General features: G+C 36.0%; 9 protein-coding genes across 13 annotated transcripts; 5 read left to right on the forward strand and 4 right to left on the reverse strand.

Moving 5' to 3' along the window:
• Window positions 1-7,481: 7,481 nt before the first annotated feature.
• LOC129235869 (uncharacterized) lies at window positions 7,482-46,233 on the reverse strand. The gene is made up of 7 exons (XM_054869926.1): window positions 46,154-46,233; window positions 45,177-45,694; window positions 9,819-9,914; window positions 8,272-9,733; window positions 8,085-8,195; window positions 7,710-8,022; window positions 7,482-7,652 (listed from the first exon to the last, which is right to left on the reverse strand). Exons 2-7 carry the CDS (start codon window positions 45,211-45,213, stop codon window positions 7,494-7,496), a joined length of 2,178 nt encoding a protein of 725 aa, XP_054725901.1. The 5' UTR covers window positions 45,214-45,694; window positions 46,154-46,233; the 3' UTR covers window positions 7,482-7,493.
• Window positions 46,234-83,230: 36,997 nt separating this feature from the next.
• LOC129249249 (cyclin G) lies at window positions 83,231-131,010 on the reverse strand. 3 transcript variants are annotated; one of them, XM_054888946.1, is made up of 6 exons: window positions 130,886-131,010; window positions 92,252-93,375; window positions 91,124-91,378; window positions 90,371-90,745; window positions 90,040-90,257; window positions 83,231-85,004 (listed from the first exon to the last, which is right to left on the reverse strand). In XM_054888946.1, exons 2-6 carry the CDS (start codon window positions 93,353-93,355, stop codon window positions 84,929-84,931), a joined length of 2,028 nt encoding a protein of 675 aa, XP_054744921.1. In that variant the 5' UTR covers window positions 93,356-93,375; window positions 130,886-131,010; the 3' UTR covers window positions 83,231-84,928. The 3 variants fall into 3 exon arrangements, with proteins under 3 accessions (XP_054744921.1, XP_054744937.1, XP_054744930.1); XM_054888962.1 differs by having other exon boundaries at window positions 91,139-91,378; window positions 130,886-131,009; XM_054888955.1 differs by lacking the exon at window positions 130,886-131,010 and adding an exon at window positions 117,916-118,632.
• LOC129246621 (uncharacterized) lies at window positions 114,503-114,952 on the forward strand. Its single transcript, XM_054885395.1, has one exon. It carries the CDS (start codon window positions 114,503-114,505, stop codon window positions 114,950-114,952), a length of 450 nt encoding a protein of 149 aa, XP_054741370.1.
• Window positions 131,011-132,187: 1,177 nt separating the features above from the next.
• On the reverse strand, window positions 132,188-156,859 carry LOC129244906 (cyclin-dependent kinases regulatory subunit). Its single transcript, XM_054882814.1, has 3 exons — window positions 156,639-156,859; window positions 133,010-133,269; window positions 132,188-132,911 (listed from the first exon to the last, which is right to left on the reverse strand). Exons 2-3 carry the CDS (start codon window positions 133,066-133,068, stop codon window positions 132,626-132,628), a joined length of 345 nt encoding a protein of 114 aa, XP_054738789.1. The 5' UTR covers window positions 133,069-133,269; window positions 156,639-156,859; the 3' UTR covers window positions 132,188-132,625.
• Window positions 138,488-174,476, forward strand: LOC129244887 (uncharacterized). 3 transcript variants are annotated; one of them, XM_054882786.1, is made up of 4 exons: window positions 138,488-138,618; window positions 140,309-142,022; window positions 155,728-156,699; window positions 174,387-174,476. In XM_054882786.1, the coding sequence occupies exons 2-3, from the start codon at window positions 141,800-141,802 to the stop codon at window positions 155,919-155,921; spliced, it is 417 nt and encodes a 138-aa protein (XP_054738761.1). In that variant the 5' UTR covers window positions 138,488-138,618; window positions 140,309-141,799; the 3' UTR covers window positions 155,922-156,699; window positions 174,387-174,476. The 3 variants fall into 3 exon arrangements, with proteins under 3 accessions (XP_054738761.1, XP_054738770.1, XP_054738778.1); XM_054882795.1 differs by lacking the exon at window positions 138,488-138,618 and adding an exon at window positions 138,676-138,747 and having other exon boundaries at window positions 141,517-142,022; XM_054882803.1 differs by lacking the exon at window positions 138,488-138,618 and having other exon boundaries at window positions 140,272-142,022; window positions 155,728-156,225; window positions 156,291-156,699.
• LOC129244877 (transmembrane protein 216) lies at window positions 164,854-178,532 on the forward strand. The gene is made up of 2 exons (XM_054882775.1): window positions 164,854-165,422; window positions 174,387-178,532. Exons 1-2 carry the CDS (start codon window positions 165,164-165,166, stop codon window positions 174,578-174,580), a joined length of 453 nt encoding a protein of 150 aa, XP_054738750.1. The 5' UTR covers window positions 164,854-165,163; the 3' UTR covers window positions 174,581-178,532.
• Window positions 178,533-184,428: 5,896 nt separating this feature from the next.
• LOC129235990 (uncharacterized) lies at window positions 184,429-186,005 on the forward strand. Its single transcript, XM_054870110.1, has 2 exons — window positions 184,429-184,600; window positions 184,674-186,005. Exons 1-2 carry the CDS (start codon window positions 184,573-184,575, stop codon window positions 185,777-185,779), a joined length of 1,134 nt encoding a protein of 377 aa, XP_054726085.1. The 5' UTR covers window positions 184,429-184,572; the 3' UTR covers window positions 185,780-186,005.
• Window positions 186,006-192,597: 6,592 nt separating this feature from the next.
• LOC129250274 (DNA polymerase alpha catalytic subunit) lies at window positions 192,598-202,881 on the forward strand. Its single transcript, XM_054889911.1, has 9 exons — window positions 192,598-192,748; window positions 192,807-193,001; window positions 193,072-194,162; window positions 194,227-194,412; window positions 194,478-195,327; window positions 195,413-196,381; window positions 196,444-197,002; window positions 197,072-197,544; window positions 202,510-202,881. The coding sequence occupies exons 1-9, from the start codon at window positions 192,733-192,735 to the stop codon at window positions 202,719-202,721; spliced, it is 4,551 nt and encodes a 1,516-aa protein (XP_054745886.1). The 5' UTR covers window positions 192,598-192,732; the 3' UTR covers window positions 202,722-202,881.
• Window positions 202,882-203,000: 119 nt separating this feature from the next.
• Window positions 203,001-204,024, reverse strand: LOC129235412 (uncharacterized). Its single transcript, XM_054869238.1, has 2 exons — window positions 203,668-204,024; window positions 203,001-203,585 (listed from the first exon to the last, which is right to left on the reverse strand). Exons 1-2 carry the CDS (start codon window positions 204,014-204,016, stop codon window positions 203,011-203,013), a joined length of 924 nt encoding a protein of 307 aa, XP_054725213.1. The 5' UTR covers window positions 204,017-204,024; the 3' UTR covers window positions 203,001-203,010.
• Between the last annotated feature and the right edge of the window lie 1,700 nt (window positions 204,025-205,724).

The following is a 205,724-nucleotide window of genomic DNA, read 5'->3' on the forward strand; positions in this document are numbered from 1 at the left end:
TTTTTTAACACTTCACTAAAATTCACCAAATATACACTCACGTGTGTTTTTACTGATTTTTATGCTAATATTCTAATTATTTCTATTAAAATTAAATGCAAATGCATTTGTCCATAAAAATACTGTGGATTGCGTAGCAGGAGTCGGACTGATGAGGGTTATTTTTTTTTGAAAGGAAACGAGTTGTTTAATAAAGACAACTACGACCACCCTATTTGTTTTGCAGATAGTCGAATTTTTGTGGAGAAGATCTGTTTATAAAAAGCATTAAGGCCCATTTGTAAAACTGATCGAAGCAATAAAATACACTTACAAACCGTAATTTTTGGCTTTTAATTACTTTATTATTTTGTGTGATACGCTTAATATCATTGTTTTTAAGTTTAAATGAGTTGTATGTTTTTATTTTCCAAAAATACAATATTTCTCAATTTTAAATTACAGCAAAAAAATTTGATTTATAATGAAGCAGCTTAACATTTCCCTACAGTTTTGGTATTCCTCTTTTAGATGAAACCTCCAAAACGTGGAATTTAGAGTCACCTAAAGAAGTTTTCTTAAGGGGACAGATACCTGTAAAATATCGAAAAAAAATTTTTTTATTTTCATAAGATGTTAATATAATCCTTTAAAAATATGTCAAAAAAATTTTAAAACGTAAATTAAGTATTTCTTATATTATAGATCGTGAACCGTGACGACTCTATTCTTTGCGTTTGAGCGCTCGGAGAGGTATAGTTACGTTGTATTCAAACTTTAGACGTGTTTTTCTCAAAACTATATTTTTCGAATTGGCGTACACGATAACTCGAAAAATTATAGACCGATCTCCCTGAAATTTTGCACAAATCTTTTTTATGATATTACTTTCTATGTGAATTTACAAGTTTGCGAAAATTTTTCGAAAATATAATTTTTTCGAAGCGAAAATAGGAGGAAAATTCGCCCCAAAATTCATTTTTTTTTTAGCATTTCATTTCGCGAATTTTTTTCCATTTGTTTTTAATTCATATAGAAATTATGACATAAATTAACAAAAAAATGTTTGGTTTTTTGTATTCAGGTCACTGACGCCGATGCTACAATGCCCACCGATTGAGATGCCCCGCTGCGACCTTCCTGAAAGAATTGAGTGTAAATCCGCCATTTTAAATGATTAAAATAAAAAAAAATTTATATTACTTTAATGTATAAATAAACTGTATGCCAATTTTGAAAAAAATATATTGACTTCTTCAGTTTAAACAATTTTAATGAAAATCAGAGAAAATATGGCCGTTGACAAGTCCCATTAAGGTTCATTTTTCAAGATCGTTTTATCGAAAATGTACTTCTTCTTCTAAACTCTTCTCTCAATTCATAATAATGCACAGGTTTGCTTTTTTATTTTTATTATTATGATTTGATTGTCATTTATCGGCTTATTATGGAGTTCGAAAACACGTCAAAAGGGGCCATAGTCCATCTATTAGTTATGTTTATATAATTTACTTACATTTTTGGCTAAGACCCCTTTCATGTGTCTGAATTACATATGTATAATGTTGAAATCACAATCGCCATCTAATGGTTCATTTTTATTCATATTCATATTTTATGGTAAAAACTATATTCAAAAAATTTAGTATTGTAATTACATACATATATGTGAAATAACTGATAAGCGCATTTTTTTTAATGACTTTCACCGTTTTCATAAATAATTTTCGGCATATATGTGAATAAATATGTATGTATTAGTGCACAAAATAGGTCAAAGATAAATAAAGAGTGCTTTTTTTTTTTGAACTTTTTATTTTGAATTTATTTTCAATGTCAAAACTCATTCTTGACATACTCTATGTATTTTTATTTTAATTTAAGTCCTTTGAACTGGAAAGTTTTATTTTATTTAGATTGGTTTCTATGGCATTTTTTGATTTGATAAAATTCTCACTTTAAAATCTTTCCCCTTAAAACGTTTTATAGGATGGGTTTTTATTTTAATTTTAATTTGAAATAAATACATATATTTTCTTTGTTGATTTTATACGTAGGAAATGTATAAAGTTATATTTATAATTATACCAGTTTCTTGCCTCCGAACTGAGTTTTTTGGAATCTTAAACTAAAAAGGTACCGCACCGTTCCCCTGGACAGAACATAGAGCCGGAAGAAAACTTCGCTAATCAATCAATTCCTTAGTCATGACTAAGTGCTTAAGCATTCTTCTGCGCCAGCTTACGACGTGCGTTTTGTTGCTTTCCTACAAATCGATGTTTCGACTATTCGACTATTTTATACCGCCTTTTAACGGCTAGAATTGTAATTTTAAATAAGCATACCGTAGAAGATTTGTCATTTTCAGAAGAAGAAAACCCACTATTAGTGCAAAATATGAAAAATCATTTCGATGTGGGGATTGAACTCAGATTCCACGTATAGCTTGCTAATTACTTCACTAAATACAGCAACTGCAATTGCATATCCGGAAGTATGAAGTATGGGTGGAACTATAACAGAGCCTTAAAACAGAATTTTCAAGCGCAGAAAAGATAGGAAATGTGGTAAAAATACCCAAATGTGGTAAAAAATACAAATGGAGCGCCGATTATTACTAGGTATCCAATTAAAAAGCATAAGCGCTTATCTAAACTCAAACATAGACACTTAATGACTCTGAAGCAGTGCCTGAATTTCATATAAGTATCGAAGAAAAGAAACCACTAACTGTATGTAGTTGGATAATATATATAGACGAGTATATAGATGACATATGATTGACGGCGTTACGTAGAAAAAAACGTTCAATTTGGCACCCAAAAGAATATCAAAATATCCCCTTTGGTCGGAAATGAAAACCCAACTGCCGAAGAGGCTGTCTCACTGAAATGAATACTTGACACACTTTCGCTAAGTATTGAGATTCTAGCAAATCTTTATTGTCTATGTTAATATAAAATTACTTTAATTAAAGTCACGCACAAGCCCATTCGGCTATTGCGGCCGCTTAACTTGAATAAATTTTACATTTTTTGATACCAAATCAAAATTGCATTTTAATGCTGATTTTATGTAACTTCGTTGGCAACTCTGCTACGAACCAGTTGCAAAAACCGGCAAGTTTATTTGTTTTTGTTGTTTTACATTTTTTGCATTTTTGTTCGTTTTATTTAAAACATCAGTTTGCCTGCGTTTCATTACTTTTTTATACATTTTTTCTGTTAGCATTTTCAACAGCTAATTGCTAGTGTTGATTGATATTGACAATTCGAAGGGACTTTTCCCTCCATGACATGGGAGAATTCGGTATTTTTCCACAATTAGCTTAATTTAGCTACAAGCGAAACTCCAAAAATCGTGCCATTGAACTTTGTTCTATTGAATTTCTGAATTAAAAATAAAAGCAAATGAGGTTTAAGCAATGCGAGGTTGAGCAAATACTTAGAAATGCCACACATTTTTTTATATACATACACGTATACATTTTTATTGGGAATTTCGAAAAATATTTTAGAAGAAATAAATATAAATCAACTAATCGCCAAACCCGTTTTTTACATATTTGCAGTATACTCGTACAGTGAAATGGAGTCACTGCAACAACAAACCAAGCAATGGAGAAATTAAGTATTAAGAAACGAAAATACCATAAAATATTTGCTTTGAACTCTAATTGAGGCTTGAACGTTCGAATAATTGAGAATTTTTAACTTTAACCCATTAGCTACCTCTCAATATACCCCTCTAGTGTAGACATTTCTAAAGGCTCTACAGGATCAAAATGCTCTAGAAAATTATTCCTCACCTAATTTCGCTGGGGGCTTTCTCAGGAAAAATCTACAGAGAGTAAAATATTACAAATAGTTCCCCATGGTAAAAAGAATTGAGAAGGTGCGCCCAATAATGAACCGTTATCTGGTTCTCAGCGAATTTGTGAGAATCAACTGATAGGCTGACAAACTGGGGTCACGAAACGGTTTGTTTACAAAAAAACTAGGATTGTGTTGGTGATATACGAAAAAAATCAACCAATGACACTCCGCTGCCGTCTGAACAACGACTGATTGGACGAGTGTGTGAATACAGGTGAAATGATTGTACAGAATTCGGCTGCCGAATCCCACGTTACATGGCAACCCATGGTGAACGTCATTCTTTTTGTGTTTCAAAAAATTTAGCATTAGCTTATTTATCTCCAAAATTTAGCCTTAGCTTGGTGAAACACAAAACGAATGATGTAGAATCCAAAGTTCCCCTCAAAAAAATATTTTTTTACCATACCTAACGAACAAATCTCATAATTTTCTTTTTCACCATAATTTTTTTCTTCACCATGTAAATCTATCATCATTTCCCCTTAAGATATGCAGCACCTTTTTTTATTATTTCTCTCATAAATAAGTTGCAAATGCACAAAGCTGCTGCCTATGTCAGCAATTGCATTGTTTAGTACCCTAGAAAAGGGTTTCTTCTTGTGCAATACTTGCTCAGAATTTTCTTGGAGTCCAATTTTGCATAAGTGCCTGGCTAAAAGCAAAAATATAAAGGGTTTTCCAATAACAGATGTTATCTATCGCTATCGAGAGATGATTAACGATTTTTTATGGTCGAAATTGGATGGTATTGATCTGGACAACGTTTATTATCAACAAGGCGGCGCTACGTGCCACACAAGCAACGAAACCATTGATCTTTTACGGGAAAAGTGTCCGGACCGTGTTATCTCTCCAAGAGGTGATCATAATTGGGCACCGAGATCTTGTGATTTAACACCTCGTGACTTTCCTGTAAGCGTTGTCGTGGTGGTAATTTGCCTGATGTTACTTTCCACTATTAACGGCATACCTTCCTCTTTATAATGAAATAAGCATCCGATCATTTATATTAAAAAATAGCATTTTTCTTTGAATATCAAAATAACTCCTCTTATTGTAAAAATTAGGAGCTGTTAATGAAATGGCGTATTGTAGTTTTAAAAAGTTGTATTTTAAATTTTTGTATTATTTTACTTAAATAAATACTTTTGCGTTTATAAATATAAGTCTGCATATATCTTTTCGACGATCCGGGGTTAGAGTTGTCACTATCGCAATCATCGCTGTCATCAGAATCTGAATCGCACCGAGTATCCAAGCGTGGTTCTGCTGTTCTTTCTAAATGTTCTTCGTTATCAGAATTAGATTCGTCTTAGAAACTGGTTTACTGCAGCACAAGTTTCTACAAAAAGTGCAATTGCTCCACAAGAGAAGTAAGCAACTGCATTCGCTCCGATCTAGCTCATCGGCATCACGTTACCTTCCATACTTTGGAGCCCACGAAAGTCACAAACCTTTAAATCTATGAGATAACTATGAGACAAACTCTCAACACTAGTCTGAGTTGCACACAGCTTACACCATGTGAGATTTCCGAGTAAACCTCTACAACTCCACAGTTCATTTTAAAGTCACCCATTAGGATTGATACAACGGAGAGTTTGGAAAAAGTAAGTCTTTCATTTCTTTCTTTTCAAACACATGAGCCTAAGCTTTAATAAAAACTAAAAAAAGAAAATTGATTCCGTTCCACAGAATGCGCTGATCTGTAGATGGAATGTTACAGATCATTTTGAAGATTTCCGTTTAATATGACCTCCAGCGATCGCAACGCATACCTACCATAGTGCTCTGCCCCTAAAACACGAACCATAAGAATAATCGGAACGAGCCCCACCTTATATCTATAATTATGCCATAAGATCGGGGCGCGAAGGTCAACTCCTTCTTGCAAGATTAAATAAAATCGTAGTATTCTTTATCCCCTATTGACGACTTACGTGTCCAGTTCAACTCCATCGTCACAATGAAACCCGCTTGTAAAATATTTGGCAAGGAGATTTTTGAAATGAGAGAGAAAGCGACTGACCATCTAATGAAAGAGATTCCGAAATTTTCTTTATTGCTAAGCAAAGGTAGTACGAACTCTCTGGAAATCCTGGCTTTAAAACTATTACGTTTCCCTGATTTGGGTACCATGAGGGACACGAAGGAAACGAGAAGGGAGAATTGTATGCAAAAAAATGGTTGGAAGGGCTGTTTATGAGACCAGTCCCATTTTTCGGCTCAAAGGAGGCAATCTCTCAAAGAACATGGTAGCATTTATAGACAGTTAACACCGCATTTCTCTGAACTTCGGACAGATCTCTCCATCCAAATAGGCAGGATTGGATAGAGGGGAAAATCTGCACGGAAGCTGGCACCACTGTCTTCACTGATGGCTCCAAGATGGAATCGGGAGTTGGCACAGGGGTTTTCTCTAAATCAGTCAAAATATTTATTTCCTTAAAACTGCCGAACACTGCTAGTGTTTTTCAAGCAGAAGTCTTTGCGATCCTGCAGGCATGCAAAATACTTAAGGAATGCGGGGACGAGGCAGATATTAAGTGAAGTCACGATTAAGGCTTTGATAACGTCATGGGTTAGATCGGAATTCGCCAACTCCTGTAAGGAGGAGATTAAATCTCTTGGGTGTGAATGTAGTATGTCTCTGGTGTAGTATTTCCAGGACAAAGGAACATGGGAGGAAATGAAATTTCTGGTGGGCTTGTCAGAAAGTGGTGGACTGAATTGATCTCATAGATGTGCTGCCCGTTCATTGGCATCCCCCTAACTGTTGTTAAAGGGGAATTGCACAATTTATTTCTCAGAAAAGCGCAGTACAGATGAAGCTGCACTTCTTTGTGCGCTATTTCAAAAACCCTGGTAACTTAGCATATAGACTCAGAACTCAGAAAGTCCTGGGGACTCCACGTTACTCAATTTCCAAACTCGTTGTTGTGTTTATCGGTTATTGGACGTTCGGCACACACTTAGGAAAGCAATGATTATCATTTAATCCACATTGCAGAAGCTGTGGGGAGCTTTCAGAGAAGAAGACTGTTGAGCACTTTCTCTGCAAATCAGCGGCTTTGGCAACTAGACGATTAAGATCTCTAGATGCTCCTTTCTACGACAGCCTGGAGTAGTGCGCCTCTCCATTACATCAACAGCTCTGGCTGGCTGTAGATATCTGCCCGTTGGAGGTCTCAAAATGGTATCAAAACGCGCTGTAGTGCGACTTGGGGGGTGCCAGTCTGGTACTTCAAACATTTCCTGTACCTACCTACCTAATATTGCCTTCCACACTAAGGCTTTAAAGTCTCTACTACTGAGCTTTCTTTCAATATTCGGGCAGAGGAACAATTTTAGGCTTAAGGTAATTAAAATCTAAATAAAAAAGTGAGCATCGCAATCTTACATTATCAAATACGTGTATTACCTGGTAAATATTATAATTTATGCATTATATACAAACTAATATGGTTTTTTTTTGTCAGGGTAATAAATATCGAAACTATGTAAATAGGCGACGCACATAAAAAAATTATGTAGACTAGTGATTCGTAACAATGTTTAAATTAGATTAAAAACAAAAAACGTTTAGAACTAAATCAACATCTAGAATAAAAATATATTCCTCCACTTAGTGCCACACTAGTCACGCGTGTGATCACGAATCCAATCCAAATATTGCGAAACTCTCGTATAGACGCCAGGATAGCCAGGCTCACCGCATTTGTTGCCGAACGACACCACGCCGAGTTGCACCCACCGCGAGTCAAAGCGCATCATAAGTGGCCCGCCGGAGTCGCCCTGAGAAAGCAGTTTACTTTAGTATAAAAATAAGCAAAAAATATAGAAAAATGTTACCTGGCACGCATCCACGCCACCATCCGAGTAGCCGGCGCACACAAAGTTCTCATTGATGGGTTGGAAGTAGGAACGATCGCAGTCCTCATTCCGCCAAATCGGCAATTCAGCTTGACGCTGCGTTGTCGACTCTTTGCCACCATAGTAGGTGGTGCCCCAACCCACTACAGTCGCACGACGCCCAGGCAGACGTTCCTTAGGCGGCGCACGTCCCGCACGCGGCAAACAAACTGGGATAACATATTTGGACTTACGCACAGGCTTGTCCAGCACCAAAATGGCGATGTCATTATAGAAGCCAATACGTGAGAAACTGTGCAATGAAAGGAGTGTTTGAGTTACAGAACCAATCCTCTATCTAAAAGATCTACATACCGCTCATGTGCGCGCACTTCTTTCACGGTAAAGGTGACCGGCGCGGAGGGTTCAGCATCGGTGGATAAGTCGATGTCGCCCAGACGCACAGTGAATTGGCGCGCCGCAAAGCTGTAAGAAAAGATACCAGAGAAGATAGATGTGGTCACAATTTAGTTAAATCAATAATTTCGACTTCTTTACTTACGGTTTCTGGCGTGAGTCCCTCGTGCAATGCGCTGCAGTTAGAATATACTTCGTGCCAATAAGCGACCCGCCACACCAGAACTCGGTACGTTTGGGGCCATGCAAGAAGATCGCCGCCATCCATGGCCATTGGCCATTTGGTGCTTCAACACCGCCCACAATTCGCCCTGCCGAATACTCCTGCTGTCCGCACTCTTCCGGATCAACTATGTTATTGTTGCCTATGAGTTCCAATTCATTGCCCAACGGGTTCGATGTGGTCGTGGTTGTTGTTGTTGTTGAAGGTTTAAGCTGTGGTATCAACACCAAGCTCGGTGAGGAGGCTGGACGTTGTGTAGTTGGTCGCTTCGTTGTGAGCGCCACAGTCGGCGCTTTCGTGGTCAGCTTGAGCGGTCGCTGTGTTGTAAGCACTGTTGAAGACTCTGCTAATGGACAACAGACACCTGGCACGAATAAGCTCTTAAAGCAGAGCGACTCGCGCAGACTACTCAAATTCAGCAGCAAAGCTGGACAGCTGCTCAAATCTTCGCAACGACCCAGACGTCCGCTAGGTGTTTTGCAATAGTTCTCCACATCTTTGCCAGAAATATCTTCAGTAGTGGTTGTAATCTGATCAATGCGATCATTTGCAATGTGGCTGGTTGTTGGCAGCGTCGTGGTGGTGGGTCTTAAGGTGGTTGGTGGTTTGTTTAACTGTTGCGATTGACCGGTTGCACTACCATTGGCTGGGTTTGTGGCCGCGGGTTTCTTCACCTTATTGCGGTTCTTCTTCTTCTTTTTCTTCTTTTTTGTCTCCTTAGTTTCGACAAACATCGGCTTAGCAGGCGTTCCGTTTTCGCCCACACGCTTGTCGGCCATCAACAAACCCGTCACTTTCTGGTCTGTGATCAGATTACTTTGATTAGGCAGTGGCGCGAGAATTTTCGCTGTTGGGCTTATGTCATTGAACTTTCTAGATGGCGTTGCGGTCGTTGTTGCAATCGTCGTAGCGCTTGTAGTACTTAGAATACCAACAGTAGTCGATTCAACACCACTAGCACTAACTTCATTTGCCGCTGGTGCCTCATATGAATCCTGTTTCGACTCGTGACCACCGCGCGTTATGTCCACCAACAGATGGCCCATTGTGTTGAGAGCACCCAAGGTTTCCGAAATGCGATTGAAAGCCGATTGTGACAACAAACGTGGCACCGACTCATCACTACTGCTATCTGTGCTGCTCTCCTCACCGCTGTCATCATAGTACTCGTCGCCATCATCATCATCCTCATATTCAGAATTTGTATCGCGACTTTCAGATTCTGAATCGGAATCAGAATCGGAATATGTTGACTCATTGCTAATCTTCAGGCGATTTGTCTGATTCCATTTGTTAGTCTCCACTCGTCCAACTCGTCGAACATTCTCACCCTTTGCGGTGGCTCGTGAGAATGGTGAGTCCGATTGCGACTGAAAAAAAGACGCTGCCTTAAAAGTAGATATGAATCCAAACTTTATGCTTAACTAAATAAACCGATGCTCTGTTCAGTTTGAAACATCGTAACTTACATTGGTCGTTGGTCAAGTGTCTCGGCTCGTAGTCGTCATCTGAATCCGAGCTGGTTGCTTGTACCAGCCCTTGCGACAGGAAAATTACAGAGAGCGCTGAAAATGGAGCAAGAGAAATGTGTTATAAATATGGTGGTAGAAAGAGGCTACACTTAATTTACTAATGGAGAAAATACTGCAACAAATATGCTGGGATGCTGAAAATGATATTATTCGCACCCTAAGAATTTTTCCGATTTTATTGAAGCTAACCGAAAAAACTAAGGATTTCCCTATTTGATGATGTGCTAATTTTGGAAAGCTTTGCCAATTTCTTAATCAATACTAAAGGTTTTTATATCCTCTTAGACCCATCGAACCACCCAACAAAGAACAAGGCCTAGACAAAATATCGGCTTGTGTTCTAAAAAAATAAACTCATGCCGCTTTCAAACAGGTTTTTTTTTACAGAATTGTATTCAGATTGTGCCGAAACACAGGAGTTGCCCACTTTTGTATAACAAAGTTATTTATTTAATCCAAGAATTTTCAATCTTACAGACTACGAATAGCAAAGGCAAACTTAAAACTAAAAATGTAATAAATTCAAAAGCTTGAAAAAAGCTACTCTTCAAACAGAAAAGTCAAGGAAGACGGCATAACTAATAGCACTAAATTCACAATTCACGATAAATAGGTCGAGCGATTGGAGCATTAGAAAAATAGTTAATTCTCACGTAATCCTCATCCATGTATACACAGATGGTTCAAAGCTCTAGGGCAGGGTGGGAGAAGGTGTATATTCCGAGCATCTGGGGATCTCCTTCAGTTTTCGGCTCCCCGACTACTGTAGTGTCTTTCAGGCTGAACTTATGGCAATAATAAAAACCGCGACACTGGTACAGTGTGATGCGATATCTGGAAATGACGTCTACATTTTCACTGACAGCCAGGCGGCGATAAAATCCCTCACAAAACAGTCGACAACCTCTAAGGTTGTCCACATCTCTTAACGAGGTGGCTGAGTCATTTCGCCTAAGGATAATATGGGTTCCTGGCCATCGCGACGCTGAGGGTAACTGTAGGGCCGATGAACTAGCGAGACTCGGCACCAAGCTGACCGATGAGTACATAGACAATGACATAGACATATCCTTACCAACATGTAAGCTACTTATCTTTGAAGAAATCGTAAGAAAAGCAAACGAAAGATGGCGTAATGAAGTCACCTGTAAAATCGCCCGTGGACTGTGGTCGACTCTGAATCCTAAACGCGCAGAATCTTTACTAAGCCACAATAAACACAGCCTTCGCAGACCGATTTCAGTCATAACAGGACATTTTCTAATAAGTAGGTACGCCCAAGTCGTCTTGATGAGAAAGAGATAGAGACAATCTTGCACCTTCTGTGGCATTGTCAAACTCTAACCAGACGGAGATTTGCTATTCTAGGCAGACAATTTTTCAACGAATTGGAAGATCTCAGTTCTGCAGAAATAGGAGGTATTCTAAAATTTTTGAAAAGCACACACTGGTTTTTGTAGAATTAGGAAAAGCTCCCCACGCGGTATCACAATGGGCTATGAGCCTGACAGGACAACCGCTTCAACCTAACCTAACCGAACCTAATCCCTATAGAACGGAAGTAAGCTACGAAGAGGACATTGGAAAACATTAGGGTAGCCAGGTTGCTTGTCTAAGACAAGACACCCGGTGACCCTTAGTCCCATTGTGATACCTGCATTTGATTTCCATCCCCTAACTAAGTTGCTTAAACCACTTAGATATTTTTAAAAAGGTCCTTCCTTCTTCCTCTAAAAGTCCTTCCTTTCAAATTTCTCATGTCGTCAAAGAAATAATCGCTAAGATATTTGGCACGACTTCTTTGAAGTACAGGACATTCACAGAGGAGGTGTTGTACCGACTCAATTTTTTCTTCATCTCCACAACTCTTGCAGAAGTTATTGTTGATCTGTTCAAGCAGACATTTTGTCCTTCTACGATTCACTTTTGGCCAGAGCGCTTTGGAGACCCTGCATTTTGTAGTCAGACACCACCTTCTATTGGGTTTCCGCGATAACGCTCAAGCCAATCGCAGCGTACAGTTAATTTAGAGGAATGCTAACGTCCTCTACCACTCACTGAAGATCAAGTTCAGAGTCTTTCCTGGCACACTCATCCGCTCTTTCATTTTGATCTACTACAGAGTGGTTGGGGACCCAACAAAGTGTGACGATGTTGTTGGATAAGCCAAAGCGACCTCCCGCATTTTTTAACACATCTTGAGTTGATGTGCGTAGAAACCAGTGCCTGGATTGCTGCTTGACTATCAATTTAAAAAAAAATGTTAAGTTTTTCTGGAGGTAAGTCCATTAGTCTTATTGTTTTTACTGCTTTGTCTATAGCGTAGATCACTGCTTGGCATACGCTACATCAGTCAGGGAGTCTAAAGGAGCAATTTAAGGGCAATTATCCCGAGTACAATCCCGATCCAGTGCCATTATCCATCTTTGAGTGGTCAGTATAAATACTCGTATGGTCACCATACTATCATCTGATATGACTGTAGTATGCCAATCTTTTTTATCGGGTATTCTTAGAGTATAAATCTTTGTTGAAATCTATCTTGGGATTCAGATAGTCTGTTTTCGATGCATCTTACGAATGTTAATCCTGGAAGCAGATTTGGCCGCTATAGGCTGCTATATAAGAGTGTGTCTGCTCCGCCTTCCTCATACGAAAGCTCCATAAATCATAATAGGTCTGATGATCCTATTGTACGCCTAGTCGTTTTTATATGGTTTAAGATCCCAGTTTTTCCCCAATTGTCCTCTTACAGATAAAGAGGGCATTAAAAGCTTGCTTCAACCTTTCCTTTTCCAAGAAAGCTTTGAGTCCAGAATTATGCCAAGGTACTTGGCTTCCTTCGATAGGGTTAGTATTACTCCATCTATAGGCGACAACTGAAAACTTGGTATCTTATATCTTCTAGTGCACAGAACGAGTTCGGTCTTGACTGGGTTAACCATTAGACCGTTTGAGGTCGCCCACTTACAGAGTTCCTTTAACGCTGATTGCATGAGCCCGCTGATAGTCGAGCTGAACTTCTCTGTCATCAGGATGACTATATCGTCTACAGCGAGATTACTTCTCCCACGAGAATATTATACCATACAAATTATGTGCTCAACTCACCTGGAGTCTTGACGATAATGCTATACTAAATTTCGAAGAATTTCATATTTCTCACAATGATGACCTGGAAGGCGATTTTGAGAAAGTTCAGATGGAATTCAAGCTGTGATGTAAATTAATTTACAAAATTTTTTAAATAGAAAGAAGTATGTATGAGAAAGAAAGTTAATTTTCATTACTTCGCCGGCTCAAAACATATTTAAAAAAGAGCGGCTGTCAGAAGAGCGGTTGAGGAAGCACCACTTTACTTCCGCGGTGGAATGAATTTTAGAAAAATTTGTTAAAAATAAGAGAAGATGATTTTTTTATTTTCTTTTATATGCAGATGTATACCTATATTTCATTATTTATATTTTATTATTTATTTATTTTATATTTTATTATTTATTTATATTAAATATTTTTATATTTACACTTATTATTTATTTTATACAAAAATAGAAATTAAAAGCAAAACTGGATAGATATCAAGATGCGGCAACTCATATGCACAGTAGACTGGCGCATATTTAGTAAACTTAAAAGTTATGGAAACAAATCGAAGCTAATTTAGTAATGTCAAATTTCAATAGATCGAAAAATCAAAATTTTTGGAAAGAATAATGAATTAAATGGACAAAGTATAGAATTAACTACTTATAGGATATTTCGTAATGAAACCAAATCGACAAAAGCTGATAAATCCTGCGTTTGATTTAGTTCAAAAATCACTAAACGTCTAAACTCCATTCTGCTTTATAATATCCATACTTCAAATATACGCCATCTGAAATTTCACTACCAATAGTCATTTGGTACGAAAGCCAAGTACTTCAAAATATTCTCCGCCATCGGCTGCTCCAAGAGTTTAATTGAAAAATGTTGTTATGCAACAAAAGTTTAAGTAAAAGTTATTTCATTTATTATTACCCATAAATGAGAAAGTAAAAGCGAATTCCACGAAATGAGAAACCAAAATAAAGAACACTTTACTGTATGTTTCGTTTTAAAGTAACTTTATATGTGTATGTATGTATATATACCTGTGCTCACATAATTGAGTCACTTCGAAATTTCAAATATTTCCAAATATATATCCAACTTAACTATTCGATTGCAAAATTCTTCTTTAGTCATTATTCTTAGTACCGTTATTCTCTTCTTCTTAATTGGCGCTATAACCGCTTACGCGATTTTGGCCGAGCTTAACAAAGCGCGCCAGTCGTTTCTTTCTCGTGCTAACCGGCACCAATTGGACACACCAAGTGAAGCCAAGTCCTTCTCCACCTGATCTTTCCAACGCAGAGGACGCCTTCCTCTTCCTCTGCTACCACCAGCTGGTACCGCATCGAATACTTTCAAAGCCGGAGCGTTTGTATCCATTCGGACGACATGACCCAGCCAACGAAGCCGCTGGATCTTTATTCGCTGCGTCTATGTCTCTGTCGTCGTAAAGCTCATACAGCTCAGCTAGTACCGTTATTACAAAAGAATAATTAAATTATTGATGGCTTAATCTGTAGAATGCCACGTGGAAGACATTTATCCGTTGAAGAGCGTGGTCTGATTAAAGGGCTAAGCGAAAATGGCAAAAGTATTTATGAAACTGCTGCTAGAGTAAATCGGCATAGGAATACCATCAGCAACTTTCTTAAAAATCCAGAAACATATGGTCAACTCAACCGAAGAGGCAGATCAACTAACATCGACAGCAGATGCAAACGATAAATTCGTCGTCTGGCTGCTCAAAAAGAAATGTCTTGCAAGAAAATCAAATACCATTTAAGTCTTAAGGTCACCAATAGACGAATACATCAAATTTTGGTCGAGGACGGAACACTTAAATATTGTTTGCGGGAGCCGGTACCAAGACTATTGTCACGCCACATTAAGACTCGCTTAGCAATGGCCGGAAAATATAAATTTTGTACTAACCAATTCCGCAACGTTGTATTTTCGGACGAAAAAAAGTTCAACTTAAATGGTCCAGATGGTTGCCAGAAATATTGGCCGGACCCTAGGCAACCACGGCGAACGCGTCATAAGCGGAACCACGGTGACGGCTCTCTGATGATTTGGGCCGCTTTCGGACATGGTGAAAAGTCTCCAATTTGTTTTATTCCGACAAGAACCAACGCAGAATTCTATGTTGAAATATTAGAGGATGTTCTCATTGAGTTTGCGGGAAACATATAGGGAGACGACTGGGCTTTCCAGCAAGACAACGCCCCAATCCATACGGCTCGTTTAAACTAAGGCCTTTCTACGGTCAAGAAAAATTTCAGTTCAGGATTGGCCAGCACTAAGTCCCGATTTTAAACCAATTGAGGACCAATTGAGGGGAATATTGTCGGCCCGTATTTATAAAAATTTTTGGCATTTTGAGACAATCAAAGACCTGAAAGGTAATATACTTTAGTGGAAGAGTGGGATAAGATAGGTGATTCCACTCTTCAAAACTTGGCAGACTCTATGCCTAAACGTATAAATTATGTGCTTTCTCAAAATGGAAAACATATTAATTATTAGAAAATTGAAAGCTATAGAAACGTTGAAAAAAGTGTAATGAAAGGCCAATGCACATATACTTATTTCATATGAAGTTATTTTAATTTCTTTTCTTAATTAATAAGTTTACTCAAGTTGACTTTTTGTTATATAATTTTTTGTTCCTATTTTTCCTAAATATATATTCAAATATTGGTTGAACCTTTCTCCTGCTTCTTTATAGTTTTTTTGATTTGAAAATACCCTTGCACATATACTTATTTCTGTGAGGTTTGTAACAAAAACCTTATAAATTACAGTTCTAAACTTTGTAGGAAATTTATGAAAATTTCAAAAATTTCAAAAAATTATCATCAAAATTCTTATCTTTCTAATCGGCATCTTTAGAAAGCTTCTGAGTATGTAACTTTATAGTACATCAAATTTTAGTACAATAAAGTGAAAGTTTAGAGTCGCTCAAATGGCGCGCCTATTTTTGCCACCTTTTTTGTTTTGTTTGTAAACAATGTTGACAATTTTCCTCCATACGAAAAACTTCCAAAAGTATGCTATGAGACAAGGCGAATCTATTAAAGGTTGTGTTGGTAAATCAGCTGATATGTTTTTTTCTGTCGCAGTGTCCATGTGGCTATCAGCAGAGAATAAAACAAGGCGAATTAAATTTTTATTTTCTACTTTTCCATTACTTTGCTGTGACAATCAAACATACAAAACATTGTTGTTGGTCTTCTTTTTCAGAGAAGAAGATACCAAAGCGCATGCGCTAAATATGTCGATCGGCAGTCCGAGCTTTTGTTTACAAACGATTTTTAGCAGCCATTTTTTGCTCATTGCTTTTGCATAATTTTTTGCTCACTTTGTAATTTAAACACTTTAAAACTGCAGCTTAAAGTAATAAAAATATTTAAATAAAAATATTTATGTAGGTTAGTTATAAAAAAAATGGATTTTTAACCACGCGAAATGTTGGTCAAACTTTAATGGTTCATTGATTACTCACAGCAGTGGCATCATAAAGTAGTGATACGGAAAGAAAAATAATAAAAAAAGATAGGATTGGTGTTAAGTACGGGTGAATTCCACTGGAGTGATGTAAATTTGTTTGTTTTTCCTTAATTATTTATTATTTTTTTGTTTATTTATTGCGACTTTTAGTGAAAGTGAACAACATTTTTGAAGTAAGAAGTGTAAGGAGCAGTGGGAAGGCATATAAATAATTGCAGTAAGCGCTGAAAAGCTTCTGCTACAATCTTTATTCACACAACTATGTCATTGCTGTAAATTTTGTTATCCCAAAAATATACAAATTGTGCTCATCTTCACCACTATATTATTATTATTATTAGAAGGCCATTACGCACTGCGACCAGAGTTGATCTATTGTGCAAGACCTATTTTTGTAACCCTAGAGTTTAAGGCTTTTTATAAATTTTAGCACTATTGTGGGTTTGTTGTTCCAAAGATTACATGGAGATACTACGATACCACCAAGGTGGTGAAGTCTTTGTCTGCCCAGCGCAGGACATTCACAAAGCACATGTTCTGAGCTTTCTATATCCATTTCGCAAAAGCGGCAGACATTGGTCTCTGATAGACCAATGTTATTTAAATGATACCTCAGGCTGCAGTGACCTGTGAGGTATCCTGTTAAAAGACGCAGATCTACTCTGTTTAGTGAGAGTAGCTTGTCTGATATTCCTTTGTTGGGACTAAGAAATTGTTTGGCTTGACGCTGACCGGCACAATTTAGCCAGTGTGCAGCAAATTTCCTTTCTTCCCATTTCCTGAGGAATTCATTAATGTGGCTTTTCGTGAGTCCACAGAAAGGCTCAGGACCAGTAAGTTGCATATTTGCTCCTTGTTTTGCGAGGTCATCAGCCATTTCATTCCCCTCATGCCCTTCATGTCCCGGAATCCAGACTAGAGTTACTGTGTTGAGGTTTCCTAACATGTTGAGAAGGTTTAGGCAATCATTTACCAATTTAGAGGTGATAGTTGTTGATAGAAGGGCTTTTAGAGCCGCTTGACTATCTGAGAGTATGTAGATGTGAGTACCTCTCATTTTCCTGCGAAGGCATTCTCTCACACATATTTCAATGGCATGTATTTCTGCCTGGAATATTGTTGGGTAGAGTCACATCGGAATCGATTTTTTAAATTTAGGCCCATTGATTCCTGCCCCTGCTCTACCATCTTCCAGCTTAGACCCATCAGTGAACCATAATTGAGATCCAGGCTTGAAATTGATAGAATTAGTTCTCCAAGTTGTTCGTTCATTAATAATAATTCGGAAGTTTCTGTAGAGAATGGGTTTGGGAGATATTGTATCCACCCTGTGTAGTATAGGAGTGTGTCGAAAGTCTTCTAAGATCTTTAGATGTCCTCTCATATCTCCACTTTTAAGATCGGCGTTGCCTTTTAGTCTTAAGGCACTCAATCTTGCTTCTTTTTCAATTAAGATGGGAAGCGGTGGTATACCTAGGAGCACGCCCAAAGCGTCAGTTTGGCATGTTTTCATTGCTCCTGTTATACCGATGCAGATGAGGCGGTACAATTTGTTAAGATCGCTTGCCGCCTTTCGTTGCTTAACTTTGGGCCACAATGCTATGGAAGCATAAGTGACTATAGGCTTAACAACTGTAGTGAATGTCCAGTAGGTCATTCTGGGGCTAAGCCCCCATGTTTTACCAAAAAGCCTTGTGCAGGCATAGAATGCCCTTGTGGCTTTTACAGTAACTTTCTCAAGATGCGAGTTCCAGGTAAGCGCTTTGTCAAGGTTGATACCAAGGTAGTTCGCCTCTGTGGAGAGTTGTAGAGTCGATTCATTCAGGACAGGACATTTGATGTTGATATTCCTTTTCCTGGTGAACGGCACTAGCGCAGTTTTAGATGGGTTGATAGAGAGCCCTTTGTCAGTGCACCATTTGTTTATTATGTTGAGGGCTTGTTGCATGCGGTTAGAGATGGTCTCTTCATGCCAGCCCACTATATATACTACCAGGTCATCAGCATAGCCCTGGGTGTGGAATCCTAGGTTGTTCAGTTTGTGGAGAAGTTCATCTATTACTAGTGTCCACAGAAGAGGAGAGAGTACTCCCCCTTGCGGGCAACCTCTTGTGGCCTTGATAGACTTTATTCTTCCTCCTAATTCTGTACTGATCGTTCTGGATTTCAGCATCGATATAGTCCATCGTCTGATGGGTTTAGGTACGTCCTTTTGAGATAGGGCATTGTTGATTGCCTCATAGGACGTATTATCGAAAGCTCCTGTTATGTCAATAAAAGCGCAAAGTGCGATTTGTTTTGACTCAATAGCTTTTTCAATAATGGTTACCAGACTGTGTATTGCAGTCTCAGTAGATTTACCTTGTTGGTAGGCAAATTGAAGTTGGTGCAGTGGGAAATTAACCAAGTTATTCTCCCGTATGTGCTGATCCAATATTTTTTCCATTGTTTTTAGGAAAAATGAGCTAAGGCTAATCGGTCTGTATGACTTAGGCAATTGTTCGGGTTTTTTCCCTACCTTTGGAATGAATACGACCTTTACCTCAGCCCATTTCGTAGGAATATAACCTAGCAATAGGCTTGCTTTATATAGTCTGGACAAAGTAGGGACAATGTATTGGCTTCCCTTTTGCAGAAGGCAAGGGAATATCCCATCAGGTCCAGGAGATTTGTATGGGCTAAATGTAGATATAGCCCATTGTACCCGATTTTCATGGAATAGCTTATTTGCCAGCTTTAGGTCCTCCCTGTCAGCATAAGTGGTAGGTTCTACCAACATTGTGGACTCATGTAAAGCATGGCATCCCGGGAAATGGGTGTCCAGTAGAACTATAACCACTATAAGTAAATGCGATCGAGCTCACAAAAGACATACTTTTTGAGATGTACATAGTGTTGCCATAAATTCTGTGACAAATTTTGCAATGTATACGGCGAGAACAAATTCACAGTAAAAAGTTCCATTACTTTTGATTTTGCATTGTATACTCATAAATTATTATGAGTTTCGTGGCAAATTTCGCTTGTTAATATTGGAGTGGGGAGTTAAGGAAAATCGCAGTGCAGTGATTGCATTACTGAAGTGTGGTAAAATTGCAAGTCAGACTTACAAATTGCTGAAAATAAGCTTAATATTTCGAGAATGTTTGTTTAACGCACGATCAGTCGTTTTTCCCAAACGTCTGAAATCACAGATAGAAAAAGAAGAGGTCGTCGTCATTCGAGCCAGTGCAGCCATAAAAGCTGTTCGAGAAAGAATTGGCAGAAATCCCCTTAGAATGCAGAAAATGATGTCCAGGGAAATGAATGTATCGATCGAATCCATGTCAAGACTAATTAGGGATGATTTCTACATGAAAGCCTTCAGTCGCTCAAGTGGTCATCTTTTGACAACGCGCTTGAAAAAAATTAGACTCCACAGATGTAAGCAGCTTCTTCGGTGTCACGCGGTCAACGGCCATTAAAATATTTTTTTCACAGATGAGAAAATGTTCACTGTTGTTGAAGTTTTGAATAAGCAAAACGACAAAATCTATGTTTAAACTTCTGAAGACTCAAAAAACATTGTACCAAAGGTTCAGCGCGGCCACCATGCAGCCTCCAGGTGTTACATCCCTTCATTTCTGAAGAAAAGGGTTTAAGCCCGCGGCAAAAGTGTTTTGGGAGGATGTCTTCGAAGGTGTGGTGAAGCAGTTGAGCAGTACTCTCTTCAATGGAGAGCGTTGGATCTTCTGTTAAGATTCCGCTCCAGCTCATAAGGCGAAAACCACCCAGCAGTGGCTAAAAGACCATATTCCTGATCTGAATCCATTGGCCAACGGTTTTTTATCAGAATTGGAAAACATAGACTGTCAAATACCTCACAGAAATTTGGAGAGTCTCAAACAATCTTTGGTTCGAGGAGCGATGTCAATATCCATGGAAACCGTGCGTGCTGCTATAGTTGAGTGGCCTAATCGTTTGAAGGCTTTTGTAAAAGCAAATGGTGATCATTTCGAATGAAAATTTAAATTTTTGTTCTTTAACATTTAGATGATTATACAAAACTAAGTTCATTAAAAAAAGTATTATAATTTCATAACTATAACGAACTTAACTTGTAACAGAACTAGTGGCAGAATTAAGTATTATCCATTCCATCGTTCCATTAGGCAGCAAAGGGAGATTCTCCTAAAGGTGACCGATTTCAAACATTTCTGATAAATATTTTTCTTAATAAATTGAAACTAAGCAGGTGTACAAAATTTCATTACTCTAGGAGCACGCCGTCTATTTTTTGTCAACAAATGTGTGAAACCATACCACTGTACCTCGTATTGTCAAAAAGATCGTCACTAGCAGCCGCTTAGCCATCATTAAAAAGTAATACTCTAAAAGCACTCTCACTCATAAATTGTTTTACACCCAGGCATACCCTACAAAAACACAAACACTTTCTACTGAAAAAGAATTCCCACTGCTGCATGACGTAGCAAATGATAATAAAGGCTGATTACATACATACACAAATACAGCTAGGGGCAACCTTGAACTATAAATATTATTTGAGTTTTGATAATTCACTTTTTAAGCTGCTTATCAAGAATTCACAATATATAAGATTGTTATGAAAAAATATTTTAATTAGGTACTTAGTACATTACAATGAATACGCGTTTTTTTCAATTACGAGTACTTAATCTTTTGATATCTGAAAAAGCGGACTAAGAATGAAGTTGACTTGACAAGGCAAGGCAATTACATGCGTTGCCTCTTATTAATCTAAAGATGGTTTTATAAGTTTATTCGTACTTGTATCAATTCTCCTTTATGGGCCACCTTGTGCAAAATTAATCACCCTAGCGGAATATTTATAATTTTTGCGGCTGTCGTATACAAACAGCGCATAAAAGTCAAAAAAATATTTTCATCACTCAAGCGAAGATGATTCAGATTTTCAGATTTCGACAAATCCTATTAATCGGAAGGGATCAACAAACTAGAATAGTGTTAGACGAAGTGTATAAGCCTAGAAGGAGACTATTTCGAAAAATAGAAAAGGATTACCCCAAAAAACTATTTTTCTTTTTTTCCACGGACTTTTCAAACCACCCTCGCACATCGATATTATTCCAGACATATCAATGTCTCTAGGCATTGAAGATATGTGTGCATGTGTGAGCGGAAATTAGATGAAGCGAGAAATGAGTATCTTGCTGTCAAATAGTAGCAGAGGAAAGTAGTCAAGGGGTTGCATGAGTTTCGTGGGTTCAAAAAATCGATTTTTGGTTTTTTGGCTTATTTCTACAACTTCTCAGGAATATTATCCTAAATTTTCAAGACGGTCCGAATAATAGTTTCGGAGATACAGCCTTTGGAAGGTGTGCGCTCCAAACCACTTGTATTGTTACTCAAAACTTTAAACGCGTTTTTCTCGGAACCGTGTTTTCAAAGTCGGTTGTCAAATGTTCTCGAAAACTACTCAACCGATCTTGATGAAATTTTACACAGGTGTTCGAAATACAATTTACTCGTGCTTGGACGAAGGATTTTTTTCAATTACAACTATTTTAAAAATAACAAAATGTCAAGCAAATTTGACCGAAATTTTCCTTTTTTTTGAGAAAAAAATGTCTGGCAAAATACCAATTTTTACTTTTTTTCTTTCCTTCGTTCAAGCACGAGTTTATGGTCTTAACTAAAACACTTATTTTTGCTTTTTTCATTTTCGATGAACCTGTCAGGAGTTATTGTGACAACGCGGCCGCACCTTTTTTTCGAGGGGTCACCGAATATGACGTCACAATGGACGATTTTTGTTTTTTCGAAAATTTCAGAAATTATTCTTTATATATGTATCTATAATACAGAAAAAAGTTTGAATTAAATAAATAATTTTTTACATATAAAAAAATTTAAATTAGCCTTTTTTTACCCGACGAAACCCATGTAACCCCTTAATCTGACACAGAGTATATTTTTTAAAACTTTCATATATTTTAAGACTTCCGCCAAAATATTTTGGAAAAATATTATAATTCATTAAAACTATGAAGATATATGCTTATTAAAGATTTTAACCCCGAGATCTAAGGGTTGTCATGTTGATACTAAATCAAAAAAATATAAGTATTTCACTCAAAACAATAGGAGCGCAACGAATTAACGAGTTATTACTTCAATTCAACTTAAATAAAATAAAATTGAAAAAATATATAAATATTGAAACAATATATTAAAATAAAGCAGATACACATTTTTTGTCAGAAATTATTATTTTTTTAATACTTTTTATTTATTTTTAATTTTTTTCTTTATTTAAATTGTTTTTTATTTTTTTTTTTAACTAAAAAAATAGTACAGCGATATCTAATATATTAAAAATCATAGAACGAGATGCTAAAATAGTACTTCTAGTTTCCATAAAAAAACATTATGGGTATTGAATATCGCTTGTTAAACCCATTTTTGGTAAAACAATTTTCGATGGCATAGATCATCACAATTAACAAAAAAATACTTTTCTTTACAGCAATTCTTAAATTTTTCCATATTTTCAATTGAACAGGCGAGACTAACTTGCACTGATGTTTTTATGTCTTGTACCGAGACACTCCATTTAAATTTCTCGAATAACTTCTTAATTTTTTTCACTGACGAACGAAAATATCCACAATTTTAAAAATTTAGAATTTTCGCGGATCTACCATTTTCGTAGTAGATTTAATTATTTTTATACATTCCTTGCGAAATCTAAGTAATATTTATTTCACAACTGTCAAATGAAAAGCCATCGAACTGGGGCAGCTGCCAAAAAATAAAAGCACTGAAAAAAACTTGAACTTGAAAAGGAGGAAAGGAAATGGAAATGGGTTAAAATATTTATTTTAATTTTTTGCAAACCAGCTGGGATAAAATACCTGGTATGGCCTATATTTATTGAAATATTTAACTTTTATTAAAAAATATTGGCAGCCAATACTAAAAAGTTTCCTTCTAACGTTTACAAATGTTGTGGCCATTTGAATAAAAAAGATGGCAATATCAAAAAAATACTTTTCTTTACAGCAATTCTTAAATTTTTCCATATTTTCAATTGAACAGGCGAGACTAACTTGCACTGATGTTTTTATGTCTTGTACCGAGACACTCCATTTAAATTTCTCGAATAACTTCTTAATTTTTTTCACTGACGAACGAAAATATCCACAATTTTAAAAATTTAGAATTTTCGCGGATCTACCATTTTCGTAGTAGATTTAATTATTTTTATACATTCCTTGCGAAATCTAAGTAATATTTATTTCACAACTGTCAAATGAAAAGCCATCGAACTGGGGCAGCTGCCAAAAAATAAAAGCACTGAAAAAAACTTGAACTTGAAAAGGAGGAAAGGAAATGGAAATGGGTTAAAATATTTATTTTAATTTTTTGCAAACCAGCTGGGATAAAATACCTGGTATGGCCTATATTTATTGAAATATTTAACTTTTATTAAAAAATATTGGCAGCCAATACTAAAAAGTTTCCTTCTAACGTTTACAAATGTTGTGGCCATTTGAATAAAAAAGATGGCAATATCAAAATTCAATAATTAAGTACGACTTACAGTTATGTCATATGCAAGTACTTAACCTCATCTGCTATGTAAGACACAAGGCGCGCACACACAAAACAAAAATAGCCCAAACGGTCACAATGACGCAGCAACAAACTAAATAAATAAATAGCCGTAAAGTAAGCAGACGGAGGTGACCTAGCCAACAGTCAACGTATTGGCACATGCACAGGTGGGCGAGTAAATGCCAAGCAGGAAAAACGCGACTTCAATCGTTAATACAAATTTGAGTAAATGCGGCGAATTAGACTAAGTAAGACGAGATTGGAGTGAAACATACACAGTCAAGGACTCATTCTTCTACAAAGAGTATATTTACCCAAGTTTCACACAAGCAGCGAATTAAAAAAAATCCAATTCAATTATATTCAAAAAAATTTAAATTCAATAAAATTGAATAAAATTCAAAAAATTCAAACTTCATCTAAATTTCAAACTATTTAATTACAACGTTTAGAAAAAATGCAATTATGCAGTTTTATAGCCAATTAAATTTTGGTATAACCAAATTTTACATTAGAATATTTGGACAAATTTTCCGAGTGCAGTTTTATAGCCCATTGAAATTTGGCATAACAAACTTTTAAATTATAATATTTAGAAAAATTCTGAGAGTGCAGTTTTATAGCCTATTCAATTTTGGTATAATAAAAAGCAAGTTTGAAGTAGTTCTAAAACCCATTGGTTATTGACATTTTTTTTTTGCTGCCAATGTTGCACATTTTCTCCATATACATACATAACGATTACAACTTTTTTATATGAAAAAAAACACCCAATACCGTCTATAAAAAAATTAGCTATAAAACGGCATGTTTTAAATATTTCTAAAAAATTCTGATTAAAATGTTTGAGATTTTTAAGAAAAAATTGAGGAATTTTTTTAACTCAAGACACTTTATTCCAATCGATGACTCATGGGAAGTACTTTAGAAAAATACCAAAAATTAGTTCGATCCGTAAATCGCCTCAAAATACGAGGAATTTTATAGACGCGGTATTAATGAGCTACCCAAAAGGTGGAAAAAATAAAAAATTTTAACTAAAAAAAGGCAGAATTTTTCTATTTGTACACCAAACCAAGTGTCACAAGTCGTAAAATTCATATCACCATACTTGCATCGCTATGTTTACGTAAAATAAATATGCTTCATACCACCAATCTATTTGTCGATTCAATTTTTCTACCGGGTACATGCACATATTTTCTATGTTTGTAGGCCCATGCGCGCACTTGAGCGATATGCGTCATGCATGCCAATGTCTATACGAGTACTCGCATGAGTGAAAACAGATAAGCGGGTGCGTTACGGCATACTTTTCCTAATAAGAGCGTAAAAACCACACCCAAAAAGTGCAAAATATTTAAAAACTTTTAATCTTCGTTGGGCTGTCTGAAAATTTACAAAATATGACGAAATAGGAAAATATGAACAGACTTTTTTCGAGGTTTGCACGTACAGTCAAAAAACCCAAATACTAAGAATTTTCAATTGACCACCAAAATCTATACCATTTTTTCTAATGCTTCACTTAATTTCTATTTAGCCGAATTTATTGTTTACAATTACAGATTTACAGATTACAGATTTTCTTACAGAGGTATCTAAATTGTCACTATACACCCTCCATTCCAAAAAAAACGAACTTTTTTACAAATAAAAAAAATGTATGGCGCTGTGATTTGGATATCTTTTGAAATCGATTTACTAGTCCGGCAGTGCCAAAATTATGTATGTATAACCTCTCCTAATGGACACTTCTATTAGCCGGACATCTCCCTTGAGCGGTCATATCTTTCTATGCCCAATCCTATGTATCGGAAGAAGTTGTCCACTTTGACTTGGATACCTCCCTTTGACGGACAATAGCTGTCCGCCCAAAAGAGGTTCCAGTGGATATAATTGGCGCTTAAATACTTTACTTTTATAAGGAAATTTTTCATGGCAGAAATACACTCGGAGGTTTGCAATTGCCTGCCGTGGAGCGGCCGCTTTTAGAAAAAACTTTTTCTATCAATTGGTATTTCATGCCCAGATATTTGATTCCCTGCACTTCCGAGTGGAAGTCACGCATCAGCCTATTCGGCTACATTGGCCGCTCTAAAAATCTCTGAAATTTAAATGGATTTGGAGACTTCTCAGACTCTGCCGGTACTGTGTATCGCATTTTGAACAAGTTTTAAGTCTCTGTAGGCCTGGACCATGAAAAACTTGCAGCTGGTCACGATGAGACATTATCTAAAGGGTCAAGAGTTGTGAGTGAATAGCTGACAAAAATCGCAATAATTTCATTTCATCATTCGCTGTATTCATTTAGTGAGTACTAAGCCACTAACCATTAGCCTTCCCGAGAGCTCATTTAAACGATTCAAGCAGAACATATCGCTAGTGCAGTCGAGATGACGTGCTGAGTAACAACCTTTAGGTTATGTTAGATTAAATGGCTGCCCATGTAAACGCCCACTTCGACAAAGAATTAAATTCGCAAATTGTACTACTATCCACAGGAAAACAGAGGGTGGTGAACAGAACAGAGAGAGAAAAAAAGGGGCTTTGGATTAGAAGAGGATGATGATTGTGGCTAATTACAATTGCGTTAACCGGTTCAAGCTACTGCTGAAATACACCAGGTAGGTTATTCTTAAACCCTCTATATTAGCAGGTGCAGAAGAAAAGTGGGAGCCAAGATGATTAGAACTTACCGCGGCGAGAGCAGGACAACTGAGGAGCAGGTGCTGAGATGACTCCACCTCATTGTCCAAGCAGCTTCAGAAAGTACTTGAAGCAAAATTAAGACTCATCGCATCATCACCTAACGAACAATGACCGGTAAGAATACCCACAAAATTCGAGAGTTGCGGCGTTGTTAGCCTCAGAAGTTCTCTCAAAAACCTTCGATTTCCTCACGGCCTAAAGGATTTTGCGACTTTGCACGTTTGCACACTAACTAAGCGCTCGATGAACTGACGCGAAGCCTTTCTTTTCAGGAGCAGACCACAAGTTTTCAGAATCAGAATCATGTTTTATTTTAAGTACATATATGAATATACAGAAAATAGCAGGAAATAAGAACAGCACTAGCTCAAGGCCATCAGCTGCTTTTACAATAAACTAGGATTAATTACAATATTTGGTAGTCTTATATTTAAAATAAGGAATATATGTGTAATACAAGTAAATAAAAACAACAGCCCAGAATCGCGTACAATGGAAGAGAATTATCAAGACTCTATGCTCCCGAGCGGAGTGAGCAGGGGGAAAAAATCCGCTTGGAAAGCTCTACAGTGGACCGGTAGCCTTAATTAGAGCTTGATGGAGAGTTTCACGCAGTGTACTCCTCCATCAGCCCTTCCATACAAATTCGAGACATCCGTGATCATGTTTGTCATGCCCTTTCTCCAAATAGGTCTGTCTAATCGGATTGAGAGAATTCAGAAAGTTTTTCTTCGTTTTGCACTCCGATCTTTAAATTTTTCTGAACCTGTACCATCGTACCGCTCTCGATGTTTATTGATTGACTTAAAACCTCTTGATAGCAGACGATCTATTCTATCGTGCTCATTTATTATTTGGATCATTTCTGGATCTATTGATTGTCTTTCCCTTTTAAGTAAAATTCAATTTAATATACCCAATATGAGGCTCCGACAGTACGAAACCTTTAAAATTGGCTTCTCGAGAACCAACTACAGGGTAAATGCTCCGATTCCTAGGGCATGTGCAGATTTAAATATGTTTTTCAATTCTTCTGGTGCTGATTTTACATGGCCGTATGGCATCTTAGTGAATCATCTTAAATCGTTCTTTTCTTAGTAACTACTAAACTATTGTACATTAGCTTAATATAGTCTGTAAGAATGTATCCATTCGAAGACAATAAATAAATAAATAAAATAAATAAATACTGCACACCACCCACTCCTTCCTTGAAGGAGTATGATTGGAAAAAGTGCCAACGTCTAAGTCTCTTTGAAAACTAAATTAAGTTTGGGATAACAGAATTCTTGGATTGCTGAAAAACTTATTTTCTGAGGAAACTGAGTCAGATCATTAAATGATCGGCACTCACGCAGTAAAACTGGGCCTACCATTTAATCCCTCACACCAGACGCTGTGGGACCTTTCAGACAGAAAGACTATTGAGCACTTTCTCTGTAAAGGTCCGAGTTTGGCAGCTAGACGATTAAGGTCACTGGGTGCTACTTCCTTCGACAGCCTGGAGTACTGCTCCAACTTAAATCCCATTAACCTTCTCCATTACATCAACAGCTCTGGTTGGCTACAGATATAGGGTATGCTCGTTGAAGGTCTCAAAATTGTATCAAAACAGCACTTTAGTGCTACTTGGGAAATGCCAGCCTGGTACTTTAAGCATTTCACCTACCTACTTACTGATATTTAAATACACGCTGGTGCAAAATAAAATTTTGTTTTTGAATAACTTTTTTACTAAATAAAAAAAAATATTTACATATAGAGGCAAGTGAATGCTTAAATCTTCTAAAAATGTATTTTCGGATTATAAGTAAAGATTTTGAGCAGTAATTTATTAATCTGGGGTTGCAGTTATTTCTGCTTGGCCAAGCCTGCAACTTTACTTGTGTCTTACGAAAAGTACATTTTCACTTTCGCTTAGTGTTATTTAATAAGGCAAAAATGGGTCATGCATCGCTCACCTTTGCGTAACTAAAAAAGCAATAATAATTTCAAAATTGGAAAGATAACAATAATATTGACATAACCGTACAAATTTTTAATTAAGACTGGCCTCTTTAAAAAAGAGTTCGTTTATGGTATAACGAAATATTAACGAGTGCAATTTACTAGGCACAGAAAATACAAAAGTTTACTAAAGATTTCATTATATAATATTTATATTTATATATATACGAGTATATTTTTTGTTTTTTTGGTTGTTGCTTTCCCTTTTCTGGTTGCTCACTGCTATGTTACTTAGCGAAAATACTGAACTCATTGTTATTGCCACAAAGAATTACTTCTACTACTACTGAACTTATCGGATACGTTTTCATTTTTTGGCAATATTAATTTTAATTTCAGCCAGAGAAATTTTGTGGCTTACTCACGAAACCTTGTGAGCATTGGAATGCGATACAATAAGTAATATTTTTAACTACAGTTATTTTTTTGCTCTATAATTAAAATCCATTGCATGACTTTTATATAACTAATGCTCCCTTTTTCAATCTAGCAGAGGTTCAAGGCACATTGCTAACCCGCTTATTAAAGAATAAGAACAAGATTTAAGGTCTGGTCAAATACTCAATTTTTATAGATATTTTTAAGGAATTTTTTTTAAAGAAAATAAAATGCGATTTTTTTATTTTATGGTATGTTCTCAACAGAGAATCTATAAGAAAAATTATAGGTGTATTAACTGGTCATTGTTTAATAGGCAGCCACGCTAGACGGTTAGGACTCCCGTACTTCGATTTCTGTAAAAGCTGTCTTAATACAGAAGAAGAGGAAACAGTCAGACACCTTTTATGTGAGTGTGAAAGCCTAGCTAACCGATGTAGTGGATATAGCCCATCTAAAACTAACAAAGCTCTGATCGTTTATTAAAGCAACCGGATGGTTTGAAAAGGAACACGAAGAGTAAGGATAAGCTCCAGTGGTATCACAATGGACCTGCGGAAGGTCTAAGTGTGTCTTATGACAACCACCCTGCCTACCTACCTACCATATCGTCCCCTTAGTATAACAATAGCCTATGTGCTCATAGGCTATTATTTTTTTATTTAATTTTTGGATTCTCCATCGTCGATTTTATATGTGGTCAAAATTTTGTCAAATTCTAGTTCTACAAAGTGGGTCAAAACGTCAGTCAAAAATAATAAATATTTACAGACATAACGAGATTTGAGTGAGAGCTACTTTCGACAAAAAGTTTGAAATTCATTTTCTCAAAACATCAAAAAATTTATAGGCTATTTTAATACTAAGGGGACGATATTATTATTGGCATCAAAAAGTATACAAAAATAATTTTTTTTTACATATTATTTTTAGTAGCGTGGCACCAAAGTAAGCGTCTTAAAAAAAAGATAGGTGGCTTGTCAACTTGATTATTACGCTGTAGGATTATCATTCTTGAGCTTTACGACGACATAGACATAGCGCAGCGAATACAGATCCAGCGGCTAGCCCGGCTGGGTCATGTTGCCCGAATGGATACAAACGATCAGGCTTTGAAAGTATTCGATGCGGTACCAGCTGGTGGTAGCAGAGGAAAAGGAAGGCGTTGGAAAGATCAGGTGGAGAAGGACTTGGCTTCACTTGGTGTGTCCAATTGGTGCCGGTTAGCACGAGAAAGAAACGACTGGCGCGCTCTGTTAAGCTCGGCCAAAATCGCGTTAGCGGTTATAGCGCCAATTAAGCAGAAGAAGGCTTGTCATTATGGCAGGTGCTACTTTCGTTTCTTTTCAGCCATAACTTTCCATACTACAATCTGATTTCCACCCGAAAAACCTACCTTTTTTTCCGGCATTTTGTAATTTCCAAAAAAATTTTCCCAAAAAAAATATATCACAAAAAATTGTTTTTGTATACTATTTAATGTCAATAATAACATACTATAAAATCAAAACGATCGCATCTTACTTTCTTAAAAAAAATTCCTAAAAAATATCTATAAAAAATGAGTAATATTTCACCAGACAGACCTTAAGACAAGCACATCCTGCCTTGGTATACAAATAGTACTTTAGCTGCTTAAATCAATCAATCAGCTATCCGCTGATCAAAAATTGAGGGGTTATAAAGCCTTAATCTGCCCCATGCTTACCTACGGTTGTGAGCTTTGGGCGCTGATTTTGCTGAAAATTGCTAACATTAAGCAGCCGTCACACGATTCATTAAGCCCCAGAGGATTAGAAGGTTCCAAAAGCGCTTGAATTATGTCCAGTTGGAGATCGAAGAAGAGAACACTCAAAAACAGATGGCTCGAAGATATAGAAGCAGACCTTAAAAGGCTAAAAGTGAGGCGTTGGAAGCAAGTGGCTTTCAAAAGGGAGAGATGCCGCGTGGCTGTGAATGAAGCAATGGTGTATCAAGAACTGTGATGCTAAGAAGAAGAAGACGAAGAATGCACCATTTTGGTTGCTTTTTTTGAAGTACAGTATGCTCTCTTCTAAGCGGACACCTAAAAGTACGTTCACATATGGAGTTATTAGCAATAAATCCAGAAAATTTAATCTACCCGTTCACGTATAGCAGATTGGCTGCAAAATTGATAATCAGCGGTCGAGGCTGTTTTGAAAGGTGTTTCTTCATAGAAATTGGTTTGGTAGAATATTTTAGTGATTTCAGTTTGTTTAATTATTAAATGAAGTTGAAAATTAAATGATATTAAGATTATTCTATACTAACAGATTTCGGGTGAGAATTTTTCTATGGATAATCTCGCTTTTTAATTATGAATTGTCACAACATCCCCCAACCTAATATTTACTATGAGGCAGATCCCAGCTTTGGAGAGGCTGCTTGCGGGCAGCACTTGGGACAAAGACAAAGAACTGTTGCTATCGACTTTTAAGGCAATTGGTCGGCCGCTTCTGAACTATGCTGCGCCTGTCTGGTCGCCTGGAACTAGTGACACGCAGTGGATAAAGTTACAGACATGCCAAAATACTGCCATTCGGACCGGTTGCCTCCTGATGTCCCCTATTCAACACCTTCACAACGAGGCACAAATTCACAATAAACTGCTAGCAAGCAGTTCCTGCTGGGATGCTACCGCAGGTTACACCCTTACAGACCCCTGCTTGAGCTAGAGCCGCCTCCTAGGTGCGTCAGGAGACACCTTTTAAACTATACCGACGAGATCCAGGACAAAACTGACAGAAATCTACTGGACCAGACAGTGTTTAGACAGTCAGTAAACGACATTCAGCGGGAGACCGTCACCACCTTCTTAAGCTCCCGCCCTGTGAATGCCGTAATCGGATATCAACCACCACCTATTGCAGATGAAGAGCTCCAGCTTCTCCGTGAGACACGTGTAGCACTGGTACAACAACGTTCTGGATACTGCAGCAGGTTAAACTCCTACTTATCCAAAATTGACCACAACATACCAAACATATGTCCGGCATGTGAAGATACTCCGCAAGACACCAACCACCTCTTCACATGCCCCCTTAAACCTACTCATCTAATACCCCTCTCCCTCTGGACCCAACCCGTCGAAACAGCCTGTTTCCTGGGCCTACCCTTAGATGAGCCAGACGAAGACGGCCGGTGATATACCCTACACTGACGGGGCTTCTATTACTGTTTAAACAACAACAACAACAACATAAGAGAATCATAACTTCCCTTCATCTCTGTTTTCCCTATACGATTTATGCTTCAACACCTCAAACACAACGCCGAGATGATTGGAAAATCAGCCTCCTCGAATCCAGTAAGAAACTCCAAAATACTCATGCAAGTAAAAAGTTATTTGTTAAATCAGTAAAAGTCTCATATTGGGATGGTTTGCTCTTAAAACTCTCTTTTGTGTTGTTGTACAATAAAATATATCAAATAAAAAAATAATTGCACTTATGAGCGAACATTAAAACCAACTACAACTCGGTATTATTTCATAAACTCATTAGTCATTATAAACACAGACTGTTGCAGGAAGTCATAACATCAAAGAGATAAGTGTAAAAACACAAACTACTCACGTAACAAGGTGTGCTGGCTCCAACGCCAACACTAAGGATCGTGACCCCAATCTCTGAACTTTATTGTTGTTTTTCATTACTACAATACGACGTAATGGCTTTTTTGTTGTATGTATTTGGAAATAACAACTCTGCACCTCAGTATTGAATTTTGATTTTTTTATACGGTTTTTGCCATAAAATTTTCCTCCGAACGAAAGTGAAAATAAAAACTGGTGACGAAATTGCAACAACGCGCTGGTGATATGTACCTATGCAAGTGTGTGTGTTTGTGCAAGAGTGCATATGTACATATGTGACTGTGTGTTCGTGCACATGTCCGCATTTGCAGTTGTCAAATCGCATTTATTTCAGAAATTAAACACGTCATGCTGCTGGGATGCTGCATTATTGCTTTCGTAGTTGTTTTTGTTGTTCTTGTTACTGTTTTCCATGCATATCTACCACTCGTATTTCACACTTGCAACATGCACACAACCACATTCATGGGCAGCCCGTTATGGTTGGAAAAACTTGTTCGCCTGCCGCTTGGTTTTTTACGATCTCGTCAGCCTCTGTCTGTGCATTTCGTTGTTGCAGATGTTTGAGTGATACGCCCGTTTTTTACTTCAGTTGCGTAACTTGAGGATTAACCTAGCACTACAGCAATAATCCAGGCAATTAAACCCGCTGAAATAACAAAACAGTGCATAAGTGCAGAGGCACCGCCCCTAGAGGAAAGCAGCAAGCGGCTGGTATTAAATAACCAAACAGCCGTAAAAAAATTATCTGTAAAAGTAAATACGTGTATCTGTGGATTGCGAAGAGGAAAATGCGGCATGGCGGAACAAGCGGCTACGCCTCTATGCGCTTGCGTAGCTCCTACATCTCAAGCCAAGAGATAAATGTGCGCGATAAAAAAATTGCTCATGCGCTCCGGCTGCCATGAAATGTGAATGGAAAAGGTATGCGGAGCACGAAAAAAATAAAATAAATAAAAAAGGAATGTAGCATTAAAAAAATTTAAAAGTAGTTTGAAATGATGAAGTAATAAAATGCGTAACTCGGCAGCTTGACATCAGCGCAGCAGCCTCAGCCTAAAACGCACCGTTCCCTGCCTGCTATGCCTGCTTGCCGGCCGGTTCGTTATGGTGGTTGTCAGCTCTTTTTGTTGTTGTGTCTGCAATGTTTTTGTGACTTGGTTTAAGTGACGTCATGGGCAGCTTGAGGAAGCAATAAGACACGCTCATGTAATACCATATGAACTCACAAATACGGGCTCACTTTTCCCTCTTTTGTTTCTTTTAGTGTTTATCTGCATTACTTTCAAAAATTCCACTTCGATGAACTAATTGGAGTTTTGGTTTATTTTGTAGCTACTGTTTGTCTTATTATGCAGAAATTTTCAGGCAATTACGTTGTTCACCGAAATTGAATGCCAGTTTTATAATAACAGGTGCACATCCATATTTTTATATGGAGAAAATGCACATCGCCTTCAAGGAAACAAATTATGAAAAGTGAACGGAATTTTTTAGCCACTTAGGTTAGGTTTAAATGGTTGCCCAGAGAGAGGGCACATTTGGACGAAGAAATCAAATTCGTCCTCTGTGCTACGACAAGGAAGAGGAAGCTAATATGACAGAAGAAAAGGGGTAAGGGGGAATTATGGATGACAACCGAACAGTGACTGAGTTACAGTTGTGTTAACCGCTTCATGCTGGTGGTGCAGTTCATCAGATGATTGATATCAACGCCTGCTTTATCAGCTGGGGTAGCAAAGAAATGAGAGCCATGATCAAAAGAGCCGAACTCGAGGCGCCGCGAGAGCAGGGAAGCTAAGGAGATGGGGCTGAGATGATTTCATCTCATCCTTTATACGGCTGACAGAAGTAATGCCGAGTCTTACAGCATGCATACCTCGCGGTCAATGTCCTAGCAAAACACACACGAAATTCGAAAGCTGAGATTTTGTTAACCTTAGAAGATTGCTTCCCATCCACACGCCACCATACAAGTTTGTGTACTTGCCCAGCGCTCGCTGAGTTGAGGCTAAGCTTCCAGGAGCAGACCGCAAGTAGTCAAGGAGATCCACATCCTCCTTTTTCGCGGGGAGGCTTCCTCACAGGTCTTTCATCTATGACAAAGTGCCTCGATGAGTCTTATATCAAAAAATTAGGATGTGAACGAAAACGTAGTCAGGCATTCGCCGACCATTATCGAGCCCAGGTCCTTGACCGGCGCTTGGCTGTCGTAATAGATATTTACTTCCATGCCAAGTATTACACAAGTGAGCAGCCACTCAGCTGGTTCTTTGATTGCGATTACCTTTGCTTGGAACCCACTGTAGTGGTTTGATAAGCTGAACTTGAGTCTGATAGAGAGCTCCTCGCAGAATACTCCTTTGCCAACTCTTCCATTCAACTTCGAGCCATCCGTGAACAGGTTCAGCAGGTCCTGTCACCAAATGGTGCACTAGAGTGAATGTGAGTGGAGGATGTCTAATATCTGGCCAATTTATGTGAGTGGACTAAGTGAGGGAGTACATTAATCAGTCACCAAGGGGATAAACCGATTCTGACCGATTTTGATGATACTTGAGTAACCGTAAGGCAGGCCGATCCCACTTATAAGCTTGAGATTCTTACTATTACGTACATAGGTTACACATTTAGTATTGCGTTAAGTGCTAGAATAGAAGTAGTTCGAGGTGCCCCACTGATTCCAATGAGAGCAGACCTATAACTGGCGACAAAATACAACTCTAGGTGAGAGGCCATATCTTTTTCTAATAGCACCCTTGCATCCACATAAGTCAACTGTTACCGTTCTTATCCTCCCCTCACTGTTAGCATTCTAGACCTAGGTACCACTAATTAATGGACAAACCCTTTAAATTTCACCCAACGCGTGCTAGACTATTACTGCAACAAACTCAGTTCACCTAGGACAGGACTGATTACATCGTCCCAACGGTGGCGTTCAATACTAATTCTGCCACTCTCTTTCCATCTCGCGATGAATAGGGTAGGGGACTCGCACTAAACAACTTCAACACTTCAGTTTACGTAGATAAGTCAAAAATGGATTGTGGTGTTGAAGCAGGTATTATTCTCATAGACTTGGAATTGAAAATCTGCGAGTCTTCCTAATACTTCCAGTTACTTCCAGGCGAAACTATTGGCAATTGGGAAAGTTTGTAGGCTACTAACCGCAGATTTCTCTTTAAGGCAATATTGCTATTCTTTTGGATAGCCAAACTGCAATCCAGACACTGACCTCGGCCACAACAACCTCTAAACTGGTAGAACAAAGCAGGAATATCCGTACCCCCTTGAGTGAAAACTATAACATTACCATAATCTGGCTCCCGGTAGAACAGAATATTGAAGGAAAGGAAAAAGTAAACGAAATGACAACATCTGCCAAGGGTAACACTCTTGCTCAATCGGTATTCCCACTCCTCAAAATATCTTCGCATCACGGATTGTAAATGGAGAGATTAGACGGCATACAGACGGTTAGCAAAACGTTATGGCCCACCTACAACCGCAAACAAACGCCAACATTAAACAAATATGAAACAAAGGGATGCCTGCAGACTTACGGCAGTGCTAACTGATTTCTGGCCCACAGCAAAGCAAGCAGCCAAAACGGGTGTCCCTTACAATATAAATTGTCGAATTGGAGGAAAAAAGTGGCAGCATCTGTACATTACTATAAATTCTGTCAAAAAAGTACCTGGAATTGTTCAATAAAACGCAAAATCAATCAAAATGTATTTTGTATCCTTCAAAATAGGTTTCATTCGAAGCAATACAGCTATGCCAACGATTTGGCCAGTCATCAAAGCACCTTTTAAACGCGTTTGAAGAGAACTTCTTCAACTCCTTCAGCGAATTCGCCTTAATGGCTTCTATCTACACAAAGCATCCGGCATCCCCGGAGTGGCAATTTAAGTTTTAGGAAAAGGAAAAAGTCACAGGGGGCTATCCGTTGAATACGGTGGTTGTTCGATAATATTTAACGAGTTTTTGGTCAAAAAAGTGTTCACAATATGGGCCTTGTGGGACGGTGCGTTATCATGATGCAATATCCATGAGTTTTCTTTCCACAAATTGGCCCGTTTCTACACACATTCTCTTTCAAACGTCGCATAACTTCCAAGTAATATTCTTTATTTATTCTAGAACCATTTGGAATGAATTCCGAGTGCACAACACCTTGATAGTCAAAGAGAACGAGTAGCGTGACTTTCACTTTTGACCGACTTTGACGTGGTTTTTTGGATTTCGGCTCATGTGGGTAGCGCCATTGAGCCACCTGTTGACTGGTTTGCATGTCCAACTCGTATACCTACGTCTTGTCACCCGGTATGATGCGCTGGATAAACGTTGGGTCCGAATTCAGTTGCTCAATCACGTCTTCAGTCACCTTCTTCCGATGAATTTTTTGAAAGAACTTCAACTCTCTTAGAACGAGTCGAGCAGCCACGCGTCCCATGCCCAATTGGTGTTGTGAAATGTTGCGAATTGATTCGTGAGGCCCGCTAAGATCACGAGCTAACTCCCTCAAACTGAAGCGATGTTTTTTCAGCAACATTTCCTTGACTTTGTCGACGTTTTCACCCGTTGAAGACATTGATAGGCGACCAAATCGGGGCAAATTTTCCACAACTTCTCGGCTCTCGGCAAAACCTTATACCACTCGTAGATCCATGTTTTTGATAAATCACATTCACCATAGGACTTCTACAACCTCTTCAATGATTCGGCACATGAAATCCGAATCAAATCAAATCAAAAACACAAAATTTAAGACAAATTCTCTGTTCGATATTTTTATCCATAGTGAAAATCGCAGAGCACCACTGCGGTTGACTGATATAATTAAATGCCAAAAACAAGCTAATTGACAGATCACACTCAAACTCTGCGAGACCATAGAGGACAGTTGTGCCAACATTCCACCAGAAATAAATGTAGACATATCGCACCCTAAATACAAAAGGGTCATAACGCAAAATGTCCCTTCTGCTCAAATATGAACGAGACGTTATCAATAAAACGGTCCGCGGATGACATATGGCAAAAATAAATTTTTTGTTTTTTGGTAGGACTGTTCTAAGCTTACATGGCAAATTTCAGCGTGATATGTCACATAGTTTATTTTCTGTGCCACTGTAAACAAGTCAAGCTCGAGTGTGGAAAATTTTGAGTTGTGACCCTTTTGTATTTAGGGTTCGATATGTGTTACACGTGCTTTTTAAATGAACAATTCCCGATATTTTTTTGGTAGAATGAATATCCCTACATTTGATACCAGATTTATCAGTCGGTAATGCTTTTATATGCACTAAGGAACAAATATCATAAAAAGGGAAATAGTCTAATTTAAATTGTATTGCAATGGCATTTTAATGCTTTTTTAACAACCGAGCAAATAAATATACATAAATAACTAAATAAAGTCGCAAAGAGTTACAACAAAAACAGCAGCCATCAACCATACCAGCTTTAGCATTAATAAAAGCAATAAAATATAACGACAGTAATAAAAGCAACAACTGTAATAAGAGCAACAACCACATGACCACTTCATTCCGCTTGGGCTTTACACTCATAGTTTTGACTTTCTTTTCCTCAGTCACGGAACCAGTTTCGGTGATTTCTTCCACCTACCAGCAGCGTTACCAGTGTTTCCTCATTTTCGCCTGTTTTCGCTTTTATTTGCATATGCCCAGTTACAAATTTGTATACTTATATTCATATATATGTATGTCTGTATTTTGGTATGAATGCGCGAACGTTGGCTGTTTTTTCTTATTTATAAGTCATAATGTGATTTTTATTATGGAGACTTTTTGATGGCTGTCAATGGGCAGCAGAATAAAAAGCGACTTGTAAATTTTACCAATACCTGTGCTATGAGTGTACATAAAGAGTATATTAAGTATTCCAGAATGTTAGCGGCCGTATGAAGTACTGGCAACTGTACGAAAAATGAGGCTAAAGTAGTTGCAAAGCTGTAATCTATGGCCATATTCCATGAACAGTGAAGAAGTTCATTATATTAAAGCAAACTAGCTTTTCCGTATTCGAAAATATACTGCTTAGATTTTTTAAAAGAAACTATGTAGACAAAGGCGGCCGCCGTAGCCGAATGGGTTGGTCCGTGACTACCATTCGGAATTCACAGAGAGAACGTCGGTTCGAATCTCGGTGAAACACCAAATTAAGAAAAACATTTTTCAAATAGCGGTCGCCCCTCGGCAGGCAATGGCAAACCTCCGAGTGTATTTCTGCCATGAAAAAGCTCCTCATAAAAATATCTGCCGTTCGGAGTCGGCTTGAAACTGTAGGTCCCTCCATTTGTGGAACAACATCAAGACGCACACCACAAATAGGAGGAGGAGCTCGGACAAATACCCAAAAAAAGGTGTAGCGCCAATTATATATATATATGTAGACAAAATTATGTGCGAAGGCAAAATGAGCCGCTGGATTTTCAAAAAGTATTCAAAGCAAGAATTAATATGACTACACTTAGGATTGAAAATATGTCAGAATTAAAAAATCTTGTAAACCATTATCGATCGTCTGAAGGATACTTACTCATACATATGTACATAAGGGGTTAGGGGTAGTCAGAATTTTCAAAAACTTTGACTTTTTGTTTTTAAATTTTCTTAAAATATAACATCTTAAAAATATTGTGTGAAAATTTGAAGTGAATCTGACGAATATTTCTCGAGTTGTTCAACAATTAACAAAGGGGACTCGGGCGCACCGGAGCGTTCGAGAGCAAGTATCTAGCAGCAGCAACATACCTATTAAAAAGGCATTTTCAGGATGTATTGAGATTTTGTAGACCGCCGTAGCCGTATGGACTAGTGCGTGGCTAAATTCGGTAGTGCCCAGAAAAACCCCTAGAATCCCAAGTATGAAACACCAAGTAATAGAAAGATTTTTTTTAAGCAGTCGTCCCTCGGCAGGCAATGGCAAACCTTCCAGTGTATTTCTACTATCAAAAAGATGATCATAAAAAAAAAACATTTGCCATTCGAAACCGGCATAAAATTGTAGGTCCCTCCATTTGAGCAAAAAATCGTACGACGTACACCACAAATAGGCGGAGAAGCTCGGCCAAGCACCCAACAAAGTCTGTAAACGCCAATTATATATGAAGGGACAAAAGACGCGCCTTGATGTTGTTTTAAATTAAAACATATACGTTTAGGTTAGGTTGACCTGGTACCAAATGGAGCTTGACCCTAACGTTTCCTTGTAGTAGGGTTCTTGTATCATAATAAGCTTGCGTCTTTTGCGAATCTAAGTAAGCTCAGAAGCTCTGACCCTCAAGAGACATTCTAACCTCTCATTTTGTAGACCTCCTAAACATTTCATTCGGATTCTAGCTAATGCAGAGCAAGAACACAGAAAGAGTTCAAGAGTTTCTTCTACAGGGTCCGCCATATAACTTTACGGAATTAAAATGCTATAAAAAAGAAACTACTCAATATTTTTCCAAACTGTTTTTTTTTATTTTGAAGTACAATCCTTCCGGTTAATGATGAAATACAACTTCATTCATATGGCTGCCTCGGCTAGCCATGCACCATCCCATACGATCGGTCCAATTTTTCAACACATTTCCGATTGTATGCGGCTGTATTTCAGCTATGACATCGCGTATGTTGGTCTTCAGTGCATCAATTGTTGCTGGTTTGTTGGCATGACACTGGTCTTTGACGGCACCCCAAAGATAATAATCCAACGGCGTCAATTCGCAGCTCCGAGGCGGCCAAACGATATCAGAATTTCGGCTGATAATGCGATCTTCGAGGGCAGTGCGCATAAGATTGATCGTAGCATTCGCTGTGTGGCAAGTAGGGCCATCTTGTTGAAACCAAATGCCACCAATATCCTCCTCTTCAATTTCTCGGAACAAAAATTCGTTCAACATGGCTCTCCATTGACGGTTACGGCCACTCCTCGCTCATTTTCGAAGAAAAATGGACCAATGATGCCTCTCGACCAAAATCCGCACCGAACAGTGACTCGTTGTGAATGCATCGGCTTCTCTTCAAGGACGTTCGGGTTTTATGAGCCCCAAATGCTGCAATTTTGATTGTTAACATACCCGCCGAGATGGAAATAAGCTTCATCCGAAAAGATGATTTTTCGGTAAAAGTCTTCATCTTTTTCAAGTTGACCCCAAGCCCATGAAGCGAAGCGAAAACAATATTTCCCAGCGTTCTTTGAGCGTATACACAACCATTTTCGTTCAGCGGAAGAATAAAACTAATTTTCTGTCAAATCAGATGACAGCTAAGTGTTACCATTCTTCAAGTAATATCTAGTTCAAATCCGTAACGATAGATGGCGGGCCCTGTAGTTCATTGCAAAATCTGCAGCTATTTTCGTATGCCGCTGGCAAGTTGTGGCCTGTCAGTATACCTACGATAGTTCTGATTTCATTTCTAGACAGGGCTAGTACGAATCTGGCTTATTTATTTGCATTCTGTGCACACATGATTTTCGCGGTTTTACAAGTGGCTAGAATATTCCACCTCCTGTCTATCCGTGTTTTCATGTCCACAGCGATGTCATTGTATACCGTATTTCAGGTTTCAATATGTCGTTTTCTTGTTCGAATTGTATGTAAACAGCGGTTTTGGCAATCTCATCTACAATTTCGTTTCCTGCAATGCCCTTATGCCCGAGTACCCAATGATGTGTAACCGTCTGTCTGCGGCTAGTCTCGCTATGGCTTTCCTGGTTCTAAGAAAGTTTTTAGATGGAATTTCATATGAGTTTATTGCCTTTATTGCCGCTGGACTGTCCAACATAAATAGGTGTTGCTCGGTGTCCTTGCTAGCGCTATTTGTGCAGCCTTTCCTACCGCAAAGACTTCAGCTTGAAAAATACTGCAATGGTCAAGGAGCTTAATTGGCCGCCTGATGTCCAACATATACGTTTGTTACATGGAAAAAATTCAAGGCATAGAATTATAAAAAGTCAAGGAGTTTTATGTTTGCAACTTCAAACTGTACTTTGTTGCACTAGAATTTAATAAACTATAAGAAAATCTTTCTAAATTGTAATTAAAACCCGTGGTGGTGGTATGAAAACTTTGAGGTTGTTTTCAATTTATTGTATTTAAAAAAAAAGTGAACATGCAAAAAAAAAGAATAGTCAAAACTTTTCAATATATTAAGGCGCTATCGTTTGTCGCAAGCTGTGCCACAGTTTTTTTTCATATTTAGAACTTAATTCTATCGACTTATCGACAATGTTTTTGGTTTTTAGGAAATTTTTTTGGCTGGCAGTGATCCAACACTACGTTTTCGTTATATAAAGAAAGCGCACGGTACCACCTGAAACAAAATTTCAAAAATCTGCGTAATTTTGAGCCTCTAAAAACCGAAATTAACTGGACTATAAGCCTGTGTAGTTAAAATTATTGTAAAAATTCTGATTAAAATTTACGACATTTTGATGAATTTTTTGGGCTTCGTTATAAATTTGTACTAAGTTTGAAACTTGGATTTATATGATTTTTGTAAGTAAATAAGCTAAAACAAAATATAAAATTAAATAAAAAATAATTCAGTTTTCAAAACTTTAAAAATATAATAGGTCCCTGTGCTGTAGTTATTAAGGGGTTAGAGGTAGCCAAAGGCCCGAAAAATTATGATTTTCAATAATTTTTTTTTGCGAGTCAATTGCTTTATTTTACAAAATTAAAAACATAGCATTAATGCATCAGGCTTCGACTTGACTTTAGCAAAATTAAAAAAAAATTAGTATTTGAAAAAGTTATCGCTGTTTGTGTGGAGCCCATTTCTCCAGAAGTCCCTGCGGTGATCAGCACAAGTCCCTGGCGATTTATCTAAAATCAGATGGACAAGAGAAACTAGTTTTATTAATAGATAATCTTGTGCCTGATCAAATCTTTTTTTCAAAATTAACGGCGGCCTCAGCAAATATTTTTCGGATTTTCGAAAAAAAACCGAAAATGAATTGCTTAAAAAAATCGAAATTTTTGAAAAAAAAAATTCTTAAATCAGGCTTGAGTTTTTATGTTTATCAAAAGCAGTATAAATTGTTATTGAAATCTACCAAGCGGTTTTTAAGTTACAGTGATCACCAGTTCATAAAAATAGTTTTGATAAAAACGCATTTAAAGTTTAGCTACTTGCTCTCGAACGCTACGGAGCGCCCGATAGCCCTTTGTTAATTGTTGAATAACTCGAGTATTTGTCAGATTCACTTAAAATTTTCACACAATATTTTTAAGATATTATATTTAAAAAAAAATGCAAAAAACAAAATCCAATTTTTTGAAAATTCTGACTACCCCTGACCCCTTAAACGTTTATTATTTGTTGCAATTACGTAGAATCACTTAAAATCCATCCCTCGCGTCCTTTGGGAACCTGCTCGGTATGTTAAGGGCTATAATGTCCAGTAAAAACCACATCACTATGAAGCTATACAAACATCTACAAATATGTAAAATCTTATTTTTGTATTTCGAAATTTTTTAACTTTCCCATATTATTTTCTATTTTTAATTAAAAAGTGTATCAATTTGATGAAATCATCAGTAAAATTTGAACTTAGCCCTAAAACTTGCTTGACAAAGTTGTAAATTTACAATTTTTCACTAAGTGTCTCCTGCTTCAGATCATTAAAAGAAAAATTTGTATGGAAACTATTCTGCAAATATTTTAAAAACTAGTATGTCTTCTTAGCTATCCAAAAATAAATAATGAGAATCAAAATCATGCATACACACACACACATTTTTCGATACCGATGCTTCTAATTAAAAATGAAAGTTTATGGCAGTGACAATCAGAAACTTTCTTAGAAACTGCAGCATCTACTTTACAAATTAAAAATAAATCAATCGATACAATTAGTACTTGCTGATGTTCCAAGGTACTTTCACTGTTTGAAAAGTGCCAACAGAAGTGGCTCAGAATAAAAGGCGCATGCGCACAAAGCAGGCACTTCAAATAAGTTCAAATAAGAGCACTTGCAATCAAGTTCGTTGCTTAAGTCTTTTGTGCGCATGAATACATGCATGTGTGTATGCATGCATGCGTGTATGGGTGTAGTTAGTCACCTTTTCAGACGTTTGACATTGAAACTGCGATGTTGAAATGCGTAATTGGTAAAATGTGTGCATTTCATTTACAATTTGGCAAGCGTAGGCTAGGAGAGGGTGTCTCATTAAGGACGGATATTTGGCAATTGGAAAAAATGCGCATTCTTTATTTACACAGTGCTGATGGTATAATTGTTAAAAAGAGTGGATAGACATGCAAGGTGTCGCAAAAATAATCATCCTGTCGGAAGATTTATAATTTTTGCAATTGCCATATTTGATGCTTGTGAATTAGACAGTTGCAGTACACAAACAGACAAACAATGCAGCGCGTGAAGGTCAAAATTCCGATTTGCATCACTTAAAATCATTTTTGTTTTTAGTTTAGTAAAACAGTTATTCAAAAAAAAAGGTTAGATGATTAATTTTGCGCCACCTTGTATTTTCATTGGATTTTATAGAAAATAACAGGCGATAAATGGCAACCTTCAGACAATTTTTAAGCAGTTAAGCACTTTTTAAAGAAATATATACATATGTATATATAATTGGCGCGTACACCCTTTTTGGGTGTTTGGCCGAGCTCCTCCTCCTATTTGTGCTATGCTATGTTGTTCCACAATTTTAAAGAAATACCCCATAGAATTTGGTTATAAAGTTTGCGCAATTTTCTCATTGACACAGCGAATTTCGCCTTTGAGTTCTGCATGCATATAACCCTGCTTTCGCAAGTTCCCAAAGAGAGCCACTTCACTAACTTCAAATCGTATGATTTTGGTGCCCAATTCAATCTGCCTTGGTGCGAGTTGTGAACTTCTTGGCATTTCGTTAGTGAATTTTTACAATTTTATTTTTTATCTGTGGGCTGCAGCACTTGAAATCTGCGTCATAAATGCTCACAGCATCAAGCAACAACACTGAGTGATTGACACAAAAAACTAGCGCTAAATCCGAAGTAGCTACCCAATTGGGCATACCCAATAGCCGTTGAGCTTAATTTTATTTTTATATTTTGGTTTTATATTTTTGTTTTGGCAAACACCTGGAAATCCGTTAATAAATAATTTGTGTAAATGTTTACTTTAGTTGCGCACATTGGTGGTATATTTTGTAGGTTTGTTTAAGCAACATTTTTTTTATTTAATTTTATTTGCCTAAGCATTACAAAATTTTCGTGCCAAGTGCTGCCTTTGTGTCGGCAATTAGCGTCCTTGAGACGCGTTCATCAAGCCGCTGGCGAATGCCAAAAATAAATGTTTTTTTTTTTAATATTTTAATGCTTCAAATTCGCACTACTTACCACCACAAAATAGTAGAGATGTTGCGGCAAAACGCATTTTGTCGAATTGTGTAAGCGCTTAGACGCCGTTTTGCACAATTCGGTGTCGACTGCTGCCCGAAACTGATGTACAATCTTTTTTCGGTTTCGGTTTGTTGTTTTTATTTTATTTGTTTTTTTTTGCAATCTTCGCTATTGCCTAATATTGCAGTTAACGAGGCGGCAAATAAAATGCCGTTTTACTGCCGGAAGTGTTTTGAGAGTTTTGCACTTTTGTGTTGAAAATCCTGGACGCTGTGTTGGCTGGCGATTGTTGCTGGGTACTTCCCAACTGCACACACACACACGCTTTCAAACCGGCCGCCTAATGTGCAGCACTTGAGATTGCAATTTCAGATTAGCAACTTTATATTGTTGGTCGGTCGAGCGCTTAATTGGTTGGATTGTTAGTTGGTCGTGAATGTCCGACTCTTGGCAACTACCACTTCAATGGCCTTCATATGCGCTGATGCGTTGTGCCCACAGCGTTTTGCTACCAACTACCAACTACCAAAGAAAATGAAAGTGATTTGCTGCTAAATTTAACGCGCTGTTGTTATTTTAAGCATTTAAATGTGGCTTTTTCGCTTTTGATTTTATTTTTACCATAAATTTATGAATTTATGTACTTTTTTACTTCGGCATTTTGCAATTTGTCTGCTTGTTCACTTATTAACTTTGTCGCTGTATTTAGTTGCGACTATTTATCGCTTTATATTTTTAGCAGTAATTGTTGTTGTTGTTATTGTTGTTTTTAATGCATACACTCCAATTGAAAAAGTAAATAAACACTTGAGATTATTACAGCATCGCACACGGTTTCGACTTTTTTTTTCTCAATAAAATCACGCATAAAATTGCAGCACTTAAACGAGCAAATATTAGTTTCACTTTCGTTGCGAAGTGGTTAGTAGCAAAAAGAAAACTAATGAACGCTATTCAATATTTTTTTTTTTTACCAATTCTTCGCTATCCACCACTTTCATATATTCAACGTCATATTTCATGGTACGAACGCTTTTGCAATGTCGCAATACGCTGTGTTGTTGTAAATATTGTAAATATGTAAAAAACAAAAAAAAAATGTTTTTTTTCAGTAATTCAAATTAGGTTTTCTAGCCGAAATATCTTCACCGAAGCGTGCAGCAAAATAAAGAAATGTCTTGTCGCTTCTTTCAAACACATTTACATGCAAGCTTGAAATTTATTTAAATATATAATTTTTCTGTTACATTTATTTTACATTAATATCCTCGCTACTGTTTCGACTTGAGCGCGCGCACCTCAAACACCTTCCGTTGCCGCCTGTTGTACATCACCAACTGAATTGTACTGCAAAAATATTTTGAATTTTGTCGTTGCCGTTGTCTGCTAGCTGCTATCTGCTGCTGTATGTTGGTTGTTGTTATTGTTATATATATATATATATATATATATATATATATATATATGTTTATTGTGCTTTATGCGGGCTGCGCGCGTGCACACGTCGGTTGCGCATGCGTTTGTAGCGCTGAAGTGTTGCAGTAGCCGTCGAAGCGCAGACACAGGCGCAGTTGTGAGCTGCTCGCGAATGCTTGCTGGAGTTTAAACGACTGCTAGCACTACTAGTGCCTCCATTGTTGTATCTGTTAAGCAAACGACGCTAATAATGTCGCCGCGCCTATTGTTTATAGTGTTTCCATAAGGTACTGAGGTGCAGTTTGTTTAAATCGTATATAAAAAAATGTAGGCTGTGCTTTCAGCATCATTTTAATAATGTTATCTGATCTCTTAACTGGTAGTGTGTGCGTAATTCAGTATAGAATGACTGATTTGGCCAAATGATTCTTTTTTTTAATTTTATTAAATTTTTCTCTGGAAAAAGTTTTTATTTTGCCATCCTCATGGCTATTATAAAAAAAATTCCTAAGCGCATTTCTCGATTTCCACATAAGTTTTTTCAGCTAAACCTGATTTTTTAAACATAAACTCGTTTATGCAATGCTCACCATTTCAAACTTTATTGGGAAACTTAGACTTGCAAGTACCGGTTACTTTGGGGAAAAAGAAATCCATTGTTTGTGAGTAGAATTTTTGCGCAAATGGTTTAAGGGGGTGGTAGGGTTTAGCGCTAAAAAAAACACTTTTTTTTTAAATTTTTTACAGAAATATGGCTTAAGATATTTTAATAAAATCAGTTGCATGTTATTGTACATCTTTTCATTAATTTTTTAAAAAATATTAATAATAAAATATTGACAAATAAGCCCATGACAGAGTTTTTTTGGAGATATGTTTTTCGAGAGGTGCTCTGCGGTGCCAATCGGCATTCGTCGTAGAATCATCTGAAACTAAAGAAGTCGAATTTTTCAGTTAAAGTATGATGTAATGCTCCCCCTCCCCCCCCCCCCCATTAATAAAATTTTTTTTTTTTCATTTTTGTAGTTTTGGTGGCAAAAAAACGTAAAACGAGCATTTTTGGCGAAAAATTTCGCCATATTTGTAAGTGAAAAACAACCTTAAAAAAAAAATAAAAAAAAACAGTGGGGGGGAGGTATTTTTGATTTAGAAAACGTGTGCCAAATTTGAAAATAATCGGTTGAATAGTTTCGGAGTTGTGATTGGCACCGACTTTTAAGAAGTCGTTTCGGGAAAAACGAGTTTGAAAAAATGACTCTGAAAAATTATCGATGCTCCGCATTCGAGGTAGAGTGCCTACGAAGGCTATAACTTTGAGAGTTCTGCTCCGATCCACTTAAAATTTTGACACAACATTCTTGAAATGATTTACTATAAGATGAGTGAAGAAAAAAAATTTCGATTTTGTGACCCTACCCCCCCCTTAAAACTGTTTTATGATCCACTGATCCTATTGAAAATATTTGATGCTAACGTGAAGTCGATAGTTCTGTATGGATGTGAAACATGGTACTTAACAACTGTAGTATGATTATAAGTAGAACGTGCCAATGTAGTATACTCAGTTGTTTTTAATTTAATTAATGCTAACACAAGCATTTTTCGGCATGTGCCTAAATTGTTTGTCCGCACACTCAGTGGAATCAAATTACATTTCTCTTTGTTGCTAAAATTTGTTAAATAAACGTTAAGTAAACATGTGTTATAGAATATGTAGAAATAAGTAAAATCAGTACAAAAGCTCGACCATATCTTAATGATTAAACAATAAATATTTGACAATACAACCTGCCGGTTATCCGGCATTGGTTATCAAATGGAAAATCGGCTTTTATTTATTACACAACAAGCATATCAGAATCATTGCAATCCCTCCTAAACCGTTGCCTATGAAAGATAATGCGGATATTCTGGCCTGATATTATAAGCAATGATGATCTTTAGGTGGCTACCGGGCAAACACCAGTTCACATAGAAATTATGCGCCTCAAGCGGAAATGTATCGGACACACATTGCGCAAACCACGGAATGACATCGCAAGGACAGCGCTAGACTGGAATCCCCAAGAAAGCCGTAGGTGCGGAAGACCAGCCAACACTGGGAGGCGACAAGTAGCAACAGAGGCGGACAGAGCAGGCCGTTCCTGGAGTCAATCTAAACAAACGAAATTACAACTTGTTTATTGAGGCCCTATGTTTCATCTAGGAATTATGGGAAAATATATGTAAATGATCAACCTTTACCTCCTGGGCGATGCTACAACTACTAACATCTCAGTCAACTTCGATTATTTCTGTGATTTTATCGCCATTTTCTTTAATCTTCTTTAACATCAAAAATGCCTGAATGAAATCGACGAAACCAGAATTCCACGTAATTAGCTATTAAAGTATAGGCACCATAAGCACCATTCACAATTTCAGTGACCTGGCTTGCATTTTCGCGTTTATCAAAGAAAAACCAAAATGTACCGAATTTTCTCTCTGTTGACTTCCATGCAAACAACTAACAACTCCCTCACAACTGAATTGAACAAACAAAAAACAGCAAAGAAATTTTTTTATTGTGAAATGTCACCTTGACAAGGAGCATAAACTTTAAATTGATTTACTTTACTTTTGATACTTTACGAGACATCGACCACAACAGCCAACTACCGAAGAAATAATAGATTTATTTTTTCCCCAAACTAATATATAAATTTTCTTTAATTACATTGCGAGAAAATTATTTAAAAAAAAGGTGCAAATAAATTTTTAGCACTGTAGTTCCCTTGGTGAATATTTACGGTTGCTTGCGCTTAATATATCAAAATGATTTTCAACTGGATGATAGCTGGAACAAATGTCCACGTTCGTATTGTGAAATATTTTAAATGGAAGAAAATATAATAGTAAAAATTGAATGCAAAAAAATTGTCAAAAATCAAGGCAAATTCAGACTTTATTGTGCTAAAATTGAATAGACTATAAAATTGCGTAATTGGCGCGTACGCCCTTTTTTGGGTGTTCGGCCGAGCTCCTCCTCCTATTTGTGGCGTGCGTCTTACGGTTTTTTGCTCAAATGGAGGGACCTACAATTTCATGCCGGTTCCGAATGGCAAATGTTTTTTTATGAGCAACTTTTTCATGCTAAAAAAACACTGGGAGGTTTGCCATTGTCTGCCGAGAGGCGACCGCTATAAAAAAATTCTTAATTTTGGTGTTTCACCGAGATCCGAACCTACGTTCTCTCTGAATTCCGAATGGTAGTCACGCACCAACCCATTCGGCTACGGCGCCCGCTTTATTGTACTTTACTGTACTTTATTGTCCTAAAATTGAATAGACTATAAAATGGCATACCCAGAAGTTGCCTGAAGGTTCTGGCTAAAAATTTTATGACAATTTTGGAAATTATTTCAATCTTATGAATTTTGTACAAAGTTTGCAATTTTGGTTGATAAAGATAAAAAATAAAGTCATTTAATTATAGGAGCACATGTCTGGATCGAGCGAAGAAGGATTGAATTCATATTGTTTTAGGCTATAATAAAAATCTTAGTTAGAAAAAATGTTGTTTGTTTAACTAGATCGTACTGGAGCAGACCATAGGCACATTAGTTTCACGTTTTCTGCTAAAATCCTGAGGGCAAAAGCAAAATTTAGGAATCATAGGAAAACCAATTGAGATCTTCATGAAATTTTGTTAAAGGATTGCATTATTTCATCCCCTCAAATACTCTCCAGCAGAGACATAGAAGCAGCTATAAACTCTCTAGTATCAAAAACCCTTCTTGCAGACCAAAAATCGTGTCCGCTCACACGGCTCAGAGGTAAGTCCAAGCACCCGTGGTGGAACAAGGTTTTTGGTAAACAACGAAGAGAACTTAGAGAATTTCTAAAGCTAACTAAACTTGCAGATTGGGATGAGTGTTGGAGGGAATATAACTCATTGCGAAACTTATACGAAAAGTGCAGTAGAAAGGCAATTTGGACAGACTTTCGAAAGCATCAAGACTTCGGAAAATTCTCGCCAAATCTCTTATTTTTTGAAATGTTTTGAATTATTCCAACACTGATCCACAAAGTTACAGGCGAATGCACCCAGGGCGGTAAGGAAACGATTATGGCTCTCACTGAAACCTACTTTCCTGCACGTACGGGCATTACAGACACCGCATCTTCTGCGGAAGTAGACTAGAACAACGATGATTGTGAGGACCTCATTACGACATCTAAATTGAAATGGGTCCTAAAATCTTTTGACCCCTTTAAGTCACCAAGCCGGATGGCATATTTCTAACGCCTGCAATGCAAGAGGGAAGTGCATCCTTGATACCTTAGCTGAAGGACATTTTTAAATTCCGTTTAAAATTCAACTATGTTCCGAAGAATTGGAGACTCTCAAGGGTTGTATTTACACCAAAAGCAAGGAAAAGCAGCCACTTGTTTGCGAAGGGTTATCGGCCTCTTAGCCGAACTTCGTTCCCCCCTATAACCTTGGAAGAACTACTGTGTTGAAATATCCGCTGAATTTTTTTTTTCAAATTTTTATTAAAAATCAAAAATAATGCGCAAAGTGTTGCTTCCATATCTGCATCAACAAATATCTGTATCTAGTGGAAATGGTAATGATAGATTGATGTTAAATTTGAAAGAGTGGTCTCAAAATTATCCAATTAAATATCGCTCTGTAACTCTTACACTAAGAATTTTAGGGAGGAATTGTAAATAGGAATTTTTATTTGAACCAAGTGATAAGTATTTCTTTCATAAAATTGCTTCATCTTGAAGTGAAATTGAATAGTGTTTCAAGCAGTAAACGACAGAAGTGTATACAACATTTTTTAATGAAAAAAATATATCATTGATAGAAGCTCAAAACAAATTGTGAAATTTTAATAGACAATGTTTTAGTAACATTATATTCAGTCAGTTTCGAAGTGGCCACCTTTACCACGAATACACAAGCTCAAACGTTTCAAAAAATTGTGGGCTATAATCCGTAGTTTGTCTACTGCTATGCGATCCCACTCTCGACGCAATGCTTGCTTCAGGGACTTCAAACTTTTGTGGCGTTTTGCACAGGCCATTGCTTCCAAAATCGATCACATGCCGTAATCTAGCGGATTCAGATCCGGTGAGTAGGGTGGACATTCTTGGAAAGTAAAGAAAGAGGGGAAATCGGCTTTGCACCACTCTTGGGTTGTTTTTGCTCTGTGGGCTGCTGCCGAGTCCTGTTGAAACGTCCACTCATCGTCACCAAAGTGCTGCTGGGACCAGGGAAGAACAACTGCTTCTAATATGTCTTGACGGTAAACTTTTTTATTGATTTTGACTCCTTGGACTATGAAAATCAGAGAAGTCTTGCCACTGGCGCGAATTCCACCCCATACCATGACATTTGGACGATGTTCAACAATGGACGAAAGTCCAAGGACTTTTGCAGACCAATTTCTGTCGTTTTGATGATTGTGAGCTTGTTCAACGGTAAACAGCTTCTCATCCGTAAAGACGATTTTTTCCCAGCCTCTACCTGCGACCCGACGTTGGAGCGAGCGACTTCTTTCGAGTCTTACTTTCTTGCTTTCATCCGCAAGTAGTTGGCATTTTTTAGTTTATAAGGTTTAAGTCCAAGTTCTTTTTTTCTATAAGGCGAACTGATTCACGATTGATGCCTGTCTCAATAGCAATTTTCCTCATCGAGACCATAGAATTTCGTTGAACTCTTTTTTTGATGATTTTTCGGTTGTTGGAAGTGTTAACAGTTTGATTTCTTCCTCTTCCAGGACGGTCACCTTCATTACCAAGCTCCTTAAGTCATTTGATTGCACGAGAAACCATTGAACGTGCAATTAAAAGCTTGATGCAGGGCTATAATAGCTCAGCGACTACTTGACATCGTTACACAAAGTATAGGGTGGGCCATGTAAAATTTGCTTTTTGAATCGGCTATATAAAAAAAAACTAATCAAATTTAAAAAAAAATGTTTTTTATTTTGAAGATTGAACATTGTCATTTATGAATGAAAAATAATATCGTTCAAATGACTGCCACGACTGGCTTTACAGTAGGCCATTCGATCAACCCAAGTTTTAAGCACATTTTCGATTGTTTGGGCTCCAATTTCATTAATGGCAACTTCGATTTCGTGTTTTAAAGCATCAATTGTCTCTGAATGGTTCGCATAGCATTTGTCCTTAACGGTTCCCCACAAAAAATAGTCCAACGGGCTTAAATCACAGCTCCGAGGCGGCCAATTCGGCTGATTTTTCGGTTTTCAAAAACGGTAACCAAAAGTTCGAGTGTAACTTTGGCAGTGTGACAAAGTTGCACCGTCCTGTTGAAACCAAATGACGTCCATGTCATCCTCTTCAATTTTTGGAAACAACTCGTTGAGCATGTCCCGGTAACGCTTGCCATTTACTGTAACCGCGGCTCCTCGCTCATTTTCGAAAAAAAATGGTCCGATGATGCCGCCAGACGTAGCCACCGATGTGAAAATCAGAAAAGAAGAAGACTCACCACTTTGGAAATAGGTTTTCAATATTTCCCAATTTTGTTCAAGCGTATAGCGTCCCATTTCGTAAATGTCAAACCTTTAAGTAAATTATGAACACATTTGGCATGTCATTTGTTGTTACCTGTTACCATTCTCAAAAAAATAGGTGGTTCAAAACGCAAACGCTATATGGCCCACCCTGTATTTAAAAAGAGCTGGAACAGAAACGAATACTTTTTTTTGTACTTCAGAACACACACAACAATCACAAAATAAGAGCATTCCTTAAAAAAAATTTACATTCATCTAATTGCACAGAGAAGTTTGTATACAGTTATTTTTGTCACCCTGTAAGATGTATATGTACTCAAAACATCATACCATAGACTATTAAATGTGCATAGATAAGAAAAAGTTGAGAAAAAAATTTTTAATATGTGTATGTATTTACATGTGTAGAGTACAGATTATCTTAAAGTTGAGATTTTTTTTTAATATTTAATTGATTTCTCCAGTTTTCCAGACAACTTAGTGCACATTCTATTATTCCTTAAAATTTCAGCTTTAATTCAAAAGAAAAGAAAACTATAACAACTGTGGTACTTTTTGAGATATCGTGCAACGTGAGCTAGCGTTGTGCTCAGAATACGTAAAGCTTGTCCAAACGTCTTTATTTTTATCGCCTCACAGAAATGACTTGTTACTAACCCTTTTCACTACACTGTATAGCGCAGCCTAACTGATGACAATATCTGCTTTCCATAATGCTGAGCAACCATACGACAGACTAAACGCACTTGAAGCATTCCGAGTCCATAAATTAAAGTTTGCTTACATGATTTTATTTATTTTTTATTGTAACTATATTTCATTTTTTCAATTTTTGGTATATTTTTTCCTGTGCTCGTTTTCTTTAAATACAACACAAAATGCAAAGTTTCCTGCCATATTCACACCTTTTGCTACTCTGCTCTGCAAGCCATGCATGTACACATACAAACACACACACGCACACTTACTCTTTTTAGCGTTAACTGCATTCAGTTCAGTTAGTTATCTATCCAGCAAATTTTTCAACACCAAAAACAAACTCGACTTACCGAAGGTGAGAGTAATCGGCTCTGCTATATTTCCAAGCAGCCACCAATGTATGGTATTCACTCATATGTGTGTGTGTGTGCTAGTTTATTGTTTTCGTTTGTTGTGCCACTTATAGTTATGTGCCGCATAGTTATTATTGTAATTTTGTCTCATACTTTTGTTAACAACTTTTTTCATTCATTAGCTTTGGCTGTTCACACACAAAGAGTTTGGTGGCACTTTTGTAAGTTGGTAACTTCCAATTAGTCGGGGCGAAACAATGCAGGCGAACAAAGTGGTGCAGATGTATGTATGTACGCATGTGTGTTTATATGTGTATGTTTTTGAAGCGGTAAATAATGACTCTGCACCGTAAAAAACGATGATCTCAAATATTCACATCCACACTTATCAGGGTATACGAGGGTCGGTCTATTAGTATCTAAAAATATGAAGGAATCCAACATTTTGCTTGTTAGAAGCAGGCGCATCAGTCCACAGTCGCAATGGCAAATTTTCTTAAATTATGTTAAGAATTGATTTTTCAAAAGATGGGAAAATGGCTTAGCTATCAGAAATATGGCTCGAATGAAGAGTTCAGTGATGAAACACATCCCTACTTCGAAGGCTTCGAGAAGTCAGAGTAACTTTATTTAAGTTTTTAGGGGCTTACTAAACTACGAAAGTTGCTGTTTATGCAAGGTGGCATAAAATTAATCTTCCTTTTTTTTTTATAACTTATTACTTCATGTCTAGTTCACAAGTTTCCAATATGATTGACGTAAGACGCCATTTGCAAAAATTATGTTTCTTCCGATGGGGTGACTAATTTTGCGCCACCTTGTATCACTGGCCAACAACCAAAAAATTAGCATTTGTGGTTGAAAACGTTTTTTGTTTTTCAAAATATTCTCCATGCGGATCAATATACTTTCGTAATTTTCGAAGCACTTGGACCAGTCGTATTTTCAGGGTGTTGTTTTAAGTTGTGCGTAATCCAACGCAAATACACCCCTCTTTTTCCACAAGGTGATCACGCAAAGTCTTATTGCTAAAGATGCTCGTCATACTAATGCCCAAGGCTATCTCAATGTCACAATACAAATACAAGGTAGCACAAAATTAATCACCCTATCGGAAAATTTTTAATTTTTCCAAATGGCATCGTATACATTATCCAGGCAGACAAACAGTGGAGCGCGTAAAGGTCCAAATAAAGATTCCCATCGCTTAAAATCATTTCTTTTATTCGGTAAAAAAGTTATTTAAAAACAAAATTTTGCGACACCTACTACATATTTTCTGGCCCAATAACTGATTTTGGATGACCTTCACGGAACTTATCGGTGATCGAACAGCGTCTGCGAGAAAATTCATGGTACAAAACTACAGGACTAAAAGATGGTACGAAGACACAAAAAGGAGTTGTCTATATGCCGCGATGTCTGAATTTGGTAAACTAATGGCTATGCAAAATAGTTTTGCTCAATACTAGCAGCGCCGTGAGACTTGGAAAGAACCTCTCCGAGCCGTTTGATACCAAACGAGGTTTCAGACGGGGTGACTCGTTGACGCTGGAAAAGATCGTGCAATCCACAGAACTTTAGCCTTAACGACCGCGCTGTTGGTTCTGCCTTTTCCAAACTGGATAAAGAAGCAAAGCGAATGGAACTGGTGGTGAACGAGGACAAAACAAAGTACCTTCTGTCATCAAACAAACAGTCGGCGCACTCGCGTATCGGCACCCACGTCACTGTTGACAGTTATAGTTTTGAGGTTGTAAAGGACTTCGTTTATTTAGAAACCAGCATTAACACCGATAACAATATCAGCCTGGAAATCCAACGTAGAATCTCTCTTGCCAACAAGTGCTACTTTGAACTAAGTAGGCAAATGTGTAGTGAAGTCCTCTCTCGACGAACAAAACCAACATTTTCTAAATCTCTCACCATGCCCGTCCTATTGTTTAGCACAGAGGATGGCAATACTGGATGAGACATCCTTTGGAGTATTGAGAAAAAGATTCTGCGGAACATTTTTGGACCTTTACACGTGGACGACGGCGAGTATAGCAGTTGATGGAACAATTAACTGCATGAGTTTTCCCACGACAAAGACATAATTCAGTGAATAAAGATCCACTGGCTTCGTTAGCTGTGTCATGTCGTCCGAAGGGATACAAACGTTCCGGCTCTGAAAGTATTTGATGCGGTACTAGCTGGTGATAGCAGATGAAGGGCAAGGAAATATCAGGTGGAGCACGACTTTGTGTCTGGCGCCGATTAGAATGAGAAAGAAACGACTGGCGTGCTTTGTCAAACTCGCCCGAAGTCACTTAAGCGAATATTGCACCACTCAAGAAAAAGAAAGGATGGTTCTTGCTCGCCGTATAATGATTTTAGTTCATCAACTAATTCTTATCTTGATAATCCGCATCGAAAATTGTGGAAAATAATCGCGCGAAAATGCTCATGATTTAATGTCATTTTTTCTCGCAATGAATTTTTAAAGCCACTGTAAACAACACTCATATGGCTCACAGGCCCACATATGGCGTTCTGAGTTCGTTTGTGGTAAAATATGTCAAGTTTTCCGATTGAAACGTCAGTTGGCGCCCGACAACACCAGAAGTGCCCAAGACTAGAAATATATAATAGCAACCCTCGTAAATATATGGGAACGTGAGCACAAGCCATTCCATTTATTTACTTCAGTCCTTAACTTTCTGCAGCATACTTTGTTTTAATTACCCATATTGCTGGAATGGCCTGCCTTCACCCTCTGCGCTCGAGTATTTTCACGGCCATTAGTCGGTGACACCTAGGCACGTATTGTATCGCGCAATTATGTGGAAATTTCAATTGGTTAGCGCGCCGTTCATTTGTTGGTTTTTTATTGTTTATCTCGCGCTTAAACACCCACACACACACGCGCACACTGTTTGTTTAATAAAATTAGTGCTAGTGTTTAAGAAAATTCCAAAAATATTGGGAATCCCAAATTCAATTTCGTAAGAGTTCATGTGTTGGAATAAATGAATTTCGGTCTGTTAGCGTTAGCACACGTCTTCTTAACTTAAGTGTAAACAGTTTGTTCTACAGGTATTATAATTATCTGTTTTACTTTGCTGAACTGCAGTAGCGATAAAGAAAAAGTGTGGCTGAGTGTAGTTCACACACACATCTTCACTTCAGACATCTCTAAATTGCATTTGCACTTAAGTGAAGCTTAGGGGCTGAAACTGAGCAAAGATCTTCTCCTCCTCCTCCTCCTCCTCTTAGGCTGTTAACCGCTGGTGAGAACAGTGACGAGCTAATCACCGTCAGGGCGAAGCAAGGATTTCTCCAAGGGGGTGTTCTTTCTCCGCTGCAGTGGTGCTTGGTCGTAGACTCTCTACTAGCGGAGATGCAGAAACTCGGTTTTCATGTCCAAGCATATGCGGACGATGCCTGGGCGCTAACATCGGATAAATCCCTAAGGAGGCTTTGCACGAAAGTGCAGAGGATTCTGGACAAAATCGATGACTGGTGCATGAGACAAGGTCTTTCCGTTAATCCGAACAAAACCACCACAGTCTTGGTAACGAGAAAACTGAAATTGGATGGACTCAGTCTTCCAACACTGAAAGGTGTTATACTTGGTCTTTCCGATGAAGTTATTATAAATCACTAGGAGTAATCTTGGATAAGAAGCTGACTTGGGAGATACACGTTTCACTGAAGGTGAATCGCGCATTAAGGATTTTTCAGCAATGCCACAGCCACGGAATCTGAACGAATGCAATGAAATATATTGGGTTGGCAACTAAGTAACTGCGGATTTTTTTTTAGAAAATCAAAGACAATTTTTTCATGAAACTAAATAACTTTATTCTGTAATGTATTGCACATTTTGATCAATGACCTTTTGCCATCTTTCAGGCAGCATCATAATCCCACGTTCATAAAACTTCTAGTCTTTATTAGCAAAAAACTGAACCAGGTACGATTTTACATCATCACCATTATTAAAATTTTTACCATTCAAGGAGTTTTGTAAAGATCGAAACAAAAAGTAAACAGATGGTCCAAGGTCGGGACTATATGGTGGATGTGGCAAAACATCCCAACCAAGCTCCAATAATTTTTGCCGAGGGGCGAAAGATGTGTGTGGCCTTGCGTTGTCATGACGGAATTCAATACTTTTTCGATTTGTCAATTCGGGCCACTTTTCTTCGGTTGCGTGGTAAGAGTTCAGAGTAGACAATTCCTTTGTAATCCCACCAAACTGATAGCAAAGCCTTCTTTTGATGAATATCTGCTTTTGATGTTGCTTGAGTTGGTTCACCTGGCCTGCTACACGATCTTTTCTGCTTGATATTGTTGTAAGCAACCCATTTTTCATCGCCAGTTATCAGTTGTTTTAAAAATGGATCATTTTCATTACGTTTCTCTAGAAAATTGCAGTTGCTAATACGTTTCTTTCAGTTCGTGAGGAACCCATGTATCGCGTTTTCGAACATAGCCAAGTTGGTTTAAGTGATTTTCAATGCATGGAGCTTCTCTGCAATATCACGTGTTGTACTGTGGCGATTCGAAACGATTATTGCTTTGATTAGGGCGTCATCAACTTCAACTGGACGACCAGAGCGTTTTTCATCTCTGAGTGAAAAATCACCAGAACGAAATTTGGCAAACCGATTTTGACAATGCCGTTCTTTTAAGGCTTTGCCACCATAAACAGCACATAACTTTTTATGAACTTGCGATGCGATTTTCCCTAGGAGTAAAAAAGCAAAATATGACGAAAATGTTCCTTTTGATTTTCCATTTTTCAACGAACGCCAAAAAAAAGCAAAAGAAGGTCCATATTGAAGATTGTTCTCGGCCAAAAGATACGGCATATAACTCAGACGCATTTGGTGACAAATGTTTGAAGACGTCGGCTTATGTGGCCAGACACAAGCCAGGTCTCAAAACCACATAAGAGGATTGATTTTACGCTGGTATTAAAGATTTTAAGTTTTGTTTTTAGTGACAGGGTGCGCGATCGCCACAGTCTGTTAAGGGGTTAGAGGTAGTCAGAGGCCCGAAAAAATGATGGTTTTCAATAATTTTTTTTTGCTAGTCAATTGCTTTATTTTACAAAAATAAAAATATAGCATTAATACATCAGGTTTCGACTTGACTTTAGCAAAATTAAAAAAAAAAAAAATTATAATTGTAAAAATGATCGCTGTTTGTGTGGATCCCGTTTCTCCAGAAGTCCCTCGCGGTGACCATCTCAAGTCCTTGGAGATTCATCTAAAATCAATCGGAGAAGAGAAATTAGTTTTATTAATAGATAATCTGGAGCCTGATCGAAGCTTTTTTTTCAAAAATAGCAATATGGCGGCCTCAGTAAATATTTTTCAGATTTTCGAGAAAAAAAGTATCCTCTTTACAAAACTTTTAACTGCGTTCCAACAGTCATGTGATGCACACTGTTATTGATTAAGCTGTCTGAGCTCAGCTGTTCGCCTAAGACTAACTCAAGCGTTCGGCGTTTTTCGTTGAAGCGATTGCAGTAGAAGAACACATGCTCCGCGCTTTCTATTGCATTGTTGCAGCTTGGACAGAACGAAGTGCCCTTAATGTGAAAACGATGGAGGTACTCCAAGAAACATCCGTGACAGCTCAATATTTGGGTTAAATAGTAGTCTACGTCACCGTGCCTTCTGGTCACCCATTAGCTAATTTAGGGGATAAGTCTATAGGTCCAACCTCCGTTAACAGACGAGGCTTTGCCATTTTTCTAACGAACGCACATGTTCTGCAGCTTTCGCTTCAGTTGTCGGCTTTACTCCGTGTCTGTCATAAAGTTGTCCCATCTATTGGGAGCTTTCAGCGATGACTCAAATCGCGTCGTCTGATACGGTCCTGTATGCGCACGCGACTCTTAGTGCATTTCGCCGGTGCACTTGAGCTACTGGTCTAACATTCGATGACTTAGCTCCTGTCCATATAGGAGCAGCATATAAGATGACTGAATCCACCACACTTGCCAGGAGGTGCCTTCTGGCGCCTTGCGGTCCGCCTATGTTTTTTAAGAATTCTTGTAAGAGCACCGTTGACTGCCGCTGCTTTGGAACCCACAGTTGCTAAATGTTGCTTAAAGCAGAGCCCTGCAGCCATCATTACGCCTAAATACTTTATTGCCTGTTGCGACAGTATTTCATGGCCACCTATTCGCAATTTCATGCACTCTTTTTTCTTCGCGCAGTTACGAGGACCGCTTCTGTTTTTTGTACGGCCAACTTCACCCCCGCTGCAGAAAGCCATAGTTGGACCCTAGCTACTGGATCATTACACTTCTCCTGCAGGTGGACTAGCTTCTTGTCCGTGACCACGAGCGCGATGTCATCGGCATAGCCTACCAGTGTTGCTTTATCCGGCAATTTTAACCTAAGTACTCCGTCGTACATAGTGAGGGTCCAAGGACTGATCCCTGAGGGACGCCACCAGTGTCTTTATATGTATTTAGACCGTCATCCGAATCATACTGCAAGATTCTATCTCTAAAATAGCTTTGTATTATGGGTATTAGATATCCAGGGACTTGGAGATTTCTTAGAGACAGCAAAATGTTTGAATTGAACGCATTTTTAACGACTAGCGTGATAATTTAACAGAACTTCATCCGTGTGTGTTCTCCGCTAATGGCGTCGCGCGCTATATTTGTCACCGTTCTAATAGCGTCCACACTCGATCTAGCCCGTCTGAAGCCAAAAGCAGTATAAAATGTATTGAAATCTACCAAGCGGTTTTTAATTTACAGTGATCACCAGTTCAAAAAACATAGTTTTGAGAAAAACGCATTCAAAGTTTAGCTACTTGCTCTCGAACGCTACGGAGCGCCCGAGCGCCCTTTGTTAATTGTCGAATAACTCGAAAAGTATTTATCGGATTCACTTCAAATTTTCACACAATATTTTTAAGATATTATAAATACTTTAAGAAAATGCAAAAAAAAGGAATCCAATTTTTTGAAAATTCTGACCACTCCTAACCCCTTAAGCTTATGAAACGCAGTTCGTGATTTACAAATACGTGCTGCCACATCTACAACTGCGCCACCATCTTTAATGATTTGGCTACTGAGGTAACAGAAACATTGGCCGTCATAAAAATCTGCTCATCCATCAATCAGCAAAATTTGGCGATCGCTCAAAAACACAGGTTGTTGTTGTCATCGTTGTAATAACGTAAATATTCAATATAAATGTTTGGGAAATGCTGCTGGAGTGACAGTCCTCGATCAAATATAAATCGGGGTCGTTCCGGTAACGTAGAACCAACTGTCGTCGCACGCTGAATCAAAGAATCGGGTCGATTGGTGAAAAGAAATATTGACAAAATTTAAACGGCGAATAGTGAATCCATATATATGAACTCGAAACTAAATAAAAGAAAACTTAATATACGAGCCTTTTAATACGGCCGCCGTAGCTGGTGCGGTAGGTGCATGATTAGCATTCGGAAGTGCCCTGGTGCGAAACCTCGGTCATGAAACATATTTTCTACCTTTGAACTATTCCTACACATTAATCATAGTCCAAGTGCATACACATTTTGATGCTATTGGCATATTTAAATCAAAATAAATAAATAAACAATTAATTCGACAGAAACCACACACGAAAAAACCGTAAAAAAACACACACAAAAAATAACCAACTCAAGGATATTTTCTACGAAATCGCCATCTAAAATTCACTCTATATACGTATTTGACAGCATTTTTTGTTATTTTCATATTTTTTAATTATTGTCAGCCCACACAGAGATCTCGATTTTCCCAGTAAGAAGCCAAAAAAAATTGAATTTGACTTTATCTTCAGCCAACTGTCATTCATCTCAACTGACTGATGGAATGGGTTTTTTAGGTTTGGTTTTAGACTGAAAAACAAAAAAATAAAAAACTTAGAAAATTAACACAAATAAGCCAAAGTTAAAGCAACAACAAAAATTAATATAAGTAGATAAAAAGTTTACATTTTAAGTAGGCCACGATGTCGCGCGACATTTCGAAGTTTTCGTCTGCTCGAGGGTTTCGCTAATATTTTTTTGTTTTTTGTTATTTGTGAATGAATCGTAGGAGCACTATTGCTGGTTGACTATGAAGTGCTGCGTTTTTTCAGCGAGCGAGCCCACATACATATATGTAAGTACATTAGGGTGCTTCATTTTTCATAAAAAAAAAAAAAAATGGGTGATATAATATTTTTTCATCGGAAGTATAAAATTTATTGTATTTTAAGACTTTCTAATTCATAAATAAATAAATCTATAAAATATAAAAAAAATATTTATATTATTAAAATTTACGTGAACGAGGTCGAATTAAAAATACCTCCAAAAATATCATTATTTTGATTTAAAAAAATAAATAAAAATAAATTTTGATTACATTGAAAAAATTCGTCAACTTTTTTATGCAGACCTTTAAGACGTAAACTATTTTATCATCTCAAGTGATTTTTTGAAAAAAAAAAAAAATTTATAAACTAATAAACGGCCGCCGTACCCGAATGGGTTGGTGCATGACTACCATTCAAAACCTACGCACGGTTCGAATCTCTGAGCGTGAAACACCAAAATGATAGAAAAGGTTAGGTTAGCCTGGTTGGCAATAAGCCTAGACCCTAGCGATACCAAATGGAGACCGACCTCTATGAATACCGAAAGTAGACATCATGTAGGATGTCAGCGCTTTTGGCGAATCTAAGTAGAGCTGGGAGTTCCGCTTTTGAGACGTCCTCCAGACCCTCAAACAATGGGGCTCCCAGGCATTTTAAACGCGTTTTTAATAATGCCGGACAGACGCTCAGAAAGAGTTTTAAAGTTTTCTCAACATCCTCTCTGCATTTCCTGCATTTGTCCGCGCTAGCAATCCCTATCTTGTACGCATGTGTTCTGCAGTCCTTTCGCGAGAGCGCAAGTACGAATTGAGTCAGTTTTTTGTCCTTAGTTCTACACATGACTTTGCTGTTTTGCTTGTGGTCAGATTAGTCCACCTAGCTTCCACTCGCCTTTTCATGTAGTCGTCCATTTCATTGTATATAGTATTTAGCGGTTTTGGTATGTCGTTCTCTTGTTCAAATGGTAGTCTAACAGCACTTTTTGCTATCTCATCTACTATTTCGTTCCCCATAATGCCTTTGTGACCAGGCACCCAATACTCTTAGATATGCAGCCTACTATTTGCGGCTAGCCTTTCTATGGCCTCCCTGCTTTTATTATTGCTTGACTATCCACGTACTATACGAGGGATGCCTTTTATATGGCGGGATTAGAGAACAAAAACAAATTTTAATCATCGAAAATCACTTTATTGTTTTTCGAAGTATTCTATGAAGATCTATACACTTTTGCATGCGTTTGAACCAATTGTCGAAGTACTTTTGCCACTCTGAATGAGGTACCTCCAAAACATGCATTCTGAATGCCGCAACCGCTTCTTCAGGTGTCGAAAAACGTTGACCTCTCAGTTTGTTGTTTACGTACGGGAATAAAAAGAAGTCATTCGGTGCCAAGTCAGGACTATACGTCCGATGACCCATTAATTCGATGTTTTGGGTGCTCAAAAATGCAGTTGTTTGAGCCGATGTGTGAGAGCTCGCATTGTCCTGGTGAAGAGTGATCCGTTTTTGGCGATTGGTTTACCTAATTTCTTGGAAGACAACTGGCAAACAAATGGTTGTGTACCACTCAGAATTTACTGTTCTGCGATGTTCTAGTGGTACGGTTGCGACATGTCCAGTTTTCCGAAAAAACAGGCGACCATTTGCTTGGAAGTGCTTCGTGCGCGAACAACTTTTGTTGGATTTGGCTCATCTTGAAACACCCATACAGTCGACTGCTGTTTACTTTCGGGCTCATACGCATAAATCCATGATTCATCACCTGTCACGATGTCATAGACGTGTTTCAAAGCCCCGCGATCGTATTTTTTGAGCATTTCCTTCGACCAATCGACACGAGCCTTTTTTTGAGCGATTGAAAAATTGTGTGGGATCCAACGCGAATAAATTTTTTTGACAGTCCAATGTTTATGCAATATTGAATGTATTCTGGTCCCACTAATGCCTAAGATTCTCTCAATCTCACGATAGGTCACATGACGATCTTGCAATATCAGTCCGCGCACAGCATCAATGGTTTTCGGAACAACAACTGATTTTGGACGACCTTCACAAAATTCGTCTTGGAGTGAACTACGACCACGATTGAATTCACCATACCATCGATAAACACTGGTCCTTGATGGAGCTTCATCGCCAAAAACTGAATTAAGTTCATCCACGCAATGTTGCTGAGTTAATCCACGTCGAAAGTTGTAAAAAATAATCGCACGAAAATGTTCACGATTTAATTCCATTTTTGGACCGATATGAATCTTTAAGTTACTGTAAACAACACAAATAGCGCTGGTATTTCAAAGCGTTCTGAGTATGTAAAAGCCAAAAAATGTCAAACTTTGCGATACAGCTGTCAGTTGCCAGCTTCCACGGTTCATGCCTTTATGCCATCCCTCCTCTTCAATTGTAGTGCGAAACCTTCGCTCCCAACTAAAGTACGGAGTCATGTAGTTTGTGCAACCTGAGCTCCACTTTCCTATTGAGCTGTGACCGAAGATTCTGCAGGTGAAAACTCCAGCAGCCACTAGCCTCCTCGTGGATTTCGCTGCCAGGTTTTCCGCCATAAGGTCAATAGGTGGCATGCTGAGTATCATTTCCAGTGCCGCCGTTGGAGTGGTTTTCATCGCCCCTGTTATGCACAGAGCAGCAAGTCGTTGAATCCTCTCCAGTGGCATTAAGTATGCCAGTTTTCTTGTCGCAGTCCACCATACTAAGGCCCCACACAGCAATATCGGTCTAACTACTGCCGTGTAGCACCAATGCATCAGAGAGGGCGATAGACCCCAAGTAACGCCCAGCATTCTTTTACATGCATGCAACGCGTTACTGGCATTTTTCACCCTTTCCTCAACATTGTGCTTCCACAGCAATTTACTATCTAGTATTACTCCGAGGTACCTTGCATGATTTTTGAGAAGTAATTCGTTGTTGCCTAGCTTCGGGAGAGTAGTGATAAAAAAAGTTGTTCCTAATAGCGGCCGCCTCTCGGGAGGCAATGGCAAGCATGCGAGTGTATTTCTGCCATGAAAAAACCTCTTCATAAAAACCATTTGCCGTTCGGAGTCGACTTAAAATTGTGGGTCGCTCCATTTGTGGCGTTGTTCCACAAAGACGCACGCCACAAATAGGAGGAGGAGAAGCTCGGCCAAACACCTAACAAAAGCTTACGCACCATTAATTTTTATTTATAACTTTTATTAAAAAAAAATCTCGGTTTTGGTGGTAAGTTCAAATCAACTCATTTCACATGAAAAATACGACGTGCAAAGTATTTTATTTTTTATTTATTTATTAGTGCGTCTTAAAATACAATAAATTTTAAAATTTTGATGGAAAACCCTGTATCAATTTCTTTTTTAAAAGAGTAATGCACTCTAATGCGCTGAAATGTGGACTCGCTCGATGAAAACCACGGCACACTAGTCAACCCACAATAATGCTCCTGTGATTCATTCAAAAGTTGTAAAATATAATCATCATCATCGTTTCGCGCTTCAACTTCTTGCGGGTTTTAACCTACAAGACGACTTTTCACTATTCTTGCCATTCAGATGCTGTCCTCTCCCAGAGGTTTTTTTTTTTTCAGAAGATCCTCTGCCACTTCACCTTTCCACTTTCCATTGTGTCTTCCTTAGCTTCGTACTCTTGCCATCTTAGCCTTCAGTAATCTCTTCTGCACTCACTTCGCCCTCATGCGTGTCACATGTCCAGTCCATATCTTCACCTGGGACTTAATAAATTTCACTATGTCCGCCTCTTACATTAACTCATTAATGTCGCAATTGCTAAGAAGCAAAATAAGAATTATCCACTTAAAATACCATATAATAAATTTTCTCATTCCGTGGGAAAAACCGCAACTATTTTTGATGAACCACCCTAATGTACATAAATACAATAAAACTACCGAAAAATAAATTTGTATGTATGGGCGAGTATATTTCATATGTATGTGTGTGTGTATGTATGTCAATATATTGCGCGTACGGAATTTGAAGTTGCGTAAACGTCTGAGTGCCCCAAAGCGATGCCTCACTTGTGACATGGACGCTTAGTCAGCCACTCTTCCAATAGCAGTTCAATGCAGTTTAGGCCGAAGGTTAATTTGTAAGCGTTTAAAAAACCATATAAGAGGAAACTAATCAAAAATTATTTTCAGTAACAAAAAATAAAAAAATAAAAACATTTTGTTGAGCTGAGACAGACTGAGCCACCGGTTGGAGAGAAGAGAAGTTAAAATGTAGTTAAGTTAGTCTCAGAGTATAAAATGTACAGTATTTATCTATGCTTGATACTTCGGGTTAGCTTTCGCAGTCAATTTAATGGCTCTCAATGCTTCCGTTACAATTCGCCTCCACGTCACTCTTTTTTGTGACCACTATATCTCTGAACTGGATCCTCTGAAATTAAAAAATCAAACAGATTTTGGTAAAGTAATGTTAAATCTAAAAAATATATTTAAGAAGCTCGTGTTAAAATTTGAGACTAATCGGTTTAGCCGTTTTCGAGTAATCTTGGTCACCGACTTTGAAAACCCCGTCTAAAGTACGGCCTTGTACTTTCAAGCACTCTGAAACGCCTTTTCAAATTTGCGTGTAACTTCGAAAATATTCACCGGAACGATATTAAATTTTCTGTGTGTATTCTTAAAAATATGTACATCAAGAAAAAATTAAAATCGAGTTTTTGAAAATTGCAACTGGACCCTTAAGTGGACGTCATCCTTTTTTTTTGTCTGAAAAAAGAGCAAAAGAAGAATAATGATTTCGGAAAGTTATAGCCACATACACATGCATATATAGTACATATACCTTTTGCACCCTGTAGTGATTTACACCTTGGAATCGAGTGTACGTTTTGATATATAAAAAAACATAATTTAGAACGACAAATGGTTTCGGTGAAAAGTTGTTTTCCAGACATATAAGAGCACACGAAGGTTGGCTATGGTTTTTATTATTTTGAATGAAGGGGTGAAAAGTCGAAGCAAGCGATCAAAAAACGGGCCCTGGGGTAAAATTGCAATGCGGGCCCTTTCTAATTATGTCTAATTCATATAAATACGTATAATCTCGAGTCCGGGCCCCTCTGAAAACTCCAGGCCCGGGGGAAAAAGTACCCGATCCCCCCTCTCGTCGGGCCTGATGGTGGACGTAGGCCATTTATTGAAAATGATAATAAAATCTGGGAAATCCTCATGTCAGACCGACGTTTAAGAACTTTCTACTTCACTAATATTCGATTGTGAATCAACTAATATAAGCCTTTATGATATTTTTCAGATTTAAAATTGTTTACAATTTAAAACCTATACTTGGAAGTTCTGAAATTTTGAAAGTAGTAGTTTTAATGTCTCTAAATATAGCAAATTTAATTACCTTTAATTTGATATATCATTCGTTTTCAGCAACGTTAACGCATTCTCCAGATTTTAGAAATATTTATTAGCTACATTTTTTTTTTAATCCAATAGCACTATTAATTTTTTACGAGCGATTTAGCAATAACGAAACCTCTGATAATGTTAAGTTTATGAATTATTATTAAAATAAAATAAATAAACACAACACTATGGGCGTACACTTCTGTTAGTAGATGCGTATACAATTCGTATATTAGTATTATTCTTAAAAAATATATTAATAATTGTATTCTTTTTCATCAGCCAATGAAATATTTTTCAAATCATAAGTTCAATATTTTTTGCCATTCAGCCATACTATTTTTTGCAGTGCAAGATTCATGCAAGACTCTTGCATACTTATAGGCAATTAATTTAAAACAACAGGGTGTAATTTATATAGATAAACCCGAAAACTTTAAATTCAATTGCTTATAATATTCAAAATTTTATTCAATTTTAACCCTTTGGGGACGAGTGTGGACATATAGCCGCCTAAGCCGCTTTACCGTTGCGGATGCGTGTCGCCATTTATATATATATATATAATTGGCGCGTACACCCTCTTTGGGTGTTTGGCCGAGCTCTTGCTCCTATTTGTGGTGTGCGTCGTGATGTTGTTCCACAAATGGAGGGACCTGCAGTTTCAAGTCGACTCCGAACGGCAGATATTTTTATGAGGAGCTTTTTCATGGCAGAAATACACTCGGAGGTTTGCCATTGTCTGCCGAGGGGCGACCGCTATTAGAAAAATGTTTTTCTTAATTTCGGCGTTTCACCGAGATTCGAACCGACGTTCTCTCTGTGAATTGCGAATGGTAGTCACGCACCAACCCATTCGGCTACGGCGGCCGCCATTTAGGCATTTAGCCGCCCAAATTAGTTCGTAGCTGTAAGGATCGCGACGTCTGTCGTTCTGAGCGATAAGATACGCATAGGTATAGTAAAAGACGTTTTCATTTAAAGACATTAGGGGCCATTAGCGATGAAGTGTTCTATCTATCTATCTCCCTTACGATGTGAGACGACGGTAGATTCAGAATGAATTTCAGTTCTTCGATTCAGTCTCTCAGTGTCACTGCCTGAGGGACCAGCACGTTTTTTATATATTTTATCCTACGCACACAATGCCGGAATATAAAACGTATACATAAATACAACCGAACTTCTTATTGTTGTTTTTTTTCTTTCAATTTGTTTGTTTATAATTATTTTTTGATTTTATGAAAAAATTTTCTTGTTTTAAATAAAGTCATAGTTTTTATAACATTGAACGTATTTATTTTCTTTACTGCGCACTCCAATACCTCTCGTCCTTTGCGACGCTCGCCCGTCGAGCGGCTTCGTCCCCAAAGTGTTAATATTTTTAAACAATTTTTTTTCTTTTTTAATTTTATTCAATTTGAATATTTCATCTCAATAGAGACTATTTTATTTCTTTTTTTTTTTACGCCGCCTCCGAATGGCAAATGATTTTTATGAGGAGTTTTTTCAAGCCAGAAATACACTCGGAGGCTTGCCGTTGCCTGCCGAGGGGCGAACGCTATTAGAAAGAACCTTTCCACCATTTTATTGTTTCGAGTCCACAACATTTTTCGAACTGCCGACTGGGAGCCATACACAAATACATTCGGCAACGATGGCATCCGTTACTAAGAGACCAATAAATATGATAAATATCGAGTCACACAAAAATTTGAATAATATGTATTCCTAGCCATATCGGCATTCCGGGGAATACTTTAGCGGATGCAACCAAACAATTACAGTATGTCAATTAATTGTTTGCAAAATGAAAAAAATTCTATAAGCTCATATTTAGGCTTACGCCTTATCATCTAAAATGTCTTTTCTTAGACAATTTTTTTACAATATTAATAAAGGCAATATTCGTTACCCGTTTTACGTACAATATATACAAAAACCAAAATATAACAGTAAAATAAACAAGCAGCATTACAATTCGGCAAATATTGCGTTGTCAATTAATTCTTTGAAAATTGCAAACACAACTTGAAATTAAACTGAAGCTAGCTAACGGTACTTTTATTTTGAACGCAAATAAACGCGTGTCGTAGTCGTTCATTGTTAGCACACATTTAGTATGACTTATGCTTTTAAAAAGTGAACATTTTAATCAGTTAAGCAATGCCGGGCAAACGAATTAATAAAAATGTTATTCAGTTAGTTTATTTTAACTATTATAAGGGGAAGTTGGCTAAAGAGTTGGCGGAAATGTTTTCAATTAAGCTCAGAACTATTTATAATATTATTGAACGCGCAGAAAAAGAAAACAGGCTTGAATTAAAGCACTCAGGAGGCAGACCACCAAAGCTTTCTAGACGAGATCACTCAAAAATTTTAAAAAAGATCAGCGAATCCCCTCAAACGAGTCTGAGGCAGTTGGCATCTGATATAAAAAATGACTGGGGAAAAACTGTAAGTCATGAGACTGTCCGGAAAGTTTTAAGACTGCACAAATATTCTTCGCAAATAGCCAGAAAAAACCATTACTGTCCGCAGTTAATATAGAAAAGCGGCTTAGTTTTTCTGTTGCCTATATAGACAAGCCATTGGAATATTGGGATGACGTAATTTTTTGTGACGAGACAAAAATTATGCTGTATAGTCATGATGGACCCAGTAAAGTTTGGAGAAAGCCAAGCAGAGCTCTGCAACAAAAAAATATAATACCCACAGTAAAATTTGGCAAACTTTCAGTGATGGTATGGGGTTGCATCTCGTCGAATGGTGTGGGTGAGCTGCGAATTTTTGATGATATAATGACAAAGGAGTATTACCTTGACATTCTCAAAAATGAGTTGACAAGAAGCGCGATGAAGTTTGGATTTGTTGACCCAGAAAATCCTAATAAACTAAAATACAAGTTATACCAGGATAACGACCCTAAACACAAGTCGTTGCTTTGCAGGACCTGGCTACTTTATAATTGCAGTAAAGTCATTGATACTCCAGCCCAGAGTCCCGACTTGAACCCGATAGAGAATTTGTGGGCGTACTTAAAGAAGAAAGTGAGCAAACACGGTCCATCTAATAAAACCGCTCTCATCAACGCAATTCAGGTTGAATGGCAGAAAATACCAGAGACTTACGACCTGAAGAACCTTATACATTCCATGCCCCGTCGTCTGCATTCTGTAATGGAAGCTAAAGGCCGTCACACTAAATATTAAAATCACACACCTTTATTTTTCTTACAAAAGTCACATAATATTTGAAAATGTAAACAATTAATTGACAGCACAGAATGAACTTTTTTACAGATTTTTATGTTTTTTTTTTACTTATTGTCCTGAAGTTTTGAGTTTTGCTGCCATAAATATGTTAAAAATAAAAATTAATTACAAAAATAATGTGTATTTAAAATTTCGAAAATGTTATTTAAGTTGGTAAAATAAAGTTGTTAAAATATATTTAAGAAGCTTTTATCATGTTGCAAACAATTAATTGACATACTGTATTTAAAAACCCCCTATCGCAAAACCAGTTTTTTTGGCACAACTGAAACAACAACTAACAAAGAAATACAAGTCCAGGTCGCCAGACCGCCATTTTCCGGCATGTGAAAGCACCCCACACGACACCAACCACCTTTTCACATGCCCAATCAAACCCACTCATCTAACACCCCTCTCCCTCTGGACCCAACCTGTCGAAACAGCAAGTTTCCTAGGCCTACCGATAGATAAGCTAGACGAAGACGACCGGTGATTACACTACACTGACTAATTTCTGCAAAAATGCCTACGTCTCGGAAGCTGTTAGCAAAATTTTAACAATCTGATGCTCATCACTAGCTAATCAAACGCGATATAAAATTCTTCACAGCGGATGTGAAACGGAAGAGGAAAAGTTAGTTTTCGTTCAATAAATACCACTTTGAAGTTTTTAGCGCAAAATTAAGCTCAAATGGAATGAAGTTATGCTTCATATTTCCGTATTTTCAAATAACACGTTCGACGCAAACTTCTACAATATATGTACAAGAGCTGCATATCAGCAAAAAGCCATCAAAAGAGTAACAGCGTCGCAATATTGTGGTAATTATTGAGTGCGGCGAACACACCCACACACTTACGGCTTACTACAGACATCCGAACATGTAAAGCACATGGAAGAAAATAGTCAACATTGTATGCAAAAAATAAAATTGTCAGAAATCGAGGCAATTATTGAGAAACTCAAAACGTTTACTTTACTTTACTAAAATTAAATGGACAGTAAAACTACCTACCCCGCGGTTTTTGTTATACACTGAACTATACTTTATAATAAAATTTACAAAAAACAATAATGCATGAAAAATTACGAGTATTGTAAAATTTTTTTCCCCTTTTTTCACTCCTCCCGGGAGCATAGAGCCTCTACAAGACTCTCCCATCGTACACGGTTCTGTGCTGTTGTATTTGCACCGTCCCACGACAGTCGGTTCTACGTAACCGGAACGACCCGGATTTATATCCGGCCAACGACTGTCACTTCAGCAAGATTCCTCGTTAATACATGCGAAATTTTTATACAGCTACAACAACAACAACATGTTGGCATCTGCTAGTTCGCGCAACATCGACCTTCTACAAGTGTTTTTTGGTCCACCGCGGCCTCTGCCCCTTGCGGGTTAAATAGATAAGGTGGCTTAATTCTGTAAGCACAAGTGTTCGTCCTACCTCTCTTGCATGGCAGAAAATCCCGCTATTCAACATATCCTACAATCCCAGCACTACAATCAATTCGGCATTTAAAGAAAAAAAAGGAAAATTTGCAGTCCAGTTCTCTTGATTAGAGGCAATAATTTTTATGGGAAAAAATAGCGGTTAAAGCTACCGTATTTGATCTAGTAACCCAAGGTTTTATGATAATTCAAGTGAAAACTACAAGTATTGGTTTATTTGAATAGAGGCTCTAACCAATTAAGAAAAAATAATAACAAATATAGGAAATTTTTTTTTACATTTATTCGCATGATAGGGCTATGCATAGACTGTTTTTCGTAAAAACAAAGAAATTGTAATCAAACAATTCGAATAACTCCGAACGTACATACATTCGAAATTCGTAGAGTAGCATTCACCGAATACACTCGTAACGTCCAATCTTAGAGTTTCGTACAATTTTTCTACGACGTCGTTAGACTAAGGGGCAAAAATTAGAACGAGTAATTAAAAGAAGATTTAAAAGGAAACAAATAAAAAAGCTGTAAAATGGAAGTCCTGTATCATCTAAACTATAAATAAAAAGAAATTTTTGAAGTGTATGTACTTTTATGTGACTTCCACTGGAGTAAAGTTGTAACAACACGGCAGCAGTATGCCCACTTTGTTGCCATGATTGATGCATTGATACTGCAGTAGCCCTTCCGGTGGAGGAAATAATTTTTATGTGCGTCCTATCCACATACAAAATGATGCTAGGAGATCTATATTTTTGATAGAATTCCATCTTCTTGCATTGCCGTTTTTCATTGGCACTCATGTCGAGATTTACCTACTGAGGACACAATCGTGTTTGTAGTGACACCAATACGTCTTTTAGTGCATATATGTACTAGCTATGTGTCTCGACTGCCCATTGACACGTCGAAATCTCCCTCCTCAAGAAACCGTAAAACAGAGGATAGTCGAAGAACTGGAGTTATGGACGACGACCTCGCTGAGCTTGCGCTGCTTTCAATAAAACTCAAAGCGTATGTAAATGCGGCTTTATCTGACCGGTAATTTTTGATAAACTTGTTTTGAACCGTATTTAAGTAAACTTTTTCTTTAAGGGGTTAGGTAGGTTTCAGAGGATGAAAAAAAGAAGATTTTAACTATTTTTTTGTTTTTTAGTATATAAAAGCATATATTTTATTTAAACAATTCACTATATCTAAGATACATATATAAACAGTATTTTGTGAAATTTGTATTTAAAAACTCAACCGTTGGTACCTCATCTTCCTTGACGTCTAAAAAAAATGCTCTTGGCGTGGACAGCATAACTCATTACTGGTTCATCTAAAATCAAAAAACCAAACGGATTTCGTTAGTACATAAGTACATAGTACATAAATCTCGTTGTTGAACGAAGGAAAAAAAATCAAAATTTGAATTTTTGACAGGCTTTGAACCAAAAAACACATTTTTTAGTGAAATTTTCGACATACATTGGCTCAAAAAAAATAGTTGTATTAAAAGAAAAAGATTTGTACAAAATTTGAACTAAATCGCTTCATAACTTTTCGAGATATCGTGTCCACCGACTGAAAAAATGGAGTTTTGAGATAAATACGTATACCTGCGAAGCGCTCAACTGACGTGGCCTAATGGGCGGAACTTCTGAAGGGTCTATCTCTTAGAATTTTACTCGGATCAACTTAAAATTTTAGGAGAGTATTTCATACTGTACTATTTAATGAGACAAAACAAAATTCGATTTTTTGATTTTCAAATCCACCTAACCCCTTAACAAAAAGGCGAGCACTTACATACATTGGTTCGTCCATATCGAGAGAATATTGCATCTCTCAGTATTTTTCGCTCAATTCTGAGACTCCGTTTGCTTCTCTCACTTTCCTTCTCCATTAACACAGCCGCACATGTCAAAGAATACCTTTTAATTTGGAAATTCAGCTAACTTGACAAAAAAACTTAAAGATTAATTGCAAAATTGTCTTGTTTACATTGAAGTGAGCAGTTGTCGAAACATCAAAATTTGACATTTGAGTTTGCCAGCACTTTTTTCGTATTCACATGGAACCCACGATTTCAGTTTTTTCGTATTCGTAGTAGTCATGCGTATTCGAAGGTTTTCTACGACGGGTTCTATGATAGGGCTGATTATTTATTTATCAATTACTTCATAAATATGTATGTTGATGAATGGATTTGTACAAATTTGTGGATTTGCTGATTGCAACATTTGCCAATTGTTTAATTTTTACTGTTGGAAGGGCGGAATTTGATGCAATCCTAGGAATTTCTTTTGGTGTCAAAGCCATCGCTGTGCTGCTTTGTACTTCGTACCGCATGAGGCACCTTGATTGACATAAATGTCCACAACGTTTGGATTTCGGCCAATCTTTTTGTCAATTTGGCGATTTGAAAATCCCTCTGAGGTCAAAATATCGATTTGGCTTCGCTTTCGCGATCTGTTAAACCTTTCTGCTTTCCCATTTTATTAGAATTAACAAGTTTTCGACCAAATGCAATGGAAGCTTAAAGAAACGGACTCTTTTCAAGTGACTGATGAGCGTTTTTTGTAGCTGGATTTTTTTTTTTTTTTTAGCATCAAATCAAACACAAATTTTTCGTTTACATAATACTCAGGTTTATTAAATTTAATTTCAATCAGTTGCATTTTTTTATGCATACGTATTACAATATTTTTTTGTATATATATTTTTTTTTAATTTTTTCTTGATTTACTTTTTTGTCACACATTCTATGCTGTCACTATGGATTTTTTTCGTTTCTACGGTTACTCTTTAATGTGTGCATGCATTTTTGCGTAGTAGAAAGAACTCAACATTTCAAGTCTTAAAAGTTTTTATGTAAAATAAAGAATATACGTACGTACATATGTATGGATGTGTTTAGCAATTTTTTTCTTACATTCTTTTTCACAAACACAGGACAGTAATACTAAAATATTCAAACCTAACCTCATATATTCATACTTAATAAAATAAATTTTTTCTTAAAAATAAACTAAGTCGATTACAATGAATTTCAGAGTTTAAAGGAAAGTACAAAATGCATTTCGTAAGAAAATAAAATTTTTCTTATAAATGAAATGAATTTCCGAGTTTTAAAGGAAATTACAATACAAAATGCAAGTTCGTGAAAATATATGTATGTATGTATGTATATACTTATATAGTACATATGTATGTATGACGTATGAGTATCAGCAAGCATTTCAGGATGCACACTGTGTTGCTGGCAAATTTTTGCTTACGAAGTTCTTTACCATTTTTCTAATTGATGATTTTTTTTTACAATCTCCTTTTTTATTTTTTATTTGCTGTTGCTTTAGTGAATGTTAAAGTACTTTTACATTTGCTTATAAATTTCATGTTATTACTTTTGGTAACTTTATTGGTTTGTTTCTATAAATTTTAAGTTAATTTAAAAAAAATTCATTCTTAACTAAGTCTAGTTTTCTTTGAATAGATATTTTATAAATATATATATAAATTTTTGTCTCAGTAAATAAATTATATAAAATAATTTAAATAATTTTTGTTCTCTTCTTATAGATTTAAGTCAGATTTAAAAAAACATTTTTTTTTTCATTTTTTTTTCTTTTATTGTTTTCGACACACTCCCAACAACATAACGCTAAATAAATTACCACTTTTTTATCGAAAATTAACGCTCCAATTAACGAGATTCACATTCAAAAGGCGCCGCCTCTCTGCAACTTTGTTCTTGCGCTTTGCTTTGTTGCCGTTTTTCACGCGGCGAAGGCCGTCATAGGATTAGTAAATGAATTGATTATTTTAATCTTATTTTAATGTATGATTAAACCGCTTTGCGTGGAAATGGGGATTACATGCGTAATTGTGTTAGGTAGTATTGCATAAGAAAGAAATGAAAAATATGTTTGCCTCTTCCTCACTTAAAAACTTGATAACTGAGCGATAAGCCAGTGTGTAATCTGATTGCGATGAAAATTACAAGGTAAAATAAATGCATCACAGCAGTAGGAATAAATAAAATTTTAAAAGCTGGCATTAGCAACTTATTAAAGCTCAATTGAAAATTAAGAAAGTTTGGCATGAATTTTGCAAAAAACAGCAATTAATTTTTTTCTTAAATCATTTTCACACTTAAAATTAAAAACATTTGAAATGCGCTGTAGCAAGAACACTTTTTCTCAAGCCTTGCCGCCTTACATTATTCTGGCAAATACACTAAATACTATAGGCATTAAAAAATCTTATACTTCACTATATAATTTCACTAATTGCTGGCGTATCAAGGCCAAGCATAAAAAGTCATATTGAATTCAGATATGATTGTGAAAACGATTTTGCTACTATCTCATTTTCACACTTAAAATTAAAAACATTTGAAATGCGCTGTAGCAAGAACACTTTTTCTCAAGCCTTGCCGCCTTACATTATTCTGGCAAATACACTAAATACTATAGGCATTAAAAAATCTTATACTTCACTATATAATTTCACTAATTGCTGGCGTATCAAGGCCAAGCATAAAAAGTCATATTGAATTCAGATATGATTGTGAAAACGATTTTGCTACTATCTCACATACACGCATACATTACTACCATATATATGTAAGTATGTATGCCAATTATAAAAAACTACATTGGATAATTTACATATACCGTTACTGTGAACAAATGCATTTCACACATACATACATACAATTAAACTTATGCATATGAAACTACTTCAATAGATTTTGCTAAAAAATGTAGCGTGAAATGTGATAATTGTTTTTGTAATTCGCTTCGTTTGCCACTTCTTTCTCTAATATCACCATTTTTAACATTAAAATTGTCCTTATTTGTTCTTTTGTTTGCATTAAAAAATGTTTAATATTTTTTATATTCAGGTGAATATAAAAATTAAAGATTTTATAACTTAAATAGTGAGTGCGTGAAATAGCTGAAGCAGTTTTAGATGAATCATGACGAAAATATAGTAGGGTAGAACCCAAGGTGAACCTATTATTAAAGGTGGTATCGGTAAATCAGCTGATTTGTTTATTTTTCTCTCGCCGTGTCCATGTGGCTGTCAGCCCAAAATGAAACAAGGCGTAAGTATTGTTTTCTACTTTGACAATCAAACGTACAAAACATTGTTGTTGGTAAGGTAAGGTCCACTACCACTAGACAAGGCTAGTTTACTAGGGCGATAGCCCTCGGTCGAGAAAACCCCGAGTCATTCCACCACCTTTAATGCATGCGCTTTGATAGAGCAGATGAGAGACACTTTTAGCATTTTTCACGCTTTCAAACCATTTAGTCTCTCTCACCCACTCATTTTAATTTCGCATTTGCTTGTTTTGGTTTTATATTTTCATTCGTATTTCATTCATAAATTAGAAATCGAAAGCATTTTTATAAAAAAAAATGTTTAATTTAAAAAATTAGTTTTTATAAAAAAAATTTAATTTAAGAAATTAATCTTTATAAAAAAAAAACTTAATTTAAGAAATTAATTCTTAAAACAAAAAAAATGTGTCCAAAAAAATTTCAAAATTAATTCTTATACAAAAAAAATTTCGTACAAAAACTAAATTTAAAAAATGTTTCTTACACAAAAAACAAATTTATACAAAAAAAATTAAATTAAAAAATTTTATTTAAAAATTCATTTTTTTTTATAAATATATTTCGAGTTCTAAATTTTTAATTTTTTATTTTATGAAAATATTTCGATTTGTAAATTTTAAATTAAATTTTTTTTTTTTTAATTTTCGATTTCTTATTTATGAATAAAATGTGAAATTAAAAATTTTTTTATAAACATTTAATGCTCCTACACCGCTAAGGTGTGTGAAAAACTATGTTAGTTTTTGGAATTTAGTCCTTAAATTCCAATACCATGTAATTGGGTGTGTATGATTGTGCGAATAACTGAAAGGTTAGCGCAAATATGGGCGAATTCTTCCGCCACATCTTTGCTTCAAAGAATGAATGCTCCAACCTTGAAAGCTACAAGAAGCCTAACCAGTTGCGAATAAGACCAGTAGATTCGTTCTCACGATAGTCTGTTCTACGTTAGCGGAATTACCCTGACTGGTATGCGGCTAAGGACTGTCGTCACTTCAGCTGCGTTCCTCGTACATGTATGCGACTACAACAACAACAATAAAGTCATTACTTTAATAGAGTTCCTTTGCGCTTATATTTAAGTATAGTGTACTCTCTCTTAAGTGGACACCTCAGGGGCTAAAAAATCAAAAATAAATACAAAAATACAAAAAAAAATATACAAAAATAAAAATATACAAAAAAAAATAAAAATATAAATACAAAAAAAATAAAAATATACAAAAAAAATACAAATATATAAAAAAAATATTAAAAAAAATAAAAAATAACAAAAAATTTACAAACAAAAGCCAATAGTGGCCGACGCATTGAGATAACGGTTCTACCTTACTTATATTAGTTTTTGTCATGATTTCAACAGTAGGGAACTACATATGAAATGAATTTACGAATCTGTGAAAAAAAGAATTTAACCTTGACCTAAAATATTCCCAATCGTTAAATATTGCTGTTGATGGAGTCATTTGTCGTTTCCACGACGTAGAACCGTTCCCGAAACGACCCGGATTTATATCCGGCCAAGGACTGTCACTCCAGCAGCATTCCCCGTATGTAAATATGGGGAATGTTTATGCTGCTACAACAACAACAACAACAACAACACATGGAGTCATTTGTGGAAGAAGATGCGATAATCTGAAGCTCAATCTATATATCAAAGCAGATTAAACAATTTTTTTAATAGATAACTACCTCGGACTCGGTTGAATATTCAAATCAGCAAACCATCGGATATTCGAGTCCGAAAGAAATCCAAATTTGCCTACAGCCTCAATTGAGATAAGAAAAACCCATTTCTCGAGAACAAACTCAACAAAAATGAAGTAATTCAAATGTCGTATGTCTCTCATCCTGCTCAAGCTTGAAAAATATGCTTTGAAATACATAAAAAAATTACATGATCTTAATCAGTCATTGTAAGGCATTTAATGGAAACAGTTAAATTAAAAAAACTAAATTATAAATTCACTCAAAAAATGTCTATCGATTGACAACATTTCGCTTGATTAATGCGTGCGTTGTAGGGGGCGGCTGTAGTGAGCTTTGGAAATTTAGTGCCGCTTCGTTGCATTCGTGTGGGTAGAGCGACATGATTTGATTGAAATGAAATGAAATAAAATAATGGGATTTTATAAATTAAATCCAAAATTTAGCCGTCATACGATTTTAGAATGTTTCGTAAAATGATTTTATTTTATTTTGAAATTCTATGACAGACCGATAATGTAAACCTAACAAAACCTGGTTACCTGGAAGGCAGTCGGTTCTACATAACCGGAACGACCCGGATTTATATCCAACCAAGGACTGTCACTTCAGCAGCATTCCTCGTATATGCACAGGGAATGTTTATGCTGCTACAACAACAACTTCGATCATTTTTAAATCAAGTACTTTTCATATGAAGTTTCTTTTTTTTTTGTTGTTGTTAAAAATGTTACATAATTTATTTGGCTATTAACAACAACAAACTGAAAATGTGTGTGTTGCTATATAAGAAAATCGAGGAACAACAAGAAAATTATTATGAGAGGAATTTTCTGAAACAGTTTCAAGGCCGCACAAATTTCCCAATTTTTTGTCTCGTTTCACGGCACTCACCACCCACCCACACTCTTACTTACTGAGAGCAGCAATCTCGCTCACATATTGCGTGTACTCACTTAGGTTGGATGTAGCAGACGGACGAATAGGCGCAGTTACAAACCATACAGGCGGACAAAGTAAGTAATAAAGTAAGCCAGCCAGTCACAGCCGGTTTGTGGAGTCCAAAGCGCACCTCCTTACGTGCATTCATAGATGCTCGCTTTTGTCTGTTTTGTTGCGTTCACGCGGTTGGTTGAAAAAAGCCTGCATATTTTCCTAGCAACTTTTATAGAAACTTTTCATTTTTAGTTCTTTACTTGAAGCAAGAAAATAGAAAATCGCTTGTTTTTTTGTTTTGTAATTTAGTTTTGTGTTGGCATTTGAAATGTGTTTTTGGCGTTATCAAAAATGATACGCAAAAATGCCAGCTACATGTATTTATTTTCATCATTCGTACAGAATTTCACAATTTAAATTAAAAAAATTAAACATTTCATATTCTTGTTGCACTTTTATGCTTACAAAATGCGCTAAATTGCATGTACTTGTATATAGATTTGTATGTATTTACATATTTAAGACTGTTGCACGACGGTGTCTACTCATTTTTCGCACTTTTTACATTCAAAAGCCATACAAAAATAAAAATAAATAAAAAAATAGAATCATTCAATACATTTTAAAAATAAAATAGTTTGGCGAAAATTTCGTAGTTTCTTAAATTTCCATATACTTGCAATTTGTTTGTTTTTCTTTGCTTGTTTACTTAATTTCTGATTCGACAATTTGTCTTTACATAGGTTTCAGGCTTCATATGCACGACACTTCATAATCAAATATGCCTATGGATATGAGATGTGTGTGTGTATGTGTTTGTTGCTTTAATGTATGCATGTATGTATGTATAACAGGTTCTGCGACCGTACAACTAACTAATTATTTAAAGTTGTTTTTTTTGCAAATACTTTCTAGTTTCCACTTTTGTGTATATTTTTTTCCATTTGTATGCATCATAATTTCATTCAAGTAAAATATTATGATTAACATAACCTAGAAATGAGTTAACATAATATAATTATTATAATAAAAATAATTAGAAAGAAAAGCTGCTAACATTTTGTTAATTTCGCATTTACGTTGTTTTTTACAAAAGAATTTCTAAAATAAACCTCTGAAAACATGGTTTTATATTAGGAAAAATTGTAAGGAACCGCAACACTTTTGATTACTTTCGCTAGATTTACTTTTTCTTCTTCTTCTTCAACTTCGTTCCAGTTGTTTTTGTTTAAGTCAATAATAAAACTCAAAACTAAACGATTTTCAAGTCACAATTTGTTGCTTGCTTGCATTAATTACGTTTGTGTATGTGTGTGTGCATGTGTGTATACTTAAAAATTAGCAAATAAAATTATTAACAAAAAAGAAATTCTAAAAAATACTTTGCCTTCAAAAATAGTTTGTAGCAAAAAAATAAAATAAAAAAAGATCACTCAATTGAATTTGATTCGAGAAGAACGTGTGCGAGCGAGCGTCACGTCTCAAAAGCAGGCTTCGTGAGTGTAAAAGTAACGAAGATAATACAAATAGAGGCATTCACGATATACACGAAATGTAATGGTGTGACCAACAGCAAACCGTTAGGGGCTCTCAAAGAATTTGAAGAAATCAGCTGACTTGCCGGCGCACAACAGAGGTCTTCGAAAACTGCGATTGTGTTGGTCATGTACGAAACAAATCAATGCAGCCACTGCCCACTGATTCGCAGAGCGCCGGAATACGCGTAAAATGAGTGCATACAATTGTGCTGCAAAGTCCCCTAAGACGTATTCGTCAAAGTTGCACTCATAATTTCCCTTCGGTTGGCCAAATCTTGTAATCGTTCATTCGTGCAGGGCACTCACAAGCCCATTACGCAAGTGCGTTAAATGTTGAACGCAGAAAAGTGAATGCCGCTAATTTATTTTCATTTTAGCACTAAGCCTGTGAGTAAAATCTCATTGTTTTTTTCATATCTCAACTTTCCTAACTTTTTTCAGTCAAATATATGAATTCAGTTGCAACTTTTTAGCGCCAAACGCGCCGTTTCACATCACATGACCGCTCGCGCTGCTGTCTCGCTCAATTCATTGGCTCCGAGCGCCAGCTGCAGAGCGCGCAACTCAAATCTAATGCACCACAATGCGTCCGCTTGCCTATGGCAACGACCAAAAACAGCCGGCCAAGGCGAAAAGTGCGCAGACTGCGGCACATAAAAATTGCGCAATATTGTATGTCATATTTTCGAAATAGGCATACAAAAAGGTATGGAATATTGCGTGTGAGGCAAAGTGGGGGTGGTGCATCGGTGCCACTCACACACCTCACTTCGACTCGAGTCGAGAAATATTAGAATTTATACCAAACACTTCAAATTTCGAAATGCTTCCTTGCCGCTGACTGTTCGAATTCAAGCTAATGGCTTTTATAATGTAACCAACAGCCAACAAAGGTTTTTGTCTACAAAAAAAAAAAAAGAAACTGAATGGACTTTCAATCCGTGTTTGTGTTTACATAAAATTTACTTTGTGTTACTATTGTTTGTCGATTATATTTTTATGATCTTGCATATTCACTTACAATGAAAGTCTCGAAATTATCAAAATGCTTGCTGCTGTATTTACTGCTAAGTTTTTGCCTCCACTTCGCTTGTCGCTGGCATGAATTGTGTCGGAATGTGGTGTGTAGAATTGATTTGTTACAAAAACAAGGCAGTACATTTTTTTCATATTCTCAAACTTCAACACAATTTATGCCAGAAACGGGTGTGCTCATATTTTAACCCTTTTTCAGTTTGGTTTTTGTTGATTATTTCTTAACTTGGCAGCAGTCATCAATTTGGAAATTCTTAAAACCAGCTCTCGTTATCCTTAAAACTTAGCGCGTCATAATCAATTTAAAATTTTCAGTATTTTTATAGTTTTATCGCAAAATAAAATTGCTGTTCCTTTTTTTTAAGTTAATTTTAAAATATTTTTGTAATTTTTTAATTAAAATTTTTTTTCATATAATTTTCTGGTTACTACAAATTTTGCGTAACTATAAATAGAACTAAGAAAAATTTGGAATAAAACGGTAATTTTTAAGTTTTGGCATATTTTTGCACATTTAATTTGTAGTAATATGTTTGTTGTATACAATGATAACATTACAATATTGACTTGTTATAGTAGTAGTGGTGATATATTTACTTTCTTTTTGATTTGTATACTTTAATTGAATACGTGTTTTTATCTATTTTAATTATTTAATTTTTGATTTTAATTTTTGTATTTTTTTTTCGTTTGTTTATTTTATTTTTACTACCAGAAACAAATACTATAATATAAGCAAAATTAAACAGCAGATGAACATAACAGAACTGATATTGATTGTAGATTGCAATAATTTGCTTTCTTTGTTTTTTTTTCTTGTAATTACTTAATTAAAATTTATAAATTTTTTCTTGTGGGTGTTTTAATACCCTTTAGTTTTCTTTATACATTTTTTGGATATTTTTTTTTTGAATTTGCGTGAGCGAACCAAAAATGCTTTGCGCCGCTCTAAGCGGACACATACCTGCTCAACTCATTAATAGCAATTAACAAACGTGCCACCTGGCCGCGCATGCGTCTGTGCGTTTTGGAGACAATCAAAAACAAGCGCATCATGCTTTGCATATGTTTGAGTGCCTGTCTGTCGTTCGTTCCATGCACTCATTCAATCAAATTTTACCGATTGCACTCAAACACTCAAAGCGTTGACCGGCCTGATTTTTAATCGCCTCCAGAGCGCACATTTCACGCTTGTCAACTGTTAAAGGTGTTCTACCTGTTTGATTGAAAACTCAATTTCCTCGAAGTGTTTGCAGTGAATTAATTGTAATTTATTCTGCCAGGAGTTTCTCGCTACCACTTCAACTAATCAACAAAAAATGTACCAGAACTGCATCAATCCTTGGTATGATGGTCCGCAACATTTATTTTTTTTTTTTTTTTGTTTTTTTTTTTTGTGGATTTTTGTTTTTTAAACTTTTTTATTTTTCTTTCGTGTTTTTCCCTTAAGTTTTGAAAAAGAATTAAACATCTTCCCTACAATATACGAGCTTTTCTAACTGTCTACTGTCACACGACTGCGCCGCTTACTAACCCATATTCATTTTTTTTCTCGCTTACCTTATGTACGTACATACATATTTAAAAACAAAATTTTTAATTTTCCGTAATTATGATGCATAGCAAAATATACACACATCGCAGAGTGGGGAGTTGGATGTTAGTGTTAAAAAATTGAATATTTTGATAGTTTTTCTCGTTAAACCTTTGCTCACTCCTCGCTTACGTTGTTACGTTGACGGGTTGACTCTCTCGCTTCATCCGCATTTTTAAACCATGTGTTTGCTTTTTAAATATTTTTTTCCTTGATTTCAAATAAAAACAAAATGGCTGTTGTGGTAGTTTCTTGCTGGTATGCAGGATATGTTGTTTTTGTTGTTGTTATTATTATTGTTGTTGTCATCTCTCAACTATTTGAGTTGGGCTCACTGCTGCGCTTCAACTCCACTTTGCTGGCTTTCGTTCGCAATTTGCTCAACAACTGTGCGCCTTCATGTGAAGCAAACTATTTTGTTTTTATTTTATTTCATTTTTTTATATTTTTTTTTTATTTTTTTGTTTTTTGGCATACTCCTCTACTCAAACCGCCTAACCGAAACAAATATCCTGCAGTTATTTGTTGAGTTCGTAAGCAAAAATCTGATGTATTGATCGCATCCTGTAATGCGTGTGTACCGTTGTTACTAACACTGTTCAAAAATCGGAATTATGGGCGAGGTTGGCCAGTCCTCCTCCTCCTCAGAGCTGATGCTTTCGGTTCTGCAAGGAAAATACAAAAGGTTATATAAATGAAAACAGAAACTAAATAATAAATTATTTCAATTATTCAAGCAAAAACTCATTAATGGAAAAAAAGTATTTGCGTATTGAAATTACAAAAATTATTGAGTTGGATTAAAAACAAAAACGAGGAAATAAGAAAAAAAAAATAAAAAAAATAAAAAAAATAAAAAAAAAAAATAAAATAAAATAAAAAAAAAAATAAAAAAAAAAATAAAATAAAAAAAAAATAAAAAAATAAAATAAAATAAAAAAAAATTTGAAAGAAAAAAAAATAAATAAAAAAATAAAAACAATTAAAAAAAAATAAAATAAATACAAAAGCGAGGAAATAAAACAAAATAAAAACAAAAATAAAATAAAATGAAAACAAAAATAAAATAAAATAAAAACAAAAGTAAAACAACAAAAAAAATTAAATAAAAAACAGCAAAAGTAAAAATACAAGAAAAACAAAAGCAAACACAAAAAAATATTTGTGTAATTTCTTGTAACACTCCTCAATAATCAAAATCGACCAAGAAATTTGAGTAAAGCTCGCACAAATTTCATTGAATTTTCCTGCTTGAATTATTTAAAATGTATGTCTATACAAGCTTTTTTCTCTTATACAATATTCAAGATAAAAATCCAAAATTTAGTAAAAAAATAAATATTAAAAAAAATATTAAAAAAAAAACAATAAAAAAAAGTAATTAATTAATAAATAAAAACGAATACATAAAAAATAATTGAAAAAAAATGCAATTAAAAAATGCAAAACAACAATGCAAAAAAAAAAATAAAAATAACAAAAAATGTATAAATAAAAAAACAAAAAAAAATAAATAAAAATAACAATAAATGAATAAATAAAAATAACAAAAAATGAATAAATAAAAATAATAAAAAATGAATAAATAAAAATAATAAAAAATGAATAAATAAAAATAAAATAAAAAACCAACACTAAATTTTTTTATTGAAATTTGAAGGTGGGGTCTACTCCCACCCTCTTAATTTCTTAGCAACGCAATTAAGGTTTTTATTCTTGTTTTTATAAACCAAGCCTACTCATCTTTCTGCGATATACATGGTGGCGCAATATTAATCACCCCACCGGAAAATGTATAATTTTTGCAAATACTTAGTCATATTACGTCAATCGTATTTGACACTCGTAAATTAGACAGCTGCAGTATATAAACAGACAAGCCATGAAGCGCGTAAAGATTGAAATGAGGAAAATATTTTTTTTACCTAGTAAAACAAGTTATTCAAAAACAAAATTGGATGATTAATTTTGCGCCAGCTTGCACATAAATCTATTTTGTTTGTGTCGATATATGCAAGAGTATTTCTCATTCAAAATAAAACTTCAATTTTATCTGAGTATTTATTCAACCAAAACTTAGATTAATTAGCGTTTACGTCAAATAATCATCATACAAATTACGAGTGCATAGTAGGCACATACAAAAATTTGCAGGCAAGTTAATTTTCTATCAATTTTTCCAACTACATGGAAAAGCTGCTAATATCCGCTAATAGTCACTCCCTTTTCCTCACTCCCTCAAATATTTATTCATTAAATTCACAATCAATATTCACCCATCAATTGCGTAACAATTTTTGATAAGGAGGCAGTTGTTTGGTAATGAAAACTTTGAAAGGCAGGCGAAAAATGAGTATTTGAAAAATAAGTAGAAAATCGCAAATGGTAAAGTATATCACGTGACTCGTTTAAGTGCAATGAACTTCACTCTACGCTGAGTTAATAATTTTCATGTTATTCAATTTTTAACTAACGCAAGCAACTAATAAGTAAGTTCTACGTAGGTGCCTACGTAAATGACGCTTTGGGTATTTATAGAAGAAATTTAGGTAAACAACTCGAAAAAGAGTGATTAAAAGCATTTAAAAGTTTGGCTGGTTCAGCAGCAGTAAAATTGATTCGAAAGATAGGTCGAGGCGAAAGAAAGCAAACAAATTTATTAAAAAATCTCGCTTTCAATTGTGTTTATGTATGTATGTATTTGCACCTGTTGTTTTTTTTTTGTTTTTGTTTGTTTTTGCACGTCTTCAACTTGTTTACCACACGAAAAAATATTTATCTGTAAAAAAAATTGCTTTTGAACCAACAACAAAGCAAAGATAATATATATGTACAAACACATACACATATGCATATGCATATAAGCAGTTCGGGTACAAGCGGATGTTTTCGCACAGCTGTACATATACATAGAAACACATAAACACACATATTCGTGGGTATGAATGTACGTACAGTACGCAACATACGTCAAGGCGGACATAAATATGTACCCAAATATTATATGTTAGGGGAAAAATATATCCATTATTTTCTCGGTAGTTGGCTGTACTGATCCATATCTCGTAAAGTATCGATCAAACTATTTAAAATTTATGCTCGTTCTCAAGTTGACATTTCAAACTAGACAAATTATTTTGCTGTGTTTTATTTGTTCCATGCTGTTGTGAGTTACAGGGTGTTTGCACGAGAAGTCAACAAAGAAAATTCGGTACATTTTAGTTTTTCTTTGATAACGGCGAAAATGCTAGCCAGGCGGCTGAAATTGTGAATGGTGTTTATGGCGCCGATACTGTAACGGCTAATTACGTGGAATTTTGGTTTCGTCGACAGACATTTTTGATGTTAAAGAAAATGTCGCAAAATTTATCATAACTTAACAACAACTTCTTTACCAAAAAAAATTATATTGAGTGATGGAAGCGTTTATTTTGACCTTTACGTGCTCCATTGCTTGCCTATTTGTATACTACAATGAGTGTCATTTGAAAAAAACTATAAATCTTTCGATAGGGTGATTAATTTTAAAATTATATAAATTTATTTGAAATTTGTCAATGAATTTACTATTAAAATTATCTAAAATAAAAAAAAAATTAAAAAAAAAATTTTTTTTTTTAATTAATATACATTAATAAAAAAAAAAAAATTAAATAAAAACAAAATTAAACTAATAAAAGAAAAAATAACAATAAAATAAAAATAAAATTAAAAAAAATAAAAAAAAATTAAATAAAATTCAAAAAGAAAAAGTTATAGAAATAAAAAAAAATGAAAAAAAAATAAATAAAATAAATAAATAAAAAAAATAAAATAAAAAATAAGTTAAAAGAGCAAACATATTGCATAATAATAAGTTTAATTGAGACTTAGCCCACTATTGGACACATTTTTTAAAACCTTCGGTTGGACACCCGAGTCTGATCTTTTTTTTTCGTGCTGTTCGAGGGTCCTTTTTAAAAAGCCATATCCATAAATCGATAGAAAATTAAATTCTAAGAAGCTACTTGGAAGCTCAAGTCGTAAGCTATAACAGTCTGGCCAGACCCGGGTGCCCACGGAGGGTTAAAACTAAACTCACTAACCGAGAGAGATCAAAGTGCCATAAAACAAAGAGCATAAATTCGACTCGAAGAGTGAGTGCTCTATTAATCGAGTCATTAAAGCCACATACGTACATACATACATAAACAAAGTCTAGTTAGTGGCAAAGTGAAACCAACAAAATGGCGCAAGACTCTACAAGGAACGTACATATGTATGTAATATATATATGAACCTACATACTATTTATATTTATATTTATGTTGAGGCGAATCTACACGCGCCAACGTCGATAAACAACGTTGGAAAGTAAACAGATTTTTTTTCGACAACGTTTTTTTCGAATGTGTACTCACTCCTAAAGGCAGTGTTTATTTATATAATCGCAGCAATATGCGCAAAGCAAAGACTTGAAAAAATACATATGTACGCTCATACACATATGTACGTGCGTAAATTTGTGGCTGAGATTTTAGAGATTGATTTAAGAACTTGTTTATGTGCAAAAACTTCTAGAATTTATGCAGAAATAACACATGAAAAATATTTGCAAATAAGTGAGAGTTTTTTTGTAAACAGTCTTTCAAAAGTAACGCCTAGATGTCAATAGTGAGTAATTCCTAGACGGTTACGGTACCTTTTTTTATGTCATCTTTGACATTTTTTAAGCAGACAGATAGCGATAGCGTAAGGCGCAAAATTATTGAAACTTTCATCTTTAGGAACAACATACAGTAAAATTCGTGATTTTTTTTGGTGTAAACAGTCTCCAAATGAGTCGACAATTCAAAGGTTGGTGAGAAAATGTACAAGAAACTAGTTCAGGTTGAGATCAGGACAAGAGACTGGCAGTCCAGACTAGAATTTTTTGAAAAGTAAAGTCTATGTGAAAAAGCCAACAAACGATTTCAGAGCTAAAACACAACATTCGGATCGAGTTTGCTGAGCTGAGTGCGATAATGTATGAGCGAGTCTTTGAAAATTTTAATTCTCGTGGACATTTAAACGCTGTAATTTTTCACATAAAATAAAAAAATAATTGGCGCCTACACTTTTGTTAGGTGTTTGGCCGAGCTCTTCCTCCTTTTTGACGTGTGCGTCTTGATGCTGTTCCATCACAAATGGAGGGACCTACAGTTTTAAGCCTACTTCGAACGGCAAATGGTTTTATAAGGTTTTTTTTCATGGCAGAAATACACTCGGAGGTTTGCCCTTGCCTGTCGAGGGATGACCGCTATTAAAAATAAAAAAGGTTTTAATTATTTGATGTTCATGCACGGAGACTCAAACCTATGCACTCCCGAATGGTAGCCACGCACCAACCCATTCGGCCACGGCGATATGAAGTCGGAAAGAACCTAAATTTTTACATGCTTTATTTTAAAACATTATCTAGACGCGCATTTTGAAAGACCCTTTACTTTCCTAAAATCTTTTTGTACTTTGTATAATATTTTAAAACCTATAAATTCTCAATAGCTTCACCATAACCGATGTAGTAAAAATTTAAAGCTATTTAATTGAACACAAAATGGCCAACTTTTCAGTGCACAACATCTGTGTTCAAGTTTTCATTTAGAAACTACACACCAACTTCTTCTATGAAGCCATAAAGCACTGGTTACACATAGATTTTAGAAAACTTCTGTAACTCACCTTGAGCGACAACAGCCTTCATCCATGGCAATCGTTTGGCCTTCATCGATGGTGGGTAGGTCGGTTGAGAAACGATTGGTTGGGCGCAGCACTTTCAGTGTACGACTGGATAATTTCCAAACTAGACGTTGTTTGTACGGCTGCTTGTTCTGGCCATTATAGTGCGACAAAATGTCGGACACAATGGTGAAGCCGCATGTGAATACCTGATCGGGAATCTACAGAAAATTGAAAAAAAGGGAAATTAATTAGCATATTTACATACATATACACATACGTATTGAATCCAATTATGCAACTACTTGCAAATAATGCCAGAATCTCTACTTACACCCAAATACTCCTGGAGAGACAGTATAAACTCAAATACGGGCTTTAACTCGGGCCGATGACGTTTGTAAGACGCCTTGATGTGGAAATCCAAATGTAGACACATCAGTATCAATGCCAATGTTGATGGCGTGACGACAGTAGTTTTAACATCACATAGCAAATTCTCCAAACGATTTTCTAAATCTTCCAATTTGATCATACGCAGATAGAATTCATAGAATTCCTCGCATATGCTCTTGGCCAAGTTGCGGAAAAGTGCGTAAAAAACGCGCAGAATGGTGACGGCAGTGACCGGTGTGGTGCCCATTTGGACACCCAGTTTATTAGCAATAACATCGGCCATACGCTCTAAATCACCGGCAGTGCAACCACACTGTAGGGCAAGAGAAATTGACATATATGGATTAGTTTAAATGAATAATCATAAACTTGCAAAAGAGTCATTACACATTACACTACGATTCAAGGTTTGCGTCCGAATGGTTAGTTTTCTTTATTTATCCAAAGTTTGTGCTTCGAAAATTAGAAAAAAACAAACACAATCCTTTCAAGCTACTCGACAGTGCTGTACTGCCCACAACAGCACAGTAGGTCATTGTTAGTTAAATGAACTACAATTATTTTAAAGTCTATACGTTTTTTTTTTTTTTGTTACATTATTTTAGTTATTTTCCAATTCTACCATTCAAAAAAACTAGATTACTTTCGTTTTGAATAAATAATGAGAAACCAAACCTTTCGTGACACTTACTTTGCTGAGATTTACCTGAGAAATAGTTGCTAACTCATCGGCAGGTATTGGTTTCAATCCCTGCTGCTTGATAGCCAAGTAGAACGATGCGACACTCATGCAAGCCATATGCTTCGGCTTCACGGCCATGCGGTCGAGGAAGCGATCCACAAGGCTCATCGCTAAGAATAATACATCGGAGGGCAGCTCATACCACATTTTAAGGCAACGTAAAACATACGCGGAGCCATCACGTCCACCGGCTGTCACTTCACGCTGTAATAGCGATAAAAAAAATTATATTTCAGGTTCTATATCTTGCATTTGAACATTTTAGCATTTAATTATTTTAATCTACTTTTTTATTTAATTTTTTTATTTATTTTTTAATCTACTTTTCTATTTAATTTTATTTATTTATTTTTTAATCTCCTTTTTTATTTGTTTTTTAATGAACTTTTTTATTTATTTTTTAATCTACTTTTTCATTTTTATTTTAATTTATTGTTTTAAATTAAATGTTTTTATTTTATTTAATCATTTAATTTTTTTGTTAATTTTTTTACTTAATTTTTTTTCTTATTTTTGTTAATGATTTTTTTTTTTTTTTAATTTTAGTTTTTGTATTATAGGTATTTTTTTATTTTAGTTTTTGTATTTTAGGTATTTTTTTATTTTAGTTTTTTTTTATTTTAGATTTTTTTTATTTAAGTTTTTTTTTATTTTATTTTATTTTTTTGTTTTTAGTTTTTTTTTATTTTAGTTTTTTTTCTTATTTTAGTTTTTTTTTATTTAAGTTTTTTTTTTATTTTAGTTTTTTTATTTTAGTTTTTTTTTTATTTTAGTTTTTTTTTATTTTAGTTTTTTTTTATTTTAGTTTTTTTTTTATTTGAGCTTTTTTTATTTTATTGTTTTTTATTTTAGCTTCTTTTGTTTTATTGTTTTTTATTTTAGCTCTTTTGTTTTATTGTTTTTTATTTTAGCTTCTTTTATTTTATTGTTTCTTATTTTAGTTTCTTTTATTTTCTTGTTTTTTATCTTGTTTCTTTTTAGTTTTTTTTTTTGTGGTTTAGTTCTTTTATTTTATTTTTTTTTGATTTTTACCTTTTCTGTACTATTACTTACAAAATTATCGAACCGCAAACTCACCTTGGATTCTCTGGGCAGCAACAATATAGTGTGGTATTTATCCTGCAACACATTGTACTCGTTCAACATACGATACAACTCCTCCGACGATAAACCAATCAGTTCGTTCTCCTTCTTTGTCGAATTCGGAGAGTCAGTGGAGTTATTGGCATCGCTGTTGACAGTGTTGTTCTTCTTGTTGTTATTTTTCATATTGTCGTTGGTGTTCTTCTTCATATTCCTATTCTCATTGTCCATTAACGAAGACTCCATTGGTTGGTTCATCATGTTAGCAGGTGATTCTTGTTGTTGTTGTTGTTGTTCTAGCTCATATTTTTGATATTCCAAGCCAGCAGCACCCGGTGTCCCATACCGGCCCTCGTCAGACATCCTCCACTCATCCACATCTACATCCACGGCATGCATTTCTGCACTGCCGCTTCCATTCGCCGCTGCCACCGCCGCCGTCGCTGACGTTGACGCTCCCAACATAGCTGAATTCGTACCTTCCGCCACCGTTACCACTCCACCGCCCAACGATACGCCACTCGACGACGACAATTCCGATTGCTCGCATGTCGACATTTCAGCGCTCATTGCCAAATGATTATCGAAATGTTGTTGTTGTTGTTGATATTGTGATGCATGATGCATATTATGAAGATGATCTTCCTTCTCCTGCAGGACATTGATATTATTTATGTTCAAGTTGTCCATGTTTGAAGCTGAAATCTGATTATTGTTGATGACGATGTTGCGGTGGTGGTTGCTGATGTTGATGTTGCTGTTGGCGGGTAATCCAGTTGTTGGCGAAACCGACGACGCAATCGATGACCGCTGCTGCATCAACTGCTGCTGTACCTCAAAGCCGTTAACGTAGTTGCTGCACTCACCCAAACCTAAACTGTTGTTGTTGTTATTGCTATGGATGATATTAGCGTTGGCGTTCACGTTGACGTTGGCGTTGGCGACAAACTGGCAATACAACTGTTGTTGATGTTGCTGTTGTTGTTGCTGTTGCTGTTGGTATTGGTGGTATTGCTCTTCTTCTTGTAGAGTATTTGACAAACCACTTTCAACGACGGCGTAATTGGCGGCAGCAGAGTAGCGTACAGGGACAGACATTGTGAGGGCTGGCCTAGTACCTATTTTTATGAATTGAGTATTTGTTGTTTGATTTAAGAGATTGAAATTAACGTAATAAATTGGTTCTCTTTTTGCTATTTGTAAAATTGCAATGCCCAAAAATATGCGTTTTCCGGTTGCTTTGGTAATAGGCCAACGAAAAATTTGTTTGATTTTATTTTCAGCCACAAGTGGAGAATTTGATTTGATTTATTCTTAAGCTTACACTACCTTTTCTGTGGTAGGTGAATTTGGCGATATCAGCGAGAAGCACCACAAAAGCGATTGCTCGTCTTTTCTATGAGTGGGTTCTCTCAATCTCTAGCTTAAAAATTTCTTTCTGTCGAATTTCCACACTTTGCAGACGAGAAATAAAATTCGTTTGCAACAATACAAATTCTCCCAAAAAAGAAAAGCCAAGGGAAGAAACTAAATTGCGCCACAAAACCACTTTTCTTAGTAGTAAATCAGACGAAATTTGACTTCCTCGCTCCTTCGCTGTGGGGGTGACCGGATGTTGAGTGTATTTGGGTTGTGGATTAGCTTTGCAAGTGAATGCAAAGCTGCACAATTTAGTTATTCTTACCGACCGAAAATAAAATTTATTACTTGCTACTTGTGTCGTACACACCGGTCACAATGACAGTAGTCGAGCGAGTGCGTGCACTGAGAACAGTTGCTGGGAACAGTCAAAATGCTGCTGCTAAACTACTTTTGCGTTCAAAGGACCTTCGTACAATTCCTTTCCTCGATTTTTTAGATAGAGGAAAATAGACAATTTGCAAGCAACAAACAAACAAAACCCTCAACTGATTTTTGGTTTTGGAATATTTTAAAATAAAATATGTCCCTTTAATAATTTAGCACCAAAGTAAATATAAAATTCACTTTGATTGGAATTAAAGTAAATAAAAGCACTGAATAGGTTTATTATGTGAGCCTCGCAGCTTTTTTACGATAATAAACACTTGCGCTTTTAAAATGTTTTTATATATTTTTTTTCTAATTTACTGTTTGTGTGTGAAACACAGTGTACTTGAATTTTGGCGATTCTTGTACAAATTTTAGAAAATATGCGTCAAATTGATGCTCTCCTTCTCTCACTCGAAAGTTAACGCTCTTTTGTGCGAACAAATGTTTGCGGTACTTGAAAAATCCTTTTTATCTAGAAAACTTACGTTCTGCGTATGAGAAAATGATTTAGAAAATAATTATGTGATTAATTCATGAAATAAATTGGATGGGAAGTGACACAATAAAGTGAAAAAAATTCATAAAGCTGGAAAAAAATTTGTTGATTTTGTTTATATGTAATCAGAAAAGTGCTGGAATAATTAATACTATAAAGTGGGTATTATTTTTCATAGTTTAATAAAAAAGGTTGGAAAATTAGGTTATGAATTTTGTGAAACAACGCTGTTGGTGTATGAAACTAAAAATTTAAATTAAAATTAAAAAAAAATAGGCAATAAAAAAGGATTAAATTATTTAAAAAATGAAGATGGGATTTTTATAAATGAAAAATATATATTTTTGAATGAGTAAGGAATATTAAATTTTCTGTAAATAGTATAAAATTAAATGTGAAGATGAAATGTGCAAAAGTCTTTAAAATGAAATCAAAATATTTATAAGCAAACTTGAATTTTTGAATTGCTGTGAAATGAGTTGAAATAAAATGAATCTTTGAAATGAGTGTAATTTCGACGGCTATTTTAATTAATAAAATTTATAGTATATTTGTAAATCAAATACGAAATGGAAAAGCAATAAAATTTGTATACTAAGTTAAATATGCCACTGGTATCCTAAAGCGCGGATTAAAGACAAACCATTTTGTCTAAAAACTAAAAACAAAAAAAAACCTAGTTAATTAATTATTACTAATAAAGACATGCAGTGGCGTACACCTACTTGGAAACGCGATATTTTCACCAATGTTGACTACTTTTTTTCTACAAAACCAAAATAAATTCCAAACATTACTTTTTGCAAAAGAAAAAAAAAAATAATAAAAACAGGAAACTTAAAAAAAGAGTATGGAAAGTAAAAAAAAACTTGTGCAAATTTAAAATCTATTATGAAAAAATCTATAAAAAAAATTATGAAAAATAAAAACAAACAAAAAATTATGAAAAAATAAAATCTATGAAATGTAAAAAAAAACTATGAAATTAAAAAAAAAAAAAACTATGAAAAAAAATTATTAAAAAAAACTATGAAAAGAGAAAAATATATGAAGCGCAAAAAAAGATTATGTAAAGTAAAAATAACCAAAAAAGTGCTCAAAACTGGTCAAAATATAGCATTTCTAATTAGGTGCACTGACTTAAAGGGCGCATTTTTCTAAAGTAATAATTAAAAACTAGCACAACTAAAATAACTAAACCTAACCTTACTTTCTTAAAACCAGCATAAGCCAATACAAATAAAAAATGTATTACTCCAGTTATATGTATAACTGCATCAGAACAACAAACACCGAAAGATAGAACTCGAACTAACAAATGGAGGACAGCTGAATTACCTAAATATTACTAAAAATATTACAAACTTTATTTTAAAAAATCTTTCTCTTTGTGTTCATTCAAAGAAAAATAAACCATAGCCCAACTTAAAACTAAAAAAAAAAACTAAACAAACCAAGAAAAGAACTTTCGAAAATGTATGAATAACTACCCCTCCCCACTTGTCACAATGACTTTTTTCAATGATTTTTATTTAGTGGCCAAGAAAATATTATTAGCCTCTGTCGTTGTTTGGAAACTAATTCTATTTTTACAACGTTTGGAAAATGAAAATAAACATTTGTTTCAAAATATTTACATGTTGACATTTATTAATTAAAAAAAAAAACTATACACTTTTCAAGGTTATGTATTTTGTTGTAAGTGGATGTAGGTGTAGGCGACGGGGGTGTTTCACGTAAACAATTTTTTGCATAGAGGCAGACAAGTGATTGAACTTCTTCATCAACATTTTTTCATTTTTTTCAATAACAAATTCATTTTAATGAATCATCGGCCTTTTAAGTATTTAAAAATCTTCAGAGCAAAAAAAAGGTAGGTACAATTTGCTTGTTGAGCAACTTCTGAGTGAAAATATTCCATAAGAATTGTCAAAGTTTAGACTGCTATTGAGAGAAGCGCAGCAAACTATTATCGACCGACCGTTTCCACGACAGTCGGTTCTACGTTACCGAAACGGCCCGGATTTATATCCGCCCAAGGACTGTCACTCCAGCAGCATTCCCCGTATGTAAGTATGGGGAATGTTCATGCTTATGCAACAACATTATCGGCCGACCAAAGGCACGTAAAAATGTTATAATTGAACAATTATAATACCAATCATAGATTGAATTTTCAAAAAGACAGCAGAAACAATATGGCTATGTCAAAGTTCAGAGGTGTGAACATCACAAAGCTTGACACTGCTGTCGCTGGTGCACCGACTGAGTTATGACTAGCAAGGCTAGCGAGTGGTTGGCAGACAAGCAGTAAATAAACTTGTGTTCAACGTGATATACTAAGGCAACAGATGCTACAAAGAAGAGCAGCAATCATCACGTTTAATACAAAAAAAAATCATTACAAAAATATTTTAGTTTATAAATATAACATAAATTACACTGCAGATGGAAAAAGCGAATAATTGAAAATAATGCACTGAAATTCAATGCAAATAGCACTCACAGTCGCATTCATTCAACTATAATTTATCTAACGGATGTTGTGGCATAGTGCACAGCCGTAAAGCAGCACAGCATCAGCCACAACAGCAGAGCTCGGCAAGCACCAGCTGGCCACAGCTGATGGTTGTGATGTTGATTGAGCCGTTAAGTGCTATCTGGAGCGCTTGCATATGCACTTACTGCACCGCATTGGACGCGCATAATACTCCATTCTCCATTGTAGCATGTACTGAACATGAAATGTTGCAAAGTAGTGGAAAATAAGCAAGCAAAGAAATGTGTAGTCTGTTCTAGTGCGCGACCTATGACGATGAAGATGAATAGCAGCGGTACTAAACCGCTGGCAGCGGCCATCTTATAAGTGCAAAGGGGAAAGTTATGTCGAAATCTGCACTACAGCATAGTTTACTCACTATTTGTATTTACACCAATCATTTTTTCATTAATTATTTTATTCTTGCGCACTTTTGTCCGCATTTTAAGAAAATATGTTTGAGTGTTTGCATACCGCTTGCTGTGCGAACAATTCAATTACACACAAATAAGAATGATTGGATTGAGCGATTGGTTAGGCTATCTGCGGTCTGCAGACAATTGACTGTACGCATTTATGTGTGCATATACACAAAGTCAATCAATAATACACAAATTAACATCAAGTTAAAGATAAAAGAAAACAAAATTTCGAAACACAGAAAACGAGGTTGAATAAATAACTAGAAGTAAATATAAAAATAAATCATGAAATGCAAATGAAAGCACGTACTCGGCTCTACACTAACGCGTGCACGAGTAAGCTGGCGAGTATAGTACTCGTCGATTTCAAACAGAAAAACATGTAAATAGAAAAAAGAGGGGAAGTTAGTGATTGCCAATGCTGATTGAAGCTAAAGCGAACAACACTTTGAAGTGAGTTTTTTTAAAAAAAAGTCTATAATTTATATGAATAATAAAAAATATAAGCCAACAGGAAGAAAAATATTTACCAAAGAAGTTGCATGGAGGTATAAAGAGGTAACAATTTGAAGATTTTTTTAACCCTGTCTACCAAATGTTTGTTGTTTTGAATACTAACATTTAACTAACATATAAAAAATATCATTGGTCATGATTGGAAGAGTTAAAAATAACGCGTTGCCAAATGTATTTCTTATTAAAATTCTTTCTCTTCGAAGTCTTGAAATTCATGAAAATAAAATCTCACACTATTTAGGTTAACAGTTTAGAACACCAGTTTAATATGTATGTATGTATGTACATATACAAATATAACAAAAACTAACTTGACAACTCCTAGAGGGTTATTGGAAAAAATCTGATTTAACAGTTTGAAGTTTTGTTAACCTTTTGGTGGTCTTTTAAAAGGTCAGGGCATTATTTTGTTCATGTACAATAAATTTACAAAAAATACGTGTTCTAAAATAATAAGTAAACCATTTTAAGCTGCACTGGCTGTGAATATACAGTAAAACCTGTTCTATTATAAACATATTTTTATTTGTTATCGGCATTGAGAATTGAACTTCTAATTAAAAAGTGAGGTAAACCTGGTTTTGTATAAAGCTAATAGAAAAAATATGTAAAAAGAAAAATAATTTTTTAAGATTGTCCTAAAATAAAACTGGTCTAACACAGCTTCATTTAAATAGGCATTCATTAAACGCCTACAAATATAAAAATGCCAATCGACATATGTAAGCTTGCAGATATGCTTAATTTATTCCTTACATATGGACATATGTACATATATCTCTGCGCTTTCGACATAATAATTTAAAATAATAAAATCGAATTACAATTTCCACATGTCAAGCACTAAAAGGTTGGAATCTAATATTTTTATAAATAATTAATAGATCCAAGTTAAGAAATTGTAATTACAATTTTGAATCCATTCTGTGAAAGATCCAGATAACAGCGGAACTGCTTAATTCAGGTAGGTACTGCAGTCACAGGTCTACAAATTTGCACATACATATGTATGTACGTAAGTGGGCAAAGAAATGAATATGAATAAGTAAATATATTTATGTAAGTATGTAAATATGAATTTACCTATCCCATTCAGCATTCTGTTGTGTACTTATAGCCGAGCGCGAACAAGTACAAGTAGCCGACAAACTGCAGCGAATGCATATGTATACAATACATACGTACATATGTCTACTCAAGTACGAAGTTAATTTAAATATATGTATGTATACACTTGCGCTTCGAATATAATTTGCTAAAGACGCAATACGTTTATTTTGCAACAAAAACCAGATTATGTATGTTTTTAACAGCGCATTAAATGCATAATAGTAGAAGTAATTAAAGCTGCCGAAAGCTTAATAGGAAATCAAGCATGTTTGTATGTGGACAAAAACAAAATACAGACAAAAAACAATCTAAAACGTTAAAAAGAAACCATAACAAAGTTCCAATGCTCAACACACTAAAAAATAATTAACATTTATTTGTTGTATAATTTTTAAAATTATCAGCACATCAAAAATAATCAAGGCTGACTTTTATGTTTCAATGCGGGTGCCGAAAGTGCAACAACCAGCACACGGAGTACAGTGACTTTGAAAAACAAAGGTTAAGCAGTGCAAACGGCTGCATTCAAACGTGATTTCGATTTTCGATTACCAACACGATGCTTTTATTTTTGTAATACACTACAAATAAGTAATTTGTTATGCCCATTGCCATGAATAAGCAGGTGGTTTAACAGAAATTCACACGAAAACGCGTCATTTTGTGCGTTTGCATGGAAATAAAATTGAGTGTATATATTTATGTAGTTGAATCATAAGTTATTGAAGTTATGCTTTGCTAAACAAAGAAACTCGATTCCGAAGTACGGCTTCAACATCTGTACTTCTCGATCTTGAACAGCAGGAAGCAAAAACCAAACAAATATGTACTTACATACATATGTATATAACCGAAAGTGACTAAGGGGAATTTCGAATAAATATATTGAACGAAAAATTAAACTAAAAGTATACACAAAAAAAAACAAATTTCAAGGCCAGCCCACTAATAGCCAATTAAATTAAAATTCACAACATATTTTGGAAACAAGTACATATATTTATTTGTATATGTTGTAAATTTACGATGTCGAAGACACACATAGCATTGACAGAAACCAAATTTGTTGGTGGGAATGATCAGCCAAATATTATTATGTGCATAATAAACCTTAGCGAAAAATTCCAAATTCTAGCCATCATACATATGTAGATGGTAAAGCGGTGTACTTTTAGACAACTTAACATGTATGTACTTGCCAATCGCGTTACCAACTATCTGTTGTATTACGGAACAACATTAACAACACACATCTATTATGACAACAATGGTTGGCAAAGAAGCAGAGCAGAAATTAGCAAATTGTGCTTGGACTTTATAATATATAGCCTTTGACTTTGTTCACTCGTACTTGTAATAAAAGATTAGTGATTGAATGTCATGTGAGGGCGGCGGGGGATAAGAAGCACACGCTCCTTACGACCGTAACGAATTAACTTACAATGAACGGAACGACTTTCAATGTCATTACTAATTGAGAATGAGCGACCCGTGTCTGAGTAGTCAGACAAATTTGATGGTTTCTTTCAGTTTATCTACATATGATAGGATTCAGTATTCAGTATGCAATGCGGTTGCATTTGTTAGATATGAAAAAAAGTAGAACTACGCTGCTTTATCCTAAGCCGCACTAGGTGCAGATAAAAAACATAGATTTTTTGTCTGGCGATTAAGAGAGCCGAAGATAAATTTAATCTGTGCATACACAATTGAATATGTAATCAGAATGGGGCAAATAGTTTGAAAAAAAAAAAAATATATATATATAAATAAAAATACAAAAAAATAAATAATAATAGAAGTAAAAAAATAAAGTGTTGATAAACAAATTCAAAATTTTTGAGGTCATTCGAAACATCACCAATCCCCATCACAAATAATTGTCAAAATGCCAAAAAAACACATTATCTCAGACCCCAGGGAAAAAATAGAATTAATGCGCTACTTACTTTGTAATTACGAAAAAATAAATAAAATCAAACACGTCAGTAATTAAAAAGAAACAACTTTCCTCCAGGGAACACTTCACAACACTGGCATGACAAAATTTCAAGCGATAATCTCGAAAATGTTGAAGTGTGAATACAATACTGAAAAAAGATACACACATATGTATGTACATACATTTTAGAGAACCACTTGAGCGTGATAACTCACAAACCAGAAATCGCTAGAACAGCAATAATTTCTATTGTCGAAAAATAAGAATAAAGACAAAAAGAAACAAAAAAAAGCAAATATGTGCCCACTATTTCAGTGTGATAGCTCAGTGGAAAAGTACTGGACAAAAACTAGCGAATTAAAGATGGTAAAAGAAAACGAAAATTTAGCTCGATAACTTGCAAAAGCAATGAATAAATATGTTTGCCATTACTACTGAAATTTCAAGCTCGTAATAAAGCAAAATAAAATATACACCTTTTCCATGCTATACCCTCGCCTTGAAACTTTGAACTTTAAATAACGGTAATTATACTTGGAAGCTAATAAAAACGAAGAGAAGACGAAAGCAGCAAAATTTAAAGAAGCAAAACCAGTCAAAATTAAAGCATAGAAAGTCTTCAAATGTAACGGTGTAAAGCACTTAACAAAACTGAAGTCTAACGAAAAAAAAGGCGAACAAAAACAAAATACTTAGCACGAAAGGAAAAAACACCAACGAATAAAAATGGCAAACTTGCCTAACGAAAATACGTGAATGGCTGATGGAGAAAAAATCACAAGACATGCCCAGCCATGACAGAAAGACAGACCGACAAACAAGTCAAGAAGTGGGCAAATGTTTTGCCGCTTCGTCTAACAACTAACTAACACGCGCATTTTTTTCTTATAATTTTTTCCCTTTTTTTATATTTTTCGATATCTTCACTTTGGCCAGGCACCATAAAATAAGCGCGTAAGTAAATAAATTTATAATATGACGTGACATGCGAATTTCTACACCAGTCAACCGAGTGAGAAAAAAATAAATCGCTTGCCAGTCAGCTAGACTAAAACAAATTGGGCACGGGAAATTTAGACGAACTCACGTACGCGGAGGATGGGATGTAGAGACAGTGGAGACGAGTCAGAAGAGCAACATAATATAATATAATATTGAATAGATTGAGCTTTAAAACTGCATGACTAAGCGGTAGATTTTAAATATTCATGTTTTCAAGAGAGTACACAGAAAAGCATGTTGCGAAGTGTGGCGCAAGCCCCCAAACCTAACGCAACAACACTGAACCGAAATGCAAACGAGAAAGTTGTTCAGCCTTTTCATTGTTTTGTAGTACACACCTAAGTTGTGCAAAAAACAAAAAATAAAAATAAAATTATTTAGCTATACAGTAAACAGATGCAATAACAGAAAAAACGCTTTCAAGCTGAACAAGTAAAATCATAAAAACAAATAAAAAAAACCAAGCAAAGGTGTATAGTAAACAACAATCAGGCGAATAAAGTCTCGCGAGCGTTAAACTCGCACCAATTTGCCATTGAACAAACACAAGCGTGAAAAAAATGTTGCTTTACAAAAATGAAATTTCGTCAACAACAAATTTTATTACATTCAAGATTTTCCATAAATGCAAGCACGCCTTTTTTACCCATTTTTCTCATATTTCTTTGTTTTTATTTTCATTTATTACGCCAAAGTCGACAAATTGTTGCACATTTCTGCGGCACCACGCAAGAGGCGCTAATACCAATTGGATATATTTATGTATGTATGTATGTTAACCATTTTCGGAAATTGAGGTTAGGTATGACGGAAAAAATTATTGACAAATTGCACGCGCCTGTACGAAGGCGATGAGAAGCGAGAAGAAAAAAAACGTAAATAATTTATTGACATTTTCGTAGCGGCAGTTGTTTTACAACAAAAATGAAAGTTAAGCCACCTTTGCACGAGCCAATTTTTGTCGGCTGGAATGTCGACTACTAAAAGCATTTAAAAGGGTCGAAATGACGTGTACACACTTGTTTAAAAATATGGCTTAAGAAAACAACTTCTTTAAATGCATATTTTTGATATAGGCAATACTTAAAAATTTTCAAAAGTTCATTTGTTAGAAAAATTAACAAAAAAAACTGTCAATTGGAAAAACTGGTAAGGCCAAGAATCTGTCAAAATGTAAACAAACGAATAACCAAACATTTTCCAAGGCTGCTTCGGTGCGACATCGACTGCAGTCGTTTGTATTGCCTCACAATGAGTAGAAATTCAAAAACTCCTGTTAAACAACAGAATCTCATAAGCGAAAAGTTCATCAATGCGAAATCAGCACTGTTCGTCAGCTGAATCAGTTTGTTTACGATAAAACTGAGGTTGTGACGAGAAAAAAAATTCAACACAGTTTTCGCCTAACAACAACTGATTGGACGAATGTGTGAATACGTGTGAAATGAGCGGGCAGAATTCAACCGGCGAGTACCCAGGGACGTGGCAGCTGAATTTACACGCTTAACTTCGTTTTCCCCTACAACTGAAGCCCAAACTTGGTAATATGTCATCTTTCAAAAAATCGTATATAGTCCGAGATCGTTTTTAAAAGCTCAAAAATTAATTTTTTTTAATTATAACTTCTGCAAATTCTTCGAAAATTTAACACTCAAGCACTGAAAATTAATCTACTTTGACTTTGTATTTGAAACAACAGCTTTACCCCCAAGCGAAGCTTTAAAGCTCAACAGCGCCGCACTCACTACATTCATGGCGAAAAGAACTGAGAGTCTATCATCCTCAACTATACTTCGCCAAAGCAAAAAATCATTTCTTATAGCAATTGTTGATATTTCGAAATGTCATTAGCAACGTTTCCATAGCAAAATTCGAGGCAAAATAAATTGCACAGAAAAGAGAAAAAAGCTTGACTCTACTCTGCAGTACTCCAGCAGCTCAATTATAAATTAAATATTTTTATTTATTTTTATTTGTTTCTCGTTATAGTCAACACTTCTTATCGCACAAAATAAACCATAAATCATGGCGATGGCGAGGATAACCCAATAAATAAAACAAAAACAAAGTAGAGCAACTCACACAAAAATCGCCACCTTCTTTTTCTGGTGTTCATGACTTTGACATCATGATTCGCTTTTAACGCTTGTTTCTTACAATTTTTTCCTAGTTTTTTACTCGGCATGCCTTTTTGATTTTATATTATTATTGGGTGTTTTTTTTTCGCTGCTTGACTTTTTTTTTTACTTTTGAAGGTCATTCATGACGGTTTGACTAAGAAAAAAGTGCATGATTGGAAAACAACAAAATTCAAGTTTGCCAGCAAAAAATTGATTTTTAACTTTGTATAAGCAAATCAGATAGTAAAAACAAAAAGAAGATTGTTTTCGTGATTGTTTTTTGCACACAAACACGGAAGCATATCGAAAAATGGCGAGACGTTAAGTTAATTTTCGTTTATGAGTAATAATTTTAAAGACAGTAGTTGGCAATTTATTTATGATGATTGTGTTTCCATTGGCAAGTAAATATCGGTTGCTAAATAATAACTATTGTTATTTACAGGCATTAATAATGAATAGAATATACAAAATGGAAAGATAAGTTTAAAAATTCATTATGTCACTCAAGAAACATCACGTAATGGCATCAGATTTTTTTTCTAGCTAGATTAAAATGGGAAGCAGCAAGTGTACTGGTCAGAGTGCGCGCCACAATCTTTCAAATCATATCAGTTTCTTTGCAACTCATACAATTTTTTAAAAATTGCGCAATCTGTGATTAGCTTGACTTGAGGTAGAAAGAGTGTGTAGAAGAAGGAAATATTTTGCAATTTTTTTTTGTTACATATTTTTCTTAATTGACTCATTATTTCAATTCCACGTCGTAACTCTTCGTTATACGCACCAAAAAACAAAAACGCTTCCATTATAAACACAGCGCATTTCATTAGCACACGAGCAACAACATATGGGTCAATAAACGAAAGGTGAGCAAAATTATTAGCAGTCAGGTAAACTGGCAATAAACTCATTAACGAAAAATCACTACTCCCGCTGAGTTTAAACACCTTTGCCTGAGGAGAAACAGAATGCTGAGCTGGATAAAGAAGGCTGTGTACAACTGAAATTTACTTGTTGTATGGGCAGTAATTTTCGCAAAGATGGACTCAAATGGGGTTGCAAAAATTGTGTTCATAAATTTTGGGAGAGTGGGCGACTGGAAAGGTAGAGGATTACCGAGCTACTGCTCGTGCTCGGACAACAGGCTTAGTGTTCTCGTTCCTCTCAATGCTGTTGTTGAGTGTAGACTTAAAACAAATACAAATGCAAACAACGAAGTTGATAGGTGTGAACGCAGTCAAAAGACATATTTTAGGGATGATTGTCGTTATGCATATGCCTTGAGTTGGATTCATTTAATTACCACCCGGTGGCACAGAATGCGACTTTAAACCCACATTACCTGTTTGTGTATACTTTCGTAGAAGGCATCAATGCTTGGAGGAAAGTACTCATACACGCATACACCCATAAACGACACAATGATTACTCATTAAAGGCTTCAACGTGTGTCATATTTAAGGTGACTTTTGACTTTTCCTTGAAAAATAATACTTTTATCTTACAAAAGTAAAATTAAGACCTAAAAAATAATTCAAGTTCCTTTCTGTTATTTGAGAAGTGGAGTAAACCCTCAGTTAAGCCAATTGATCATTTTTCCGTAGCCCTTGCAAAAATATAATGAATTTTGTTTCGTAACTTTTTCGTAAACATTGCCAGCCAGTCTAGCCGAGTCGCTTTGCTAACGTAATTGTCAGTCAGTTGTTAAAACTGAAATGTGTTATTTACACACACACCTTACCATGCACGGCAGTGGTTCGTGCACCTGATAAAACCAATTTTCATGTATTTTCGTGCTATTGAATTTACTTGACTTATTACACTCTAACAAACGCTGGTTAAATAAGCGACGTAATTTCATATGATAAGCCCAAACAAGCTAAATATGTACTTACATATGTATGTATGTATTTGTTGACAGCCGCAGATAAATAATTGAAACTAATAAGTATTGGGTGGTTGGAAATTACCATAAAAACAAGTGTAAGAAAAATCAGCCTACATAAGCAGAGAAAAACGAACGCCTAATGTCGTCACTCATAAACGTGTTGTGTGTAGTTGTTATGAGGAACACAGGGGGACTAAACTAAATAATTGCTTTTATCCCTACGTTTGAAATAAAAACTAGGTTACAGTTATGTAATGCATAAAATAAGATTACATAATTGGCAGAACTCACAGAACAGTGTTAAAAAATTAATTTAAAATAAAATAACAGGCATATATTCAAATTAAAATAAAAATCGATGCTTCAAAATCATATGACACAGATTTATGAGCAATAGTGTCATACAAAAATTTGACAAGTTTGAATCCACTCGAAAAATATGCTTAATTAAATTGTGCATATTAAGATGAGGAAATTCTAAAATAACTTAGAAAACGTCTTCGCTGTGAAGGTGAAGTTTCATTGACAGTTATAGAAAAATATGTAATTTTCGTAAAAAAAATGCAATATACAATTGCAATATACGAGTATGCCAATGAATCATTAATATAACTTATAAGCATTGCGACCAATTTGCTTTCCACCCCTACTCGATATAACATTTAGCCTGACATAACCCACTTTAGCGCCTCTAGCCTGAAATAAAACAAAAAAAATCTGTTTTGCCAAACTAGGGGGTAGAAATGCTGTTTCAGTTTTATAAATTGCTATTCGTACAAAATTAATCACCCTAATGGAAGATTTATAATTTTTGCAAATGGCGGCGTACCTCAATCATATTTGACATTTGTGAAGTAGATAGCTGCATACAGACAGTAAAACAGACATGCAATGGAGCGCGTAGAAGTCAAAATAAAAATGTCCATCACTCAAAATAATTGTATTTTATTTAGAAAGTTATTCGAAAGCAAATATGGATGCTTCATTTTGTGCCACCTGTTATTACAGCCTCTAAGATTTAGATTACGAGAAAATTTCTAAAAATCAAAACAATGTACGTAAATACACATTTTTTACAAAGTAGTTGGGTAAAAAATTACGCCTATTTAAGATCTCGTATTTTAATTAAATATTTATAACTATTGCCAACTGCCGCTATAATTCAATGCAGATACACTTTTCTGAAAATAGTTTCATAAAACATAAAAATGTCCCTTAAATTTCTGAGTTCCGTTGCATAAAATACAAAACCATTAACATTTGCGCCGAACTCTTCATTCATAGAATTGAATTATTTATGCCAAAGACCCAACCCATTGCATAACCAATTCAAAGAAAATACAAAAAAATTAAATATATTTAATTCATTTTCATCGCACACACTTCTGCTATGCCCCAATTTCAGGGCTTGCTACGTTTGTTAGTCAACACGTTGTATACCTATGTATGTGTATGTGTGAATGTGTTGGATAGAACTTGAAACAAACAAATCAATTATTCTAGAATATAAATAAGATTAATTTTAAAATGTTTAACATTTTATTTAGGCTAATTTGAAACGGCTACGAATTGCACTCTAAATAAACAAACAAATACAAAATGGAACGAACAAGTCATCGTACCTGATTCGCTTGCGACTAGAAATAAATTTAAAAACCCCAGAAAACAGACTCACTAGTAGTCGTAATTAAATTCATAGGATTAGCCAATGACCGCTCATTGTGCGCAAACTAACAATAGCTTTTATAGCGACTAACTTTAATCTACACATAAAGGTACATTAAGTCGTTTGGTTCTAAAAATACACACTGGAGTCCAAAATATACATGAACATATGTGCATATGTATGTATGCTTACTCGTGTGGTGTGGAATTGTCAACAAAATGATATTAAATTAAACTAACCCAAGTTCGCATATAACGCTTATTTAAACAGTTGTGGTGAGAGAGCGAGAGAGAGAGAGAGCGAACGAAAAATTTAGACAAACTAGTTTAACATTTAGAAAAAAAAAAACAAAAAAAAAATGCATGCGTACTTTAAAAACAAAGCGTAATTCAGTCAGCCTAACATTTATGCACAGTTACATTCCAACTCTTGGAGTACATTGACTTGCAATTTAAACATTTTTATATATAAATTCGTATGTACATTTAAAATGTATAATCATTGGTTATGAAATAAAGTAAACAATCAATCATTGACTTTTTTAAGAGGTTTCTAACATTCCACTGCAGTTCCACGAACATCTTTATGCCGTTCGATCGGTGCAAAAGCTCATACAAGCTCTATTTAATATTTTAACCCTAAGCAAATTTTTAAAGCAAAAAAAGCTCTCCCCAATCTCACTACACGAAACGTCCTAGCATTAAAGTTGAACTCATAAAGAGTTTATAAAACATATAAAAATAAAACCAAACAAATAGAACCAAGTAAAAATAAATAAAAGCAAAAATATGTGTAAGTTATATAAGGTCAAATAATACACCCCTGCACTTGGTAAGAACTGCTAGGCCGACTTGTTTATCATCATTGCCGACCAACAATTAAACTGCTTATCTACTTACAGAACCTGCTGATAAATAATTAATACGGGTGTATTATCTAAGTGATTGTCGAACATGAATGCTCTTGAATATTTTTTATTAACTGATATCTAATTATTTTCTCTTATTAAAATGAATCTGACACATCGCAAATGGATGATTAACCACAGAAAAGAAAGAGAAAAATAAAATAACAATACTATGAAAGCAATACATAGCAGTTGTTGACTTTTAGAACATCCACATAAGAAGCTTTGTAGAACATGGAAAATTTTGCTACTCCCGTGACGCAGTATTGTTTTTCATTTTTTGTTGTTTTGTTTTTTAATTGTAACAGCTAAAAAAATATTTTTGGGAAGCTAAGCTATATGACGCAAAATTTGAGATAAAGATGTACACATGCATACATACATATGTACAATACAAACAAATGCACCAATTCCGTTTGGTTATATTTTTCGCATCAAAAATATTCTATGTGCTTATACAATTTTGGGTTTGAATAACTTTTTTACTAAATAATAAAAATGATTTTGAGTGAGAGAAACCTTCATTTTTACTTTTACGCGATCGTTTACTTGTCTGTTTGTATACTGCAACTGTATAAATCCACTTGCAGAAATTATAATTTTTCCGATATGATGATTAATTTTGCGCCACCTTACAAATTTAATAAATTTTTTAACTTCCATTGGGCACCGTCTGGCCTTTTTTCGTCTTGTTCGAGAATCCATTTTGGAAGGTCATATCCATAAATCGACAGAAAAATATTTTTAGGTAGCTACCTGGAAGCCGAACTCGTTAGCTAAAATAGAAATACGTTAAATTCACGTCCAAAGTCGAAAAAGTCTGGCCAGGCCCGGGTGCCCACCAACATTTATTTTAAATTTATTTCAATTTCGTTAGACATTGTCAAATAAAAACGGCTGCTTTGCATTCCTCAATTCCATTTTTGCTTTGTTTTTGTTAATCAAATTTCACAAGTCAAGCGGACAACAGAAGCAAATTTAGTCTTTCCCATGTTGTGATTGGTGCCTGCGAGTAATTTAAGACATTATACCTACATACATATCAAACAGCTGGCATCAGCAATAACTGGTGTGACAGGAAGTTCAGTCTATGGAGAATTAAAAACGAAGCGAAAAACGGAAAATTGTTGCTGGTATTCATTACACCTGGTGCCAAAACGATACAGAGATAGTGGCATAACATGAAGAATGAAGACAAATGAGAAAAGCACAAAATTATTTGCTTTTGCAATCAGCTGGTCAGAAACCAAAAACTTTATAGTAGAAAACTGGAAATTTGCGGCGTTTAACAGAAAATAAATGTTTTATTTATCTACTTGCAATATAATTATAAATAATCAGTTTACAAGATCAAGGCAACTACCAGCAGAGGCTCTCGGCTTAGAAAAATGAATAAGAAAGCATCATATAACGGAGTTTGCTGGAAATTAAAAAAATGCATCTTTTCTACAAAATTCCAACTGATGCGTGTATTTTACATATAAACTCTTTGTCACCACAGGAAATGCTACTTTATTTTTCTAGCTTCATAAATTAGGATGTATTTACATATATATTATAATAATAACTCTAAACTCACACTTGAATACCCAACTCCTGCCCTGCTTAGCTAGCGGCCCAACCAAATTAAATCCGCAGCGAGTCAATGGTTTATAATTTAAAAATTACCACCACCAGCAGCAACATTGTCAACCACGATGAGCTGATGGCAGAGTAGGTGAGCCGGTGGAACGAGGGTTGACGTTAGCGCACGAGGCGCTTGTACATGATTACAACAATAGTGGACGGCTGCTTACGTTTCATGGTTGCAAATGTTTCAGTATTAAAAAAGGAAAGGTGCTTTAAATAGGGAAATGTTTTTGAGAAGCGAAATAAAAAAAAAATACAATTTCAATAAAGAGTCACACAGCTTAAATTAGGGGTTGCGAGCATTACGTCTCGAGTGTATTGAAATAGGAATGGGCTAGGGTGTACTACTACACCATAAAAACGAATGCTAAATATGTTCATTTGTATGTATGTGGAGCGACTGAGGTTTACAGTTTCATTGACAAGCCTTAGAAGGGCTTTATTTATAGAAGCTTGTCAATACGTTTTGCCTATACTGGTGCATAGAATATGATATGGTCAGTGAATATGCGCTGCACAAGCAAAAAATAATAATTAAAATCAAAGAAAAGTGCAAATGGTGACGCACAAATTGTCGGGTGCAGTGAGGCGAATTTGTTGAAGAGGTAATCGAGTGCAGAGTTCATGTCAAAAGCTTGGAGCAGCTCAGCCAGACACTTGACAACAGGCGTCGTCGGTGCTGTTAATTTATTTCCAGTCGAGTGGCAGCGACGGTGGTGTCACTGGCGCGCACATCACAATGTGAAGATATGGTATGTACCAACAATAAAAACAAAAAAAAATTAAAAAATAAAACATCACAAAGTAAGCAACTGCAAATGCGCTTTGAGTGGCGCGGCAAGACTTAACAAATGCTGTTAAACGTATGCGTGTGTGTATGTATGCATTCAACTTGGCTTATGCAAAATGACGTCTGCTAAATATGAATTATTTTCATAAACGTGACCAAGCAGCTGATGCAAGCTAGCTGCAAGCTAGATGGCTTGAAGCCAAGTGACTTCAAGCTCAATACAGCAGCAGAAAAACAGGTAATGATGAACCAAGCAATTTGAACAATTTGTAAATTTATTTCCCAGCTTACAATTCACACATTACAAAAGAGGCAAACAAAAGTCTGTGACAAACAAATAAAACAATGGCTGATGAAATACATATAAATTTTGCAGTCAGACGTAATTTTGATTGTATATAAATGTATAAAGTGACACTGCTTTGATTGACTGCGCGCATAAGTGGAAAAATTTCACTTTGACGGGCAAACAAAACAAAAATGAGGCAAATACCATAGCATAAAACGAAATCAATGTATCTCTATGTTTCGGGATAAAAGCGTCTAAAATCAACAACAATGCTGTCTCGCAACGGGTCATCTCATAGTCTGTGCCATAGACGTCCGATGTAGGTACTTTGCCTAATTTTGTGTGAAAATTGTAGTCGAAAATTTCATACGCAAAAAAAAAAAAAACGTTATTTGCAATTAGTGGCGCGACACATGCGACATAAGCAGTAGTCGTAAACATTAACGACTTACAAAACTGGAAAAAATGTTTAATTACCCACAAATGGCCGCAACACAAAGCATAAATAAGTGACGACGGCGTCAAGTAGTGATATGACACAGACGGTTGCTAGAGTGGCCGGCCCAGGTAGACGAGTACTCACTTACACACACACCTAAATGCAGACAATTTGTTTCTTTGCAGTTGCAGAGCCACTAACCAAGCCTGCGGTTGTCTGCCAGCAGGTATTTGCCAAAAGGAAGTCATCAGCCAGCATGGAACACAGGCAGCTCAAATAAACAAAAATCTTATATATCTGTGTAAATGCTTCGAAGGACTAGCACAGCAGGCAGAGTTGCACTTTAGGCAAACCCAAAAAATTTACTTATTTATATGAGTAGTTGAAAAAAAAAACATTTGTTTTGACAATGAAGCGGATTATTTGTAGCTTGTGCACATCATGTTTATAAACAATAAACAATTTTTATTTACATGAAGTGCAATTGAGAAGGAGTCTTACAGGCGTTGACTGGAGTGAAATGGGTTGAGTGTAAACAAAAAGTCAAAATAGCAGAAATCAACATATACAAAATAAATAAAAGTATTTGGTCTGCTTTTAAATTGCTTCAATATTTAAAGGCATCATAGAAATCAATTTTGGTTTCAGTAATGCCAGATTTTTTATCTGTTAAATATTTCATGTACGTCAAAAGAAGGCTCAATGCACTTTAAAATAGATTCACCTTTTTATATATATTTTCAAAGATAGTATATTAAAATCACTGAGTCATTTATGATGCAGGTAAGCAGATAGGTAAAAAATTATAAAACCAAACAGAAGCCGATAACATTAATAAGTGACGAATTACTAGATAGCAAAATAGCATTGAGAAGGAAACAAAATTGAAACAAAATAAATGTCTAAAAAATAAAGAAAAGATTTGCCTAATATGGAAATTTCCTAAAGTTTACAAGTGGAGTTTAATGAACAGAAATTAGCACAATTCGAAAATATCATAAGTATAAATAAATAGCAAAGAAATGATTCTGATGACTCCAATGACATGCCGTGCATGTTAAAATTTATTTCAATATTTCCACTTTTAAGATTAATTTCAATTTTCATATTTCATCTGGAATAATTTGCTCTTAAAAATTCAATATATTTTAATTCATTTTTTTCTACTTTAAAAACTAACAAAGTCATGCCGATGCACTAAAATGCTCGAACGCACAGACACTGCTACTTTTATAACAACAAATAACCTTGATTTCGATTAGAACAAACAAACAACACGAGCGAAGATTTGCAAATAAAGTAGCATTAGTCAGCAATTTGTCTAGGGATATTGTATGAACAAAATTTTAAATTATGTTTAGTTTGAGCGAATGCAGTAAGTGTGGATAATTTGTAGGCATAAACAGGGGTAAAAAAAAAACAATGAAATGCATGGGTAAAAACTAATATAGAAATGTGAAGTTAAAGGAAACGAAGGAAAATTTCCGAAAAACAACATACAGTCAAATAAAGAATATAGAAAAAAAAGAGATGTTGACGAAGAAATACTAAAACTGCGAGAAGTTACTTAACACGTCTCGACGCTATATTTTCGATGACTTTCAGTGATCACTTCCAATGAAATGGCCCATCGAGACAGCAAATTGAATGAAGTGTTGGCAATTCAGGTTATGAAATATTCTCCCACATATGTACTATATGTATTGCCAACATCTGTGAAGCATTGAGCTGCTATTAAAATATGTTAGAGCGAAAATCGAGAAACAAATATTGAAATGGGGTTAAACAATTGATTCAAAGAATTATAGCGTACATAGATACAAACTGGAAATTCAACAAATTTATTTACCATGTTTTGTATTTACTTCATTTTATCAAAAAAGAAAACTGATAGAACTCTTCGAAAAGCACACAAATGATGAATACATAAGAGAATAACCTAATAATTATGTATAGTGCGCGACAAAACGATAGCACTTAAAAGTTTTTACCAGCTTTGAGTATTTGTCGCCCGTTTTTTTTTTTTCTTTTTTTTATATACGGAAAGAAGAACTTAGCAAAGGAAAAAAATTATAAAAAATGCAACGGAATTTCTTAGCAACTTCAAACTTAAAAAAGTGAATCACTCTATGGAAGATTTATAATTTTTGCAAATGCAGTTGCAGCACAAAAACAAACAAGCAAAGGAGCGCGTAAAGAGCTTAATAAAGATTTTTTATCTCCCCTAAGACATGTTCTAAAAATTCTCCTTGAATAGTTGTATATTATTAGCAAAAAATACGAATTGGCTAATAACATTACATAAAATACAAGCAAAATTTAAAGAAAACTGGTCACTATGGCAAAGGAAATCTAAAGGTATTAATACATACACTTGTGGACAAAATAATAGGTGTGTGCCGAGTCTGTACTGATTTTACGCCCAATAGTGTAATAACTGTTATTTATTTTTGATACCGCTACATTTTAATGAAACAAAAGGGAAACTAGAACGCAAGTAAAAAACATTTTTGCGACTCAATTGGTAATTTTACGTGTTATTGGAAAGTAATGATTGTTTGATTGAATTCGCTTGGCCATAAAAATAGGTGTATCAGCATTTTTCCGAAAATACCTTGTTATTTGAAGTGTTATCAAGTATGTTTTGCTGCATTGTTCAATTTGTATTATTTTGACTGGTTCAATAATTATTTAGAATGGGTCGTAATAGCCACTGCACCGAAGTAGAGCGTCAATTGGTGAAGAAACTTCGTGCGGAAGGGAAAACGTATCGCTACATTGCCAATACATTGGGACGGTCGGAAAACTTTGTTGCGAACTCTTTAAAAAAGAAGTGTGAGAAAGAAAATCGTGGACGGCCAAGATTGACGTGCCCGGCAGAGGAACGCCGTGTAGTTCTTATGGCCAAAAAGGATCCTTTTGTGTCTTCGCGACAAATTGCAGCAGAAATGGGATTGAATATAAGCTCGCGGGCAATACGACGACGCTTAGTGGACGCTAATCTACCAGGACGAAAAGCTAGAAGAGTTCCACTTCTACGGAAGGTGCACATACAGAGAAGAAAAGCATTTGCTAATGAGCACAGAGATTGGTGTGGTCCTACTGGAGCAAAAAGTGGCGAAATATTTTATTTAGTGACTAAGTAAAGATGAATTTATACGGTAATGATTCCAAAAGAAGTGTACGCTGCCCGAAAGGCAAAGAATTTGCGTCTCAGTATACCAAAAAGACCATTAAGCATGGAGGCGGAAACATTATGGTGTGAGGATGTTTCTCTTGGCAGGGTGTTGGTCCTTTATTTTGGATAAAATACACAATGACCGCGGTTGAGTATAGGGATATTTTGCAAAATGTTATGCTTCCACATGCAGAAGAAAACATGCCTTTGAGATGGTGTTATCAGCAAGATAATGACCCCAAACATACCTCGAGATTGGTATCGGAGTCGCTAAGAGATGCAAACATAAGTTGTATGCAATGGCCAAGTCAATCCCCTGATCTCAATCCTATTGAGAACTTGTGGAGTGATTTGAAGAGGAGACTGGCAGACTTTGCATTCCAAAACAAGGAGCAATTGTGGCAGAAAACCAAGGAAATATGGGATATGCTACCCCTTTAGAAACCTGCCAAAAATTAATGAAATCCATGCCCAATAGAATAGGCAAACTTATACAGAACCATGGAGGATATACTGGTTATTGAAATACCAGCGGTTGAATTTAAGTTGAACTGTCTTTTTGTTTTGTTTTTTGTCATATAATATTTCACACCTATTATTTTGACCAATGGTATTTTTTTGTTATAATTAAATTTTCATTTGAGTGTAAAAAGTGAAATGAATTTCAACATATTTTTATTTAATGAAATAAAACATTACAAAAACAATAAAAAAAAACTCTTGTCTTTACAAATTTTTGAATGCTATTAAAAAAAACTTTGTTACACCTATTATTTTGTCCACAAGTGTATAAACGCCTAAAACTGAAATTTTCATTCTCTTAAAAAAATTAGGAAAACAAAAATCACGAGATTTAGTTAAAACCTTATGAAGTTGTCCACAAGCAAACGCGTGACCAAATTCGTTAACATAAAGGCTTTGTTTGCTTATTTCAAATTCAGAGGAGGTGACATGGAAGTGTGATATGGGTCAATCGACAGTAGTATTTACTACAAGCATTACAACAACAACAAATATAGTATGTATGTATGTACAATGTAAAGTAACTTATCAGCAACACAAACAATTCTATATAAAATCTCACAAAATGCTCAAAGAATGCGTTCTAACCAAACTTTTTGCGATCAGAAAATTTAAAAAGAGCTTAAAGCTAAAGCTAACAGTGGTTCTATGTGTACAAATATTTAAGGGTGTACAAAGTACATAAATAGATCCTCTAAAAATCAACAAATGAATATATTCATAAGTATTTAAATACATATTTACATCGATATAGTGCTCCAATGTACACTATACTTATGTACATGTACATACATACATATCGGCTGACGCAATTCTGATACGAAACCTTAATAAAAAAAAATATTTTTTCTAAACTTTCGTGTATATGCGTGCTTTATAGCCATTTCAGTGGATGTGTGTGCGTGCGAGTGGTTAACTGGCGCGCGCGAATATACTAAAACAAAATAAATATAAACAAAGGCAGCGAAAAAATCTAATTCAGTATAAAAATATACAATCACAGATATGGTATAGAAGAAAAAATTAACTTTTGTATATGTAAAGACGCTGATCATAAAAGCGATGAGATGGAGACAGTTGAAACAGCTGGCAAGGAATGAAATGAGAACTAAATCAAACAAAGAAATTTTATGGGCAAACAAAGTGGAAAAGGACTATTTTGTGAAGCGCTAATGAAAGGCTAGTATAGCGGAACAGAGTGGAATCGGTGGCATTTGTTATTTGCAGTAGTAGTGGTAGGTTGTTAAGAAACGGGTGAGAGTAGAATTGAATAAGAAAATTTTCAAAGTATCGGGTGATTACTGCTTGTATTTGTGAGTAGAATTGCAAATTTTATTTTATATAAATAAAAGTCATACGCAGAATGTAAATGTTCTGGAAAAGTTACTGCAATAACTACAATAGATTGGTATCTATGTTAACTTGAAGCTACATTTTTTTCTCGCTCTCTAAACGAAAAGTTTTTTTAGGTCAATATTTGTGCATCGATACTGACAAATCTATGAAAATCCATTATTGTGTAATATATATATCAATCTATATATGCAGAAAAACCATCTACTAAATTAATTCAAATATTTCTTTCAAGAAAAAAAACATAACTATAATAATTTCCATTGTGTCAGCCAGAAAAACCACTGCATCAGTTGAAAATTCAAATTGCTATAAAAATTCGTTCAACTTTTGTACGAAAATAAATGCAAAGCTAATAAATCTGCAAAAAAAATTTCTCTTCTCAGCCCTTTTACGATTTGACGACAAATTTTGCATTTTATTTGGTGTTTCTGTTTTTTTTTTTTTTTTTTTTTTTCATATCAACCCAGCTGTGTGTGAACGCACTGGCAGTCGAAACAAATACAATTCATGCGAGTGTCAAAGTACGCGCACAAACGAAACATACCACCACAATCTTACATCACACATCTCACTACTAACCCAGGCATAAATACCAACAATCCAAACTGTATTGTGCAGAAACTTTTCGCTATGGGTATGGCTTTCGCTTTGCTCACAGCTTTTTCAATAAGGCCAAAAGTTAGAGAATCTATTGTGCAAAAAAAAAACTAAAAAAAGCACACACAAAAATTACATATCTACCCGACCTGAGCACATAAACTGTCGCCGTATTTGTGCAGAAGAACACACACATATTCCGTAAAAAATTTACATATTTTTTATGCAAATATTTTTCAAATAGGTTTCTAGCAGCCCGTTTGAATCAGGGAAACATCCAAGAGGTTATGTGGGCTACAGTTTCTACAAAAGTCATACAGCTGTGAGAGCCAGTAGAATGACGACAAACAAAAAAACGTTTTTGAGCATTGCAATTTTAACAATAAGTATATGAAAAATTATAGTATATTTGTATATTTAAATTGAATATAGGTATATATATCTATGTATGCTTACATTTTGACAGCCATTTTGGTTTATGTTGCGCAGGAATGTTTTGTCAGTTAGTTAAGCTTTTATTTGTGTAGAAAAAATTTCGCTATTGCACTAAAAAATTGTTGTTGGTACTTAACGTGGTAACGTTGTTTGTGTTACTTAACATTTAATTTACGTTTGACATTAGTCTAAGAGCTCTCTTTTTTCTACCACTAATTTGTACTTTTACAAAGTTATCACAAAAATTTCAACTTTCGCAAAAAATACGAGTGACGAAATGCAATTGTTTTAAAAAAAAAATTCTTGGTGTTATTTTTTTGATGTGGAATTTATGTTCCTTCACCTATCAGCAGTTCATTCTACTTGATTGGTGAAACAAAAAATTTTAATTTCTTGCTTCACGAAAACATTTTGCTTGCGTTTTTGTGTGTCAATTTGCAACAGTTTATTTTCTTGCAAACACAGTAAAGTTATCGATTTTTCATTCCCACTGGTTCATATTGCAACTGAGTATTTACAATTACAAAGCCATTTGCATTGGGTTGAAAGTGTTTTTCATTTTATATTTGTTAGGCGTTTAAAACATTTAATTTACATTAACGCGCCATTAATATATTTATTTAGTTATTTTATTTTGTTAAATGCTTAGACACTTTAGATTGATTTCACGTTAAACATATACACAAACTACACGCAGATAAAATAGAAAAAGAGTTGGACTTGTTTCATTTATTGCCAAACATAAACTAAATCAACTTGATTCAGAGCCTACACTCGGTCGTGTAGCTGCAGCCAGTCACGAATCGCTTTCGCATTGAACGAACTGAAAACGAAATCGTACGGCCATGGACTATACACAAGCAAAGTCGTTCGGTTGGGCTGCAGCCAGCGCTGTTATCAGTGTTGCCAACTTCGTTCATTGCAATTGAGCAGGTTTGTGTCGATTAAGCCATTATTATAACTATATTACTATCGAAATGACAATATAACAAATAATCCAGACACCCACAGACGACACAGAGCTGATGGCCTCTGCAGCCAATGCTCAAACATAATTTTAGTACTGGTATTCATACCAGTACCTGAATAATAATAATAATAATAGAACTATATTATATTTCGTTATATATTTATTACTTTATATATTATATTTTATTACGGTCGACAAAAGTTCGCACTATTGGAAATTTAACAGCCGCGCAAGTTGATTTTTATTGCTTAGAACTTTAGACCTGTAATTCCCACAAACACATATAACTCTTTTAACAATGTTCTAATCAAACTAACCAATAAATATTGCGAGAAATGTATTATCCAATGAATTTGAAAAGAAAATTATAAGTGATTGAAGAAGCCGAGAGTGATTTGTTGATTTCCCACTTAGTGCTAGAACCATTAGAAGGAATACGAGCTGTGGAGGCCAGACTGTTCAGTCGTTGACCAGCGAGAAATGAATTTATTTCGCCCAAAAACAAGGAAGCACGACTTGAGTTTGCCAAATCCCATCTTAACTGGACACTTCAGAAATGGAAAGCTGTGTTGTTCTCTGATCAATCCAAATACAATATAAAAGATTCAGAAGATATAAGGCGAGAAAGAAGTATGGTAACTACTAAGTATGGCGAGGGAAATATTTTGGTCTAAGGCTGCTTCTCTGGGCAAGGAAACCGTCCTTTTCACCGATTAGAGGGTGTAATGGATCGCTTTACGTATACCGGGATTTTAAAAAATGAAATGTTAAGGTATGCTAAGGAAGAAATGTCATTAAAATAGAGATTCCACCAGGCGAACTATCCTGAACACACCTCTAGGCTCTGTAACACGTGGTTACAACCAAATGCTATAGAGGTCTTAGATGGGGCCGCACAATGTCCCCATCTCAATCCGGTTGACCACTTATGACACATTGTGAATTTTAAATTTAACAAAGAAAATTGTACATCAAAAAGAAACCTCAGTTTGAAGCTGTTAAAGAAGCATAGTACAAAATATCGCCAGAATAAACTTTGTCATTTCTTTTGAAGTGAAACTTCTTTTGTCTCGAAAGATGAAACGCTGTGAGGAGTAAAACCATAGCGTTTCATCGATATGTGACGCTACGCCAGCGCCATCTGTTAAAAGCGTGGCGTGGATGAAACGCTGTGAGGAGTAAAACTACGCTAAACTACGTAAAACTCACGCTATGCCAGCGCCATCTGTTAAAAGACTGGCGTGGCGTGTCGTCGTGAATGTAATGCGGTCGTTTATTATTGCATTCTTATCGAATGTAATTTGTAAATATGACATTTGATTGACGGCCGCCGTAGCCGAGTGGGTTGGTGCGTGATCACCATTCGGAATTCACAGAGAGGTCGTTGGTTCGAATCTCGGTGAAAGCAAAATTAATGAAAACATTTTTCTAATAGCGGTCGCCCCTCGGCAGGCAATGGCAAACCTCCGAGTGTATTTCTGCCATGAAAAAAATCTGCTCATAAACATATCATAAAACAAAATGAAATAAATGTATAAAAAAAAAAAAAAAAAAAAATTTTCTTGTGATTCGAACCAAGGATTTCGGATCGGAAGCCCACATTGCTAGCCGCTGGGCTATCGCGCTGTGCTGTCGCCGCAAAATAATGTATCATAAATCTGTTTACCATACCAAAGACCATACACTTTGCGAACGCATTTCGGTGGAAACAGTTGACAGTTATCCCAAACACAATATTATTAGTAACGCGAGACGCGTCATAGAGTGTGTGTGTAGTTTTGAGCAAATCTTACAAACATATTTTGTTTTGTTGATTGATTTCTGTTAAATATGGCATCAAATCAACAAAAACGGAAACCGAAAACAGGTGCTGAACGGCAACGTGAGTATTTGGAGCGTAAAAAATTAAGAGCTACTGTTGAACACCGTGACAGGGAATCCTCCGGTTGTACGATAAGTGATAATTTGTAGTACCAACAACAAGATGCGGAACTACCATTGATGCAGTATTTCATCGATACCTTGATAGATTAGAATGTAGATCATTTTTTACGTATTTCAGTTACCATAAAGCCCTTGTTTCATTTTTGGAAAACGAATCCAATAATGATAATGACAATGCCGAGAACCAAATGTAATTGAGTACAATAAATTCATTTCTTTTTATATTAAAATAAATAAATAATTCTGTTTAATAAAATTCCATTCCATGCTTTCCATGACTTCTGCATGCATTATATTGAAATAATAGTTAAATTATTGATTTGTTGATAAAAGAAGTTTCACTTCAATCGTGCGGGTTCCGTGAACTACCACACACTTTCTTTTTTTTAATTTTTTTTAAACTGTGGCAACACTGGCTCGTATGCACACAGCCATCTATCCGGGTGTTGGTACGCTGCCGAGGTTGCCCGATACAAAGTGAAATCCATTGTACAAGTATTTTAGGTGGCCAGTGCAAATACACATACGAGCGTTTACAAAGTCACAAACAACAACTGTACACAAAACAGAATTGATTGGTGGTGGGCAGCCGACGCATACAACAGCACCAGCAGATAGCAGCTTTAACTGTTTCAGCCATCCACACACTAACCACATACAACATGAATTCTATCGATGTATTTTCCAACAATATTTTCTATTTCAGACGTTCTCTGCTTGTAGCTATTTATTGTGTACATCTGTTGTGCTGGTATTTGTGATTGTGCTGTGGAACGGTTGTGTAATGAAACAATCATGGCTTCCTATTTCTCTTTACATTTTTTATTGTGCCATATTCCGCAATGTTCCCCAAACAACGGACCGCATTGGCAACGGAACAAACTAAATTGAAATTTTCTACTGTATATGTGCATATGCAATTTTTTGCTGTGGGCTCAGTATTCTGAACAAAGTTTATATATTATATAATAAAATGTGGCCACATAAATATAAGCAGATAATATATAATATCAATTAATATATATCTGATCTCTTTTCTATAAAAAATCATCGAGTTTGATACAGAAGGGTTACCACCCTAAAAAACTGATACTTCAAATTTGGTCGATTTTATTATATCCCTTTTTTTGGTCTATGTTTTTACATTTAATTTTTGTTTTTAATTTTACTAACTATTATTGAATTCCCATGAGAAAAATCTACTTTCCAGTTCGACGTTATTTAATGTGCCCTTTTAATTACCCTTCATAAATCCAAAAAATGATACCTTACTTTATTAAAAAATAAATAAAAACCAATCCTAGAATTCTTGATATCACCCAAAAATGTTTAAAATTAAAAAGCAAAACTTGAATTAAGATCAAAAAAGCACTAAAAATCTCATTTCATTTGTATTTTGATTCCGTTGATAAAATTTTTAAACATTTTTGAAGACATTTTCTAAAACATCTCTAGCATCCGAGGTGATTTTTCGGAAAAATATATTTTTGTTTTATAATTTAATGTAAGGCAATGTATTTATATATGTATATTTTTATAAAAAAAACTATATTATATTACTAATACTCAATCACATGCCATTTTTGGCAGCTCTTTTGCAGTGCTACCAATGTATGTACATACATATGTTTATTTATGCCAGTTGCTTCATCTATTCACCCCTCACAAAGGCATTTCGACCCGAAGACGGCCGTGACCTATGTCATCATGTCGTCATTTACTTTTAATTCTATTAAAATTAGATACATTATTAACTCCAAATTTCATGAGCAGATGACGAAGAAGAAAAGGGACATATTTTTTCTGCTCCACAAATTTCTTCTGTATTTCGTGTACATTATGTATGTATGTATGCACACATGTAGTTTGTTTTTATCCATTCAGCCATTTTAAATTTTTTTTACTTTGCATTTATACGTACAGTATGTACATACATATGTAGAAATAAAAAGGGAAAACTGAAAGTACGAAAGAAGTAAGAAATAGACCTGAACAGGTTGGAAATATTGAAATATGTATGCATGTACGGTGCATGTCAGGTAGATGCACATATGCACATACATACATACCTTCATATATTGACGACTGTATAAGCATGAACTAAAGATAATAGCCGAACATTTTGGCTGGTGTTTACGCGCTAAGAAGCACGTAAATTGCATTAAATTGCCAATAACAGCTGTTTCCGACTGCCATGGTGTGATCTGTTTGTATTGTTCGTTGCAAGAAGTAAAAAAATTAAGACATTTAAGGTATAAAACATTTTGGTAAAATTAAAAAAAAAAAGTAACTCAAAAGATCGGGCTAAGCAATGCGGCAGTAACAACAGCTAGTGATCAAAATCTTTTCATTCCCATGGCAGCCGGTTCTACGTTACCGGAATGACTCGGGTTTTTATTCCCGACCAAGGGCTGCCGCCCCAGTATACTAGCCCTGTCTAGTGTACCGTATTTTACCCTTTTTTTTTTATCAAAATCTTTGTACCTATGTAGGTGCATACAAGCGCACCTAGACAAAAAATTAAAATACAACGCTAAATATAGTACCAAACATGTTTTCTCTAATTAGTGGAAAAAGCAATACGAAATGAAAAAGGGTAGAAATTCATGAAGTTGCTATTATAAACCGTGGATAAAAGCTTCGTTTGGACATTAACAGAATAAAGAGAAAAACAGCCTCAAGCCTTTTTCTCACCGAAGTTCCAGTGATGCTCATGTTACCCATATACCCCACAACCAATATAGTAAAGTAAATTTAAATTTTATATTTTCTTATGGATATACTACATTTACTTATGGGGCTCAATAGCAAAAGACATACATTTAATCCCTGCTTTACTTAATTTATAGCTATTAGCGAATTTTTTATAATTTCTTAATTTCAATTTAATTAAAGTTTTAATTTTAATTACATTTTTCGTTAATTTTATTATTATTATTATTTATTATTATTTATTTAATTTTTTTTCATTTTAATTTAATTTTTATTGAATTTAATTAATTTTTTTATTGAATGTAATTAATTTGTTTTATTTAATTTAATTATTTTTTTTATTTAGTTTAATTATTATTTTTTATTTAATTTAATTAATATTTTTATTTAATTGAATTTTTTTATTTAATTAAATTCATTTTTTTATTTAATTTAATTTATTTTTTTATTTGGGTTTGGTTGGTTGGTTTAACTCTTTCCGTCTCGGTGGTTAGCGTTGCTAACCACCTATTTTTTATTTTTTTTACGACGGTTGGGGACATTTATGTTTTTAATTTTGCACGAATATTGATTATTGCTTCCTTTTAAGTGAAGAGGACGCTAATAGCTAGAAATTCACCCACCACGTGTTGAGAAAATTTAAAGTAAAAATCGGTGGCCGCGCGTTTTTGTGAAAGCTAGAAGTAAAAATTCATAATAAATTTAATAACGCAATTTATGGTTTGATTTTTGTGCAAATTTAGTTCTTGTGGTGTGTTTGATACACAGTGGTTGCTTTCTCGCTTAAATTTCGATTATTTTACGAATATTTCTTATAATCAGTGGTGGTTAGCAACAGTAACCACCGTGACGTAAGTGTACCTAGAATTTGCTTTTTTATACGGTCACTATGAGTGGGACTTTCTTTGGTATTTACAATATTTTAGGCAATTATTTCAATAATGCAACTATCATTGACGCAAAGGGAAATTGAAGAATGTTTGTGTGAAGATTTACCTTCAGGACCTGATTGTGAAGCCAGTTCCGATGAGGATGAAAATTTAGACTCGCCTGAGTGGCCAGTGTCAAAATCGATATTGGATGTGTGTGGGGCAGATGTACAGAATATCCATGAAGAGCTATTCATATCATACCATTATCAAACTTTGTAAGTCAGAATAATAATGTTAGCTCTACGATCTTGCAGCCTCCTAAATGGAAAGGACCTTCTCTATGGATATACCTGGCGAGTTTGTTGAGAGTGTGGGCTTAGCTGATCATATAATGGAAGATGTAACACCATTCCGATTGTTTCGCATGTTTTGAACAGAGGACTTGGTTGAGGTCATAAGCTTTCAAACTAACCTATACGCAACACAAGAAGGTAAACCTTTTTCTCCTACCAGTTCTTCTGAAATACAAACTTTCTTGGCCATAAATATGGTGATAGGTATAAAAAGCTACCGACAAAGATTACTGGTCTTCTGCTCCTGATTTACGTGACTCCTACATTTCCTCTTGTATGCCCCTAAATCGCTTCAGCTGGCTTCTTGGATGCTTGCATCTGAATGACAATAATCTCATGCCTGCTAGAAAGCATCCAGACTATGATAAGTTATATAAAGTCCGTCCTATGCTTGAAACTCTTCGCCGCAACTTCAGAAATAATTATAAACCATCCGCTGTAAAGAAATACAATAGCAATATGAACTTCGTTGATAAATTCGATCAATTAAAAGCGTGTTACTCCATCGACGGAAAATCCCAAAAGTGGTGGCACCGAATTTTTTTTCATTTCTTGGATTGCTGCGTTATCAATAGCTATATAGCTAACAAAGAGCTTCAGATTAACAGACCTCATTTGGATGAGATGACATTGAAGGACTTTCGCCGCTCAATTTATCAGGGGCTGTTAGCAGCTTGCTACGTAAACAAGCGAGCTCGAGGAAATTCCGCGATCAGCAATGGTTCAAGCCCAAGATCTCCTGTACCAGTTGCTATAAAACGGTATAAGCCTAGCGTGCCTGCTGAAATCCGCCATGAGAGTAATCGACACCAACCGCTTAGAGGCACACCTAGAAGATGCGCCTTTTGCAGTACCAAAAGCGTCCCTGTCCGCACAGTATGGCAATACAGAACATGCCACGCCCCACTTTGCCTCCGAAAAGGAAAGACATGTTTTTCAGATTTTCACAAGAAATAATTATTTGTAAATTTATTACCAAATTTTGTATTGTCTTTTTTCTAAAAATAAATAAAAAAGTGAAGTAATTGAGTGCATTAGTTTTAATAAATTTGTGTACCCTTCAGTCATGGTGGTTACTGGTGGTGACCACCTTGTTTCTCAAAAACCTAACGATAAATATTTTTTTTTTGCATTCGTGTGTTACTTGTATGCCATATTCACCAATTAACAACAAAAAATAAATTTTTTATGTCGCAGTAAAGAGCGTGACGGAAAGAGTTAAGGGTGACCCCGCATCGGAGTGCCACATAGACCGCAAGTTGGGTCCGTTGTGTTGCCCTAGAGCTCATTATTTTAAATGATTTCCCCATCTAACCGAGATTTTTATTGTAGATTTTGGTCAAAGATATTAATTCGTTTCGAAAATTTGATGAGAGATTCGATTTTCAGGTCCGAGAGTACTGAAAGATTGTCAATTGTTGGAGAGCCTAGAAGAGCGAGTCGATTTCTGGCTAGACCCGGACAACTGCACAGCAAATGTCTGCTCGATACTTCCTCATCTTCGTCCTCGCAGTATCTGCACAGGTCGTTTTGAGGAACCCCGAGCCGACGTGCGTGAGTGCCCAAAAGGCAGTGGCCGGTGATAAGAGATGTTATATGCCTTAGTTCGTGTTTCGAAAGACTTATAAGGGTTTTTGTCTGTTTCAAATTGTAGGATGGCCAGATTTGTCTGGTCGTAACGCAAGTAGTTTCCACTCGCCACCTCCGATCAGCAATGCTGTGAAATTCTCGATCGATGAGCATTTTGCATGTTGAGAGCGGAATGTGGATTGTGGGTAAGTTACTAACATTTGATTGCGCAGCTCCAGCTCTTGCGAGCTCATCAGCTTTGCAGTTACCTTCGAATCCACTGTGACCCGGTATCCAGATAACTTGGACAGAATTCTGAACACTTATCTCGTTAAGAGATAAGAGACAGGATCGAACCACATCTGAGTGGGTATAAGAGGAGCTGAGTGCTCGAACGGCCGCTTGATTTTTTTATTTAAAGTTATTTTTTTTTTTAATTATTTTATTTAAATTAAATTTTTTTTATTTTATCTTTAATTTAATTTTCTTTTTTTTTTTAATTTCATCTTTAGTTTAATTTTTTTTATTTTATCTTTAATTTAATTTTTTTTTTTAATTTCATTTTTAGTTTATCTTTTTTTATTTTTAATTTTTCTCTTTTTAATTTTAATAAAAATTATCTAACATCAAGTGAATTTTGAGCCACTTCACACTTGCACTTTATTTTACTAAAGGCAATAAGAGCGCATTCCCAAGAATTTCCTAAAAATTCTCAACAGAGAGTGAATTTTTAATGGAAATTCCGTGAAAGTTTAAAAAGTCTGCACAAAGTTTGAAATTTCGATTTATGTATGTGGCTTTTGTTATGGAATGAAATATATTTTTATAAAATTAAAAAAAAATGTATATAATTAAAACTAATCAATATGTGGGATGACCTTATCATTATGCCACTTACTTTACGTACATATGTTAATATATACATATGTATGTATGTATGTACAAGCGTACCATATGCAAATTATGTTTTTTTTGTTTTTGTTTTTACTGTTAATAGCGTGAACTGCAGTTAATTTGATTAATTTAATCTATCAATCGATAGTTGCATGAGTCGCCGGCGGGAGTCACTAAGTATTTTGCATATTCAATACAAACTAGAGAAGCAAGCAAGAAAGACAAAAAACAACACATACGAGTACACGCAGTGAATGAATCCAATAAGGTTTAATTGATAACAAAAAAATGGAGAGGTCAACCCTTGATTTGAAATTCAAATGAAGCAAAAAATAGCAGGAAATAATTTAGTTTAAAAAAAGTTACATCGCTTGGCACTTTTGCTTCGATTCAACCCAAAGATTAGATAGATTTTTGCCTTTATGCGTATGTATGTATGTTCATAGCTGCATTGAATCGATTTATTTTCACACAAGGGAAAATGACACAGAAAAAGAAAATATTGGCAAACAAATTTACATACATACATACATATGTAATATACATATAATACAACTGAAGATTTCGTTGCTTTTTTCATCATAAATTTTTGCATATTTTCGAACGCGTTTTATGTGAAGCTTAGTATGTGCGTTGAGCATAATTTACTACAATTTCTTTCTATTTTTCTTTCAGTCCAGCATAGTCCGGTTTAACCCATAAATAACGGACATGATGGTGAAGGTTTTCAGCCTGGGATCGAACAAATAATTTATTCATCTTTTTCTTCGATCCCTACTACTTCGTCACGTACTAAAATTGATATCTTTCGCTTAAGATCAATACTTCTCTACTCTACATAAGTATGTATGTATGTACGTACATATGTATGTACACATATCTGTCTTAACAACTAATGATATTGTATCCGTAAATAAAGGGTCTTTCAAAAGTTCCACATAGATAATAGATGTCAGTAGCGAATAATGCCTAGACAGTACCTTTTTTGTGTTATCTTTGACATTTGTCAAGTAGACAGTTGTACAATTTTGCACGATAGAAAACAATGCGTTAAAATTATTGAAACTTATTATGAAAATGGTCGAGCTTTAGGAACATATCGCAAAATTTGTGACTTTTTTTGGTGGCAACAAACGTCCGAATTAGTCGACAATTCCAAGGTTGGTGCGAAAATTTTCAAGGAACTGGTTCTGTAGAGATCGGAAAAAGAGACTGGCAGACCAAAAACTGCACGTTCTGTTGAGAATATTGCTGCTGTAGCGCAAAGAGGTGCTGAACGAACTTTCACATCGATATCTCGACGTTCTCAACACTTCATGAATCGACTGTTTGGCGGATGTACATTAGATGTAATTTTTTCACCTATAATTGTTAAGAGCCGTATTTTGAACAAAAATCGTGAAGCCTAACAGCCTTATTTTAAAACATCTAGGCGCCTCTTGTGAAAGACTCTACGTAATCGAATGAACAAATCGAAAATGGTAATGTTACACACAGAACAATATGTACATGTGAACATGTTATTGTTGTTGTAGCAATTTAGTCATATGCCGCCGGCCTCAATCTTGTCCAACAGTAAACCCAGGAAACATGATGTTTCAACGAGGGGAGTGTTATTAGCGTGGGCTTAAGCGAGCATTCAATGTTTGTTCGAAATTTTCAGACTTTTGAATAATTTGCCTAGCTAAGCAAAAATTTTTCAATTTTGTCAGCATTTATTTCAACCGTGCATGAATAATTTGTAAAACTTTTGTAAAAAAAAAATTGCTGACCGAAGCCAAAATAATCAGAACAAGCGGAACTCAAATTACTCGAAATTTTTCGAGTTATGGGCATTGAACAGGTGTGCGAGTACTCAGTTGTTGCCCATGCGCTCGGGTTGTTCGAAAATGTGCGAAAAAATTGAGAGCTCTATTGTGAATGCTTACAGGCAGGCATCCTTACGGGTCACTGAACACCGTGAACTCATCGTTCCTACGAGAATCGGGTTTACTTTACAAGAAGGACTCGGAAGCCAGCCAAGGACTGTATGTAACAGCATTTCTTAACAAACACTTATTTATGGGTGATGTTTATGCTGCTACAACACAACTGCGAAGACCGCTGCACAGTTTCGGTACATCGTCAAACTACTTGTTCCCAGAGACACCAACGAATGTGATGCCATTTCATACAAGGTGACGACAGAGGTACAGAAACAAAATGTAACTGAATATGCTTTATAAATACTGAAACTGCTTTCGATTCACCAACTGCCTTGTAACACTGAATAAATAAATAAAAATTCTCTTGAATCCAACGTTGCTTATTAGTACCATGGAAGTCTTTCAAAGAGAGATTCGGTAAATGGACTAGAAGAGCATGATATTTATTGTTGTGTCGATATTTTCTCCTCGGAACTTGAAAATTTATGGTGGGGTTACGAAAACATCTCAACAAAGTTGCGTTGTATGTAATAAGATTGCTTTTCAAAGCAGCCCGCCTGAAAGTAAACTGCAACAGTTTTTTAATTTCATTATTTCTCAAAGCATTCGTTCTCAATTATGGAAAATATATCTCTAATTATATATGGAAGTCTTGGCCTAAGGATGTCACTTGCGAAATAACACTCACTTGATCATCGACCAGCGGAAATTTCTACAGGACAGAGTTGGTGAATCGAAAGCGGAATATGTTAATAGGTCAAATTTTAGAAAAAAAAAACACTTTATACAACTTTCTAAGTTTTGTAACTTCGTATATTCATAAATATTTTATCTTTCCAAAAATTCACGTCAAAGCTTAAGAAGTTTTTACATCAAAAGAAAGGCATTTTAATTACCTTGCCAATGATGTACTTGGTTTGAATTAAGAACGTTTAAAAAAAAATGCGTAGAGTTGATTGACGAAACGGTGCGTTATCTTTACTTAGTCGCACAGGCATAAGAAATTACGCGTTAGAAACCGATCGTTATAAGCATTGTTTTTGTAAATCTACCCGTGGTGTACTGCATAGATCAGAAAAATTATTGAAATATTTCATAAAGAAATCTAATTAAGCTTAAAGTTATATTCAGCTGATATTCATAGCCTTCTACTCATGACTGTGTAATTTTAAAAAAAAATTGTGAAATTCATATTTCGAACTTTCGAATCATAGGTAAAACACCGTTAAAGGTATCAAGTGTTTTCCTTCGTAAAAAGGAAAGCTATAATCATCAAATCAAAAACTTTTCGTCTAAATTTACATCAGCAACAATACTGAACTACAAATTATTTTTGTCGCTGTTGCTATGTGCTCCATTAGCACTGCTTCGATTCCGCACTTATTCACTACACTCTTCGATCAACCACTACCACTACTTTCCCCTCACTCACAATACAGTAACAACACGGCGTACACATGAGTAATGTAAATTACGCATTTTTATTCAATGTTGCCTGAAGTAAAATCATAAGATAAAATGTTTTCCTGAAACAACTGATTGGAAAACGTACGACATTTTCTTATGCTGCCTCATTTCACGTGCTACAATACTATTATATTTGACAAATATGATGCCTGATGTATGTACGTAAATCACATAGTCCGATCGCCTACCCCATTCATATCATTGAACATCCCACACCCAAACGGCATTTAATCCGCGCTAATAATTGAGAAATTGCTTTAGTAATACAAAAAATGGATTACTTACCCGGATGCTTCTGCAAGTTGAGTCAGTTTTTGTGTTTTTTATTGGTCCCGGTTAGAAGAAAAAATTTTCAACACGAATCGAACAAGAATTGTGACATGGAAGAATTTCGATTTTTCTATTTTGACACTTGCCCCATACCGGTGATGGCGTGAAGTTGGCTGCAATTGCAAATGTCAAATTATTGCTAAAAATGGGACCGCGAATGGCAAATGGTTCGTGCATTTACTAAAACTGCGCGCCATCTCTACATTCAGCAGATTTTTGTTGTTCAATATTTCGAGTAGCACGCGATTAGTAACAAATTTTGTATCGAAAATAGGATATGAAGTGGATCGAAAATGTATTAAGATAAAATTTGGCATTTAGGTAAAGCCTTTATTCAAAAATCTGCTTTTTGTTGGACGTCGATTGTGAATGATTGCCATAAAAAATCACAAGCGTTTCAACATTTTAACAGAAGGGATCGCTGTCATTTATAGGAAGTTAACTCTCCGTCAGCAGATGGCGGTGGTAACTTATGAACAGACTAGAAAGCGATTTCAAAATGCTGTCGTTTTTTAAAGCTAGATTAACGGCAGAGATGAACGGCAACTTATAAATATTCACGATTAATCCACATATATTATATTCTGACCTTGTATGTATGTATGTATATATACATATATATGTATGTACATATAACCTTTTTAGGTATTTGACCGAGCTCCTGCTCCTATTGTGGCGTGCGTCTTGATGTTTACTGCAAATGGAGTACGAGCCCGGGTACTTTGGGGGCACCAGCCCATTCGGCTACGACGGCAGCTATGAACCTTTCGAATATCAAAAATAAGAGCTCTCATTTGCGCTAACCTATTAATTTTAAACCACTGGAGAGACAGAAACAAATATGTGAACTATAAATATAAATTTAGATTAAGCGTCTTCTATTCGCCACTTCTCTGCTCGGCATCTTCACGAAAAATGTGCGTGTGAAAGCAACAGCAAAATGCCTTTTATTTCGTTGTTGCTCTCTATCACTAAGTTCGACTCAGTTGATGAAAAATTTGTCCAAAAAGGCAACAACAAAGTTATCGAGTAAGATTCGCCGCTAACGAGTTATACCTAATAAATCGGGTATAACTCACTATTTTACAAACAAATGTAATTTTATTCAGCGCTGACAAGATACATACATATATTCATTTATACCAGTTGCTGCAGCGAATAACCACCTGTTAACGCACGGTCTCATATAATTTTCATTTTTGTTACTTTGTTTTGTACAGCCAGTATAGTCTTTATAAAACACAATAAGCTAAAAAGTCCAGTCTATATAATAAACATTTATTCTGTATGTTATGTTATAAAAAAAGACAAACATTTAATTATGTATATCAGTAAAAATCCTTAAAATTATGTGCAAACTTTTTTAACTTGCATTCTGTCATATTACACATGCATGTACATACACATATTTCTCTTTTATAGAACAATTAATGCCAGCATTTAGTTTATCTGTGGCTTCATATATGTAAGTTTAAAATTAAATAAAATTCTTTGATTGGTATCGCTGAGTAATTCATGCATTTTTAATGGGCAATTCCATTTTTAGCTGCTTAGGAAAAGTAAGCAGCAAAGAGGTTTTCCTTTACACAAATGTGTAAAAATCAACAAAAGTATTCAAATAAAAATCTTACAGGTATTTATGTGTTTTATGATGGTGCGCGTGCTCGTAGCTCACGTTAGCTAAGGAACACTAATTTATCCATGTACTGATACATCACTGTTGTTGTTGGCATTCACTTGTTTAGTTTTTGTTGGGGCCTTCTCGGAACCATTGACTCCTCCCGACATATTTGCATTCGTACTTGTTTCCGGCAGATCCGTTCGTGGACGACGAAAGAGTATAACATGAGGTTCAGGCGCATGTATCATATAGTGCACCCAACCAGGACTCTGTTGCACTCCCAAATTCCGCCACTCCGTTTCACTCATCAAATGGGACTTGGGCACCAACTTTGTCAGATCCGGAGGTAGTATAACGTGTCTATAAAATATATTTCTTGTTTATTACTTATTGCACCATGTGCAAGGCAAATATGAAAATGCATTCCAACGCAACAAGCGAGGTTGACTCGTACATACCTGTATTCATAAGTGGCATCGAAGTATTTCTCCGAGTATTGTATTTGATCGGCCGGCATTTTATTTTTAATACTGTTTGTTTTTTCTGTTGTAACGGAATGAAATTTTGCAAGTATACTTCAACTATTTGCAAGTAGCGTCCTTTGTTTTCACAAAATATTTAGACAATGCAGTACGAATGTCATTTCTTCTTCTTCTTGGGCCGAAGTCATTCACATCAAAAAAGAACAGAGCTGCTTTTTTGGTAACCATCTGTTGCGCTGTGGATAAACATACAATATTTTATACTTTAGGTAATAGTAAGGCTATGAAAATGATTGAACACAAAATTAGGCTGATTGAATGGACATTTTGAGCGTGATATTGCTGTGATGAAATTTCTGACGAGCGGTGGACAATAATTGAGTGGAAGGTGCCAAATAGCGGTACAATATAAAAAGCTTGATTAGGTTACAAAGCAAAGCCCTACAAATACGTCAACTCAAAATCATGGCAAGCATCAAGTAACTTTCAAGGCGTGGTCGTTGAAATTATACAATTATACAAACGATGACTTCAAAACACTGATTCGTGCATGTTGTTCACAATCGCATCGTCTATATTGTCGACTATATCAACAACAGTTTGGAAAGCTTATGTTTTACATTTTTGCACTGCTAAATATGCAAATATTTTTACATACATATAGGGTTATTCAATAGGTGCGCTTCAACTTTTTTCCGATAGGGAGGGCGAACGACGCAATATTTTTTATTTTTCGCTTGTCATTTGTAAACTTCATTAGTATACATTTCATCATGGAACGCTACACACTTGAGCAGCGATTGCAAATCGTGCAAATTTTTTATGAAAATAATCGTTCTGTTGCTGCTACTTTAAGAGCATTACGGCCATTTTACGGTCCATTTAACAAGCCGTCCCGTTTTGGGGTTATGTGAAGTCATTGGTCTACAGTAACAAGCCGGCGACGATTTGTGAGCTCAGAGCCAATATTGAACGCGAAATTGCTGGAATTTCGGCCGATTTATGCAAAAGAGTGGTCGAAAATTGGGTTCAACGATTGGACTTCGTAAAACGTGCACGCGGTGGTCATGCAAAAGAAATAGAATTTCATACTTAAATGTATATGTTCAAACTCGATAATAAAAAAAAAAATTAGTTAAAAAAGTCAAACCGTTTGTGTTTTATTCAAAAAAGTTCAAAAGTTGAAGCGCTCTTACTGAAAACCCCTATATAAAGCGTATACAGTAAGTGTTACCATGCAGTCTTAATAAAATGTACACATCGGGGTTTTTTTAAGCTGCATTCGAACCAGATATCGATAACTAAGGTTTGACAGCTGAGAATGGCAAACTGTGCTAACGTTCCTGTTCAGTAAGATTAGGCAAGTCATCTTGAATCGGTTAAAGCCAGAACAACGCTTCCAGATTATCAAAAAATAATTCGAAGGCGAAAAAAATCTGTTCGTGAAGTTAAAGAGCATTGGCGGCGTAATCGGTCTTTATTTCTTTCGAGATGAGGAATGAGCTGGCGTTACGGTAAATGACAAGCTCCGTCGAGCCATGCTGACTGAATTTTTGTTTCCAAAAATAATCATCTAAACTTGTCATACAGTGCACTTAACGATTTATTTCAATATTTGAGCCACCTTGAATGCCATACGCCCAGAGTAATTGGAAAAAGTTGTCAAAAATTGTAATGATGGAATGGATCAAGAAATTCGTTGTAACACCGGACAACCGACATATTCAAAAATGAATTGCCATGAAATTATCAACCAGATTATAATAAAAAAATTCATTCCAACAATATTTCTGTTCTTTCTACGGTTTCAAGCCAATTCCGAAAGCCAAATATTTTTATGAGGAGCTTTTTCAGGGCAGAAATATGTACACTCGGAGTTTTGTCATTGCTTGCCGAGGGGTGACCGTTATTAGAATTTTTTTTTTTCTTAATTTTGGTGTTCCACCAAGATTCGAACCTACGTTCTCTCTGTGAATTCCGAATGGTAGTCGCGCACCAACCCATTCGGCTATGGCGGCCTTTAAACTGTACGTGATGCAAAATTTGAATCGCACAAACGATTAAATGTTTTTTTGATTTCGTGAAGCGATGTCGTTAGATGGTATCGCCATCGGTGATGCACTCCTAGATTCTGTCCAAGGCGCATTCTTAAAGGTAGTGGCGCTAGACCATCAACAAATTTTTGCTCATAGAAATGTCAAGCCAAAACAAAGTAGAAAAAAAAGGAAATAACGAACATTGCTGCTCAGCCGAGATGAAGTTGGAACAAGAAGCAGAGCAAGAAGCATACAACGATAGTGCGACACTATTCACAATGATCGAACTAACCACGAGACCTTGGTGAAAATGAACTTGTACAGCGAGTCTAAACAAGGTGCTTTTACGAGAGCAGATAATTTGTGTTTTTTTTTGTTTTTGCGATTTGTGTGCTTGAATGTCAAAGTGACTTGCTTTTTTATAATTGATTCGTTTGTTTGTTTACATTCCCATTGAAATTTTGGCATTCAAACCACCAAATTGCAAAAACCGAATACCTACACGTAATTTTTTTTGTTACGCCAATAACTTGTCCTTGTTAAGACGTAAAATTGTAGTATTAATATAGCATTCAGATTACTACCAGGTAAAGACAATATTAACCGGAAAAGAAAAAGCGGTTCTAAGTAAATTCTTTAATTTTACACTGTTTACTTGTTTGCTAAATTAATCAGAGACCCAAAATAGTCAGATAGTTAATTGAATTGAGCATTTCGAATACGCAGAATTTGAAAAGTTCCCCATACGCTTTAGTAAAGTTCTTAATATGATAAGACCTTTATGGCCAGTTTTTCAGTGCTAGTTAACTGTGGGGCATTTTGCAAACTAACTGTATGCTCGCAAAATTAATTTAACTGGAAAGCAGAGTTGTATTGGTACTGAAAAGCTATAGTAAGCTATGTATGTGTACAGACGCAAAGAGACAAAGTGAAAAAAATTAAGATATAAGATATAATATATATATATTTTTTTTTTTTATCTTTCCCCGTAATTTCTAGGTCGAAGATGGGACCGCAAAGATATATAATCTGTGAAAAATATCCAACTTACAAAAAAGTAACGCACAATTCTCTCTCAAATAGAAAAATATAAAAAAAGTACGCGACGTAAAATTTGCAATAACTTGCAAGTTTCGGTAACAGCTGATTGGCGTCTTGCTTACAATAATCACATGCAGAACCCATTTCACAAAGAGACGATTTTCTACAGGCACTATTTTTTATTTTATTTTTAATAGTTAAATTTTTCTAAACCAATTTTGATATTCCTTTATTTCTTTATTACTAATTTGATACTGAACATACTTTTTATTGAATTTCTTGTTTTTTTCTTTTTTACTATGTATTTTATAATCAGTTTGTCGCTTTGTTTGATTGTTTAAATTGCAACTGTACACATTTTTCCAGTACGAATTCGCAACTTCCGTTTAAATCAACTGCCACTTTGGGCTATCAATTTCCCCTACTTTACAAAGTGTTTTGCCTATGCGAACATCAAAACCTGAAGATTTGTGATAATTTTCAATAATTATCAGATTGTCGTACAGACTAATTGCCTTCGTTGTTCACATGCACAACATACAATGAAATAAATTAATCCCAAACATAAAAACGCTAAATAAGATGGCCAAATGTGTGCCATTAAGGGGGTCTTCTGGTCTCCAGCGAAAAAAAAATCGATTTTTTTTTTTGCATAATTTTGTTGTATGTGTATGCGAGAATACGCCACAGAAAGGATTTTTTGAAAATCGCATTTTTTCACATTTTTCTGGGCACCGAAGTGTACCCTCCTCCGGCCGTTTTATCATAAACTTTATCTTTAAACGCGTTTCCCCGAAAATCGTGTTTTTTAAGCATTTTGGTCACACTTTTCATAGTAGTTATACTCCGATTTCAATGGTTTTGGTCTTAAAAGGTTCGGAAAACTTACCGCTAAGTTTCCCCGTGTACGATTTTTGAAATTTTTTTTCATTCCATTTTTATAACCTTTTAAAGTTCAAAAAATGAGCAAAAAAAAATTTTTTTTGCAAATTGTTGCATAACTTTTGAAAAAAATTAAAAAAAAAAAAAATCTGTCACGGGAAAACTTAACCAGGGCAACTCTGAAGACAACGCATATCTAATTTTTGCTTTCTGATTACCCAGGTGGAAAAACCGTGACCAAAATGGAGACCTGTTTCGTTTGGAGGTGGACGTCTTCAGCGCCATTTCAAGGTCGCGGGTGTTAATTTTTTTCAAAGTCAAAACCATTTTTTAAAAGCCAAGACATGTACCTTTAAAATAAAAAAAATTTTTTTTTTAAATATTCACAGGATTTGTCACAATCAATCCCCAAAAAAACCCTTCATTTCAGGGCCTCGAGACCAGAAGACCCCCTTAAATCACTAGGTGTATTGGACGTGTAATCTTGTATACGATCAGCCTCTTAGTTCTCCTCAACTGAACATACCCAAACAGGAATTTTTTAAGTTCTTAAGCCACGAATGAGAATTGCGAAACGGAATCGGAAGTTTGTAAATTATTTTGTTTTATTTATTTGTATAAAAGCTTAAATAACAACAAAATTTTGAAATAAACCCAGAAGAAACGCAGCACCAGCAAAAAGTTTGTAAATATTTTGTGCAAAAAAAAAACAAGTGGTTTCAGTATTTTTGTTTGTATGTATTGCTGAAAACAGTATTATCAGAAAATCTGAATACATAGGCGACGAAAATGCATCATTAATAATTTTTGGACATCAACGTACGAAATTTCACTTTGTTGTACGCCTATGCGTGGTTCGTGCGTGCACTGGTGAGCTAACACTTTCAGCAGTCAACATATTCCAATTTGTATAGAAAGTGAAAATTGGAAAAGCCTAGATGACAGAAGTTAAAACGGAGAAACAAAATATTAGGCGAACACAAAACACAACTATGCTAAATCGAAGGCAAGTGAAAAGCATGAAAAGGAAAATGGTGAAAAGTCAAAATATGTAATTATAAAGTGCGAACAATGACAAGGTATGGACTGACAGCAACACTACCATATCCAGTGAACTACCAACGAGTATTTGTGCTCGCCCGTGTACGTAAGGAACAAGTGGCGAAAGCGAATGAACGAGTTGTGGGTGGGTGGTGAGAGTCGGTCAGGTGGAAACGACGTTGGGACAGGAAATAAATGAACTTTTGGATGTTTTTGTGCTCTCCGTGCACTCCCCCTTATGTATATTTTCATTTTCATTCAGGGCAGAAGGCGCTACACTTAAACAACCGCACTGTGAACGTGCACTGTATTATATGGACTTGTACATACAATAGAATATTCATACATTCGTATCTATATATGTACATAAGTATGTAAAAAGATACGATGGGTTAAGTAAAAAGGCAGCAAGGCAGGCAGGCTGTCAGGCCAGAACATATACAGACGAGCGCGTATAGCACACGGAGAAAAAGTGTACGCGCAGCACGCAAAATTATAAAAAAGAAAATGCAAAATAATAGAATAATCTTCGAAAGCGAAAAACAGACGGAATATTAATATTTCGGTTAAATAAATAAATAGAGGGTAATTACTGCTCAGCACATTACAGACGAGTCAGTCAGTTTGTGGACATACTTAAATTTTTTCTTCACGACTTTTCTATGATTTTATGAAATTTATTGAAAATTGGAGCATCGCACAAAAATAGATAAAGTACGCGTACAGAAAAAATTCGTGTGTACGTGTGTTGTTCACACATTTGGAAAAAATATTATAAAACGAAAAGTGGAAACCAAAAAAACAAAAACAAAAGCAAAGAGAAAATTTAGAAAAAAACTCTAAAAATTCTAAAAATCGGGCAACAACATTAGTTAACATTTGTATGAACAGCAGCACATCAAGTCGACACACACGCACATGCACACACACACACACAGCTATACGAACAACCGTATGCACAGATAAAGTTCATAAATACATACATACATATGTACATACGTATGTATCGCTGGTGGATGCAGTTAAGGCTATGGAACTAGTGAAGTGATTAGTTTTAGTAATTGCAAAATCAGTATTTTTCAATTTGAAGTTTGCATTAGCGAGCACAAATGTTAAAATAGCTCTAAAGTGTATGAAATTATAAGTATAGGTGGACCCGCAGATTGGCGCTGGATGCAAGTGAGCAACAGCAAAAGCAGTTGGTTGGCGAAGAAAAAAACTCAATACAGATTTATCAAGAAAGCATCTGCAGCCATACTCAGCGCAGCGCTGATAAAAACGATAAAGGCACTTCTAAAAGTATCGGTGCAAAATCTAGAGAGCTCCTACCGCAATTTTGGATCCATCCAACACTCGCTCGTGCTGTCTGTAATTACTGCTGGCGCTCGGTGCTCGGTGCTCTCTAGTTTTTCATGCAATACTTCGAATATAGAGGACATTTTTGTTGTTGTATATTTCATGTAGCAGCAAGGGCATGCCAACTAAATATTTCCAGCAGTAATGCAATTATTGCACTGCACTATTTTGTGATAAGAATTACGCTGTTCGGTGCAAGTGCTTTTATTCGGTGACGGGTTGCATTCAAAATCAATACCAGTGCGTCAAGCAGGTGCTGCCATAGCATTTCGACGCATCCGGTTGTGGTGGCGTCAAATCCACTTGCTCCACAGCAACACAGCAGCAGCCTTTTCCGCTTTTAGCAGCACATAAGGCAGATGCCACACTGCTCCAGCGAAAACCAGCTTGCGCTCTCCATACACATATTATGCATACATATGTATGTATATGCATGTGTATATACATACATATATATATCTATATATACATACATATGTGCATACCATAAATGCCTAAATTGTGATTAATTCATTCGCAGCGTCAAGCATCTTCCGAGCAACATTTCCATTTCATCATCTTCGTCGGGTGCTTTGCGCTTGGTCATCATTGCCTGCCGCTTCTCGTGGCTTTCGTGTCATTTCGCTCGCCTTAATAGCCTTTTCTGTGTGTTTTTGTTTTGCTATTCATACGGATTTCCACATTTTATTGCTCATGCTCATGTGTACAGAAATACATAAATAAAGTGATGACAGGAATAAGCAAAGTAATAGCCAGAGGAAAATAAAGTCGCAAAATTGCCGCGAAATTGTGTGGAAAGGTAAAACGGAAAACAACGACTATTAAATATTAATATATATGTAATCAAAAAAAAAAAAAAAAAAAAAACAACAGAAAAAAACATTAAAAACGCGATTTTGCGTGCTTTCGCATATCAAAGTAGGCGAAGAAAAGTAGCAAGGATGTGAAAACTAAGAAATTTTAACGGAAACGGACAGTTACGTATATAATTGTGTATGAAAATTAGGCCGCTGTGTGTGATACATGCATATGCACATATAAAATCGCCATGAATTAATCACCTATCACGATAACAACAAACACAGAATCAAGCAACAAGAAGGCGAAGCAGCAGAAACAGCATAGCAGCAGGAACGGTAACGGTAAAGGGCAAAACCAACACCCAAACAATAGCAGCAACACGGGCAGAGAAGTAGGGAAACCGCAAACGATAAGCGAATTACACATTGGTATTAGCGCAATTTGCATATATTTCTACTCGGCCAACCCCCACCCGCCCCACTCCACTTGTTTTTTTCCTCCATGTGCAATGCAACCTGCCGCTGGTTGGGTGCTCAGTGGTGTAGCAGGCAGAAATAGTAAGCAACCGCATACTCAGCATAGAGACCAGCAGTAACTACTCAAACCACACGACAATCCCTGATTACGGTTACGAAGTGGCGCCGTTACAAAGTACTACCAACTGTACCATAAAAAAAAATCCTATAAAAGTGCTATCAGGAGGCAACGTGTGCCACAACGGATGCACTAAAGCGACAGGGTAGGGTTAGAGCAATGCCAAAGCCGTTGCCTGTATGCGACGCTAACTAATGACAGCAGCGCCCGACACTCCAACACCGTCTGATACACGAACCGGGCATACCACCATTGCATTCATTTGTGGTGCAAGCGCGTTGACCACCACTTGTCGCGCAACCAAAACAAAATAACAACGGAAAGCATTGAGTTCAGTGCAAGTCGTGTGTGTTTGTGTGTGTTAATAACACTCAACTGACATACGAATATACACATAAGTAGTGACAGCTAGGCTGACGTAGTGCACATCGAGCAGATACAGGTGTTCCCATTAACGCTTTGCAACCTTTGGGTAATATTAGTTTAATCGGCCATCTAATGTAATACTAGCATACATCTATTGTTATACACACACACATTCACATTCTATGCAAAACAACAATACGTATGACCTATTAATGCAAAAAACAAAACAAAAAAAAAAACCAGCCTATTAACCCATGCATCTGTGTACGCTGTAAATTAGAAACTACATATAGCATAAATTGATGACTAAAACAGAAAGTTATAGGCAACAACAACAATAATAGTAGCTAAATATTAAATCCTTAGAAAACAAAGTCTAACGCAAAAACACACAAGCAACAGAGCCAAAACTCACTACACATCAACCCACTAGCTAATACAGCAGCCGCCAGCAGCTAGCCGCCAACTCAACCGTCGACGTCGCCGGCGAGCAATACAATCACAGCGCCAACAACAAGAGGGGCGGACATCAACTAGGTAGCTAGGCAAGTCGATAGAACTCGACAGCCTATCAAACTTAGCTAGCAAACAACCGACGGGCTGAGGGAACGACACAATCATTCAGCTCCAAACCCGGTGACGTACTCTTATGAAAATGAATGCCAGTCTCATTTACGAAATCCTCATGTATTTGAATTCATTTTACTTTGGTATGTACGCCACATTTGAGATTGGTGTCGGTGTCCTCAAGGCAATCGGATTGAATTATACTTCGAATGAGTTGACGCGTGAGGGGTGCATACTACTCGCATTGTGCATCGTCGAAACAATACGAATTGTTTTAGGTCGGAAGAGCAGTTTAAGCGATCGTGGTATGTAAATGTTTTCAACTTGTTTTTTATGTCCATTCAAATATTTCTTTCCCATTATATGAATGTTTGTGTGCGGTGGGTGAGGATTTGTATGTGTACCTGTGTATGTGTGTGCCTGTTTAATGCTGTTTATATACATATATATATACGTTTTATGGAAGCTATTGGCATGCCTACGTACCCTGCTAGGAACAATTTAGCAACTGCTACCTACTTATGAGCAAATATAGGGTGCCCTTTAAGCCCACATATTTTTGGGGCTTTTGAATAAACGCAATGCGTCTACTTTACTACACTAAATACATACACTAAACTGGGGAGGGTGCAAAGGACTGCGTGTATTGGCATCACCGGATTATGTAGAACTTGCCCCAGTGCTGCCCTGAATGTCGTTTTGCACTAACTTCCCATCGACTTTTACGTTATTTTCATCGCTGCTCGAAGTGAAATCCGGTTAAAGGAGGTTGGCCTCTGGAGGTCTCTCAAGGGAGATGCCATTCAATTTCCAAACTCGCAGCTATGTTTACCGATCATTGGACGATCGGCACATACGCAGAAAAGCAAGGTTTACTATTTAATCGCCACAGCTTCTGCAATGGCATTTTCAGAGACGTTGACTTATGAGCACTTTCTCTGTATAAGCCCGTGTTTGGTAGGTAGACAATTAAGGTCACTCGGTGCTCCTTTCTTTAACAGCCTGGATCAGTGCGCCAACCTATATCCCATCAATATTCTCCATTGCTTCAACAGCTTCGGCTGGCTTGGGGAGTGCCAGAATGGTACTTCAACCATAAAACACAATAATCGATAAAAGACCGCCTTGTCACGTTGATGAAACTATCTTTGATGTTACTTTGTCATAGTGCCAATTGTCATAATGCAATTTCAGGAATGTGGCATTTAACTGCATTCACTAGAATATGATGATATGCTACCTCGGACGCACAATAACAACAGATTGCGGAGCCGAGGCAGATGCTAATAGTAGGTTGAGTAAAGTTAGAGCAGGCAATGACAAACCTCGGAACGAATTTCTGCTATGAAAAAGACCCTAATAAAAATATCAACCGTTCGATGGCGGCCTAAAACTGTCGGTCTCTCTATTTGTGGAACAACATGAAGACGACCACTACAAATAGGAGGAGGAGCTCGGCGAAACACTTAAGAAGTCTACGCGCCAATTATTTATTGTTATTTTTAAGTCAGAGCAGCATTCGGACGACTAAATCCTGTATGGTCAAGCTTAAAAAACTCGCGAAAAACTGAGCTACAAAGAAACTTGGGCTTTCTATAATCACCCCGCTAGTTTTTAAAGGTGTGCAGATTCTTGAGATCCTAAGTACTTGACATGTGGAGCGAGAACGTCAAGTACTCCGGACTCAGAAACTCACGTGGAAATTTAATATTGAGGAAAGAGTAAAGAAGACCGACGTTGCATTATACATATAGGTGCAAAAAAGCAGTCGGTATCAAATGGGTATTAACACCTCGCTTTACACATTGGTTCTATACTTCTGTAGAGAGGCCAATCTTAATACATATACGAAATCATCTGCTCAAAAAGGCGAGTTAAGCTAAAATCAAGGGAGTAAGGTCCAAAGAACAGCTTTTCTCTACATCCCTGGTGCTTTAAGGACTTCCCCAAACAAAGCGCTGGAAGTATTAATCAACTTCTTCTTCTTAATTGGCGCGATAACCTCTTACGCGATTTTGGCCGAGTTTAACAAAGCGCGCCAGTCGTTTCTTTCTCGTGCTAACCGGCGCCAATTGGACACAACAAGTGAAGCCAAGTCCTTCTCCACCTGATCTTTCCAACGCAGAGGAGGCCTTCCTCTTCCTCTGCTACCACCAGCTGGTACCGCATCGAATACTTTCAAAGCCGGAGCGTTTGTATCCATTCGGACGACATGACCCAGCCAACGAAGCCGCTGGATCTTTATTCGCTGCGCTATGTCTATGTCGTCGTATAGCTCATACAGCTTATCGTTCCATCGTCTGCGATATTCGCCGTTGCCAACGTGCAAAGGTCCAAAAATCTTACGCAGAATCTTTCTTTCGAACACTCCAAGCGTCGTTTCCTCGGATGTTGTCATCGTCCAAGCTTCTGCGCCATACGCTAGGACGGGCATGATGAGAGTCTTGTAGAGTGTTAGTTTTGTTCGTCGAGAGAGGACTTTACTGCTCAGTTGCTTACTTAGTCCAAAGTAGCACTTGTTGGCAAGAGAGATTCTACGTTGGATTTCAAGGCTGACATTGTTATCGGTGTTAATGCTGGTTCCTAAATAAACGAAGTCTTTTACAACCTCTTACTACAACCTTACTAATCAAGTTGACTGAACTAAATCTAATAGGGAAACACGTGGCCGCCGCCTCGGCGCTATGGAAAGACCGGTGGTTTGGCCACGCTTTGCACACTCTGAATAGCCACACACAAGAAATAGACAATTCTATTCCTAGACTCACCATCGACAGACTCTTCAAGACGAGCATACCGTCAAGAAGAGGGTGGCAGACACCAAGGCCATGGGGAAGGGGGTATTCAATTTCTATACAAATGGTTCCAAGCTAGACAAAAAGGTTGGCTATGGAATATTTTCGAAGTAGACTATTGGAGAGTCTATCAGACAGAAGTTCTAGCTATATATAAAAGAAGTGCCCATGCATCTCAATACGCATGCCGTAACAAATTGCCATTAAATTAATGAGTACGGCAATACTAAGATCAAAGGTTGCTCAGGAATGCCGGGCAGCCCTAAACGCTATTAGTGTCGAATTCAAGGTCAGTCATATTTGGGTTCCAGGGCACAGAGATATGGAGGGAAATTGTATAAAGTCGAAAAGCTAGCTAGGAAAGATACTACTCTTCACCTGGTCAGTGAAAGAAGGACCATTAGGATTTCTATAGCCACGAGCAAATTAATAATTAAGAATAACATTATCCAAGAGGCCAATAGGGCATGTAGAGATGAAGTCACAAACTAAACAGCTAGGCTACTATGGCCGCAAATCAATAAGAAAAATGAAAAGGAGCTGCTTAGCCTTCAAGAGAGGATATCCCGAAGGTCGAAGCCTTGTATAACCGGTCATTGGCTATTTGGCAGGCATTCCTTAAGATTAGGATTTTTCTCCTATTAGTCCAGTCAAAAGAGACAAAAAAAATAGCCAACTAAGTAATTTTAGGAGTATGCGAGTTTATGGTTTTATTATGTAAAACCCATCACTGTGAACTTAAATTTGAGTTTTCGGGGTCGGGGGTTGTGTCCCGCGGCCGCCATCTTGGAAATAAGGGTGCAACTGGTTCAGGAAAATTTAGGGTGTAGGAAAATTTAGAAACATGAAAATTTCAAAATGCGATATCTCTGCGAAAAAAAATGATATTTCAGCAAACAAAACGCCATTTGAAAAAAGAAGGGTTGTGTTTAAAGATGCCATCCTTTAATTTTGGTGAAAGAAAACATCTGCAAGGCTACATAACCTCAAATATGGGCAAAAATGGTGTTTTTTCACTTTTAGGTTATGATATCTCGAAAACCAGAGCAGATAGAGCAATTCTGAGGCCAGATTTGGATTCAGCGCATCATAAACCTTCGGAAATATATAGTCTGGTTTCTGGGTCTGAATGTTGGTTAAATTTTGTCGGCCTGTGTAATCATGTACGCGCTTCGCTAATGTATTGGTTGCTCCGCTTAGCAGCTCAAAATCATACGACTAAATAAAGATAGCGAAAAAAACTTATAGACAAAAATGTTCACAAAAGAATGCTCTATAAAAAAGCTCTAAAGTATATTTTCCATAAAATCTATAAAAAAGAAGTTATTACGCTTTAAAACAATTCATCCCTTAATTTTTCGCGTAATTTTGTTTATAACTTTTTTATTATTAATTTTACAATAAAAAGTTTTGAATAAAAGTTATAGATAATATTATTGTCTACAAAAAAGTATTGTACAAAATGTTCGTAACTTTCGGAATTCACGAGATAAACGCAAAAAACCAGTTGCACCCTTATTTCCAAGATGGCGGCCGCGGGACACAACCCCCGACCCCGGAAACTCAAACTTAAGTTCACAGTGATGGGCTTTACATAATGCAACCCTAAACTCGCATACTCCTAAAATTACTAAGTTAAATCTTCTTTTGACTGGACTATATGAATATTGTAAAAGTTGTAGAGATGAAGAAGAGGAAGAAACAGTTGAGTCCTCCCTTTGCAATTGCCCAGCCTTAGCTAAAATCAGATGAGGTTTTCTAGGTAAATATTTTTTTAATTTTCTTACGGAACCGTCTGGTGTGAGAATGGGACAAATTCAGCGTTTCATAAGTGCCACAAAATGGTTCCTATTATTTGGTCCTATTATATGGTAATATTATTTTATGATATGATATAAGCAGTGAGCAGCAAATTCTGTGATTTGGGTGGAGTTGGACTACGAAGGAAATACAGAAATACATTTTTTTTCTGAAAATAATTAACAAAGACAAGAAAAAAGGAAACTATTTATAATAAACTAGCATTTCCCAGTGGGCTTCGCACCACCATACATAAAATGTTTTTTTTTTGTATCGCAAGAAATTTTTCATATTAAGTTTTCTTTATAGAACTCGTAAAATGTTTAAACAGTTGAATTAGTTGATTTTTTTCATTCAACATACTTTCTAAAGATGTCACAATAGCCTTTTCTGTACTTTTTTAAAATTTGATTGTGGTGGTCACCTATATACAGGTAAGGTGAAAGAGCCGATAAAAACTTGTAATTAAACTTTGATTCTTTAATTTCCATTTCAATTTTTCAGGCTTAATAAATTATGCTAAAATAAATAAAGTTAAAAATGTTTTTCTAGTTCCTTGAATGCTCCAGTTTTTATTATATTTTCGTCCAAAATTAATATTAACATAATACACTTACAACCACAATAGTACAACAGAAACGCTCATAAGCGGCTGTGTATTTGTTGTTGTTTTTCCCATACAGGCATTTCGTATGAGAGGAAACCATTACTCACATAAAATGTCATAACTCAGAAACGGCTGCACCGATTTCAATCAAACTTCACACAAACCACCTCCTCAAAGATAGAAAAGAACTCTAAAATTTTTGTGTCAATCGGTTCAGCGGTTCTTGAGTTATAAGATTACCAAGGAAATGTAACTTCTTTTTATATATATAGATATTCAAAAATTTCTTTAGACGATCTTTTAAAAATGAAAAATATATGTATGTCAAATAATTAAGATATTTTATTAAACTGAATTAAGGCTCTACGAGATTTACGACGCCATAGACATAGCGCAGCGTATAAAAATCCAGGGGCTACGCTGGCTTGGTCATGTCGTCCGAATGGATTCAAACGCTCCAGCTTTGAAAGTATTGGATGCGGTACCAGCTGGTGGCAGCAGAGGAAGAGGAAGGCCTTCTCTGCGTTGGAAAGATCAGGTGGATAAGGACTTAGCTTCACTTGGTGTGTCCAACTGGCGCCGGTTAGAACGAGAAAGAAACGACTGGCGCGCTTTGGTAAATTCGGCCAAAATCGCGTAAGCGGTTATCGCGCCAATTAAGAAGAAGAAGAGTAAGAGCATTTCCAGCATAAAGAAATTTTGAGAGGCCAACATAGAAGAACTCCGAAGTACGAAGAGCTCTGGCCATAATATTAAAGAAAATCCGCTCACGGACAGTCAACAGTACCACGGATTAAATCAAAAATGAAAGACAAAGATAAGATTATTCGTCAGTTCTGTAGTAACATTCCCGATTTCCTGAACAAATTTTTTTTAAAATGTTTATTTTTTACACTCATGTGACGTGTGAATTGAAATAAACAATTAAAGTTGAGTAAACAAATATTTTTATCAATTCTCCTTTTTATCGCTTGCAATCATAACTTTCGGTGAATCTGCACCCGTTTTTGTTTTTGTGTTATATGACCAATTAATGGAAAATACTTCCAAATATTTCAATAAAAATTAGTTTCATTTATTAAAAAAAATTAGACCCGGTACCAAAATGGTGCAAACATTCATTAAGGAATTATGCAAATATACAACAGCAATCAATTTCCTACAGGGCATACTCTTTACTAAATGTATGTGTGTGCGTAATTGCGAATATGTGTATTAAACGCCTTCAGTTAAGCGCGATTTATGTCAACTAATATAAAAATAATGCGTTTAACTAATATTGAATTGTTTTAGGAATATTTCTTGTTCAACCAACTATGACTCACTTTTAAAGCAAAAACATTTGCTGGCTGGTTTCCTTCAAATCCAATACTCAGTCACAGTTGCAGGGACATTTGCTATGCGAAAAGTATCTGCGCAACTGGTGTTAATATGAAATCAGCTTTAGGGGGTATTTTCGGCGTAATCGATTTACAAGAGTTGACGAAAGTCTGAATAGTTTTTTGATTAAGTGGTCCGCACACAAGTGGGTGTCTGTCTTTGAGAGGTGAATAGTGGCATACTTACGAGGAGTGCCTTTTATATGTCGGGATTAGAGAACAAAAACAAATTTTAATCATCGAAAATCACTTTATTGTTTTTCAAAATATTCTCCAATTGTCGAAGCACTTTTGCCACTCTGAATGAGGTACCTCCAAAACATGCATTCTGAATGCCGCAACCGCTGCTTCAGGTGTCGAAAAACGTTGACCTCTCAGTTTGTTTTTTACGTACGGGAATAAAAAGAAGTCATTCGGTGCCAAGTCAGGACTATACGTCCGATGACCCATTAATTCGATGTTTTGGGTGCTCAAAAATGCAGTTGTTTGAGCCGATGTGTGAGAGCTCGCATTGTCCTGGCGAAGAGTGATCCGTCTTTGGCGATTGGTTTTCCTAATTTCTTGGAAGACAACTGGCAAACAAATGGTTGTGTACCACTCATAATTTACTGTTCTGGGTTATTCTAGTGGTACGGTTGCGACATGTCCAATTTTTCCGAAAAAACAGGCGACCATTTGCTTGGAAGTGCTTCGTGCGCGAACAACTTTTGTTGGATTTGGCTCATCTTGAAACACCCATACAGTCGACTGCTGTTTACTTTCGGGCTCATACGCGTAAATCCATGATTCATCACCTGTTACGATGTCATAGACGTGTTTCGAAGCCCCGCGATCGTATTTTTTGAGCATTTCCTTCGACCAATCGACACGAGCATTTTTTTGAGCGATTGAAAAATTGTGTGGGATCCAACGCGAACAAATTTTTTTGACAGTCCAATGTTTATGCAATATTGAATGTATGCTGGTCCCACTAATGCCTAAGATTGTCTCAATCTCACGATAGGTCACATGACTATCTTGCAATATCAGTTCGCGCACAGCATCAATGGTTTTCGGAACAACAACTGATTTTGGACGACATTCACGAAATTCGTCTTGGAGTAAACTACGACCACGATTGAATTCACCATACCATCGATAAACACTGGTCCTTGATGGAGCTTCATCGCCAAAAACTGAATTAAGTTCATCCATGCAATGTTGCTGAGTTAATCCACGTCGAAAGTTGTAAAAAATAATCGCACTAAAATGTTCACGATTTAATTCCATTTTTGGACCGAGATGAATCTTTGAAGTTACTGTAAACAACACAAATAGCGCTGGTATTTCAAAACGTTCTGAGTACGTAAAAGCCAAAAAATGTCAAACTTTGCGATACAGCTGTCAGTTGCCAGATTGCAAGACCAGGGTTGCCAAATTTCGACACATAAAAGGCCCCCCTCGTATATATATAAAATCTTGTTTGAAAAACGAATAGAAATTCAATTCTGTTCCACTTCAATGTCAAATAGTCCTGATTAAATGCCAGACGATGGGCACGACGATCGTACATGAAATTCACGATATGGATTTAGATGTATTGGAGGTTTGCACTTCGATCTGATGGTATTTTATGCCCTCTACTCATCAAAGTACCTCATCCAGACCCTTATTAGACTCAAAATAGAATTGGACTGAACGTATGTGCTTTCTTTTGGCTGCAAATGGGTGAGATATCGCACCTTCCCAGAAAGTACATTGAAGTCTCCTGGGATTGCTCACAGAAACGACAAGAGTCGGCGGACCATATTCCGATCAAGTGCAGAAGACTGCACAGTCTGCAATGGCCTGTGAGAATGCTCGAGTTTATCATTGGGGAGGATTATGAGTTTTTTAAACCTCTTTTGGTTGAGCCTGCAGTTGCCAGTATCCCAGCTACCCAGAGATGATATGACTACTAATGTTATTAAATTTGAGAAAAAGTTCAAGAACGAACTGGACGACAAATTACACCTGCTCTTCAATAGTGTATCCTATGCTGGTATACAAATGGCTCGAAGACACCTGAAGGCAAAGGCGCTGGACTATTTGGAGCCAAAGCCGAAAGCATATGCCATCTGCCCATATGCAGAGATCAACTTAGATAGAAACCTACGAAATGAGCGAATCGCCATTCTGAGCGACTGTAAGACACCACTCAAGGAGTTGCCATCCTTTGAGGCTATGTCCTCATTAGAGCTTCAGTGCATGAGAAACTGCATTTACTAAGAATGCACAATTGCATCCGGCTCATATGGGTCTCAGGACTTATAGGCATACCTAGGAACGAAGTATGGGGGGAATTAGCTAGAGAGGCTGCTATCTCGTTATTAATAGGACCCGAGCCATTCCCTGTCATGGGACATGGCACCATCAAGGAGGAGCTTAGAAGTGAAAACCTAAATATGTGAGATGTAAGCTGGCACCAAAATATGAGGCTACCCCATGCGAAGTCCTTACTATAATCAGAAGAGGTTCAGGCAACCCTCACAAGTCACTGCAAATCGTGTAGCCATGGGATATGGTCCACTTCCCGGAAACTCCAATACATCTTCTTCTCGAATATGATGCTATGGCCAGAAGAATAATTTGATATCTCGGCCAGATGCGGCTGAAGAAAACGTACAAACGCTCAGCCCAACCCAGCTTCATCTTAGGTTAATTGCGAGAGCTTCGTTTGGATGGATCCGTTACTGTGATAAGTAGAAGGCACCAAATGCCTTGGAGTCGAAGTGCATACCTCATTTTCATTCTTTGTACATTCATATCCCCTTTAAGAAAATGTATGTGGGATGCAACATTTGGAGACAAAGTTTGGTGAATCTGTACACGGAAGGCTCGAAGTTAGATGGAAGGGTTGGTAGAAGAGTATTTTGCGAGAAGTTCCTCATCTCATGTAATCGGACCACTACAACGAGTGTCAAAATGTAGCCAATATGATATTAAATCATCGGCATACGCCCACAATTGTAGGCTCTTATAAAAAATTGTGTCTGGTCGATTAAGTTCTGCTGCTCGCACAACCTTTTCTAGCATCAGCAAGTCACACGCAGAGAGTCACCCTGCCAGAAACCTGGTTTGGTATGAAATGGTGCGGAAAGGTCCTTCCCAATTATGACGGTGCTGTTGGTATTGAGCAATGTCATTATGCATAGCGGTATTAGTTTTGCGGGGATACCAAATTCAGGGGTGGAATGATTCCAACTTTGGGTGGGATATCTAGACTCATATGGTACAACCGACAAGTCTTTATGCATTCTCAGTTAAAATTCTTTTTGACGTGATAACGTCTTATAATTCGATTTAACAGGCTGCACGCACGAAAAAATGTGTCGTTACCTTGCTCATTAGTGTTACCTTGCTCATTTGTCGTTACCTTGCTCATTTGTCGTTACCTTGCCGTTACCTTGAATGAACTGCAAGCGAAAGCGCGGAACGAACAAAGCAAACGAACGGCAACGTCCAACATCTTGCTCGCTTCTACTTAAGTGAGCGTATATATGTATGTATATGCGCATATATACATATATAAATTCACGTATTTGTATTTGCATGTGCCTTCTTATTGATTATTATTAATTTGATTTACTTGAAGAATTTAAAATAAAACCAAGTTTGTTAATAATACCTGTTGTTTTAATGTTATTATTAATTTTTTTATTATATATGAAGGAAAAAATTTATGCTAATATTTACCACATACCTTATAAGATATGCTGTATACTAATATATGTATATAAACATGCATATACATATATAACTTCGCGCAATTTTCAAAAAGAATAAATCTATATGTAAAGATGCATACAAATCATATGGACATATCAAATATACGAATTTATTCCGTGCGCAAGCAAATGTAAGCTAATGTGCTTGAACTGCAAGCGAGAGCGCGGAACGAACGACAAAGAGCACAATTGCCGCGTTCGGCAACGTTCGACATCTGGCTCTGTCCTACTTGAGTGAGCATATATATGTATGTATATGTATGTATATGCGCATTTGTATATAAATTCACATATTTGTATTTGAATATGCCTTCTTCCTGTGTGCATGGTAATGAACCATTTCTCTGTTGAGAATAGGATGATGATAGAAAAAGGAGGAAATGAAAGGGAGTTTTTCGAGTATAAAGTGTCTTGAAAAAGGCAAATCGATGATGGTGCCTCTTAGTGTTGTTGACTTATTAACGTCTGATGCACAATCGAAATTGAGCATATCTTTCATGAATTTAATAAATGTTTCGTCATTTTTCACGTTTGCGTAAATGTAACTTGATCAATTCCATTACGATTCCATTTACCTCCTCCTCTATATGCATACAAAATATCTATCAAACAAATAAAATTAAAATTTTGTTTTGAAAATTGCAACCATTCCATCAATATTTTCTTATGACGTTGTCACGTTAAACTATCGTCAGTAAACCGACTTTACAGACAACCTCTTTTTTTTTGCAATTTTTGCGTGAATATGCGTTCTTCCTGTGTGCATGGTAATGAACCATTTCTCTGTTGAGAATAGGATGATGATAGAAAAAGGAGGAAATGAAAGGGAGTTTTTCGAGTATAAAGTGTCTTGAAAAAGGCAAATCGATGATGGTGCCTCTTAGTGTTGTTGACTTATTAACGTCTAATGCACAATCGAAATTGAGCATATCTTTCATGAATTTAATAAATGTTTCGTCATTTTTCACGTTTGCGTAAATGTAACTTGATCAATTCCATTACGATTCCATTTACCTCCTCCTCTATATGCATACAAAATATCTATCAAACAAATAAAATTAAAATTTTGTTTTGAAAATTGCAACCATTCCATCAATATTTTCTTATGACGTTGTCACGTTAAACTATCGTCAGTAAACCGACTTTACAGACAACCTCTTTTGAAGTTTTTAGAATACGTGGAAACAAAAGTTAAAATTCATATCGCAGCGAAATATATATATGTAGTAAAATTTCGCGAGAAATAATTATGTAGAACATTTTAAACGTCTCTCACAAAAGGGTAATTCAGACCTCTTTTTAGGAAAGTCTAAATAAAATGACATTTGGGGGGTCGCTAGGGGGTTAAAATGTTCTAGAAAGTTGTTAACCGGAAAATTTCACTAGGGGTATTTATAGACAAAATTTTTATGGAAAGAACGTAAAGTCCACAAAGAAATAAAAAATTAAATACGTCCCCCTGAAATAGATATACAAGCACTTTTATGCTTTCTTTTATATTATTTTTTGTTCATAAGTTTAACTCTAACTAAAGGGTGATTTTTTAGCTATCATCTTTTCAAACTGTTGGTTTAAACAGCTGACGCACGTTTCGTGCTTTGTTTCACTGTCAAACATCGTCAGTTTGGTCTATAATTTAACCATGAATCGTCTTACAAACGAACAACGCTTGCAAATCTTTGAATTTTATTATAAAAATGCGTGTTCTGTTAAGAAAGTTTATGGCGCGCTTCTTCCATTTTATGGTCAGTTTAATCGACCCACTGAAGCGGCTATTCGAGCTATTGTGATTAAATTTAGAACCAAATTTACATCATTGGACATCAAACCACCAACACGCTTACGTAGAGTGCGAACTGAAGAAAATATCGCAGCTGTATTGGCCAGTGTTAATGATGACAATCAATTATCGATGCGTCGCCGTTCGCAGCAATTGGGTCTCTGTTACTCAACAACGTGGAAAATTTTGCGAGACGATTTAGGTGTGAAGCCTTTCAAAATACAGCTGATGCAAGAATTGAAGCCGAACGACCTAACGCAACGCAGAATTTGTGATGAATGGGCTCTTGGAAAGTTGGCCAAAGATCCACTTTTTTAGGTAAATAAGCAGAATTGTCGATTTTGGAATGAAGATTAGCCAGAAGAATTGCAAGAGCTACCAATGTATCCAGAAAAGGTCACAGTTTGGTGCGGTTTATGGGCTGGAGGTATCATTGGGCTGTACTTCTTCAAAGATGCTGCGAATCGTAACGTAACTGTGAATGGTGAGCGCTACTGTGAAATGATATCCAACTTTTTTTTGCCCAAAATGCAAGAGCTTGAATTGCATGGCATGTGGTTTCAGCAAGACGGTGCCACATGCCACACAGCACGCGTAACAATGGACTTGTTGAGAGGCGAGTTCGGTGAACATTTTATTTCACGTTCGGGACCTGTGAATTGGCCACCCAGATCGTGCGATATAACGCCTTTAGATTATTTTTTGTGAGGCTATGTTAAAGCTCATGTCTCTTCAGACAAGACTGCTTCAATTAACGCATTGGAAGACAACATTAAAGCAATTACATGTGAGATACCGGCCGAAACATTGGAAAGAGTATACCAAAATTGGACTAAGCGGATGGACCATTTGAAGCGCAGTCGCGGTCAACATTTGCATGAAATAATCTTCAAACATTAAATTATATGGGCTGTACTTAAATAAAAATTTCATGCATTTTTCTGAATTTTACGTGTGTTTTTTTGAAAAACTTTCCTATAGCTCTTAAAAAATCACCCTTTACTTGTTTGCTTTTGCTTACACCCTGTGTTGTGTGTTTGGCTGAGCTCCTCGTACAATTTTTGTTGTTCAAACGTCAAATAACCGTTTCTATCATTTGTTGATTCATATCCACAATGGCTATCCTACCCGAACACGCACAAATATATTCGACTGCGACGGGCGCGAAAAATGTTACGCAAATTTAAAAATAACTCTTTACCTCTACTTTTGGAAAGTAAGAAATTTAAATTAAATGTAAATAAAGTTATTACATTTTTTTTGCATGAACATCGGTAAAGGTCTGGGGTGATTGACATGATTACGAACTAATTTATTAAGTCATCTGTTTACTATTTCAAATATTAAGTAAATACAAGATGGTGCAAAATTTATTATCCCCCGGAAGATTTATAATTTTTGCAAATGGCGAACTAACATACGTCAATCATATTTAAGATTTGTGTAGTTAACAGCTGCGGTTTACTCGTACAAGCAGTGGAACGCGTAAAGCTCAAAATTAAGATTTCCATCACCCATAAACAATTTTTTTGTTATTCATTTATTTATTTATTTATTGAATTAAATTTATAATAAATTCTAAATTTTAATAGTGCCCTTGGCTGTAATGTAAAAATAGAACATTATATCTTAACGTTAATGGCTCGAATGTAATTATAAATGGTATTGATGTTTTGAGTTGCGGCAGTTTTCAGTAAACTGATTGGGTTGTGATGGTTTAGGAAGGATGATTTAGATCTGTGGAGTACCGTTGTTTTAATTAGTAAAAAAGTTAATAAAAAAATGGATGATTAATTTTGCGCCACCTATTATAAATACTAAATATTTAGTAGTTATATACGCCCTCGTGCACTTATAACTTTCCAAAAAAATTAATTTATGTATTTTTGTTCTCCTCCCACAGGTTGGCAAGCAACAGCATCCGTAATATTAACACTGCCCAGTCTTGCTCTTGTTATCTACTTATGTTGTTTTCAAACCTACGTTCTCAAACTCGAAATTATTCTGAGTGCCTTAATGATAGCCCTCCAAGGTGCTGAACTAGTGTATGCCGGTGTCTTCATTTGCACCATGTTTGGTGACGTTACGTATACCTAGCAGTCGATAAGAATTTATGTAAAACTGATACAGTTCAATTTGAATGAATTTCACGTCTGATGTTACTCAATGAACTCATAACGATGTTGATGCCAAAGGTGCCAATGATCTTAATCTCGCTACCGATGACACTGAAACGGAAGTCAACACGAAAACGCAAACGAAGACGTACTCGTACTCGTACACCAAAACCGATAACGATAACGATAATGATAAGGAATGTGAAATTTAAGGCAACTATTAGAGGAAAATCCACACGAAATCTAGCAAGATGACATTGATTCTAATAGAAACAACAAATATAGTAATGAACGTGTTAATGATTTCTTTTATACAAATACAACTATGTAGTCCAAAATATTATAACAGAAGGAGAAATGAGCGAAGCCGACGTACCAACCGAACCGTAGGACAGCGTTTCAAGATGAAAAAGGGGAACGGAGGATGACAAACCGATGACGGCAATACATAGTACTTATAGCGGTAGATGCATATACTTATATATATGTACATATATGAGTAGAACGCAAATAGCCACCCAAAACCTATCCAATGTGCGAAGGACAAAATTTAGCATAATTTTTTAAACTTTTAATTGGTGAATTCTAAGCGAAAAAAAAGAAAATAATAATAATAATAAAAATATGTTGGCACAGTAGATAGCTGTAATACAAAGGACGAGATAATGAAGAATGTGCAGAATATTATTGTACATACATACAAACATCCGTCTGTGCTTCAAAGCAGAAACATTTCTAGATTTAAATTCTCCAACCAGGTGAGTATCCTTCTATGCATTTTTGCACACATTTATAAAAATATTACGTTTAGGCTGCATATTAAATGGTATCTGATTTTCGCCATCGTTTTTACACTTTTATTGAATTTGTGCACTAGACAATTGTTAGATTTGTGAAACTTGTGAAATCGATGCGTCTGATTGCCGAACGCGACATATCACGAATCCAAAAACACACAAACTAAATTCTATGGGTTGCATACGCTAGCTAGATTGGCGCTATCTTGTGCAGATTCTAAGATTCTCTATGCGCTGCTAAAATTGCCTCAGAGGTATTAAAAATAGCAACCACCGCCACAGCTAGCCGCAACTGTGCAAGAAAAAAACTAAAAAAAAAAAAAATAACAAAATTACAAAAACAAGAAAGAAATAAAACAAAAACGCTATACTCAACAAAATCAAAACAAATACTCGTAAGAAGGTAATGAACGCATGAGTGTGTAAGTGTAAGGTGCAATAATCATCTTAATTAGGTGCATAGGCAACAGATGCAATCGGTTGCAGCTGTGAATGGCGAAAAATTTGTGTAAACTAAATATTTTATGACTCCATTCGTGAAATGCAGCGTGGTTAGAACAGACACACACACACACGCATATAAATTCAAATGCAAACTTACATACAAACGTATTCATATGTACATACCTATATATATATATATATATGTGTGTATAATAAAATGCACCAGTTTGAAAAAATCATAAACGCTATAGGATTAATCGGTACTAAAAATTCTATTTTTAATCGGCTTCCCAAAGGTTGTTATTAAAAAAAGATTTCTTGCTCTCGATACATTTTACTAATTTGTTTAGATATCACGGTGCAACACTGAAAATACACCTGATAAATTACACACTGTAGGTTGTTTATATGGTCGAATAATGCATAAAAATATTTTTGTTATATTTTTTGTACCCTCCAATTTTTATTTATTTATAAAAAACCGTTTTTTCAGACTTTGCGCGGTAATCTACGGATATCTCAGTCATTTTTTCACCGATTTTCAATATTTTATATGTTTTGAAAATGATATTGTCAGACCTTTCAAATGATGTACAATAAGTAATTATTCAAACTAGTTAGTTCTGATTTTTATTTGATTAAACCTGGAGAAAGTGCTTTTTTATCATTTTTTTAACTTTAACAATTTTTTATTGCATAATTTTACAACAAAATTAAAGATGTTTGCTAATATTCTTTGAGTGCATTTATTAGCGAAGAAGTTAATGTATTACTTTCAATAATCGGACAAAAATTGCGTAAACTGCGCTAGTTTTTCGTTAATAGAAAATATGGGCCATAATGTGTATTGCAGTGTGTACAATGCATTGGTCATACATTTTTTGTCAACTTTGAATATTGGGATGAAGTTGTTCTGACTTGGAGTAAAAAGAACAATCATACTGTTTTTTATATAAATTTTTTTGTTGATTTTACATACCTAACTTTTTCTAAAAATGTTTACCCGACCTTCGTCGTTTTAAAGAAGCATCGCTCGTCTCGCGTTTGAGCGACCAACAGTAATCCGCCAACATATGTATTTTGTTTTTTCCGAGGAAACGTTTTTCAATTGACGCAATTTCTTGATGAAACCTTTCCCCTTGTTCATCGCTGAATTTTCCTAGGTTCTCCGGAAAGAAGTCTAAATGTGAATGCAAAAAATGAATTTTGATGGACATTCTACATCCCATGTCTCCGTAGGCCCGTAAAAATTCATCCACGACGGCAACGTAGTTGTCACTTCTTTTTTTTTCCAAAAAGTTTTCACAAAAAGAAATGAAACTCATCCATGCTCTTCTTTCCACCGGATTCAGTTTCTCAGTGAAATTTCCATCCTTCATGATTTTGCGAATTTGCGGTCCAACGAATATCCCTGCACATTAACGGAAAATTGTTTATACAATAATACAATAGGTTATATTTCCATGGAATATGCACATCAATTTTCTAATAATTAAAAAATTGTTTTTATTTCAAACGATTACTTGCTACTTTCATTTTATTTGAAATGTAGTACTTTCTTTAATTTTGGCATCACTCAGCTTAGGGAAAGTCGTTTTTAAGTGTGAAAAAGCTTCACTGTCTTTATCTAGACGTTTCACAAACTGCTTCATGTATTTTCTTATGACGTTGTCACGTTAAACTATCGTCAGTAAACCGACTTTACAGACAACCTCTTTTTCTATTTACGGAAAACTAGCGTAGTTTACGCAATTTTTATCCGATTATTGAAAGTAATACATTAATTTCTTCGTTAATAAATGCACTCAAAGAATATTAACAAACATCTTTAATTTTGTTGTAAAATTATGCAATAAAAAATTGTTAAAGTTAAAAAAATGATAAAAAAAGCACTTTCTCCAGGTTTAATCAAATAAAAATCACAACTAACTAGTTTGAATAATTAATATACTTGTTGTAAAAATATTGAAAATCGGTGAAAAAATGACTGAGATATCCGTAGATTACCGCGCAAAGTCTGAAAAAAATAAATAAATAATTTATAAATAAATAAAAATTGGAGGGTACAAAAAATATAACAAAAATATTTTTATGCATTATTCGACCATATAAACAACCTACAGTGTGTAACTTGTCAGATGTATTTCGTTTTTTTTTTTTGTAGCACAGTGTATTCTGTTACATTACACTTTCTTTATTCAAATACTTCAAATACGATGTGCTTCTTCTTCTTGATTGGTGATCGCGTTGATCGTTTCTTTCTCGTACTACTAGGTGAAGCCTAGTTCTACTGCGCTTAGTCTTTTCAGCACCAATATTCACAGATCTCATCGTATATTGCCATCATTCATGCTTTTGTGTCATAGAAGATCTGTTCGAGTACACGAGAGTATTCTAGTGCAGCAGAAAGTGTTTGATGAATCTTTTTTTTTTTGCACTGAACTGTGTTTTTGTGTCAGCACTAACTTTTTTGCACTAAATCGCACAAACTTCGTGGTGAAAAGATTTATAGAGGCGAAGATAAGACCGTTAACCGCTCTCGGCAATTTTGAAGGAATCAGCTGATTGGCTGATGCCACATGGGTCATAAGGGCGTTTTTTTTTACGAATAAACTGAGGTAGTGGTAGTAATATACGAAAAAAAAAAATCAACAGGAGCTGCTCTCATATTACTTCGTTGCCGTCCGAAGGAGCACTGTCTGAAAGTATGTGTGAATACGTGTGAAATGAGCGAAGAGAACTCTGCTGCCGAGGCTCTGTTGACGTGGCAGCCGAAGTTACTCTTACAATTGTGCTTCGGATGGTCCAACCTATTAATCTATCACCCTTGAGAATTCTGCGGCTGTGTCTTCGGTGACGTAGCAGCCGAACTTTCTCTCAGAATTTCGTTTTTCACCAAAGCTGAAGGCCAAACCTGGTAATCTATCATCCTTGTTCGAGTCCTATGTGACGTGGTAGCAGAAGTTGCTGTTGTCGTTAAGTATTTCTATTGAAATAATCTTAATTCGACTACCACTGTTCTCGTATGATGCCTTATTGTTGTTTTAGGCAGATCCATTTTGTGAGATTCAAGTATGTGAGAAAATTTTGTATGTCTATGCAGAAGTTACTCTCACAATTTCGTTTTTCACCATAGTTGAAGACCAAACTTAGAAATCTATCATCCTTCAGCACATAAGTAAATTGTTACGATAGGTGGACATCAGCACGATTGGGGCAATGAGAGCCTAAAAATGCATGCACTCAGTATACTTATAGGAGTACCTCCCCTCGATATCGTGGTAGAGAAGAAGGCTATCCTAGGAGCACTAAGACTTAACAATACATATTTCTGGCTAAGGGATCGGAAATTTTACAGGACACATGGAAATCACAATGAAATTCATAAATAATCCTGTAGTGTAGTTTAGAAATCCTGCGATAAAATTTTTTGAAAGATTTAAAAGTATCTAATTTAGTTCGGGTACTCTGGGAAACAGGTAATCCAAACATTCAATCTGACTCCGAAGTCTGAACATTGATGAGTTGAAGACTGCGCATGGTAGAACTGGTGCGGCCATCTATATGCCGAACTGTAAAAGATCGATAGCAATGAGGGGTTATCTCACAATCTTTCAAGCGGAGATCAATTTGCGGCAGAGAATGCCTACGAGGAGAAACTACTTTGAAGCGCATCAATTTATTGTCAGACAATCAGACAGCCCTATGTGCCCTGCAGCCTCACACAATAACATCTAAGCTCGTTGAGGAATGCTTCACTGTTCTTAATCGTATTGCACCGTATTGCTGAGCTGGGTAGCAGGCATGAAGGTCATAACGACAATGAAAAGGCGAATTGCCTAGGCGCTACATGAAAATTCCATAACCAGAACACTTCTGCGGGCTTACCAAAGCTGACATAAAGGAAATTGTTAATTTATATGATACTTAGTGACAAGTCCAGGACAGCGGCGGCCAAAAAAAATGTATCCTTCCTTTTAAAGGAACTCTAAAAAGCTCTTAAACCGGGATAGAGAGGTCTTACGAAATATCGCTGGATAGCATACGCGGCATTGTAGTCTTCATTGTCACTTAAGGAAGGTAGGATTAGTAAAATCAAGCCCCTGTCATAAGTGCAAGCTGGTTGATGAAAAAACAGAGTACATCCTCTCCAAATGTGCAGGTCTCGCAAATGATGTGACTTTGGATTCAGTGGTTGGTTTATTGGTTTAAGTGGTGATTCATCCAGAATCCAACTAGAGTTTCCGCACCACTTTGTTGCCACATCCTCGCTACTTACTTATTTAACGGCTATTTACAGCATGACTATATCCAGTCTGTGCCGTTCAAGAACCTTTTCAGGCTGTTGACGTCTAAGCCAGACAGTTTTTCGAGACGCCCAAAAAGTGGTTTGCCAAGGGTTGACAAACCCTTCCTTCCATAAACCAGGAGGAAATGGAAAATCGTTTCCTTTTGCTCCGGTTGTTTGCAACTGTGACAGTGTCTGTTGTGAGGGAGGCCCTTTTTGGCTGCTTTTCTCTGACAGACCAAAAGCCCGTTATGACTGCCGTGAGTCTCCAGGCGTCCCGTCGTTTCAAATCCAGTGCTTGGACTGCAGCTTGGCTATCCAAAAGAATAGCGATATTGCCCTTGAAGAGAAATCTGTGATTAGTGTCCTACAAACTTCCCCAATTGCCAATATTTCCGCCTGGAAAACGCTGCAGGCATTAGGAAGTCGTAGAGATTTTTCAATTTTAAGGTTATGGGAATATATGCCTGCTCTAACACCTCAATCCATTTTGCAGCCATCTGTATAGACTGTAGTGTCGAAGTTTTTTAGTGAGAATCCCTTACTTTTTCAGTCTATTGAAAATCAGCCTTGCCAAGAAGTGGTACGTGGTACATTTAAATGATCAGACAGTTAAGGTAAGGTAAAAATTAAAATAACGGTTTAAAAGACTCACACAACAATAACAACGTTCATTACAGCGATTCTGTGGTTCTTGGAGTGTTCGAAGAAAAATATCTCTTGTAGGTTTATTAAGGATAATTCTATTGTGAACGTCTATTTGACCAATCAGTGGCCAGAGTAATAGGCTGTTGGTTTCTTCTCAGCATGTCGGGCATAAAACATTAAGAAACTATTTTAATTACAAGCCACCGAGTGCATTTTTGTTTCGAAAGAGCCGCTCATTAAAACCATCTATCCTGCGGCAGCTGCAATTCACCGAAGTGATGCTAAGTCCTCTATAGGGTGTATCCACCGCGTAATTGTTAAATTATTTATACTGATTCTGGACGCTATTTTGCTACGATAATCAGATATTTACAAACTCTTTAGGTATTTGATAAATGTGAGGACAGCGGAAAGATTTTACTGAAAAATCTCTCGAATGATCTGAAAAATCTCTGAGTGATCTTTTGAATTTCACCAAAAATTTCTTTACCTGTTATAAAGTCAAATAATGCTTTAACTACTCCCAAACATCCTCAAATCTCATGAGGTCCATTCTTACAACCCTAACCGATATAATAAATGGAAGTATCAGGTCAGTCCATAGGCTCGTGCGTTTTTTAAGGGTGGTTTTAAAATTAAAAAAAAAAATGTTTAAAGTATTTATTAATCAATAATATATTTTCCTTCATCATTTACAATGTCTTCCCAACGTTTAGGCAAATGTTTAGTTCCCTGCTCAAAAAATTGTTTGTCCTTGGAGCCAAAATACGCTTCGATATCCCTTTTTATACCTTCTTTTGAGGAGTAGTGCTTGTTACTCATATGGGATTGAAGTCCACGGAAAAGGTGATAATCACAAGGTGCAATATCCGGAGAGTATGGTGGATGCGGCATTAGCTCCCATCCGAGCTCGTTCAGCTTGCCTAATGTTTGCCTTGCGTTGTCGTGGTGAAACAAAACTTTGCGTCTATTCACTAAAGACGGTCGATTTTGGTTAAGTGCCTCATTCAGGTTTGATAGCTGATGGGAATAATAATCAGCAGTTATCGTCTGGTTTGGTTCCAGAAGTTCATAATAAACAATACCGGTCATATCCCACCAAATAAACAGGAGAATCTTCTCTAGGGGTCGGTTCTGGTGTTTCATCTTTATCTAATCCTGTTCGCAAGGATTATTGAAAAGGACCCATTTTTCATCACCAGTAACGATACGGATCAAAAAAATTTCATTTTCAAGCCGTTGCAACAGCTGAGAGCACACATTCACTCTCTGCTGAAGGTTGGCGACGGAAAGTCTATGCGGAACCCATTTTCCCAGCTTTGAAACCTTTCCCAACTGAACCAGGTGCCTGTGAACTGTTTCATGCGATGAATTTAACCTCTGAGCTATCATATCGACTGTCAAATTTGGCTCAGCTTCCACGAGTTCGAGCAAGGCGTCGGAGTTAAAGACTTCAGACCTCCACGTCGCAGTTACCACTTCGGAGTTTTGAAAACCACTTTTGCGCAGTTCTTACACTCACGGTATCCCCTCCATGAACAGTGTTTATTTCTGCAGCAGCAGTTGTTGCATTTTTACCACTTTTATAAACAAATACAAAATATGCCTCTTATACGCGTTCGAAGATTCCATTTTATTTTTTAACAACACGTGCGTCTATCCGCGATTAAAATCACTTGTTGAATGCACAATATATCAAAGAAAATATAAATAGTTCCGTGATATTCCGCGAATAATTTTTTGTATGCAAAAATCGTACAAAAGTGAAATTATGGGTAAAATACGCACGAACTTATGGACTTAAGTAGTATTTTAAAAAAATATTCCTTTTTTTAGATTTTAGGTTTCATAATCATGATAAAATTTCTAGAATTCCAGTGTGGAACACAAGACCACAACGAGTTGCTTCCATTCGGATCTTTTTTGCGCCAATCCTCTTTAACTTCATTCGAGCTAGGCTGCATGGCGTGGATATCTGACTCCAGCAGTCGTTTCCAGGTATTCGCTGGTCTTCAACGTCTGCGGCTTCCTTGAGGTTTCCAGTCAACCGCGGCCATGGTAAATCCAGTACCATTTTCTCCTTCGGATCTCTAAAAGCATTGGCTTCTCTGGGTTCTGGCTCAAAAGTCAGCATTCGAGATAATATTTCGCCAGAATATTTTGAGAATTTTTCGAAGGCATCTGTTTACAAAAACTTGTAATAAGCTTCTGTCAGCTGACGTCGCATTCCACGTTTCACAACCACAAAAAACAAATCGAATTTACATTGGAGTTAAAAATTTGCACTTCTGTGCGCCGTGATATGTTTGATGCGTTAAGTTCATGTCTGACATAATTTATTAGAGCTGGAATTCTGCTTGGAATAATGAAATTTAGGGTACCCTTAGGCCCGGTAGATTACTCACAGCTAATCGTAACTTTGAGACGAATTCACGTGTCTGTAGGGTGAATGAACGCCCTTGATGACGTTCCTTACAGAACTGTGCCAAAAAGTCACATTCACATGCATACGTACATACATGCAAACATGCAAGGGTATTCATGTAATGTCTGTCGCTTAAGTATCGCTCACATACTTATTGTGAATAATTATAGAGCGACATCACTTTCATCGGCCGACCGATACTGATATAATACATAGTCAAAGGTACCAATTGAATGTGCAACATTCGGTGCAACGCCAACATGCCGTGGTCAGTCTATAAATACGCGCCGAGACAAAAAGTACACACGGCTATGAGGCTTGTAAGCGACGCATTTTGAATACCCAGAAGCAAAAGTTTTGAATTATTTGTCACACATGCCAAGACATGTTGGTTAGCTGCCGTGCTATTTTTGTAAACAAACCAAATAATTAAAATAATAATGAAGTGCAAAAAAATTTGATTTCGTTAAGTGTATACGGAAAATTTAAAAATTTTGTTTTGTATTTTTTTTTTGTGAAGCATGGAGAAAGACAAGACACACGCAAATCGACGAACTGGAATTGTTTAGTGTTCTCAAGGAGCTAGCGAGTTAGCTCGCAATACGTAGCGTTGTAGCAGAATGCCACCGCCAAAGAAGCCACCGATTCATGTGCCGAAGAAAGCCAATCCCAGTCTCGGCTATGAAGTGCTTATCTATTTGAATTCCTTCTATTTTGGAATGTTCGCTTGCTGCGAACTGAGTATGGGTCTGCTGAAGGCCATCAATCTATCGTACCCGAACAACGTTCTGGCGCGAGATTCGGGTATTTTGATCGGTTTTTGCATTTTAGAGACCATTCGCATCATACTCGGACGCAAGGGTTCACTAGCCGAAAAAAGTATGAAAATTTTTTAACATTTAACTAAAATACGATATGTGTATACAAATATAGATACAAGGTGGCGCAAAGTTAATCAGCAACAATTTTGTTTTTAAGTAAGTTTTTCACTAAATTGAAAAAAAAAAATGATTTTTAGTGACGTAAATCTTTATTTTGACCTTTAAGCGCTCATTGCTTGTCTTTTTGTATACTGCAGCTGTCAAGTTCGCAAGTGACAAATATGATTGAGTTTCAACGTTATTTGCAAAAATTATAAAAATATAAAAGTATAAATTATAAAAATATAAAATTATAATTTGAAATGATAAAATTATAAATTATAAATCTTCCGATAGGATGATTAATTTTGCGCCACCTTGTTTAGCACCGCCCGATAAAAACTAGTTTCTGGTTGCATACTTGCGAAAGATCTACATAAGATTTTAATAAAATACTCCTGCGTACGTAGTTTCTCTAAATCAATTCGCAATTTCAATTAAAATGCATCAGAAAGTTGTTCATACCACCACCTATTTTTCATATAGAAATGAAGACAAAATTTTCCAAAAAAATTTAAGCATTCAAACTATAGTAAAAAAAAGCTATTTACACAGTACAGACCATGAACTACTTTCAATAATACAGAATTAAGAATTTGTAGGTCTCGCAGCCGAAAATCGAAGTTTTCATGCTTTGTAATACGTGTCGTATGAGTAACTTTCAAGTGCATGCAACTTAAATGAAATTTCGGATTGATCTGGAAAACCTAAGAAGTCTCTGTTAGGGGAAAAATTGTGTTGTACGATGTAATAAATAGTGTGCATGTATTGTGAATAACTGATCTGATCAGTAGTTTTTTAATGCAGTATAAGACTGGCGAACACATTCTTCAAAGATTATAGGCTCTTTCGCCAATTTGTGATCCCCGCCGTCTCTGAATGGCAGATGGTTTTTATGAAAAGCTTTGCCTTCATTTGATAGACTTGAATAGAGTGTTTTTCAAATAAACCTTTAATCATCACGATGCATTGATGCGCCCATAGAATAGTCTTAAAGTTTCTTATCTTAAAAAAAAACAACTAATTTGCGGTGTGCCACTGCCTGACAAACAAACACAGCAAGCCAAGGTGGCGGCCTTAATTTTCTTAATAAGAACAAGTGGGCAGTTGGTTAGTTTTCAAATGAGCCACCCTAGATAATTTTTTCATTCAAACCTACGAACTAAGTATTTTAAAGTGCATAGAGAGTGATTGCATGTGCACCTGCTGGATGCTGGAAGTGTGGAAACACGACATGCAGAAATCGACTTACTAATAAATCGGAATGGTTTGTTCGTCTCTTAACACATCCTTTCAAAAAGCCGCCCTAAAACTTTAATATTACATTTAATTAAATTTTTATTTTAACCGATTTTTGCTCCGTTAATGACAATATACATTTTTTGGTAGACAAGTTGTTTTTACTAAATTTTCTCATTTATTCCCATATGCAAGATTCTTCTTTACTCTTCATCCTTAGTATCGATTAATCATCAAGTTGTATCGGTCCCATTTTTTGCTTTGGGTAAACTGAACTCTGAGTAAAAACGCAACACTGACTTGACACACATGGCTCATTAGTCTCAGCACTGAAAAGACAGAGTTAAAAGCTCTAATAGGAAAACACTTACCATTACAAATAGACATGAAAATGCGATCTGAAACCATAAAGACGAAAACTGTTTTAAAATACTTGGGGGTCAGAATTGATAATAAACTGACAAACTGGGCGCAAATGAAATATTCAGCGGAGAAATCAACCAAAATAACGGCCACACTATCGAGATTGATGCCAAACATTGACGGATCAATAGCCAGCAAAACGAAGGTACTTATGGCAACTACGCAATCGGTGTTGCTATAAGGGAGCGAAATTTTGGGCTGAAGCCCTCAAAACACCACGAAGCCAACGAAATTTCAATAACCGAATAACATCGGCATACCGCACAATATCAGAAGCAGCAGCATTAGTCATAAGCGGATCGATCCCGATAGGCCTTCTAGCGGTAGAACGCAAACTGCTTTGAATTTAAGAGAAAGAAGCCGCGAGAAGAAGCGTTTAAAAGGACAGCATGAAATCAGAGCACAAACAATTCAAAAGTGGCAAGACTGATGGCGCATATAGAATAATCGCCGACATTCAGCAAAACAGGAAACTTTTATACCATGCGGTATCTCTCTGCTGGCCAAAGTGAATTCTCCCGATTTTAAATGCAAAATATAGCAAGAAGAACGGAAACGGCTTCACGCCGTAGAAGAAAATGTAACGGCCGAAAATGTAGTCTCAAAAATGAAATTAAAAAAAAAAGAAAATTGGGTGAAGAAGATAGGTTTCTATATAGAAATCGTGCTATACACGAAGATACGCGACACAGGTATTACGTGGGCACTATGTAGGGCAATAGGAGACTGTTCCCCAAAGTTATGCAATTCAGGGCTGGATCGAGGTCCATGATAAGGTTTGTTTTTTAGTGGGTGCGAGTCCCACACACCCCTTGTGCAATGGCACCTTTGAAATGCATAACGCACTTTTTAAACTCCTCAACAAAAGAAAAATGGTTTGCTTAGGAAATGAGCATATATGCAATAGAATAGGCCAAAAACATTTTTTTTTTTTGCTTGATGCTAACCCTTCAATTTGTTCTATGACCAAAAAAATAGTTACCCTATTTATTTTTATTTAATATAATATTTATACCTGGCTTGAACGCTTTGAAAATTTCCATTGAATATGAATAGGAAAAATGCACTTTAGAAGTACAGAAATACAGCCAAGTCCTCGGTCTACTGACGTACATACAGCCTGGTCAGAAAAAAGGAACCGAGATTATAGTATTGTACAAAAGATATATATTTAAAAAAATTTTACATAAAAGTATGTACAAAACTACAAGTCGCAATTACTCAATAAGCCGTGTAGTCTTCATCGTTGTCGAGCATAGCCTGGCTCTTTTTCATGCTTTGAACCAGCTTTTCTGCGTAGCTCGTCGACAAACAGGACTAGATTTTGCGAACTTGACGCACGAGCTGCTTTAAATCATGGACTGGCCTTCCGGCAAGATGCGTTTTCATAGTTCCCCATATATTTTCAATGGGGTTGGCGTCTGGGAACTGGGAGGGCCAGTCCAATACCATTTTCTTGTTTTATTGTTTCTCAATGTGTTTTTCTGAGAGCAGTGGTTTTGATGCTGTGGGACGGTAGGATATGTTCGCTTCGTTCAGTCGACGTTCGATGGTGTTGATACTCACATCTATTCCCTTTTTAGCAAAAACTGATCGTGGTTGGCGTAGTCACATAGAAAGGTCCCGCTTATAAAGCTGTAGATCACTTTATCCTGATTTTTTGTTCACTTCGCATACTTCTTACTCATTTTTGTTTGGTTGCGTTTACGGGAAAGTCTCGAACGACACTAACCTGAGTTAGCACTGGCGTTGTAGACCTTGAGTGGTACTATTATGCAGCAAAAAGCAGAACGAAATATATCTTGAAGTTACAAGAAAAAAACCGGACCTTTTCTTCTGACACAGACTGTATATTCCTATTGTAAGGGGTATCTCTTCCAGGTCCCACATTTTTTATTTAGTGCGATTTCTACTCGTATGTACACTCGTATTTTACAGTTGTCATATATAATATAATAAGTATACGAACATTGAGATTTAGTCATATAGAGGCTGGGTCGAAGTCAAGCAATATTGCATCCTTAAGGTACTATATGGTGAAACGATTTTTAGAGGTGTACTCTTTGACAGACCGTTATTCGGCTTTGAGCGAATTTACAACGTGTTTACAAAAAAACTGAGATTGTGTTGGTGATATATGGAAAAATCCAACCAATGACACTTCGTTGCCGTCTCAACAACAACCGATTATGCGAGTGCGTGAATACATATGAAATGATTCTGCAATTGTGTTAGTGATATACGGAAATAATCAGCACAATCTCCACTCGTGTTGTTTTGTTGCCATTGGAACAAAGACTGATTGGGCGCAAGGCGAATTGAGTACTATAGGTATGTCTATCGACATAGTTTAGAATGGATTTACAGGACTCGACTACCCTTGAAGTGGTTGGGGGCTGTCTAGGGCCATGAGCGGAGCTTGGCTGTCGCTGCATCTGTTTTCCACAGCAAAGTTCATCGCTTCTTGAACACCATACACGTCCGTTTGAAACACAGTTGAATGCATTCCAAGAGTAAAGTGCAGTTTTGTCCCGCTGGATTTCACGTAGACCCAGGAGCCGGAGCCGCGCTCGGTCCTGGAGCCATCCGTACAAATGCGAACACATTGTTTGCCGGGCTCATTTTCTGAGTTTGACCACAGTTGAGCATCTGGCAGCACCACACTGTATCTCTTGTCAAGCACGACTCTGGAAGGCATGGAGTCAAGGAGCATGGCAAGGATCATTGGGTCAAAGTCCCAACCTACTCTGTTGTCCAATGCCGGGCAGAGGCCGTACCGATTCCCATTGCATTTCAGTCTGCAGATGACCTTCAAGGCCTCTGCTTGGCTGAAAACATCAAGTGGTGGTACATAATCGTAGTAACTCGTAGTAGCGGGGGACTTACTTATGCATATCATATTCCAAAAATCTTCTTCTTCTTCTTAGAGTCAGAGTCCTTGGTGAAACATTGCTTCCTTCACAGCTTCTTTTTCTTTCTCCAATTGGGCGAAGATCTAGTGCCTTTGTCGTTGATCGCTCCTTGGCAGCCACATGTCTCAGCCATCTACAGGGTTTGATTGAAAAGTAATGAGCCTTCCCGCGCGGAGCATCTGCCAAGCGATCAACCGAATCGGCTGGTGGGGGAAAATGATCGTTGGACCTTCTGCTTCCACTAGAAATCGATCCCAGTTCGCTGGCAACAGCCGGTGCAGTCAACATTGCTCCGCGCGTTAAAGCTGTTTTAAAAGTGTGTTAGGATTTTGCAGTGGCGAAAATGCAGCTGATCATCTTTTTCGACTCTCGAGGCATCGTCCACAAGGAGTTTGTACCTCCAAGAAGCACTGTAAACGCGGCATTTTACAAAGAAGTGCTCCTTCGGCTGAAAAACCGCGTCGCCCGGGTTCAGCCCGACCTCTTCAACAATTCATCACGACAATGCGCCGCCGCACACCGCCTTCCTCTGCATTGGCCGAGACCAGCCCAGACCTGTCCCCTCCGGACTTCTTCTTGTTCCCGCGCCTGAAAAGAAAGCTGAAGGGGGGGCGTTTCAACTCCATCGAGGCGATCCAAAAAACTGTGACAGCCGAATTGAACGCGATTCCGGCGGATGAGATAAAAAAATGTTTCCTGCAGTTTAAGGACCGCTACCAGCGGTGTATTGACGCTCAAGGGGCCTATTTTGAAGAATATTAGTTGTATAAGCCAAAAGTTTTAATAAAACTGCTTAAAAAAAATAAGGCTCATTACTTTTCAATCAAACCCTGTAAGTTACTGAGACTTAATAAATCTTATTATAGTTTCTTTCTTAACCATGTCTTACAGTTCCGCATTGCGCCTAATGCGATAAGTGTCATCTGCCAGTCTAAGCGGACCATAGATATTTCGTAGCACACTTCTTTCAAAACACATTAGCGGTTTTGTCTCGTTAGCTTTCAGCGTCCATAGTTCACTGCCATGTGTAAGCACAGGTCGTATCAGTGCTTTATACATTCTTAATTTTTGCTCACGCGATAATATTTTAGATCTGAGCAATTTTTTATATTAGCATTATATGCTTTGTTGGCTGCCCGTATTCTGTCATTGATTTTTACCGACATGCCTTGGTTGAGTGATAATGTAATGCCCTGATAATGTAAACGCATGTACACATTGGAATGTGTATGCCCCACACTCCAGATCATTGGATACAATGTTTGATCTTGATCGGACCATATATTTAGGTTTTTCTACATTGATTACACAGGCCTGCGAAATTTAACTTTTTTCAGTTTCTAGAATGGCTGTACTTGTTTCTTGTAGTTTTTTATGCGTTGAAAATGAGTCTGACTTTCAAAATGCTCCATCACGTCAGGAGCCTAAAAGGTCAAAAAATGGCCATTTTAGCCATTTTTGATCATTTTTGTTGGGATAGAAAATTTTTTTTTCAATTTTCGACGAAAAGGTCGCATAGTACAACTCTTTAGCTTTAAAACCCATTTTTTTAAATTATTGTACGATTTTTTAAAAAAAAGTTATGACATTTTGAAATTAACAGTTTCAGTTACGTATACGTTGGGTATAACGTCTATTGGGTATAACGTCTATTGGCGTAACTGTGTTATCAGTCCAGCTAGACTAATGTGAGATGTATTCTTTTCTCCAGCGTTTTGAACGCAACCTGCAGCTCATTTCTAGTGTTTGCCATTATTAGTAAATAAATCATCGGCATAGGCACACATTTGGAATGGCTTGTTGTAGATGCTTCTATTCGGGTTTATTTCGTTTAGTATTGCATGTAGCACCAGGTTAAATATAAACGTTGAGAGGACATCTCCTTGTTTAACTCCTGAGGCAATAGAGAACCGTTCCGTACATTCTTCTTGCACTATAACTTTTGTTGTCGTATTTGTAAGGGTCATAATAACAAGTTCAAGAAGCTTTGTTGGTATGCCTATAGACTGCAACAAGTATTTTATTTTACTTCGGTCTATGCTATCAAATGCCTGCTGAAAATCGATAAATAGACAGTGAATGTCACTGGCGTATTCATATAGTGTTTCAAAAGTTTTGCATGACTATGAAGCCCTGTTTGATCGTCGACCAGCTGGCTAGACAGGGAACTTTGGAGATGGTTTCGTCGCAAAATGATAGAATTGGGATTCCCTTAAGAACCTGTGGTTTGCTTCTGGAAAGATGGGCCTCGAGTCAACTCAGCGAGCGCTGGGCTAGTGCGCAAACGTGCAAGGTCGCGAGATCGTTCTGGCCACGGGTAGATCGGGGACGCTCGAGGGAACTCCTAAGGCTAACAAAGCCCCAGCTCTCGAATTTGGTGGGTATCCTTACCGGACATTGTCCGTTAGGTGTTCATGCCGTGAGACTTGGGATTGCCTCAAGTCCGTTCTGCAGAAGCTGTCTAGAGGACGAGGTGGAATCATCTCAACACCTTCTTCGCAGCTGTCCTGCTCTCGTCTGGCAAAGATTTAGACATCTGGGCTCTCATTTTTTCGCTACGCCTGCGGATATAGCGGGTCTAAATATCATACATTTGATGGAGTTCATCAGTAGCTTGTTGCGGCTAACTGCGAACGCAAATCAGCCACCGTCGGCGTCGTCGAAAAATGCACGGCCATCATTGTCTCTAATCCCAAGGCTCCTTCTTCCTTCCCTTCTCCTTTCTCCACTCCCATGTATGGCATCACAACGGACGAATTTTCAATATTTGTCCAAGTGTGCCCTAAGCTAGGGCAGGCATTTAGCCTAACCTAACGTAACCTGGCTCTAAGGCCGGCTTGGTAATCATATATAAGGTTGTCAAAAAAGTCTTGCGGTATTTTTATTGAATTTTCAATTGTTCATAAAATTGGTTATAATAATGCGATTTAAGTCAAATATGCTCCGTTTTGTTCGATGACGAGTTCCCAACGAGATGCCAACTTCATAATGCCCCTCTTATAGAAGCTCGCTTCCCTATTGTCAAAAAACTCGGAGAGCCAATTTTCACAGGACTCTCTTGTGGACAACTTCCGACTACCAAGCTCGTTCGCCATGGACAGAAATGGTGGTAATCACTTGGTGCGAGATCCGGAATATACGGTGGATGCAAAAGAACCTCCCATCCGAGCTCCCGGAGCTTCTGGCGCGTCACCAAAGATGTGTGTGGCCTGGCGTTGTCCTGATGGAAGACAATTCGGCCTCTGTTGATCAAAGATGGCCTCTTCTGCATGAGTGCTGCATTCAAGCGGTCCAGTTGTTGGCAGCACAGGTCCGAATTGAGCGTTTGGCCATAGGGGAGCAGCTCATAGTGGATGATGCCCTGCCAATCCCACCAAACACACAGAAGAACCTTCCTGGCCGTCAATCCAGGCTTGGCCACTGTCTGGGCAGCTTCACCGCTTTTCGACCACGACCGTTTGCGCTTCACGTTGTCGTAAGTGACCCACTTTTCATCGCCAGTCACCATCCGCTTCAAAAACGGGTCGATTTTGTTGCGATTCAGAAGCGATTCGCATGCATCCATACGGGCAAAAATGTTTTCTTGCATCAAGTCGTGTGGCACCCATACACCGAGCTTCTTTTTGAATCCAAGCTTCTTCAAATGGCTTATAACGGTTTGATGACTCATGCTCAGCTCTTGGCCGATGCTACGGCTGCTACTATGCCGGTCTCTTTCGATCAATTCAGCGATTTTATCGCAATTTTTGACGACAGTCCTTCCGGACCGTGGCGCTTCTTCGATCACCTCTGCACCAGAACGAAAAGGTTGAAACCATCGCTGTGCGGTGGAAATGGAAACTGTATCGGGTCCATAAACTGCACAAATTTTATTGGCAGCATCTGATGCCTTTTTGCCTTTATCGTAGTAGTACTGTAAAATATGCCGTATTTTCTCTTTATTTTGCTCCATGTTTGCGACGCTATAACTCACGAACGACTAAAAGCAAACAACAATTAATCAAATACGTGTTAGCACGTGAAAAGAGCTTTCCAAAACGCTCTAGCGTGAACCGAAGCGACGAATACAACTAGAACTACGCGTTTGCAAAGACAAGCTTGCGGAAATACCGCAAGACTTTTTTGACAACCTTATATTACATTTAAAAAAAAATGTCATAAAATGATCTATCAGATTATAATAAAAGTAATTGCAACAATATTTCTGTTTCGCATTATCGTTTTAAGTTCTCAAGCTCTCAAAAAAACACCCTTTACCTTTACAGATATTTATTGACTTATGAAATATTTTTCTATTAAATTATTATTATTATCATATTTATTATCTTACTCTGTTTCTATTTTTGCAGGTTGGCCAGTTATTTTATCGGTTTTTCTAACAGTTCCATGCTTTTTCGGTGTCTCCTACATACTCCTCCTACAAGAATATAAACTACGGCTGGAATATGTACTTTGTACATTAATGATCGGTTTATATCTGACCGAAGTTTGGTATGCAATACTATGTGTTTTTTCACTATGTCGTCCAGTAACTTATGAATAGGACTAAAAGGTTTATAAAAATGTAAAATAAGAATAAACATGTAACGCAAAAAAAAAAATTATATACATACATACATACATAAACAAAATACACAACTACACAAATACACAAATACAAAACTAAAACTAACACATAAATATGTAAATGTAAAAAAATTCAACTAAGTAAAATGCAACAACTTACGAAAGAAATAAATAAATGTAAAATGAAAAATAGAAGAAATCATAGCAATATACAAAGGAAACGATCAAATAATGCAAATACAAAGTGAGTAAATAAGAAATAGTGTAAGATTTATTAAAAACAAAGCAAAACAAAAACAAACAAAAAATTAAATAAAAAAAAAAATAAAACTATGTATTGAAAAAATTTTGAAAATTTATATATGTGCATATGTATGTGAATTGTAACGCCAAAGGAAGTATATACATACATACATATGTATGTACCGAAAGCGAAATAGTGTGAAGAAGTGTGTTAACAGAAACAACAAGAAATACTTTTCAGACTTTTTAAGAGAATTTTTTTTGTAATGCAAATGTATGTTTAATTAAAACCAAAAAATATTGCTAAACCCAAGGAAGTTTAAACAAAGAAACTTTAACGAAATTCAAAAATTGATAAACTGTAAATGAAAAAGAATATATTGTATTAGACACTACATATTTTTTATTTAATTAAGAAAGAAAAATACAACCTACAATATTCTAGATGTGCGTTATCGTCTTTGAAGGATTTTTCTTTCGCACATCTCAAAGGAATATTAATGTCGAATTGATTGTTATACAAAGGCATAAGTGCATATGTATGTATTTTATAAGGAAAAAACTCAGAAACCACAAAAAAATAACAAAAAATAAATTATGAAAATTAATAAGCAACAAACAAATTGAAGCACACAGATTCACTGTAATGGCAAAACTTAAGCGCCCCTTAGTACATTTTTTTGTTGCTTTCATTTAGTAAAATTTGCATGAAACCAAAGTGAATTAAATTGTGTGTACTAATTTTATTTATCCAAACATACTTTCTAAACTCAGCGTTTTATAAGTAAAAGGTTACAAGTGAAAAAATATTGAAAGCCTCCAAAGGAAACAAACACTTCCGGTTCAAAAAGTTTGCCCCTCTACTACGATTTTGCGATTTTGGCCAACAGCCATTGATGATACTGTTAATTAGAAGTTATTACAGAGATTAGAAGAAGAAGAAGAATGCAATGATGTTCTGCAAAAATGCCACTGTTTTCAAGTTTTAGCGGAAATGGAAACAATGACGGAAAACCAGTATTCAAGCAAAGAACTGATAAAGACAAGAATAGCTGCACATTCCGGTTCGTTCCATAGGGAACAGAATTCAGAGGGTTTGGCCAAGTTCAGATTGCATAGCAGATTTCTGTTGCCGTATACCCGGTGACGTGTCAGCCGAAGTTACTCGCTGCATTTCGTGTGTTCCACTAACAGAATTCTGTTAAGAAATTCCCCACCCAAAAACCGATTGGAACTAATTAGCACCAGTGAAGGAGACTTAAAATAAAATTATAAAATGAATGGAATGAGACATTTTCGATCAGCAGTTCCACTCTTTTTGTTCTAGACTGATTTAAAAATTTTTTGCAAATATGTACGCAAATCTTCCATACATTTGAGAGTACGAGCAATAAAGCGTTTCCACTAAAACCAAATCCTGGGTTTGCAGGTTTTGGGTTTGAAATAAAGCGAATTCTTTGTAGGTGGTGTCGGTAAACCATTTGCATTACCGTTGTATGCTTCTAGCTCCAACTTCATGTCGGCTGTGCAACATTGTACGTCTTTTTCTTTTCTACTTTCTTTTGTCGTGACAGTTCTATGTACAAAACGTTGTTGTTGGTCTAGCGCCACATCCTTTGATGCATAAAGAACCGTTCAAACACGGATTAGGCAGTATACCTAGCGGACTGCGACTGCTTTTGACGTTACAGGAATGGATTAATTCATAGCTTCAAGAAATTATAAATGTTGTGAGATTAGGTGAAAAGATTTAAAGCTTTCATTCACCACCACTTGCGTGATAGTTCCAGCAATACAATGACGCTAAACATAACTCTGAAGTATGTAAGTTCTGGCTTCAGAACAAATAACATAGAGCTCAGCAAAGCAATAAATGTACTGGTATGTTCTTGATAGGCTTACCGATCTTAACCCTAACAAGAACTTGTGAAAGTTTATTACCATGAAAATTAATCAAAAACTTTCAAGACGAAAGAAACGCTTTTCGAAGTGGGAAAGTAGTAAAAATAAAAAAGGGGGAAATTATGGCAGCACACTATTAATAATTTAGTTAAGAAAAACTATAAAAAAAAAGTATTTTCTAATAGCTCGCCACTCGACAGGCAACGACAAACGTCCATGTGTATTTCTGCTGTGAAAAAAGCCCCTCGTAAAAAACCATCTGTTGTTCGAAGGCGACATAAGGCTGTAGGTCCCTCCATTTGTGGAAAGTATCAAGACGCATACCACAAAAAGGAAGAGGAGTTTAGCTAAACACTCAACACAGGGTGTAAGCGCCATTTTATATGTAAATATTACCCACATCTACACCACTGCTATTCAGGAGGCTGTGTTAAGGTAACTTTGACTCTCATTTCATAGTTTAACAACTCATCTTGAACGCTTTCGCATACAAATTCTTTCGTTTGTTGTTATGGGTACTTCCATGTGGACTTCACTTCTGGCTATGATTTGTTTTGCTTAAAATCTTTCCTTGCTTTAACTTCTTATTTTTGAAACGCTGAAATTTGTATATTTCGGTTTGTCCACACTGTGTTTGTAAAATGATAAAAATAAAAGTAGAAAATATAATTCTTTCGAAAAAAATGCACTAATGGCGTGCTTATGTTCTGATCAATACTATGTACATACATACATACATGTGTATACTCGTATGCATATAATTACATGTGTATGTATGTATGTATGTGCATGATGTAGCAAAACCAGTAAACTAATCTGCGAATATGCAACAAACACAAAAACCCAGCAAACTCATTCTAAAGCATTAAATTATGTGTACATACATATGTATATATACACATATATACATATATGTAAGTATATGAACTTTAAATATTCAGATTATACATACGTATGTAAATGTCCTTAGGATACGCGAACTATAAACTATACCTTACACTAGGGTGTAAATTACTAGGTGAATATTCGAAAATACATACATACACACGTAAAACCAAAACAAACCATATAGTTGTATGCAGTTGTAGTTTCATACATACATACATTCATATGTATGTGTGCATACATACTTATGAATAAAAAATATAGAATTTAAATATGTTTAAAAAACGAGCTCTTATAACAATAAATTGCTAACTAATACATGCATACATACAAACATATTTATATATACATACATACATACATAATTGTACATAAAACTGCACACACACACACTACATATGCAGCACATGCTCCATATAAAAATCATAATTCAATCACACGTTGTTGGATTTCAGAATTAACACTTTTGGCATGAACCCATACAAATGCTTATGCCTATTTATTTATAATATATACATACATACATGCATACATATGTAAATAGTTAATACTTTCGTTTAGGAAATTAGGAAATTAGGAAATTTTAGATACTCGCATTCTGTACAAAAAATCAAGGTTTCTTTGCGTTTTTTGTTGACTTTTATTGACTAAAAATAGTTTGCTGTCGTCGCAGCAGCAGTACTCGTACATTACGGGACTGAAAAACTTCCCATCATTCGGAACATACACACGTATAATTAGCGAACGGTCGAACATTGATTATTAAAGCTGACCGAAACGAAGCGAACTTCGGCCAATTTAAGCCGAAGCCGAGCAAAAACCGAGCCGAATATTTTAAAGAATCCAAATGCATAATTTGTAAAAAATGCCCTAGTTTTATTATAATAATAAAAAAAACATTGAAGGTACAGAAGTCTTACTCACATTAATTTCATCTCTAAACATAAATGTACTTATATTTGTCAAAAAACAAAACAGGAAAAAACTAACCGCACCGTTTATCGGTATAGAGTTGATTTGCAGCTGTGAACAATCGTTCACTAGCCACCCTCAATTGAGAAGCTGACGGTTTTTAATGTTCGGCTCTTCTTTGGCCAAAGCTGCAACCGACGCCTATGCTTGATCGTTCTCTACATACAGTAGTAGCAGAAACTTATGCGACATTTTCAGTTATATTTTTACATACAGCCTTTCACTTGATTAGAGGCAATAATTTGTATGGAAGAAAGTGGGTATTAAAGCAATCTAGTAATCCAAAGTTTTCTGATAATTCAAGGGAAGACTGTACTTTGCTCGAAAATAAATAGGCAACAAAAAATAGTCCATCTAACGGTATTTCGCAGCAGTAAAACTTCAGCAATTGTAATACTGTGCTTGATTTATTGATTCACTTGAATAGAGGAAGTAACCAAATAATAACAAATACAGGAAATTGCTTTTCACATTTATTATTCAAAGCTTAGTAGTTTGTGCTACCACTTTATTTGTAAATTACTTCGTAAATATGTTAATGAATGGATTTGTATAAATTCTCGAGATAGCCTAATGCACAGATTTTCAATAATTTTCAAATCTGCGGAATATCATATACTGTTAAATTAGCGCGATTACTACACCTTGAATTTCCACTGTTATGGCATCTTTGATTCTCATTTTTACAGTTTGACAACTCAACCTGTCCGCTTTTGCATACAAACTGTTTCGTTTGTTGTTACTTCTGTTTGTTTGCCATGGGTGCTTTAGTTTTGGTCATGATTTTTTTTTTACTTAAAATCTTTCTTCTTTCTTTAACTTTTTATTTATTTATGAAACGCCGTCGATACTTCAATTTGTCAATAAAAAAAGGTATATGTAAATAAATAGAAAATATAATTCTTAGAAAAAAAAAATGGACTAATGGCGATCTGATTTGCGTGATACACGTTATGCACGATTTTATATATAATTTTGTATTTTATTACGCGAACGGTGGAGGGTATAGATGTGAGATAAATACCGACAAAATTGCATTTGATAAATTCAAATTGAAGTTAACTTGAAGAAAGTAAGAATAAAAGTTTACACGGCGAATTATTGCCTAAGTGAGTGGACCATTGGCTAGCGTTCGCATAAAATGGAGGTCGATTGCCGTTGTTGAGCTTAAGCACGTAAAAAATATGATTAGAGTTTAAATAATTAAGCCATAATAACAACAAAAATATTTAGATGTTTAATGCATTATTCAAACGTGCGCGCTTATGGAATAAAATTTATTCAAAAACTGGTTGATTTAGTTTCTGCTACTACTATAGTGTTTTTGTGTTTTCGGGATGACGCTCGTGAAGAGGAAACTCTCATGAGTACTGCTATACCGGCATAGCAGTATGGACGACTTGTAGCTTCACAGCTACACCTACGTACTAAACACCTCTCCCCGCGGAACTGTTCAAAAAAGGAATTACCTCACGGGGTATGTGTGTACATACATACATACATGCATACCCACAGGGTGGTGGTATTCTTAATAAATTTCTTCCATCACTGGTTTTTCTCTTTTATTTTATTTCAAGTGCACAAAAAATTACTAGAAAAATATTGTCAGCTACATAATAACTGAACTAAAGCTTTAAATGCATTCAGCGCATTTAGAAAATTCGACAAATGCAACGTCCAAAACGCGCATACATACATACATATAAATGTGCTTAGTTTAACAATTTTTTTTTTTTTTTTTAATTCAAATTCGATATCAAAAACAAGTTCTATACCAAAACCAAGTTCTATACCAAAAAACAAAAAAATTAATCAACACTTACACAAATATAAATTTAAAAAAATTCTAGCAAATATTATTTCCTAGAATGCAAAAACAATTTAAGAGAAAGAGTTGGGAAGTTCATTGGGATGTATTGCACGTTTTCCAAAAACTGTGATAGTAGCAAGAATATTTAAAATTGGCAAGTGAAAACCAAAGAAAAATTATTCTGTTTTGTGTCTCAAACTAAAAAGCACAACTATACCACTTGTGACTTATTTAAATATGTGTATCCAGATATTTTTAAAATACAATAACAAAAAATTAAGACTTGAAATTGGAATTCAAATAGAATATTGATATAATTGAAATCAAGTTAAAAAATTGGCAAATCCCAATCACCATTTTTTAAATTAGAATTTTGTACAAAAATAATAAAGTAATACAAATAATTAAAAAAAAAAAAATTATTTCATAATAATCAAAATAATTTCAAAGCGTAATCAAATTATGTGTGTAAAGAGAAAATGGCTTAAAAAGCGTTTAGTTTCAGTATTTAAAGGAAACTACAGAGCAACTAAAAAAGTAGTATCCCCAAAATGTAAAAAATTATTTGCTTTGTATGAAATTTGTAGCATACTAGAGTTCTGCGTTTAAACTACTACATTTTCATAAAGAACAAAACCAAAAATAAGTGTACAAAAACAAACTGACACACATACATACATATGTGCACGCATATGTTTTGTACTTAGAAACACTTTGATTTTGCTCATGCCAAAAGATTCTGAAATTTCATCAATATTTATATTTATTATGTAAAAAAACCAAACAAAAGAAAACTTTAATAGTTTTAATGGCATTAAGGGCCTTACTTTACTTTTGTAAAAAAGAAACCATAAAACAAAAAACAAATGGCAGACACAAATCTTAATGATAATGAACATTAAAAAAAAACTGATCATTGTAAATTTTAATAATAAATGAAAAACAAAAAGAGAGAGCTAAAATTAATTATTCTATTGGTAAACAAAAAAAATTTTAGATAAAATTATTAACAAGAATAAAATGGTCAACTAGTGAATTTTAGTAATTTATATACCAGCGTTTATATTTTTGTTATATTATACTAAACGTTAATGAGATATTGAAATGGATATTTAAATTGAATTGCATGTAGATCGTATTTGCGTATAAATGCAAGCAAAGTAAAACAAAGAACGAAGCAAACATCAGTCCAACAAAGTAAACATAGAAAAACACACAGAAGCGCATTCGCATTCGCATTCGAACGGACACGAACACACATACAATAGCATAAACTCGCGAAACAAACAAACACACGCACACATACATGCGAACAAACCGAGAGATGGAATATGCATTATTATTATATTTTATTCAATTATACATATGTATACACCCGAATGTTTGAGTTGAAATAAAAAATTAAGGCGAAATCCCTTTACAAACTTAAAATGCGTTTGTTCTTTGCAAAAAAGTTCTTTTATTTATTTATTTACTTGAAATATAATCTATACTAATATTATAAAGAGGAAAACTTTGTTTGTTTGTTTGGTTGTAATGAATAGGCTCAAAAACTACTGGACCGATTTTAAAAGTTCTTTCACCATTCGAAAGCTACATTATCCACGAGTAACATGGATTATATTTTATTTTGGAAAAAAATAGGGTTCCGTAAGATATTTGGATTTTTCTATACTAATATTATAAAGAGGAAAACTTTGTTTGTTTGTTTGGTTGTAATGAATAGGCTCAAAAACTACTGGACCGATTTTAAAAACTCTTTCACCATTCGAAAGCTACATTATCCACGAGTAACATGGATTATATTTTATTTTGGAAAAAATAGGGTTCCGTAAGATATTTGGATTTTTCGGACACAAACTGAAAAAAATCTTATATTGTAATATAAAATAAAGTCAACTTTTTGTGTGTGTTCGCTAACTGGCCGTGTCTGCACCGAATTAAACCAAACTTACACACATTGCTAAGAAGGTATTGAAGATGGTTTCCGTATAGTTTGGATACCTATTGGTGGATAGGGCTCGAGATATAGGTCAAAACGTGGACCCGGGTAACCTTCGGATGTGTATGTACAATATGGGTATCAAATGGAAGCTGTTGGTGAATGCTTTAGTTTAGAGTATTTTTCATGCCGCTCCGTGACTAGGGTCTCGAGATAGAGACCAAAACGTGGACCCTAGAATGTGTTTGTACAATATGGATATCAAATGAAAGCTGTTGATAAGTACTTTAATACGGGGTAATTTTCATACCTATTGATGACTAGGGTCTCGAGATATAGGTCAAAACGTGGACCCGGGTAACCTTCGGACGTGTATGTACAATATGGGTATCAAATGGAAGCTGTTGGTGAATGCTTTAGTTCAGAGTATTTTTCATGCCGCTCCGTGACTAGGATCTCGAGATAGAGACCAAAACGTGGAGCCTACAATGTGTTTGTACAATATGGATATCAAATTGAAGCTGTTGGTGAATGCCTTAGCACAGAGTATTTTTCATGCCGCTACGTGACTGGGGTCTCGAGATATAGGTCAAAACGTGGACCCGGGTAACCTTCGGACGTGTATGTACAATATGGGTATCAAATGGAAGCTGTTGGTGAATGCTTTAGTTCAGAGTATTTTTCATGCCGCTCCGTGACTAGGATCTCGAGATAGAGACCAAAACGTGGAGCCTAGAATGTGTATGTACAATATGGGTATCAAATGGAAGCTGTTGGTGAATGCTTTAGTTTAGAGTATTTTTCATGCCGCTCCGTGACTAGGGTCTCGAGATAGAGACCAAAACGTGGACCCTAGAATGTGTTTGTACAATATGGATATCAAATGAAAGCTGTTGATAAGTACTTTAATACGGGGTAATTTTCATACCTATTGATGACTAGGGTCTCGAAATATATGCCAAAAGGTGGACCCGCCGTGTCTTTGCACCGAATTAAACCAAACTTACACACATTGTTAAGTAAGTATTGAAAATGGGTTTCGTAAAGTTTGGTTGTAATTCGGAGCACTGGCAACGGGTACAGCGTTCTTTTGAACCAGCCATAATCTCGCTTACTTTTTTAACGCTTTCGGCGGAACTGAACTGTCAAATTGACAGTGTGAGTTACAATGTGTCAATATTTCTTTCTGATTTGGATGCCATAAGGAAAAAACGTAAGTGCAACATGTAAAAATTGTTTGTGCATTTTTTTGGAGTGGATTTTGGAACAGTGAATAATTTCTTACGAAATTTGAGAACTTAATGTGAAATCCGAATGAAATTAAATATGTGTTCGTGGAAAAAAAATTTTTTTTCGTTTTTTTTTTTTTTTGAAAAATATAAATGGATAATGGTTTTAAAAGCTCCAATGCTTAATAAAACATATAAATTGAAACGAAAAATTCATGGATGATCAGGAAAAAAGACGATTGCTTCTTAGTTATTCATATGCGTTGATTTGAAATTTAAAAACAATCTTCTTTTTTCCTGATTTTCAATTTATATTTTATATTTACTCAAAAACAAATAGAAAAACAAAAATATTGTTTATGCCAAAGCGCTTGAATAAAGAATAAAGAAATAAATAATATGAAAACCATATATTTTCTGTTCTAAACCATATCTATTATATTTTAGTGTGCCCAGCGAAGGGGGCCGGGTTTGCTAGTTATAAATAATCATATTACAAAATCTAGACAACCAACAGCAGAGCCCATCGTTCTGAAAAAAAAAAAATGTTTAATAGGTTCGTATCAAGGCACATTCTTTAAAGGTGGTGGCACTAGACCAACAACAATGTTTTGTACGTTTGATTGTCAAAGCAAAGTATTGGCAAAGTAGAAAACAAAGAACGAGTTCGCCTTGTTTCACTCTGGACTGACAGCCACATGGACACGACGAAAGAAAAAAAAAATAAATCAGCTGATTTACCGATACCAGCTTTAATAGATTCGCCTTGACAAAAAGTATTAAATACTTATTTGTATTGAAGTAATTTTCAAAAATCTGATATTTCCTCATTCTACTTTTCACATTTTAATCAAACTTCAAACATTTCAAAATTATTAGCGCTAAACGTTTTCGTTAACATTTTCAAAATTCAAAAACCACTAAAAAACTAAAAATTCTAATTTATTCACCTTGCTGCAAATCCAAAAACCAAGAAATCACAAAATATGAGCTCGAAAAATATTGATAACAGTGGTAAAAACCTCATCTTCCAGTTGACCCAAACATGGGTATATTTTCCATATTCACAGTACAATTTGTTTTTCAGAGGAAGTAAACAGCGTGAACAGCGGGTCCTCATCATCCACAAGTAAAATAAAGTCCGCCACCAGCAGCAGAGTGCGGCACTCCCAAAAGCTCAGTTGGATACCTTCAACTGAGAAGGAAACGTACCGCACAGTTGTGGTCAACTATCGCTACGCCAAAATGGACAAGAGCTATCCACGATGCACGAGCTCTTTTTCGAAGAGGAAACACTGGGATCGCATGATTGCTGCCATGACCGCTACACAAAATAGCGATGCGGAGGAAGACGATGACGATGATGCACCTAATTTACGTCGACTTTACGATTGTGCCAAAGAAGATTTAGACATGTACGAAACACCGGATACCCCAATGCCTTCTTGCGAGAATATAACCGCGTCATGCGCGGCGCCCACAAATGAAGCCATCAAGTTGGAGGTGTACTGTTTGCCAGTAGAGCAAGAAGCTGCAGTAGAAGAACCGCAACTGAATACAATTGAGGAAAGTGAAGTCGAATCGGTGACACTACGTGATGAGGATTACAATGATGATGAGGATAAATCACAAGAGTGTGAACCGATCTACGAAGCAACCGATAACTCAATGGAAACTGCATCTTGTCCGACATGTACCGATTTTGTACTTCTGGGAGATAATGGCATTGATGAATTGCAAGACTTCAATGCCGACTTTTGTTGTGCTATGACCAAGGATAAAGGGGATGGCACTGAAGGGACGTGCATCATCAAGAACATCACAAAAGCGACACAGAACCCCGAACGTCATAATGAACGTTTGCAAACGACACGACTATCGAGAAAGCGCGTAAGGAATATGCCCAGTCCTAAAAATGATGAGAATAGTTTGCAGTTAACGATCGCAGAAATACCCAAAGATTCGAGTAATTCGAAGTGCGCACCTCCTCAGGGCGGATTTCGTCAGCGTCAACAGGAACTGCATCGATATCGTATTGCTGTGGAGCAAAAACGTTTGGAATTACTCGAGGTGAAGTTGCAGCGCGAACGCGAAGAAATGCTGCGTGAAGAAATACTCTTCGAAAAGGAGTTCGAACTTAAGGCAACACAACTGAAACAACTCATCGATGATAAAACCGTTGACATATTGTGAGGTTATGTACGATGGAAAACTGATAATGGGGAAGAGCACGATGAAAAAAGATAAATAAGTAAAATAAGCTAGAAAAAATTAGCAATTCAAAACATGAAATTTTGTAAAAAATACCAGTTGAAACAAGCAGTTTAAACCTTGATATAACAAAATTTTAAATTTTATAAAAACACTAGCGTACCCTCGCCTGCTTCGCTAGGCGAAAAATTCAATGATTTGCTGAAAGAGAATAAAATTAATACGAAACAAAGCAAATTCTTTGATACAATTTCATTCGAACTTTATTGTAACACTTTTTGGTAGACAACGCTTTTGGTTTTTCTATCTTTCGCGTAAATAAATAATGATGATGGTTTGCCTACTCATGAGCAAGCTACATACAATTGTCCATGAGAAAAAATTGGGTATTCTAAATTAATACCGCACATTTGTAGAGACTGTCCTTGCTCCTTATTAATTGTCATAGCGAAGGCAAGGCGAATAGAGAACTGCAAACGTTTGAATCGAATGGTAAATCCGTCTGAATCAGTGGAATTCTGGGTATCAAAACGTCTTCTCCTTTGTACTTCCCTTTCAAAATTGTTGCTTCGATAATGTTACCCATTAGCTTCTTCACAGCGAGTCTGGTACCGTTGCAAAGTCGGGGCACATTACTATTGCGCAGCATAATAATCGGTGCTCCAATTTTTAATCGTAAATTATGAGGTGGTAAGCCTGGCAAATCGAGTGAGTTTAAGAATTCAGTTGGTTAATTTACGACCTCATCTTGATCAGTAATAGTGTCCATTGACTTATACGCAACTATGTCACCAGGTATTTGATCTAAAATAGCTGAATTTATATCATTGACGTCCTTATTTTTCCCAGCTAAAATTGCTCTTTCGCTGAGTCAATCATGGTTTTTGTAATGTTGAACTATGTTTGGAAATACACTCTGTATCAATGCCTCTTTAGACTGTGCAAAAGTGCAGAAATTGTTAGGCAATGTTATCATTCCTGTTGTTTTTGAAAAAAGGTTTATTTTTTTTGGTTAAAAAGTGTTTTTTTGAAGTTTTGAAAAACACTTCGCTCTAAAAATTTCTTCTCAGTTAATTGCTGAAAATTAAATATTTTGAAAAATTAATTTAACGTTTTTGAGAAAATTTTGTTCTTGAAAAAATTTCATACTTTTGTAAAAGTTTAAATTGATTTGTTAAAAAAGATTTTTTTCCGCTTTGAAAAACACCCCCTCGATAAAATGTATTCTCTATTAATAGTGGAATATGAAATGTTTTGAAAACACCATTTTTTTTAAATTTTGTTTGGTTTTCAGAAAATTTTGTTTTGAAAAAATTTCATACCCTTGAAAAAGTTTTATTTTATTTTATTTATTTAAAATTTTTGAAATTTTTTTTCTTGTAATTTTAGAAAAACACCTCTTCGAAGAAATTTCTTTTATCTTTTTGAGGAAAATTTGGTTTGAAAAAATTTCGTGCTTTTGAAATTTTTTTATTTTACTTTATTTCTTCAAAATTTTTGAAAACAATTTTTTTTATAATTTTCAAAAAACACCCCTTTGAAAAAATGTTTTCTATGTCTCATAGTGGTATTCCATTAACTTTTAGGATTATAGTCAAATACTTACAAATATCTACGCTTTCACAAATAGCAACAATAAACAAATTTCCTCAAAACCAAAAAATTTACTTTTTTTCTAAAAAAATTCTAAACAAACAACGTAATGAATTTAGAATTTTGTGTTCACGAAAAAACAGTATTGTTTTTATTGTATTAACTGAAAACCAAAATGTTGCAAAAAATCAAAACAAAACTAAATTATTTTTTTGTGTTCATTTGGTCCATATGTTCCATAAAAAGTTGATATGGTAAATAATATGCAGGGTCTGATACACGCAAAATTTCCATTGACCATTATAGTGACAAAATTATCGATCACCAATTCCAACAGGATTTCAAAATCAGAGTTGGAATGAGTTGTTGTGTGCTTCTGAAAAAATGAGAAATAAACAAAATAAATCTAAAAATTCGAATTCTAACTTTATCTTGTGTATGTTCTTATTACCTTTGAATTTTTCCAATGAAGCACCATTCATTTTAAATTTTCCAAGAATTTTTTTTATCATTTCGCGTTTCTTTCCTTTTTCATTCGATTCCAACATTTGTTCATAGCCGAAAACATCGTTTGCAAACGCATTCATTTCCATATAGAATTGGTCAAAGAAAACATTGCTCAATTGAATTGAAACATTATTTTCATAAATACTTAGGACCTTAACTAATGCACCTTGGTACATAACTAACGCAGATATTCATCGCGACCTTGACATCGATACTATTGATGAAACAATACAAAGCGCTAGCAGAATACACATAAATAGACTATTAACGCATACAAATCCTATGATGAGAAGACTACCAAATAAAGAAAAATCTACCCAAAGTCGGCTTAACCGTCAAACACCAACAAATCTTGCAAAATCCTTGTAATCAATTGTCGACTAATCGTATATATCATTGTTTGTTAACCACTTGTTTTTAAATAATATGTATATATTTCTTCTAAATGAGCTTGGGGGCATTGGCCCTTCAATATCACTCTCATTCCATCTTTTTGTAAATCAAATTACTTATTGTCTAACGACAGGTGTAATATTTTATGGAAGAAATAAAAAAAAAAAAATTTTCATTCGAATCATTTGAAATTTCTGTATACAATAACGAAAAATTCAAAAAAAGTTGTACACATTAAATGAATGTCGATTCGAAACTTACTTTAATCTAAGAATCGAGCAAGTTTTGTTTTGTACAATATTTTGATTTTTTCTTTTTTTTATATGAAGAAAATATTTAAAAGAAATTTTTTTTTGCTAAAAACCTTCCCCTATTGGGTCCCTATAATATGAAAAAAGAACGAATAAAATTGGCCTCGTATCGGCCCAAAAAAATGCGTACAAACGAACATCATTTCATTTTTATATATATAGATAATAATAAAATATATGCAAGAAAACTAGATTTAACCTGACCTATCAATATGAGGGGTTCCACTTGTGATGTTGTGATGTGGAAAAAGGTGGTGATATGGAACTCTAGCTCAAGGCAGATATACCTCATCAAGTATGGAGGGAGCGTCAATTTTATTTATCTCTTTCTATCGGCATATATGGCCATCAAAATATGAGGATTATTTAGCCATCACGTAAAGTTCCGGTGCAAGCTCCATGAAAAGCGTTCCCGTACATAGAGAAAATAGGAGGGGATTAAGAATCAAATCGGGACCAATTGGTTTGTTGCGAGGTGAAATAAGTTAGGTGACGTAAAAAACGGGCTGGAAGTGAACCTTCTTTTTTTTATATGCGACTTTGCTTACTATTTAGACAAATTGTGGCACAAATAATTTTGTTACTTCTGACAAAGATCGTATAAGGATGAAAATCCACAATCAAGGCCAAATAATACAATTTTTATTTTAATTATAACATAACTTTAACTCCGATTGGAACGTGTGACCAATTATAATGATTATAATTAATTGCACAATCAATAATTGCACGCCGGGCACAAATCGCATGTGAACGTGTAGATTAATTTTTCTGGATTTATTGCTAATCACTGTTTATGTGAACGAAATCTTTGAAGGAGCTGGACGTTTTTTTACTGTTTTTACCCAAACATTTAAGGAGTGCTTTGTTCGAAACTTTTTGCGACTATTGTTGCAAATGCTATAAAATTGACCGTTCGTATGCGGTAACTCATCGCAAATGGAAATGGGGGTAACTTAAACCAAATTTAAAAATTTAGAAACCAAATAAATAAAATAAAATAAAGTCAGCTGCTCTAGTGATACCATCTGTTCAATATGCGAAAAATTCAGCTGGGTGAATGCTGTCACCTATAATAAATCCACCTTGTTCCCAAACAAGCACGATAGATTACAAGACAGTGTATTTCGAATTCGGTGCAACGTCATCAGTTACGACTATACAAACAATAGGAAGGGAACTTACTTGTTTGTGGAGCGGAAGAGTAAGTCAAAACAATAGAAACTGTCAGTCAAGAAATTATACAGTCATGCACACACACCACATAAAAACACAAAAACTGCATTTGGAGGCTCTATATTCATTTAGGTTCACAATTTAAGCCATTCACTGAATACCTACAAACAAGTAGTTTCTCTTTCTTTTATTTATTTTGTATTATTATGGTAGACGACGTCAGCCGTTATCGTTGTCTATTCGCCTTGCGTTCAGCCCAACCCAACCCAACTAAGGTGGCGACACTAAAAAACAGTTACTTTATTTTTTGATTTTCGATTTTGACAAGTCTGACGTCAGCTCCCTTCGCAATACAAACAAACAACAGTAGAAGAAATTACATGTTTGTGAAAATTCAGTGAATAGCTTGGTAATATTGTGTTTTGTGAGATTTAAAACAATTAAACTAATGAAAACAAGGTGCCAAGTGTTAAATTCAGTTTGTTTGCGTTTTCATGGGGAAGACACAGTGCAGGAAGTATATGTGTGTGTAATTTCTTATGTTTGGTTGCTTCCATTGCTTTCGGTTACTCTTCATTTTCACAAACAAGTAATTCCCCTTCCTATTCTTCCTATTGCTTTTTTATTCATGAGGGAGCGTCCATAAATTACGTGAGGTGTTTTTTTCAATTTTCTGTACCTCCCTCCCCCACTGATGAGATGTCGTGAGATTTTATTCAACCCCCTCCCCATCCCCCAATCTCACGAGAGATTTTTCAAAATGTGGGTTTCTAATGTAAACGCGTTAGATTGTTATTGTAAAAAGAAAAAAAAATTTCTTCGTGCTTTTATTTACGACTAGTTAAGACTAGTAATCAATATTGCTGAGAGTTATAAGTGTAATAAAAATTTAACAATACTTGTAGAAGACTTAAATCGTAACTACTGCGATTAAAAAAAGAATAAAATAAATAAATAAATAATTGGCCCGTACACTTCTGTTAGGTGTTTGGCCGAGCTCCTCCTCCTATTTGTGGTGTGCGTCTTGATGTTGTTCCACAAATGGAGGGACCTACAGTTTCAAGCCGACTCCGAACGGCAGATATTTTTATGAGGAGCTTTTTCATGGCAGAAATACACTCGGAGGTTTGCCATTGCCTGCCGAGGGGCGACCGCTATTAGAAAAATGTTTTTATTAATTTTGCTTTCACCGAGATTCGAACCAACGACCTCTCAGTGAATTCCGAATGGTGATCACGCACCAACCCATTCGGCTACTCTAATTCAGTCCATGGAGAATCATGCACGGTTTCAAGAGAGACTATTGGGACCAACATGTCCATATGATTTTCAGTAAAATCATCTGCTCCTTCAACTTCGTTCTGATCTATCCACTCTAAGCCGTTGACGCTTGCGCACAGTAACTCATTAGCTCGTCTTTCGACAATCCGTGAGGGTCGCACTTTGCGGTACATACGCGCTTGCTTAGCTGGTGCAATGTGAGCTGCTCGCCTGTGCTCTACAGCTCTTGTGATAGATGCGAAGTAAATAGCGCATGTACTGCAGCATATTTTCTCTAAATCATCACGTATACTTGGGCAATAGAGATCATAAGGCGTGCTGATAAAGGCATTCAGCGGATGAATCGGTAGGCGTATTAGAAATGGAGCAAATGACTTTCCGTCATGTTCTTTAAAGTCCGGAATTATCAAACGTCAATCAACCTAAGTGATGGGGTTGGAGGTGGCAGAAAACGGTCGTGAAGAATCATATGCAGATCACTCCGGCGTGGGCTGCAGCAGTTCGGATCATCGCATTTCACAACCTAAAAAAAAATTAAAAACAATTTCCCTTTGTAACTCTTAATAAAAATTTGTTGACATTCGCGCTCATTAAAAAACTAAAAAAAAAAGACAAATAGGCACGCATAAAAGTTTGATATGAATCAACTGTAATGTACCTGGAGTAAATATTGGCTCTCTCTAAACAAAGAAGGTTGGAACCTGTCCGTGTGTCGCTGCCACTCAGCTCGTACGCTCTTGTTCATCGAGTCGCACGTTCGCCTGGTAGTGGCGCGAAAACAAACGACGGGCTACACTGTACCGTAAATTCAGATTAAATTGAGCTATTTGGTATAAAACAAATATGATGGTTTGACAGCAGTAATGTATAACGTGGAAGTATGAATGAAATTATTTTCTTTCGAACGAATTAGTGAATGATCTTAATCATATTACGATTACGCTTAAGTTTAAATCTGGATAATGGACCAAAATAGTATAATATTTTTTTTGTTTCAATCAGAAAAAAAATTGCGTGATATTTGCCGAGACCGGCCCATCTCTCCAACGTAAGATTAGATGAGATTTGACTCGACCAACTCCCCCCTTAAATATCTCACGTAATTTATGGACGCCCCCTGAGCTATTACGACACGGCGAATTCGAAAGGTGCAGCCGTGTATTCTGTCATTATTGATCTCATCCTACATTTATTGAAGGAACCGGGTTTGGATTAGGTGCTGCGATGAGTAGAGGGTACAAAAGACCCGTAGGGCGAAGTGAGGCCTCCCCCTCAAGACGAATTCATTCCACAAGATGCCATTAGAGCAACTAAGGTTTTGTGGTTTTATTGTCAAATAATCTGCTAAACAAAATGTATGACCATTAATAGATTTACCTTGCTCCCCTTTTTCGTTTAATTTCAACTGTTTTTATATTGATTTTCTAGTTATAACCTTGCTCTACATTATGCTTCGTTGTAAATTCACCTCACATTAGCTAACATTTACGTGAAATGCAACACTGTGTCAGCAGCGCCTTTTGTTTTTATTTTCCCGCCATTAGTTTTAAATTGTCAAATTTCGTACAAGCACAAAGCACAGCATAAATGTAAATTATTTTAACCAGTAACTGAATGATATTTATATTTTATAAATTTAAACGAACAATTTTTTGAATACCAGACCTAAACGCAATGGCTGACTCTCCAAGTAATAACTGCAGTAGAAGTGATGGGGTGTGTGTGTAAAAGTGTTTTTCTCTCCTTAGGCGAACCAAGAGCAAAGCGGCAACGCGTGGACAAAGCAGGGCGATACGCTGCCCTGGAACGGCTGAAAAAGTTGAAAGGCAACAAGCACAAATATGAAGTTGAAGAAGAAGTGGACAATGTTTATGAAGAAGTCGATGAGCGGGAATATGCGAAGCGAGCAAGAGAAAAGTATGGCGATGATTGGATTGAGGATGGTAAGTATCGCGAAAAATACTCCAATCGCACCATATAATCTAATTAAACACTCTTTCGAAACAAATGCAGATGGCACTGGTTATGCCGAGGATGGGCGCGATTTTTTCGAGGATGAAGATGAATACTCTGAGGAAGAAGCTAATGAGAAAAAAGGCAAAAACAAGAAACAAAGCAAGAAGCGGCCACGCGACAGTGATAAACCGGTGAAGGGAAAAGGTTCCATACGGAATCTCTTCAGTAATGCTGTGCCAAGGAAAACGCAAGTAGCTACATTGGCAGAAGATAACATACTGGCCGATATATTAGGCGAATTACATGAAAAGCCCAAAGATTCTACTTCGAATAGCGTTCAAGTGGGTTCTGAGACTGAGGTGAAATCAGAAAGGTTAATAGCACCTGCTAGGATTGTAAGTAAATCAACAAGCAAATCTGATGCTGCGCTTGCTAAGGAGTACATGAATAGTTTTATAAGCAATATTAAAATGTCCGAAGAAGTAAAAAAACCTGAACAAACAAGTGATGATGAATTGTTGGACCGTATCCTCAAACCGAAACCTACTGTGGCGAAGAAAAAGCTGCTTGCGGAAGAAGCTAAAGTCGACACTGGAAAGACAGATGTTGTGACGCAATCAGACGAGCTAGTATCTACTAAGAAGATTAGTGCCGCAGTTACTTCAGAAAAGTCAACAGCACCAAAAAAAGTAAAAGAATTAGAGAAGACTATTCCAATTAAGGAAACACACGCAACTGAAACTGATTTTCCAGACGATGATATGGATTTTAGTTGCTTGCAGGACGAGGAAAATAAAATTGAGGAGGGCAAAACTGCTGAAGTTGAAACACCAAAGGAGTCACCAAAGAAACCGAAGTTAGCAAAAGCTGTTCCAGCTAAAAATGCCGACGATTTAGAGAATTTGTTAAGCAACTGGGAGCAAATTTGCCAGATGGACAATTTTGAACAAGAAACAAGAAGTGAAAGCAGTACGGCATCGAGTTCAACTGCTGAGGACACGTTAAAATTCTGGTACTGGGAAGCTTGGGAGGATGCCAATAAATGTCCAGGTGAAGTGTTTCTTTTTGGACGCACGCCGGAAAACAAATCCATTTGTGTGCGCGTTGAGAAGATCGATCGTGTGCTGTATCTGTTACCAAGAAAATATGTAAGTGACTTATTCTGCTTCTTTTTCACATGCTGCAGAAACTTTAAAACCATTTTGATTTTAGTTACTAGATCCAATTACGAAGGAACCAACTGATAAACTTGTGCAACTCAAAGATCTGTACAATGAATTCGATGAGGATATTTCCGTTGAATTGAAGTTGGATGGTTTTCGCTCACGAAAAGTTACCAAAAGCTTTGGCAACCATTCCATCGGCATTGATGTGCCGCAAGTGTGTGATTACATGGAGGTGGAATTAGAAAGATTTTTTTGTTTGACTATCATACGATTTACACTCTATTACCTACTTTACAGATACATTACGATGGCAAGAAACCACCACCAAATTTAAAGAAGAAATATAACTCGATTGCGCATATCTTTGGCGCCAACAGCACCGCCTTAGAAAGGTTTTTGCTCGACCGCAAAATCAAGGGGCCTTCGTGGCTAATACTGAAACAATTCCGCACAAATCCCGCACCCATTAGTTGGTGCAACACTGATGTTAGCGTCAGCGAGCCAAAGTCCATTATGCTCGCCGATGATCCAAAACCATTACCACCGCCGCCGCTTACTCTATTGACGCTAAACGTACGCACAGCGCTAAATCCAAAAACACTGAAAAATGAGATCTGCATGATTTCCATGCTGGTGCACAATCGTTTTCATATCGAACGGCGTGCACCACAACCGGCTTTTAATAGAAGCATGATTGGCATTACACGCCCTGTAATGGTGGCCTGGCCGTTCGATCTCAAAGCAAAGTTGTCACAATTCAAAGCAATCAATGTCGCGAAGCATGAGAATGAACGCGCGCTTCTAATGTGGTTCCTTGCGATGTACCAACAAGTGGATGCGGATTTAATTGTCACCTTTGATGCAATTGATTGTCAGCTAGACGTGATTACGGATCGCATTGCAACGCTCAAAGTGCCACAATGGTCGCGTTTGGGTCGCGTACGCTTGTCTGCAAACAACAGCGGACGGAAGTGGCTCGAGTGCTTCGCAGGCCGTATGGTGTGCGATGTGAAAAGAACAGCTTCGGAGGAGAAAATCAAGGCGCGTTCTTATGATATGCAAACTCTATGCCAAGCGGTGTTGGAGATTAAAGAGAACGAACGAATGGATGTGAACGATGAAGACTTATTGCAAATGTTTGAGACTGGTAAGACTTCGAGATATTACTTGTATTTTTTTGTTTTTGTGTGTTTTCCTTTGCCATATTTACTAGCTCTTTGCCCACTTACTAGGCAACGGTGTACTCAAATTGATAACACTGACCATGCAGGACTCTGCTTACATACTTCGCATGATGTATAAACTGGACCTTCTGCCATTGGCATTACAAATAACCAATATTTGTGGCAATACAATGACACGCACGCTACAACATGGGCGCTCCGAGCGTATTGAATTCCTGCTGCTCCATGCTTTTACTGAGAAAAATTATATTGTACCTGATAAAAAGAAGCGCGAATGGAGCGACCATAGCACTACAATTATTGATGGTGAGATAAATGACACGACGGCACCGGCTGCAAGCAGCGGCCGAAAAAAGGCTGCCTACTCTGGCGGCATGGTGTTGGATCCAATAGCGGGCCTATATGACAAATACATACTTCTGATGGACTTCAACTCGCTGTATCCCAGCATCATACAGGAGTATAATATATGTTTCACCACAGTGCAACAGCCCTACAATGCTGAAGATCTGCCGCAATTACCCGATTCCAGCGTAGAACTTGGTATTCTACCGCAGCAGTTGCGCCGCTTGGTGCAGTCGCGCCGCGAAGTGAAGAAATTAATGGCAAAAACGGATGTGACACCGGAGCTAATGAAGCAATACGACATTCGTCAGTGGGCGCTAAAAATAACTGCCAATGCGATGTACGGCTGCTTGGGCGCTGGGCACTCACGTTTCGCTGCACAGCATTTAGCTGCGCTTGTGACGCACAAAGGCCGCGAGATTCTCATGAATACGAAAAGTTTAGTCCAGAAGCTGAACTATGAGGTGGTTTACGGTGATACCGATTCCATAATGGTGAATACGAACATACTGGACTTCGATCAAGTGTTCACAATCGGCAACGGCATCAAGCAGAGTGTCAATAAAATGTACAAGCAGGTGGAGTTGGGCATTGATGGCGTTTTCAGCTGCCTGCTGCTATTGAAAAAGAAGAAATATGCCGCTGTGAAGGTGGATAAAGATCCGAAAACAGGTGAGTACGAACTCAGTTGAATGAGAGTAGAAAGAAACTAAAGTTGGGAATCTATTTTAAAGGTGCACTGGTCAAGGTGCAGGAGCAAAAAGGTCTTGACATTGTGCGACGCGATTGGTCGCAGCTCGCAATTATGGTCGGTCGTATTGTGCTCGATGAAATCCTTTCAGATAAGCAACTCGACGAAAAGCTGGATGCGGTACATTCACATCTCGAAAAGATACGTGCACAAGTTGAGTCAGACGTGGTGCCTTTGCCAATGTACATTATAACGAAACAGCTTTCCAAAGCGCCTACCGAATTCAATAACGCCTTGTCACAGCCACATGTGCAGGTCGCTTTACGCATGAATAGCACACGCAACCGTCGCTATAAAAAAGGTGACATGGTGGACTATGTCATATGTTTGGATGGCACAACTAATCCGGCAACACAGCGCGGCTATCACTTGGATGAGGTGAAGTCGAGCGAAACGTTAAAATTGGACACGCAATACTATCTGGCGCAACAGATACATCCGGTGGTCACGCGCATGGTGAACGTATTGGAGGGCACCGATGCCAGTCGCGTAGCCGAATCGCTGGGCTTGGATCCGAGCAAATTTAGAGCGGCTGCACAAAGGTAACATAATAATAATAATAAAAAAATCCTTTTCGAAGTAATTTCCAATTGCTAACTTTTCTCATCCAGATCGATTCAAGAGCGCACAGTGGATACGACTGGTGAATCATTGGTGAAGACTACTTTGCAGAAATATCGTGAATGCGATAAATTCAAATTTGTGTGCATTGCCTGTAAGTCGGAAAATGTTGTGGCAAGCGCTTACCGTCCCAATGCGGAACACTCCCATGACGCAGTGCTGCAGAAATGCGCTAATTCGGCTTGCAGTACCGCGCCGCATCAGTACATTGTGGCCATACGCAATAGTCTGTTACTCAGCATACGTTCATACATCCAACGTTTCTATCAGAATTGGCTGGTGTGCGACGATCCATCATGTAATCAAAATACACGCTTCTACACCCATGTGACGACGGGCAATCGGCCCATATGTCCATTTTGCAAGAATGGTTCGTTGGTGCGTCAATATTCGGAAAGGAATTTATACCAGCAGCTGAGCTATTTCCAGTACATGTTCGATCTGAGCAAATATCAGCATAAACGTGAGTATGAACACATGCATACATACACAGGCACACACTTGTGAAAAATAATGAGAACAGAATAAATTATAAACGATAGTAATTGATGCTGCGGCCGCCGTAGCCGAATGGGTTGGTACGTGACTACCATTCGCAATTCACAGAGAGAACGTCGGGTCGAATCTCGGTGAAACACCAAAATTAAGAAAAACATTTTTCTAATAGCGGTCGCCCCTGGCAGGCAATGGCAAACCTTCGAGTGTATTTCTGCCATGAAAAAGCTCCTCATAAAAAAGAAAATATCTGCCGTTCGGAGTCGACTTGAAACTGTAGGTCCCTCCATTTGTGGAACAACATCACGACGCACACCACAAATAGGAGGAGGAGCTCGGCCAAACACCCAAAAAAGGGTGTACGCGCCAATTATATATATGCATATATATAGGGTGGGCCATGTAAAATTTGCTTCTTGAATTGGCTAAAAAAAAAACTAATCAATATTTTTTCAAACTTTTTTTTTATTTTGAAGATTGAACATTGTCATTTATGAATGAAAAATAATATCGTTCAAATGACTGCCACGACTGGCTTTACAGTACGCCATTCGATCAACCCAATTTTTAAGCACATTTTCGATTCTTTGGGGTCCAATTTCAAGAATGGCGACTTCGATTTCGTGTTTTAAAGCATCAATCGCCTCTGGATGGTTCGCATAGCATTTGTCCTTAACGGCTCCCCACAACAAAATAGTCCAACAGGCTTAAATCACAGCTCCGAGGCGGCCAATTGAGATCGGAATTTCGGCTGATTATTCGGTTTTCAAAAACGGTAGCCAAAAGTTCGAGTGTAACTTTGGCAGTGTGACAAGTTGCACCGTCCTGTTGAAACCAAATGTCGTCCATGTCAGCCTCTTCAATTTTTGGAAACAACTCGTTGAGCATGTCACGGTAACGCTCGCCATTTACTGTAACCGCGGCTCCTCGCTCATTTTCGGAAAAAATCGCCCGATGATGCCGCCAGACCAAAAACCGCACCAAACAGTGACTCGTTGTGGATACATTTGCTTCCCTACACTAACGTGTGGATTTTCTGAGCCCCAAATCCGATAATTTTGCTTATTGACGTAGCCACCGATGTGAAAATCAGAAAAGAAGAAGAAGACTCACCACTTTGGAAATAGGTTTTCAATATTTCCCAATTTTGTTCAAACGTATAGCGTTCCATTTCGTAAATGTAAAACCTTTAAGTAAATTATGAACACATTTGACATGTCATTTGTGTTACCATTCTCAAAAAATAGGTGGTTCAAAAAGCAAACGCTATATGGCCCACCCTGTATATAATTGATGCTGGAGGTGGATAAATTACACGATTTTCTACGTGAAATGCTGTTTTAAGTGTGAACGTGAACGAGTTTGAGAGAAAATCATGTAACTTCCTTTATCGTACGTGGCTAGAATTTTTGCATTCATTAGTCATTTCAGTTTCATTTAATTTATTTCAAGTAAAAAAAAAATAGTTTTTATAGACCTCTGAACGATCTTACATTACTAAGGCAATCAAATAAATTAAAAACAGAAATCAAAAATTCATAAAATTCCTTCTTCGCCACCGAAAAGTCAAGCGAAATAGATCTCGGGGTCTCATTAAATCCTGTAAGTGTGCCGGCAATAGGAGTAGTAGGCGCGTAATTCGAGTTAAGCTATTTAAGATGAAATGAGTATTACTTATTATTACCCATAAAATGTTAGGTTAGGTTAACCTGGTTGGCAATAGTGTAAGCGTGGCTTATGGCTAGGGATCAATACCAGATGGAGACCGACCTCTATAAATACTGAAAGTAGACATCATGAAGGATGTCAGCGCTATTGGCGAATCTAAGCAGAGCTGGGAGATCCGCTTTTGAGACGTCCTCCAGACCCTCAAACAATGGGAATGCCAGGCATTTTAAACGCGTTTTAAATAATGCCGGAAAGACACTCAGAAGGTGTTTTAAAGTTTTCTCAACATCCTGTCTGCATTTCCTACATTTGTCCGTGTTAGCAATCCCTATCTTTTACGCATGTACAGCCTATAGATTATGACCTGTTAGCATATCTATAATATGGGGTTATCCAAACAGAGCTCTTATTTTGATATTCAAAGAAATATGCTATTTTTTAATAAAAATGATCGTATGTTTATTTCATTATAAAGAGGAAGGTATGCCGTTAATAGTGGAAAATAACATCAGGCAAATGACCATCACGACCACACTTACAGGACAATATCCTTTTCATGAAATTTTCCATAACCGAATTGCAAAGTGGCTGTCCTATGTCCTCGATCGCCTCACGAACTCCATCTTTGAGGTCTTGAATCGACCCTGGGCTGTTGATGTAGACCTTGAAGTGTTGATGGATTTGTAAAAAGTAAACAAATTCTGATAAAATAAAGTTCATAGTCCGTCGAGGCGGATTTTTGAATTTCTAAAAATTCTGTAATTTACGGAATTTAAAAAAAAGTATGCGTTTTACGTCATAAATGTCACACTTTAATTATGTTTATAAACATTATAAATAAAAATGTCAAGGAATCAAATCTATAGAGAAAACAATTTCGAATATTTAAAGAAAAACCGCATCAAAAAATATTAAAAACTGTATGAGTTATCATGCAGACCGTACCGGAAAAAGTAGTTTCGAGAAGAACGAGTTTAAAGTTTGAGGTACTGGAGCGTGCGGGCCGCTCTGTACCTAGTTAGTGAGCTGTAGAAGCTATAATATTGGGAATTTGTGCATGAAAATTTCAGGGTATATTCTTAAGAAACTATACTTCTGAAATATCGAAGGAAAAATCGATTTTTTGAAAATTCTGGATGTATGTAACCCTTTAATTTTCTTTCATTCACCCGGTGAAGCTGATCAATGTAGAGCTTCTTGTTGACCGTGGCATTCTTTTCGAGCATTTCCCAGTACACCATGCCCTCCCAGTCCCCCCAAACACATATGAGTATTATCTTCTTCTTCATCTTCTTTGGATGAAGATCCGGCTTGACTGTCGGCTTTGGCTTATCTGCTGGGTCCACCCACTCCCTTCTGTGCTTCGTATTGATGTATAGGCACCATTTCTCATCTCCCGTGACGATTCGATACAAAAAGCGCTGTTTATGGTCGCATGTTGCTCGCTGGCGGGCGAGGTGCTGAGAAGCATTTTGAAGGTGACTTTGTTCGTTTGTTTTTTCGTTGAACTCGTGAGGCAAACAGGCTCCCAATTTTTCGGTAAATCCCATTGAATGAAGGCGATTGAGAAACGTTTTATGATCGCAGTTAATTCTTTCCGCCAATACACGACTGGTTTGGCGACCGTTCTCCCTCAAAATTAATTTCAGGCGTTCATTCAGAAGGCCTTTCGCTGCGTGTCGTCCCATCGAGGTCAAAGTCGCCATTTTTGAACTTTGCAAACAATTTCCGTGCTGTAGACTCGCCATTGACACTTTCTCCAAACACGTCGCAAATGTCAAGGGCTGCTTCGGCAGCTTTTAGACCTCGATAAAAGGGAAAGAAGAGCAGGTGTCGAAAATGTTGATTTTTGCCTCCTGGGTATTCCATTTCTTAGCCTCAAAACTAATTACTCAAAACTTTGTATTTATTAACTTATTTTTATTTATTAGTTTTTTTTTATATGTATTAATTTACTTTTTTATTTATTTACTCATTTTTTTTTAATTAATATATAATATAACTTTATTTTTTTATTTATTTATTCATTTTTAAATTATTATATAAGTTTTTTTTATTTTAATATATTTTTTATTTCATTTATTAATTGATTTTTTTATTTAGTTGTTAATTTTTTTTTATTTATTAATTTTTTATTTGTTATTTGGTTTATAATAATTTTTTTCATTTATTAATCTTTTTTATTAATTTTTTTTTATAAATTCTGTATTTTGTATTTTGATTTTATTTAATTTATTATTTGGCGCTTACACCCATTTTGTTGCACAAATGGAGGGACCTACAGTTTTAAGCCGACTCCGAACGGCAAATGGTTTTTGTTTTGAGGAGCTTTTTCATGGCAAAAATACACTCGGAGGCTTGCCATTGCCTGCCGAGAGGCGACCGCTATTAGGAACAATTTTTTCTATAATTTTGGTGTTTCATGCACAGAGATTCGCACCGTGCGTAGGTTTCCAATAGTAGTCACGCACCAACCCATTCGGCTATCGCATCCGATTTAATTTATTTATTAATTTTTTTTTTTTACTAATTTATTAATTTTTTTACTAATTTATTTATTTTTTTATTTCTTTGTGTCTATTAATTTTTTATTTATTTTTTTAATATTTGTAGTTTTTTATTTATTTAGTACTTTATTGCTTTATTTATTTTTTATTTTTTTATTTATATTTTTTATTCGTTTTTATTTTTTTCTTTTTTATTTATTTATTGCTTTTTTCTATTTGTTTTTTCGTTATTAATTAATTTTTTAGTTATTAATTTTTTTATTTTCTTATTAACTTATTTTCTTCGATTTATTAATAAATTGTTTGCTTTATTGATTTATTTTTTGTATTTATTAATTATTTCATTTTTTGTTTATTATTTTCTTTCTATTTATTAATTTTTTTGTTATGTATGTACTAATGAATTTTTTATTTTTTAATATTTTGATTTATTTTTTTTAAGCATATTAATTAAATTTTTTTATTAATGTTTTATTTTTTAATAATTTATTTTATTTGTTTTTTATATTATTTTTGAAATATGAATATACTTTCTTATTTTATGAGATTATTTTCTATTCAGTTATTTTAGTATATTTTCCTTTTAAATATTTTTATTTAATATAAATTTTATTAATATTATTATTTTTTTATATATTTTGCTTTAAATAACTTTTTATATCTATTATTTTACTTTAAAACCATTTTAGTATATTTTTAATTTTTTTTTATATTTAATATTTGTCTGTTCACACCGATTCCTTTGCTTTCTATTCCAGATGTTCCACTAACTCCAGAGACTGAGGCTGCTTACCAAACGCTCGTCGACACCGTGAATGAGAAACTTGGAAAGTCCGCCTTCTGCACAATCTCGTTGGGGAAATTATTTAGCAGTTTCAAGCCGCTTGAGCAGAGTGATGAAATATCGCACAAGAAAATCGATCTGCCGCAAATGGAAATGCAAGTGGCCACTAGCCTCGATGACAATTAAGTCTTCAACTAATTCACCAGTTAGCGGGGGCTATATTAAACCTTATGTAGTTCATTTAAAGAAATAATTGTATAAATATTTATAAGAGAAAGTATTTTAACGCCTAATATTTGCTTTGGGGCAAGTAAAGATTGAAAACCATTTTTTCTTGAAAATGTCATTTTTATTTTTTTCTAAAATTAAGTCGAGTGTTTAACTAACATTCAAACACATAACATCACTTATCAACAAACAATATATACTACTATAACAACAACTGTGATAACAAATATTCAGGCACTTTGTGGCATCAACTTAAAAATTTCGCTATGGGAAACTTACGAAATGATTCGTTGAATATGTCAGTGAATGCACTGCTCACCAGCTCATTGATGATGGGCTTAATAAGCGGAAAGCCAATAGGCCACATGCTATTTATGACACCATCAGCAAAGTTATCCAAACGTTCACGCCCCTCCGCCAACGCATTTGCGACATGCATTTTCAAGCCACCGATGCGATCGATCTCCACATGCACCTTCAGCAGAGCACCGGGTACACCCAGTCGACGCACGCTTGTCGTTTGGCTGTAATCGTACAGTGTCATGTTCCAGAAGCCACGCCGTTTTACAGGTGTGCCCAATATTTTGCCTGAAAACTCATACCAACCATCTAAACTCTTCTCCGGGAAGTATTGGGCATAAATGATGCGTTTATTATCGTAATCAGTGCGATACTTGGTAACCTCTGACTGCGACCAGCCATATTCGGATATATTGCGCAAAATCAGTTTGAAGCCACCGAAGCCGCCTTGATCGCCACGACGCAACTCCACGAAGGGTGAACGATGCGGATCGAAAGGTTTGATGTTGTAGGCGGGAACACCTGCGTGATAAGTAGAGTACATGGATATAGGTTTTCGCTAATAATTAGCAAATTTGTTAATCAAATATTTATTTTCGCTCACCCGTCGGAAAGTAGGCACGCAAGTCATTGAACACCCCCTTCATGCAGGCATCGAATTCGGCATCGCCCATCTTACACTTGCCCAAAAGGCGTGTGAAATCGTCGTCTACCGTAAGTTGACCTTGTGCTTGTACGCCGAGATTTGTAGTCGCGCAAGAGATTGTCATCGCCATCAAAATGCATTGCAGCAGCAGCTTCGACATAATTGCGAGTAGGGAAACGCGTCTAACGCGCAGCTCGGGTTGCGCATGTGCGGCAGTTACTCGGCTCATACGGTTGCTGGTGATGCGGTCATTACGGCTATGACTGTCGCTGCTATTGCCTTGTCCGATGTTGTTGTTGCTGGACATTGAAAATAATTGTGTTTCTTCACGTCTGATTTATGTCTTGCGCTCAATTGTGTTAGGCAGCAGCTGCCGCTCGTATGCTGGAAGCTGTAAGCGAGTGTTGAAATTCAAAATTAAACAATACCGCACTCGTGTATGTGTGTGTAGGTATGTGTGCAACTAGGTATTTAAGATATTTTGCAATGTTAATACAATAATAAAATTTTAATTTACTGCCCAAAATTACGTTTGAAATGCCACACCAGCTGCTTCTCACTGTCAATAGTTCGTCTAAAAATCGCTCAAGCGTACAAATATGCAACTGCGAATAGTTAATGGGCAGTTAAGTATTCAAAGAGTAGCTTTTCCTTCGTTTGTGGATACTTTGCGATGATGGGAAACTCAATTTAGAGTAAAACGACTTGACTCACTTAACGGTTGTTTGTAATAGCCTATTTTTGCGAAGATAGGCATCGAAATATGTATATATACCCATACATTTACCAAATATATATATGGTATCCCTACAAGGCAGCTGACTATCATATAAGCACTCACATTATCATCATCACTATCCTCATCCAACTACACATTTTTGTTCTAGCCATGGGAAAGTTCTGATAGTTTCCCCTTGTCGGTGTGATATTTTATCTCTCTTTTACCAATAGCAATTTCTTGTAACTGAAAAATATATCTGCCCTGCTCTAATGGCATACTAAACTCCTCATTGTTGTCATCACAAACTCATCAGCACAAATGGCCTAAACTCCTCATTTTTGTCATCACAAACTCATCAGCACAAATGGCCTAAACTCCTCATTGTTGTCATCACAAACTCATCAGCACAAATGGCAGAAATACACTCGGCATGATATGTAGCTCAGTATAAAAATCGATCGAAAAATGTTCAGAATTTTTAACTTCATATAATATTTATTGATCCTTTTAAAGTCTTATATGTATATTGAGTGTAGTATTTTTTTAATTTATTTTTGCTTTTTAGAAATTTGTTTTGTTTATTATTTTTTTATTTAATTTTTTATTTATTTTCTTTTTATTATTTTATTTTTGACTTTTTTATTATTTTCTTTTTCTTATAATTATTTTTTTTATTATAAGAATTTTTTAATTGTTTTTTTACTATTTTGTTTATATTTATTTTGTTTATTTTTTTTTTGTTTTTCATTTATTTTTTTTTTATATAGTGATTATGTTCTTTTTATTATTTTTTTTACGTTTTTATTATTTTGATTTTTTTTTACCTTTTTATTTATTTTTACTTTGTTTATTTCATTTTTATTTTTTTATATTTAATTCATTTATTTTTTAGGAGCGCCAATTGCTGCCAAGATTTTATTGGAGTTTTATGTGTCAAAAAAATCTAACTTCACGAAATCAATAGAGCTACCAAAAAGTGTCAGAAAACATTTCCCCACTCTCAAATGCCAACTATTCACACACGCAACAAAAATTGCACGCCGAATACGATAATACATAGGAATTTACTCGGATATATTGCAAATATCAATAAATGGTGCATAGAAATATCGGTCACTCACATCCAAGCGACCAAATGTATGTCACTTTTTGCCTTTATACTCACATACAAGCTCTATTTGCTCTAAGAAATAAGAAAATAACGAACGTACCAAATTTTTTCACAATCACTGATTTTTATACATAAATATACACAAGTAATTTCTTCTGAAGCAAATGCTTGCAACACTCCACC

The sequence above is a fragment of the Anastrepha obliqua genome, chromosome 1 (genome assembly GCF_027943255.1).
Source record: "Anastrepha obliqua isolate idAnaObli1 chromosome 1, idAnaObli1_1.0, whole genome shotgun sequence".
NCBI lineage: Eukaryota > Metazoa > Arthropoda > Insecta > Diptera > Tephritidae > Anastrepha > Anastrepha obliqua.

Excerpts from the sequence above, each read along its gene's own strand:
- LOC129244887 (XM_054882786.1), top strand. The coding sequence starts at position 141,800 with ATGAAAATGAATGCCAGTCTCATTTACGAAATCCTCATGTATTTGAAT. Across the intron at positions 142,023-155,727 it reads GAGCAGTTTAAGCGATCGTG|GTTGGCAAGCAACAGCATCC; the intron begins GTATGTAAATGT and ends CTCCTCCCACAG.
- LOC129246621 (XM_054885395.1), top strand. The coding sequence starts at position 114,503 with ATGGGTCGTAATAGCCACTGCACCGAAGTAGAGCGTCAATTGGTGAAG.
- LOC129235412 (XM_054869238.1), bottom strand. The coding sequence starts at position 204,016 with ATGTCCAGCAACAACAACATCGGACAAGGCAATAGCAGCGACAGTCAT. Across the intron at positions 203,586-203,667 it reads GCGTGCCTACTTTCCGACGG|GTGTTCCCGCCTACAACATC; the intron begins GTGAGCGAAAAT and ends CTTATCACGCAG.
- LOC129235990 (XM_054870110.1), top strand. The coding sequence starts at position 184,573 with ATGAGCTCGAAAAATATTGATAACAGTG. Across the intron at positions 184,601-184,673 it reads GAAAAATATTGATAACAGTG|AGGAAGTAAACAGCGTGAAC; the intron begins GTAAAAACCTCA and ends TTTGTTTTTCAG.
- LOC129244877 (XM_054882775.1), top strand. The coding sequence starts at position 165,164 with ATGCCACCGCCAAAGAAGCCACCGATTCATGTGCCGAAGAAAGCCAAT. Across the intron at positions 165,423-174,386 it reads GGGTTCACTAGCCGAAAAAA|GTTGGCCAGTTATTTTATCG; the intron begins GTATGAAAATTT and ends CTATTTTTGCAG.
- LOC129235869 (XM_054869926.1), bottom strand. The coding sequence starts at position 45,213 with ATGCGTTTTGCCGCAACATCTCTACTATTTTGTGGTG. Across the intron at positions 9,915-45,176 it reads ATCTCTACTATTTTGTGGTG|CGCTCTCTGTAATTTTCCTG; the intron begins GTAAGTAGTGCG and ends CTCCATTTTCAG. Across the intron at positions 8,196-8,271 it reads AGGGACTCACGCCAGAAACC|CTTTGCGGCGCGCCAATTCA; the intron begins GTAAGTAAAGAA and ends CTTTTCTTACAG.
- LOC129250274 (XM_054889911.1), top strand. Across the intron at positions 196,382-196,443 it reads GGATAAAGATCCGAAAACAG|GTGCACTGGTCAAGGTGCAG; the intron begins GTGAGTACGAAC and ends TCTATTTTAAAG. Across the intron at positions 197,003-197,071 it reads TTTAGAGCGGCTGCACAAAG|ATCGATTCAAGAGCGCACAG; the intron begins GTAACATAATAA and ends TTTCTCATCCAG.
- LOC129249249 (XM_054888946.1), bottom strand. The coding sequence starts at position 93,355 with ATGTCTGTCCCTGTACGCTACTCTGCTGCCGCCAATTACGCCGTCGTT. Across the intron at positions 91,379-92,251 it reads TGCTGCCCAGAGAATCCAAG|CGTGAAGTGACAGCCGGTGG; the intron begins GTGAGTTTGCGG and ends TCGCTATTACAG. Across the intron at positions 90,746-91,123 it reads CTCAGGTAAATCTCAGCAAA|TGTGGTTGCACTGCCGGTGA; the intron begins GTAAGTGTCACG and ends CTTGCCCTACAG.
- LOC129244906 (XM_054882814.1), bottom strand. The coding sequence starts at position 133,068 with ATGCCGGCCGATCAAATACAATACTCGGAGAAATACTTCGATGCCACT. Across the intron at positions 132,912-133,009 it reads GATGCCACTTATGAATACAG|ACACGTTATACTACCTCCGG; the intron begins GTATGTACGAGT and ends TATATTTTATAG.